Raw genomic sequence first — 288,358 nt, forward strand, 5'->3', positions numbered from 1 at the left:
CCTACTGTCCTACTCTGTCTTGCTCTAGGTTCTGTCCTTTGATATGCAGCAGACATTGGTCTGGTTTATCCTGTTTGTGGGTGTTGTTCCTGTCTTTTCTTATGTAGCGTTAAGCCACTGGGGCTGCTAAAGCAAGTTAGCTTTATGGCATCTTAGTGTAACTTTTGTTTGAGGCTAAATTAACAGACCCCATCAACAGATCTCACAATGTGCTTAAGTGGTGATACTTTGATGCTGGATAAGTGAGATATATACATGTCCCACTTCACCTCAATACTTTTGAAACAGTTGCTTCTCATATCTGCAATCTAATGATCAATTTATTTTCACAAATATTTATGATACAAATATCATAAAGAAACTAAAAAAGGCATTTAATTGCAGGATTTGGTGTAGCAAGCACCACGTTATATTAACACTAATTAGCAGATGGAGTAGTTGGTGTAACAATGTAAAATTTCATGGCATAAGTCTCAGTAGCCCCTTCATAGTTGCAAAAGATAATGTTAATCTTGACAAATTAATCCAATTAAGTTCAATTAAGGAAATGAGCATTCAATTGAAATGCATTCCTAAAGGTCTTTCAGGTCTCCACAAGAGTTGGGAGATCTATTTATGCACAGTAAAAAAATACATTTTAAAGAAAGTTTCTGAATCTTAGCAGTTCCTTCTAAAACTCAGTGACCCATCTCACAGGAAAAATTATTATTAATAATCAGCATACGATTCTGACAATCAAGTTCTCAAAGACAGAACAGTCAGAGGTTGATGGTCAACCTGGAATATATAAATGGCTGCAAATGACAGATTAAAGTTTAAGCAGAGTGATCATTTTGGTCTATAAGATCATATATTTGTTCAGATGTGTGGTGTCGTCACAGTGTTTTTCTCACCATGACCAGAATGCACAGTACACAACCTGATATTATCTGAGATAATACCAGCTCAACTTGCCAGAGGGTTTCCAGATCCTATGTCCGCCTTCAGGTTCAGGTTACTCATCAAACATTTGTCTGCTTAGGGATCTTAAAAAGGAGATTTCCACATAAAAGGATTTGAAAACAAACTTGAAATTAGCTCTTTTTCAAAACACTTCAAATTTATTATGTAATGTGAATTTAACAACATAGAGAACCATGCACATTTAAAATTAACATGTGTGTATAGCAAGGGAGAAGAGAGAGCTGCTGGCATGGCAAATCCTTAGAAAACTGATGGGTGTTGTAGTGAATAGATCCCAGGGCACTGTACATACAAATTCCACTTGGGTCTACCTAATGTTCCTCTTTAAATCAACTGGTGAAGCAAGTTCTTACTTCTTCACCTGATCTGCTGTATAGACAATCTGCTACTGCAGTGGCTTCCCCCTTGGAAGATTGCTTATACATGTGAGGAATTACTGTTGTCAATCAATTTGAATTATGTCTCCACCATCACCAATTGTTCTATTACTTCCCCTGCCTGTGCTCATTTTGGCCCTATGCTATATCACCTATAGAATTGAAACACTGATACAATTATTTTCTTTAAAGACTATACTGTAAACAGGTGCCGTCCTTCGGATGAGACGTAAAACCGAGGTCCTGACTCTCTGTGGTCATTAAAAATCCCAGGGCGCTTCTCGAAAAGAGTAGGGGTGTAACCCCGGTGTCCTGGCCAAATTTCCAATTGGCCCTTACTAATCATGGCCTCCTAATAATCCCCCTCTATGAATTGGCTACATTACTCTGCTCTCCTCCCCACTGATAGCTGATGTGTGGTGAGCGTTCTGGCGCACTATGGCTGCCGTCGCATCATCCAGGTGGATGCTGCACATTGGTGGTGGTGGAGGGGAGTCCCCATTACCTGTAAAGCGCTTTGAGTGGAGTGTCCAGAAAAGCGCTATATAAGTGTAAGCAATTATTATTATTATTATTATTATTTAATGGCTTTAGGTTCAACATGAAAATGGCAAAGAAAGAGCTTTTCAATTGTATTTATTTTTTCCATCAGCTTGTACATTAAATATTAAATACATATAATGTAGTTATACATTTCATAATGCTGATGAAAGTCTATCTTGAATAATCTTCTGGGCCTGTGCTTGGAATTATATACAAATTATTCTGTTTGTGTAGTAAGACTCAATTTTCCACAGCTAGCAATACAGAGCTCAGAACCTGCAAAGATTGTACTCATCTTTGATAGTCTCTTGACAACCCTGTGCTATCCAGGCAGTATAGTAACATAAATCCATTCCATCTCTTATTTGTATTTATTTGGTCAATTATAATACATATTCATACATTCACAAATAAAAACATTTGAGGAGTTGAAATAATTTTCATTATACTGTATGTCTAGATACCTATGACACTTATTTCTGTGGTCAAACGTTTGTTTCTCCTAAATATTTAGTTATTCCTGTTGTTTTCTTAATTGGCCAATACAGGGCACAGAACAGAGCAAAGACGAGGTCGTACTCGATGAGACTTACTAAAAGCAGTTATTTTTTTTCCTGACGTCAAAAAGGAAGCCCCAAGAGACGGAGTAAAACAAGCGAGAACAAAACCTGCAACTATACAGCACTGACGTAATTCTTTGAAAACTATGACATTTTAAACGAATTCCTATCTATAAACAAATAAGACAAATTCACATTGAAGGTTTTTACTTTATGTTGCTAATAACATTTAACCGTCCACTTGCAGCCTTATACTGTAAATCCATTTAGTTTCTCTCATGTTCCTGTATATACACATAGTGCGCTTCCCCCATTCGTTGCTTGTTTGAGTCAGAAGCCAGAGCATTTTCAGATAGAGGGTTTCCACAGCGCGACCCGAGAGATGATGGACCCTTTCTCCGCCCCAATCCTCGCTGTTTCTTACCGGTAGCTGTCCATCTTATGGAAGGATACAGATAATATCTATAATCAATAATAATAAAACATTTTGAAGCTTTTACCAATATTTAGTTAAATCTCACATTTTTCGGTTTTAAACCTTTTAATTTTGCGCAATGTAATTCGAAAGGACTGAAACATAATTGATATTGGCTGATAATATTATATATTAGTAATAATATTTTTCAAATAATATTATTTAACTTGTACTGCCTTTTACATGTTCCAGTATACTGGTTTACTGATTAAACGCTATAATCACAGCAACACAAATACACACGCAAGAGATACATTGTAACATTGGACTGAATAGGCGAGTCCATTCAGTTTACTTATCTCTTAATGCTATTTTTCTTTTTCTCCACTGTCTAAATTAAAGTAAATAATATTAGGAATGGTATAAATAAACATACACAAACGAAATGAAAGCAATCTGAAATTTGTGTCACGTCTATACCGGTTAATTATTATCCTTGTGATGTCAGAGCGCTTAGGTGCCCACTTTAATCGCCTGAATTCCGGTCTGTCGAGTCAATGTGTGAGTGTGTGGCTTGTCCTTCAGTCCTGTCTCTGTTTTTGTATTTTGTTATTTGCAGTCTATTTTCTGAATATATTTTTGTTTTCTTATTACGCACTGTACACATACAGGATTTAGTACATCCTTAAGACTATACGCACGAAATGGAATGCAGGGTGCTATCGATTCAGAGTCATGTTGTCAGAGGATACGTTGGTAACAAATCTGCTTCTTTCCCGTTGCAGGTAAGTGCTAATTTTTTTGCTTTTCTTTCCTTTGGTATTACAGTATTTGATTTTCATTATATGAATGTCTCTGTGAAGCACACCAGTACTCGAAGAAGAGAAAACACGTTTTGGAGTGGGTAAGTAAAGGTCACATGGTTAACTACCCTTTAGCCGTCTTATGGCTGTGAATGTAAATTGGATACAGTGCAATTACAGCCTGGGCATCTTAACCGTACACGGGTGAGTTTTGGGAATATTTTATTTTAAAACCTACAGATGCCATTACTGCAGCAATCTCAGTTTTACAAAAGCGGTGTGTGGTAGAGATCTCTGAATTGCCTGCTGAGATTAACATCAAGCGAAAAGTTACTCTCAGCACTTTAACTAGAATGTAAAAACTAAATTTCATATTTCATAATTGTTTCAAATAATGTATCCTGCCTCAGTGCCCTAGCTCACACAGTTCATGTTGATACCTGTCCGCCAGAGGTACTGTACGTGCAACATAATTACTACATCATGTTCTACCAAGCTCTGTCACTGTCACTCCTGCAGATGGACACAGATCAGTAAAAGAGACTGCACTCAAGGGCTCTTTAAGACGTCAAAAATAAAAACATTCGCAGAGCCTGTCTAAGAAGGTGGTAAATATAACTAGCTATTCAGTCTACGTAGCTGCTTTTTAATTTTTAGAAAGACAGCTTCACCATTTCCTGAGACGTCATGCTGAATGTCGACGAACCAGCGATAAGACGTTTCGAGGGTTTTACTAAAAAGAGCAGTTTCGCAGCTTATTTTATCAATAGTTGTGGACCGCCTTTGCTAAAATAACATGAGGTAGCCCAGAGTCAGTGAAAAGTAGGGTATATTTTTATTATTAGCATCTGGTTTCATTATTACATAATATGATTGCGAGCATCATCCTCGACATTGTTAATATTCGTGTTAGCACATTTTGAGTTTCGGAGAATCTTTGTTGTCTTACAAAACTGTGTTCCTGACTTCTTGGTAATAAAAGATTCGAGGGTACTGGTCGTTAGTCTCCAGGCTTAATTCTTATAATTTTTCCATCATCAACAATTGTTCTAGTGTGCGCAGCTGCTATAAGAATGTCTATTATATTTAATGTCTCCTGTCCTATGTGAAGGCACTTTCTGAAATATAAGTGGCATTTTTTTTGCTATTGTCATTGAGATGAAGTGCTGTATAGTAGCCTGCAGTTTCCTTTTAACTGAGTGTTGTACATTTCAGGGAAAAAGTTCAAATTGTGTTTTTGGAATAAGGTTGTTGCAGAAATAACAATAGCTGCAAAGTATCAAAAGTATCTTAAGTCAAATTATACACATTTTCCAAAAAGTGAACCAACAACAGAAGTAAAAGAGAAAAGGTGGTTGTTAGAAACTCTTATCAGAGACACTGCAGATGAGATATGCATCAAGGACCCTGAGTTGATAACAGTATGCTGTTTTCCTGGAACAAAGGTTACTGACATTGTCCAGTGAGCAGACAGGTTCCTAACAAAGTCGGATAAAAATCAGTTGTTGCTGTCCATGTTAGAAAACTACATTCAAATGCATTAAAATTGGATGCAGATACTTGTGGGTTAAAATTAAAAACAGACCCAAGGAAAAAACAAACTTTTGTAGAAACAGATAATTAAATGTAAATGCTTAAATGACAGGGGTGTTAGAATCAAAATACAAACACAACTACACCATCAGCAGGTAACTATAATGCAGTAGGAATCACAGAAATTAGTTAGGGAAGATATTAGAGGTGAAGAACTACAATAGTTTACATTAAAATGAGCAAACAGGCATCAGCACTTAACATACATGGTCAAGCGTCTCCTTCCCCTTTCTTACAATAATGTCTTGAGTATTTTAACAAACGTAATTGTATCTCTTTATTCTTTAACAGGTGAAACTACTAGGGTGTGTGATTTATATGCTTTAAGTGCTTTTTTTAAATCAATCTCTGATACAAGCCACACACACTAAAAAGGGTTTAAGTCTGGGCCATGTCACCAGCCAGCTGTGTCCCAGATTCTTAACATGGTGGCAAATGGGTGAGAGACATTTGTTGGTCAAATACGTTAAAACACATGTTTTATTGTGAAATAAAAGGAAAGCCCATGATGGTTATATGGTTGATGGTTATAAGCGCAAGTTCAAGACTTGCGCTTTCCTCCTTACCCTGCTGTCTAACACAGTCTTTTGTTGTGTCTGTTTATTCCCCGAGGTGCTGGGGTTTGAAGTGGACTCCATTAACTCTGTGCAGTTCTCCAACCATACAGGTACAATGTCACTATGTGAAGTAATTCTTTTTTTCTGGCTTGCATTTAATTCATATGGTTTGCAACATCATACTTTATGTTCTGTTCTCTCCCTTTTATATAGATATAAATATATCTATATCTTTTTTATATATAAATATATAAAAAAAATGTTTATTTGCAACAACAGCCCATTCACCGCATCAGTAATTGTCCATTTGGTCAACTCTTGTTGCTTGCATGAGATGTGGGAACCTGGTAACTTTACACATGGTTGAAAATTCAGTTTCATAATGTTAGCGATACATAAAGATTGCAAATAATTGTAAGAGTTCAAGTCTTTACAAGACATTATTGAACACAGGATTATATTCTGCCTAATAATAATAACCGGTAATGAAGGTAATGAAGTGTCAAGTCAGGTGAGCCTGAGAATGTAAAAGTCGACACAAAACCTAAAAGGAAGACAGAGCAGAGTCCAGGATAGGAATAATGTTAGCACTTGCACACAACCTTGTCAGAATTCTGACTTGCTGAAAAGCTTGTCAACACAACATTGCACATAGTTTGGCGATACTTCTGAAGTGGTAGAATGATGTTTTTACAATATAGCCATATCACCCTGCAAATCACAACTGGCAACCCACTGTGAGCCTGGATGAGAGACCTCCTGAGAAAAACCAAGGTTGCTGCTGGAAGAGGTGTTAGTGAGGCCAGTTAGAGGTGCTCATCCTGTGGTCTGTGTGGGTTCTAATGCCCCAGTATAGTGACAAGGACTAACAGAGGTCCTGGCTCTGTGTGCTCATTAGAAATCCCAGATGTTTCTCGAAAAGAGTAGGGGTGTTACCCCGGGAAACATTTCCCATTGGCCTTTACCAATCATGGCCTCCTATGAATCCCCATCTACTAATTTGCTTCATCACTCTGTTCTCCTCCCCACTGATAGCTGGTGTGTGGTGAGGGTACTGGTGCACTATGGCTGCTGTCACGTCATCCAGGTGGGGCTACACATTGGTGGTGGTTGAGGGGAGTCCCCATTACCTGTTAAGTGCTTTGAGTGGAGTGTCCAGAAAAGCACTATATAAGTATAAGGAATTACTTCTATATATTAGCCTGCTTTATTACTTCATCATCTCTCAATAGCATTTCTGAAGACTCCCAAGGGAGGCTCTTCTGTGAGCCTGTGCTTGGAGCTTGGATTCCCCTTTACCACGGCCCTAAAACCTCAGGACCACAGCATATCAGATGTTATACATGTTGAGATAAAAGCAGCATAAACACTACTTTTTGAAGCAATTTCTTTTGTGCGATTAAAGGTGGTCGAACTTCATTTTTATTATGAGATGGTATGGTCTCTTAAAAATGGAAAATATTTCCTTCACAGCGTATATTATAGTTTGAAAACGTCGGCCACGTCAATTGAATACATAAACTAAGATTACAATTCCCAATGTGCCACACACACAAAGTACATGAAGTAATTAATTTCATAGATATAATGTAATAATATTTCTTTATTAGCCCTATACAATTTCTTGCATTAGGAATGCGTCTTTTCGCATACCCCAGCTTTTCTCCATGGAGACACAGACACAGAGACAGGGAGAGAAGCTTGGGGTCAGAGCCCAGGGTCTGCCATTGTACGGCGCCCCTGGAGCAGTTAGGTGCCCAACGGAGTAGGATTCCTCTGCCGGCCGCGGGATTTGAACCGGCAACCTTCCAGTCACAGGCGCAGATCCTTAGCCACAGAGCCACCGCTCCGCCCTTTATGCCAAAACAATAGTGTGTGAGTCTGTGAACTTCAGAATGATCAGTATACTGTGTGTATAAACATACTGTATATAGAGTAAATAAAACCTACGGTATCGTACTGTAATGTCATTACATTACAGTATGTGTGAAATATATTTTTCATGATCAAAATCTTGTTTCATAATTACTTGTTGCTGTCGCATTCACAACATATATAATAATAAGCTTTTATTTTGCTTTTTAAAACATCCCTACTTTCTTGAGGTCTTGGGAAAGGTATAATAGTTAAACCCATTGAAAAGGACAACTGTAGAGAAAGTTAGTCTTCTCTGTTGAACGTGTGTTGTCAAAATGTCAGAATCTGGGTATAGAAGAATGACAAAAATAAAGGTTTTATTTACTATGTAAAATTGACATCCAGCTTATTTTAATGTTATGAAGTTCTGTGTGTTGGAGACTTTCAAAACTATCAAGTTAGACAGACATTTTGTCTCTTTATTAGTCTATAACTTGACAAATAGTTATAACATTTTTGTGATTTAAATAATTTTCAGTAGTGCCACCCCTGATCAAACCAAAGCATCCAAGTATCACCTACAAGTCATCTTCTCATAGGAACCCCAGAAAATCTCAATGACCAACATGAATGCACGTGCGTGCACACACTCATATACACATATAATAAATATTATAATAAACTTTATTTGATATAGTGCCTTTCAAGGTGGCTTCTTGTTATAGAATGACAACAGGAACAACAATAATTAAACAATAAAAAAGCACCATTTCAGTGAGAGGGGTGAGCCTGTTTAGTCGAGCAAAGCCGATGTGAATTCATTGGTCGAGCCTTGATACAATTCACAATTGATATGACTCACACGAGTCTAACAGATTTTAAATTTGTCAGGCATTTTCTTGACTGCCAAGGCCTCGTGGTGGATGCTGCAGTGCGTCCACTTCATATCTGGAGCAACCTCTCTAATTTGTGCAACTACATTCATTCAGAAGCTGACATATGTGCTCTCCTGTAGTTTCTGTTGGTAGTGGCTCATAGAACAGAAAGTCCTCATGGCACATACCCTCAAACTCGTATCTAACGTAAATGAGCAAATTGGCCAAATCAAAGGCATCTTACAGACTCATCTAATTGCAGTGAAAGCATCTCCTCATCTTGGAGCGCTCTATAAGCGTACTTTTGACATCATCTGCCATATCAATTAATTCTACGAGTGACTGTGTCTTTCAAAGGGGGCAGCAGGTTGAGCTGCTTAACAGCTTTTTCTCCACACATAATACGTGTCAGCTCTTTTGCCAACAGTAAATAAGGTTCTTCACAAGTAGTGTGGGGCTTTCCTGCTTTAGCAATCCGCAAACTTGCATTTTTCCCCCGTTTCTGTTTCAGAAGTCCGTCTCAGAAGTTAATAAAAGTTATTTCATGGGCATGGGAGCGAAACACAGAGACGCTTGGTGTATTTTTCTCAAATTAACCTAGAACAGTTCTTAAATATTTTTCTGTTATCTATCACGCTTTCCTGTGGTCACGAGATTGCCAACGTTCACGGTACGCATTTCTATGGTTTCCTGTGCTTACAACATTGGCATTGTTCCAAAATCACGCACATTCTCCTACCTCCCTATTTGCTGGAGATACGTTTTTTAAAATACAATTGGCCGCATTCGTTCGTAGCATGCATTTCTATGCTTTCCTGTACTTACAAGATTGGCGGTGTTCCAAAATTACGCACATTCTCCTACCTCCTTATTTGCTGGAGATACAAATACAATTTTAAGTACAATTGGTCTCTTACTTTCGTAGCACGCATTCCTATAGAATGGTATGGAATTACATTGTAGCTCTTGTGTCCACTTGTGTCCAAGTATTAGTGCATGCTGTATTGTAGTACGTGGGCTGCGTGTTCGACACGTATTAAAATAGAAAATATGAAAACCTGTCCCGATTTTTCAGTGCACACAACAAAGTTCCAGGGTCATATGGCATACCAGCTGGTGGTGATCCACAAGTGGTACGCATACCATAGTTTGAGAACCAATTTTATAGAGATATTAAATGAATGTGAACTCTTAATGAATATATAGAATTAATATCCTAAATGAAGACTTCCCACACATAAAAAGGGATTTGAACTCAGATTATTTGATATTTAACAAATCACCACATATTCTTGTGTGCAAAAGTAAATTAAATTTCAGTCAGTAACTTGTGGCACCTCCTTTAGAAGCAATAACTTCACGCAGTCACCTCCTATAACCTCTGACATCTTGCTTGAGGGATTTTTTCCCACTCCTCTTGACAACACTCCCCCAGCTCTGTAAGGTTTGAAGGATTTCTTGCATGAACAGCCTTGCATGAACTCTTGAGGTCCTGCCACAGCACTTCAGTAAGATTCAGGTCAGGGTTGGCCATTCCGGAACACAGAACCTCTGCTTCCTAAGCCATTCTTTAGTGGACTTGAATGTTTAGGATCGTTGTCTTGTTGAAACATCCACTTTGTGCCCAGCTTGAGTTTTTGAACTGATGGCCTGACATTCTTCTCAAGAATTCCTTGATATTTCTCAGAATTCAATATTGCCTCAATGATGTCAAGTTGCCCAGGGCCAGAGTAAGAAAAACAGGCCCCACTAATACCTCTTCCAGCAGCAACCTTAGTTTTTCCCAGGAGGTCTCCTATCCAGGTACTAACCAGGCTCACACTTGCTTAGCTTCAGTGGGCTGCCAATTGTGAGTTGCAGGGTGAATGGCTTGTTCTGTATGTATGTTTCTGCAGTTTCACATCAAAAATACAAAACATTTGCAAAACCTTTGGTTTCACAAAAATTGTGAAAATATCATGCTTTTAACCTGGGAATGCTCAATGACAGGGTGTTGGACTTGATCTTTCCAAAATACTGTACATTGCAGGTTCTCCTTTGTACTAATTAATTTGCACAAAGGAGGAGTGTGATATGTTTTATCAGTGAAAATGCAAAAACATTGCTGGGGGTAATATTATTACATATATTTCAAATATAAATATATTGGGAAAATATCATTTATAAAATTAATTATTGTGTTTAAACACAATGTTATCTTGTTTAAACAATACTTTTTTTCTCTGTGGTGATAATAGACTTCTTTACCTCTGCGAGTCCCATCAAAGACAAATATTTACATTACTTTTGGATTTTGTGAGTGGCATTTATGAATTTTGTTAAAGCTTTTTTTTATTTTTAAAGAGTCTGTTTAAATTGGAACACAAATGTCTCCCCACCAAGCAAATCTGTACTGTAGGGTTTAATTTGCCACATGAATTAAACAATTCGGGACATTCACTTGCTAATGAATTCTATGAATATCCAGATATCCATACTGTACATCATCTACAGTGTTAGTGCCATTTATTTAGGATAATTACCATTGTTCTTTAAGCAGTCATTAAAATAACTGTTGCATACCTCAACATTTTAACATCAAATCGCAATATTAACAAGTTAAACATGTGGATCTAAATGTTTTCGAAATATTGTTAAGACAAAGTTACTTGTAATTCTATATGCTATATGTAAATAATCAAATGATAATTCTATTATTGTTATACAATATTGTGACCTATTTCATTTGTTAGCAACATAGTAACAACATCCTGTCTGAACAATGTAATCATTGTATTTCATTAAATTGACGCTAGTATGCATAAAGTATGATTAGTACAGGAAAGTACATTAACAATAAGTATTTAATACTGATTTAATAGTGTTTGGATCTGTCTGACAACCAGACACAGCTATGGTGCCATCTGGCAGTTTTATAAGGTAGTGCAGTGCTTCATCAGATTATTAAAAAAAAACAGTAACATAAAGTTCTCTGTGACATCATGGTACCAGCCAGGATATACCTACTGACATCTTGCACATTCTAGATGGCTACATCTATAATGCAGGGATTCTCTACAGGAAAAGCTCAGGCCAGGTTAATGTTATACAGCATGTTATTGTTATCCCCCCCCCATCACCACAATTATCTGACCGCTAGCTTACTGTACTAATTACTGAATTAGTACAGTTTCCCTGCAGGATAATTACTAAATTACTGTGCAAGCTTAGGAGCTAACTATCTGTCTTATTATTCTAACTAAGTAATATTATCCTGACCAAAACAACTAGTTTGATAATATAGCATTCATCAAAGATCTAGGCTACCCATGATGATGACAGGAATAGCTACAGGTGTGAGAAAAGTTTGAACCCTTTGGAATTATCTGGATTTCTGCATTAATGGCTCTTAAGTCATAATAATAAATAAAGCCTTATTTAACAAACAACACACTCAACATTTTACATTGCCATATATTTATTGAACAAATGGTTTAAACAATCAAGGTCATTGATGGAAAAAGTATGTGAACCTCTAGGATAATGACATCTTAAAAAGAGGGTAATTGTCAGGTATTCCAATCAATGAGTCACGTGTTCCAATCAATTCAGGTGTGGGTTTGACGTGCCCTGCCATATAAAAAATCACACAATTGTGGTTATCTGCTCTTCACAACGGAGTTTTGTTGAAGTGCAATATGGCCTGATCAAAAGAGATTTCAGAGGACCTCAGAAGATGAGTTGTTGAAGCTCATAAGACTGGAAGGATTTCTGAAGACTTGGGCCTCCATCAGTTCACAGTCAGGCAGATAGTTTACAAGTGGAAGACATTCAGCACCATTGCTACTCTCCCTAGCAGTGGGCATCCTACAAAGATCAGTGCAAGGGCACGCCGTACAATCCTAAAACAGGTGATAAAGAACCCTAGGATGACTGCTAAGGATCTGCAGACATCTCTTGCACTTGATAACTTCATGAGTCTACTATAAAAAAAACACTGAACGAGAGTGGTATTCATGGGAGTTTACCATGTAGGAAACCACTGCTCTCCAAAAAAAAACATTGCTACCCATCTCATGTTTACTAAATACCATCTGGATGTTCCACAGCACTACTGGAACAATGTTCTTTGGACCGATGAGACAAAAGTTGAACTTTTGGGTAAATGTACACAGAATTCTGTTTGGAGTGTAGTGTGCTCTCTGAAGGCACCAGTTCTGTAGGGTTTGGGGATTTACTGGGACAAATATTAATTGTAGCAGTAAATCACAAAATTGATTCTTTTGATGGCTTTAGAATCCAACCATGCGACATAACTCAAACAACGCACACACACAGGTACTAATACACGAGGATACATTTATTAATACATAGAATATGCATGTAAAACTAACAGATCTTATCGAGAGGGTTATCAGAATACAAAAGGTATATATTCAGTCAGTTACAAAGAGTTACATCTATCAAGAGGACATACGTTCAGTATATCATTCATTTAGACCGTTTCATAAATGCACTTGGTTATAACTTCTACATTAGATACTCAAAACAAGTACATAACTCTTAGGAATTAAATTGATATCAACTGGTTGGGATAACAATTAAATTCTCGAGCTGTAATGCATTGAAGTTGAATACTTATCCAATCTCTGGGGATTCAGATCTCCTGTGGACTCAAAGAAACAGTTGTAGGCTGTTGCTGTCCAATCTGCGCTCTCTGGCTGCGTGCTAGGCTGTGCTGTGCGGCTTGCGACGGTGCGCTGCTGATGCTCACTGGCCGGCTAGTTAGAGTTGGCTTTAACTAGCAAAGTTTGTGCACAGGAGAAAAGATGACTGTGGGTCCCAGCAAGTCAGGAAGAGGACCGGTTCGTTCCTGATGAAGAGCTAGTTCTGAATAGTGATTCAGCTGTCCACAGTTCTGACCTGTTCATGAGGCTTGCTGCTGGTGCTAACCTCGGGTGGATCCTCTGGTTACTCTCTGGCAACCTCTGCTCTAGACTCTTAGAACAAAGGAAAGTTCTGGCATTCGGACACACTGGCCGTTCCATGGTTGTCCGGGCTGAGTCTCAGGATGGTCAGGAGGCGCGCTGCGAGAATGTCCTGCCCTTGGGAGCCTTCTGCTCCTGGGCCGTCCTGCCCTGGAATTCTCCTTTGAATTCCCTTTAGAAAAGTCCACAGAATTCTCCACTGAATCTCTGCTACAGGCTCTCTGTGTTGCCTGTTTTGACCTGGAGGAACTTCAGCTCATGATTGGCTGAAAGTTCCATGGGCATCAGAGTCCCACGTGGGTTACTCGGCCCTACCAGTCCCTGATTGGTTGATCAAGGTGAGATATGAGTCACTTACTCCTGACACTTAGGAATGCAGTCCAGATGTCCATCTGGCACTCCCTAGGCAGATAGGTGCCAATGGATGACCATTGATCATGATAGCCAGGCTTAGCTAAGTGCATCCCCTTCTGGGAGCTTGTTCCTTATCAAAAGAAAACATCTTAAATCAGCCTGCATGAATACTTTCTCTATGGCTGCACCACAGAGATGGAGGGTGAGATGGGGCCTCCTTTAGGACAGCATACTAACGCTTAATTCTGTCTTATTAACAAGCATTGCCGCTACAGGAGAAAACAAAACACTGCATACCAACACCAAAACCTCATCTGAACTGTGAAGTATGGTGGAGGGAGTATAATGGTGTGGGGCTGCTTTGCTGCCTCAGGGCCTGGATGGCTTGCAAACATTGAGTGACCAATGAATTTCAAGTTATAGCGGGAAATTCTACAGCAGAATATCAGGGCGTCTGTCTGTGAACTAAAATTTAAAAGAAGTTTGGTCATTCAACATGACAATGATGCAAAACAAAGAAGTTAATCAACAACAGATTGGCTTAAACAGAAGAAATTCTGTATTTTAGAATGGCCAAGTCAGAGTCCTGACCTTAATCCCATTGAAATGTGTGATCTGAAGCAGGCCGTTCAAGAAAGACATCCCAAACATATACACGAACTGAATCTGTTTTGTGTAGAGAAATGGGCCAAAATACCTTCTAACTGCACAGATCTGATCAGCAGCTACAGAAAGCATTTGGTTGAGGTTATTGCCAATAAAGGAGGTTCCACTAGTTACTAAATATAAGGGTTCACACACTTTTTGACCTTGATTGTTTGAACCTTATAAAGGTTCAATAAAGATATGACAATGTAAAATGTTGTGTGTTTTGTTTGTTTAATAAGATCTGATCACATTTTAGGGGCCATTCATCCAGAAATCCATATACTGTACAATAAGTCCTAAGGGTTCACAAAATGTTTCTCACAACTGTATGTGCTTGAAATCTGTTGCTATTTGCATCAAGTCATTATTGTATCTTCTATTTGCTATTGAGGCACTATTATTTTGCAATCATTGAGACGATGTCTTTTTTCACTTTGCAAATTAAGTGCTCTCTACTCCCTTTATTATACTTTGGAAATTGTTTCTTGCCATCTTTGGCAAGCGATGAAGAAACACAGTATTTGTCTTTGATCCAATACTCAGCTGCGATGAAACCTGTTTTTTTCCTGCATATTACAGATATAGCTCAAGGTTATAAAACTGTTTCTAAAAATGTGTGAAATGTTCTGTGGAAAATTGTGATTGCATATTATTTGTATGGTTTATTTTTTTCATATATATAAAACACAATGTTTAACAGAACTGCAGCTCTCTAGAACAATTTTAAAATTGTATGTCCATTGCTTCATGTTTTAATCAACTTACACTTGATGCAAATGCATTTCAGATTGAGATGTGAGACCATGACATTTAAATCCAACGTGTGAGACTGGAGAACTGTGCAATAACGTTCCCTCGTTGCTGATTACAGGCAAATTATTTTTCAGTGTATAAGTATAAAAAACATTATATCAATATGGATACTTGTGTACATTTTGTTGCTGCTCATACGTTTGATTGGCCAGGTGGTGCTGATTATTGGCGCGACCTGTATACAATTGTGGGAAACCCTGTATGGCTTAGTGTCTTGATATGTAGGTCCTGACTTAGATTGCAATGGTTGCAGCAACATGGTTGGTGATGTTATCAGAAAACCAGTTTTAATGGAGAGAGGGGAGAGGAGTGTTGAGAGGGTGTCTGTGAACTTTGTACACACTTTTTCTGCAAATGCAGCAGTATTTTATAAGGTGGACATGCAGAAGTGGTTTGAACTGGAGTGGAAAAATGCTGGACACAAGGCCTACTATGTAGTTCTATACAGTGTTATATAGGAATGCATGCTACACAACTAACAGATTGTATTAAAAGAAGATATATTTGGCAAATAGGGAAGAAGAAGATGAGCGTAATCCTGGAATGCTGCCGATCTGATAAGCACAGGGAAACGTTATAGATAACAGAAAAATCTTGAAGTGCAGTTCTGTTTTTTTTAGAAAAATATGTTTAGCATATCTGTGTTTCGGTCTCATGCACATGTAATAAATACCCCTTTTTTTAGATGGATTCCTGACTATCTTTTAAGGGGAAGCAGAAACGTTTCTCTAACATGAGAGAGTGAGAAAATGTAAAAGTTGTGCAGTACCTCTTAAACTACAAAATCATGGTTGGTAATTGGTTATGACGCTAAAAATAAAACTTTAAAGGTGGCTTCTCAACAGCAACAAAAAATACACGATAAGAATACACAGTTAGAGGAGAAAGTAGATGGTGGAGATTGATACAGTAAGAGCAGAGGAGTAAAGAACAGAACCGGTTAAGTAAAGGCTCTTCTGAAGAAGAAGGTTTTGAGTCTAGATTTGAAGTTTAGAGAAGGCGACTCTCTGATATCCTTATGGATAAAGTTCCAGAGCTTTGGGGCACAATAAGTGAAGACACTATCACCCATAGAGTGTAGACATGCTTGGGAGACAGATAGGAGGACAGAATTAGAAGAGTTGCGAGGTGGGGAGTAGGGTGATAATAGCTCAGACAGGTACTGAGGTGCCAAGCCATACAGAGCCTTATAGTTGAGCATGAGGATTTTGAAGTCGACACAAAACATGACAGGAAGCCAGTCCAAGGACTCCAGGATAGGAGTAATGTGATCACTTGTCCTAGACCTGGCCTGGATTCTGGTTGCCAGTTTTTTGACATACTGGAGTTTGTTTAATGTGGATTTAGAAACCCCAGCAAGTATAGCATTACAGAAGTCAATTTGGGAGAAGACAAATATGTTGATCAGCTTTTCAGCCACGGTAACTGATAATATAGGGTGTAGTCTAGCAATATTTCTGAGGTGGAAGAAAGGTGTTTTAACAATATGCTGCACATGTTGGTTGAATGTCGAGCCTAAATCAAATATCACTGCCAAGGTTTTCAATTTAGTCTGAAGCTCAAGTACAGTACCATCCACAGATAGTTACAGCATTGGCTTTACAATGTTAATGGGGGGTGCCAATAAGCATGACTTGTCACAGTTTAGATGAAAGAAATTTTGAGTCATGATGTTATCAGATGTAGTGTTTTCCTCCACTCCCCAGTTTCCTGACTGGTTGGTCATCATTTGAGTGATTTACCATGACCTCTGACCCATGGTCATAGTAAAGAGGTTTTTCCTTCATGAGTACCAGATTGAAAGGAGCCATGTTGGACTATTTATCTTAGGGAGGTTGAGACTGGACACAGTTTATGATATCCTGGTCTGTATTACAGACTTGAGATATGCTGCTTATCAGAGAGGCCCCTTTCAGCTTCATTACTAGTACTTTACACAGAGGTCTAACCCTAGGCCTGCTAGGGGTATTGTCTGGTCATGGCTACAGAATGAATCTTGGAAATCTTTAATAAAACTTAATTTTAAGTGTAATGATATACCTTGCTGCTACACTAGGATAATGTTCTGTCACTTTTTTGAAGTATCTCATACTAAATTTGATTTCTAACAATCATTAACAGGGCGCTAGTTACATTGACCAAAGGCAGAAATGGTGGATTGAAATACTCACCATAAATCTTTACCATGGAGGAAAGCTGGAGGTTGAAATGTTGTATCCATTGGTGCTGGAGTATCAAACTCATTTCACAATTTTAAAGGACTCCGTTAGTGAAGATTATGCATTAAGGATAAAAACAGCAAATTTCATTTTTACAGTAAGTGATTTAGCTTGCTTACTATTTCCTTGCCAGATGTTACAGACTGCTGAAATTATTTATTTTTAGCCCAGCTCAAAATGTAAAATTGGCAAATAAATTTGATTAAAATATGGGTACAACTCAGATTATCACTAATTTCATTATCATGGGGGGAGTGGGGGATTAGAATGGACTTTTCTCTAGAAATCATTACCACAGGAGGATTTCGGGAGAAAGAATGAGCTGTCTATAGTGTTAGAAGAGTTTGCTGCACCTAATTATTTAGACTTTCTTGTAGCAACTCCACACAAGTCAGCTAGTTTCCCCAGGATACATTTTTAAATAATTTTAGTTATGAGAACAACATTCCACAGCCTTTTCCAGCATACACTTAATGTTTTCATGAGAATGCATGAATTCTGTAAGATTAGAGTCATATGGTTTGTGGAGCACCTAAAAGTTTGCAGTGTTGTCAGAGTCACATTTCTCTGTTGTAAGGCTATGTGTAATGTGCAGTGTTGACACTAGCAGCTTTTTGATTTTTCTCTTTACATTACATTATTTTTTGCACACCAAATTCAATTTAGAAGCAATTTCATTTTGTAATGATGGTCTGGAGAGTACCACTCTTACACAACATGTCATTTTGTGTAAAATAATTGTGTGGTACAACAGCATTCCTCCTGTGAATGGATGCATGACACTCAAGTGGACCATTCTGCATAATTAATTCTTAAATGAAAAAAAAAGAATATTATGTTCATGAGTGGCATCTGAGTAGATATAGGTATGTACTGTATATGTGTACATTTAATTTCACACAAAAACTCCCCAGTTTGTATTTCTTGTGTCATAAGTAGGTATATGTTCAGGCGGCCCCTGATATATATCTGGTTTAGGTACCAGAAAGACACATTGTATAGTGAAATGGAGGTTTTAGGACAGTAAGAGCAGAAACTTTGCCCATTTGCTTAAAGTAGGGAGCTTTTCCTATAAGAATTAATATAATAGAGTTGTAAATTAGAGCAGGGTTCAGCAAGCTACAGCACACATCCTGCAGAGCTATTGTTATTAGATTTTGCACATACTGTACTGTAGTGGCTTTGAAACCATACAGCATCATAAATCATAGCATTGTCAATTTTTAAATTAAATTAAACTAAATGTATTCAAAGGAGTTTTTTATTGTAACCTTTTTAAAATAAAAAAACAGTTCAAAGACATTTAAAGTTACAATCCATCTTTTGAGGTACTTATTTAAAAAGGTTAGAATAGCAACTTACTAGCTGCATTAAAAGACCGATGTTCTACTATTTTGATTCAGAACCAATACAGTACATTTACATTGAAAAGTACCAGGGAATTGAACTATAGGGTCACTAAGTTTGAGTACGCTTACAGAGTGCTAAAGAATGAGACCAGGTCTACCATACATTAGTAAAAAACTCATCAATCAAGTTGTCAAACAGGTTTCCTGAAAAGTCTTTGAATTAGAAAATAAACACTTTGCTTGCTTGGAAAGGGAGACAATGATTCATATTTTGTCTTAATGATAATTATACCATCTAAACCAGTGGTTCTCAAAGTTCTATGGTCTGCGGACCACTTACACCAAGTCACAGATTTCATAAGACCACCTATGCCTATGTCCACTTCTTGGCCTGTAAAATTCATCACCTATGAATGTACTAAAAATAACTAATATTGAATTAAATTTGCTGAAAAGTACTAATATTTTTACAAACAATGCTGCATATTTTGCAGATGTTTTTATTACTTAAAAAGTTAATATGAAGAATGGAGCTGCTTTTGTTGAGCAATCAGAAGTGATATCTGCATCCAAGATGGACATATCACATGTCCAGACAAATACATCACATCTGGCACACTTTCTGCTTCCTTGCACATCACATTTATCAATCTGTTGGAATTAGAATTACAGCACTGCTGATATGGTTCACAAATTACCTCACCTGCATTTTCACTTCTATTCTGCATTTTGCTTGCACTTGCCCTGTCACTATCCTCACTATATTTGCGTTTCAGAGTCCCAGATTTGAGCCAGTGCTCCATAATAACCCTTCTGCTTCAACTGCTTCTTTAAATTACACCTTGAACTTAAAATCTTGAAGTAAGATATTCAAAAGTACGAACAAAATGGTATGAACAATAATTGGTATATATTAAGAGGTCAATAAAATAATTGGTATACAATAAAAGGTCGAACCACACTCACATATCAAAACATAAACAGCGTAACCACGCGATCATGACAACTAGTGATGCGCGGGTTGACTCGTTCAAAAAGAGATTTTAGATCGGGTTGGGCGGTTGCGGGTTGATATATGACCAAAAGCAAAATATTGCAGAAAACCGATTGTTTGTATCCTAAATTAAAGTGTCTTTAAGGTGTTAATAATAATAATTGTTTACACTTATATAGCGCTTTTCAGGACACTCTACTCAAAGCACTTTGCGGGTAATGGGAACTCCCCTCCACCACCACCAATGTGCAGCATCCACCTGGATGATGCGACGGCAGCCATAGTGCACCAGTTCGCTCACCGCACACCCCTACTCTTTTCGAAAGACACCCTGGGATTTTTAATGACCACAGAGAGTCACGACTTCGGTTTTACGTCTCATCCGAAGGACGGCGCCTGTTTACAGTATAGTGTCCCTGTCTCTATACTGGGGCATTAGGATCCACATGGACCGCAGGGTGAGCGCCCCCTGCTGGCCCCACTAACACCTCTTCCAGAGCTTCAGTGGGTTGCCAGTTGTGAGTTGCAGGGTGATATGGCTGGTGGCTATAATTGGTAAAGGCCAATGGGAAATTTGTCCAGGACGTTGGGTCCTGACATTTTGCTACATTTAAGCCCCAATTGGTTGTATCACAAAGCAAAGTGGGAGAAAACGTAAGCAAACAGTGTATTACAAAGAAAACAATACAGTAATGGCAACCTCGTTAGAGCAGACAGGACAACTCCAGAACAGTGAGATAAAAATAAAGAAGAGAGAGTGATAAAAGAGCCAGGTGGGAGACGTTTGGCAACCTAGTCAGCACAACAGAAGAAAAAAGTACAGGTTACGTTATCTGCATCAATTGTGAGGCACTTTACAAAAATGACAGTCACAAGACTAGGCTACTTTAGTCTGTTTAAAACAAGGAATCTGGGTATGCTGTTTCAATAAATGTTGATTAAATGAATGTTCGAATATTGATCAGTGTAATTTCCAATGGAGCAGGTTCGGACTGGCTTCGGGTCAGTACTTTTATCATTTTAAATCAGGTTAGGCGAGTGAATGTAAAAAAAAGCTGACGTGCATCACTAATAACAATAGACTGCTGCAGGGCTGCAAGGACTTCGTGGTGCATAAAACTAAACACTGAAGCGATAGGCGCAGATGGGGGAATGAAGAGGTGAGGTGGTCCCCCATAACTCAAGCTTCATTAAACCACAAAGGCAACAGAAGGGTACAGCCAAGGAGAATGAATGGAAACTTTGCCCTTTCGGCAGACCCTCAAGCCAGCCAAGCCTGCGCTTGTGCTCACCCCAGTACTGACACACACAATCCCCTTAACGGCTCATGAAACTCCGATACCTATAATCAACACACAAGTCCCTCCTCCCACTATTTACAGCTTGCAGTTGTTAACAGTGCTCCTAGGGGGAGCTCTTTCGTAGCGATCACTACAAAATTCTTTCCTCTGACATAAACAGCACAGAAAGATGATTAGGTCAGCCCGAGGACCACCTGGTGCAGGCTCCCGGACCACTGGTGGTCCATGGACCACACTTTGAGAACCACTTCTATCTAAACAATAGAAGGAAACCAAAAAATAATGTTGCACTCAGCCCAGATTGTTGATTTATCAACCTTTTAAATAAAGTTCCATTATCTTGCAAATGCACCTATCTCTGTGACAGTGCACCCTTTGTAATAAGACTGTTTTGAATGTTCCATAATCACTTTGGGGTGTGAAGTTTGAGTTTCTTTTTTTGAAACTTCAATAGTATCTCAACAAAACCGCTTTTAGATGTTAAACTTGCGTTTTGTTGTGGGGGATTTGTGAATTTTTTATAGGCTTAAGTTTATTTATTGTTTAAACACACCTGTGGTGTGCAGCATATTTTATGTATCTAAGGGATAATAATGATCTGGATATTGAAATCAGCAGTTCAATAGAGATAATAATAAAATAAAGCCAGTTCCAGTTGCTTAATCTTGCCCACTTCACACTGCTCCCAATCAAAGCAATCAGTACTTGGCCCAGCATGTTGATTAATCAACCTTTAAGTCTTGCAGTATTTTACAAGTCATCTTGGCGACATTTCCTGGGCGTTTGTCTCAATATACAGTATATTAGTGTGTTCCATTCAAAGAAGAAAACACCCTCAGATTCCCTCATCTATATAGATACTTTATTGTTCACTACCGTGGAAACTTGTCTTTGGCTTCTCCCATAAACTTACAAAACACACAAGCAAACATAAAATCACATGAAGCACATGCAATCACAACAATAGTATGTGATACATAAATAAATGGTATACAAATAGGGGAGACTATATTTACATACATTAATTGAACAGAGGGGACAAAGACTTCTTATAAATGTTCTTATTTGAATTTGGTACCCTATCCTATCTCACTGATGGGAGAATTATGAATTGAGAATGGAGTGGGTGTGTGGAATCAGCTGTGATGTTCCTTGCCATTCTGAGGTACTGTAATATGATAATATAATTTAAGCTGAGCTGGGGATGCTGTTTCCTAATTGTTTTTCCTGCCACTTCCACAATTCTGGACAGACACTGATTTGCTTTCTTATAAATGTCGTCTATATTCTCAGTTTACCACAGCCTCTGATCAATGTGTTCCCAGATATTTAAAATTCTCCACAACCTCTTCAGACTGACCATTGAGTACTACTGTCTGCAAAAAGTGGTTTTACCATTGAAAAGAAGCTCTTTAGTCTTGGTCACATTTATTTTTAATGCCTTTTTATTCTTGATTGGCACCATTTTTCAAGGATACTGTTCAAAGTTGGTTTGCTAACCTACAGGTTGGTCCTTTAAACAGAGTCCCACAAGAACCATGTCATCTGCATATTTAATCAGACTGGCTGTGCTACTCTTAATCTGCAGCTCATACAGCATGTGTGTAAGAACAGATTTGGTGACAGTACACAACCCTGAGGAGCACTTGTATTTAAAACCAATTTGTCTAAGATACACTGTTCGTGTGGACTCTCTGAAGTCAATCTGTAAGGAAGTCTTTGATCCAGCGTTTAACATTCCCATTCACATTTCAGTCAAAAAGATGTTTTAAAAGAATATGAATTTTTATACTGTTAAAAGAAGAGCTAAAATCAATGAAGAGAGCTTGCACAAGCGTTTGAGTGTTGAAGGCGCTTGGCTATGGGATCAACTAAAGTAAGTGTTGCGTGCTCTGTCTCCCTGCATGCACTCTAAGCAAATTGTAGTGGATCCAAGACATCCATTATTAATGACATAAGGTGGTTACTTACAACTCTTTGCATACATTTGGCTAAGAGACAGGTGAGAGCCACAGGTCTTAATTTTTTGAGTAATTTAGCCCCTGGCTTTTCTGGAATAGGTACAACCGTAGATACCTTCCATGTGTCAGACACGGTATGGACCTTAAGCAAGAACTGAAAACACTGGGTTAAAACACCATTAAGTTGGCTAACACAGACTTTTAGCACTTTCCCCCTTAAACCATCAGGTCCTGGTGCTTTGTTTGTTTTGGAGCGTGCTAGACATGCAGCTACTTCCTGTTCTGATAATTGTATGGGTGGGCATATGGGAATTTTGTCACACACCTCCTCACTTTTGCTTTTTCTAGTCTGTGGAGTCTGTAAATCAATCTGTACTGTTTGTCAGAACAAACCACACACTTTTGCTTAGTAGATGAAATACGTCCAAAATTAACAAGGTACTCTTGCGCCTGAAAATAAAAGGAAATGGGAAGTCAACAAGAAACAATTTAGAACATTTGCCTTCAATTGAATTGAATCAGGAGAGGGAGAGAATGTGAAAGAGACTTGAAAAAACTAATCTTTTTTACAACATATATCTGGGTAATCTTGCCCCAGGTGTCTGTTCACTACGCAGGTTCATCTATATTATTTCTATTTTTATTTTAAGTATTTAACATGTTCACATTTTACTAATGTTTTCATAGTCATTCATGTTATTCATTTATTGTTAATATTATTTTAATATTAAACACAGTGATATATAAAATAATAAAAATGTCAATATGGTGTATATATTATTTATTATATTTTACCGTTAGAAAAACAGTATTTGTTCAAATACAACTGGTGTATAGGGAGGGAATCAAACCCAGGACTTCTAGGAAGCAGGAAAAATTCTACCACTGAATAAAAGCATCACTCAGTTTGTTTAATTAAAAATGACAAGAGTTTCTTTTCCATTTCCTTACAAGAATTTTTAATGAGACTACAAGCATTTCATTTTCCATTTCAACTATTACAAGCATGTCAAAATGTTTCCAAAACAGAACTGACCGAGTTAAAGAATTTGATGCAGATGTTTATGAAGAAAGTGGAATATGCTACCATTATCATCTATAAATATATTATATTTACATTCATAAATTAATATTGTTAAAGATGTTCAGAAATTTATTTTTATTTTCTGATACCAAAATGGTTCTTTTAATTACATGATTCCATATTAATATGCCAAATTGATTGGTTTTTACAACAGTTTAAATGAAGCTAATGTTTTCACTAACTTGTAATGCACCACAAGTGCCACCTATCAATCTTTGGCCAGTGAAGATACCAATCAGATTGTGCATCAGAATACAATACCATGGTATGGCAAAGTCATCTTGCTGCAGTAATGAGTTTGACATATAGTCTGAGTGGCTGCATCAGTAGATCATTAAGCCTTAGTTCTGTTACTTGTAAGGCTATGGGAACAATACTAAGAATTTAACTGAAGTACTTTTTTAATTGCAATAAGATTCTAAGAGATAGTTTGCATGAATACAGAAAAGGTAAAAAATATATCACAAGACAGAGACAGAAATACAAACAAGAGAAGCCAGGAAGCTATTGAGATTGCAAATCCAAGAACAAACAAAAAAGTATCCTTTATTAAAAATATCTGCTTAAGTGTGAATCTCTTTAAAATCCCTTTATACTCCACTATAACAAAAAAACCTCTAAGATATTAACAATTATGGATACAAGAGGAATTGGATGCCTTTGATTTTGTATATTTGTCTACATCAATGCATTTTGATTAATTATGAAATTATGGGCACACTACACTATAAATCAAATCTTGAGGTCTATGTGGAGAGACCAGACTTTCTTTAGATACATTCGATAAAATACAGGAGGGTCAAGGTTAAACCCAATGTGAATGTGAAACCTCTTGTATATCTTTCATGCTATGAATTTCAAAATTTTAATGAAATCTAGGGATTTCACTACAAAAGATGGAAGAGTGGAATCCTATAACTCAAAATGTTTCAAGTGAGGAAGCACACATATTTCCACTATGGAAAGTAATGAAGTCATTGATATGTTATGAACTGAGCACCAGTCCAGCACCTGGCCAGTTGTGCATAGATCCCTCCTTGTCACAATCAACTATGTCTGAGTCCAGATTTATACAGGTGGCTTTTGTAGGTTGAGATAAACAGTGTAGCATCTGGAAATATTTATTCTATTTCATATATTATTCTATAATATAAAATTGTTTCCTTAGAGTTTGAAATTTCAAGTCACTCTACTGTGAAGATGTAAAATGCAAGAGAAGTTCCAGTGTCACAATCCTTCCTTTGAGTTAGCCTGAGGGTATCTGGGAGAGGTAGCACAGAATGCTGGGTACAGTATCTTACACCGGGAGATGAAAGCTTGTGCATCTCTCACAGTCTCTTTGTGCCTTGTAAATGCTAGCAAGCTTTAATGGTTATAGGAAAGACACTCTTTTATGTACAATGTCTTTATGATTTTAACATTGCTGAAAAAAATGATGATGGAAAAGATTGGGTTTTATCACAAAAGGCACTCCCCCAAACACCAACACAAACGTTTTCAAGGAACTGAGACTATTCATAGCCCTCAGCCCTCCAGGCCTTCTCCTTATCTTGTTGCTTAGCAATGAGTATCAATACATGTGTTTAGCTGGATGACTCACCTGAAAAGTGACATCACAGTTATTACAATAAAAAATGGAATCTGGCACTCTTCCCATGTAAGCTAAGCTGCTTGAAGGGAGTGCATTTTAACAGGGATGGATTTTTTGAACATTTGAAAATTGTTCAAACTCCATGAAAGACAATTTTGTAAATCAAGTGGACCACCTTGGACTGTCTTTTCATCGTCATCTTATTATTTTGTTTTGGTGACAGCTGTCTCTCATCTTCTCTGTCATCCTCTCTGTTTAAACTACCCTTACCCTTTACTGCTACATTGGCAGTAGTTTGACATGTCATATGTCTTATGTCTCAGTTTGAAAGATACACAATTGATTAATAGGTATCAATAGGTATCAATTGGAAGGTTTATTCCATGCTAAAAAGAGAAGAAAGAAAACACAAAATTTCAGACGTGGAGGCTTCTTAAGGTGTGAGGTGCTGAAGAAGGCTCCACGGCCAAAACATTGTGCTTTCTTTCTTCTCTTTTCAGCATGAAATCAACAATAGGCTAACAGTTTGTGATGTGGACCTATCCTTATTTGTGTTTGTTTGTTTTTATTTATTTCAATTTTTGTATTCATTCAATTCATTTTGTGCAATATAGTTACATTGCCAAAAATTACCTAAAATGTGTGATCTTATTTTTACCTTGAATACGTTTTCTTTTATGAAATGCTCAACCATATTCTTAAATAGAGGAATACTGAATAAATATTTTGTTTGTTTAGGCTACATTCACTTGCATATGTGGAAAAATGTATAATAAAACTCGAATCAGTATTTATCTCTGCATGTGTGGCCCATGACATGATTAAATGTTTTTAGTTTGGCCCCCCTTGAAAATGAGTTTGACACCCCTGACCTATCTGGACTTTCGCAGCATGCGTAGCAGCCCTGTATCTGGTAGTGAAGGATTTTGGTGTCTTGAGTTTTTGTACACCGTCAACATGTGATTTGTTTGTGAGATGACGCTTTGAAGTTTCCAAACCTCGTCCCACCTCTTTCCACTAGCAAATTCTCCTGCATCTTTCGCATCACAGCAATACAAATGTCACTTTTTAAATAAAACAAATATTTCTCACAATGGAACATATATCAAATTACGACTTTTCGGAGTAGCAGTTTCTACCATTTCGTCGAGCCATTCCACTTTAAATTAAGTTGCATTTCTTTTGCGCTTAAAGCTCTTCAAATCTTTCGACATAGATGCCTCACAGTTTGTGTTGATGAAAGACCTTGGTGTTACTATACCCTGAGATATGATCCACTGTAAAGCTACCACTGCAATTAAAAACAGGAGAGTAGTGTTTTTTTAGTGTGAGTTATGTGGTTGTTTTTTTCTTCCTTTTATAGCTCTTAGCAAAAAGTTTGAAACACTGCTCTTTCTAGTTTCCAGATGTACAGTGGATATAGAAAGTTACCACACCCTTTCAAAATGTTCACCTTTTGTTGCCGTGAAGCCCAAAAAGAAGACAAATAAAATCAGACTTTTTCCAGTTTTATTTACAAATTGTACCTTACAACATCCAAGTGAAAAAAGAAAGCAAAATTTCTGAAATAAAAATAAAAAGTAGAATAACTGGGTTGGATAGAAGAACACCCCCATGAGTTGATACTTGGTTTAAATATCTTTTGCTTGAATTTCAGCCTTGAGTCTGTTTGGATACATCTCTACCAACTTTGCACACCTAGAGGGAGGGATATTTGCCCATTCCTCCTTAAAGAATTGTTCAAGCTCAGTCAAACTGCGTGGTGACTGTTGATGGACTGCCCTCTTCAAGTCATTCCAAAGATTTTCGATGAGATTTAGGTCGGAGCTCTGACTAGGTCACCCAAGGACATTCACCTTCCTGTCCTTCAGCCACTGTAAGGTTGCTTTGGTGGTATGCTTTGGGTCATTGTCATGTTGAAAGGTGAACCATCTTCCCACTTTGCAACTTCCTGGGTGAGGTCTGCAGGTTTTCTTCCAAGAATTTGCCTGTATTTTGCACCATCCATCTTCCCTTCTATCCTGACAAGTGCCCCAGTCCCAGCTAAAGAGAAACACCCCCACAACAGGGTGCTGCCACCACCGTGCTTTACTGTAGGACTGGTGTTCTTTAGATGGTAAGATGTATTGGGTTTCTGCCAGACGTACCGTTTTGAATTCCGGCCAATAAGTTCAATTTTGGTCTCATCTGACCACAGCATCTTTAAGGTGCTTTTTAGCAAAACATAAACGAGACTTGATGTGGCTTTTTTTAAGGAGTGCCACTTGCCACTCTCCCGTACAGGCCAGATTTGTGGAGCTCTTGTGATATTGTTGTCACATGCACAGAATGACCAGTCTTTGCCATAAAGTCGTTCAAAGTTGTCATCGGATCTCTTGGTAGCCATCAGTCTCTTTCTTGCTTGGTCATTCCGTCATTCGGACGGCCTGATCTAGGCAAGGTCTGGGTGGTGCCATGCGCCTTTGATGGCTTTGACTGTGCTCCATGGGATACTTAAAGGTTTTGAAATCTTTTTATACCAACACCTGACTTGTGCCTTTCAACAACTTTATCTCAAAGTTATTTTGAAAGCACCTTTCCACCCATAGTGGATTTTTTGCTTTGAAATGCACTTCCAAGCAGTGGAATCTTCTAGAAACAGCTGCTTTTATTCTGAACTTATCAAAATCACCACAGTTGATCACAGGTGGGAGCCAATTAGTTTGTTGTGTGATCTGTAAGGTGATTGGTTATACCTGAGCAAGTTTACATATGCAATTGTAAGAGTGGTGTTCACTTATTCAAATAAGGTATTTTACTGTTATAATATTAATTCATTTTCAGAATGTTTTAGAATTTTATTTTCACTTGGCTAATGTGGGTCACTGTGTGTAAATAAAAATGGAACAAGTCTAATTTAATTTGTTTTTATTTTCAGAGTGTCATACAACAAAAGGTACAAATTTTGAAAGGGGGTGGTGACTATCTATACCCACTGTTAGGCAAATTTGTCTCTTAACTCCTCTTAGTCTCTTACACAACTGTATTACATCTTCCTTCATTTTGACCACCAATTTCTCATGCCAGTGCAAGTAGTCCCAGATCATGTGGGCACCTGCTTTTCCAGCAAAGCTTCTTATTTGAAGAGAAGAACATGATAAGGAAAATGGACTGTTGAGTTTGGGGGAAAAATTTTTATTTAGATTATTTAACTAGCTTAGAAGGTATTTATTTTGCGACTGCAAAGTCTATGAGCCAAGAAAAAGCTACTTCTTGATTTATGCTCATTTCACTCTTTTTTGTTTGTGTTGTCATTTATTCTCAAAGACTTAAATAAAGTTATATTTATTTTACTGTTGTGATCTAACTTAATCAGACTTGTGTATGGAATACGTTTAAACTTCCTGCTGAAGATGCTGCTGGGCTGAGTTTGCTGCAGCTGTCCAATCTCCTTGAGCTCAATGCCAGGGATGTCCTGTGCTGTGGAGAGAGCATTTCTTAGCTTGGTGCTGGAAAATTTCTGTCTGTTGTGCTTCTTCGTGTGAAGGCAGGGTTTGCTTTCTTTATAAAAAAAACTGAAATCATTGAATTTAATGATTTGATTTCAGATCAGGTAAGTTTCAATTCTCAAATCAGGCATCAAATGGAAGAGTGAAACTCTGCGTTCTTCAACACGGCATTCTCTGTGATGTGTAGTGGTCCTAAATGACACCTAACTTACTCTGTGTTTTGTCTAGGCTATGCACACTGGAAAGGCCAAGTCCTCACAGCTGATGAGCTTCATGTGCTATACGAAGGTCTGAAGTTAAATAACGTGAACCATTATGACTATGTCTTAACAGGTAAGTAGGGAGTCTAGAACACTGGGTACCCTGGTCTGTTCCACTGGTGGCAACTTTATTCTGACCTAGGCCTGGAGCAAATCAAAGACTGATCAGACAATTTCCTGATGAAGGCTGGTATGATTGTCTCCTTCCTAAAGGAAATATGCCTGTGGGTTGAGATAATGGGAGGGGATATTATTAGGAAGCAGGTTGATTATTAAGTTGTACCTTAAAGTGAATACGAGATGTAAAAGGCTGTATATGACTATTGTTACGTTCTGTTCTGTTTTTAATCCCCTCCCGTGCGGAAGTCCAGTTTTGGAGGTGTGCGTGTCCCTAAATTGGGTCTATGTCTGGATTTGTTGAAGAGGGTGGTCCGGTTTTAAATGCCGGTATGGGACGCCCAGAGAAGGTGTGTGGAAGAGAGGTGTAAGAAGAAGAAATGGTGAAAACGTGAGACGTATCGGATTTGTTTTCTTGGCTGTGGTGTAGGGTTGGGATTGTTGTGGCTTCCGTAATTTTTTAGTTTTCCGTCATTGCTTAGTATAGAGTAGACGGATATCTTTTGGAAGACTTTGCTTTGGCTTTTGCACCCCTTCCTTGGGAGACAGGTTTAGAGGGTATTGGGTTGTAGAATAGTGTAATTAGTGTGTTTTATTGTTTGTGTATTTCCGTCCGTTAACCCCTGGCTCATGTGTCAGTCCCCATTCACCCCTAGACTGAGCCATATTGGGGATGTAGGAAAACCGGCTCAGGGACGCCAAAATGTAGTGGCTCTCTGAAGGCACCAGTTCTGTAGGGTTTGGGCATTTACTGAGACAATTATTAATTGTAGCAGTAAATCACAAAGTTGATTCTTTTGATGGCTTTAGAATCCAACCATGCGACATAACTCAAACAACGCGCACACACAGGTACTAATACACGAGGATACATTTATTAATACATAGAATATGCATGTAAACCTAACAGATCTTATCGAGAGGGTTATCAGAATACAAAAGGTATATATTCAATCAGTTACAAAGTGTTACACATATCAAGAGGACATACGTTCAGTATATCATTCATTAAGACCGTTTCGTAAAGTGAACTTGGTTACAACTTCTACATAGATACTCGAAACAAGTACATAACTCTTAGGAATTAAATTGATATCAACTGGTTTGGATAACAATTGAATTCTCGAGCAGTAATGCAGTGAAGTTGAATACTCATCCAATTTCTGGGGATTCAGATCTCCTGCGGGCACAAAGAAACAGTTGCAGGCTGTTGCTGTCCAATCCGCGCTCTCTGGCTCTGTGCCAGGCTGTGCTGTGCGGCTTGCGACGGTGCGCTGCAGATGCTCACTGGCTGGCTAGTTAGTGTTGGCTTTAACTAGCAAAGTTTGTGCACAGGAGAAAAGATGACTGTGGGTCCCAGCAAGTCAGGAAGCGGACCGGTTCGTTCCTGATGAAGAGCTAGTTCTGAATAGTGATTCAGCTGTCCACAGTTCCGACCTGTTCACGAGGCCTGCTGCTGGTGCTAACCTCAGGTGGATCCTCTGGTTATTCTCTGGCAACCTCCGCTCTAGACTCTTAGAACAAAGGAAAGTTCTGGCACTCGGACACACTGGCCGTTCCGTGGTTGTCTGGGCTGAGTCTCAGGATGGTCAGGAGGCGCGCTGCGAGAATGTCCTGCCCTTGGGAGCCTTCTGCTCCTGGGCCGTCCTGCCCTGGAATTCTCCTTTGAATTCCCTTTAGAACAGTCTCAGAATTCCCTCTGAATCTTACTGAATCTCACAGGCTCTCTGTGTTGCCTGTTTTTACCTGGAGGAACTTCAGCTCATTGATTGGCTGAAAGTTCCATGGACATCAGAGTCCCATGTGGGTTACTCGGCCCTACCAGTCCCTGATTGGTTGATCAAGGTGAGATATGAGTCACTTACTCCTGACACTTAGGAATGCAGTCCAGATGTCCATCTGGCACTCCCTAGACAGATAGGCGCCAATGGATGACCATTGATCATGATAGCCAAGCTTAGCTAAGTGCATCCCCCTTTGGGAGCTGTCCTTATCAGCCTGCATGAATAGTTTCTCTGTGGCTGCACCACAGAGATGAACAGAGAAATGGGGCCTCATTTGGGAAGGCTCAGAACACTTAATTATTTCTTATTAATAAGCCTCGCCGCTACAGGGACGTAACACTATATAATGTTTATGAACTTTAATTGCAGATAAGAGATGATAAAGATCTAAAAGCGAGAAACAAAATTTTCAATTGTTCCAAAAGGAACTGAAATTAAAAATACAGGTTCAGGGTTGTGTGTGTATCATTCAGTCAGAAGTGTAAATCTGAATGATTTTTTTGCTTATTGTTAATCTTTGCTTACAATCTTATAGCACAAGTACCTCACAGATTCCTTTTTTGCATTGAAATCAAAATCTTACCAGTTCTAAATACAGAAGTTAGGCTTGTGAGATCCACGCCTATTTAGCATTTCCGCTAAAGCTAAGTAGTAAATGTTTAATCAACTTTCAAGAAATAGTTTACACAACTTTATATATTAGATGTTATGAAAACTCACTGGTCTTTATGGTTAAATCTTTGCTTGAAACTACTTACTTCACTATCTGACTGGGGGATCCTACAAAGAAAGGTGTATTTATTCTGAAATCATGTGAACCACTATTATTGTTCACTGGCAGTGGCCACGCAACTAATTGTGTGGCTTGTTAAGGTAATTCTGTGCGCCTAAATTAATTTAGGTCTGCCACAGCATAAGTTTTGAAAAACTGTTACCATTACTTTTCACTTTTTCTTTCCTATTTATCAGTTATTTACTATTTTTTCTTTTTTGGTCTGAATGTTTAGAGTACATTATGTATATTACAAACATTACAAACATTAATTGCTACTTTAGAGTGTGGTAATTGCAAGTTTCAAAATGTGAAAATTGTGCACAATGAATATGTTTGCAAGGTAATGTATGATCTACTATAGACTGTTAAGTCATTCAGTGAGTTTTGATCAAAAGAAAATTAAAATGGTGAGCAGCTGAATGGAAACGAAAGAATTGATTCTGTTATTTTTTTAATTCTTGCACAATGAGCCAAATATGTATTGACAGTTTTGGGTATTAAGACCAGTTCATGTTTTCAGTGTAGTGCCACTGCAGTATTTTCTGAAAGAATCACTGATGAGGAATTTTACACTGATCTGGAATAGAGCTAGGTTGACTGCATATGATTTTATCTGATCACATGTGGACTGACAGAGTAGAACAGTTTATACATGTTCTTATTCTTTAAGTGACTCTTTGCTATGACTTCTTAATTAGATATTATGTCTTATGCTGTAACTTTTGTGTGTCAATGCCCTGTGGCCTCACAGTTATAACTTATAAAAAGAGCTTATTCAAAGATTAAAATCTTGCACACACTCAACAGGGTAAATGTATATTTAGTTCACTGAAAATGCACAATGCGGAGCAATTAATTGTGGAACAAATACAGAACCACTGTAAAGATACCAAAAGTATGCACAGATGCATGCTATATTGATAGGCCCATCATTCTCACCATTGCAGCCCTGCTGATATGAAAGCACATGGTCCCCAGTTGCATGAAGCTGTTCTATGTTGTCATCTTTGGGAATGTGAGCTCTTATTTGTATATGTACCACAACCCATTGTTGACTGATTCAGTTTTCATGGCAGCTTTATTTTAATAGTTCAGATGGGTAGCTGCGTCAGCATGCATAGGCTGCAAAGAAACATTTCGGCCGTGGACTTCTGAGACACCCAAAGAAGGCTCCACAGCCGAAACATTGTGTTTCCTTTCGGCTCTTTTCAGCATGGAATAAACCTGTTTTAATTTGGTTCTGTAAAATCAAATGTTGTTAAGCCCAAAGCTGCTTTTAAAGTCTTAAAGCATATGAAGTAGACAAGGTAAGTGATTGATAAATTGTCTCTCTGCTCTCTCTGCTACCTTCACCTTGAGACTGGCCTAGAGAGAGCGGTGCTGCACACCATGATAATGCCTGTCCAAAGCTCTTGTCTTTCTCCACTCTGCTGTCTTTCTCACTTCAGTTTGTTCCACAAATATGAGTAATGAGCTTTCAGGGTCTCTTTCTAACTCTGTATTAATGCTCCTCACCACCCTTGTCCTAGCTCAGAGTAAGATTAAAAGCTAAGGTCCATAAGGAACTAACTGCTTGTAGAAATGTGTAATTATCACTGCATACAATCATCAAGGATTTTTCCTGATTAGGCTTTCTTTACATAGAATTGCTAATTATTTTTGTTATACCCACCTGTTTTGTAATAACCATTTATGTGTTTTTCACATTTTGTCAGACAGGTAAGAAATGTGTATATTATTTATTGTTTTTCTTTGTCATGGGTTACATAATGCACGTATTGGTGGTTTGATTTCAAAAAGGCTGTCATGAAATACAGAGTAGATTTATCTATATACATTTTCACAATAATAATAATAATAATAATAATAATAATAATAATTGCTTACACTTATATAGCGCTTTTCTGGATACTCCACTCAAAGCGCTTTACAGGTAATGGGGACTCCCCTCCACCACCACCAATGTGCAGCATCCACCTGGATGATGCGACGGCAGCCATAGTGCGCCAGAACGCTCACCACACACCAGCACTCAGTGGGGAGGAGAGCAGAGTAATGAAGCCAGTTTATAGATGGGGATTATTAAGAGGCCATGATTGGTAAGGGCCAGTGGGAATTTGCCAGGACGCCAGGGTTACACCCCTACTCTTTTCGAGAAATGCGCTGGGATTTTTAATGACCACAGAGAGTCAGGACCTCGGTTTTACGTCTCATCTGAAGGACGGCGCCTGTTTACAGTAAAGTGTCCCCATCACTATACTGGGGCATTAGGACCCACATTGACCACAGGGTGAGCTGCTTCCAGCAGCAACCTTAGTTTTTCCCAGGAGGTCTCCCATCCAGGTACTGACCACTGACCAGCCCCACACCTGCTTAGCTTCAGTGGGTTGCCAGTTGTGAGTTGCAGAGTGATATGGCTGCTGGCTGGGACAATCTGGGACATGTTCAGTTTGCATTTTGAACTGTCAAAACTGACACATAGTTTGGGATGTTATCCAAGATCTGAATTGCTACTTAAATTTTTTTTGGAATGATGTCCTGTTTTAAGTTTCCATTTTTCTTTCAAGTACATGAAAAAAATGCAGAAAATGCAGCATGTTGCACAAATGGGGACATAGCAATAGCAGTGTTGACCCTGTAAAATGTAACAATGTAAAGTAGTATAACAGTGTGCCTATGATATTCAGCATTTGTATAATGGAAGAGCATTTTGAGCCAAGAGGTCAAAGGGTTGCTCAAAGGTAATACTCTGATGTATTTCAAGGAACAGTTGGTTGAGATCCTTCATAAATTAATTGCTAACTACCAACTGGACTAAGTGGTTTGAATGGTAGTAGTATTGGAGAATACACCAGAAAATACAACTGACTTACACCACAAAGGAACAATGAGAATCTTCTGTTATGTCTAATTCTAAGAATACTCTTTATCATTCATCAATCCCTTTTGCCTCAGCAGTACTATCAAAATTGGTCATGGCTCACTTATGAGCCTTCTGTTTCTCTTTTACAGTCATGCCCAATTTAAAAATAGAAATACTTTAGAACAGTGGTTCTCAAACTGTGGTACAGTGTGGAGCACCCCCAGGTGGTACGCCAGATGACACTGGAAATTTGTGTGCACTGAAAAAGTGGGAATTAAAATTTGAATAGTTAAAAATTATGTAAATTTTTAATATGTAATTTTCCTTAATCGTTTTCAGAACGCTTGAGATAGGTTCTATGTTTTCTATTTTAATAAAAAAAAGTTTATGTGGCAAATATGCAGCCTACGTACTATGTTGATACAGCATGCGCTAATACTTGTGTTCATACTCTCAATCTTTCAGAGACACAGCTTAGCACCATATTCGCCAACAGAACAAGTGATTGAAAGTTAACACCTCGCAAAAATAAAATATTATGTCATGGCCGAAAGGATTTGATGCCAAGAGTACTGACGCCAGCTCCGATAGATCATGCACACCCATTGAGAACGAGGAGGATTATACATCGGCCACTAGGGTTACCATATTTGAACATCAAAAAAGCGGACACCCTGAGGAACTTTCATATTGCTTTATCTGGGAAAGGGGTTGGGATGAAGAGGCTTTTCAAAATATCCCATGTTTTATGTTCATTGGTAAAGTAACTGTGATGATGTTTAACTGTGAAATACCCCTCTGCTGCAATAACAGTATCTTCTGTTTTGCTGCCAGACTTTACAGAAGAATCTGTTAATTTGGTTGACAAACTCTCTTTGCCTTTTTGTGTTTGTCTGAGCCAACATGAGCTTGTAAGTGAAGTACACCTTTATTTGCCATGAAGACAAAAGTACCAGGCTTACACACCAAACATTCAGCTTCCCAGTCTTCTCTGCCACTTTGAAAAACACGGAAATTTAATTTTTAGTTCTGCTGTGAATTTACACTTTTGCTTTGGCATTCTGTTTGAGGGTAGGAAAATGAGAAACAAAATAGGGAGAATTTCGAGGGAATGCTTCTGCACTGCAAAGACACTGATATTGATGCCCGATTTTGCTATCACATCACATAATCATACACGTGCAGGACGAAAACACATAGGTTGTGAAGCGAACTACAGAAGTTAAGAAATTCTCTTTCTATCATTATAACTTATGTTAATTATTCTTCATGGTGAAAATAATGGGGTCGAAATCCCGGACTTCTGGATATTTGAAAATTCCCCCTGGACGGAGATATAAGGATCAAAATAGAGGCCAGGAAAATCCGGATGTATAGTAACCTATTGGCCACTGTCACTAGCTCTTCTGCTGAACCCGACACAGACAGCCATGCTAGTGTTAGCAAGCGTCGAAAAATGGCTACAAGGTGGTACAATCCAAATTAACTCAGTGCTATTTTTATACTATGTGTGTGAGTGTGTACGCACATGCGCTCATGTTGGTCATTGAGGTTTTCTGTGGTTCCTATGAGAAGATGACTTGTAGGTGGTACTTGGATGCTTTGGTTTGATCTGAGGTGGTAATTGGTCTAAAAGGTTTGAGAACCACTGTGTTAGAATACTAGGGCATACATGTGTCCTTCATTTAAAACTGGGCTTAAATCCTATACTAGAAAAAGAGTAGGCTTAAGGATTTTGTCTAAAGCGTAAATTATGTTAATCATCAAAGAAACATATAGGCATTGCTAATTGGGTTAAGAGATGGCTTTAAACTGAAACACAAGTTAATTTAAAGGGATTTAAGATAACTCTTTTAAATACATTCTGACAAGGCAGATAATTAAAATAATATGGGAACAGCAGAAGTGTGTGATTTGCTTTGAAATGAAAGGCATTTTTATATCGTTGCATGTGTTGTATGCTATGTTTGCACTCTTCAAGCACTAGCCTTCTTTCAGTTCCCAATATCATATTCCAAACAATGGGTAACTGGGTTTTCTGTTTATTTTGCTCCTTTAATGTTGTGTGTAAATAAAAGAATTAAGCAGAGGTTAAACTATATTGAGAAAAGGTTCCAAGGGATATTAAATATCACCTTTTTTTAACTTAAGGTACCAATTGTTGGATGGTTCCTTAAAAGGCAAGTTGATAAAGTATGTAAAAGTGATGATGATCCTCTTTCCCTATTTTTTATATCTTACATTTAGCTACAGAGTCATCTATTTTACGGACTAATGGGACATTTCATAAATTGCATGATCTGTGTGCTGCTGCTTCTTCTTCTTCGTATTCAACTGCTGATTAATGATATTACAATTTTAGCTATAAGCAATTTCAGAAATCTCGGCACTGAAGCTCCAAGAGAAAGATGACTTCTTCCATCTTTTCTTGTTAGTCATGTTTGTCTTGACCTCTTGAAACCTTGTTAAGAATTCATAAGATTACTCCTAGACGTTACTGTATAAATTGAAGTTCTTTAAGAGTTGTTGTGCAAAATACAATGTTTGTTGGCCTGGCTGTTTTTGGAATGGGAAGAGTAGATTTCATCCACATAGAGGGGATGATTTGTAAATTTAAGGACATCTGAAAACGCAAGCTAAAAATATCACATAATTGATCTGCACAAAATTGCAGAACTATTCCACACACATTACCTCTGGACCTGTGGTTTTCCTTACATTAATTATCCTAACTGCCTATGCACCCCTGTGGTGTCAATTTTAATACTATTGGCTGAGTGTTTGTGGGTATTAATTCAAAATGGGTTTAAAACACATTTAAATTATCACAGCTATTGAAATAATTCAGATTAAATCAAATTGTTAGCTAAAGAAAAAACTACACCTACCACCACATTTCTTTAAATTTGATGGTGAGCTGATGTAGGCTGAGACCTCCACCGCCTGCACTCATTGCACTAATGCTGTATATGGGTGTCTGTATATACTATGGACTGTGATGATAAATTCCCATAAACTTTATGTAAATTCTATCTTAAAAACCAGACTGTAAATGGGCAATTAGTATCATTATAATCATTAAAATCATTATGTATCAATTATTAATCTATTATTTTATAACTTATGTGTTTGTTTATATATTTATATATTTTTAAAGTTTTTCTGTGCCTTAAGTTTACATCCTCTGAATGCAAAACACCCTAACAAAGTTCAGAGAAACGTCAAGAAGCGCAAGCAGACTACATTGCTAAATAAGTTTAAAAAAATAAATTTACATATTACATTTCCCTCTTTATGATAAGTACAGTGTTTAATAGAACTTTATGTAGTACTGTAGTTTAAGAATAAATTACTTATATTTACATTAAATTTGAATTTAAAAGTATTCTGCTCCTAAACATACTTGACACACTACACATTAAAATTCTTAAAATGTTAAATGTTTAATTGAGTTTAATGTTTAAAAATGTTGTTAATTCAAAAACACACATACAAGCTCTCATTTTTAAGTTTAAATTCTAAGTGTTTTTAAAACATATCAAACAAGGTTAAATTACATTTTAGCACTAACTTAATGGGTCATTACAGTATTCATTTTGTTTATACTCAAAATGTGAATTTAGGCTGTTGTAAACATGTGTTGTCATGTCCTGGTCCCTGTTAATGTTAAAATACATTGATTCTTTTTATAGAGAAATATGTCAGCCATAGAAACATGGTCAGTGTCCCTGCTCTTGCACCAACTTGGTTGTCTCATCATGTGGATGTCCACTGTTGTCATATACCTCTCTCAAGGTCTCCTCCCACACACTGAAATTCACAGTACCTCTTCCCTTTGGATTATGTAACTGATGAAATGGGACTCCCTAGTTGTGCAGCTGGTTCCACTGCTTCAGGAGGATCCTTATCCTTCTCCCTCTTCCTGACCACCCTGTTGGGTCCCCAATTACCCTCTCTGTAGTGCATCAGTCTCAACAGGACTGTGTCTTCCAACCTATTATTTTCGCAGCTCATGTGATCACTTCAGTTTCCTTATCTCTCTGACTCAAAACATAGTGCCAGACCACATCTGACAGGTGACTGCAACTCCACCTTCCATATAACACCATCCCAAAGCAGGACTTGGTCCAGGGGATCATTCCACCTCCACTAGCCGCACCAGGATTGAAATCCAGGCTACCCAACACCAACTTGAAGGGTACTGTTCGTTGTTGCATATATAGACCACAGTCTTCCTGCCATCGACATCAGCATTTCTCTCCACCCCCATACACCCTGGAAGGGAGCAATTTTCCATGCCGTAAAGAAGCACAGTGTAAGGTTCCCACCACTGAACTAAGATAAACTGGCACATCCATCCATCCTTGGACAATGATCACTTCTTTATGTCTCATCTAGTGGGCATACCCCATAGATGAGGGTTTTGGGGTCCAAGCTGAAGACAGATCTGTTGATATGCAGCATGTCAAGCTGGTGACTCCTCTTGCACTCTGCAGCAAAACTCACAACCCAACTACTGATGAGGTGTTACTGGCTCTGATTACATTTCTCCTGATGAGAATAGGAACTGCCTTTCCTAGGTTTTATACAATATATGTACAAGATATATGGTACAGGCAATGAAGACATGTTAGATCCCAGTGCACAACTGGGTATGCACACTATGTATTGTCTCTTAACACTTCATAAAGTTGTCTGCTACTCGCTGCAGAACTAATGTGCACTTAAGAAGGTTTATGTTTAATCTTCGGGTGCATTAGACCAAAACAGAAATTAAGAACCTAAATCGAGAATAATCTGAATTAATCACAATACAATCTTATTATAGTTTATACTGTCTTACACTAGTCCTAATTTTTCTATTTGGTTTTGAAGCTCCATGTTCATGAGTAATGTTGAGGAGGTATTTTATCCTGTCTCTGAAACGTTTACAGCATTTGGGAAGAAGTCTGCAGCCAAAATGTTCTGCACTGTATATAAAGTTGTTAAATCAGATGTACTCTGAATCATCTTTTGTTATTTTGGGAACTTCTTTTTTCCTAATTCCACACATCCTGGATTCTGTTCCATGAAGATGAATTTCCTTGGCCATATACAATAGATAACAATATGACAACATTTGCCATAGATAATGCTTTGGTAGAAACTGGATTGTTCTTCTTTTTAAGTAATTTTCTTCTGAAGTTCCATACAGAACACATAGTTGTCCCACATTACGCATCTGCTGTTACTCATCTGTTAATAAAATCTTATTATATTCACAAAGAATATTATTTTGTGTTGACACTATTTAATGAAAATGTTCCTATCTTGTCATGAGGCATCTTTGGCACCACTTTTATTATTATTGTTATAATAAATGTAGGTGAATGCCTTTGTCCAGCATGACTTGCATACAAAACAATTACTGAAATGTCAAGACTTATTTATATTATGTAAAAACGACATTGTCCTGCGGTATATCAGAAAGGTTACAAATCAACATAATGCAATAAATCATACTTTACAAAACAAGTACATAAATTATTACAAGAAAATGAAGGATTACAGTTCACTAGAATAGCGAACAAACTGAAATTAGATTAAAATATTTTTAAATATGTGAAGAGTGAAGTGATGGTGGTAATAGTTTTTACTCTGCAGGCGGAGACAAGTGATAAGGCAGCATTTACAAGATTCACCAGAGGGGTTATCGGCCAATGTTTTTGAATGTAACATAAATAAAAAATGTGTTAAAAAATAATTTCCCATAACAATGCAGTTAATTGGAGGAGGGGAGGATATGTTCCGGGTCTACTCCAGAGGATTGGTCTCACAAATTAATAAAATTCCATACATTTATTCATGTTGTTAATATACAATAAATGCTTTATACTAAAGTCATTGTTAAGCTAAATTTTTGTTCATGTTTATTACTTCTGTGTAAGAATGAAAGAAACACTGTTAATAATGGTGGGTGGTGAATGGAGTATAAAATGATGTATGTTATTGAGGTGATATTGTTAATGTATATGATGAAAAATAACATTCTGTTGGGAGTTTCTTGTTTGAGCAGTGCTGCGCATTTCCACTTAACTAGTTTGTTTTTCCATTCCCCAGGTTACACACGTGACACATCATTTTTGGAGATGGTGGTGGATATCGTCCAGGAGCTGAAGAGGCAGAACCCTAACTTAGTTTATGGTATGCCTTCTTTTTTTAGGAATTATGCTTTGCTGAGTGACTACTTTGGAAAATAAAGGAAAACTTATTTCTTATAGTCTATAACTTATAGTCTTTGAAAATGTGTTTTATCACTTGTGTTATATTCTTTTATATTACAAACACTGACAGTCAGCACTAATGTTAAAGTAAAAGATATGTTTTTTTCTTGATATAAATTAATAAAATAAACTGTTAAAGCCACTGTATATTGCCTAAGCAGTGAGGCACAATTGGCTGAATGTCAGCAGTGGTTGGCTGGACTTGTGTCAACTAAGGCTGGCCATTCTGGAGTCATGGTGGGTTCTTGAAAGATTGTAAGAGGTACATCCATGCCAGCATTCCGTGTTTGCTGTCCTGTTGAGCAATGTGAAGTATATCAGGTGGATGACTGCATCAGAGAAAAGAGTCCAGTCTTCTGATTCCCTGTATTGGTATAGGTAGTAATTGGCATTTCCAAATTGGGAGGTATAAAAATGAATGATGTGCTTACTTAAAATAAAAAAAGGTTTGGAAAACACTGGAACATCAAATCACTATGTAAGCAAACTGTAATACACTTTAAACAGCTATGATGTGTTTTATCATTTTTATCATCAAAAAAATTAACTTAAAGCATTCAATTGTTTTGCAAATTACAATCTGTCCCTCGACAGAGCTATTATAAGTTAAATTAAAATAAATTTAATATAATTAGAACTGTGCCAGGGGTATGCTATGAATGGATTAATTGGAAGAAGTTTCCAGGTGAAAAGTACTGTTTTTAATGTGATTAAACCATAACACCCTCTTCTGTTCTACTGTATAAAAAAAGTTCCCCTTTTTTTCCTGTCCATATTCCTTATAATCTTATATAATCAAATCAAATTTTCTATAAGTCTTCATTGTTCTAGACTAAAGAAATGTATCTCCCTTAACCGTCTGTATGTGACAATCCCCTGAAAGGAATAATAATTTCTGTCGTTCTTTCACTAGTGAGATCTCAATAGTGCATTTTAAGTCTTGAGCATAAATTAACTGGATTTACACTCCATGCTTTTTGCTTTATACCCAAGCATTCTGTTCGTTTTTTATTGCTGCCCTTTGTTGTCCTGATGAGGACATGAAGTAATCTGCCCGCAAACACCAATATCTCTTTCGTGTGTAGCTTCCTGCTGCTCCAGATCACCCATGTAATGTGTATATTGTGTGTGCCTACAAACAGTGTAGATAATTTTGCACTTATGAATGTTAAATTTAATTTATCATGTGTCTGCCAATCCATTACTCCGTTACTGCTATTTCTGTTTGCCACTCTACCTATTTTAGTATCATCTGCAATTGTAGTTAGTTTACCCAGTTATAACTCCTGTTTGCTAACCAGTTTTCAATCCATGTGCTACAGATGCAGCCATTCAGAACACACATCATTTATTTGAAACACGGGACCTCTAATGCTGCCTTTTCTGTTATGTGATTCACTGGCTAAAGACAATCGCTATGTGGCACTTGTGTTAGATGTTAGTGAAGCAATTACGTCATTTAATGTGTTTCCCTACTGTATATTATCTTTAAATTCACATAATATGAACAATTAATATGGATTAGTGGTAGCTAAAAAAATACATAACAGTATTCCACTTTCTTCATAAACATTTTCTACATCAAAGTCTTTAACTCAGTCACTTACTGTGTTTATTTTGGAAAAGTTGTAGTACTTTTTAAATCCACTTAATGGGGAATATTAATACGGAATCGGAGAACTAAAGAAATTCTGGTAGCTGAAAAAATAATAAAAATAGTTCCTAGTTACAGTTATTAATATTAATTTATAGATCTTAATGTAGTACATTTATATACCTGGTATTAGTAGTGTAGTCCACTTTCTTCATAAACATCTGCATCATTTTCTTTGTCTAATTCACTTGGTTATTTTGAAAATATTTTAACATGTCTGTTAATAAAAATTATGATATAATAAAAATTGCTTACACTTTTATAGCGCTTTTCTGGATACTCCACAAAGCGCTTTACAGGTAATGGGGACTCCCCTCCACCATCACCAATGTAAAGCTGTTATAGCTGTGTTACCAAGTGATGCTTTGGTACAGTGGTAAAGTGGGTGCCTATTACCCAAAAGGTCCCTTGTTCAATTCCCAGCTAGGTTACATGTTTTATTTCTAACAAGGTCTCTAAAATAAAATAATAGAAATATGTACACTACATTTAATTTTGTTATGTTTGTATATCTTAACACATATCTTAACCACAGGCATTTAAAAGATAGCGATTTGTGAAAATGTTCACAGCTTTTATTTAAACAACATCTAGTACCTGCTTGGATTATTAAAAACCTCAGTTTTTTTATTTTTTAGTTTATGTGCAATTACACATAGGTTGTGGTGTAGGCGAGTTCATTACCCAAAAATTATTAATCAAAAGCTATGAATGCGACACCTGACCATATAAAGCAGAATAACACAAACACAAAAACAAAATCCTTTACAATTATGCATCTTATGTGAGTATTGGGTTCAACCTCTCTTTAAATTGTGAAACTTTTCCCCCATCTCTATGCCTTGCAGTATCACACTGAAGTCACAAGAATTAAGAGTTATGGTCTTTTTAAATAAATGATGTTTAAGAGTCTAGATTTGAACAAGCTTAGAGAAGATGAATCTCTGATATTCTCTGGTAAACCAAGGGCTAAAGAAGCCCACTATCAATAAAATATCTACCTTGTGACATTTCTTGAATTGCTCCAAAGTTGGACAGAGTAAAATCCTCTAAGCCGTATGTCATGATGGACAAACCACCCATTACCCCTACACAGTGATATAAAGGACTACTAAAAACATATACAAGCCCAGGTGCATACGCTCACTAGGGGAAGAAATACTGGCTCCACAGACCGGATCAAAGATCCCGGACCAGCCCCCAAATATGTAAAATCCCCTGTATAGTTACAACAAGGTGAAAATGGGGAGCAACATACAACAAACAGATACAAACTGAATAACAATACAAAGTGGATTTGCAAGAATAGCAATTACAAATGCATAAAAAAACATACTTGCAAGATAAAGATCACTGTAATACATTGTTATTAAAACTAACGCTCTATGGGCACTACGCTGTGGGACGCTGACCCTGCCCTCTAACTCCCTTTCCCGAAAACTTAGACCGTTTCGTAAATGAACTTGGTTATAACTTCTACATTAGATACTCAAAACAAGTACATAACTCTTAGGAATTAAATTGATATCAACTGGTTGGGATAACAATTGAATTCTCGAGCTGTAATGCATTGAAGTTGAATACTTATCCAATCTCTGGGGATTCAGATCTCCTGCGGGCACAAAGAAACAGTTGCAGGCTTGTTGCTGTCCAATCCGCACTCTCTGGCTAGGTGCCAGGCTGTGCTGTGCGGTTTGCGACGGTGCGCTGCAGGTGCTCACTGACCGGCTAGTTAGTGTTGGCTTTAACTAGCAAAGTTTGTGCACAGGAGAAAAGATGACTGTGGGTCCCAGCAGGTCAGGAAGAGGACCGGTTAGTTCCTGGTGAAGCGCTAGTTCTGAATAGTGATTCAGCTGTCCACAGTTCTGACCTGTTCATGAGGCTTGCTGCTGGTGCTAACCTCGGGTGGATCCTCTGGTTATTCTCTGGCAACCTCCGCTCTCGACTCTTAGAACAAAGGAAAGTTCTGTCACTCGGACACACTGGCCGTTCCGTGGTTGTCCGGGCTGAGTCTAAGGATGGTCAGGAGGCGCGCTGCGAGAATGTCCTGCCCTTCGGAGCCTTCTGCTCCTGGGCCCTCCTGCCCTGGAATTCTCCTTTGAATTCCCTTTAGAAAAGTCCACAGAATTCTCCACTGAATCTCTGCTACAGGCTCTCTGTGTTGCCTGTTTTGACCTGGAGGAACTTCAGCTCGTTGATTGGCTGAAAGTTCCATGGGCATCAGAGTCCCACGTGGGTTACTCGGCCCTACCAGTCCCTGATTGGTTGATCAAGGTGAGATATGAGTCACTTACTCCTGACACTTAGGAATGCAGTCCAGATGTCCATCTGGCACTCCCAAGACAGATAGGCGCCAATGGATGACTATTGATCATGCTAAGTGCATCCCCATTTGGGAGCTGTCCTTTATCAAAAGAAAGCATCTTTAAATCAGCCTGCATGAATAGCTTCTCTGTGGCTGCACCACAGAGATGAAGAGAGAGATGGGGCCTCATTTGGGAAAGCACAGCAACACTTAATTCTGTCTTATTAACAAGCATTGCCGCTACAATCTTAACTTTTCTGATGTAGCACTGGAGAGATTGCCAGTGCATCCTTGCAGTACGGGGAAGGGAAACTGGGTGTGGGCTTTAAAGTCACTATGTCTAATATATTTCTATACTTAAAATCTTAAATAAAAGCATTCTAATTAAAAATCATATGTATACTTTATTGATATTTTTATTATTTTTTTATATCACAGTATACTAAATACTCACTTAACATTCAAGATCTCTTAAACCCATTGGTACTGGGGGCGTATCGGATGTTAAATTGTTGGAAGGCAGACAATAACTTCAGCCCTAACCCCCTCCCCCCAAGAAGATAAATAAAGGTGTTGCATTCAGTCAAAAGGATTGCAGTCGCAGAGTTCAGCACATTTGTAAATGAATGAGAGGCTATGAACTGCAGCACCTCCTGTGTCATTGTTAGTGGTTCTATAATAAATCAAATTCAAACAAATAGTCAAATCATTCAGAATCCTTTGAGTTTAATATGCGAGCATATATGTCTAAAATATTTCCTAAAACAAGACTGTCAAAGAAGTAGATTGGATATCACAGTAGGTGTTGGAACTATTGAGTTTTCATAGTTTATTCCTGAACACATTCACATATTAACACAAACTAATCTGCTGACGCAGCCGCTTGCAGGTAGCTTTCTGCTCATTGAAATAAACTACAATACAGACAGGCAGACAAATTTTAAATTCTTGAAGCAAAATTTGCAAGCAGTATTAAAAGGTTTCAGATGTATTTTAAGATTTGTATCTGTTGTAACTGTTAGTACAATGGTGAATATAGTTGGGGTTCTACTGTTACCACCTAATACTGCAATTGTTATACATATACTGTATGTTGTACCATTGATGTGGTTGTTGGGGTTACTCACAGGTTCAGTCTTAGCGTTTTTACATTGAAAATACATGTATATGCTGTATTGATGTTAGTGGTTTTACAACAAATTGACTACATATTTTTATTTATTTATGGAATAGTTTGTCTAACATATTACATATGTCTTACATATTGTTAAGTCATACTGTTAGACTACACTGCAATGAGGGGGAAACACTTTTTTTTCCTAATCAAAAGAAGCACAATGTGCTCACAACAAGCTATAGTAAACTATTTTTTTATATATTCAACTGAGTAATTTTGTTTAATAAAATAGCCCTACCTACTTTCTGTTTTTAAAATAATGTGATACTTGGTGTACTGTAATATACAATATAAAATTAATAAAAGTCTAAACAGTGTACAACTTAAGTTCTATAATTGGAAAAAGATTGTCCCAATGGGCTCAGCATTGTCTGTGATTCGAAACCAGGCATTTTCTGGCAACAGCCCTAATGCTTCCGCACACCTCATTAAGCATTCACCTGGCCATTTTACAAAGAAGTACAACAGAATATTTTTAAAAAGCTGGCTGGATCTTTATATTACTTTGGATTTTTTATGAATTAAATTTAAGAATCAGCCTTTTATGAGAGATCTTATCTGAAAATCTAAAGACTGTATATCATGTTGTATGTAGTTTTGTCTATTGTTTTTACTTGCTCAAACCATTCTAGCAAATTAAACTGTTCTAAATCATTTTTTGCTTTATTGTAAAATGCAGTTGTATTAGTATTCCTCTAATTGAGCTCTAGGTATTACTTCTGAAATGTTAGCTATGACAGTAAAGTAAGGCTGGTCATTTCAGAGGTTCCTGATTCTGTGTTGTTTTACTTTTATGGTATTACATTTGCAATATCTAATCCTTTGGTAATGCTCCCATTTCTTAGCGAGAGGTGAGATTTTCTAACTAGGGGTCTGTAAAAAAAATCCCTAATTTCCTTGAGTATGATAAAAACTCACATCAGGACCTGGTGATTGTTTCTTAGTTGCCCTAGAACCTGTAGAACCCCGTTGTCACTTTTATTTAAATTACTGAATACTAATGGAGCTCATTTTGTCACATGGGGCATATTATTGATATTTTCCTATGCAAAGCATTTATTTAGGCTATTCAATAGTCCTTTATCCTCTTCTACTATTAATTCCCTATTATTAACTGTTTTTGTAGTACTGAAATATTGAAATATTATTTTCTCTCTGCTCTTCAGACTTATAATTCTAATAACTCTTTTTAGCTGTTCTTGAAATATGTATACTCTTTCTCTTTCTTTGAATCTTGGGACCTTTCACTCTGTAGATTGTTTTCTTTCTACCATTTTTAATATCTCCATTAAATTACTTAGACCATATTTTCTTTTACTTGAACTTGTTATATGAAATAAGATTTGAGCCTTTAAATTAAAATGTTAAACTATGACCATCTCTTTTATTAAATTTTTATCCATCTGTTTCCAGTTGCCTATAAGCTCTAACTCATTCTAAATTTTTAAACCCTAAATTATTTACACGCATTTAATTTCTTAGAGGCTCTATCACATATTATCAGCCATATCAATTCCATCTTCTGTGTTCCCCATCACACTATCACAGTATATACAGTATGTGGAAAGATGAAATCCCCTTATAATATAACAGCAGCTTTGCTGCATAATGTACCTTCATCTTAAAGTAAGCTACTTTTGTCGATGTCTGCTGCAGGTGGTCTATAGTGACACTTCATTGTTGAGACCTTAGAATTTTTATTTTCCTGGTTAACCCACATAGATTCTGAACTGCCTGTACCCTTTAACTTCAGTGGTTATTTGCTGTTTTACACATTGATTGTATTAAATATTGCCTAAATTGTATTTATTAATGTTTGACAAGTGTGGGATTGTTGTTTAATGCATGTTGTGTGTTTCAAATAATATTTTCTTTGTCATGGAAAGAATGTGATTTTAGTTTTGCTTTGGTCTTTCAGTTTGTGATCCAGTGCTGGGTGACCATGGATCTATGGTAAGGACATCTTTTGATCTTGTGTTTCTTGTTGCGTAAATTACTGTATGTATTCACATCACCTAACAGTGAGATAAGATCACAGCATAAAACTGCAAAGGAACAAGTAATAGGTTTATTAGAGAAGAAAGGAAACATAACATTTCGGCTGTGGAGCCTTCTTTGGGTGTGAAGAAGGCACCCGAAGAAGGCGCCACAGCCAAAACGTTGTTTCCTTTCTTCTCTTTTCAGCATGGAATAAACCTATTACTTCTTCCTTTGCAGCTTACACATGCAGACGCAGCTACCCACCTGAACTACTTCAGCATAAAACTATTTCACCCATCTTGTTCTTTTGGTTAATAGTTGCTTGTAGCTTATCAACACACATACTGTAGCATGTCTGGGTATTTGTACTCTGGTGTTTGAGATGATGTGGAGTTATTTGTGAGAGTCAACATGTAGCCTTGCCGTGCAATGGCTAGTGTCCTATCAAGGGTGTACTAGCCGTGTAACCATTGCTTACTAAGGCTCAAGCTCCTCCATGACCCTGAATTGAATGACGTGGATAGAAAATGGATAGATGGACCGCGTAGCCCATTTTTCTCATTTCAATGTGAGATCTGTTACGTACAGTGTTGTCAGTTGATGTTTTTAAATAAGTTGCCAGTTTGTCAGTTTTGTTTTTAAGTCTTCCCTTTACTGAAAAATAATGTCAGCCAGAATGAAGAAAAGATCCATGTATGATAATGAAGCTCTGTATACCAATACCTAATGTATACCATTAGCTGCCTATCTTACTGCCTTTGTAGTTCACTGTTGTTTTTCCGCACAGTCCCGCACACTTCCGCACTCTGAAGCCATGAGCTTCTCATGGTACTGAGTGGTAGAGGATTTACTTGCAAGCAATAAAGATATTGTAATTTTATTTCCTGATAACAAGTAAATAGCATTCCTTTAAAAAAAAAATGCAGCATGTTTCCAGTGACTCATGCCCAATGAGAGTATGACTCAGCGTGCCAGGATGAAAGATACTGAGCCATGTAAAATATAGCTAGATAGCTAGTCTCGGGATGCTGAATTTTATACTCCATAAAGATGTTTTTTTTAATTCTTCTGTCTTGCCATGGGCTTCTCATCATTTGTTTGCTCAGGGCTGTTGGTGGTGCTCAGAAAGCTATCCTTTTAATTAATAGTTGCTTACACTTATATAGCGCTTTTCTGGACCCTCCACTCAAAGCACTTTACAGGTAATGGGGACTCCCCTCCACCACCACCTGGATGATGCGACAGCAGCCATAGTGAGGCAAAACGCTCACCACACATCAGCTATCAGTGGGGAGGAGAGCATAGTAATGAAACCAATTCATAGATGGGGATTATTAGGAGGCCATGATTGGTAAGGGCCAATGGGAAATTTGGCCAGGACGGCTGGGTTACACCGGATTTTTAATGATCACAGAGAGTCAGGACCTCAGTTTTACGTCTCATCCAAAGAACGGCACCCGTTTTACAGTATGGTGTCCCCGTCACTAAGCCGGGGCATAAGGATCCACATGGACTGCAGGGTGAGCGCCCCCTGCTGGCCCCACTAACACCTTAGTTTTTCCCAGGAGGTCTCCCATCCAGGTACTGACCAGGCTCGCACCTGCTTAGCTTCAGTGGGTTGCCAGTTGTGAGTTGCAGAGTGATATGGCTGCTGGCTATATTTTGCTTTGGGTTTGGCCTTGTGCTGGTTCAGTCTTGTAACCATGCTTGGAAATTGGATTGGAAATTCCGACAGGTACTAACGGTTATTGCTAATACAAGTTTAATCGTATTGATTAACTGAAGACCTGGTGCTACAAGAGGAAATAAACAACATGTACAAACATGCAAAAAGACACATTCAATCTCCCAAAACCATGTTTGGCGCAAAGCCAAAACACAGCTGAACACCCAAAGAACGCAGTACCTACTGTCAAGAACAGTGGTGGCAGCATAATGATATGGGGCTGCTTCTCTTCAGTGGGGACAGGGGCTCTGGTCAGGATAGAGGGGAAAATTAATAGCTCCAAATATCAAGATATTTTGGACCAAAACCTGCTGTCCTCTTCCAGAAAGTTGAAGTTAAAGGAGAATTTCACCTGTCAACACGACAACACAGCAAACTTGACAAAGGTATGAGAAAAAAGGAAGATCAATGTCTTGGAATGGCCCAGTGAGAGCCCGGACCTCAATCCTATAGAAAATCTGTGGACTGACCTAAAGACGGCTGTGCACAGGATATCCCCTCGCAATTTGACTGAGCTTGAACTATTCTTCAAAGAAGAGTGGGATAAAATTGCAAAATCCAGGTGTGCTAAATTGATAAAGACCTGTCCAAACAGACTTACTGCTGTAATCAAAGCAAAAGGTGCTTCCATGAAGTATAAGTTAAATTATTTTTTCTAAAAATTATCCATTTGTTTTTCACTTAAATATTGTTGGTTATAAGATGTTATTAAAGGTGAAAAAAGGTCTGACATGATTTGTTTTGATTTCAGCCTTTACATCAAAAATGTAAAAAAATTTACATTGAAATTTCAATAATGGTGTAGACTTATTGAAATCCACTGTATGTCCTTAGTTTGTTTATGTTTATCAGCTTTAAACCAAATATTAGTATAATGTATTCCGAGTCAGTGATACCTGTTAGCTTCATGTAATGAGAGTTAAATGAGAGCCTTGTTGTCTAATATGATGCCTAGGTTACATGCTGAGTCTTTGAGGCAAATTTTTAAATCCTCTGAGTTAAGTCCTGAAGTTATAGTAGTCCTATCGGTATTGTTGCCTCCAAACAACTGTAGAGGTTTGATGGGTTTACTGAGACAATTATTAATTGTAGCAGTAATCACGAGGTTGGGGCTTTTAGAAAATCAATCATCAGAACAACTAACAACGCACACGCACGGGTTCAATACACGAGATACATTTATTAATATAAATTGTGCACCAAACATATACTAGTCTGCCTGGATACGAGCGGCAGACCTTACTGTGAGGGTTATCAATATACAAGGTATATAATCTCGAAGAGATGCAAACACAAAGAGATACACAACAGAGAATATATTTCAATATATATCGTTCGGTTACCAAATCGCTAATCAGTGTTATTACCCACTGTTACTCTAAACTCGGAAGTAAATACATTACTCATGAATTAAATTGATAACAACTTGTGCTGAGGTACAATTGAATTCTCGAGACGCACTGTAGAACATGGGGTTTACTTATCCACTGTGTATGGATTTGGAATTTCCCGGCACGAACACCAAACCAGCTGACAGGCTCTGTTGCAGCCTCTGTTCCAGCGGTTGTCCAATGGGCAATGTCCCGGTGTCCTCTGGCTACCGGCCAACCAGTCAAGGTGCAGCTCTGAGTAGGACAGGCGGAGGAATCTGACTGTGGCGCGCAGGGCAGTCGTTGCTCCGAGGGGATCTACCAGCAGTCCGGCTGGCTAGTAAAAAGTCTTTATGCACAGAGTGTGACCGCGAGTCTTCACAAGTCACTCTTTTGCCTGGGAAGAAGCTGGTTCGTTCCCGGTCCAGCGCTGCTTCTGAATAAGCTATTCAGGTTGTCGATGAGGGTCCAACTATAGGCTGCCGTTGATCAAGCGGAGCATTCACGTTGGTAGAATTCTGAGTACGTACGGGATCCTCGGCCTCGCGCTTAGAACAAAGTCCAAGTCCCTTTGCAGACAACAGCAGTTGTCACGTGATTGTCTCTGAGGATGCGTGAAAATGGCCAAGGAGAGCCCCGATCTGAGCTTGCGCTCCCTTTTTGACCAAGACACAGATGTGTGCTGATTGGTTGAGAGTTTGGCGGGCATTGGAGACCCACGTGGTATTACCACGCCCTGCCAGTCCCTGATTGGTTGGTCAAGGTGAGATATAAGTCACTTACTCTTGACACTTAGGAATGCAGTCCAGATGTCCATTCGGCACTCCCTAGACTGATAGGCGCCAATGGATGACCATTGATCATGATAGCCAGGCTTACCTAAGTGCATCCCCGTCTGGGAGCTGTCCCTTATCGAAAGAAAACATCTTAAATCAGCCTGCATGAATTCTTTCTCTGTGGCTGCACAACAGAGATGGAGGGTGAGATGGGGCCTCATTTAGGACAGCATACCAACGCTTAATTCTGTCTTATTAACAAGCATTGCCGCTACATAACAGAACCTCAGTTTTATCAGAGTTGAGTAACAAAAAGTTTTCACACATCCAAGTCTTTACTTCATTAATGCAATTGACTAAAGTGATAATAGACGAGTTGTCGTTAGGTGTAAACAAAATGTACAGATGCAGCCATTCAAAATGCACGGAGTACGCTGCAGTAAAACGGGGTAGGCGTGGCGCGTCACAACATGTCATACCGTAGTTATGATAATAGTATCTGGAATCACCTTGTAAAACCGCCAGGTAGAGCTAATAAAGCTTAACATCCCATGTAGAGCACTTCAGCTGTTGCCAGAAAATGGCCGATTTTGAATCCCGCTCACTGCTGAGGGACAATCTTTTTCCAATTAAGAATTTAAGTTGTATACTCTTTAGACTTTTAATTATTTTTAACTATGTATTACAGAATGTTAATCATTAAACATTAAAAAGTCAGTATATTTTATAAAAGCAAGATTGCTCAGTTGGACAACAGTACACAACCACCTTCATCATTAATGTTTTAATTATGCAGAATTTATTTTTGTATCAAAGTCTTTATGGAAGGTATTACTAATAGTATTAATAATGAATGACCTTTGTCAGGCTGTAAGCTCAAAGGATTACCATTGTCCACTTTCTTTGTAATCATCTGCATCAGTTTAACTGTTGTAACCTGAAAATACTTTTGTTTTTTCATTGACAAAAAGTAATACCACAACATTTCGTTGATTCCATCATGTATTTGTTTCCAATCATACAAAATAAGTTTTGAGAATTTCCGATTCACCATTCCTTTCACATGCTCATAAACGATATTAATTAAAGAACATAAACATATTATGTAAACTGTATATGACTGGTATTGGTAGTTTAAATAAAAAATACACACCAGTATTCCACTTTCTTCCTAATAATTTTAAACATCAAAGTCTTTTATTCGGTTACATACTGTGGTTACTTTGGAAAAGTTTTTACGTGCTCCTTCTGACTATATTAAGTTTATTACAATTAAATTACGACATTTTCTTTGTACTCTTTTGCACATAGAAATGAAGTTGCTCTTTAACATCTCAGATTGTTGGTACTATATATCATTAGTTCCAGCGTGAGCAACCAAGGTGGTGACTTTATCGCTGTAAAACTTGTCTATTTTCGCTTTAATGTCAGAAGCTCTGGCCCCAGGGAGGCATTTTACAGAGACTGCTGCTTTGTGATGGTAGGAATTCTAACATTCCTGATTGTCGAGTTACCAATTATGAGCACCTTATCTGCATTGACAGACGTGCTGTGTAAAGCAGAGAACCTGTTGCTGAGTCGGATTGGTGACTGGTGCGCTCAGATCAGATCACTTTATTGGCCATACAGATGCAGCCTTTCAAAGTGAGCGGTACAGACACGTACCGCAGGTAATTGGCTGCGGTGTCGCGTATCATGACGTAAGATGACGCGGGGTACCGCGGTGCGTGATTGGTTGACCGACAGGGGCACTCGTGGTCCGTTGGTCTGTCGTAGAAAGACTTACTGTAAACGTCTTTACTGTGCCCGTTGTAGATATTGAATTTTACCACTGAAGGGAAATCTTTGTAGCTGAGCATAAAAAGAATAGGAGCATACTGTAACGCGTGTGAAGGCCATAAACGATATTAATTTTGGAACATAAACATACAGTATATAGCTGGTCTTGGTACTTTAAAGAAAAAAATACACACCAGTATTCCATTTCTCCCTAAACATTTTAAGCTTCGAAGTCTTTAACTAACGTGATACCGGAGTCAACAAGCATACTTTTAGAATTTGATTAAAAGGGAAAATAATATGGAATCGCGTATCTAAAGAATTTAATAACGGTATGATTATATCCGTGTACTGCGACAGGGCTGTGTAGGGCTGTTTCGCCTGCCTGTTCATGCGAGCTGTCTTGTAGCCTACTGGTCTAGGTGCGTGACTACCAACTGGCAGGTTGTGTGTTCGAATCCAGCTGGTGCTGGACTTTTCTTTTAACAAACATTTCTTCGAAAAAATAGAATAGCGATATTATGGACAATCAATTGACTTTTATATTTCAAAATATCGCAACATGATCGATATTTGCGATATTTTGAACATATCTTCCCTTCTGACAGCGGTTCCTGCTTCTATTGTGTGTGTGTGTGCAACAGAGTAAATTTTTATAGAGAAATGGAGGCTGGACAGTATGCGTTACAATATAAACATTTATATTGATTTAAATCGTGTTCTGATGTAAATCGCAAACGCGTGTTTAATTATGTGTTTTTTAATCATAATCAGGCTAATGCATTTCTACATTTTCTGTATGAACCAGCTTAGAGGTTCATACAGAAAGACAGCTTGTGTTTAAATTGAGTGTAAGGTAATTTATGCTTCTAAAGTCATGGTCAGCATTTATTATTGTACTGTGCTGTAAACTTTTTCTGTGCCTAGTCACATTATTTTATAGCGTTTTTATTGCGTTATTAAATCCGGTGGCGCTGTGTGTTAGTTTCCTGACTCCCATGTCACATGGTCTGTGATTGAATCCCATGGAACTTTATTTTTTAACAAACATTTCTTTGAAAAAATGAAACGTTTCCCTTGGTCAGAGATTAAATAAAACCTCACTCGCACCAAACAAATTTATATTTCTAAATATCACAAAATACGTTCATTGTCTTCCAATCGAGTCGAGTTGACATTGGAAGCCTGCCACACCCGGACTGTTAAACCAACGCATTAGCACGTCAAAGCCCATTGAGGGTATTGAGCCAGTATTGGCTTTAGTATTCCCCCCCTCTCCCCTCAATTCAATTCAATTCAAGGTGTTTTATTTGCATGACAGATGGGTACAAGTAGTGTTGGGTATGTATATTGTAACGCTTACGGCAGACAGGCACTGTGTAAGAGCCGGCGCACCAGAGCAGCGCACCGAGGGAGCGTCTGCATTTATAACTTAGTTTTTAAAATTAGTCAAGCAATATGAAGCATCTCCTTTTACTTTTAAGTCCCTTAAATACATTGAGCACAGCTTTCTCACCATTTAAGATTACTTTTGATACCATCCTTACACAAAGCAGAAGGGAGATCTTAGTGCCTGAGCATAAAAAGAATAGGAGCATACTGCAACGCGTGTGAAGTCCATAAACGATATTAATTTTGGAACTTAAACATACAGTATATGGCTGGTCTCGGTACTTTAAAGAAAACATACACACCAGTATTCCATTTCTCCCTAAACATTTTAAGCATCGAAGTCTTTAACTAACGCGATACCGGAGTTAACAAGCATACTTTTAGAATTTGATTAAAAGGGAATATAATATGGAATCGCGTATCTCAAGAAATGAATAACAATATAATTATATTCATGTTGCAAAAGAACTGCAACGGACATAAAAACTCCCTTGCTTTTAACAGAGCGTTCCATAATTTCTAACTACGAAAATGCCAGGTGAAAGGATTTGTAAACATATTTTGTTAAAGCAAGTCAGTTTTTTCCGCAACACATAAAAGACATTTTCCCAAGAAAGTTTAGCCTTTGTCACTAATGAAACCACTAAATAAAGACATAAATATAGAAATCTTAAGATTTGTTTTATTTAATGTTGGTAGCAGGATGAACTGTCAGAGTGTATATTTTGTCGCAGAGTTGCTGCAAGATGTTAACAGTGAAAAAGGTATTTAGAAATGAGTTATTTCAAGATGAAAATTTTCAGAATAATTGCAAATCTAGCAGGATAGAGAAAGCACAGAAACTGGCGGTTAGATTGATCAGATTAGTATGAAAAGTCATTTAGCAAAGGGAATGAGAAGAGTGACAAACTAGTATACTTTAAATCTTTTTTTCTGAACCAGGGAAAATCTGATCATGTTTCCCTATAACAATAATAAAAAAACTTTATTTGATATATCACCATTAAAGGTGGCATCTCAAAGCAATACAGTAGATGTAAAAACAGATAAAAGGACCACAGATTACAAAGTAAATGCATATAAGAAAGACAAGCAGTTAGAGGTGCTACCAAAATTAGAAAATGAAGCAGATACAGACACTAAGTCTTCTGAAAAGAAAGGTTCTGAGGTTAGATTTAAACTGGCCCTGGTGTGTGTGTGTTTGTGTCTGTCTGTCCTGTGATGGACTGGCGCTATGTCCATGGTGTATTCTGCCTTGTGTCCGTCGCTTACTGGGATAGGCTCCAAATCCTCTGTACTGGATAAAGAGATTAGAAATGGATGGAAGTAAAGGCACTGTGTGGATGGAACTATACACAGTGTTAGAAACCTACTATGAAATGGCAGCATCTCACTGAGAATAAAACATTTTATAGTGCTGGCTTAAGGAAACAGCCTTTCCACCTCTCTTGCACATCAGTATCCATACCTAGTTATTTAAACAAATTGCCTCTAATTATAAACATCTTAATATGCTGGCTCTGTGGATCCGCATCAGCTATGTTTGCCCATTCCTTCAATTCATGTGCATCCAACACACAGTTCAACGCTAGCAACTATACAAAATCTAAAATATGAGCTCTACTTGCCACTTACAATACCAACAGTACCAGCTTACTTTAGTAGTGACATTTTCATGGATCTTTTTAACAATAAAATTTACAACATCAGACTTCAGACACAATTAAACAGGCCTCAAAAAAGTCTGGTACAAACATTTTCAGCATGGAATAAACCGTTACTTTAATGGTATAAACCTTAAATGGATTCATATTCTCAGTAAGATTTGGTGCTCAGTAACATGACTTAGAAAATGACAGAAGACATACGTATCATGCTTATCCTTCTATTTTTCATAATCGTAAACTCCTTAAGGCAGTTACATTTTCTCTGTTCTGACCTGGAGTTACAGAGAAATTTAAATTCTAATAAGAGATTTGTAATGAGGAAAGTCATACCAATCACTCATACAGTACCAGGATTTGCAATTACAATACAAATACTTTCTTTCTGTATGTGTTTATTTTGCAGTTTGAGTCTATGGCATTCCTTTGGGGGTCTATACTCCAAGGCATGACTTTTTTATGGGAACATGACATTTTTTTAAAGTCTTTTAATGCAAGCTTCATATAAACCCTTAGCAGTGGTTACTGTCTGGAGCAGGTACTTGAATGGCACAGATTCATTGAAATGATTCAATTTCTTTTGAAAATATTTGGGATAATACATTTTCCAGAAATCACAGCCGTTGAATTATCCAGAAATTAATTTCTCTCAGGGTGTATTTAACCCCTCATGGATAGCATTGTATGAAATGAGTTTGTAGTTCCCCATTTGCCTCTATTATGAGATGCTGTGGACACTATTTTATACATTTTAGGAGTGTCCATAGGAAGGTATGTTCTAGAAAGAGTGAACTTCTGTTTTGCCATTATTTTTAATAGGGACGTTACATGTTTACACTTGGTGCTCCTACTAGAGGAGAGGATATGATTAATCTAGGCTTATCACAGAAACTGAAACACATCTGGTTGGTGAGTCTACTGTGGGTAAAATGTTACTGGTACCGCATGTTGTAAAGCTCGGTATTTTCTCTCTTGGCCTGACTTTTTTTAATGTCTGAGTGTTAGAATCCATGTTGTTGCTGGTAAGGGAACGGTAGGTGCTGTGATTGACACAGTCAAAGCCTTGTACAGAGATACCATTGTAGCTGTTTGACAGTATTTTAGATGCCCTTAGTTAAAAGCATGGGAGGAAGTACTGCCAAGGGGAGGGGGGGGAGCAAGGATTTTTTCTTTGAGTTTGTGAGGTTATTTTTTGTTATATTGTGTTTCAGAAAGCAAGAAAATAAAATTTACTGTATGATAAAAAGAGAAAGAGCTGGAGTAGATCCTCAGATCAGTTTGCTACCAGCAATCAAACAAAAAAAATGGAAAGAATTGTCTCCTCCTGATTGGAACCTTTCTTACTGTCTTATAATCAGGCTACCTTTTAATTTCCACTGAGAGAAGGAAGTCACTTGTCATGCAGCTATTTTATTCTTCATTGCACAATATGCTCTAAGTTAGCAAATGAAACATGAACACTTATTGAAATAAATCAAGAATACGATTAACATGAATGTATAAACATCCAAACTATACTTTATCACATTTAATTATTGTTTACATCTTCCGCCTGAGAACAGTCACCCGTTGCTACCCAACGCAGAAACACAGCCACTAACTAGCAAAGAGAGGACATTAGCTAGCCAATATGATAAAGAAATAAATGATTATTTTGTTTATTTCTTTTGCACATTTATTTGAACATTTCCATCGATTGTACGAGCACTTGGAAACTGTCCAATCCCTAGTTCATCAAGCATTTACCGGTCTGGCGCCGGTCTGTGTCTTCTAGGATATAATGCCAGTGAACTCTTGTTTTTATGTCCACTATAACTACGCTGGGCAAACGTTCTGAGGTCAAATTCTTCCAGCACGGGGGTACCTTTAAAGCGGAGACGACGGCACCGACATTTTTTGGCGCGCCTTCTCTTTAAAGCCCTGGCCAAATATGAAGACAGTACGTACAGTTATAATTCAAACGGAATTAAAAACTACACATCCCAGTTACCATGGTGGTGCTTGTGATCATTGCGTTTAACCAACGAAACAGGGCGAAAAAGCAGTCACATGACTTTGGGGCAGAGTTTCGAAAGCTTAACCTATCAGCAACAAAGCGAAATTTACACGATAGGCTACCTCAAACTGTCAGTTACACGACTGTGTATGTCGCTTAAGCCACTCCTATTTGGCATTTTAGTTATGGAGGCGAGAAGACGCCCCCCCCCCCCCTCTCTGGGTGTCTGATTTGCTGCCATCTTTAACTGTTCGGTGTCCGAATCGGAGTAGCTACGCGTACGAAATAAAGTTAATCCCAACTACAAAACATATATTTTTGTGGTAAGAGGGCGCAAAACATCAGTATTTAATTAATTACTATTAATTACTGTACGATTTATAGTTGAAATCTGAGCCTAGATATAAAGTTAGATATAAAGTTAAAATCTCGACAAAGCAATGTAGGAAATACAGAGAAAATAAATCCTTTCTAAAATCAGTTTCGATCAAGGTCTCTAAAACGAACAAGAACAAGAGGATTTTCGGAGGGCAATTACGCTGTGTTTATATAGAATACGTGATTTATGAGCAATCTAATTTCTTGTTCGTTTAAAACATTGAAATGTCAGCTGCAAAAGATCGCATCAGAAACAGCACTCTCTCTGCCTGTCATAGACGTTCAGGAAAGGCTGAATGAAGTCATGTCAAGTACAATAATTCGGTGATCAATAATAACAGTTGTAGGACAGTATATAAGGAGGATAAGGATTTTGAAGTTGACTCGAAATCTGATAGGTAACCAGTGCAAGGACTTGAAAACAGGTGTAATGCATCCCTGATAGGATTCTTGCTGTCATATTCTGAACATATTGAAGATTGCTCAGTGTGGATTTAATTTCCCCAGTGAACAGGATGTGCATTTATTAATTCTAGAAAAAAAGCCTTTCTTGATTTCTCTAGTTCTTAGTTTCTCTAGTTCCCTTTAAAATAAACTATTATTCCACAATGCAGAGTATTACATGGCCAGTATTTACACATGATATTTGTGATTTAAAGAAATTAACACAAGCAGCTTTTGGAGATTTAAGTGTTGGCTGAGTTATTGCAGGATAAAAGACTAGAGATGTTGGCAAGAAGAAGATAGTTTGGGGAAAGCTGAGGAATATACTTATAACAAGAACACTTCCTAATGGGGTTAGGCATACTTTTGATGAAGATGATGAAGTTAACAGACTATATGTTTACATAGATACTGAAATAAGGATTGTATTTTAGATTATGTGTAGTTGCTGCATTGAACTGTGTGTTGGATGCACATGAATTGAAGGAATGGGCAAACATAGCTGATGCGGATCCACAGAGCCAGCATATTAAGATGTTTATAATTAGAGGCAATTTGTTTAAATAACTAGGTATGGATACTGATGTGCAAGAGAGGTGGAAAGGCTGTTTCCTTAAGCCAGCACTATAAAATGTTTTATTCTCAGTGAGATGCTGCCATTTCATAGTAGGTTTCTAACACTGTGTATAGTTCCATCCACACAGTGCCTTTACTTCCATTTCTAATCTCTTTATCCAGTACAGAGGATTTGGAGCCTATCCCAGTAAGCAACGGACACAAGGCAGAATACACCCTGGACATAGCGCCAGTCCATCACAGGACAGACAGACACAAACACACACACACCAGGGCCAGTTTTCCCATAAACCAATTAACTTACCAGTATGTTTTGGAGTGCGAGAGGGAGTCATATCACACATATGGAGAAAAACCATGTAACCCAGAGAGAACATGTAAACCCCACACACACAAGATGGCAGGAATTGAACCTAGGACCCCAGTGCTGCAAGATAGCAATGCTAACCACTTCACCACCATTATAAATGGATGGATATCTTAGTTATCTTTCTAGTTCACAGGTTTGCATGCATAATTTAATTTTGAAAGCCACTGAGACATCAGGTACTACTGTTGTATTTATGAAAAAGAAACAAAACAAAAAACATACTAACAACTGTGCCATCCTACTCCTTAGTTAATACATTTTATTATTCATAAACAGTTAACATTGTTAGCAAAATATTTTGAATTATATTTAACCCTATTTTTTCTTTAGTTTGGTATTTAACTCATTATATGATAGTCAGACTTAATGTATATTTGAACAATGAAAATATATTTTTACAAGATTTTACATTAAGCACTTAAAATTAATATGGTTAATAATAGTAAACTGTAACATGCTGTAACAAGATCGGTTAAACTGCGAAGAAAATGCTTTCAGAGAAAATGTTTCAGGTGTGAAGAACATAGATCTCCAATGCAATTTCAACCAAACCTGTTCCCACACACCCTGCCCCCACTACCATTAGAATATACACAAAGCACTGAAATCTTTCGAGCTAATGATCAGGTGACCCGAGAGAGAGCGAGAGAAACACCAAGGGGTGCGGAACCAGGGAACTATTTACATGGAAAACGGGCGATCTCCCCAGACTGTCCGCCCGTTTCACTGTTACCTGGATACCTCTTTATTTAGAACTCACTAACACTGATTTTTAGTTTAGAAGGATTCAAGTAGGGTTTTAGATGAAAGGCAGTGACCTTAATCAAGCCCAAATCATAATTGAACCCATTCAGATTCTACATTACATTTTAGCGTTTCATTCTGAGCAGAAGACCCTCACACCTGAAGAAGGGGGAGGTGTCTTTCGCTGGAAATCTCACCTGCTTCTACTTTACGAGTACAACCCCCTCTCTGCTGGAGTGCTGGCTGTGACGAATTAAACCGGTTTCACAGGTTTCAATCACAGACCATGTGACATGGGAGTCAGGAAACTAACACACAGCGCCACCGGATTTGATAACGCTATAAAAACGCTATAAAATATTGTGACGAGGCACAGAACAAGTTTACAGCACAGAACAATAATAAATGCTGACCATGACTTTAGAAGCATAAATTGCCTTACACTCAATTTAAACACAAGCTGTCTTTAGCCCTCTAAGCTGGTTCATGCAGAAATGTAGAGATCCAGGCTCAGAACACACAGCTTCATTAGCGAATACATATGCAGGACAACTAGAGAAGACGTTTTACAGAGGATGGATTTTTAGAAACATCCCATCAGTGACATCACTGAAGTCAACTCCTAGGTACTGTAACTGTCGTGTGGATAGTTTCACAAGAATCAGACAAAGGTTTAAGCATCACTTGTTCTAGATAAAACTGCAAAAAAAAAAACAACAACCCATAATGTACTTCTTTGCGGCTCTGTTTGCCCAAATCATATATTCACAACGTGAAATCTAGAAAATAATATTACGTAACCAAAATCAGCAATATGGAAACATAACCTGTGTAATTGTTGATAGATGATGTACTCGTTACATTTTTTCAAGACGAACTACAACATTTAAAAAATGACTTGTATGTACTTGATATCTCTAATCAATCCACGGGTCCCAGCACAAAACGAAACTAAAACGCATACCGTTTCGCGCTTCTTATTAGTTGCTCAAAAGTAATTTGACCGTATGAAATGCATAATATAAACCTAGAAACATATACGTGAGCAGTACTTAAGCACTGTAGTATCGGTGTTTAGACATACCTCTCAAATACTGTAAATCAAGTTAAAAATATCTCAAGACCGATTCTGGTCATAATGAAACCATGTTTCGTGTATGTTTTCTTTAAAGTACCGAGACCAGCCATATACTGTATGTTTATGTTCCAAAATTAATATCGTTTAAGGCCTTCACACGCGTTGCAGTATGCTCCTATTCTTTTTATGCTCAGCTACTAAGATTTCCCTTCAGTGGTAAAATTAGATATGAATATTCAATACTTAAACGGGCACATTTAAGACATTAAATATACATATACATACTGTATACAGTACAGTTTTCATACGGTAATATGTTTATGTTCCTAAATCAATCTCTTTTATGAGCATGTGAAAGGCATGGTGAATCAATTCTCAAAAATTACTGTACTTTGCATGATTGGAAACAAATGCGTGATTGCGAAATGCTGTGGTGTTACTTTTACAAAGATGGTCAATGAAAAAAAGAATGTTGACCAGGGCAATACTTTGAGTTTACACTTACAGCTTGTCCAAGGTAATTCATTATTAATACTATTAGTAATATCTTCATTAAAGACTGATGGCCACAGCTCAAACATGAGAGGTTGAGCGTTATTAGCTCCACCTTGCGGAAATTCCGGATACTATTATTTTGCTTGTCGTATTATAGGAGAATTTACGGTAACTCGCGGTATTTACCGGTAGCTTGCGGTAGACTGCGTACAGCGTACCGCAAAATAATGCGGTATCGCCCGCGCATTTTGAATGGCTGCATCTGTATACAATTTCTTGCATTAGGAATTAATCTTTTCACATACCCCAGCTTGCTCTCCATGAGACAGACACACAGACAGGGAGAGAAGATTGGGGTTAGGGGTTAGGGTCAGCCATTGTACAGGCCCCTGGAGCAGGAGGGGTTAAGGGCCTTGCTCAGGAGCCCAAGGGAGTAGGATTTCTTTGCCGGCCACGGGATTTGAACCAGCAACCTTCCAGCCACGGCCACAGATCCTTAGCCACAGTGCCACCGCTCCGCCCTAAGCAAAGCAAGGCAAAGCTCTTTCTCTCAAGATACAACAAGTGTATTGGAATAGTTCAGGTGAGTAGCTGCATCAGCATGCATGGGCTGCAAAGCAACAAGTAATAGGTTAATTCCATGCTGAAAAGAAAGAAAGAAAACACAACATTTCGGCCGTGGGGCCTTCTTCAGGCGTGGTATAGCTCGAACCCAGTTTTGGCAGCTGTCGAGATATAGACGGTCAATGGAGTGTAGCTCTGTCCCAGTAATATTCTGTGCATTGGAATGCTTACTCGCTTATCTTTACCCGCTAACAGTAGAGAAAAAAAATAGGCACAAATGACAAACAGAAATCGACAATAAATTTAGACAATAGACGTTATACTACAGCCACGACAGGACATAATGCAAACAGTGCAGTACCTTAAAGTGCAGGTGCTAATTTGTGCTGTTTATGATATGGACTGCTTGAGGGAATAAACTCTTTTTGAATCTATTGGTCAGTGTTCTGATACTGCGATACCTCCTACCAGAACCCAAGGGTGAAAACAGATCATGGCCAGAGTGAATTGGGTCCCGAAGTATAGCTTGAACCTGGTTTTGGTAACTGTCGAGTTATAGCCGGTCAATGGAGTGTAACTCGGTCCCAATTATTTTCTGCATGGACCTCACAACCCTCTGTATGGCTCCATGGGTGAAACTTCTTTCTTCTCTTTTCAGCATAGAATAAACCTATTACTTGTTCTTTAGCAATGACAGAGTCATCAGCAAATTTGATTATGTGTCTTAAGTGGCATAGCTCTTGCAATCATTAGTGAATAGGACAAAGAGTAAGGGAGACAATACACATCCTTGGGGAGACCCAGTAGAGAAATGCTTTTTGATGGATAATACATTGTTGACTCTCACCCTCTGGGTTCTGTCTGTTGGGAAATCAGTAACCCAGCTGACAGAGATTGAGATCAAGACCAAAGTTTGACAATAGCTTAGTTGCCTGTAGGTGAGGTTGGATGCAGTTAAATGCAGAGGAAGAATCCACGATCAGCAGTCTAAAATGGGCCTTGTTTCCCTCAAGGTGTTGCAGGGCAAGATTGAGAAAGAATGCTGTAGCATCTTCCACTCTGGCTAAGAACCAGAGAGGTGAGGGCTACTGGTCTGTAATCATTGAGTGAACTGGGAGATTTGACTTTAGCTACTGGGAAACCAACTGATTCTTTCCACACTTTAGGAACCTTTTGTCCTTTAGTTACACTTGGAAAATAATTGAAAAAATGCCACACAGCTGTCTAGCACACCTTTTCAATACTCTATTTCAATACTTTTCAATATTCTATTAATATATGTCGTTATTTCATAAAAAGATGTGTACTTTTTAGAATCTGCTTAATAAGGAATATAATATGGAATTGTATAACTAAAGAAACTAATAACAATAACTGTGTTCCACTTTCTTTGTAAACATCTGCATTAATTTCTTTGACTCATTCACTTGTGTTTACTTACATTTTGTCCTGCCCGTTTTAGTTAGGTTTCTGAGCTGTGCGGTGGTGCAGTGGGTTTGGTACTTGCTTCTTGGATATCAGATGTCTGGGTTCTATTTCCATTTAGGGCACACGTTTTTCTTCTAACAAACAGATTCTTTATTTAGAAATAAAATAGTAAATATTATTACACTTTACTGTTACAAATAGGATTACAAAAATGGTGAAAGTCAGGAACTGACCGAGTGGCTAAGTCAATAAGTGAAGTAATTATTCAACTTGTAAGTGATTTCTAGCAATATACCCAAGTGGTTGGTATAATTGCAGGCACATGAGTTCTTTGTTCTCTGGAACAGCTTTGTTGGAGGAGTAATAATCGAAGCATACTTGGTTAAACAAATATTTATTACAATGATAAAACCCAAACTACACTACACACCACAAAACATGTATTTACAAACAAGGCGTTTCAGAGGCTAACATTCTGGTCACCCAAAAATCCCAGACTGCTACTAAGCATTAAACTCTTAATGTGCCTACAGAGGCCACACAAGAGATGAGCTGCCTCCTAACTAAATACAATGCAACCTGCAGTTACATCTCTCTCTACAGCCCGGATGCCACAAAAAAATGTCGCTATCCATAAAAATGCACCCGAAGCAGGAAAGACATTTCTAACCGAGGTATCTTTTACCCAGGAAACCCAATTTCCCTAGAAATACAGAATAGCATGCTCTCTCTAACAAGGTTCAAATACTTCGCTCCAGTCAGGTTTGGCTTGGATGATCATGAAGTAGGGGCTCTCGCCTGGCTCAAGCTTCAAGTGCCAACTCCTGCGGACTTCACTCTCTTCTCCTTGCTTCTCCTTGTTTCTTACCTCCCCCTTTCTTTTTCTTCTTGCTCTTAATGTGATCTTATATTGTGTTTGTCTGTATTGCTCCTTGACAATCATTAATCCAAAATTTACATAAGTATACTAAGGTAAACTTTACAATTGTTTCGGCTCAAGGGAACCCCCCAGACATCAGCAAACATTTTGAAACTGTTTTGAAGTTGGAAGTGTTTAATCTTCCAAGTGCAACCTTTATCTAAAATCAAAGAGATACTTCTCAGTCTCCTAAAGCTGTAACAATATTGACTTTATTATTTTTATAATTATGAGCAAACCTGAATACTGTCAACAGTGGGAGCACAACCCAGTTTAATTCAAAATACTTTATTCATAACACAAGTCTTTACAACAAGCCTTAAAACGAAATCGTATATATTATAATTATAATCGAGAATAACAAAGTGGTATTAAAATGATCACTGAAATAGAACTACAGATGCAGCCATTCAAAGTACGCAGCACAGACACATACCGTGGGTAATTAGCTACGTCCTCGCGCATCGTGACACGCAATGAAGCAAAATACTGCAGTATGTGATTGGTTGACCGACAGTGGCACTTGTGGTGCGTTGGTCGGTCGTAGAAAGATTTAAATGTCTTTACTGTACCATTGAAGGGAAATCTTAGTAGCTGAGCATAAAAAGAATAGGAGCGTACTGTAACGCGTGTGAAGGCCATAAACTATATTAATTTTGGAACATAAACATACAGTATATGGCTGGTCTCGGTACTTTAAAGAAAAAATACACACCAGTATTCAATTTCTCCCTAAACATTTTAAGCATCGAAGTCTTTAACTAACATGTGAAATAGTGTGTAAAAAAGTGGTAGTTTTAAGCTTTTCTGCTAATATAATATGGAATCGCGTATCTAAAGAAATGAATAAAGATATAATTATATTTGTGTACTGCAACACAGTAATACATGCTGTACAATGTCTGTTGATTCTGTATGTGTAGGGCTGTTTCACCTCTGATCATGTGACCTTCCCAGTAGCCTGCTGGTCTACGTGCTCGATTAGTAACCTACAGTTTGTGTGTTCAAATCCAGCCAGCCGACTTTTTTTTTAACAAACATTTTTTGAAAAAATAGAATAGCAATATTATGGACAATTGATTGACAATAAATATACAAAAGCACATATTCAATTTGGGAAATAGTTTTAATATGTAAAGACTTCCCTGGTTCTGCACCCCTGGGTGTTTCTCTGTCTCTCACTCATTCGCCCCCCCTCCCCTCTCAATTTAATTCAAGGTGCTTTATTATCATGACCGATGGGTACATTCAGTGTTGCCAAAGCAAATAAAATAATGAAATTCACATGAAACAAAACAAAAATAACATTAATATAAAATCTACAGACATATTACAGACATTTACAAGAATTACATATTATAGAATATTTACATATAATGTAGACAGAAGGAGCATTATTGGGAGACAGGCTCACTGTTCCTCAGGCTGTGACAGGAGATCACATACTGGGCCGCCAGTTCAAATAAGTACCCTCCTCCCTCTCCCAGTAGGATTGGGACCCGTTGTGATTCTGGCAGGTGTGGGAACTCTGGGACTAGATTTCTGAGTTTAGGGAAGATTGTATCTCTAATCCCAGAGTATCTGTTACAGTGCAGTAGGAAGTGCACCTCTCTCTATTTCTCCCCTCTGGCAGTGGTAGCAGTCTCTCTCTTTTGCCCTCCCCCCCCTCTCTCTCAATTCAATTCAATTCAAGGTGCTTTATTAGAAGGGCTCGTCATGTGTCTCTCTCTGGTCGGGGCGCAGGAGAGCTCGCTGACAGGTGGTGACGGAAAGAAAGAAAATAAAGGCAGCTTTTAACTCTGCAAGTCACACACCAATACTCCATTTCTCCCTAAACGTTTAAAGCACCAAAGTCTTTCATGTGTTTTTCATCACTCTCTGCGGGAGTGCTGGCTGTGACTAATTAAACTGGTTTCACAGGTACAGTGGTGTGAAAAAGTGTTTGCCCCCTTCCTGATTTTTTTGCATGTTTGTCACACTGAAATGTTTCAGATCATCAAACAAATTGAAAGATTAGACAAAGATAATAGAAGTAAACACAAAATGCAGTTTTTAAATGAAGTTTTTATTATTAAGGGAAAAAAAAATCCAAACGTACATGGGCCTGTGTGATTGCCCCCCCTGTTAAAACATAAATCAACTGTGGTTTATCACATCTTTGGAAAGCTGAGTTCAATTTCTCTAGCCACACCCAGGCCTGTTTACTGCCACACCTGTTCTCAATCAAGAAATCACTTAAATAAGATCTGCCTGACAAAGTGAAGTAGACCAAAAGATCCTCAAAAGCTAGACATCCTGCTGCGATCCAAACAAATTCAGGAACAAATGAGAAACAGAGTAATTGAGATTTATCAGTCTGGAAAAGGTTATAAAGCCATTTCTAAAGCTTTGGGACTCCAGCGAACCACAGTGAGAGCCATTATCCACAAATGGTGAATAATCATTTGGAATAATCCACAACAAAAATTATTTAAACTGCAACACTTTTATCATTCAATGAGAGCTCAAAATATCACAAGGATCCTCAATAGATCAACAAAGACAACAGAAAAAGATATGTGAATAAGATACTGTCCATGGGAATCCAAGCTTTTTTATCTACGCTAAGTAGTCTTTAAAATTTCTTCATTACACAGTGAAGTCAAAATTCCTGGATGTGCCTATGTACGCTGGGCAAACGTTCCGAGGTAAAATTCTTCCAGCATGGGGGTACCTTTAAAGTGGAGATGACGGCACCGAAATTTTTTGGCATGCATAAAATACAGCAATTCTGTCAGCAAACTAAATGAATTAATAGCAAACATGGTTTACATAAAAGACATTTTTCCAAGAAAGTTTAGCCTTTGTCACTAATGAAACCACTAAATAAAGACATAAATATAGAAATCTTAAGATTTTTATAATACATTACTTTGCTAAAATGTAATTAAAAATAAAAACGATTACAAATGCCAGCAGAGAGAGAGTGCTTACTTTGTCAGCACCCAGAAAAAAATACAATGCTTTTAATCATTCTTAATCAGATGGTGAGAGTAAAGGGGGAGCGACAGGGTTGAAGGTGAGGAAAAAGAAGTGAGAAAGGGGGAAGCTTAATTGACAAGAACAGGGGAGGGATGTTGATTTTTCATAAGGAGCGGGGCTATGGAAGTGAGGTCTATTTGGGAATGTGGAGTTGCATGTTCTGGCTGTTTGTGAATTATCGTTGTTGAATATGGAGTGTTGAGGTATTGATTTTGTGTAATGCTTTATGTTGAAAATTGAGATTGATTTTGTTTATGATAAAGAGGATAAACTGGGATGGGAGGAGGGTTTGGTTTTGCATAAGGGGCGGGATTATGGTAATTTGAAGAATTTGAGAGAGTTTGTGGTCTGCTTTTGGTTTGTGTTTCGAATAATTCGTACAAGATATTGAGATTTGTTGATAATTGGAGGACGGTTTTGCTTTAATGGTTTGATATATTTGATTTTGTATTGTGGTTGTTATCTATGTTTTTGGTTGGTATTATGTTTATATGGTTGTTTTTGTTGGTTGTTCGTTATTATGGTTATTATTGTTATTGTGTCATTTTTGATTATTGGATGTAATCCAATCTCGTGCCAGCAGAGAGAGAGAGACACACACACACACATTCCAGAATGAATAAACATGATTACGATTGGCACTCCTGTAGCTTTTTCACGAAACCTCCAACAGAGCTGTTCAACCGGTTTTTATCGGGCACCTCTAATGTCAGGCGTAAGCAATAAATATACAGTATTTAGCTGAAAAGCTGTACAACGCAAGACATTTCGTTACTCTAGGAGGTTTCGTGAAAAAGCACATTGTGCTGCTGTAATAGTTTAAAATAATTAAAAGTCTAAACAGTATCATCTTATTTATGGGTTGTAATTTGAAAAAAAGTCCAAAACCGCATTCAAAATGCAATTTAGCACTTTCTGGCAAGAGGAGACACCCAACTTAATAATGTAACATGCTACTGTTTGTGCATGAACATAGTTACTCTATACTGTTATTTCTTTAGATACAGTGCCTTGCGAAAGTATTCGGCCCCCTTGAACTTTTCAACCTTTTGCCACATTTCAGGCTTCAAACATAAAGATATAAATTATTCGGCCCCCTTGCGTTAATACTTTGTAGAGCCACCTTTTGCTGCGATTACAGCTGCAAGTCGCTTGGGGTATGTCTCTATCAGTTTTGCACATCGAGAGACTGAACACACCATCATGGTTTGGGCCCGAATAATTTTGCACGCCCCACTTTTCATTTTTTTATTAGTTAAAAAAGTTTCAAAAATCCAATAGATTTCGTTCCACTTCACAATTGTGTCCCACTTGTTGGTGATTCTTCACATAAAATTAAAAATTTATATCTTTATGTTTGAAGCCTGAAATGTGGCAAAAGGTTGAAAAGTTCAAGGGGGCCGAATACTTTCGCAAGGCACTGTACGTGATTCCATGTTATTTTTTAATCCCTGACGGGACCGGGAGTCCATAAGAATCGAGTAATAGGTTTCATTGCGCTTTGACAGATCGTCTTTAAATCAATTGTTGATTTAAAGTTTGACAGTAAATGTTTATATTGTAACGCATACTGTACAGCCTCTATTTCTCTATAAAAATCTAAAAGATCATTTGTGTAGCCTAAGAGGTGGGCGAATGCACTACAATAGATTAGCATACTGTAGAGAAAAACAGTATAGGCATCGTTGATATGAGGACTTTTGAAACCAAATTTCCCAAATTTAATATGTGCTTTTCTATATTTATTGTCAAGTGATTGTCCATAATATTGCTATTCTAAGCAAGGAGCGCTTCACCCCGCCTGCTGTGGGAAGAGTTGGCTAATTCCTTCCCTGCTTCACCGAGGACAGACCCTGCCAGGCCCTCGTCGACACAGGTTCGATCATCACCCTGCTGCAGACCCCCAGGGCGCTCACTGTGCACTTTGGGGCTGCGAGGGTGAAACACCCCTTCTACCTTGCTTCAGTCCGTGAGGACTGTATCCTGGGGTTGGACTGGTTGCAGCAGGGACGGGTGCTGCGCCGGGGGTGGCGGGTGCCCCCAGGGGAGAAGTCAGGTGGCAGTTTGTGGTGTCGTGGTCGCTCCGTGGGGCAGTTCTCCAAGCGGTGCACAGCCAGCCGGATGCCGCCAAGCAGTGACCTCGCCGCTGGAGGGCACCTGCCACCCCCAGCGCAGCACCCCATCCCTCACCTCTAAGGCCTCCCACAGTGCACAGAGTGCCTTACAGACTTCGGGTAGGGGCAAGTTTATCTCACCATCCTGGGAGTCAGCTCTGGCACGCTCGCCCCGACACCCGCAGCTCGGACAGGTCCAGGTGACACCCGCTGCTGCCACCTCCGCTTCCCGCTCCGGTCAACCCACACACCCCGGACACCTCCCACCCCGCCCACCGCGAAACTGATTTGTTCCCCCTGCCCCACCAACTCTCGCCGGCCCAAGTCAAGACAACCACCCGCCTGCTGCAACCAGTCCAACCCCAGGATACAGTCCGCATGGACTGGGGCAAGGTAGAAGCGGATTTCACCCTCGCAGCCCCAAAGTGCAGGGTGAGCGCCCTGGGGGTCTGGCTGCCTCGGTGCCCGGCAGGACACCAGGCCGCAGCAGGGTGATGGTCGAACCGGTGTCGACGAGGGCCTGGCAGGGTCTGCCCTCGATGAGGCAGGGAAGAAATAAGCCACAGCTGTGGCCAACCCTTCCCACGGCAGCAAGCGGGGTGAAGCGCTCCTTCTGGCTTTCCGGAGTGGGAGTAGCGTCGCTCAAGGATGGCCCCCCTTTAGGCCACCCTGCTCCCGTTTCCCAACAGCCTCCGGAGTCCCCGGGGCTCCAGCGCCCGGCACTCCCGCGTGATATGCCCCCTCTCCCCACAGATGACCAGCCATTGTCGCTCCCCCAGCATCGCCGTGCTGGCCATCTCCTCCTCCCCATCTGATTCCCCGTGCGCCCCTCCGTTGGTGCCCACCGGTCTCCTCAAATAGGGCATCAGCCTGCTCAGCTAGAGCCAGGTCCTGCTCCAAGGGGACCAGCGCAGCCAGCATCACGTGGCACTGCACCTCAGTCGGCGCCAGGGGCCAGAGGAATGCCTTGAGCGCTATCTCCCGGTGGTCCTCCTCCAGGAGAGTAGGGTAACCCTGGCGGGCTAAGTAGGCCACGTCTGTGGCTGTTACCTTCACTGTTACCTGGATACCTCTTTATTTAGGACTCATTCTTCCGCCTGCCTGTCTGGCTTCTTTCAATCCTTCTGTCCCCGGATTGCAGCGGGTAAGATATTTTTCCAAGAAAAAAAGATAAAATTAAAAAAAGCGAAATTTCACCAGAGCCTCTTCTCGTGTCTAATTTTTAGTTTAGAAGGATTCAAGCAGGATTTTAGATGAAAGGCAGCGACCTTAATCAAGCCCGTCACACCTGAAGAAGGCTTGCGTTTTCTCCTCTTTTAAGCATGTGTACAATGCTGTAATACAATTTAAAATAATTAAAAGTTTAAACAGTATCAACTAAACTCCATTAATATAAGTATCGAGTGGTTTTAAATAAATACAGCTTTTTAGTATAGATTACACTTTTCAAAAATGTAATTAAAAAATAAAAACGATTACAATCTAGTCTTTCCATGATTTATCCCAAAATCCCAAGAAAAATAAATCTAAACGGGGAGAAAGCTATGCTGAAAGTTTATTAAGATACTTAGAAGACAAAGATAACAATTTATGTTGCATTTGTCTGATTGTGAATAAAAAAATTCACATTAAATTAACTGCTCTCCGTGACAGCTGACAATCCTCCATACACTCAAGTGAAAAATTAATAATGCCAATGTAAACGTCGTATTTACAATTTGTTGATAATAGAAATGTTAAGTTCTCTAAAGCTTTGTGAGGCAGAAAAAGGCGGCAAAAGATTCGAGCACCCTATATTGTAATGAGCTGCTGAGCTGAGCATGGGTTATGTTCCTGCTGTCAGAGGGGTGGAAAGTGCCCGCAGCCATTTAATTAGTATTACAATTCACACTGATTCCCTTGCGAAGATATGGACATAAGAATATTCATGCGTTGTCAAAAAATGGCATTAAGCACTTAAAATGAATATGGTTAATAATAATAAACTTTAACATGCTGTAACAAGATCGGCTAAACTGGGATCTATCACTTACGCCTGAAATTTGAGCTGCTAGCCACGCGGTGAATAGCGACCAATAAGTCTGTCTTTCTGTGGGGGGAAGGGCATATGATCTGATCTGCAAACCTCCAACAGAGCTGTTCAACCGGTTTTTGTCAGGCACCTCAAGTGTCAGGTGTAAGCGATAAATAAATTTAGCTGAAAAGCTGTACAACGCAAGACATTTAGTTACTCTAGGTTTCGTGAAAAAGCATATTGTGCTGCTGTAATACAGTTTAAAATAATTTAAAGTCTAAGCTGGTATCTTATGTATGGGTTGTAATTTAAAAAAACTCAAAAACCGCACTCAAAATGCAATTTAGCGCTTTCTGGCAAGAAGAGACACCCAAATTAATAATGTAACATGCTACTGTTTGTGCATGGATATAGTTATGCTGCTATTTCCTTAGACACGCGATTCCATGTTTTATTTTGAATCCCCGGCGGAACCGGGCACCCATAAGAATCAAGTACTGTAAAAGGTTTATTCCATGCTGAAAAAAAAGAAAAAAGAAAACACATTCCATAAGAATCAGCGCCTTTATATAGCGCCTTTAAACGTGGCTTCTCAAAACGCTTTACAGGATAAAAACAACAATAACAACAACAACAATATCGTATTTCATTGCACTTTGACAGATCATCTTTAAATCAACTGTTGATTTAAAGTTTGACAATAAATGTTAATATTGTAACACATACAGCCTCCATTTCTTAATAAAAATGTAAAAAATCGTTTACGCAGCCTAAGAAGGGGGGTCTGCTCTCACAATCCTACATACACTCAAGTGAAAAATTAATAACGCCAATGTAAACGTCGTATTTACAATTTGTTGATAATAAAAATGTTAAGTTCTCTAAAGCTTTGTGATAGTTTACCCAGTTAACCCATTGTTATTAAAAAAGACTTGGATTCAAACATGTTGTGATACTTAGATATATAAAAGTCAATTAATTGTTCATTTCTATATTTATGTCTTTATTTAGTGGTTTCATTAGTGACAAAGGCTAAACTTTCTTGTCTTTGCTGTCTTGCTGATAGGTTAAGCTTTCGAAACTCTGCCCCAAAGTCATGTGATTGATTTTTCGCCCTGTTTCGTTAGTAAAACGCAATGATCACAAGCACCACCATGGTAACTGGGATGTGTAGTTTTTAATTCAGTTTGAATTATAACTGTACATACTGTCTTCATATTTGGCCAGGGCTTTAAAGAGAGGGCGCACCAAAAATTTTCAGAGCCGTCGTCTCCGCTTTAAAGGTACCCCCGTGCTGGGAGAATTTTACCTCGGAACGTTTGCCCAGCGTACTAATATAGGCACATCCAGGAATTTTGACTTCACTGTGTAATGAAGAAATCTTAAAGACTACTTAGCGTAGATAAAAAAGCTTGGATTCCCATGGACAGTATCTTATACACATATCTTTTTCTGTTGTCTTTGTTGATCTCTTGAGGATCCTTGTGATATTTTGAGCTCTCGTTGAATGATAAAAGTGTCGCAGTTTAAATAATTTTCGTTGTTAGAAATTATGAAACGCTCTGTTAAAAGCAAGGGAGTTTTTATATCTGTTATAGTAAAAGAAAATGCCCGACAAACTAGGGATTGAACAGTTTTTCAGTGCTTGTTCAGTACAGTCGATGGAAATGTTCAAATAAATGTGCTAAAGAAATAAACAAAAAAGTTATTCCTTTATCATATTGGCTAGCTAATGTCCCATCCTTGTTAATTAGATCAACGAAATGCTGTGGTGGGTGTTACTTTTTGTCGATGAAAAAATAAAGTATTTTCATTTAAAATGATGGTTGCAAATAGTGTGGACCAGCGTAATACTTTGAGTTTTACTGGTGGAGATCATACAGCTGTGTCTGGATCTCTTGGTCAAATATTCGGCTAGAGTGTATTGTCTGTTTGGGATTCTGTGGCATTCCACACGGCTGGGCAGCTTGTTCCCCCCTCCCGCTGTTTAGGGAGAAATTGAGTATTGGTGTGTATTTTTTCTTTTAAATATCAATAACAGCAACATACAGTTTACATGATATGTTTAAGTTCCTAAATTAATATCGTTTAGGACCTTTATGACCTTCGTTATGCTCCTCTGCGTTTTATGCTTAGCTACTAAAATTTCCCTTTTTTGACAGGGGCGGGGGACATTCGGGAATGTGAGTCTGATTAAGAATGAATAAAAGCATTTTATTAAAAACGCGTTTACGTTTGTCTGGGTGCTGACAAAGTAAAACAAAATTGCTTTTTGACAATGAAAAACTGTGTGTGTCTCTCTCTCTCTCTTTGCTGGCATTTGTAATCGTTTTTATTTTTAAATACATTTTAGCAAAGTCATGTACCATAAAAGTATGGTAATTAAAAACCATGAATACTTTCGCTGGAGTTTAAATAAAGTCTATGTCTTTTCTTTTTGGCTAGACTTGACTATTTAGCCATGAGATAAACAATACTTTGTCATTAAACAACCTTATCATAAGGCGCATTTATGAGCAATTTAATTTCTTATTTCTGAACATTATTACGCAGAAGACAAAGGTAGCGATTTACATTGCATTGTGCATTTTGCTGCTGTAATACAGTTTAAAATAATTAAAAGTCTAAACAGTATCAGCTTATTTATGGGTTGTGATTAAAAAAAAGTCCAAAATCACACTCAAAATACAATTTAGCGCTTTCTGGCAAGAGGAGACACCCAAATTAATAATGTAACATGCTACTGTTTGTGCATGAACATAGTTACTGTATACTGTTATTTCTTTAGATACGCGATTCCATGTTTTTTTTTAATCCCTGGCGGGACCAGGAGTCCATAAGAATCGAATAATAGGTTTCATTGTGCTTTCACAGATCGTCTTTCAATCATTTGTTGATTTAAAGTTTGACAGTAAATGTTTATATTGTAATGCATACTGTACAGCCTCTATTTCTCTATGAAAATCTAAAAGATAATTTGCGCAGCCTAAGAGGGGGGCGAATGCACCACAATAGATTAGCATACTATAGAGGAAAACAGTATAGGCATCATTGATATGAGGACTTTTGAAACCAAATTTCCCAATTTTAATATGTGCTTTTCTATATTTATTGTCAATTAATTGTCCATAATATTACTATTCTATTTTTTCAAAGAAATGTTTGTTAAAAAAAAGTCATGGTGCTGGCTGGATTTGAACAGCCAACCTGGAGGTTACTAATCCAGCACCTAAGCCACCATGCTACCTGATCAGTCACATGAAGAGTGGTGAAACAACATATACTGTTCATGTGTTGCAGTACATGAATATAATTATATCGTTATTAATTTCTTTAGATACGCGATTCGACATTATATTCCCTATTAATCAAATTCTAAAAGTATGCTTGTTGACTCCGGTATCGAGCGTATTCGCAGAAAAGCTTAAAACTACCACTTTTTATACACAAGTTATTTCACATTAGTTAAAGACTTCGATGCTTAAAATGTTTAGGGAGAAATTGAATACTGGTGTGTATTTTTTCTTTAAGGTACCGAGACCAGCCATATACTGTAATACTGTATGTTTATGTTCCAAAATTAATATCGTTTATGGCCTTCACACGCGTTATGCTCCTATTCTTTTTATGCTCAGCTACTAAGATTTCCCTTCAGTGGTAAAATTCCATATAAATATTCAATACTTAAACGGGCACAGTAAAGACATTAAATATACATATACATACTGTATACAGTACAGTTTGCATACAGTAATATGTTTATGTTCCTAAATCAATATCTTTTATGAGCATGTGAAAGGCAGAGATTCTCAAAAATTACTGTACTTTGCATGATTGGAAACAAATGCATGATTGGATCAACGAAATGCTGTGGTGTTACTTTTACAAAGACGGTCAATGAAAAAAAGAATGTGGACCAGGGCAATACTTTGAGTTTACAGCTTGTCCAAGGTCATTCATTATTAATACTATTAGTAATATCTTTGGTAAAGACTTTGATGGCGACAGTTCAAACATGAGAGGTTGAGCTTTATTAGCTCCACCTTGCGGAAATTCCGGATACTATTATTTTACTTGCGGTACCACATGCTATTATGCGGAACTATGTGAAAACTTATGATATTAATACCTTAACTTGCGGTACACCGCGTCATGCACACCGCAAAATAATGCGGTGTCGCCCGCTTGTTTTGAATGGCTGCATCTGTATAATAACATATCTGGTCATTATTAACCATATGAATTTATTAATAATAAATATTAATTTCAAACTTATTGTATTTTGTTTAGGGTCATTTGTTTTCTCTGGTTTTCATAACCTTCACTTTCTTATTAAAATGTCTATTTATGAGACACGATGTTTCAGTTCGTCAATAAATGCAAACAAATGACACAAAGTCTTCAAACCGCAGGCATTTGAATGAGAAACTTTTTTGCAACTTTTATTTAAACAAAATATAGTACCAGGTTGCAGTTCTAGAAACCTTAGTTTGAATAAATCCCAGGTCCCAGGTGTAAGGGAGTTCATGACATGAGAATTACTAATCAACTGCCTTGTGCCTACAATGTACAGCAACTACAATGTACAGCAAGTACATTGCTTGCTGGGATAGGCTCCAGTTCCCCTGTACTAGATAAAGAGATTAGAGAATGGATGGATCTAAAGATACTGTGTAACTATACACAGTGATAGAAACCCACTTTGAGATTGTTGTAACAGAAAGAATAAGGTTCTGGATCCCGAGATGAAGTTAAACAGATGAGTTTATTGCATGCAAGGAACAATAACACCGAAGTCTTGTTTCCTGCAAGAAACAACAAAACCGAAGTATTGTTCAATGTGCCGGTGCAAACGTTTAGGTTATATAGTCCTTCCTTGCTGCTTCGGACGTCATTCGGTGTTATGGTAAAGAGGGGGTTCATGGTATTTGGCCAGTTAAGAGACCCTGGCCAAATGGTCAGTTTAAGATTACGCCCCCAGGGGGTTCCTAGCTGGCAACTGGAATCCTGATCAGTTAACCCCCTTTCCTGCCATAAACCCCTGTTGCTTAGAAGTCTAATTTTCAGGCAGAACTGACTTAAGTTAACCCTTTTTACATCTTGTGCATTACTTGAGATGGTAGCAGTTACTCACTGAGGATACAATTTAAAGTGCTGGCTTAGGGAAACAGCCTTTCCACCTCTAGTATCCACATTAGTATCCATAGCCTGTTTGTTATTTAAACAAATTTAAAAAACAATCTCCGTGGATCAGTATCAGCTACTCTGCATTTGCCTATTCCTTCTATTTATGTGCATCCAACAAATAGTTCAATGCTAGCAACTACACAAAATCTAAAATGCATTTACATGTAATATGTTATGATTAAAATACAATTAAAATATGTTTAATCTTATTTCAGAATCAATGTAAACATTTAACAGTATTCACATATTCTTTTGTAACACACAACTTTCTGTGATTTATTTTTGTAAATCTAAGCTTTTGCAGGTGTTCCTGCATTCCTCTTCTACACTATGTCTGGTCATGATTCACTTTTTTCCGATTGCTTATTTCAAAGTAACACCTGCTCCATTTCTAAAACGTTTTGCTCATGTACATTTTTGTAGTTTTACATCTTAACCATTTATTTACATCTCTTAACACTTTAACGTCCTACATTTTTATTTGTCTTATTTATTTAGACTGAATTTTGGCTTCAGCCTTGAAAAGCACAAGTTTTCTTGTTCTACAGAGCTCTTAAATTGTGAATTTTACAGAATCTTTACAATAATCTATGCACGTTTTAAACTGTTATAACTGATCCCTGAATTATTGCACTTGACATGCCTTAATTCACCCTTTCCTGAACTTCTGTGGCAAGCAGAGCTACTGTAGTGCTGTCTCTGCTGTGATCTTCTGCAGGTTAGATTTCACTGTTTTATAAATAAGAAATTAAATTGCTCAAATTTCTAATTACTTATTTTATGTAAACACAAAGTAGACCTTAATTGAAATTGATTTTAGATGTCAAGAAGCATTTATTTTTTAATTGTATTTCTCCTCCAAATAAATTACACATTTCCAACATTCCTCTGTAGAGATTTTAACTTTATATTTAGGCTCAGATTTCAGCTTTAAATCTTACACTAATTACTCGCAATAAATCCTGATATTTTGCTTCCCTTTACCACAAAAATTGTATAAATGTATTGTAGCTAGGATTCACTTTTTTCTGACTGTGTCTCTCCCTACTGTCTCTCACTCACTGCGATTCGGACACAGAATTGTTAAAAATGGCAACAAGGTGATAAGGGTGATGTAGGGGTTTTGGGCATGTACTGAGACAATTATTAATTGTAGCAGTACATCACAAAATGATTCTTTGATGGCTATTAGAAAATCGACCTTGCATAAACAACTCAGCAACGCACACACACGGATACTAATATACGAGAATACATTTAATACATAAAATGTGCATATAAACATAACATATCTTCTAGTGAAGGTTAGCAGAATACAAAAGGTATATATTCAATAACAAAGAGTTACAAACCAAGAGAGACATACATTCAGTATATCATTCATTTATACCGTTTAGTTAATAAGCTTTGATTACAACTTCTACACTACACCAAAGCAAGTACATCACTCATAGGAATTAAATTGATACCAACTGGGGTTGAGGTAACAATTGAATTCTCGAGCTATAATGCAGAATGTTGAATACTCATCCAATCTGTGTGGATTCAGATCTCCCACTGACATAAGGGAACAGAGACAACCTGTTACTGTGTCCAATCGGCGTCCTCTGGCAGTGCTGGTCCGGCGTGAGGTGGGGGAGAAGGAGGGAGAGATTCATGCTGCAGCGCGCTGGCAGTGACTCTCTGAAGAGTGGCTAGTTAGTCCTGGCTGAACTAGCAGAGTTTGTGCACATGAAAAGTGACTGTCACACTCTTTAGACGGGGAAAAAGACTGGTTCGTTCCCAATGTAGCGTTAGTCCTGAATACTGAGATTCAGCTGCTACAGTGATAAAAAATTCATCCAAAAGGGTTAGGTGTGTTAACTCAAACTCTGCTAACAGAGCCACTTGTAAGAACAAGGTGACCTTCTGTTCAATTCAATTAAAGCAGTAAAGAGAGATTTTTAATTCTTCAGCAAAATTAGCTGTTTGTCAAAATCAGCTACTTTGCAAGCAGAACACGACTTCTAAAAAGGTACTTTTTGTCTCTCATGCAGACTCAACAAAGGTTTATTTGAAACTTCGACGGTATGCCTCACGGACTCATTCCTAGTATAATCAAAACAACCCCCCCGGGTCTTGTCTACAACTGTTCCACACACGTGATGTCAGATCCACAGATTTACCAAAACAGAAGCGTACACGTCAATGAACTGCAGTGTGATCATATACTGTTTAAATATACTGTGTATACAGTATGATACCGTATGGTTTTAAAGCCATACATAAATACTATGTGAAAAATGTTTAAGATGGTGGTTAAACACTCTGTTGGTATGGATGGCAACTGGACGGTGACAGATATGTTTATTTTTGCAGTTTATTACTAAACAGGCACCTCTACTACTCCACATTCTCTCCTGCTCTCTTCCTGATCTCCCCCTGTTCTAGTCACGTTCTCCCATTAAGCCTATCCAGCAACTGAACAAGAAAACTCCACAAACATTTCAAACTGCTCAACTGAACAAAACTACAACAGGACCCAAGATTACATTAATATTTCACTATCGTGTGGTATCAAGTTAGCATATAATCTCTTTTACAACAATAACCGCAAATGTTTTTATTACATATCCTTCAAAAATGATAAAACATTATAGCTTTTTTATGAACTATATAAACTTTATATAGTAATAGGTTTATTCCATGCTGAAAGGAGAAGAAAGAAAACACAGTGTTTAAGCCATGGAGCCTTCTTTGGGTGTAGTTAGAACAAGCACATCAAAACTTTTCCAAAATTACCATTGCAAGTTACCGAGTTAAAGACTTTGATGCATAACATGTCCATGAAGATGGTGGAATACTGTGTGTACTTTGTATTTTTATATATTTATACGTTGCTTTTTTATATATTTAGCTACCACTACCATCTACTATATATACATTAGGTATATATTACGTATTAGACCATATGGCTTTAAAGCACTACAGTACAGTATGTGTGAAATATATTTTTCACAATCAAAATTTAAAGCTAAATTCTCCTGTTTACGCATTGCTGAAATTTACATTAAGGCACAATATAGATCATATCAATACAGATGTAAGCCTGAAAGAAGCACATTGGTCGTCACAACTAGCCACAGTAGAATATTAAACTATTTTTCATATATTGAACTGAGTAATATTGTTTTAATAATGTTACTCTCTTTTTAGTTAATTCAATATTTAAAATACTGTAGTATACAGTGCCTCATTAGGTTATTTGGTCATTCCACAAATCTCTACAGGAATGACAGTGGCATTGGTGATCTGAAGTCCTTTCTATAAACTGCATTAGCTTTAGGATGTTCAATTACGATGTTTTGCTCTCAAAATAGTCTTGAAAATAAAGTAAATTCTAGATATCAGAAACCTTTAAATGACATACTCATTTGTACAGCTTGGCAATCATCAGTACTTGTACCTAGAAGAGTAGTTTATTCCAAATACTCAGAAGTCACATTTGTACCTGTTCCCCTTATCATATTATTTGTTATGGAGCAACAGTCTATAGAACAGCCACAGCCTTGGCCTCAAAGTCCAGAAATTGGAGGTATGATTTTACACAGCTCTGGCTAGTATTTCTGAAGCTGCACTGCACAAATTGGTCATTGGAGATTGTGAGGCCTCCATCTGATACATCAGTTCTTCCATTTGTGATGTGGAGCCCACTGTTTCTAAAAATGGAAATTACCCAAAAGTGAGACTTTTATAGGTGGCATGTATATTGCCATTCTGTTTTATGTGCTGTGAGGTTTGTAGTGATATGCTGAGTCAAAGTGTCATTTTCTATTAAAAGCTGATTCAAACTCTGATTTCTTGTGTGTTCACAGTATGTCCCAGAAAATCTATATCCAGTTTACAAAGGGAAGGTTGTTCCAGTGGCAGATATAATAACTCCCAACCAGTTTGAGGCTGAGTAAGTACCACTAAAACTACTTTTTAGTATTAAAAAAATATGGATTTATTTAAACTTCTAAACATAAAACATTACAAAACAGAAAATATAATTTAACCCATCTTCTTTGTTTGGACTTTCATCAAGACAATTTGTGAAGAGTTCCATAACACCAGCTTAGCAATGTGGGTAGGGAGTATACGCTGGTGCCTATGACACACTATGTATACAAATGTCTGCTGTTTTCTGACTTAATTACTTAAACTTTACTTAAATTCTTTTTGAAATTGTGTCCTGGAGTCCTTCGTTCATTACTTGAACTTGAAGACATCCCTTGGCACCTGAGCCAAGTACTCCTGTAAGCAGTTAAGCCCCACGTTCATTATGTATAATGTGGCAAAGAGGCAGCATGGGTATACAATAATTAAAGGTCCCAGCACCAAAACCTGGGGAACACTCGAGTTCACACTGAGTCTATGTGGGACAACATCTGATTTAAAAACAGCAAAGATTCATAAATTTACTCCTGATAGCCAAACCAGGGGAAGTCCCAGTGATCCCTAGAAAGTTTGTGACCAGAGGAATGCAATAATTGACACCAAAAGATGCACTTAAGTCTAGATGGAGAAGGATATTATGTAACCTGGGATGAGAAGTCATTAGCAAATCATCAAATGTTTTAGTAAAGAACTAAGCAAGGAAACTACTTAGTAGTTTCATACTGTTAAATTCTGACTGAAAATGTTCATTAGAAATAGGATCTACTTCTATGTTGAAATCACCAGAAAGTAAACTACTTTCTTCATCAGACAAAACGGGGACAAAACAGAATTAGTAACTCTGAAAAGTAATAAAAATTTAGGGGAACAGTAAATCAGAACTACCCATACCAGAACTATCAGCCTGTTTTTGTTTAACCTTTTGTGTTAAAGAAACAGGCATTCAGTGTAACATTCTACTTAGGGATTACAAATCCAGCCATTAAGAATGTACAATGAATAATGTGCCTTAATGCAGCATACATGTCACGTTCTAATGCATTTTTTAAAATAGCCTGTTGCCCGACTGCACTACTTTGTAAAACCACCTGGTCGTGCAGTGAATTTTTAATGTGGCATATGGAAGTATTCTGTGCTGTCACCAGAAATGCCTGATTTTGAATCCCAGTCAATGCACACAAATAGAATTTAATTTTTATACTGTTTTTACTTTTATTATTTTAAGCTATATATATAATATATATATATTACGGTATGTTAAATATCAAATTAATATTAAAAACATAACAAAATTATTTAGCCAGATATGTAAAAAATTTGGTTTATTTACAGATGCAGCCATTCAAAGTAAGCGGTACAGACACGTACCGCAGGTAAGATGACACGCGATACCGCGGTGCGTGATTGGTTGACCGACAGGGGCACTCGTGGTCCGTTGGTCTGTCATAGAAAGACTTACTGTAAACGTCTTTACTGTGCCCGTTGTAGATATTGAATTTTACCACTGAAGGGAAATCTTAGTAGCTGAGCATAAAAAGAATAGGAGCATACTGTAACGCGTGTGAAGGCCATAAACGATATTAATTTTGGAACGTAAACATACAGTATATAGCTGGTCTTGGTACTTTAAAGAAAAAAATACACACCAGTATTCCATTTCTCCCTAAACATTGTAAGCTTCGAAGTCTTTAACTAACGTGATACCGGAGGCAACAAGCATACTTTTAGAATTTGATTAAAAGGGAATATAATATGGAATCGCGTATCTAAAGAATTTAATAATGGTATGATTATATCCGTGTACTGCGGCAGAGCTATGTAGGGCTGTTTCGCCTGCCTGATCATGCGAGCTGTCTTGTAGCCTACTGGTCTAGGTGCGTGACTACCAACTGGCAGGTTGTGTGTTCGAATCCAGCTGGTGCTGGACTTTTCATTTTTATTTATTTATTTTTTAATCGTGTAACATAAACATATTACCGTATGCAAACTGTACTGTATACAGTATGTATATGTATATGTAATGTCTTAACTGTGCCAGTTTAATTGAATTAAAAAAAATATTTAACACGAACATTAAGCTGTTTACATCTTCCGCCTGAGAACAGCCACCCGTTGCTACCCAACGCAGCATGTTGATTGGCTGACACCATCTGACACCCCTCTGATTGGAGAAAAAAGACATGCTGGTTTGCTATACCAGGAAGAGGATTTCTTTCTATTCAAAACGTGTATTTTAAAAGTTTAAGAAGTAAAAACCTTACAGCGTACACAGATTTCTAAACTGATCAGGATCGTTATCTTTGTCTTATGCATAATAATGTTCACCGCTCTGTCCAGCAAATTAATAATAAACTTTATTTTATATAGCTTTTTAAATGAATAAGTAATTAGATTGCTCATAAACCTAATCACTTGCTTTTTCTTTTTATTTAGGCTCAGATTTCAACTATAGATCGTATTATTAATAACCATAATAACAACCAACCAACAAAAACAACCATATAAACATAATACCAACCAAAAACATAGATAACAACCACAATACAAAATCAAATAATCAAACCATTTTACACTCGCAAAGTCCTCCAATTATCATAATCCCGCCCCTTATGCAAAACCAAACCTTCCTCCCATCCCAGTTTATCCTGTTTATCATAAACAAAATCCACCTCAATTTTCAACATAAAGCATTACACAAAATCAATACCTCAACACTCCATACTCAACAACGATAATTCACAAACAGCCAGAACATGTAACTACACATTCCCAAACATACCTAATTTCCATAGCCCCGCCCCTTATGCAAAACCAACATCCCTCCCCTGTTCTCTCTCTCCCCTGGCGGTTGTAATTGTTTTTATTTTCAAATAAATTTTACCAAAGTCATGTATTTTAAAAATCTTAAGATTTTTCTATTTATGTCTTTATTTAGTGGTTTCATTAGTGACAAAGGCTAAACTTTCTTGGAAAAATGTCTTTTATGTAAACCATGTTTGCTATTAATTCATTCAGGGCTAAAATATGTTCATTGTCTTCTAATGAAAGAAGGGTTCCTTTCGCCGTAGTCGGGAGCCTAGCCTTTAACTAGTAAGTACTGTATTTACTGAGTTTTTGAGGGGGGGGGGGGTGTCTTTCGCTGGAAATCTCGCCTCCTACTTTGAAAATACCCGTGAAACCGGTTCAATTCGTCACAGCCAGCACTCCTGCAGAGAGTTGGGTTGTACAGTACTTGCAGTGTATACAGTACACGCGTTATGCTCTTCGTTAATGTCTGTGAAGTTTTATTTAATCTCTGAGCCATACTGATTCTTCTGGAAGCACACCAGTATTCCACTTTCTCCCTAAACATTTTTAGGATCAGAGTCTTACATGTGGTTATTTCGAAAACGTTTGTACGTGCTCCTTCTTACCATGTTACTGTTTACCGTTACTGACCATATTAAGTTTAAGTGCCTGTGGGCACTTTTCCTGTCCGTGGGGGGTGGACCGTCTTTCATTAGAAGGTTAGTCTGTTCTACTCTGAGAATGTAGAGGGGATGGGAAGTGCCCGCGGTCATTTAATTAGTATTAAAATCTTAGTTATCTTTCTAGTTCACAGGTTTGCATGCGTAATTTAATTTTGAAAGCCACTGAGACATCAGGTACTACTGTTGTATTTATGAAAAAGAAACAAAACAAAAAACATACTAACAACTGTGCCATCCTACTCCTTAGTTAATACATTTTATTATTCATAAACAGTTAACATTGTTAGCAAAATATTTTGAATTATATTTAACCCTATTTTTTCTTTAGTTTTGTATTTAACTTATTATATGATAGTCAGACTTAATGTATATTAATGTATATTTGAACAATGAAAATATATTTTTACAAGATTTTACATTAAGCACTTAAAATTAATATGGTTAATAATAGTAAACTGTAACATGCTGTAACAAGATCGGTTAAACTTCGAAGAAAATCCTTTCAGAGAAAATGTTTCAGGTGTGAAGAACAAACCTGTTCCCACACACCCTGCCCCCACTACCATTAGAATATACACAAACATTTTAGCGTTTCATTCTGAGCAGAAGACCCTCACACCTGAAGAGTGCTGGCTGTGACGAATTAAACCGGTTTTACAGGTTTCAATCACAGATTGGGACTCAGTAAAGTAACACACAGCGCCACTGGATTTGATAATACTGTACCTAACCAAAATCCGCAATATGGAAACAGAACCTGTGTAATTGTTGATAGATGATGTACTCGTAACATTTTTTCAAGACGAACTACAACATTTAAAAAATGACTTGTATGTACTTGATATCTCTAATCAATCCACGGGTTCCAGCACAAAACGAAAGTAAAACGCATACCGTTTCGCGCTTCTTATTAGTTGCTCAAAAGTAATTTGACCGTATGAAATGCATAATATAAACCTAGAAACATATACGTGAGCAGTACTTAAGCACTGTAGTATCGGTGTTAAGACATACCTCTCAAATACTGTAAATCAAGTTAAAAATATCTCAAGACCGATTCTGGTCGTAATGAAACCATGTTTCGTGTATGTTTTCTTTTTCATCTTGAAATAACTCATTTCTAAATACCTTTTTCACTGTTAACATCTTGTAGCAACTTTGCGACAAAATATACACTCTGACAGTTCATCCAGCTACCAACATTAAATAAAACAAATCTTAAGATTTCTATTTTTATGTCTTTATTTAGTGGTTTCATTCGAAGCTTACAATGTTTAGGGAGAAATGGAATACTGGTGCGTATTTTTTTCTTTAAAGTACCGAGACCAGCCATATACTGTATGTTTATGTTAAGATTTCCCTTCAGTGGTAAAATTAGATATGAATATTCAATACTTAAACGGGCACAGTTAAGACATTAAATATACATATACATATTGTATACAGTACAGTTTGCATACGGTAATATGTTTATGTTACGCGATTAAAAAATAAATAAATAAAACTGGAAGGTCCAGCACCACCATTATGTTTATATGGTTGTTTTTGTTGGTTGGTTGTTATTATGGTTATTAATAATACGATCTATAGTTGAAATCTGAGCCTAAATAAAAAAGAAAAAGCAAGTGATTAGGTTTATGAGCAATCTAATTACTTATTCGTTTAAAACGCTATATAAAATAAAGTTTATTATTAATTTGCTGGACAGAGCGGTGAACATTATTATGCATGAGACAAAGATAACGATCCTGATCAGTTTAGAAATCTGTGTACGCTGTAAGGTTTTTACTTCCTAAACTTTTAAAATACACGTTTTGAATAGAAAGAAATCCTCTTCCTGGTATAGCACACCAGCACGTCTTTTTTCTCCAATCAGAGGGGTGTCAGATAGTGTCAGCCAATCACCATTCTGCGTTGGGTAGCAACGGGTAACTGTTCTCAGGCGGAAGATGTAAACAGCTTAATGTTCGTGTTAAATAATTTTTTTTTAATTCAATTAAACGGGCACAGTTAAGACATTACATATAATTAATAATAATAATAATTGCTTACACTTATATAGCGCTTTTCTGGACACTCCACTCAAAGCGCTTTACAGGTAATGGGGACTCCCCTCCACCACCACCAATGTGCAGCATCCACCTGGATGATGCGACAGCAGCCATAGTGCGCCAGAACGCTCACCACACATCAGCTATCAGTGGGGAGGAGAGCAGAGTAATGTAGCCAATTCATAGAGGGGGATTATTAGGAGGCCATGATCAGTAAGGGCCAATTGGAAATTTGGCCAGGACACCGGGGTTACACCCCTACTCTTTTCGAGAAGCGCCCTGGGATTTTTAATGACCACAGAGAGTCAGGACCTCGGTTTTACGTCTCATCCGAAGGACGGCGCCTGTTTTACAGTATAGTGTCCCCGTCACTATACTGGGGCATTAGGACCCACATGGACCGCAGGGTGAGCGCCCCCCGCTGGCCCCACTAACACCTCTTCCAGTAGCAGCCTTAGTTTTTCCCAGGAGGTCTCCCATCCAGGTACTGACCAGGCTCACACCTGCTTAGCTTCAGTGGGTTGCCAGTTGTGAGTTGCAGGGTGATATGGCTGCTGGCTAAACATATACATACTGTATACAGTACAGTTTGCATACGGTAATATGTTTATGTTACGCGATTAAAAAATAAATAAATAAAAATGAAAAGTCCAGCACCAGCTGGATTCGAACACACAACCTGCCAGTTGGTAGTCACGCACCTAGACCAGTAGGCTACAAGACAGCTCGCATGATCAGGCAGGCGAAACAGCCCTACACAGTTCTGCCGCAGTACACGGATATTATCATACCGTTATTAAATTCTTGAGATACGCGATTCCATATTATATTCCCTTTTAATCAAATTCTAAAAGTATGCTTGTTGACGTATCCGGTATCACGTTAGTTAAAGACTTCGAAGCTTACAATGTTTAGGGAGAAATGGAATACCGGTGTGTATTTTTCCTTGTGATATTTTAAGCTCTAGTTGAATGATAGGTGTCGCATTTTAAATCATTCTCGTAGCTAGAAATTATGAAACGCCCTGTTAAAAGCAAGGAAGTTTTTATGCCCCGTTGAAGTAAAACAAAATGCCTGACAAAGTATGGCTTGGACAGATTCCAAGTGCTTGTACAAATGTGCTAAAGAAATTATACTTTGAGTATACAGCTTGTCCAAAGTCATCCATTATTAATACTATTAGTAATATCGTCAGCAAAGGCTTTGATGCATAAATATTTCTGATAAAGGTAGGTTGTGTACTTTTGTCCAACTGAGCAATCTTGCTTTCATAAAATATACCAACATTTGAATGACTGATGATTAACATGCTGTAATACACAGTTCAAAATTAAAGGCTCGAATGCTGTACATGAGAGGTTAAGGCGAGAGGTTAAGGCGACGCCGGATAGCTAGTCACGTGACACACGTGATACCGCGTGATACCCCGGTGGGCGTGTCGCGGTATGCCGTGAAATACCTCACCCATTTTGAATGGCTGCATCTGTATAGTTTATAGTTTATCACTTGTTGGGAATGCACTGTGTTTCTTTCAGGTTTTCATCTGCATTAAAATAATCTTTATTTTGCCATAATGCTAATTTCAGCAACAAGTGATCAGGAAACATTTTACTTAATATTTTGATATGTAAAATATATTTCACAAATACTGTACTGTAGTGTTTTTAAAACCACATGGTTTTAGGGGTTTTGTGCTTAACTGGGACAATTATAAATTGTAGCAGTAAGTCACAAAATGATTCTTTGATGGCTATTAGAATCAACCTTGCGGGATAACTCAAACAACGCACACACACAGATACTATTACACGAGAATACATTTATTAATGCGTAAAATGTGCATATAAACATAACAGATCTTATCGTTAGGGTTAGCAGAATACTACAGGTATATATTCAATCATAAAGAGTTGCAAACCAAGAGGGACATACATTTAGTATACCATTCATTTAGACTGTTTCATAAATGAACTTGGTTACAACATCTACACTAGATACTCAAAAGCAAGTACATCACTCATAGGAATTATATTGATATTAACTGGGGTTGAGGTAACAATTGAATTCTCGAGCTGTAATGCAGAATGCTGAATACTCATCCAATCTGTGTGGATTCAGATCTCCCACGGACACAAACAGCGGCAGGCTTGTTGCGTCCAATTGGCGTTCTCTGGCCCGGTGCCAAGCAGTGGTGTTACAGCTGGAGAGAAGTGGAAGAGATTTCTGCTGCGATGCTGTAGCAGTGGGCTCTCTGAAGACCGGCTAGTTAGTTCTGGCTTACTAGCAGAGTTTGTGCACAGGAGAAAAGTGACTGCGGGTCCAAGTAGGTCACACTCTTTAGACAGGAAGAAGACTGGTTCGTTTCTGATGTAGCGCTAGTTCTGAATACTAATTTCAGCTGTCCACAGTTCCGACCGTAGCTGCTGGGCTAACCTTGGGTGGATCATGTGGTTACGCGCTGGCAACCTCCGTTCTCGACTCTAAGAACAAAATAAAGTCCTGATACTCGGACACACTGGTCATTACATGGTTGTCTGAGCTGAGTCTGAGGATGTCCAGGAGGAGCCCGGAGTCTGAGAATGTCCAGGAGGCACTCCGAGTCTAAGAAAGTCCAGGAGGCGTGCTGAGTCGAGTATTTCCAGGAGGCAGACCTTCTGGGCTCTGTGCTGCCTGTTTTACCTGAAGGAACTACGGTCGTTCATTGGTTGAAAGCTTCGTGGGCCTCACGTGGGGTTACCTGCCCCACCTGTTCCTGATTGGCTGAGGATGAGTAACAATGCACTCTGACTTTAGGGTTGTAAACAACTTTGAATGAGTCTCTCCCTTGGAATCTCCCAGATGGTGAGGCGCCAGAGATAACCATTTATTAGGGGTACTGGAGAATCTCAGCATTGGGAGTTGTTCGTTATCAGGACAATCTATCAGCTAGAAAAACCCCTTTAATCTGAACCAAATAGAATGGCCTCTCTGTATCAAGCACCACTGAGATGAAGGAGAGAGGGACTGGCAAGGGAGCAGCAAACTTAATTCCTGTACTTTAATAAGCCTTGCCGCTACATATCGGTCCATGTGGGTCCTAATGCCTCAGTATAGTGACAGGGACACTATACTGTAAACAGGCGCCGTCCTTCGGATGAGACGTAAAACCGAGGTCCTGACTCTCTGTGGTCATTAAAAATCCCAGGGCGTTTCTTGAAAAGAGTAGGGGTGTAACCCTGGCGTCCTGGCCAAATTTCCCATTGGCCCTTACCAATCATGGCCTTCTAATAATCCCCATCTATAAATTGGCTTCATCACTCTGCTCTCCTCCCCACTGATACCTGATGTGTGGTGCGCGTTCTGGCGCACTATGGCTGCCGTCGCATCATCCAGGTGGATGCTGCACATTGGTGGTGGTGGAGGGGAGTCCCCATTACCTGTAAAGCGCTTTGAGTGGAGTGTCCAGAAAAGCACTATATAAGTGTAAGCAATTATTATTATTATATCCCCTCTTTTTGAAGGTCACGAGGTCCTGAGACGTTGTTATCTTCAAACCAAAACACAGGGTTAAGTGATGTCCCTTGTATCATTAAAACATTAACCTTAAATGTCCACATTACTCCTCAAGAATTCATACAGGAACCAGCATTGGAAACAAACATGATGAATAACATCTGGAGTATATATAAACAAGGTAGGCGACATCATCTCAGTCTAGGCATTACACATCAGGAAGTTCACTGATAGTATCAGATACCTCTGTAGTAGGCAGATATTTGGGAAGAAATCACTTTCTTTTTTTTTTGACATGCTACAGATGCAGCCATTCAAAGTGAGCGGTACAGACACGTACCGGAGGTACAGTGCCTTGCGAAAGTATTCGGCCCCCTTGAACTTTTCAACCTTTTGCCACATTTCAGGCTTCAAACATAAAGATATAAATTTTTTATTTTATGTGAAGAATCACCAACAAGTGGGACACAATTGTGAAGTGGAACGAAATCTATTGGATTTTTGAAACTTTTTTAACTAATAAAAAAATGAAAAGTGGGGCGTGCAAAATTATTCGGCCCCTTTACTTTCAGTGCAGCAAACTCACTCCAGAAGTTCAGCGACGATCTCTGAATGATCCAATGTTGTCCTAAATGACTGATGGTGATAAATAGAATCCACCTGTGTGTAATCAAGTCTCTGTATAAATGCACCTGCTCTGTGATAGTCTCAAGGTTCTGTTGAAAGCGCAGAGAGCATCATGAAGACCAAGGAACACACCAGGCAGGTCCGTAATACTGTTGTGGAGAAGTTTAAAGCCGGATTTGGATACAAAAAGATTTCCCAAGCTTCAAACATCCCAAGGAGCACTGTGCAAGCGATCATCTTGAAATGGAAGGAGTATCAGACCACTGCAAATCTACCAAGACCTGGCCGTCCCTCTAAACTTTCAGCTCAGACAAGGAGAAGACTGATCAGAGATGCAGCCAAGAGGCCCATGATCACTCTGGATGAACTGCAGAGAACTACAGCTGAGGTGGGAGAGTCTGTCCATAGGACAACAATCAGTCTTACACTGCACAAATCTGGCCTTTATGGAAGAGTGGCAAGAAGAAAGCCATTTCTCAAAGATATCCATAAAAAGTCTCGTCTAAAGTTTGCCACAAGCCACCTGGGAGACACCCCAAACATGTGGAAGAAGGTGCTCTGGTCAGATGAAACCAAAATCAAACTTTTTGGCCACAATGCAAAACGATATGTTTGGCGTAAAAGCAACACAGCTCATCACCCTCAACACACCATCCCCACTGTCAAACATGGTGGTGGCAGCATCATGGTTTGGGCCTGCTTTTCTTCAGCAGGGACAGGGAAGATGGTTAAAATTGAGGGGAAGATGGATGCAGCCAAATACAGGACCATTCTGGATGAAAACCTGTTGGAGTCTGCAAAAGAGCTGAAACTGGGACGGAGATTTATCTTCCAACAAGACAATGATCCCAAACATACAGCAAAATCTACAAAGGAATGGTTCACAAATAAACATATCCAGGTGTTTGAATGGCAAAGTCAAAGTCCAGACCTGAATCCAATCGAGAATCTGTGGAAAGAGCTGAAAACTGCTGTTCACAAACGCTCTCCATCCAACCTCACTGAGCTCGAGCTGTTTTGCAAGGAAGAATGGGCAAGAATTTCAGTCTCTCGATGTGCAAAACTGATAGAGACATACCCCAAGTGACTTGCAGCTGTAATCGCAGCACAAGGTGGCTCTACAAAGTATTAACGCAAGGGGGCCGAATAATTTTGCACGCCCCACTTTTCATTTTTTTATTAGTTAAAAAAGTTTCAAAAATCCAATAGATTTCGTTCCACTTCACAATTGTGTCCCACTTGTTGGTGATTCTTCACATAAAATAAAAAATTTATATCTTAATGTTTGAAGCCTGAAATGTGGCAAAAGGTTGAAAAGTTCAAGGGGGCCGAATACTTTCGCAAGGCACTGTAATTGGCTGCGGCGTCGCGCATCATGACTCAAGATGACGCGGGGTACCGCGGTTCTTGATTGGTTGACCGACAGGGGCACTTGTGGTCCGTTGGTCTGTCGTAGAAAGATTTACAGTACAGTACTGTGCCCGTTGTAGATATTGAATTTTGAATTTTACCACTGAAGGGAAATCTTAGTAGCTGAGCATAAAAAGAATAGGAGCATACTGTAACGTGTGTGAAGGCCATAAACGATATTAATTTTGGAAAATAAACATACAGTACTGTATATGGCTGGTCTTGGTACTTTAAAATAAAAAATACACACCAGTATTCCATTTCTCCCCAAACATTTTAAGCATCGAAGTCTTTAACTAAAGAGATACCGGAGTCAACAAGAATACTTTTAGAATTTGATTAATAGGGAATATAATATGGAATCGCGTATCTAAAGAATTTAATAACGATATGATTATATTCGTGTACTGCGACAGGGCTGTGTAGGGCTGTTTCGCTTCCCTCTTCATGCAACTTCCCCTGTAGCCTACTGGTCTACGTGCCCGACTACCAACTCACGTGTTGTGTGTTCAAATCCAGCTGGTGCTGGACTTTTCTTTTAACAAACATTTCTTTGAAAAAATAGAATAGCGATATTATGGACAATCAATTGACTTTTATATTTCAAAATATCACAACATGATCGATTCTAAGTCATTTTTGATAACAATCAACAAACATTTCTTTGAAAAAATGAGACGTTTCCCTTGGTCAGTTATATAAATATATAATATATAAATTAATTAAATTTAACTAACGTGAAATAGCGTGTGAAAATGTGGTAGTTTTAAGCTTTTCTGCTAATATAATATGGAATCGCGTATCTAAAGAATTTAATAACGATATGATTATATTCGTGTACTGCGACAGGGCTGTGTAGGGCTGTTTCGCCTCTCTATTCATGCGACTGTACCAGGAAGAGGATTTCTTTCGATTCGAAATGTGTATTTTAAAAGTTTAAGAAGTAAAAACCTTACAGCGTACACAGATTTCTAAACTGATCAGGATCGTTATCTTTGTCTTATGCATAATAATGTTCACCGCTCTGTCCAGCAAATGAATAATAAACTTTATTTTATATAGCGTTTTAAACGAATAAGTAATTAGATTGCTCATAAACCTAATCACTTGCTTTTTCTTTTTATTTAGGCTCAGATTTCAACTATAGATTGTATTTTAATAACCATAATAACAGCCAACAAACAAAAACAACCATATACACATAATACCAACCAAAAACATAGATAATGACCACAATACAAAATCAAATATATCAAACCATTATACTCTTGCAAATTCCTCCAATTATCATAATCCCGCCCCTTATGCAAAACTAAACCCTCCTCCCATCCCAGTTTATCCTCTTTATCATAAACAAAATCCACCTCAATTTTCAACATAAAGCAATACTGCTTACTGGGTTTTTGAGGGGGGGGGGTGGTCTTTCGCTGGAAATCTCGCCTGCTTCTGCTTTACGAGTACAACCCCCTCTCTGCCGGAGTGCTGGCTGTGACGAATTAAACCGGTTTCACAGGTATTTTCAAAGTAGGAAGTACAGTGTTAACTGGTAGCTGGGCTCCTCAATGAAATCCCTTTAACATGCTAATGCGTTGGTGTAACAGTCCGGGAGTGGCAAGCTTCCAATGTCAACTCGACTCGATTGGAAGACAATGAACGTATTTTAGCCCTAAATGAATTAATAGCAAACATGGTTTACATAAAATACATTTTTCCAAGAAAGTTTATAATAATACGATCTATAGTTGAAATCTGAGCCTAAATATAAAGGAAAAGCATTTTCAGAGAGCAATCACGCTGTGTTTATGTAGAAAAAGCGATTAGGTTTATGAGCAATCTAATTACCTATTCGCTTAAAACGCTATATAAAATAAAGTTTATTTAAAGATGAATGATCAGTGTCGCAGTTTAAATAATTTTTGTAGGAGGGCTTGGACAGATTCCAAGTGCATTTTTGCAATTTACGTTGCATTGTCCAATGTGCTGTTGTAATACAGTTTAGAATACAGTTAGTCTAAGCTTTATCAGCTTTATTTATGGGTTGCAATTTAGAAAAAGTCAAAAACCGTAAAAATGCAATTTAGAGCTTTCTGGCAAGAGGAGACACCCAAATTATAATGTAACATGCCACTGTTTGTACATGAACAAAGTTCTACTGCAATTTTCCTTAGATACGCGATTAAAAAAAATAAATTTTTTGAATCCCCGGCGGAACACACTCCATAAGAATCAGCACTTTAATACAGTATATCGCCTTTAAACACATATATTTAAACACGCGTTTACGATTTAAATCAAAACGCGATTCAAATCAATATAAATGTTTATTTTGTAACGCTTAGGTGACTATTCATTGTTATTAAAAAGACTTAAATTCGATCATGTTGTGATATTTAGAAATATAAATTTGTTTGGTGCGAGTGAGGTTTTATTTAATCTCTGACCAAGGGAAACGTTTCATTTTTTCAAAGAAATGTTTGTTAAAAAATAAAGTCATAGTTCCATGGGATTCAATCACAGACCATGTGACATGGGAGTCAGGATACTAACACACAGCGCCACCAGATTTGATAACGCTATAAAAACGCTATAAAATAATGTGACTAGGCACAGAACACGTTTACAGCACAGTACAATAATAAATGCTGACCATGACTTTAGAAGCATAAATGACCTTACACTCAATTTAAACACAAGCTGTCTTTAGCCCTATAAGCTGGTTCATACAGAAATGTAGAGATCCAAGCTCAGAACACACAGCTTCATTAGCGTATTCATATGCAGGACAACTAGAGAAGACGTTTTACAGAGGATGGATTTTTAGAAACATCCCATCAGTGACATCACTGAAGTCAACTCCTAGGTACTGTAACTGTCGTGTGGATAGTTTCACAAGAATCAGACAAAGGTTTAAGCATCACTTGTTCTAGATAAAACGGCAAAAAAAACAACAACAACCCATAATGTACTTCTTTGCGGCTCTGCTTGCCCAAATCATATATTCACAACGTGAAATTTAGAAAATAATATTACGTAACCAAAATCCGCAATATGGAAACAGAACCTGTGTAATTGTTGATAGATGATGTACTCGTAACATTTTTACAAGACGAACTACAACATTTAAAAAATGACTTGTATGTACTTGATATCTCTAATCAATCCACGGCGACATTGTTAAAGCAGAGTCCCTGCACAAAACGAAACTAAAACGCCCTGGGCATACCGTTTCGCGTTTCTTATTAGTTGCTCAAAAGTAATTTGACCGTATGAAATGCATAATATAAACCTAGAAACATATACGTGAGCAGTATTTACGTAGTAACGGTGTTAAGACATACCTCTCAAATACTGTAAATCAAGTTAAAAATATCTCAAGACCGATTCTGGTCATAATGAAAACATGTTTCGTGTATGTTTTCTTTAAAGTACCGAGACCAGCCAAATACTGTATGTTTATGTTCCAAAATTAATATCGTTTATGGCCTTCACACACGTTGCAGTATGCTCCTATTCCTTTTATGCTCAGCTACTAAGATTTCCCTTCAGTGGTAAAATTCCATATGAATATTCAATACTTAAACGGGCACAGTTAAGACATTAAATATACATATACATACTGTATACAGTACAGTTTTCATACGGTAATATGTTTATGTTCCTAAATCAATCTCTTTTATGAGCACGTGAAAGGCATGGTGAATCGATTCTCAAAAATTACTGTACTTTGCATGATTGGAAACAAATGCGTGATTGCGAAATGCTGTGGTTTTACTTTTACAAAGACGGTCAATGAAAAAAAGAATGTTGACATGATCAGATTTTCCCTGGTTCAGAAAAAAAGATCTAAAGTGCTACACATAATTTTCTTAATTCGATGTATTTAAAGCAGTGAACCACTGTAGGTGTAACATAACATTCAGAAATACAATCACGTATTTGAAAAATAAAAACGATTACAATCTAATCCTTCCACGTTTGATCCCAAAATCCCAAGAAATATAAATCTAAACGGGTAGAAAGCTATGCTGAAAGTTTATTTAGATACTTAGAAGACAAAGATACTGTATCAATTTATGTTGCATTAGCCTGATTATGATTAAAAAACACATATAATTAAACACGCGTTTGCGATTTAAATCAGAACACGATTTAAATCAATATAAATGTTTATATTGTAACGCATACTGTCCAGCCTCCATTTCTTTATAAAAATTTACTCTATTGCACACACACACACACAATAGAAGCAGGAAGCAGAAGCAGGGACCGTTGTCAGAAGGGAAGAAGGTGACTATTTATTGTTATCAAAAATGACTTAGAATCGATCATGTTGTGATATTTTGAAATATAAAAGTCAATTGATTGTCCATAATATCGCTATTCTATTTTTTCGAAGAAATGTTTGTTAAAAGAAAAGTCCAACACCAGCTGGATTTGAACACACAACCCGTGAGTTGGTAATCAGGCACGTAGACCAGTAGGCTACAGGGGAAGTCGCATGAAGAGGGAGGCGAAACAGCCCTACACAGCCCTGTTGCAGTACACAAATATAATCATATCGTTATTAAATTCTTTAGATACGCGATTCCATATTATATTAGCAGAAAAGCTTAAAACTACCACTTTTTCACACGCTATTTCACATGCTAGTTAAATACTTCGATGCTTAAAATCGTTAGGGAGAAATGGAATACCGGTGTGTATTTTTCCTTTAAAGTACCGATTCCTGGAATCTGACTGGCTGACACCCTTCTGAAGTGGAAAGCGTACAAGTATCTTTTAATACAGTCTTTGCTGTGCTCTTGAGGATCCTTGTGATATTTTGAGCTCTAGTTGAATGATAAGTGTCGCATTTTAAATCATTTTCATAGTTAGAAATTATGAAACGCCCTGTTAAAAGCAAGGAAGTTTTTATGCCCGTTGAAGTAAAACAAAATGCCTGATAAAGTATGGCTTGGACAGATTCCAAGTGCTTGTACAAATGTGCTAAAGAAATTATACTTTGAGTATACAGCTTGTCCAAAGTCATCCATTATTAGTAATATCTTCGGTAAAGGCTTTGATGCATAAATATTTCTGATAAAGGTAGGTTGTGTACTTTTGTCCAACTGAGCAATCTTGCTTTCATAAAATATACCAACATTTTAATGACTGATGATTAACATGCCGTAATACACAGTTCAAAATTAAAAGCTCAAATGCTGTACATGAGAGGTTAAGCTCCCCCTGGCGGTTTTACAAGGTGACGCCAGATAGTTTCCGGCATGACATCAAATGACGCGCGATTAACCGCGTGATACTGCGTGATACTGCGTGATACTGCGTGATACTGCTTGACACCGCGTGATACCGCGAAATACCCCACCCATTTTGAATGGCTGCATCTGTACCTTTGACTCATTCATGCTACCCAGAGTACATCTTGATGTGAGAGTACAGCATCCAGAGTACCCTGTCAGTCATGATCCAGCTACCCAGCAGCAGTGTAACAATAACCCTGGTTCCTGTTCCCAGCCCCCCTGATGAACCATAAAACTGTGTTTGGTACCTACCAGGGTGGTTTGGGGGCCTGTTCCATTAAAACCAAACTAACTACCTGTACCTCTTCAAGGCTTACTGTTTCTTGGATTTCTATCCAATTTAATAGTGTGGCCCCTGAAGGCATCCACGACCTCAAGTTTGGTCTCATTGTCTGGTTCTAGACAGTACAGTGTTAAGTCACCAAGCTGCACTATGGCCTCCTCGGGAACTTGCAGGAAAACTGTTTGATTAGGCAGCTGCATTGTGGTAGCTGTATCATGCCTGTCATAGTGACAGTTAAATGTGGTGTGCTGACCAGCCATTTACTTCCCACCTACTCTACGTAGGGTTCATTAACCTCCCTCTGCTCGTTATAGTAGCTTTACACCCTTCATTGGTGGAACATTCAGACACAGCCAATGGATAGCTCTGGTAGCCATACCCATCTCAAGATTTGGAACCAAATTCAATCTTGGATCGCCTTCTGGGTGAGCTACGAGCGATGGGGTGGTTAACGTCATGCGCTCCTCTACTGAGAAGAGTGGGATCAAGTGGGTTGGAAATTGTGCCATGGCTAGATTGGCTACAGTGGCACTAAGCTCCCTTAACAGGTCTTGCGTCAACATTCTAGCCTGTTGCACACAAGCGTAAACTGACAATCAAGCCCACTAGGTGGGGGATAAGATTTAACCCTGTTGCATAGAAAGTTACCCTAGGTTTTCCCTAGGCTTTCCAGCTTTTGCTGCTGTTGATACAGCCTGTCGCTACCCTCTGGCATCTCTGACACCTGCCTTCTTGGGGCAGTCAGGGTGAGAGTGCCAGTAGCAAACAAACCTACCAAAAATAGCAAACGCACAACAGTGGCGGCAGCAATCAGTCCTCCCAAAAGTCTTTTAGGGTGGCTGATCCCAGTCATCTCCTTCTGAGTGACTGTCGCCTTTCTAAGCTGGCGCAGCATGTACATGGTGTCTTTCGCAGTATGCCATGTGGCATCCTGGGCAACAACATCTTGGAAATCTGAGGAGATCTGACGCAGCTGCTGATGCTGCTCCTCCATTTCCGGGCCATCTGCTTTTCCGATCTGTTCATGCCTGTGCTCTAGGAACCCCGCTGCAGCGGTGGAGCATGCCTGCTGACCCCCGGCTGAGTGGTCTTCTGGAGCACCTGAGTGATCTGGGATCGTTACCCCATTCTCACTGTTCAGGTCCACCCTGCACACCTCCTGATTGAGGAATCCCTCTATCGGCATGTTATCGTTCGCTGGGGGTGAGTGTAGGACACCTGCTCGCTCCCCCCTTCCCTCGCTAGGGGTTCAGGGAGCTGCCCCAGCACTGGGATAGCTAGTTCACAGTCTTTGAACTCACTATCATTCATCAGGCCCATGTCATGGATTTTGACACCCTCCTTTGCCATGTTCTGCACTGGCAGCCGGGTGGCTTGACCATCCAGCTCCAGTCTGGGCGAACCACTGTTGGTCGGACTCAGACTGACAAACTGAGCTGGTGGCTGGAAGAAAACCTGCTCGGCTTTCATTCTCTGTCCCTTCATGGGGACTGGGTGTGTTGGAAACCCTGCTTTCGAGGCAGGAACAATCAGGTCAATCTCGCTCATTACCTGGTAGTTCTGAGAAATAATGTTACCTGACTGCAGGTTCCCTGGGTCACAGCAGAGGGAATTGGCATCTGGGATCAGGCGTGTCCACAGCGCAGTAGTCCCAGCGTCCAGCTGGGCTCTCTGTCTAACCTGTGAATGTTGCGCCAGGGGCACCTGGCAGTGGCCCTGTGACAGCTGCGGAAGCAGATCCTCACTAATACAGGACTTCTCAGAGCTAAGGGTGAGGGCTTCATCACCAACCTGCTCACCTGCCATCGGGATCCCTTCCACCACTGCGGGGTGGTGGTCCTGACCCCTCTTGGGTGCCAGGGTGCACAGGGAAAGCTCCTTTTCATCACCAGGTGGGGAGATCCGCTCCTCTTTAGGGATGTAAAAGGGGTGTGCTTTACCTGGTGGATCAGGCAGCTGGTTGGAGCACCACTCCTGTGGCAGGGAGGCTGTTGGGACCTCGGCCAGGGCAAGACTTCCCTGTATATCCGGGAAACGAGAATATTTATATTTCTTGTCCAGAGGGAACAGAATGAATCTCTGCATGGGTTTCTGTGTTCAGTGGGCACTGTGTGAGCACAGCATGCCTCTTGGCCCCCCTTTCCTTCTGTACAAAAGGCTTAGGGGCCTTGACCTGATCCCACAATTTCCCTTTCTGGTGATCCACCAAAGGTTCCACTGAGTCGCATGCCCTTTTCTTTTTCTACCCGTTTGAGCTTACCATATAAACCTGATGACATCAAACACTTTTCAACCTCAGTGTCAATCAGTGTCTCACTGTGTAAGACATCTCCCATGGCAACCTTGAGGTAAAAGCTTCTTGCTTTTCCTCTTTGTTTTAACTTATCCAGAAAATGTCTGGAGCCTGCCTGCTCTCTGACTTAAGGGGTGGAGTCAGCACTCGCTTGGGAGTGGCTGACCTCATCCAGGCAGGAACCCTTCCGCTCAATCAGATAGACTGAGGGAGTGGGAGGGGTGGGTCTCCGCCTCCTCCAGTGGAGAGGGGCGTAGCCCGCTCTCCTGAGGTGGAGAGTTCTAGCTCATTCACATTTCCGGCAGCCTTGGGGAGCGTTTGTCCCTGTCCAAATAAAGCCTGTTCAAGCCTGGCCAGGCAAGCAGCTATTGCATCTTTTTGCTTAGCCTTTTTGCTGGCTTTCTCTAGACTTTCCCTCCCCCGGTGTTCTCACGGCGTTTAGGACGCTGGGTGCAGTCCTTTATGCCTGCTTTGGGCCAGGGCATAGCTGGCTCAGGAGCTTCCACTCCTTTGGGCAGGAGGGAATTAACCCTGCTGGCTCTGACGGCGAACACAGTCGCTTTAACAGCTCTTTGCTCGGAGCGACTTTGGACATCATAGTCCCAGGCTTTCTGCGCTAATCTCCTAATATCAGTCATTTTCATGGTATGTGCATCTGTATGCATTAAGATCATCTTTCTGACTGACGGGTGGAGATTCAATTTTAGAAAGACCATACCATCTTATAATAATAATGGTGAGGAGTTGGACCACCTTTAATCACACAAACAATATGCTGTAGAATGTGAAAATGCTAAGACAGAACCTGTAAGTAACAATGCATACCCAACCATATCTCATGTGTTTAACAATCACAATATTAGGTGATAAACAGTAGAACTGAAATCATATTCTCCATTGTATTCAAACTTACATCAGATGCAATTTTTTTAAAAAGCCTGAAATCTTTTAAAACAGAAGTTATTAACCCTACTGTATTTTATACCAAAGTGTGTTTTGTTTGGACTAGACTATGAATTAGTCCCTGAGGCATACCGTCAGAGGTTTCGAAATTCTAACAAAAATCTGTAGTCTATTGAGTTTCCAAGAGAGAAAGTGTTTCATTTTGAGAAGTTATGTATTCCTTGCAAAGTAGCTGATTTTGACAAATGTAAACAACTAATTTTGCTGTGAAGATTTTAAAAACTGGTCTGCCTGACCGTATTGTAACTTATTTGAATGAGCAGGAAGTTACCTTGCTCTCACAAGAGGCTGTGTTAGCAGATGCAGTTATGTTAACACATAAGAATGTGTTTACTGCTTCTGTTTGACGCTCCTCTCAAAGAAATGATAAAAATTCAACATCTCCAACATCAACTGTCATATCTGCCATTAATTTAAGGTCTGTTATGCGAAATGTTTGAGACCCATGTGCTCGCTTAATAAACTCCAAGATCCTGAATGATATGACATTCTATTTGTCTAATTTTGATTAAATAGAAAAAGAAGCTGTTCTGTATTCTGTAGTTGTTAATCTTATTGGAAGTTGATTTATTATAAAACCAATAGCATCAATACAGGAGCAGGACTTGTGGTTGCTCCAGTTCATAGCCTCACATTATGTTGCAAATGTTACCTATTAACATATTAATATATGCAACATGCTCAAATTGCAATGATTGGATAGTTAAGCCTTTCTCAGTCTGTCTGGGGTGTGGGGCTTGGGGATGTCACCCTTCCTCAATTTAATATCTGATACATCACTAGTACCGACGGTGAATGTAAAGTGAATATTTAACTTACGGTGATGTATAGAATTTGTAAAAATGTCAGTATAGTATACATATTAATTAGATTCTATAATTAGAAAATTATTTTATTTATTTAAGATTTTAATTTAAAAATACATTACACATAGTGATTTTAAAATCTTCATATTTAAAAGACCAAATTAAAACAATATTTTTGAGTAGTAATTTGAATTAATTTGTTCCAAACTGTAATGTGCCTTACGGTAAGGTACATTAGTAACTAGGAGTCATAAGTACTGCTGGGAAGTCACTCTGTATGTTGTATGGGAATTGGAATTCCTAAGCTAAAACTGCATCAGTGACTATTGGGAATGTGTATTGAAAGTCCACACCCAGTTTCCCTACCCTCAACTGCAAATAGACAATGCACTACCATGAAACACTCCCTCCAGTGCTACATTGGATGTTTACATGAAATAGGTGCTGTGCACCACAAGTGCAACTTTGTTGTTCTCACATATTTTAAAAAATGCTTGAAAGTTTGCTAACCCTTCAAGGTGGTCATTATTCTAGATGTTATAGAGAAGTTATATGAACCTGAACTCTTAATGAATATATAGAATGAATATCCTAAATAAAGGATAAATAAATACACACTGCCCTATCCCATATGGATAAAAAGAAGACATACGCAAGACTACTATTTATCGACTTCAGCTCAGTTTTTAACACCATCATTCCAGAGAAACTAGTCATGAAACAGTGCACTGGGTCTCAACACCATGGACATACAGACAGACACCTTCAGTAAACATTTATTGTCTCTCCTTGACTCTGTAAGTTGTAGTCAGCATATAACAGGACCAACACACATATTCAGTCATACACTAGACTTAATTATCACTCATAGAGCTGATATTCATCATGTACTAGTCCATCCCATCAATAACTCTTTTTCTGACCACTCTTTAATTACTTTTAAGATTTGACTGCCCTTGATAGCCGCCAAGGAGAAGACTATTACAACAAGACACATCAATGGGGTAGTTAATTAAATTTCATGAACACGATGAACAATGCTAGCTTCATCTCCAGTAATAATGTTCACGAAATCACACATAACTATAATACAGTGGTCAGACAGACCTTTGACGAAATTACCCCGTTAAGGGTAGTCAAAACCTCTAGACACTCTCCTTGGTTTAATGATCAAACACGATCCCTTAAACAGGAGTGCCGCAAACTAGAGCGTAGATGGAGGTCTACTTGTTTGCAAATATTCAAGTTGGCATGGACTGATAGCCTACAGCAATATAAAAAAGCCCTATATAGAGCTCGTTTGGCTTACTACTCTGAACTTATAGAAAGCAATAAAAAAAACTCTTGCTACCTATTTAAGACAATAGTTAATCTAACAAATTCCATTTCTATAGCACCATCTTACTTTAGTAGTGATGATTTCATGAACTTCTTTAACAACAAAATTCACACATCAGACTTCAAACATAATCAAATAAGCCGCAAAGAATTCTCGTACAAAAACATTATGAGCACCTCTTTAGTGTTTTTCAATTAGTTAATGAACAAGAACTCAAGAAATTAAAAGTCAAACAAGATCCCTTCCCCACTCAGCTAGTCAAAGATTCCCTTGAAGTTCTGGCAGGACCTATAATTAGTATGATGAACATGTCCCTTGCATCAGGCATTGGACCTGATCAATTTAAGGTAACGGTGGCTAATGTCACCAGTTCAGTTTGGGGTACCACAGGGATCAGTGCTGGGACCAATATTGTTCTCTCTCTACATGCTGCCGCTAGGTAGGATAATACAAAAACATAATATAAACTTTCATTCATATACTGATGATACTCAAATATACATTGTGTTTACACCAAACGACAACTCTTCTATCATCACTTTGGTTAACGGCATTAATGAAGTAAAGACTTGGATGTGTGAAAACCTTTTGTTACTCAACTCTGATAAAATTGAGATTCTGTTGTTTGGAGGCAACAATACTGATAGGACTACTATAACGTCAGCACTTAACTCAGAGGATTTCAAAATTTGCCTCAAAGACTCAGCACGTAACCTAGGCGTCATATTAGACACAAGGCTCTCATTTAACTCTCATGTTAAAAGTGTATCGAAAACATGCTTCCTACTGTTAAGAAATATTGCAAAGCTAAGGCAGTTTCTCTCCACTCAAGACACAGAGAAATTAATAAATGCTCTTGTATACAGCAGGTTAGACTACTGCAATACCCTACTATCAGGGAGCACCCACCACTCTTTCAACACCTTACAGCGAATTCAGAATGCAGCAGCAAGAATTGTTACTAGGAGCAGGAAGTACAACCATAGAACCCCCATACTTATCTCTCTTCATTGGCTTCCTGTCAGGTACAGGGCGGACTTACAAGGCTCTTAGAGGTCAGGCATCTGTCTGTCTAAGGGAACATATTAATGTTTACCATCCAAGTCACCTTCTTAGATCACAGAATGCAGGTCTTCTTCATATTTCAGGCATTAATAAAATAACAGTTGGCAGTAAAGCCTTTAGTTACAGGGCCCCTAGCTTATGGAACAGTCTCCCACCCTATATTCGGGATGCTGGGTCAATCTCAGTATTAAAATCCAGACTGAAGACCTATTACTTCAGGTTAACCTACTCACATCTTACATTATAGGCTGCTGGTGCTTCTGTACATGCCATTGTATGTCCATGTTGTCCATGCCGTGTTGGCCCACCAGGTAGATACATCTGTTCTGACCAAACTATCCTGTTCTCCTCCCCACATGTCCGGATGGCACCCGGGCTGGGCACCATCTGAGTTGGATGCTGCATCAGTGCCATTGAGGGACATCGTGGATATAGCTATCATTTAGGAGGAATTTACTGGTCTACAGAGATCTGCATGTACTAACACACAGAAGACACGATGGATAGATGAATTAATACCCTCATTAATTTATTTAATTTATTATTTATTTTTTTTAATTATATAATGTTAGCTTGCCCAAAGGGGTTGGGCAACCAGTTGACCTTGGACCCTTATTAAGGTGTTTTTGGTTCCTCTCCTCTGTTGTCTTCTGGTCTTCTGTTCTGTATTGACAAAATGCATGGTTACATTGTTAACTGCCTTGGGGCAACCTTGTTGTGAAAGGCACAATATAAAAATAAATTGAATTAAATTAAATTTCAATAGGATTCAGGTCAGGGCTTTGACTTGGCCATTCCAGGACATGGAACCTCTTCTTCCATTCTTTGATTCAAGATTCAAAAATTTTTTTATATTTCTCAGCTCATGATTCCCTCAGTTATGTCAAGTTGGACCAGATTGATGAGCATCCACTACTTTTATCCTCAGTTCTGCTGATGTTTCCATACCTTGAGGCATGATTCTAGACTCGTAGGAAGAGTAATTGACCTGCTTTCTTGCAATTATTTATGTTTGCTCCTCCCTAACACATCATTTCAGATCTTCAGTTTCATTGGTTATCACGGTTAATTGGTTAACACTCTGTCATTGACCCACCAGATCCTGCTGATCCTGCTTTACCTTGATGCTTTGCATTTATTTTTGCACCTGCACAAATTCTGTATAATGTGTGTATTATTTTGCTGCATGTACATTTTCTTTCAAAACGCTCAAATTGGTGAATAATTATACTTTATTTCAATTAAGAAGTGACAAATTCTGTTTAAATATGCATTTTGTGGTAAACAAAATTAAAAATATCAAATTATGCAATGCATTCACAAACTTTCAAGCATGGATGTAATTATATCAACTGCTAAGAAGAAAAATGGGCAGCAAAAAATGTATAAAAAACTTAAATTAAAATTTTACAATTTAAAAATGATGTATTGGCATTAAATCTGTATTTAAAACTAAATACTGTATACATATAAAAATCTGGTTTGTGATTTCTGTTTAAGGGCATCTTTAATTTCCCTTGCTCTTACCGAGCATCTTGGAGATTGCTGGTCTGGAGATCCATTCATATTATTACTTTTGTATTAGTATTAATTTAGTTTTTGACATACTGTGATATATCAAATTATCAGAAATTTGGATATAATTTGCATATTATTTTATTGGTGAAGAAAGTCTTTGTTATGCCCAAGGGAAAGTTTGTTAAAGAGGTTTTGGCTGGAATCGAACTCAGATCCTGTCCGGATTTTATCACTGAGCCACCAGTGCATCACTCTAATTTGTGTTTGATTTTTCATTACACAAGATGTAGTTAAAGGAGCATGTCAACACCTTCACAGAATAAATGCAACAATAGACAGAGTTAAAGATGTTGATACAGGCAGTGCTTGTGATGAAGGTTGAATAATGTTGTGTGTCTCATTTTTTATTCTTAGCTACCACTATATGATATATGTACAGATGCAGCCATTCAAAATGGGTGGGGTATTTCGCGGCATACCCCGGTGGGCGTGTCGCGGTATCACGCGGTGTCACGCGGTGTCACGCAGTGTCACGTGGTTAATCGCGCGTCATTTGACGCTCTGCCGGAAACTATCCGGTGTCACCTTGTAAAACCGCCAGGGGGAGCTTAACCTCTCATTTACAGCATTTGAGCTTTTAATTTTGAACTGTGTATTACAGCATGTTAATCATCTGTCATTAAAATGTTGGTATATTTTATGAAAGCAAGATTGCTCAGTTGGACAAAAGTACACAACCTACCTTTATCAGAAATATTTATGCATCAAAGCCTTTACCGAAGATATTACTAATAATGGATGACTTTGGACAAGCTGTATACTCAAAGTATAATTTCTTTAGCACATTTGTACAAGCACTTGGAATCTGTCCAAGCCATACTTTGTCAGGCATTTTGTTTTACTTCAACGGGCATAAAAACTTCCTTGCTTTTAACAGGGCGTTTCATAATTTCTAACTACGAAAATGATTTAAAATGCGACACTTATCATTCAACTAGAGCTCAAAATATCACAAGGATCCTCAAGATCACAGCAAAGACTGTATTAAAAGATACTTGTATGTATCAACGCTTTCTTTTCCTTATACCAGATTTTATGGAACCACTTCAGAAGGGTGTCAGCCAGTCAGATTCCAGGAATCGGTACTTTAAAGGAAAAATACACACCGGTATTCCATTTCTCCCTAACGATTTTAAGCATTGAAGTATTTAACTAGCATGTGAAATAGCGTGTGAAAAAGTGGTAGTTTTAAGCTTTTCTGGTAATATAATATGGAATCGCGTATCTAAAGAATTTAATAACGATATGATTATATTTGTGTACTGCGACAGGGCTGTGTAGGGCTGTTTCGCCTCCCTCTTCATGCGACTTCCCCTGTAGCCTACTGGTCTACGTGCCTGACTAACAACTCACAGGTTGTGTGTTCAAATCCAGCTGGTGCTGGACTTTTCTTTTAACAAACAGTTCTTCGAAAAAATAGAATAGCGATATTATGGACAATCAATTGACTTTTATATTTCAAAATATCACAACATGATCGATTCTAAGTCATTTTTGATAACAATGAATAGTCACCTTCTTCCCTTCTGACAACGGTCCCTGCTTCTGCTTCCTGCTTCTATTGTGTGTGTGCAATAGAATAAATTTTTATAGAGAAATGGAGGCTGGACAGTATGCGTTACAATATAAACATTTATATTGATTTAAATCGTGTTCTGATTTAAATGGCAATCGCCATATTATTTTCCATATTATTTTCTTAGCTACCAAAATGTCCTTTAGTTACATGTTTTCAAATAAATATTCCCTCTTAAATTATTTTTTAAAAGTACTACAATAATGACAAATATTCATAGAAAAAAGTGTAAAGTGTATAAACTTTATATAGTTAGGATGAGCACATCCAAATTTTTCCAAAATAACTACAGTAAATGACCTCTACCAGCTATATACAGTATGTATAGTTATTTTCATTAATAAATATAATTTATGATGTTTAGAGATGTTATACTTTCCCTTTAGTTACATAATTCTAGATTAATATTCCATATTAAGTGGAATTAAAGATGATAAACAGTAGGGACATAGATTAAAAGAAGCAATTGTTGCACTAACACCTAACACACCAAAAGTGCCACCTATCGATTATACTTGGCCAGCGAACCACACACTGTGTTACGCTGGGGTATTGCTAACGCGGTAATGAGGATTAACAAGCATTCTGAGTAGCTGCATCTGTATTTTTAGACATATATCTAAATGAAGAATGAATGGCAAACCAGAACCCTAATGAGATTTTTCAGTAGAGCTACAGTATATTCAGAGCAAGTAGCAGCTCAATTCCACAGCCAGTACTCATTAAAATATAAATGCACACATTTATTGTATAAATACAATCACACACCTGAAGAAGGCTCCATGGCCGAAACGTTGTGTTTTCTTTCTTCTGTTATTTAGCATGGAATAAACCTATTACTTGTTCCTTTGCAGCCTTGCATGCTGACACAGCTACCCACCTGAAAATATAAATAGGTGCAAGTTAGACAAAACTTGCCCCTGTGCGAAAATGTACCATTTTGTTGAATTACAGTGATGTATCCCCATTTTTTAAGTGAAATTTTAATCAACATTTGAATTTTTAAACTGAATACTTTTATGAATGAAAGATGTTAATTGTCAGCAAAAATTTAATACTAGTTGAAAGCTTTGGTTGCAATAACTTTGAGCATATGTGGTTAAGTCTCTACCAACATTACAAATCACGATGGAGATTTTTTTTGCCCCTTCTTTGTAGACATGATCAAGCTCTGTCAAGTTGGTAAAGGATTGTTGATGGACTGCAATTTTCAAGCCTTGCCACAAATTCAAGTCAGTCAGGAGTTTGACTAAGCTGCTTAAGGACATTAACCCTGTTCTTGTTAAGCTACTCTAGGTTAGATTTGCCCTTGTGTTTTGGGTCAGTGAAATCCTTTGAGATTTTTACTATGCCTTGCTTCATTTATTTTACCCTCAGTCTTGACAAGCTTCCCTGTACCTGCTGATGAGAAGCAGCCAATTTACATAATGATTCCATCACCATACTTGCCAGGTGGTGTGATGTTGACCGTATAATATACTTTGTTAGGTTTGTTACAAATGTTAACACTTTGTATTTAGACCAGTAGCAACAATTTATGTAGCAACATTTTCCATATTTATAAATTAAAAGAATGTTTTTCACTGTACTTCACACTAAACACATAGAATTTTACAGATCTTCAGTACAGTATACACTGATTAATAACAAGGGAACTTTGTTGCTGCTGTTTTTTCACACTCGGATGCTCAGAACACAGAAACAGCTTTCTAAAATGTCATTCATTTACATATATAGTAGTTAAACAATTCAATGTGAAATCCTGAATTAAAATCCATCTTGTGGTGGAACACTGAATTACAAATGTTACAGTCTACTTATTTTTGTAACTTAAAATCAGCATATTTTTTGCTTCTTTGTTATACAGTCATTTATGGCAGGCTCCATACAGAATTTTACAGAATGGTAAATTAACAGAATTACAGAATGGTAATTTCATCTATAGGAAAGTGTACATAGCTCAAATACACTAAAACGGAAAAAAACATGCTGAAAAAAGTTCAAACATGTTAGGGCATACAAAATATGTATACACATATAAATATGTAACACAATTTAAAGAAGCAGAAAAGGGTAGTGTAAATGTTAAAAACAATTTTTACATTTAATGAAACCCTTGTTTTTTTTAGAATGAAGTGGAGATCTGCATTCATCAAAGAAGGGAACAGGAACACTGTACATTTTCCCACGCTGAAGCTTTTTTGTTTCCTTTTTTTTAGTTGAACCGATCTAATTTAGAGTCACAAATTGTGTCTTTATGTCTTTTCTCAAAACAATGACTCCTGTACAACCTATGTGGTGGGTCAGACATGCCCATCTGACCCACTCATACATCAGACTACAAGACTACATTGTGCTACAAGCTGTGCAGAGGTGTATGGGAGGTTCAGTGCTGATTGGAGGAGAAACACATCCTTCAGTGATGTCACCTTGAGCCTGCATGTGCCCAGGAAGAATTAGGGGCTATTTCTGCAGGATCTTTTTCCATCTGTTCTTGGGGGAAAACCTGGTCCTAGTCACGTGACCCAGGCTTGAATTTGGGGTCTCTAGATTTGAGATGAAGCAGTGTCTTGTACTGGTTAAGCCATTTGGGAGCTCTTCATGTATGTCTTTATATGGTAAACTAAATAATTATATAATATAAAATGTAAATGTAAATAATATAAAAAATCTTAATTATTTAGAGGCCTTGCTCAACTATCAAGTGTGATTTTCTCACATAGTCTTAAAGTAATATTCTAGAAGAGAGATATACAGTAAAATAAACATTCCCAAAAGACCGGATTCTAAATGACAGGGCAGGATAGATTTAAGATATTTTTTAGACATAGGAACAAGTAAAGATGAATTCCATATTACAAATTAGAAGAAAAGAAAAGACAATATTTTGATGTAAAGCCTTCTTTGGGTTTGAGGAAGAAAATGGTAACTAGCAAGAATATAAAGCACAGGATAACAAAAAACACTTAAAAGAGCAGGTTAGAATGGTCACAGAGCAGATGAGAAAAAGAGTTTTGTGTGAAAAGCTGAAATTAGTCTAACACTTAGAGAAGATCCTAGTTTGTCTAAGAATACTCTTGGCTTCTGATGTCTTTTTAGAATAATATCTCTGGAATTCCATAAAAAAGGGCACAGACAGAAAGGTCAGTGAAATCATAGTTGAGAGTGGGGAAATGGGAAACTATTGGTTTAAAGACATTTAGATCCTCACTACTCTGAGGTTTCCTTGAAACTGTCTTCTCTCACGGATGTGAATTGAAGAGTATTTTCTGCATGAGATGTAATAAGATTGTGAGATATACATGACGTTTTCTGGGTTATTTTGAAATGGACAGAGGGGCTTTGTGTGTGATACTGCAGGTTATGCACCAGCTTGTTCTGGATGGTGTCTATGAGTGGTTAAGGGATCTGTGGAATTGAAAGTTGCAGAAATTAGGTGGTCATTAGTTTGAATGATAGCAGGGTCTTGAAAAAAATGGTGCCACACTGGAGCTAATTGTTTAGCAACAAATTTGAAAATAAAATGCATTTAATTTATCAGGACCATTATAGTTTCATTATGAAAGTATACAACACTTTTACAATTTTAACTATTCATATCTTAATTTACAATAATTACAACCCCATTTGAACTGTTACGTTAAATTGATTTAAGATATTTAAACATTTGTCAGTGTTGTCTGCTTTATCAAACCAGGTAAAAAATATTCCATTCACTTGAAAACTCAAGTTTATTATCAGTGACAATTGATTTCCTGAGTGAAGACCTTCCTGTCATTCTCTTCATAATGTTTTCTAGGTTATTAACTTTAAATACTCTAGATCCCCCAAATGCTGCTTACTGTATGTGCCTGTTATCCATCTAAAAAGTTTAGACTGCTTAATTAGGATACACCTTGCTTCATTTGTGAGTTACAGATATACAGTTTTTTTACATGCTCAACAAAGCAGTCCCAAAACATCACACTTCCACTACCATGCTTTGATAGTTGGGATATTTTTTGATAGTTCAGTCTAACAGTCATCTCTGGCAAGTCATGAGTGGCCTGCAGTTCTTGGGATTACTCTGTTTTTTTCACAGCTTTTTCAATTCCCTGTATCTTTATTACTCAATGTGTGTTTAGTTCATACAAAATTTGAGAGATCTGGAATTGGTTACTACAAACCCTTTTGGATATATTTTTTTTGATTCAAGAAGGCTGTCGTGGTAAAAGTATAAAATGTCCTTGTTTATCTACTTAATTTCCATATTTATTTTATAAAGACAAACCTTTTCTTGGCACTGTAGTTTGTGAGTGACAGGTATTTGTCCTACATGCTCAGAAGAGAAGTGTGACAGTCCAGATGTTTGTTTGTGAATGACAAATGTATTGTGTTTTAGACATGTTCAGCTTGTCTGCATTTGTGTTCCAGGCTGCTCACAGGGAAGAAGATCAGCACAGAAAAGGAAGCAGTGGAGGTTGGTTTATACTCTGTCTCTGATTTTCACATGCAGTGAACGATGAATCTTCTCCCACATCCCATGTCTGTTGCAGACCGCAGCAAGTTTTCCTCCAGGATTTCTCTGTACTTTGCTGCATCTATTTTTCCTTCTATCTTCACAAGTCTTCCAGGCTCTGATGCAGCGAAGCTTCCCCATTGATACTGCCACCACCATGCTTCACAATAGGGATGGTGTTCTTTCTCAAGTTTTACCAAACATAACAACTACCATTGAGACCAAAAGGATCAATTCTGGTCTCATCAGTCCATAGAATCTTCTAACTTCTAAAGATGTTTGGTTGCACCAGAGCCTATTTAGGTGTGGCATAGTAAAGGGGGTGAAAAGTTATGCAATAACTTATTTTTCTGTTTTATATTTATTATTAATTAAGGAAGATCTGTAGAATTTTGTTTTCACTACCAATATAGAGTGTTTTGTGTCGATCAATGGCAAAAATTCCATATAAATACACTCACATTTCACAGTAAAATGTGTAAAGGTCCAAGGAGGTGAATACTTTTGATAGTCACTGTATCTGCTAGACCCTGTTGCCCTTTCACAGAAAAAAATATAACTGCCACTTTCAAATGTGTAAAAATAATATAAAGGAAGTATGATGCAGTTTTGCTTCATGCTATGTCTTGTTTGTATGTGATGCGGCGGAAGTATCTGGAGTGATGAAATCAGCTAAGACTACTGATGGCAGTGGGAAATCACTCCAGAAACAAAATAAATATCAGAAATACATTTTACATGTGATCAAGATATCAGTTGCACTGATTCTAACACCTCATTCTTAGTGTAAAAGGGCACTGAAAGCGACAGAGGATGTCTTATTCAAAGGGAGATAGAATGATAAATGGTGAGGTCTTGGGTGAGACACACTAATTCAAACTACTCTGGGCAGTTTCCTGACACTTCTTTCAATGAGAGGGTGAAACCTGCACTAGCATGGATAGGCAGACTACTGACCTCTCTTATCCCTCTAGGTAATGGACCTGCTTCATGCCATGGGACCGGACACTGTGGTCATCACCAGTTCAGACCTGCCTTCCTCTTTAGGAGTAAACTACCTGATTGCTCTGGGAAGCCAAAAGAAAGGTGAGATCCTTAATCACACCTAGCAAGATTGTTCCAAGGGTCCCATACTAGCTTTTTTCTTTCTTTATTTGTAAAAAATATTTAATTATTTAAATATTATAATTATTTGGTTTTTATGATGGGAGCAGTCAAGTCACTTCAGAATTAGCACTTACAGTGTAGCGAGGGCTTTCTGAGTAAACCAGCCTCCAGCACCACAGAATTAAATACAAATGTTGTTATATGACAAGCATTACAGTGTTTTCATGTCCACCTGCTGTTTCTTGGTTTTTACCATGCCAATCTGTTGTAACCAACTCATGTCACTCTTTTAGAAAAACAGTTTTATACTCTTATACTTTGAAAGCTGAATAAGTACTATTTTTACTTTGTCATATTGTGGCTTTTATAAGACTAAAACAACAGTTTTCAAAACATATATAAATGGCCAGTCTGACTTCTCTGAGGGGACTGCAGAGTGACTGCAATGGCTCTCTTGGGGAATGCAAGAAATTGAAATTAGCTTTTCTTAAAGTATCAATGTATTGTTGGAGGAGAGATGTGGGCAACTACAGGATTGTTGAACTAACGCTGATTGGGTATGGATTAGTACAAGTAATACATCTTTAACTCACTGGTATAATATTATTAATAGCTAGCCCTTTTGATGCCATCATATTTTTGTTAAAAGACTACCATAGTGTAAGAGTGTTGTACAAGTGCTAATGACATTGTGCTAGTAACATGCTAACACAGTGACAGGCCTGTGCTTCAGGTGTGTCACAATCCTTTCACTCTCATACTCTTCTGAAAAAATAAGAAGGAATGCCTCCACGGGCTATAAGATAATGGCACTACGATAATATTTTCTTAGCTAAATACACAGCCACATAAACAAGCTACTATGTAATTAAATAACGTTCTTTTCTGATAGCTATTACATATTGTGAAATGTACTGTACACGAAAAGCATTTTGCATTTTCACTTTAATGCCTTTACGAAATTCAGCGTGCACACTGTGCTCGTCCAACTCTCACAATTTAAAACTTACCTCTTACACATTAATCTCTAGCCAAGATACAATTACAAATAGTAATTTTTTAATATGTAAATTGTAAAATAGTTAACTTAGTTTTGTATTTAATTTGTTGACTAGCTACAATATTAAAAGTGGACGTCTTTTCAGTAGAAAAATGTTTGGGTACTGCAACTCATGGAACTTGTATTTTTCAACTCATAATGTAGCCATGTTCTTTTTATCTTCTGTAATGTTTCACAATAGCCTTTCCTGGTTTGCTCATCCTACAGTTCTGCCAGACTCCAGATCTTTTTCTTCCTGCTCAAAACATGGAGTGCCACAAGCATTTCTTACGCCTCCACAGCTTTTCTTTTTCTAAGCAAAATGCTCTATGTTTAATTTAATTTAATTAGTACAGCATATACATCTCATTGTTTATCCAATCAATTAACAAATTATAGGAATTCATGACATTATGTGTCAAAAAGACTAGCTGGAAATGGAGAACAGTTAGAAAATCAAAGAGAAGAAGAGAGAAAATGGCACACTCCAGTACTTGTGATTCTCACACAGCAGTAGCCCTAAAGACTGCACAGTTCACATACAGCCCTGGGATTACACCCATTACAGCCATTCTGCTGTTTGCCAGACAGAAAGTAAATTTACAAACAGTGAACCTCATGTGGCGAAATTCATTTCAGTATGACTTTTACTCAAACAGGTCATTATCTTAATTCACTCAAACAAAAATGCAGAGCAATTTTGTCTTCATCATCATCATTGTGGATTATTTTCATGAGTGTTTTGTTTATGTTAACAAAAATGAAAAACAAGTCGTCGAGGAACATTTTAATCACAATTTTCGGCCTATTTCCGTATTTCATGAGAAAAACTTGTCTTGTGGTTTCCTGGTTTAAAATTTATTTTGTAAAGTTAAACTAGCCAGCAGCACATGTGCTCTTTGAAGCTTCACATTTGGAGTGTGATCTTGGTCTGAAACTATCCTGTAATAAACTTGTCTCAGTTAAGCCTGATGGTACAAAAGTGACCCAGCGGATCCGTATGGAAATTCCCAAAGTGGATGCAGTGTTCGTTGGCACAGGGGACTTATTTGCTGCTATGCTGCTGGCTTGGACTCACCATCACCCCAGTGATCTGAAGGTAAATAATACATTCTCTCATTTCTTTTTCAGTTTTTCAGTTCTTTTTTCTTCTTTTCCTTTTTGTCTTAAATATTCTATATCCCTGATGAAGTATAAAATGATACATTTGTGACTTGTTGATATCACAGCAGCATTATCATCATGTAGCCTGATCTCTTCAGATGTCGGAATCAGAGCAAGTACGGGCCTGGTCAGTACTGGGATTGGAGACCTCCAATAAAATCCAGGTTTCCAGTGGTGTTGGTGGACCAATAGATAACATTCTTCACCCTAGACTAGAATTTGCAAACCAGCATCTCATTAATGACTGGAGACATTAAACGGAGGTCCTGACGTATGAATTTCAGTGTGACCTAATAAACCAATAGCCACTATGCAATTTTTTCATTAAGTTGAAATTAAAATAGAAGAGACTCTTTGAAATATATTGCAACATTTCAATTCTATATCGACAATAATGTACAATTAGACTTGAATGCTATATTTTGTCAATTTAACAAGAATTATGTTAGTACAGCAGTTGTACTAGAACTTCAGTTAGGGCTCTTGGCGCTTGGTGCAATTCTGTGCATTTGTGTACATATGGGTTCTCTCCAGTTTCTATCTCCCAAACACATGCTGCCTATGTTAATTTATATGTCTGAATTTTTCTCCTGTGTATGTGAGCGTATGCACACCTTGTGCATCACTGGCTTCCCGCCCAGGGTGCTGTCCTGTTTTATCTTAAGTAATCTGTGAGATACATGTATAATGTTTAATACTATGTATAGTTTGCAAACAGGTTATTGGTATAAGCAGTTTGGAAAGGAATCCATATGAGTGCTAAGAAATTTACAATTAAGTAAAATATGTGATTTGGTTTATTAACTTTAACAAATATCTTATGAGATCATGTTTTGTGTATTTCAGTACCACAAATAATATAGTTTGATTTTTATTAAAAAATACTCAGGAGGTGTTGCCAGCTCGTTATTTGTGAGAATGAATGGTGTGGTGTGTTTCTGAGAAAGAAGATAACAGGTGGAGAAGACCTGTACTCTTCAACAGAAGGGTAATAACTTTAGGAGCCCAGTTATTATTATGCCAGATCTAGGAGCCCAGAGAAAGTAAAAACCAGAGTGTTTCAACCATATTATGTCTTGTTATGCCCGAGTGTGTGAATTGTGAATGAGAAGATAAATGGTAAGGTGAAAGAGTGCAAAATGCTAGGTCTAAAGTGAAAGTGTTGGTGAATGACTGAATGATGTCGCTGGAAGTACTGCCCACCTGGAGGTTAGTAAACGTGAAGCTGTGAGACCGGACAACAATAGGCTCAGCTGGAATCTGTCAGCACTGATGTACAGATGCAGCCATTCAAAACAAGCGGGCGATACCGCATTATTTTGCGGTGCGCTTTACGCAGTCTACCGCGAGTTACCGTAAATCCTCCTATAATACCGCAAGTAAAATAATAGTATCCGGAATTTCCGCAAGGTGGAGCTAATAAAGCTCAACCTCTCATGTTTGAGCTGTTGCCATCAAAGTCTTTAACGAAGATATTGCTAATAGTGATGAATGACCTTGGACAAGCTGTAAACTCAAAGTATTGCCCTGGTCCACATTCTTTTTTTCATTGACCGTCTTTGTAAAAGTAACACCACAGCATTTCGCAATCACGCATTTGTTTCCAATCATGCAAAGTACAGTAATTTTTGAGAATCAATTCACCATGCCTTTCACATGCTCATAAAAGAGATTAATTTAGGAACATAAACATATTACTGTATGCAAACTGTACTGTATACAGTATGTATATGTATATTTAATGTCTTTACTGTGCCCGTTTAAGTATTGAATATTTATATGGAATTTTACCACTGAAGGGAAATCTTAGTAGCTAAACTAAAAAAAATAATAGTAGCATACTGTAACGCGTGTGAAGGCCATAAACGATATTAAATTTGGAAAAACTTAAACATACAGTATATGGCTGGTCTCGGTACTTTAAAGAAAACATACACACCAGTATTCCATTTCTCCCTAAACATTTTAAGCATCGAAGTCTTTAACTAACGTGATACCGGATTAAACAAGCATACTTTTAGAATTTGATTAAAAGGGAATATAATATGGAATCGCGTATCTAAAGAAATTAATAACGATATAATTTTATTCATGTACTGCAACACAAGAATAGTACACGCTGTACATTGTCCGTTATATGTTTCTGTAGTGATTTTTCAGCACTCTGCATGTGACCTTACCGGTGGAGCTGTGGGTTAGGTTCCTGTCTCCCACGTCATACGCTCTGTGTTCAAATCCTGTTGGAGCCATAACTTTTTTTTTAACAAACATTTCTTTGAAAAAATAAAACATTTCCCTGGCTCAGAGATTAAATAAAATTTCACTCGCACCAAACAAATTTATATTTCTAAATATCATAACATGATCGAATTTAAGTCATTTTAATAACAATGAATAGTCACCTAGGCGTTACAATATAAACATTTATATTGATTTAAATCACGTTTAAATCGCCTTTATTTAAAACCCGTAAATAAAGCTGATACTGTTTAGACTTTTAATTATTTAAAACTGTATTACAGCAGCACAATGCACAATATAACGTAAATCTCTATCTTTGTCTTCTGCGTAATAATGTTCACCTCTCTGTGCAGCAAATTAACAATAGTAATAATAATGAACTTTATTGTATATGGCGCCTTTAAAGCTGGCTCCTCAAAGCACTTTACAGGATAAAAACAATAACAACAATACTGTTAGGCTGGGCAAACTATTTATTTTAAAGAAATACAAAATGAGATATAATGATGTGTTCCGTCTTAGACATTAATGAAGAGCACAACATGTGGGTGGCCAGCGGGAGTGCTGGCTGTGACGAATTAAACCGGTTTCACAGGTATTTTCAAAGTAGAAGGGGGCGAGATTTCCAGCGAAAGACACCTCCCCCCTCCAAAACCAAGGAAGTACAGTACTTACTAGTTAAGAAAGCTACAGATGCAGCCATTCAAAATGGGTGAGGTATTTCGCGGCATACCCCGGTGGGCGTGTCACAGTATCACGCAGTATCACGCGGTATCACGTGTGTCACGTGTGTCACGTGTGTCACGTGACTAACTATCCGGCGTCGCCTTGTAAAACCGCCAGGGGGAGCTTAACCTCTCATGTACAGCATTTGAGCCTTTAATTTTGAACTGTGTATTACAGCATGTTAATCATCAGTCATTAAAATGTTGGTATATATTATGAAAGCAAGATTGCTCAGTTGGACAGAAGTACACAACCTACCTTTATCAGAAATATTTATGCATCAAAGCCTTTACTGAAGATATTACTAATAGTATTAATAATGGATGACTTTGGACAAGCTGTATACTCAAAGTATAATTTCTTTTGCACATTTGTACAAGCACTTGGAATCTGTCCAAGCCATACTTTGTCAGGCATTTTGTTTTACTTCAACGGGGCATAAAAACTTCCTTGCTTTTAACAGGGCGTTTCATAATTTCTAGCTACGAAAATGATTTAAAATGCGACACCTATCATTCAACTAGAGCTTAAAATATCACAAGGAAAAATACACACCGGTATTCCATTTCTCCCTAAACATTGTAAGCTTCGAAGTCTTTAACTAACGTGAAACCGGAGTCAACAAGCATACTTTTAGAATTTGATTAAAAGGGAATATAATATGGAATCGCGTATCTCAATAATTTAATAACGGTATGATTATATCCGTGTACTGCGGCAGAGCTATGTAGGGCTGTTTCGCCTGCCTGATCATGCGAGCTGTCTTGTAGCCTACTGGTCTAGGTGCGTGACTACCATCTGACAGGTTGGGTGTTCGAATCCAGCTGGTGCTGTACTTTTCATTTTTATTTATTTATTTTTTAATCGCGTAACATAAACATATTACCGTATGCAAACTGGACTGTATACAGTATGTATATGTATATTTAATGTCTTAACTGTGCCCGTTTAATTGAATTAAAAAAAAATATTTAACACGAACATTAAGCTGCTTACATCTTCCGCCTGAGAACAGTCACCCGTTGCTACCCAACGCAGAATGGTGATTGGCTGACACCATCTGACACCCCTCTGATTGGAGAAAAAAGACGTGCTGGTGTGCTATACCAGGAAGAGGATTTCTTTCAATTCTAAACGTGTATTTTAAAAGTTTAAGAAGTAAAAACCTTACAGCGTACACAGATTTCTAAACTGATCAGGATCGTTATCTTTGTCTTATGCATAATAATGTTCACCGCTCTGTCCAGCAAATTAATAATAAACTTTATTTTATATAGCGTTTTAAACGAATAAGTAATTAGATTGCTCATAAACCTAATCACTTGCTTTTTCTTTTTATTTAGGCTCAGATTTCAACTATAGATCGTATTATTAATAACCATAATAACAACCAACCAACAAAAACAACCATATAAACATAATGGTGGTGCTGGACCTTCCAGTTTTATTTATTTATTTTTTAATCGCGTAACATAAACATATTACCGTATGCAAACTGTACTGTATACAATATGTATATGTATATTTAATGTCTTAACTGTGCCCGTTTAAGTATTGAATATTCATATCTAATTTTACCACTGAAGGGAAATCTTAACATAAACATACAGTATATGGCTGGTCTCGGTACTTTAAAGAAAAAAATACGCACCAGTATTCCATTTCTCCCTAAACATTGTAAGCTTCGAATGAAACCACTAAATAAAGACATAAAAATAGAAATCTTAAGATTTGTTTTATTTAATGTTGGTAGCTGGATGAACTGTCAGAGTGTATATTTTGTCGCAAAGTTGCTACAAGATGTTAACAGTGAAAAAGGTATTTAGAAATGAGTTATTTCAAGATGAAAAAGAAAACATACACGAAACATGGTTTCATTACGACCAGAATCGGTCTTGAGATATTTTTAACTTGATTTACAGTATTTGAGAGGTATGTCTTAACACCGATACTACAGTGCTTAAGTACTGCTCACGTATATGTTTCTAGGTTTATATTATGCATTTCATACGGTCAAATTACTTTTGAGCAACTAATAAGAAGCGCGAAACGGTATGCGTTTTACTTTCGTTTTGTGCTGGAACCCGTGGATTGATTAGAGATATCAAGTACATACAAGTCATTTTTTAAATGTTGTAGTTCGTCTTGAAAAAATGTTACGAGTACATCATCTATCAACAATTACACAGGTTCTGTTTCCATATTGCGGATTTTGGTTAGGTACAGTATTATCAAATCCAGTGGCGCTGTGTGTTACTTTACTGAGTCCCAATCTGTGATTGAAACCTGTAAAACCGGTTTAATTCGTCACAGCCAGCACTCTTCAGGTGTGAGGGTCTTCTGCTCAGAATGAAACGCTAAAATGTTTGTGTATATTCTAATGGTAGTGGGGGCAGGGTGTGTGGGAACAGGTTTGTTCTTCACACCTGAAACATTTTCTCTGAAAGGATTTTCTTCGAAGTTTAACCGATCTTGTTACAGCATGTTACAGTTTACTATTATTAACCATATTAATTTTAAGTGCTTAATGTAAAATCTTGTAAAAATATATTTTCATTGTTCAAATATACATTAAGTCTGACTATCATATAATAAGTTAAATACAAAACTAAAGAAAAAATAGGGTTAAATATAATTCAAAATATTTTGCTAACAATGTTAACTGTTTATGAATAATAAAATGTATTAACTAAGGAGTAGGATGGCACAGTTGTTAGTATGTTTTTTGTTTTGTTTCTTTTTCATAAATACAACAGTAGTACCTGATGTCTCAGTGGCTTTCAAAATTAAATTATGCATGCAAACCTGTGAACTAGAAAGATAACTAAGATTTTAATACTAATTAAATGACCGCGGGCACTTCCCACCCCCCCTACATTCTCAGAGTAGAACAGACTAACCTTCTAATGAAAGACGGTCCACCCCCCACGGACAGGAAAAGTGCCCACAGGCACTTAAACTTAATATGGTCAGTAACGGTAAACAGTAACATGGTAAGAAGGAGCACGTACAAACGTTTTCGAAATAACCACATGTAAGACTCTGATCCTAAAAATGTTTAGGGAGAAAGTGGAATACTGGTGTGCTTCCAGAAGAATCAGTATGGCTCAGAGATTAAATAAAACTTCACAGACATTAACGAAGAGCATAACGCGTGTACTGTATGCACTGCAAGTACAACCCAACTCTCTGCATGGGTGCTGGCTGTGACGAATTGAACCGGTTTCACGGGTATTTTCAAAGTAGGAGGCGAGATTTCCAGCGAAAGACACCCCCCCCCTCAAAAACCCAGTAAATACAGTACTTACTAGTTAAAGGCTAGGCTCTCGACTACGGCGAAAGAAACCCTTCTTTCATTAGAAGACAATGAACATATTTTAGCCCTGAATGAATTAATAGCAAACATGGTTTACATAAAAGACATTTTTCCAAGAAAGTTTAGCCTTTGTCACTAATGAAACCACTAAATAAAGACATAAATAGAAAAATCTTAAGATTTTTAAAATACATGACTTTGCTAAAATTTATTTGAAAATAAAAACAATTACAACCGCCAGGGGAGAGAGAGAACAGGGGAGGGATGTTGGTTTTGCATAAGGGGCGGGGCTATGGAAAGTAGGTATGTTTGGGAATGTGTAGTTACATGTTCTGGCTGTTTGTGAATTATCGTTGTTGAGTATGGAGTGTTGAGGTATTGATTTTGTGTAATGCTTTATGTTGAAAATTGAGGTGGATTTTGTTTATGATAAACAGGATAAACTGGGATGGGAGGAAGGTTTGGTTTTGCATAAGGGGCGGGATTATGATAATTGGAGGACTTTGCGAGTGTAAAATGGTTTGATTATTTGATTTTGTATTGTGGTTGTTATCTATGTTTTTGGTTGGTATTATGTTTATATGGTTGTTTTTGTTGGTTGGTTGTTATTATGGTTATTAATAATACGATCTATAGTTGAAATCTGAGCCTAAATAAAAAGAAAAAGCAAGTGATTAGGTTTATGAGCAATCTAATTACTTATTCGTTTAAAAAGCTATATAAAATAAAGTTTATTATTAATTTGCTTGACAGAGCGGTGAACATTATTATGCATGAGACAAAGATAACGATCCTGATCAGTTTAGAAATCTGTGTATGCTGTAAGGTTTTTACTTCTTAAACTTTTAAAATACATGTTTTGAATTGAAAGAAATCCTCTTCCTGGTATAGCACACCAGCACGTCTTTTTTCTCCAATCAGAGGGGTGTCAGATGGTGTCAGCCAATCACCATTCTGCGTTGGGTAGCAACTGGTGACTGTTCTCAGGCGGAAGATGTAAGCAGCTTAATGTTCGTGTTAAATATTTTTTTTAAATTCAATCAAACGGGCACAGTTAAGACATTAAATATACATATACATACTGTATACAGTACAGTTTGCATACGGTAATATGTTTATGTTACGCGATTAAAAAATAAATAAATAAAAATGAAAAGTCCAGCACCAGCTGGATTCGAACACACAACCTGCCAGTTGTGTGTACGCACCTAAACCAGTAGGCTACAAGACAGCCCGCATGATCAGGCAGGCGAAACAGCCTTACACAGTCCTGCCGCAGTACACGGATATAATCATACCGTTATTAAATTCTTTAGATACGCGATTCCATATTATATTCCCTTTTAATCAAATTCTAAAAGTATGCTTGTTGACTCCGGTATCACGTTAGTTAAAGACTTCGAAGCTTACAATGTTTAGGGAAAATGGAATACTGGTGCGTATTTTTTTCTTTAAAGTACCAAGACCAGCCATATACTGTATGTTTACGTTCCAAAATTAATATCGTTTATGGCCTTCACACGCGTTACAGTATGCTCCTATTCTTTTTATGCTCAGCTACTAAGATTTCCCTTCAGTGGTAAAATTCAATATCTACAACGGGCACAGTAAAGACGTTTACAGTACAGTAAGTCTTTCTACGACAGACCAACGGACCACGAGTGCCCCTGTCGGTCAACCAATCACGCACCGCGGTATCGCTATCATCTTACCTGCGGTATCTGTACTGCGGTGTCTGTACCGCGCACTTTGAATGGCTGCATCTGTAGGCTCCTCAATGAAATCACTTTAACATGCTAATGCGTTGGTGTAACAGTCTGGGCGTGGCAAGCATCTAATGTCAACCCGACTATGGCGAAAGGAACCCTTCTTTCATTGGAAGACAATGAACATATTCTAGCCCTAAATGAATTAATAGCAAACATGGTTTATATAAAATACATTTTTCCAAGAAAGTTTAGCCTTTGTCACTAATGAAACCACTAAATAAAGACATAAATAAAGAAATCTTAAGATTTTTAAAATACATGACTTTGCTAAAATTTATTTAAAAATAAAAACAATTACAAATGCCAGCGGAGAGAGAGAACAGGGGAGGGGTGTTGGTTTTGCATAAGGGGTGGGGCTATGGAAATGAGGTCTATTTGGGAATGTGGAGCTACATGTTCTGGCTGTTTGTGAATTATCGTTGTTGAGTATGGAGTGTTGAGGCAAAATGCAATTTAGCACTTTCTGGCATGAGGAGACCCCCAAATTAATAATGTAACATGCTATTGTTTGTGCATGAACATAGTTACTGTATACTGTTATTTCTTTAGATACGCGATTCCATGTTATTTTTTAATCCCTGGCGGGACTGGGAGTCCATAAGAATCGAGTAATAGGTTTCATTGCGCTTTGACAGGTCGTCTTTAAATCAATTGTTGATTTAAAGGTTGACAGTAAATGTTTATATTGTAACCCATACTGTACAGCCTCTTTTTCTCTATAATAATCTAAAAGATATTAGATATTAAGAGAGAGCGTCTGCATTTATAACTTAGTTTTTAAAATTAGTCAAACAATATGAAGCATCTCCTTTTACTTTTAAGTCCCTTAATTATCACAGCACAGCTTTCTCACCACTTAGATTACTTTTTGATACCATCCTTACACAAAGCAGAAACTTCTTGTATTTTCCGATGACATACAAGTGGAAAGATGACAGATTTTAATCGTCTTTAATTTTGTTACGTTATACGTTTTAGGAACATTTCATCTATACAAACACCACAAAACTATTCTCGATTGTATTTCTGAATGTTATGTTACACCTACAGTAGTTCACTGTTTTAAATACATCTAATTAAGGAAGGTAGGTTTAAGCACTTCAGATCTTTTTTTCTGAACCAGGGAAAATCTGATCTGTTTCTCTATAACAATAATAAAAAACTTTATTTTACATATCACCTTTAAAAGTGGCATCTCAAAGCAATACAGTAGATGTAAACCACAGATTACAAAGTAAATACCCAGACAAACGCAAATGCGTTTTTAATAAAATGCTTTTATTCATTCAGCAGATAGAGAGCGTAAAACCTGGGCGTAACAGCTGTTCCTTTTTCTGATCACTCGCTCTCTGGATACACGTCTCACCTGTCCTGTTTTTTGTTTTCCTAATTTGCTGATTATGCCTGCTGCGATCCACTCCTGCCCTCACACCTAAAGAAGACTATTTTAAAATAATTAAAAGTCTAAACAGTTTCAGCTTTATTTATAGGTTACAATTTAAAAAAAGTCAAAAACCGTACTCAAAATGCAATTTAGAGCTTTCTGGCAAGAGGAGACACCCAAATTATTAATTTTACATGCCACTGTTTGTCCATGAACAAGGTTATAATGCTATTTGCTTAGATATGCGATGCCTGTCTGTCCTGGCTGTACTCTCTCGCTCGCCCTCCCCCCCCCTCCTCTCTCTCTCTCTCTCTCAATTCAATTCAATTAAAGGTACTTTATTAGCATGACAAATGGGTACAATCAGTGTTGGGTATTTACTTTGCTTTGGGATGCCACTTTTAAAGGTGATATATAAAATCAAGGCTTTAACTTGCTTTAACTCCGCAAGTCTGAGTTCTTGTGTCTGTCAAACCCGAAAGTATTACAATATGTATCTTTATAGCAGGTGGTGTACAGCTTTTTAGTATAGATTACACTTTTCTCAAATGTATTTAAAAAATAAAAACGATTACAATCTAATCTTTCCACATTTGATCCCAAGATCCCAAGAACAATAAATCTAAACGGGGAGAAAGCTATGCTGAAAGTTTATTAAGATACTTAGAAGACAAAGATATCAGTTTATGTTGCATTTGTCTGATTGTGAATCAAAAAACACATATATTTAAACCCACGTTTGCGATTTAAATCAAAACGCGATTTAAATCAATATAAATGTTTATATTGTAATGCATAGGTGACTATTCATTGTTATTAAAATGACTTAGATTCGATCATGTTGTGATATTTAGAAATATAAATTTGTTTGGTGTGTGTGAGGTTTTATTTAATCCCTGAGCCAGGGAAACGTTTTATTTTTTCAAAGAAATGTTTGTTAAAAAAAAAAGTCATGGCTCCAGCGGGATTCAAACACAGAGCGTGTGACGTGGGAGTCAGGAACCTAACCCACAGCGCCGCCGGCAAGGTCACATGCAGAGTGCTGAAAAAGTACTACAGAAACATTATCAACAGACAATGTACAGCGTGTACTATTCTTGTGTTCCGGTACATGAATATAATTATATCGTTATTAATTTCTTTAGATATGCGATTCCATATTATATTCCCTTTTAATCAAATTCTAAAAGTATGCTTGTTGACTCCGGTATCACGTTAGTTAAAGACTTCGAAGCTTAAAATGTTTAGGGAGAAATGGAATACTGGTGTGTATTTTTTATTTAAAGTACCGAGACCAGCCATATACTGTATGTTTATGTTCCAAAATTAATATTGTTTATGGCCTTCACACGCGTTACAGTATGCTCCTATTCTTTTTATGCTCAGCTACTAAGATTTCCCTTCAGTGGTAAAATTCCATATAAATATTCAATGCTAAAACGGGCACAGTAAAGACATTTACTGTAAATCTTTCTACGACCGACCAACGGACCACGAGTGCCCCTGTCGGTCAACCAATCACGTACCGCAGTATTTTGCGTCATCACGCGTCACGATGCACGACGCCGTAGCCATTTATCGCCGGTACGTGTCTGTACCGCGCACTTTGAATGGCTGCATCTGTAGGAAAGGTGAAGTGAGAATTATCTTATCTCTTGGCACTGCTAGTGAAGGAAGTGAAGCCAAAAAGACCCTGGCTCTGTGTTGTAAGAGTAGCAGAGATAACTACGAGCAAAATGTTTGCCATTTATGCAGACTGAAAGCTTTTTCCATTTTAAATGGAGTTTTGTTGAGCTTTTGTTGGCTTGGCAGTTAGTGCTTTTGCTTCATTGTTCAGTTCTGGCTTTGAGCATCTGTCTTGAGTCCACATTTTCTATCTGTGTCTGCATGGGTTATCTCTAGGCACCTTAAGCACTTTGCTTAACCTTTCTCTGTACTTTTAAAATAAAATGCTCTTACCTATTACTGGCAAACCCATATCTCGTATGTTTTAAGCCAGTGGTGGTTTGTTACAAAAAATGTAAAAAAGATACATTTTTGTATTCATTGTAAATTCATTGTGAGGTTGCAAATAGACCTGTTTATGTTTTTAAGGCTGCAGTTAAAACGTAACTCACATACACTGAATGTAGCTCATATTCAGCTATCCAGTCATCTAAACACTCATACAAATAACTTTTGGAGAAAGCAGGCTTTTTAAAATAATTTACTTGGATAGAAAGGGTGAAACTCCAAAATTCAAAGACAATGTCAAACTGGAGGGTACATACAGGACTATTCAGAAGCCCATCTCACCCCTTTTATTAGGAAATCTGTACATCTGAGGGGGTGTTCTGTTTTGGAAATTGAATCAGAGTACATATTTGAGCTGATGCTTAAATTTTAGGTGAGACTGCACTTTAAATGTTCTTATAGTAGTGAAAAGAAAATAACTGTCCTCGGGAAATCATCACTGACACCCTTTCGGGTTGTAATGTTTTCCTGGTAGAAGCAGATCACAATGGGTTGCAGTCACACTAAGATATCTGTCTATTGCATTATCATAGTGGAGAACGTTATGTATTCATCCTACGATCACATTGTAGTAGAATTAATTATATTATTCTCACTTTAATCTCCCAGTACCTAATGTTTCCATTCAAATCAGTTAACTATAGTTCTTCAAATCATTTCATCCAGTAGTTTGCATTCCCTACCTTTGCATTTAGCACAACTTGTCATTGTAATACATTCTAACATGGTATTTTCTAATGAACTCTTGGCATGTTGTAGGTGGCGAATTAGTCATGGCTATGATGTGCTGCTTTGTTTAGTAAGGTTACTATTTTATATTTTATTGTTTTGATCAATATTCTTACTTTCCCAGACAGCCTGTGAGAAGACGGTTTCAGTAATGCATCATGTCTTAAAGAGGACCATCTCTTGTGCAAAAGGTAAAATTACCTGAAATAAGTGGAAACATGGATTTGTATGTTTATGTTGCAAACATTTTGTCAAGTCGTATTCTGTTTCCTGTGAAACCTCCAAATGTTCTCCAGGTTCACAGTGGGTTAAAAGATCTACAGTCACATTCGAGAGGCTCAATCCCAAGGAATCTTTTCAAACTTGTTTGCTCTGTGATTTTCAAATGAACTGAATATACTGTAACAAAAAACAGCTTCTCATAGATTTATGATGCCCTATAAGTATTATTATTATTGGCCTTCAGTATGTAGAATGTTGCCTGTGGGCAACAGCTGGCCAAAGATCTGAATGTGTTTTATACCCGCTTTAATAATAATAATAATAATAATAATAATAATAATAATAATAATAATAATAATTGCTTACACTTATATAGCGATTTTCTGGACACTACACTCAAAGCGCTTTACAGGTAATGGGGACTCCCCTCCACCACCACCAATGTGCAGCATCCACCTGGACGATGCGACGGCAGCCATAGTGCGCCAGAACGATCAGCACACATCAGCTATTAGTGGGGAGGAGAGCAGAGTAATGAAGCCAATTTATAGATGGGGTTTATTAGGAGGCCATGGTTGGTAAGGGCCAATGGGAAATTTGGCCAGGACGCAGGGGTTACACCCCTACTCTTTTTTAATGACCACAGAGAGTCAGGACCTTGGTTTTACGTCTCATCCGAAGGACGACGCCTGTTTACAGTATAGTGTCCCCGTCACCATACTGGGGCATTACGACCCACATGGACCGTAGGATGAGCGCCCCCTGCTGGCCCCACTTACACCTCTTCCAGCAGCAACCTTAGTTTTTCCCAGGAAAATCGATATTAGGAAAAGTGCAGATCCAGATAATGTATGTGGTAGGGTCCTACAATCTAGTGCAGATCAGCATTGCAACATTTTGCTCTTCCAGATTTCCTTAAACTTACAAATCATTTCCTCTCTGTGGAAGAAATCCATCATTATTCTTATTCCTACAACTGCCAAGCCTAGTGGCCTTAACAGCTAAAGGCTGGTAGCCCTCACCTCTCTCCCAATGAAAACTCTTGAGAGAATAGTGAAGCAACACATCACAAAGAGCACACAAGCCCTCATCAACCCCATACAGTTTGCATACAGGGAAAGGAGGGGAGTAGATGATGCAATAAACACAATGTTAAATCTGGTTTATCAACATCTGGACCTTTGTAAAGATTTTATTTGCTCACTTCTCCTCTGCTTTCAACACAATACAACCACTGTTGCTTGCACAGAAACTCTCAAAGTACTTCAATGTGAATGAGAACTTGATAAGGTGGGTGCTAGACTTCCTAACTAACAGGTTTCAAAAGGTAAAATTGGGGAAGTGCTTATCTGACATTCGCTACACATCAATTGGATCACAGGGCTGTGTCTTGTCACCTCTGCTGTATATTTTGTACACTAATGATTGCATATGCAAACACACAGATAAACATCTCATTAAGATTGCTGATGACACAGTCCTGGTCAGTTTATTAAAGGACACGGAATACCATCATGGGCCCATTCTAAATTATTTTACTAACTGGTGCAACGAGTTCTCCCTAAATTTAAATTTGACAAAAACAAAGGAACTGGTTATTGATTTTAGGAAAAAAAACAACACCCCCTCAACCCATTATAATTGATGGTCAGCCTGTTGAAATTGTTGATGACTACTGGTCATTGACAAAAACCTAAAATGGGACACTATAAATAGTGTTGTGACACTATAAAAAAGGCCAACAGAGACTCTTCTTTCTTGGAAAACTCAGTTACTTTAAGGTAGATAAAACTATCCTTACACTTTTCTACAAATCATTAATTGAAAGTGTCTTAAGATACTGCTTCACTTGTTGGTTTGGCAACTTAAGTACCGGTAATTGTAATAGGCTGGGTAAATTAGTGTATATAAGTGGCAAAATAACCAGGAATAATCAAATCAACTTAAGCATCCTTTACAAACAGAGGGTGACTGAGAAAGCCAAAAGCATCATGGAGTGTGTGTCTCACCCCCTCCATTGTGAATTTACACTTCTCCCATGTGGGAGATGCCTCTGTACCCCCAGGTGTAAAACCAACAGACTCAGGAAATCTTTAATTCCCACTGCAATTACACTCTTAAACAATGCCAAGTAACTACCTTGTCTCTTGTTTCTTTTCTCCTTTAACAGTACTGTGTTCTCTTCCCTTTTGATGATGTGTATTTGCCATTGTATTGTGTTTGACTGTTTCATAAAACAAATTTCTCCTAGGGGACAATAAAGCTTGAATTGAATTTAGTGGAGAAATAAGGGAACTTAAAGAGAAGCTCACTGCTACCACTCAGATTGAATTTGATGCACAATGCGTTTCACATATTTTCAAGACAACAATGTCAGTAAAAGTCCTGGATATGCTAACATCAGTGGACACTTACTGAGGTCATGTGCTGAGCAGCTCAGTACTATATTTCATTGTATTTTCAATGTATCTGAATCAGCAGAAAGTACCTAAAATTTGGAAATGGGCAACAATCAAACCAGCTGCAAAACACAAATGCCCCGAAACACAAAGTTCTTTTCTATAGCATTGACCTTTTTAATTATTTTTACTTTACTTACTTATTAATTAAGTTATTTGAGAAAACTGTTAAAAGGCTTCACCAGATATTGTTCCTACTGGAGCCCATGCAGTTTGCTTACAGGGCTAGAAGATCAATCAAAGATGCTACCCTTTACACATATGCACATTACTGATTCTTATATTCCTTATCTAGAAGGTCCTAACATACGTGCTCTGCTTTTATTTATAGATTTCTCATCAGCCTTAACATCATTCAACTACTCTTATTAATGGAGATTACTCTCATAATTTAATCTAGACTCTAGAAAACCCCTTGCACAATGAATGTGACTTTCTTCAATCTAGGCATCAATTTAGACAGCCTAGATTCAAGAGCAATAGGACTGTCATCTTTTAATTCCCACAGCTATAAACCTGCTCAATTTGGACTATTGACTGTATATTTTACTTTATTTATATATATATATTCTTTTTCATCATTGTGTTAAATGTATTGTGTAATGTGTTATGTCTTTATCCCATCTGAGACAATAAAGTAAAAGAAGTAAGTCTGTATGAAATAATTGCATTTCACTGATTTCAGAGTTAATATATCTCTTAAGATCTGTCAGTTGGGCAGTGAATTTCAAGGATCTTTCAAAATAGCTTATGAATGAAGTTGTATAAAGGCATATATCAGGTGAAAAATCTAAAAAAATCAAAGACCCCAAATTTAACTTTGAGCTTGGAGAAGACAACCATTAAGAAATGTAATATAGAAGTGCATCATACAACCCAGACACTGCCTAAATCAGGCTTTCCCTTTAAACTGAGCTGCCAGGCAATGGGGAAATTGTAAAGGAACAAGTAAAGGTTTATTCCATGCTAAAAAGAGTAGAAAAGAAATAAGACGATTTGGCTGCGTGAGGCCAACATTGTCTTTGAAAGAGTTACAGTGGCAGAGATAAGAGAAAATGTCAATGAGTAAACAATATTGCTATTATTCCACAAAGGGGACATGTATGGAACTGAATAAAACGTATCTCCAATACTACATGGAGTTTGCAACAAAACACCTATATGGTACTGCAAACATGTGACAAAACATTTTATTGTCAGTTCAGAAAGAATTGAAACTATTTGGTCTAAATGCAAAGATTTACATCTGATGCCAATCTAACAAAGTGGATCATTTAGTCAAAATCATTCCTACAAGCATGATGGTGGCTGCAGTATAATTCTGTTTCTCCTCAGCAGGGACTCAGAAGCTTGTTAAGAATTGGAAAACCTGCTTCAAACCTAAAACTATCAAAAAAAAGTACCATTTTACAAAGTTAATTAATATTAACAAGGTTATTAATATTAATAACTTTTACAAAGTTATTAATATTAAAGTGAATGTCCTTAAGTGGACCAGTCATTGTTAAAATAAGTTAACGAGTTAATGAGTATTTAAGTTTAAAAATTAGTATTCATCATTTTAGATTTTTACAGCCCTTTTAATGGCATATGTAGATTCCATACCTACGCTACACAGCATGACATCTTATCTCTAAGCATTTTAAGTGGCCTGCTCTTTCTCTTCTGCTTCTTTTCTCACTATATAACACCTCTGGAATAAAAAGAAGAGTTTGGATTAGAATGAAAACAAGAAGAGGACTCTAAGGTCTATAATTGAAAAATGTAGTTTTAGGATAATCTTTAATTTTTATATGTTTTCGATGTATTCTACATGTTGTTTGTTGTTTATGTGGACAAATCAGTCCCACTGGGCAAAACAAAGGCAGAGCACCATGGGCAGTTGTGCTGATGTCTTTGGTTTTCTCTGCAGCTATGGCCGGAGATGGGAAGAAGCCTAGTGCCTCCCAGCTGGAGCTCCGGATGGTTCAGAGCAAAATGGATATAGAGAACCCGGAAATCGTGATAGAAGCCACAGTGCTTTAAATAACATATCCACCCTGTTAACCGCACAATGTATAGATGTTGTACATTTTACCTGTAATGTGTCATTGCCTTAGATCTACTACAGAGCACAACATTTCCATAAGTCAGAAACTAGCAGGGTATAAGTGGTGGGATATTCAAGAGAAAGAAGTAGAGTGGCCTGGATATAGTGTGTCCCCTTTCCCTTTTTCTCTAGAGCTGCATTAACCTTGTTTTTAATTTACCCTAGTGGTCTGGAGGTCCACTCATGGCTGAAAATATTGAAATCTGAATTTCTTTCCTGTAACCATTAAAGTATTGTTTATTCAGGCTTCATTGGCTTAATTGTAAAGAGCCTTTATAGTCAGCTTGCATTTTTTCACTAAATAACAGCTTGTTATTTTATTATTGTCCAGTGCAGATCAATTTAGGCATAATCACTATTTTTAAATAAAAAATTATTTAACCATGCAGTTGCTTTTGTGTAAACACAGAAGTTATGACTGATTGGGTCTTCACAACAAAACCTTGGATTTAAAGGATGATTGCTCATTACAAGTTTATTTGAATGATATTCTGGTTAGACATAGCATTGTTCAACAAAGTTTTGCCATTAGTTTAGCGGCAAAGAGTCCTTATGGCATGTTAAAACAGTTTGGTGCAAACACACAGCTGTGAGATTTGCAGACAACCTAAAATAGATTAATTTTCTAGGCTCAATTCAATTAGATTGAAAAAAATCACATGCCCTTTTGCGTTATGATTGATGTATTCCATAATTTATTCCTCAGCATTCAATGTTAGGTATTCAATGCTTTAGTTTTTGTTGTATCTGGAAAATTCTACTGTGACTTTTAAACAGTTTTATCTGCATTCTATTGTTATTTGTATAGTTTTAAATGCAGTATTAAATGCACCATTGTGGTAATCTGGATAAGCTTCTCTCTCATTTACTGCTGGAATTCCTAGACATACATTTTCCTATGTCATGATGTTCATTGAAGTTCTCTGTCTTAGAAATAAAGGAAAATAACGTTCAAACTTTAGACTAGTTGCTTATCAGTGAAGGCCTGTCTTTTGCAGCATTTAGCAGGTTAAGAGTATTAACATCACTTCATTAGCCCTATACAATTTCTTGCATCAGGAATTCGTCTTTTTGCATACCCCAGCTTGCTCTCACAGACACAGACACACAGACAGGGAGAGAGCTTGGTGTCAGAGCGCAGGGTCAGCTATTGTACAGCGCCCCTGGAGCATTGACTCTCCCATTGGCTGGAACTGTGAACCATTGCAGTGTTACCACCAGCCATCCTGGTACCCATTTATATAACAGGGTGGACTATAACACCTGGAGCACAGTGATTTGCTCAAGGGTACAGTGCTCACAGTGGAGACTTGAATCCACACTGCACATTGCACAACTTAAATATTCTGAGCTCTAACCTGAATAAATTGTGTCTCTTAAATGATTGAAGTTTTCCATTGAAATCTATAGTTGAGAAATAACTGTTTTGACATATCAAATTATATCTAATATATCTCTTTCAGGCAAATGTAATGTTGTCTGTGTAGATTTAAAATTACAAATGACAATTGTTCTTCCTAAATATTAATACAAAGTGTAGACAAATTTTCATTTTTATGTTTTTTTAGATTCCATGCAAAAGAGAAACTCTTATGGTGAACAAATCTTTCACAGCCTATTTACTCAGACTGTTTGTTCCTTGGACAGTCACAAGCTACACCTTCACCCATCCATTCATTTATTAACCGCTTCCTCCAATTCATGCTCACAGGGGAGCTGGAGTTTCTCCTGGCAAGCAATGGGCACAAGGCTGGGCACACCCTGAACAGGATGCTAATCTATTGTAGGACACAGTCACACACACTCACACCAGGGCCAATTTTCCCAGTAGCTAGTAAAGCTACTAATATGTCTTAGGACTGTGGTCTTCTAACAGTAGGAAGAATCCAGAGCACTTGTAGGATACCCATGAAAACACAGGGAGAGCATATCCACACAGATAGCTTCCCAGGTCAGGAATTGAACCCAGGGCCACAGCGTTGCAAGACAGCAAAAGTAACCACTGCACCAGAATGTCACCTACAAGCCACACCTGTATATGTGAGATGATTATTTCTTATAAATCAACACTTCAAATCCATTACAAAAAATAAAATTAATTATAAATCTTATTTTCACATTTTATATTCACATTTTCCAAGTACTTATACTGAGTGCATCTGGAATAAAGTTTTAGTCTACAAATTTGATTGTAGAAGCAAATGTATACTATATTGTATTTTATCCTAGCTGACTTAGGAATGTATAAGTACTGTATTTTCCTCTGTAAAATCCATATTAAATATAAAAGATTTCAATAAATTATTCTTATTAATGTAAATATTTACATGAACTTTTATCCAAAGTAACTTACATTTGAACCCAATTTAAATCACCAGTTCAGAGCCCTAACCTCTGCTCTTTAACTTTAACAACAGTGTCTTAAATGTACTAAGCCATTATTTCATCAGTGTTTTTGTTGTTCTGTTGTTACTATAACACAGGGCAACAAGTCCCCATTGTGCCCTTGTGAATAAAGCTTTCAAGCTTTGCTATCAATTTCACTACGCTATATTTGACTGTCCAATGGTGTGAAAGGGAACAGTTTTTTTTAATAATGTGGACCACATTATTCTTTTGAATCCCAGGAATCCTTTTAGGTTGATGCAGCTCTGAAATGTATTCCTCTTCCACTTTCCACTTTGACCCTCTGAACTGTTTTTCTCTATTGTAGCTTTGCGTGTTTTCTCTTTATAGGGGTTGGGGTGTGAGTCATGTGGGGATAGAAGAAAAGGCCTTGCTGTAACCAGTGCTGATGAAAAGAGGCCACTGTTTCTTGTTGACTTGCTTGGCAAGTCGACACATACTACAGCCAAGTCTCATACAAATTTATTTCCTTTTGTTTGCACGGTTTTTTGCACAGAAAACCAGAAAATAAACATCAGAGTCCAGGTGAATCTTTAAGCAGGCAGTTCTTTTCTTTTCTTTTTTGGTTCAACTTAAATATAAAGGAAGAAATGTCCAAAGCAGAACTGTCATTTATTTGAATATGCTGTATTACATAATACTATAACTTGTACTGTGCATGAAGTAAGATATATAGATATATGAAGAATTATGGTCCCTTTAATGCAGTGGTTTAAATATGTGCTGGAAATATGTGTTGGCCTATTTGAAAAAAAAAATGTTATATCTTTAGAATAATATTGTATCCAAACCTCCTAAAATGTTTTTAAGAGAGTTTAACATGGTTCTCATGCTTAACAGAATGGCAGAGTTCTAACTAAATTGGACATTTAGTCAAATCCCTGACTTTCGTGATACACAATGTAAGAAGGGAGGCTGGTATATATCACAGATGTAAAGATGCATCTACTGTATATGTAAGTTAGAAATTAGTTAAGTATGAGGACAACTTTACAACTGAAGCAAGCAAAGCTATCAATATAACACAATCAAATAAGAAAACGCAAAAAAAACTTGTAAATATAAGGAGGGTTGTTATAAAAATATGTAGTATAAATAAGGATAAAGAAGTATGATTTCATTATGTTACAAAAGTTCTAACAGACATAAACAAAACAGGATGCAGTAATGCAGCAATACAGTAATGCAGAAAACTGAATTACTGTATGTACTGTATCTTCTCTGCTCCTGGGATTTATGACTTAATTTTTGCTAGATCTGATAGTTTAACTGATTTAAAACATGATTTTCAAATTATTGTCCTGTAATGGATCAAAATTCAATTTGCACCAATGTTTTTCTGCATTAAAACTTTCTGAACTGGATAAACAGCTACTTACCAATGTACAGTAGGAATGTCACTAAGCTGGAACACATTCACACAGAGAGGTGACTCAAGGCAGGGACTTCTCTGTGGTGTTTGCATTACTGATGTCATAGTTGGGCACCCCCTTCCTCTTTCTCTGTGACCATGTCTGTCCCTACCAGTTGAAGTGATAGTCTTTGCTTTCTGTTATTTTTTCTTAATGAAAGTATTTGATTGTTTAGTAAGGTTTTAAGTGATTTGTTTTTTGAGTCTGAATATTTTATAACATGTTACAATGAAGATTGTAGTGTACAAATTCACATTTATATAATATGGTATAATGCAATAAACAAAAAAAAATATATATTACCTGTGCGTCTTTGTTTTTTTTGCATTTGTGAGCAAAACCATCTTCTATATCCTATGCAGGTCAAGCATCAAATCATGTGCTGAGCAGAAAGTGACATGCAATGAGTACTATTTAAGATTGTTTACTCATCAGTGCTCAGCCATGAGCAGTGGTTTGGTCAATGCTTTTATGATACCAGTGTGATATACTGTTATCCTATTTTATTTTATTTGATGTAGATTATGATATAGATAGCTGACTAAATTTGCATTAGTTACAAAAATAAAGAGATCAGAAAACATAGCAAATTAGATTTAACAGTGACAAGAACCAAGTTACAACATTAAGTAGGAACATATTGCAAAGGTGATCCCAGACTGTGTAAAAGTGATCTAGGCATCTACTATATGTACTCTAGATTCTTTTACATCCTTATCAAAAACACTATAGGGAAGAAATACAAAAGTATATAGAATGTTTGGATATACTGTAGATACAGTGGATATAAAAAGTCTACACACCCTTATTGAAATTGCAGGTTTTTGTGATGTAAATCCAGAAATCAAGATAAATCATGTCAGACATTTTTCCATCTTTAATGTGACCTTGCAACTAACGAAATTCAAGGAAAAAATAAATAGATAATTATTAGGAAAAAATATGGAAATTAACCTACAACACCCTCATTGCATAACTGTGCACCCCCCCCCCCTCCCCCCATACTAATACTTTGTGGAAGCACCTTTTGCATTTATTACAGCAGCAAGTCTTTGTGAATAAGTCTCCATCAACTTTTCACACCTGGACACCAATTTTATCCCACTCTTCCTTGCAAAAAAGTTCAAGCTCCTTCAGATAGCCAGGGGATCTCCTGTGTACAGCCCTCTTTAGATCATTCCACAGGTTTCTTTGACTTTTTATATCCACTGTAAAACAGCCCCCTGGCTTCCTTCTCCCTCTGCCAGTGCACACAGAGTAAGAGAGTAGAATTAAAATGGTCTAACACAGTGGTTCTCAAACTGTGGTACGTGTACCTGCAATGGTACGTGGCGTGCCGCCAGGTGGTACGCCAAATGACCCTGGAACTGTTTTGTGTGCGCTGAAAAAATCGGGACGGGTTTTCATATTTTGTATTTTTATACATGTCGAATACGCAGCCTACGTACTACGATACAGTGCGCGCTAATACTTCAGTGGACACAAGAGATACTCTGTAATTCTATACCACTCTATAGGAATGCGTGCTACGGACGCAAGTGACCAATTCTATTTAAAAAAAAACTACTGTATCTACAGCAAATAGGGAGAAAGGAGAATGTGCGTGATTTTGGAACAATGCCAACGTTGTAAACACAGGAATGCATAGAAATGCGTGCTACGAACGCTGGTAATCTTGTGAGCACAGGAAAGCGTGAAAAATAATAGAAAAATATTTAAGAACTGTTCTAAGTTAATTTAAGAAAAATACACAGAGAGTCTCTGTGTTTCTCTCTCATGCGCATGAAATATATACTTAAAATAAACACTGAAATAAAAACGGAAACGTGGAAAAATGCAAGCTTGCGGATTGCTAAAGCAGGTAAGCCCCACACTATTATGTGTGGAGAAAAAGCTGCTGAACAGCTCGACCTGCTGCCCCCCCTGAAAGACACAGTCATTCATAGAATTATTGAAATTAAGGATTATATCAAAAGTACGCTGACAGAGCGCGTTAAGATGAGCAGATGTTTTTCACTGCAATTAGATGAGTCTGTAGTCGATTTGGCCAATTTGCTCATTTACGTTAGATACGAGTTTGAGGGTACGTCCCGTAAGGACTTTCTGTTCTGTAAGCCGCTACTAACAGGAACTACAGGAGAGCACGTATTTCAGCTTCTAAATGAATTTATCGAAGAGAATGGCATCGACTGGATAAAATGTGTCGGAGTTTGTACAGACGGTGCTAGAGCAATGACAAGCCGACACAGCGGTGTAGTTGCACGGATTAGAGAGGTTGCTCCAGAAATTAATGGTTTCATTGCAACATCCACCGCGAGACCTTTGCCGTCAAGAAAATGCCTGACGATTTAAAATCTGTTAAGACTGTTATGAATTGTATCAAGGCTCAAATAATTAATTCACATCTGCTTTGCTTGACTAAACAGGCTCACCCCTCTCACTGAAATTGTGCTTTTTTATTTTTATTTGTTGTTGTTTTTTTTTCTGTAAAACACTTTGAGAAGCCACATTTTAATATATCAAACAAAGCTTATTATTATAATATTTATTATATGTATGTGTGAGTGTGTGTGCACATGCGCTCATGTTGGTCATTGAGACTTTCTGGGGTTCCTATGAGAAGATGACTTGTAGGTGGTACTTGGATGCTTTGGTTGGATTAGGGGTGGTACTTGCTCCAAAAAGTTTGAGAACCACTGGTCTAACATTGAACTTGAACTTAGTAACTAGTTATTTATAAAAGTTTACAACTTGACTTGTCGCAGCAAACTTAGCGATGATATTATTAAAATCCATCTGCCTTGCGGTGCTGTTCTCTATAGACAGCAAAACCAGAGCTGACAGTCTTTCCTGCAACATGGTGGACCTTAGAGAAGTTTTGATCAATTTCAGTTTGCTAAACGAGCGTTCAGCACTGGCGACAGCTCGTGGAATTGTTAAAAACACTCGACATGTTATTACTGTGTTTGGTAAACGCAGATTTCATATTTTTGTTGATCAAATACTGCAGCACCTCGGATGGAGTGTTGACTTCATTGGGGAGCAGATGAGACAAACTTTAATTCCATTGCCAAATCTCCGCCATGTCTCCTAAAAACATTTCATGTTCAGTTGAATTATCTCCAGTATTTTTTATGTAAAAAAAAAATGTCAAAATGTCAAAACGATGGCTGAATTTGGTCAAGAAAGAAAAACGTTCTTTTGTCTCACTGATGACAGTGTGCAGTAAGCAATTGATAAAATTCACTGTAAACTTTTCCTCTCTATTTGTCTTTTCTGTTCTTTGTGTTTCTCGCTACCCGACTTACATTTCTGGATTGCTTTCATGTTGCATACTAATTTAAAAAGTTCAAGCTCCTTCATTTTGCCAAGAGATCTCCTGTGCACATCCCTTTTTAGGTCATTTCACAGGTTTTCTATGGGATTGAGGTCTGGGCTCTGACTGGGCCATTCCAAGACTTTGATCTTCCTTTTCTGAAGCCATTCCTTGGTTGACGTGGATGTCTGCTTTGGGTCATTATCATGTCGGAAGGTGAAATTCCTCTTCCTCTTCATCTTCAGCTTTCTGACAATTGGCCAGCAGGTTTTGTGCCAAAATATCTTGATATTTGGAGCTTGTCATTATCCCATCTATCTTGACTAGAGCCCCTGTCCCAGCTGAAGAGAAGCAGCCCCAAAGTATGATGCTGCCACCACCATGCTTCACAGTAGGTATGGTGTTCTTTGGATGATGAGCTGTGTTGTCTTTACACCAAACATATCTTTTAGAATTAAAGTAAAAAAGTTCACCCTTTGTCTCATCAGACCATAAGACATTTTCCCACATTCTTTTTTGTGAGAAATGTTATCCATCTTGCCACCCTACTCCATAGCCCAGACGTGTGCAGAATACGGCAGATTGTTGTCGCATGCAAGGAGTGGCCAATACCTGCCAGAAATTCCTGCAGCTCCTTTAATGTTGCTATAGGCCTCTTGGTAGCCTCCCTGATAAGTTTTCTCCTTGTCCTGTCATCAACTTTGGAGGGTCGTCCTGATCTTGGCAATGTCCCTGTGGAGCCATATTTTCTCCACTTATTGATTATAGTCTTCACAGTACTGCATGGTACAGACAATGTCTTTGATATTCTTTTATACCCCTCTCCTGATTGGTACCTTTCAACGATAAGATCCCGTAGATGTTTTGTCAACTCCTTGAGGACCACGGCTATCCCAGTAGGATGCAATCACGAACATTTCAAGGAAATCCTATAGGAACAGCTGATTTTTATTTGGAGTTAAGCAGAATCACTTTCATAGATGGCAGGTGTCTGCTTGTTACCTTTGATTTGCTTGTTACATGATTTTGAATGTGATTGATTAACTCTAAACACAGCTACAGCCCCCATTATAATTTAATTTAAATTATTTTTCCTAATAATTATCTGTTTGTTTTTCTCTTGAATTTTGTTGGTTGCAAGGTCACATTAAAGATGGAATAATGTCTGTGTAACGATACTCTGAAAAGGAGATATGGATCCTGTGCAGATGCAGGAGTAGGTGGGAGGCACGGCAACAAACAATCCGAAAAAAGGAACAAGTTTGTAGTCAGAGGGAGAAAGGAAGGTCGAAAACCAGGTCAAACCCAGGTGGCAAACAATCCAAATCGTGAGGCAATATCGTGGTCGAAGGGAGGAAGGTAGGTAGAAATTCGGCAAAGACAGGTGGCAAACAATCCAAGTAGCAAGGCAAAATCTGAAGTCCGAAGGTGAAAAGGGTAGTCGATAATCCAGGTAGTCACAGGGTATAGAAATCAATAGGTAGAGCTCTCAAGGAGTATACTCAATACCGAGCAGCAATACATGGGTTGGAGAGGCTTGAATAGTGCAGCCTGCCGCACGGTAGGGCATCTGATGTTAAGATAACACGTGCGGCGGCGTTTGTAATTATCGCCCTGCTGCTGGTACTGATTAGTTCTCTTGGGGGCTGGTCTGGACAGGTTGGTGGTCGTGACAGTCTGACATGATTTATCTTGATTTCTGGCTTTACATCTGTAGCGGCAATGCTTGTTAATAAGACAGAATTAAGTGTTGCCGTGCTTTCCCAAATGAGGCCCCATCTCTCTCTTTATCTCTGTGGTGCAGCCACAGAGAAGCTATTCATGCAGGCTGATTTAAAGATGTTTTCTTTTGATAAGGGACAGCTCCCAAAGGGGGATGCACTTAGCTAAGCCTGGCTATCATGATCAATGGTCATCCATTGGCGCCTATCTGTCTAGGGAGTGCCAGATGGACATCTGGACTGCATTCCTAGGTGTCAGGAGTAAGTGACTCATATCTCACCTTGATCAACCAATCAGGGACTGGTAGGGCCGAGTAACCCACGTGGGACTCTGATGCCCATGGGACTTTCAGCCAATGAACAAGCTGAAGTTCCTCCAGGTACAAACAGGCAACAGAGAGCCTGGAGAAAGTGGACTATTGTGGACTTTTCTAAAGGGAATTCAAAGGAGAATTCCAGGGCAGGACGGCCCAGGAGCAGAAGGCTCCCAAGGGCAGGACATTCTCGCAGCGCGCCTCCTGACCATCCTGAGACTCAGCCCGGACAACCACGGAACGGCCAGTGTGTCCGAGTGACAGAATTTTCCTTTGTTCTAAGACTCAAGAGCGGAGGTTGCCAGAGAGTAACCAGAGGATCCACCCGAGGTTAGCATCAGCAGCAAGCCCCGTGAACAGGTTGGAACTATGGACAGCTGAATCAGTATTCAGAACTAGCGCTTCATCAGGAACGAACCGGTCCTCTTCCTGACTTGCTGGGACCCACAGTCATCTTTTCTCCTGTGCACAAACTGTGCTAGTTAAAGCCAACACTAACTAGCCAGTCAGTGAGCATCAGCAGCGCACTGTCGCAAGCCGCACAGCACAGCCTGGCACAGAGCCAGAGAGCCCGCAGGAGATCTGAATCCCCAGAGATTGGATGAGTATTCAACTACAATGCATTACAGCTCGAGAATTCAATTGTTATCCCAACCAGTTGATATCAATTTAATTCCTAAGAGTTATGTACTTGTTTTGAGTATCCAATGTAGAAGTTATAACCAGGTTCATTTACGAAACGGTCTAAATGAATGATATACCGAACGTATGTCCTCTTGATATATGTAACTCTTCGTAACTGACTGAATATATACCTTTTGTATTCTGATAACCCTCTCGATAAGATCTGTTAGGTTTATATGCATATTCTATGTATTAATAAATGTATCCTCTCGTATTAGTACCTGTGTGTGTGCGTTGTTTGAGTTATATCGCATGGTTGGATTCTAAAGCCATCAAAATAATCAATTTTTTGATTTACGGCTACAATTAATAATTGTCCCAGTAAATGCCCAAACCCTACAGAACTGGTGCTTCGTGAGAGCACACTACACATCACATAAACCTGCAATTTCAATAAGGGTGTGTAGACTTTTTACTGTATGTTGCACTTGATGTGGAATTTAAAACAGAGAAGTTATTCTTAAGGCATCACGTTGCACTAGTAAACCTCATAGAATATTGCATTCAGTTTTACATACTGTTTGATGATGATGACTCTTTGATGTATCTTAAGCCCCTATATTATTTAACACAATTTTTAATGGTATAATATATAGTTCATTACGATGCCTTACATTTTATTGTTGTTTGATCAAGAATTGAAAACTTTTACAGGGATGGATCCATATTAAATTTATCAGCACAGAATAAAATAAAATACTGAGAATGTTTATAATACAACATTTGACATTTACTTTGCAACTATTACTGTGATGTTGTCAATGAAATACAGTTATGGAGTCTCCAGTTTTGCAAGCCTAATAAAGCTGTGTAATATAAATGCCCCTCTTTACAAAGTTAATCTTTTTCTTTGTATTATGGCTGAATTCCAGTCAAGATGTAATATCCTGCACATGGAAACTATAGTGATTGGTTACTGTTAGTGACTTGATCTTTTGATGCTACATTAATGATGTCCTCGGACATCACTACCTCTGGGCTAATGCTGACATGACAACATATGCTACTCATTAACAACAGCTTTCATCAAAGGGAAGAATGTGCCAGTCATGTGAGGAATACTCTTCTTATCACACCTATGTACATCTGAACATTTGTGAGATGAGGTGAGATGCCATGTGGCATCTAAGGCTCAGAGACCAGTGAACAGACAGATGCTTGTCCAGACTATACAAGAGAAGTGAGACAGTGCCACAAGACAGCATTTGCAACCCGGTACAAAGCATTCTTCACAGATGCATAGCTTGTATTGCTTCCAGCAATGGCCACACACTATTGGCATGTGACTTTTAGAGAGCACCTGCTGATCAACCTTGTTGATAATAAATGTTAACATTATGAATTTACCCATCCTGTCTGTTCAATAAAATGTTAATGCACATACTACAAAATGATTATTTTCCAGAAAAAAGTGTATTAGTAGTAGTAATTAGAATTAATCTAATAATAATCATGATAGTGATGTTACGATAATAATAGCAACATGAAAGACTAAAGGAAAATAGAATACGAAAAACAATACAATACTGTAAGAATGCAGTAATTAAAATGGAAGAAAAAACAAGAAAAGAAAAATATTTAAGCTATTAGAAATTTCTTGTAATATGTAAAAAGTAAAAACTTATTTTGTACAAAATAAGGGTGATGCAGGTAACTGAAATGTTCTGGATTTAGTACAAAAGATAACACACCAAGCTACCATCTCCTTCATGGGACTAGGTTGTTACCCAGAGTATCTTCTACCATCTATTCATAGATTGTGATTGTGGAAACATCACACATAAACATAATAGTGAACATAATTACAATATGTATGTTCAAACTATTAATTTTTTATCCAAACTGTAATGTCCATCAAAGGAGACACGATCTGGGTGTGTATGAAGCAGGCATTACCTTTATTACCTTTTTACAGGGTTCTGTGGTTGGTGCACGTGGCCTCATACTGTAACAAACAGTTCTTTCCGGACCCTATGCGGACGACACAGTCCAACAGAGTGGGGAAACACTAGGGAAACGTCATGCAGGAAAACGGGGCTGAAGACAGGGGGGCGTGTCCAAGGTGCGCTGGTGCACGGGGGAGGTGTGGCCGAGGCGAACAATCCAAGAGTAATCCTTAGGGAAAATCCAAAACACACGAGTAAGTCCAAAACCAGGAGATCCATCAGAACAAGAATTAAAAACCACGAAGGCCGGGTCGGAACCGGCGGACGGGGAACAGGAACGGGAACCGAGGTTAAAACCTTAACGGGACCAGGCGCTTCCTTGTCCCGGACTCGCACGATATGGAAATCAGATGCAGAGCCCGGAAGAGCGTCAGCGCCTGGCTTTTAAGGTGGGCAGGGAATGGGAAACAGGTGCAGAGAATGAAGTCTTTAGTGAAAGGGCTGGAGCACCCTTAAGGAGGGGGGACTATAGTCGTGACAGTACGCCCCTCCTTTTCAGGGCGGCTCCGAAGCCCTAAGAAAAAAAAGGGGAGAAAAAAAAAAACCGATGGAATCCAGGCTGCCAGGGTGCCGTCCGCGGGGTCCAGGTGTAGGGCTCTGCATTCTGTAACGAACAGTTCTTTCCGGACCCTATGCAGACGACACAGTCCGACGGAGTGGGGAAACACTAGGGAAACGTCATGCAGGAAAACGGGGCTGAAGACAGGGGGGCGTGTCCAAGGTGCGCTGGTGCACGGGGGAGGTGTGGCCGAGGCGAACAATCCAAGAGTAATCCTTAGGGAAAATCCAAAACACACGAGTAAGTCCAAAACCAGGAGATCCATCAGAACAAGAATTAAAAACCACGAAGGCCGGGTCGGAACCGGCGGACGGGGAACAGGAACGGGAACCGAGGTTAAAACCTTAACGGGACCAGGCGCTTCCTGGTCCCGGACTCGCACGATATGGAAATCAGATGCAGAGCCCGGAAGAGCGTCAGCGCCTGGCTTTTAAGGTGGGCAGGGAATGGGAAGCAGGTGCAGAGAATGAAGTCTTTAGTGAAAGGGCTGGAGCACCCTTAAGGAGGGGGGACTATAGTCGTGAAACATACCTCCTGCTCCACTTGACAGCGCGGATGTAGAACTCCAGTCACCTCTCTGCTTTCGGCCAAGTGTTTGTCCACTGGACCAGGTGCCTCATCAGGATGGAGAACCACAGCCTGACAAAGTACTGGTACTTGTTGCTCCCACAGTGCCCGACAGAGGTTGCAGAATAAGATGCAGTCAAGTTTCAAGGAGAAATGCGGTACATCTCTCCCACCTTCCTCGACTGGCTGGCACATCCGGTTCCTCGTAATGTACTTGTACCTGCCGCCCCAGATAAACTTGAAAACCATCCCTTGCAGCGCTCCTCTGAGTCTAGCCGGCAGCGGGTTCACCACCTCCAGGTAAACCAAAGCTGGAAGGAAATCTGCTTTCAACACCATCACTTTCCCCGTGAGGGACAATAACTGCATTTTCCACAGACCCAGCTTCGCGTTCACCTTGGTGATCCTCGGTCCAGTTGATGGTCTTATTGTTCTGGCTCTATTTACTTGTTTCTGTTTTTTGTTTTCAATGGATGGAGTAGGTTATGTATAAAAACAAAATATTAATTGCTTCTTCAAATTGTAATGACTGCAACCTTTAAAGCAACTGATTATTAGAACTGTATAATTTCTATATACTGTATAATACTTCTGTGGGGTTCAAACTTAGGTTTTACAGTACCAGCATCCAGCCGCCAGAGGGCACCTATACCACTACAGACTACCTCATCTCCTCAGGAGAGGTGTAGATCTACCAGACTTCATTAGCCAATCCCAGTACTCCTAAATCTTCTCGCCTCCCTTTTCCAGCCTACTTAAACCCTGCGCTCTGTTCCAGCCTTGCTCAGTATTGGAATTTTACCTGCTGAGCTACACATCTGATTTCCTTGCAGTTCTCCATCAACTGCTTCTTGGTTTATGGACTTTCGGATTGTCTTTTGATCCCCGATTTCTGGATCGTGTCTTGGGTATCATATGTTTTGTCTCTCTCTTTTGGCTTTTGACCTTTTTTCTAGTCTTTAGAACTCGAATTTGGATTTCCCTGATCATCCTGTTTGTGGCTTCCTCGTGATCTTGTCAACCGCATGGAGTCCATCACTTTCCAACTAGCTGTTCTCCAGCATAAGAGAATACTGAGCCTTCCTCATTGACACCGCAGATCCTAATGAAATTTGTGCAGTGCTGTCTCAGCACTCTCTGGTGCTGAGTAGCTTGGTGGTACCACCATTCAAGAACTCTCCAATCAGCTTTCTCACCTGCCGGCATCTACAATTTCCTGGTGTCACGATTATAGTCCCCCCTCCTTAAGGGTGCTCCAGCCCTTTCACTTTAGACTTAATTCTGTGCACCTGATCCTTTTTCCCAGCCCACCTTAAAAGCCAGGCGCTGACGCTCATCCAGGCTCTGCATCTGGTTTCCACACCGTGCAAGTCCGGGACCTGGAAGCGCCTGGTCCCGTTAAGGTTTTAATCTCTGTTCCCGTTCCTGTTCCCTGTCCGCCGGTTCCGACCCGGTTCATGGTTTTAATTCCTTGTTTGGATGGATCTCCTGGCTATGGACTTACTCTTGTGTTTTTGGATACCCTCTATGGATTACTCTTTTGGATTGTTTGCCTCGGCCACACCTCCCCCGTACACCAGCGCACTTTGGACACGCCCCCCTGTTATCAGCCCCGTATTCCTACATGACGTTTTCCTAGTGTTTCCCCACTTCTTCGGATTGTGTCGTCCGCATAGGGTCCGAAAAGCACTGATCGTTACACCTGGGTACCTCAAACACCTCCAGCTGCTGCCAACCCCCGATCACCCCTGAGAGGTTCGATGGTAACCCATCTAAATGCCATGGTTTTTTAGCTCAGTGCTCCCTTGTCTTCAAACTACATCCCGCAGATTATCCCACATTGCAGGAGAAAATCACATTCATAGGGCCACCCCTCTGATGGAGAGAGACCCCCTGGAAATATCGAGCTTTTTCAGGAACAACTAAAGGCCATTCTCCACCATCCAGCTCCCTGATAGGATGCTGCTTACTGTCTTCCTACCCTTCATCAAAGGAGACGCACAGCCACTGAATACTCCATTGAGTTTTGTGTACTAGCAGCAAAAACAACATGGAATGATGAGGCACTCATCTCCTTCTTTCGCCAGGGCTTATCAGAAGATATTAAAGACTATCTCACTCTATTGCCTTTAAGGGAAAAACTCTGGAGGAAGTTATCACTCAGGTCATCGACATTGATAACAGAATCCGTGAACAATGTCAGGAACAATCTCAGGCATCACTACCAGAACCACTTCATCCAAGTACTTCCAGGGAGTACTTTTAATCTTTTTCAGAACAACCCATGGATCTTGGTCATGCACAACGATCCCCTGAGGAATGGGAAAGGCGCTTGAGAGAAGGCTGTTGTCTATACTGTGGATCCCATGGACATTTTCAGGCCCAATGTCCAGCAAAACAGCGATGGCCCCGACACTCCCCAGCCAAGAAGGAACCACTGGTGAGTGAAACCCCTTCATGCATTAAACCCCCAAAAGGACTTTTTATTCCAGCCACTATCGCCTGGGGTAATACTCATCTCCCTCTCCTTGCATTTATTGATTCAGGGGCAGCCGGGAACTTTAAAGAATCCACTCTTGCTTGAGTCTGGAACATTCCTCTAGAGCCCCTAGGTCCTCCGCTATGTGTTCAAGCTTTAGATGGTTCCCCCGTGGCCCCTGGATTACTAAACTGGCAAACTACCCTTCTCACCCTGAAGGTTGGGGCCACCCACTTCGAGATCATACGCCTTCTACTTCTGAACACTCCAGCCCATCCCCTCTTGCTTGGCTTTCTGTGGTTGACCACACATGATTCGTACATTTCTTGGGCTCAAGGCAAACTACTAGCATGGGGACTAGCATGTCAACTTAATTGCTGTCATCTTCCACTAAAACTGGCTCACACTTCTCTTTACAAGACTAAATACTCCAAGATATCTTCATAGTTCTCCAATTTAGAGGAAACATTTAGTGAGCAGAAGGCCACGTCCCTACCAACTCATCAGCCCTACAACTGCACAATACATCTCCTACCGGGAACGCTGCCACCCAAGGGGAAAGTCTACCCACTCTAATGCACAAAATCGGAAGCTCTGAAACAATATATTCAGGACTCACTTAATGCCGGCATCATTCGTCCTTCCACATCACCAACTTGTGCTGGCTTCTTCTTTGTGGAAAAGAAGGATGGGGGTCTTCGACCTTGTATAGATTACCATGGTTTGAAATAAATAACTATCAAGAATCACTATCCCCTATCTCCGATGTCAGCAGCCCTAATCTGTACAAGGAGCCACTATTTTCACATAACTTGATTTTATAATCCTGGGATTTTTTAATTTTATCCAGATCAGGGAAGGAGATGAATGGAAAATGGCCTTCATGACGACCCATGGTCATTATGAATATCTTGTCATGCCTTTTGGTCTTGTAAACACCCCAGCCATCTTCCAGGCTTTTGTCGATGACATATTCAGAGCCCTAATACAAAAATATGTTCTGGTATATCATGACGATATTCTGATTTACTCTCACACCCTTCAGGATCACATTTCCCATGTTCGAGAGGTACTCACACAGCTTATAAAACACAACCTACACACCAAATTAGAGAAGTGTGTGTTCCACGTCTCCCGAGTGCACTCGGTAACATCCTCTCTCTGCAGGGTGTGGAAATGAACCAGGTCAAAATATCAGCTATAAAGAACTGTCCACCTCCTAAGAATCTTAAGTAGGTTGATTTGTAGACTTTACTACTTTTTACAGATTTATATGCAACTTCAGTACAGTTGTTGCACCTTCATCACGGCTCTTACCCAAAAAGGTCAGAATCTAGGTAAGTGGACTCCTCAGGCAGAAGAGGTTTTTCAGTACCTTAAACACTTATTTACTACAGCTCCCTCCCTACATCACCCCGACCCTTAGCTACCTTTTGTCGTAGATATTGACGCCTCAGGTCATGGTGTTGGTGCAGTTCTCTCTTAATGTCATGGTGACCAGGGTCATGGTGATCCTTCCCCCTTGCGCCTTTTTTTCTGATGTCTCCAGCAGAAATGAATAATGATGTAGGTAATCGTGGACTACTGGCGATCAAACTGGCTCTGGAGGACTGAAGGCATTTGGCTGGAAGGAGCTGTAATGGAAAATTACTGAGAAAAAGGTGTTTTATCCTAAAAATTTTGTTTATGGGCAGAGCTGTGTCGCAGAAGAACCTGGATTTTTAGAACAAAGTGTGATAGCACCCAGCTCGTCAAGGGCACGCAATGTTTTAATAATGTTTATCTCTGCTGCTTGAAAAAGGGAGTATGAAAAACTATTTGAATAACTGTTTTCTTTGCTTAAAGCAGAAACCTATAAGGAATGGAAAATTACTGCTTCGCCTGTCCTTGAAGTGTTGCATCAGCTTAAAAGAGATATAAAACAAGGGGCTCTCAGTGCTTGCTTTTGAATCAGCTTTCACTTCTCTGCACAGACAGGTGATGACTTTTGCCCATATTGCAATATGAATAAAGACCTTACTGAGTGAATGAGAACACCTCTCCTGGCTCTTCTTTGATAAAATTCCACGACAGAGCACAACACCTCTTCCTCATCTATACAGGCCACAAGAATCTTTCTTATCTACAATCCACTAAACACCTCAACCCATGTCAAGCAAGATGGTTCTTGTTCTTTCTCGCTTTCGCTTCTTAATTACAGGTTCCAAGAATGTCAAGGCCGACGCAGAAAGAAAAGTGGTTTGATGGGGACTGCAGAAATGCACTACGAAACCTCTCAAATCAAAAACACAGACAACCACACAACACAGATCTGCGCCTCAGCTTCAGTGAAATGGTAAATATTTACAAACACATGCTGAAAAAGAAAAGAAACACATACATAAACAAACAACTTGCAGAAATTTAGGAGTAACTAAATCAGAACTGTTTCTGGTAGAAGTGGAGCAATTTAAATAAATCAAAACCAGAAGAATTGGCCATCCAAAATAATAATAATAATAATAATAATAATAATAATAATAATAATAATAAACTTTATTTTATATAGCGCCTTTAAAGGTGGCTTCTCAAAGCGCTTTACAGGATGACAATAACAATAAATAAGAAGACTACAACAATAAATAAGAACATTTCACAAGACAGGACACAATTATAATTACAACAATACAACAATAACAATAGAGGAGACCGTGGAAGATGGTATTAAGAAGAGCAGAGGGGTGAAGAATGGAACCAGTTAAGTAAAGGCTTTTCTGAAGAAGAAGGTTTTGAGTCTGGATTTGAAGGAGTTTAGAGAAGGTGACTCTCTAATATTCTTGGGCAAAGAGTTCCAGAGCTTGGGGGCATAGCAGGAGAAGGCCCTGTCGCCCATACAATGTAGACGGGCTTGGGGGACAGTAAGGAGGGCAGAATTTGAAGAGCGGAGGTTGCGAGGTGGGGAGTAGGGCGATAAAAGTTCAGACAGGTATTGAGGTGTCAAGCCATGTAAAGCCTTGAAGGTGAGCGTGAGGATTTTAAAGTCTACGCGGAATTTGACCGGAAGCCAGTGCAAGGACTCCAGGATAGGAGTAATGTGAACACTTGCACTAGACCTGGTCAGGATTCTGGCTGCTGAATTTTGGACATACTGCAGCTTGTTCAGAGTAGATTTAGATGCCCCAGGGAGCAGAGCATTGCAGTAGTCAATTCGAGAGAATACAAATATGTTGATCAGCTTTTCAGCCACAGTTAATGATAGCGTAGGGCGTAGTCTTGCGATATTTCTAAGGTGAAAAAAAGATGTTTTGACAGTATGCTGTACATGTGGGTCGAATGTTAAGCCAGAATCGAATATAACCCCAAGGTTTTTCAATTTTGATTGAAGCTCAAGTACAGAGCCATCTACAGACAGGGTTACAGGACTGGCTTTACGAAGTTGATGGGGGGTACCAATAAGCATGACTTCAGTCTTGTCACAGTTAAGATGAAGGAAGTTTTGAGTCATCCAAATTTTTATGTCAGAGATGCAATTAGATAGAATAGAGACAGCCACATCAGTGTCGGGTTTGGTATGGATGTATATTTGAGTATCGTCAGCGTAAAAATGAAAGCTGAGGCCATGTGATCTTAAAAGCTGACCAAGTGGGAACATGTAAATGCTGAAGAGCAAGGGGCCCAGTATTGAGCCCTGGGGGACACCAGACTTGACAAGACCAATTTCAGACCTGTACCCATTGAGAGAGACAAAGTGACAGCGATCAGTGAGGTAAGACTTAAACCATTTGAGGGCAGTGTCAGAGACTCCAAACACAGTCTCGAGACGAGAAAGCAAGATGTTATGGTCAACAGTGTCAAAGGCAGCACTGAGATCAAGAAGGATGAGTATGGAAAGAGAACCAGAATCAGAAGCTATTAGGAGATCGTTGGTGACTTTGACTAGGGCGGTTTCTGTGCTGTGAAGTTGACGGAAGCCAGATTGGAGGGGTTCGAAAAGGTTGGAACAATCTGGAACAATCTGGCAAACAAACTTTGAAAATCTATCTCAAAAGCTCCCAAATACAAATCAATCAGACCAAAACATCATTTATGAAAAACTCGAAATTTTGGAATTGGCTATCAAAGACAACCAAAACTCCTTAGACTCCCCAATCACTGAGCAGGAGCTACTGGACCAACTCCAGGCCCTCAGACCATGCAAAGCCTGTGGCCAAGACACAGCAGCTCGAAGTGGCAACAAGCCCTGCTCAAATCTCATCATGGAACCAAGAACTGATCACGCCCATCTGGAGTCGAGATAGACTTGATCCCAACCACTACCGGGGCATCTGTGTGCACAGTAACCTGGGGAAGGTATTCTGCAGTATCCTGAATACACGAATACTGGCCTTCCTTACCGAACACAATGTCCTGAGCAAGAGTCAGATTGGCTTGTTACCAGATCACCCAAAGTCCTATCACATTTACACACAGATAGACAAAACACGTCCACCAAAAAGACAAAGGAAATTTTTTTGACTGCTTTGTCGATTTCAAAAAAGCATTGCCCATAGAGGACAGGCTGTGCTCCCACTGCCAGCGGGTAGAAATAGAGACAGAGGTGCACTTCCTACTGCACTGTGACAGATATTCTGAGATTAGAGAAGCATTCTTCCCTAAATTCAGAAATCTAATCCCAGAATTCCCACACCTCCCAGGATCACAACGGGTCCCAATCCTACTGGGAGAGGGAGGAGGGAACTCAGTTGAACTGGCAGCCCAGTATGTGATCTCCTCTTACAGCCTGAGGAATAGTGAGTCTGTCTCCCAATAATGCTCAATAAGTTTACAGTATATGTAAATATTTGATGTGTCTTTGATGTAAATGTCTGTAATATGTCTGTAGAATGTATTTTATTTTTTATTTTTTGTTTGGTTTCATGTTAACTTTATTTTTATTTCCTTTGGCAATACTGATTGTACCCATTGGTCATGCTAATAAAGCACCTTGAATTGAATTGAATTGACAGGCAAGATGCAGAAAACTTAATTCCTGCATTATTAATAAGCATTGCCGCTACACAGCTATAAAATGGAACATTGAAGAAATGGTCAGACGTGCCCTGGTTGGTACTGTAAGCCTCTTCCTCCCCAGTGTCCTCCAGATCATTTATTTGTGCCTAATCCTGTAAGATCCTCCATTCTCCAGCAAGGGCACGACTCAACTATCGCTGGTAACCCAGGCATACGTCGCACCTCGGAACCACCATTAAGGAAGACATCTCAGATTATGTCTGATCATGCTCTATTTGCATCAATGTCAAGTCATCCCGTATGAAACCGGCATGCTCACTTCATCCCATACCTGTACCTGATCGTCCTTGGTTTCACATCTCAGCTGACTTTATTACAGATCTACCCAATAGTCAAGGCCATACCACCATACTGGTTATTGTTGACAGATTTTCCAAAGTCTCACATTTCTTTCCCTTACCTGCATTATCCTCCACTCAAGAGATGGCCGACGTGTTTGTTCAGCAAATCTTTAGACTTCATGGAATACCAAAAGATGTTGTCTCTTATCGTGGATCCCAACTTATCTCCAAGTTCTGGAAAGCCTTTTGTAATTCTCTAGGGGCCTCGGTTTCCTTAATGTCTGGCTACCATCCACAATTCAATGGCAAACGCAATGAATTAACCAGGAACTACAAACTTATTTATGCGCTTATGTTTCATCTACACAAAACGACTGGGTATGTCTCCAACCTTGGGCAGAATATGCACATAATTCTTTATTATATATCTAACCTACAAGAGTTTTGGAAGTTGGCAAGATCCACCCCTCTACGTACGGTGGACCGACAAAAGAAGACCATTGACCGGTATCGTCGTGTGATACCCCAGCTCTGATGTGGTGAGTTCGTAAGGCTGTCAACTCAAAACTTACCAATCTGACAGCATTCCCACAAATTGAATCCCAGGTACATCAGTCTCTTCTGCATCATTGCCCCGGTAACACCTGTTACGTATCGTCTGGCTCTACCACCCTCTCTCCGAATTCATTCTACCTTCCATGTCTCACGTACCACAAATCATCACTATCTTGACCTCAGCCTTATCCACCTCTGCCCCATATGTCATGCCCGACATCCCTCCCTAGAGGGCGCTCCACTACTCTCGTTATTGTATCTGTGATTAAGCTTCCCAAGTGTACCTTTTTAGGTTTATTATTTTAAGACTAGCTTCTCCAGTCCTCGGGGCTCATCATTAGGGTAAGGATGTCGCGAAGCCCGCCTAGCACCAGGAAACCCTACATCTATCTCCTGAGGGCTGTAGTGTGCTCTCTGAAGGCACCAGTTCTGTAGGGTTTGGGCATTTACTGGGACAATTATTAATTGTAGCAGTAAATCACAAAATTGATTATTTTGATGGCTTTAGAATCCAGCCATGCGACATAACTCAAACAACGCACACACACGGGTACTAATACACGAGGATACATTTATTAATACATAGAATATGCATGTAAAACTAACAGATCTTATCGAGAGGGTTATCAGAATACAAAAGGTATATGTTCAGTCAGTTACAAAGTGTTACACACATCAAGAGGACATACGTTCAGTATATCATTCATTAAGACCGTTTCATAAATGAACTTGGTTATAACTTCTACATTAGATACTCAAAACAAGTACATAACTCTTAGGAATTAAATTGATATCAACTGGTTGGGATAACAATTGAATTCTCGAGCTGTAATGCATTGAAGTTGAATACTCATCCAATCTCTGGGGATTCAGATCTCCTGCGGGCACAAAGAAACAGTTGCAGGCTGTTGCTGTCCAATCCGCACTCTCTGGCTCGGTGCCAGGCTGTGCTGTGCGGCTTGCGACGGTGCGCTGCTGATGCTCACTGACCGGCTAGTTAGTGTTGGCTTTAACTAGCACAGTTTGTGCACAGGAGAAAAGATGACTGTGGGTCCCAGCAGGTCAGGAAGAGGACCGGTTCGTTCCTGATGAAGAGCTAGTTCTGAATAGTGATTCAGCTGTCCACAGTTCTGACCTGTTCACGATGCCTGCTGCTGGTGCTTACCTCGGGTGGATCCTCTGGTTACTCTCTGGCAACCTCCGCTCTAGACTCTTAGAACAAAGGAAAGTTCTGGCACTCGGACACACTGGCCGTTCCGTGGTTGTCCGGGCTGAGTCTCAGGATGGTCAGGAGGCGCTCTGCGAGAATGTCCTGCCCTTGGGAGCCTTCTGCTCCTGGGCCATCCTGCCCTGGAATTCTCCTTTGAATTCCCTTTAGAATAGTCCACAGAATTCTCTTCTGAAATCTCTCAGGCTCTCTTGATTACTTGGCCCTACCAGTCCCTGATTGGTTGATCAAGGTGAGATATGAGTCACTTACTCCTGACACTTAGAAATGCAGTCCAGATGTCCATCTGGCACTCCCTAGACAGATAGGTGCCAATGGATGACCATTGATCATGATAGCCAGGCTTAGCTAAGTGCATCCCCCTTTGGGAGCTGTCCCTTATCAAAGGAAACCTTAAATCAGCCTGCATGAATGCACCACAGAGATGAACAGAGATGGGACCATTTGGGAAAGCTCAGAACACTTAATTCTTTCTTATTAATAAGCCTCGCCGCTACAGGGCATAGGCCTCATCCCCGACACCTCCCGCTTCCTGAGCCCGGTGTCTGGAGGATCTCGCCCCGTCACCCTTGGACCTCCACGTTTTGTCTCTCCATGTGTTCCCCCCTCTCTGGGATTTTAACCTTGTCGCGTCCCACGATGGATTTCTCATTGGACTCTCATACTGTGCCCTGACCTGCCTTTGGACCGGTTTGGATTTGGATGCCGTTCTTTGTCTTCCCCATTCACTGTCTCACGGATTGTCACTTTTATTTTGTGCTCTATAAAACCCCTGTGTGCTCCCTTTTACCACGCCTCCTGTTTTCTCCAGCTCTTACTGCATCGCATAGGGTCTACTGCAAGATCTGACACAGATCTCGGTCCGTGTTCGTGACACCATGTGATTGACGATCTGCCAGCCTATACGGTAAATGAGATTCTGGACTCTCATTGACACTGAGGAAAATTATAATATCCCATTGACTGGGAAGGCTGCAGACCTGAAGAACGCTCATGGGTGCCTGAGAAAGATATTGTAGTTTAATCTTGCTCAGTATTGGGTTTTACCTGGTGATCTGATCCTCCTTGCAATGCCCTCTTGACTGCTTCTTGGTTTATGGACTTTTGGATTGTCTTTTGACCCCTGATTTCTGGATCTTCTCTTGGGTATCACATGATTTGTCTCTCTTCTGGCTTTTGACCAATTTGCTAGTCTTTAGACCTCAAATTTGGATTTCATATATCATCCTGTTAATGGCTTCCTTGAGATCTCGTCACCCACATACAGTAGGGTCCATCACTTTCCAACTAGCTGTTTTCCAACTTAATAATAAGGTTAAGGTGTTTACCAAATACACCACTAAAGTCAAATGTTTTGTTTTAAGAGCACAAGCTTCAATATGAAATATACTGTCCACGCAATATTAATGTGTTACAGACAGGCAATATTATATTAACACATGCAGGGAATCATTTCAGTGTCAGGTTGTGTTTCTGCAACATTTCTAGTTCACATTTTTTCAAAATAAAACATCTAGCAGCAGCCTTACATAGTATGGTGCTACTGTGTTAGTTCAATGGGTTGGGGTGTCTTCCCTTTTACCTTTTGATTTGACAGCTTCTCACTTTCTCACTCTTGAGGCTATTTCACAAGACAAGATCACTCAGTTTAGTAAATATGTTGACAAAATATGAGCCATATCACTCTGCAAATCACAACTGGCAACCCACTGAAGCTAAGCAGGTGTGAGCCTGGTCAGTACCTGTATGGGAGACCTCCTGGGAAAAACTAAGGTTGCTGCTGGAAGAGGTATTAGTGGGGCCAGCAGGGGGTGCTCACCCTGTGGTCCATGTGGGTCCTAATGCCCCAGTATGGTGATGGAGACACTATACTGTAAACAGGTGCCGTCCTTTGGATGAGACATAAAACCGAGGTTCTGACTCTCTGTGGTCATTAGAAAATCCATGGTGTTTCTCGAAACGAGTAGGGGTGTAACCCTGGCATCCTGGCCAAATTTCCCATTGGCCCTTACCAATCATTACCTCCTAATAATCCCCATCTATGAATTGGCTTCATTACTCTGCTCTCCTCCCCACTGATAGCTGATGGGTGGTGAGCATTCTGGCGCACTATGGCTGCTGTCGCATCATCCAGGTGGATGCTGCACATTGGTGGTTGTGGAGGGGAGACCCCATTACCTTTAAAGCGCTTTGAGTGGAGTGTCCAGAAAAGCGCTATATAAGTGTAAGCAATTATTATTATTAAAAGTCAGGCTTTTCAATTTCACAAAGCATAATCAAATTATATCCCATTAAGCTGGTTAGGAATAGAGGAAGTGTTGTTATAAAAATAGCAAAAACATCCTCTATTCCTAACCTCTGTAGCGGTGAGGCTTATTAATAAGGCAGAATTAAGTGTTTCTGAGCTTCCCAAATGAGGCCCCATTTCTCTGTTCATCTCTGTGGTGCAGCCACAGAGAAACCATTCATGCAAGATGTTTTCTTTTGATAAGGACAGCTCCCAAAGGGGGATGCACTTAGCTAAGCCTGGCTATCATGATCAATGGTCACCCATTGGCGCCTATCTGTCTAGGGAGTGCCAGTTGGACATCTGGACTGCATTACTAAGTGTCAGGACTAAGTGACTCATATCTCACCTTGATCAACCAATCAGGGACTGGTAGGGCCGAGTAACCCACGTGGGACTCTGATGCCCATGGAACTTTCAGCCAATCAATGAGCTGAAGTTCCTCCAGGTAAAACAGGCAACACAGAGAGCCTGGGAGATTCAGATTCAGATTCAACAAGATTCAACAAGATTCAGAAGGGATTCTGGAGAGGATTCTGTGGACTGTTCTAAAGGGAATTCAAAGGAGAATTCCAGGGCAGGACGGCCCAGGAGCAGAAGGCTCCCAAGGGCAGGACATCCTCGCAGCGCGCCTCCTGACCATCCTGAGACTCAGCTCGGACAACCACGGAACGGCCAGTGTGTCCGAGTGCCAGAACTTTCCTTTGTTCTAAGAGTCTAGAGTGGAGGTTGCCAGAGAGTAACCAGCAGCAGGCCTCGTGAACAGGTCGGAACTGTGGACAGCTGAATCACTATTCAGAACTAGCTCTTCATTAGGAACGAACCGGTCCTCTTCCTGACTTGCTGGGACCCACAGTCATCTTTTCTCCTGTGCACAAACTTTGCTAGTTAAAGCCAACACTAACTAGCCGGTCAGTGAGCATCAGCAGCGCACCGTCGCAAGCCGCACAGCACAGCCTGGCACCGAGCCAGAGAGCGCGGATTGGACAGCAACAGCCTGCAACTGTTTCTTTGTGCCCGCAGGAGATCTGAATCCCCAAAGATTGGATGAGTATTCAACTTCAATGCATTACAGCTCAAGAATTCAATTGTTATCCCAACCAGTTGATATCAATTTAATTCCTAAGAGTTATGTACTTGTTTCGAGTATCTAATGTAGAAGTTATAACCAAGTTCATTTATGAAACGGTCTAAATGAATGATATACTGAACGTATGTCCTCTTGATATGTGTAACTCTTTGTAACTGACTGAATATATACCTTTTGTATTCTGATAACCCTCTCGATAAGATCTGTTAGGTTTAATGCATATTCTATGTATTAATAAATGTATCCTCGTGTATTAGTACCTGTGTGTGCGCGTTGTTTGAGTTATGTCACATGGTTGGATTCTAAAGCCATCAAAAGAATCAACTTTGTGATTTACTGCTACAATTAATAATTGTCTCAGTAAATGCCCAAACCCTACAGAACTGGTGCCTTCAGAGAGCCACTAACATTACATATTTGGCGTCCCTGAAACGGCTATGAATCACTACACCTCCTTGTGCACATTAGTTCAAATTTAGCCTGACTGGATAAAAGTTTGTCTCAAAGATCAATCAGCCCCCTGTAAAACATGCAGTCACCTTTCTTTCCAGTCGACAATCAAAGCAACTGTCAGGAGAAATTTATGCTGAAAATGTTAGGAGATTTCTCATTGGCCTTTACCATTCATTGCTTCCTAATATTCCCCACCTATGAATTGGCTTTGAGCACAAGCAGCACGAGCTGATTGAAGGTTTTACTCCTGAGTTGAAGTTTTTCCTTTTAGGAATGTCAGTAATCTTCCAAATAATATTTTTTCTTTTTGTTTCCCATCATGCATTTTATATTAGTAGTAGTAGTACCGAAAGCTTTTATAGTTCACTGAGAATTTGTCATTTTAATGATACCACAAGATACCATCAGCACATAGGATATAATTTACATTCGCAATCTTTTAAGATCAATTATATCATGCCTGAATTTGATTGAAGTACAGTTATATTATTAGTTATGTTGCCATGCAAGATAGATTGATCATTCTCAATCCTGGTCCTGAGGGATCCCTGTTTCTATGGGTTGTTCCATCTGTTTCCTTAATCACCATTGCTAATTGGGATCTACTTTATCTGCTTGATTTGTTTATGTAGAATGCACAGAGCCCTTGGTTACAAAATACATTATGCTCAACATGTGCATTGTTGCCAGCAAATTCATCATACAGAATTTTAGTCTATATGAATTTCCAGTAAATTCATCATACAGAATTATCTGTATTTAAGAATATGCTAATTTACTTATGAGTAAAGGGTTCTTCATGGGTGACCAGTTTATGATGAACCGTCACACGTGGAATTGACAATATATTATTAAATCTAATATAAATCTAATATTCTCCAAACGGGTGAATAGTTTACATTCTATGGGTGATGTGGCCTTCTGCTATGGCCCAAAGCTCTGAAAGTCTATCCTTCTATCCTGAGTCTATTTCCAGACTCAAGATCTTCTTCAGAAAAGCTTCTATTTAATGGTGTTTGGTGTTTGGTAGGTTTACTGAATTATATTCAATTCAATTCAATTTATTTGTATATAGCACCTTTCACAACAAGGTTGCCCAAAGCCGCTTAACAATGCAGGTGACCATACATGTTGTGAATACAGAACAGAAAAGACCAGAAGACAATGGAGGAGAGGAACCAAAAACTCCTTATTAAGGAGAAAAAAACCTCTAGGGGTCCAAGGTCAACTGGTTGCTCAACCCCTTTGGGCATGCTAACATACAATTAAAAAAAAGGAAATAAATAAATGAGGGTATTAATCCATCTATCCATCATGTCTTCTGCGTGGTAGTACATGCATATATGTGTAGACCAGTAAATTCCTAATAAACGGTAGCTATATCCACAATGTCCCTCTTGGATCTATGGCAGTGATGCAGCATCCAACTCAGATGGTGCCCAGCCCAGGTGCCATCCGGAGATGTGGGGAGAAGAATAGGATAGTTTGCTCAGAACAGATGTCTCTACCTGGTGGGCCAACACAGAGACACACAATGGCATATACAGCAGCACCAGCAGCCATGGTTGCAGCAGGCTATAATGTGTAGCAGCAAGGCTTATTAAAAATACAGGAATTAAGTGTGCTGCTCCCTTGCCAGTCCCTTTCTCCCTCATCTCAGTGGTGCTGGACACAGAGAGAGAGGCCATTCCATTTTGTTCAGATTTAAGGTGTTTTTCTAGCTGATAGAGTTTCCTGATAAGGAACAACTCCCAATGCTGAGATTCTCCAGCCACCCTAATAAGTGGTTATCTCTGGAGCCCTACTGTCTGGGAGATTCCTTGGGAGAGTCTCATCCCAGGTTGTTTACAACCTTAATGTCAGAGAGCATTGTTACTCATCCTCCACCTCGATCAGCCAATCAGGAACTGGTAGGGCAGGGTAACACCATGTGGGTCTCAAATGCCCGCGGAACTTTCAACCAATGAACAACCGTAGTTCTTCCAGATAAAAGAGGCAGCACAGAGCCCAGAAGGGACCCCTCCAGGACATTCTCAGACTCGGCTCGGACAATCCCATGACAGCCAGTGTGTCTGAGTGTCAGAACTTTACTTTGTTCTAAGAGTCGAAACCGTAGGTCGCCAGCGTGTAACCAAAGGATCCACCCGAGGTTAGAGCAGAAAGCCTCGTGAACCGCTGGTACCCCACCGCAAACGCATAATTGTATGCCTTTGGAGTTGTTTCCTTATCAGGAAACTCTATCAGCTAGAAAAACACCTTAAATCTGAACAAAATGGAATGGCCTCTCTGTGTCCAGCACCACTGAGATGAGGGAGAGAGGGACTGGCAAGGGAGTAGCAAACTTAATTCCTGTATTATTAATAAGCCTTGCCACTACACAGCGTATGAATGAAAGTTAATATTATGTTTTTGTATTATCCTACTTAGCAGCAGCATGTAGAGAGAGAACAATATTGATCCCAGCACTGATCCCTGTGGTACCCCAAATTGAACTGGTGACATTGACGAAGCAGTACAATTATTAGATATTTGAACATCATGAAAATGATTAGTTAAATATGAAGTAAACCACTTAAGGACGATTCCACATAAGCCAACCTCAAACTCAACTGTGTCAAAGGCAGCAGTAAGATTTAGAAGCACAAGCACTGTTGCATTCCCCGCGTCAGTAGCTAACAGAATATCCTTTACGACTTTTGTTAATGCAATTTCAGTGCTGTGGCCTGGGTGGAAACCAGACTGAAATTTCTCAGTTATTATTTGATTATTTGAGTACAGATACGATTGAAGTTGGGCCACAACTATTCTCTCAAGAATTTTAGATAGAAATGGGACATTTGAGACAGGCCTGTAGTTGTCAAGAACTTGTGTATCCAAATTTGGCTTCTTAAGGAGTGGTCTAACAACTGCTACCTTAAATTGATCAGGTACAACGCCTGATGCAAGGGACGTGTTCATTATACTAAATATAGGTCCTGCCAGGACCTAGAATTTGAGGGAATTATAAAAGATTAAAAGATTCGAGGGAATCTTTGACTAGTTGAGTGGGGATGGGATCTAGCGGACAGGTAGGTGACTTTGTCTTTATAATTAATTTCTTGAGTTCTTGTTCATTAACTTATTGAAAAACACTAAAGAGGTGCACATATTGTTTCTGTACCAGACTTCTTTGCGGCTTATTTGATTGTGTTTGAAGTCTAATGGTATTAATTCTATTGTTAAAGAAGTTAATGAAATCGTCACTACTAAAGTTAGATGGATCTTTAAAATCTGTCTTATTTGGAAGATGAGCTATTGTCATAAATAGGTAGCGATAGTTATTTTTATTGCTTTCTATAAGTTCACAGTAGTAAGCTGAACGAGCTCTATATAGGGCTTTCTTATATTGCTGTAGGCTATCAGTCTATGCCAACTTGAATACTTGTAGACCAGTAGACCTCCATTTGTGCTCTAGTTTGTGGCACTCCTATTTAAGTGATCGTGTGTGATCATTATACCATGGAAAGTGTCTAGTGGCTTAGACTACTTTAGTCTTTAACGGGGCAATTTCATCAAGGGCCTGTCTGACCACTGTATTATAGTTATGTGTGATTTCGTCAACATTATTACTGGAGATGAAGTTAGCATTGTTCATCGTGTTCATAAAATTTAATGAAGTACCCCCGTTGGTGTGTCGTGTTGTAATAGTCTTCTCCTTGGCAGCTATCAATGGCAGTCGAATCTTAAAAGTAATTATAGAGTGGTCAGAGTTATTGATGGGATGGACTAGTACATGATGAATATCAGCTCTGAGTGATAATTAAGTCTAGTGTATGATAGTTGTAGAAACCAAGAAATTTGAGCCTGAAGTGTTTGTTCGTCCAGCCAAGCTTTATTGCATGCATACAAGGAAGTACAATAAGCACCATAATAGTTATAGTACCAATCGCAGTTCAAAGGGGATATGGTCCTACAGAACTTAAATATACGTTTCTCCCCCCTCCTCCTCCCCCCTCCTGTCTTTGATGTAACCAAAGGAAATAGAAACCTTCCTTTGCCATCAGGAGTTTAGTGTAAACATTTACCATTTGGGTAAACATTCACCATTTAGGGGTAAGTACAGGGGGGGGGGGACCACTGTGATCAAGCAGGCGTGATGATTACAGTTCAGCATGTAAAGTTAAATTATATAAAGCAGATAGAAAATATTATATTTATTATGTACAGATAGGTATTTATATTGCACAAATCTAATTCTGGCTTGGACCCAACACTCCTGACCTGGCTTGAATTTTAAACAGACACCTACTGTTGTATGTGACATCTCAGGAATAGCTGAATGGTGGGGATAACATCATCAGGAATAGCAACTAGGCCATAAGTGATATGATCACTCAGAAGCCCCCATTCATGGCGATAACTCTGACTATAAAAATCCTCTGTAATACTGTTGTAATCTGGGGCACTGTGGTAATTGCACCTTGTGTGTGTCTTCTTCAGTCCTTCAGTGTTCTATGGAAATGGCTATTTTCATGACAATTAAACTCATCTCAAACCTTCACTGGACTGCACTGTGACTCCTTGCATCCCTGCAATATATTTGAATTATTGATAGTGTCACAGATCATTTTAGTGTCCCCATCACTATACTGGGGCATTAGGACCCACACAGACTGCAGGGTGAGCAGCCCCTGCTGGTTCCACTAACACCATTTCCAGCACCAACCATAGCTTCCCAGGAAGTCTCCCATCCAGTTACTGTGCAGGCTCACACCTGCTAAACTTGAGTGGGTTGCCAGTTCTGAGTTCTGAGTTTCAGGGTGATATGGCTGCTGGTTACATTCTCATAGCTACAAGAAATTGTTTTTGCATGTTTTAACAGAAAATATGAGCTACTTTGTTTTTTGATGCAAATAAACAGGAAATTAATATTGTAGTGTGCTCTCTGAAGGCACCAGTTCTGTAGGGTTTGGGCATTTAGTGGGACAATTATTAATTGTAGCAGTAAATCACAAAAATGATTCTTTTGATGGCCTTAGAATCCAACCATGCGATATAACTCAAACAACGCACACACACAGGTACTAATACACGAGGATACATTTATTAATACATAGAATATACATGTAAACCTAACAGATCTTATCGAGAGGGTTATCAGAATACAAAAGGTATATATTCAGTCAGTTACGAAGTGTTACATATATCAAGAGGACATACGTTCGGTATATCATTCATTTAGACCGTTTCGTAAATGAACTTGGTTATAACTTCTACATTAGATACTCAAAACAAGTACATAACTCTTAGGAATTAAATTGATATCAACTGGTTGGGATAACAATTGAATTCTCGAGCAGTAATGCAGTGAAGTTGAATACTCATCCAATCTCTGGGGATTCAGATCTCCTGCGGGCACAAAGAAATAGTTGCAGGCTGTTGCTGTCCAATCCGCGCTCTCTGGCTTGGTGCCAGGCTGTGCTGTGCGGCTTGCGACGGTGCGCTGCTGATGCTCACTGGCCGGCTAGTTAGTGTTGGATTTAACTAGCAACGTTTATGCACAGGAGAAAAGATGACTGTGGGTCCCAGCAAGTCAGGAAGAGGACCGGTTCGTTCCTGATGAAGAGCTAGTTCTGAATAGTGATTCAGCTGTCCACAGTTCTGACCTGTTCACGAGGCTTGCTGCTGGTGCTAACCTCGGGTGGATCCTCTGGTTACTCTCTGGCAACCTCCGCTCTAGACTCTTAGAACAAAGGAAAGTTCTGGCACTCGGACACACTGGCCGTTCCGTGGTTATCCGGGCTGAGTCTCAGGATGGTCAGGAGGCGCGCTGCGAGAATGTCCTGCCCTTGGGAGCCTTCTGCTCCTGGGCAGTCCTGCCCTGGAATTCTCCTTTGAATTCCCTTTAGAAAAGTCCATAGAATTCTCTCAGGCCCTCTGTGTTGCCTGTTTTTACCTGGAGGAACTTCAGCTCGTTCATTGGCTGAAAGTTTCATGGGCATCAGAGTCCCACGTGGGTTACTCGGCCCTACCAGTCCCTGATTGGTTGATCAAGGTGAGATATGAGTCATTTACTCCTGACACTTACTGTAGGAATGCAGTCCAGATGTCCATCTGGCACTCCCTAGACAGATAGGCGCCAATGGATGACCATTGATCATGATAGCCAGGCTTAGCTAAGTGCATCCCCATTTGGGAGCTGTCCCTTATCAAAAGAAAACATCTTTAAATCAGCCTGCATGAATAGCTTCTCTGTGGCTGCACCACAGAGATGAAGATAGAGATGGGGCCTCATTTGGGAAAGCACCGCAACATTTAATTCTGTCTTATTAACAAGCATTACCGCTACAATATGAACATTGTTTTATTCTTATGTTATACAATTTCTAATGCAAATAAATATCATTAAGTCTGTACAGTACACAAATAATTTTATTCATTTATTTTTTCTCTCCTGTCTTTGGCATTTGCCCATTCTGTGTAAACCTTATCCAGACTAATGAGCCCTCCATTCAGCTGAAAGCTTTGAATTCTCATCAGCATATTCAAATGACACTCTTCTAAGCAGTTTCTTAATTTGTTTTTGAGTGAATTCATTAAGCTGAAACCCCATTCACAGTCAACACTAGATGCTAGAAAAGTTCCCCTAATATCTATCAGCTTTGCAAGGTCACAAAACTGTTCATTTTGAAGTGCAAATGTCACCATACCAGCAAAGTTTGTAAGTAGTTTGCATTTAATTTTTTCACACACAGCAAATTTAAAAATAAATAAAGTAATTGTACTGTTTAACTTGAGCAGTATTTTCAGCTAAAAAGTCTGGGTATTTTGAGCATAAAGCATTAACTTGCTCAGTGCCATAGGTGAAGTCACACTCAGCTATTGCTGAACAATCAAAAGCTGTCCATTCTTGTACTTCATTAAATGAGGTTTTTCCTCCCCCCGGTGCTGTGCAGCTCACTTATTTGTATGGGCATCAGGAGCCGCCCATGAAGGCGGAGGTACTGTCACACCCTCTGCAACCAGTGGGCGCTGCAACTCTGTACTGTCCCTAGTTTCCTCTGCGTTGCTGTCCTTCCAGTGTCTCTCTCTCTGGAGCTATGTATTTCCAGGTCACTCATTCCCCTTCGCTCAGCATTGACATTCGGATGTCCTGAGACCCGCCTAGCACCAGGTCGCCCCACGTCTGCTGCCTGAGGGCATTGGTTTCTATACGACTCCTGAACACAGTCGAAAAGCTATTTAATCTCCTCTTGGTTTGAATGTTTTCGTTCTTGTTAATCTATCTCACAAGTATAAAACTCATGGCCCGCAGGCCGAATTCGACCCACAATTTGTTTTAATCCGGCCCTTGCAAGACTTTTCCTGGTCTATTGTATTGCGACAGCAGGAACTCCAGTTCCCATTAGCCCTTGGCTGCAATCGCATCAAGCAACAACTGAGTATTAACATCCTCCCCTCCCCTCTGGAGTAAAACTAATTAGACTGGCTATGTTTACACAAATATCACTGTGAATCTAGTAGTAGAAAAAGCGCTAGTAACATTTAACCATGGTGATTGCTAGCGAGAAAGAAAATGTCAAAGAAAAGAAAAGAAAAGTGGACAGAGAGGGTAGAGTTTTTCAAGAAGGGTCATAGAGAGAAAGCCTGTTCGTTGAAAGGTCGTAGAGAGAAAACCTGTTTGTTGAACACAAAGGAAAATCATTGTGTCTAATATTCCAAGAGACCGTGGCCGTTATGAAAGAGTTAAACATAAGGCGCCATTACCAGACAAAGCCTGGAGAAAAATATGATGACATAAGTACTGCAGAAAAGGAAAGAAAAATATCTGAGCTATAAAGGGAACTTGATTTCCAGCAGAGTATGTTTACAAAGGACAAATCCCAAATGAAGCAGCAGTGAAGGCAAGTTTCATCATGGCTGAAGAAATAGCTTAAATCAGGGAGACCATTCTGTGAGGGCGATTTTCTAAAGCGGTGCCTGCTAAAAGTCAGTGATATAGTGTGTCCAGAGACAGGGTCTGCTTTTGTAAACATCAGTCTCACTAGAAATACAATGGCTACTTGAGTGGACGAGATTGCTAACAATCTACAAGAGCAGCTTTCAGAGAAAGTGACCAAATTTATTGCATATTCACTTGCCTTTCAGGATTTTATGCTAATATTAGACTTTCTTGCATCAAAAAAAAGAGCTCAGGTTTCTGGCTTGACAAAGCAACGGTAGTTCAGGTGGGTAGCTTCGTCAGCATGTGTAGGCTGCAAAGGAACAATAGGTTTATTCCATGCTGAAAAGAGAATAAAGAAAACACAACGTTTCAGCCGTGGAATCTTCTTCAGGTGTGAAATTCTAAACCATATTCTTAAATAGAGGAATACTGAAACAATATTTTGTTTTTATAGGCTACATTCACTTGCATATGTGGAAAAATGTATGATAAAACTCTATTCAGTATTTATCTCTGCATGTGTGACCTGCGACATGATTAAATGTTTTTAGTTTGGCCCCCCTTAAAAAAGAGTTTGACACCCCTGACCTATCTGTACTTTCACGCAGGATGCGCAGCAGCCCTGTATCTGGTAGTGAAGGATTTTGGTGTCTTGAGTTTTTGTACACCGTCGACGTGATTTGTTTGTGAGATGATGCTTTAAAGTTTCCAAACATCGTCCCACCTCTTTTCACTAGCAAATTCTCCTGCAACTTTCGCATCACAACAATACAAACATATAACACCATTTTTTTAAGCAAACAAATATTTCTCGCAATGGAACATGTATCAAATTACGACTTTTCAGAGTAGCAGTTTCTACCATTTCGTCAAGCCATTCCACCTTAAATAAACTTGCAGTTCTTTTGCGCTTAATGCTCTTCTCCTCTTTCGACATAGTAAATCAATATTTTTATATGATAAAATAAACTTATGTGAGTAATAAAAAATTGAAAACAATTAGTCCACGTTTCTATGATATCAACATACAATGATGCACACTGTGCAAACCGGAAAAGGCTGTTTGTTGTTAAGGTTAAAGATCCAAAAGACAGGGACAGCGATTCAACGAGCCCAGCCATAGAGACACCCGACACCCGAAGAAGGCTCCACGGACTAAACTTTGTGTTTTCTTTCTTCTTTTTTCAGCATGGAATAAACCTATTACTTGTTCCTATAGGGACTGAGTGTCGAGCGAGTATGAGCAATGAGGTACGGGACTACGAAAGCAAAGATATCAATTATCATGTTGCAATAATAATGTACACAGCCAAGTTGGGCCTCTTGCAGCTAGTCTCATGTGGTCAATTTTGCATTTTTCAACTGACGACCATTTTTATTTGTATTACTTTTTTGGTGCGCAGTTCAGTTTCCTGTGTGCACGTGCACAGTTTATAGGGAACATAGGGGGCGGGGTCTGTCTCTATGTTAATCAGATATCACGAAAAAGGAAAAGAAAATAGACCCTGTGCAGGGCTAAAAAAGGGAAGCCACAAACAATGGCCAGAAGTCCAAGACACTAAGCAAGTATCCAAAATCCAGAAAACGAGCAATAAGTCAAAAAAGCAGAAGAAGCTAGACAACAAATCCAAATCTGAAAGGCGAGAGCGATAACCAAGAAACAGGCAAAAGTCAGTAAACAATCCACGAGAGTAACTAGACGCACCACAGGAGCTCAGGGAGACTAACCACAATAGTGAGCAAGGAAGAGGGGAAAGAGAACTACAATAGTGATGGCAGAGAAAAGTGATAGGAAAGCTGGTGCGCGTGGGTGTGTGAGTGTGAGTGGAATGTGTACGTGTAGGAATATGAGTGCGTGTGAAATGCGTTACATCAGAGGTTGTGTAAAACTAGTAGTGTGAGAGCAGTTCTGTATATCATATTTAGAGCCTTTGGCTGTCTCTCTCTACCCATGATATTTAGCACTTGAATTCCCTCAACTTTTTTTGTGGTAGTGTTTATACATCCTCACACCAGTGTCATTAATAAATTGGATTCTGTCTCTGCTTATACCCCTAAGTTTTATTTAGGTGATTTTAATCTTTGCTCTTTGGAAAGTGTTTTCAACTGTGATACACACCATAAACAAATTCGTGACAGGTGCTACAGCTGTCTCCCATGAGAATAAAGGTCATTCTCTCTGCCTGGCCTGGGTGCTGCTGACAATAATATCATCCTGCTTGCTCCTGCCTAAAAGCCAGGGGTCAAGCACACAGAGGCAGTTGTGAAAACTGTTAAAGAATTGTCAGAGGCAAGCACTGACACCATGAAAGGCTGCCTTGACTGCACCAATTGGGACGTTCTTATTGCACCATGCTCTGATCTCAATGGACAAGTTGACATGATTTTGTCACACTTTATATTCTATGTTGATAAAAAAAATCCCCTCTATTCAAAAAATAAGTCTTGGGTCACCAAAGAGCTTAAGAATATTCTAAATAAAAAGAAGAAGTTATACTACCCTGGATCACACACAAAAAAGAAAACAAGTAAATAAAGAACTTAAACATGCAATGTGGCAAGCAAAATGATTTATAAAAATAAAGTAGAGGAGACATTTAAGTAAGGCAATCTCCATACTGCCTGGCAGGAGATTAAAACAATGGCTGCAGTGAATATCAGTTAGGGCCACAAATTCATCTTAGTGGATGAATTTACCTGACAAGTTATATATGTTTTCTATTCATTTTGAAAATTATAATTCTTCCACTCAATTTAGTGATCTCCAACAGCTCCTTACTCCAGGAAAAATACTGCCAGTATCAACATGTATGGTTGAAAACCATTAAAAATAAGGCAGGTCAACAAGGCAGCAGGTCCAGATGGAATACGTGGCAGAACACTAAAGTATTGTGCTAAAGAACTTAGTAGAGTTGTTCAAAACCTATTCCAGCTCTCTTTAGACAATGGCACTGTTCCGGTTGTTTTGAAGCACTCTACAGTTGTAACTGTTCCTGAAAAGAATAGACCTAAAGCCTTCAATGACTAGGGGCCAATATCTCTGACAGTGTTGAAGACTCTTGAAAAAATAATCAAGTCATTTACTGTGGCTGCAATTGAGTCAGATCTTGGCCCCTTCTTGTTTGCCTACCATTCTGGAAGAGAAGTAGACGATGCTAAAATTGTTCTTATAGATGTTCTTTATAAACATTTAGAACCGAAAAAACTTCTTCAGCTAGACATCTCTTTACAAAATTTTCATCAGCCTTTAATACAACGCAGTCACACATTTTGGTGGAAAAACTTATTACACATTTTAAATTAGATAATCTGATTCATAGAACAAAAAATTTATTTATTAATAGGCCAGCATCCGAGATTGTTTGTACTTCTATTGGTTCACCACAATCTATTGGTTCTTTTCATCTTACAGTACATACTGATGACTGACAGAAACTATGAAAATCATTTTTAAGTTTGATGATGATAGTGTATTATTCTGGAAGAATTTGTCAACTGGTGTGATACTGCTTACCTTGAGATATACAGTATGTGCCACAAAACAAAGAAATTATTGTTGAAAAACAAAGCAAAATAATTCATGATACTGATACAGTTCGCAGTTACAAATATCTAGGTTTGAGGATAAACTTATATTCACCAAGAACACTGATGTCATTATGAAGAAATCCCAGCAGCGCTTATGTGGTCTGAGAAAACTGAGTTCTTTTGGAGTCCAAAAAAGAATTCTATCAACATTTTATAGCTCTTTTATGAAATGTACTGTAACGCAACGGGGGCTCGGGCGGGCGCCCTTGCCGCATCTGGTCGGCCCCTGCACCCTCCGGGGCTCGAACCCGGGACTTCCGCGTCTCTCTGCAGCGACCTAGCCCCGTGAGCCAAAGAGAGATCTCTCCACAGCCCAGTAGCTGTGGTCCTGCTATCACAGGGAAGGGCGGTGACGTCACCCGCTCTGGTACGCCGGCTCTTACACACAGTGCTTGTCGGCCGTAAGCGTTGCACTCTCCCCCGCTTAAATCGCCGTCCCCGGCGAAGGGCTATCCCGCCCCGCTTCTGACACCAATGTAACGCAACGGGGGCTCAGGCGGGCGCCCGTGCCGCATCTGGTCGGCCCCTGCACCCTCCGGGGCTCGAACCCGGGACTTCCGCGTCTCTCTGCAGCGACCTAGCCCCGTGAGCCAAAGAGAGATCTCTCTTTAGCTCACGGGGCTAGGTCACTGCAGAGAGACGCGGAAGTCCCGGGTTCGAGCCTCCAGTCGGGATGGGGCCGACCAGATGCGGCAAGGGCGCCCGCCTGAGCCCCCGTTGCGTTACAGTACTTTATTGAACTTATTTAAGACTATTATCTTATGGTTCACTTCCCTCAGTCAGAAGGACAAAAATCATCTTCAAAATGTTGAAATAAAATGATTGGTGAGCCTTTAAGACCCCTAACAGCTTTATCCCCAGCAGATCCTGAGGAAGGCCTATGCCATCACTGAAAACCCATCTCATGTCCTTCATCACTCTTTTGAACTTTTTCCTTCAGGAAGATGTTTTCACTGTCCATAGTGCAAGACAAAAAGGAAATGTAGCTCTTTTGAGATACCATCAGGATTGCAAACAATGAATGTAAACATGTTATCAATATGATGATTATTGGCTAGAGCCCCCTCTACATATGTGGATGTCCTTTAATACTTAACTATTACACACTGTTACTTTTTTATGGTCCATTTGCTGTTTTTTATGCATCTATATTTTTCTTCTTAGTAATGTTGTTCTATTTGTTTTGTGTTGCATGTTGCACTGCTTGTTGCTTAAATTGCCCCCTCAGGATGAATAGTGTATTTTGAATCTAAATGAATTTCCTCCGGGTGTTCCAGTTTCTGGACATACTGAATTTTTTTCTATCAAAATTAACTTTATTTAAAAGAAAAACATCTCTATATAATAATTATAATTATAACAATTTCTTACACTTATATAGCACTTTTTCTGGACACTCCACTCAAAGCGCTTTACAGGTAATGGGGACTCCCCTCCACCACCACCAATGTGCAGCATCCACCTGGATGATGCGACGGCAGCCAAAGTGCGCCAGAACGCTCACCACACATCAGCTATTAGTGGGGAGGAGAACAGAGTGATGAAGCCAATTCATAGATGAAGATTATTAGAATTATTAGTTAAGGTCAATGGGAAATTTGGCGTGGTTACACCCCTACTCTTTTCAAAGAATGCCCTGGGATATTTAATGACCACAGAGTGTCAGGATCTCGGTTTTACATCTCATCCAAAGGATGGTGCCTTTTTACAGTATAATGTTCCCATCAATATACTGGGGCATTAGGACCCACACAGAACACCTGTTGGCCACACTTACACCACTTCCAGCAGCAACCTTTAGTTTTTCCCAGGCGGTCTCTCATCCAGGGACTGATTGGGCTCACACTTGCTTAACTTCAGTGGGTCACCAGCTGTGAGTTGTAGGGTGACATGGTTGCTGGCATTTCAATATAAACTTTCATGGGATTAAAGGTAGGATTATATGTGGAATGACAACATTAATTAGGAATTGAATATATATTTGGCTGGAACTGGGTAAATTTATCTTAGCCGGAATTACAAATGAAGAAACTGAAATTGAATCTGGTATTGATTTGAATAGGGAACTGATCTGGAACTGAAATAGTGGGATTAATCCAGACTCTACAGGAGACATATTAGCTCAAATTGTAGTCATATGCAAAGGACAAACTGGTATTGTTACATTAAAATAACTTTAAAGCTCCACTAAGACATAAGCACCTGGTCTGACACACTACACCTGTGTATTTTCATTGGCAGTTCACAATATTTACTTGTGCATTACATTTTGGAGATATTTAATTGATCTCTATTTTTTAAAATTTCTGCTTTGTTGTCTTTGAAGATTTGAAGCCTCACAGAAATACAGCCCAGCAAAGAGTGATGGATTACAATAGGAACCAATGTTTTTCGGTAGCGTCTGTTTCCTGCGAAGAGGTTGTGAAATCGGACCGGAAGTTCCGGGGGTACCGCTATCTCTATTCGCTGCGAAGGATGGAGCTTTAGCGGACAAAGCACACTAGCAATTCAAATGGTATTAAATATTCGTTTCAAAGTGATTTAAAAAAAAACGATACGTTGTGGTCGAGTTATAAAATTAAAATAATTTATTTCAAAACGTTTTAAGCTTCAAAGCAACGGCATATCGGAAATCAGGTAGATATATTTGTACACATTTTAATGATTTTCATAACACTATGCTTTGACAGCTATTTGTGATTTGAAAATTCTTCTTCTACTATATGTAACTGACTAATGTTAATGAATTGTGCAAAAATTGAAACTTGTTATTTTGGTTGAATATATTTAGGTTTCAAAAAAATGAAAATATAGTTAGTTTTATGTCCACAGTATCTTTGAATGACTTTGGATCATGCTTATGTGTGTTGTGGCAATCAATCTGGTTTGGCTTTGCACGATAACCCTATGCGTAGATCCACTGTGTATTTGCGTGCTATCCTGATGAACACTGTTCTTGGTAACCGTATTGCGTTATTTGCTCTGTCTCACTGACTTGTGAGTTCTTTGACCTTTGCTAAATGATAACATAATTTACTGGGTACCTACTAAGGTGGATAAGTTGTGAACCGATTTCGTCTGATTCATTGCTACAAGGACAGTGTACTCAGCATTAAACAGTGTTTCACTATAAACGTTATGGGTGACGTCGCAACTTAAACTGTGCTTTTATTTGAAAGGGGCAATAGGTCATTCACCAGGCAATTTGCTGGTTTTCAAGTCGAATAAAATTGGCAAATTTAGGCGTAATAATAATCCCTCTGTCCCTAATTAAATTAAATTAAATTAAGATGGCCAATATTTAAAACTCATTGCAGTGATCAGATTTGGGATTTGTCTGTTTTCAGGTGAGAAAAATATTCTGTTTTGAAGATGTGGCAACAGGCAAAGTGAGGGCAATTAATAAATGTTTTACTTTGCTGACGTTTTCAATTTTGCTTTTAGTTTACCTTTGAAATAATTGTCTAAAATACATTCAACATCTTACATTCTTTTTTTGAAAATGGTTGAGTGTCAGTGGTCAAGTTTCAGTCCAGGGCATTTTCTGTTAAAAGCTGGAAGAAAAAGAGTTCTCCATGTCACATTGTTATGCTACCAATTTATGGAAGAATCCCCTCTTTTCTACGTGTCACAAAAGCAATGTAAATCAATTGTGAATATTTATTTATTCATTCAGTGATTTTGAGGAGGTTTTATTATTTTTTCTAAAACTTTGAATAAATGCAATAACCTAAGGGAGATCGTAATGGAAAGTCCCCCCCCCCCATAACTGTATGTATCTCTGGTTAGTGCTCACGGTTGACACAAACTCCCTGCAGTCTGCAAATATGATTGGGAATGGTCTGCAGGTTCCTTGGCTGTATTGGATGCTGTTGATATCCACTCCCCATCAGGACACTATGGTGTCACTCAGATGTGTGGCGGGTACTTGAGCCATGCTGCTGGCACTCATTGCAGTCTTTGACATGAAGTATGAAAACAAATGTCATGCAACTTATTTTAGGCTTGTGCAGGGGTCAGTGAATTGAACTAAGCCAACTTATGTTTATTTATAGAGAAAAATAAACTCACATTTTACTCTTAAAAAGCAGAATCTGATGCTTGTTCATGTATACCTTGGACTTATTTTATTAAATATAAAAGTATTAATTGCATTTCAGCTATCTTGTTTGATTGGATTTTGTGTGCTTTCTCATATTCTGAAATGGTTTTGGATGATTTCCAAATATTTGCGTTTTATCTGGAGTGTTTAAGACTGGTTTGCAACAGCACAGTGCAAAATACCAGTGTGCAGTCTTAGGCTGCAATGCGTGGCAGTCCCTGAAGAAACAACAAATGCATTAAAACTTGTTCAGTCCAAAGTCCATCCAAATTTTGTTTCAGCTTACTCTTACTCTTAGAATTGTCCAAAGGGACCCTCAGGAAATCCTATAGACATAAAAAAAGAATTTGGGTTGTATCTGTCAAAGAAAAGTCTTCACTCAGGTTAGGTGTGGTCAAGCAGAGTCCCTTTATTCATGCGCATGGGGAGGATATAATCATGCAGACCTGAGAGCAGCCTCTCATACAGATCTGTAAGTAACCTCTCCACCAAGATGATAAATGCAATGAGTTTTATACAGCAAATTCACACAGGAAAGCTCATTCTAAGTTTCCATATTAGGAGTTGTTTTTCTCTCTACAAACATTTCTTTGTAATTGACCATGTTCTTCTTAAGAAGCAGTTCTACCTTGCATATAGACAAAAGGAAGTATATAAATAAAAGGTGTGAAATTAGCTAGACATTCTGCAGTTGTACCATTAATATCAAAAAGTCAAATAATATGCTTACAATTGTTCTTTCATATTGTTGCTAGGTAAAAAGCATTTTTCAAAGCCAACTAGTCACTATCTTATACACTTTAAAAAAGTTAAGTGCTAAAATTCTTCCTCATATCCATGTATTTTGTTCAAAAACTGAAACTGAAACTAATAATGAGCTGGCTGTTCATTATTATACCAAATACTTAGCTTTCAATGATTACTCACCTTAGAATAATTAGCCTACTTAAAAAACTCAGAGGAAACCAGTCAGCATAGCTTACATTACAGTATATCTGGCAGTTGCTAAAGATGTTGTGAAATAATTCACTTTGGTTTTCTGACCTTTGCCTTTTTGCCTCAATACATTAAGATTGCTGGGTTTCCTCTCATATTGTCAAATACCCAGTCTCATGGGGACATTGGAGCACTTTCAATAATTTCTAAGTTCTTTTTAAAATTATAAGCAGCAATATGCTTTGGATCATCTTGTTAGAAATGTACATAAAATTTATATTAAGGTGAACAAAAATGTAAACAAAATATTGGGCAACTACACAGCAGCTTATGCACATGACTGTAAGAAAATATTTTTCCTTTTTTCACTTCATTAAAGTAACATTGTTGCATTGCTGTGACTTTCAGCAATGTAGCTAGCAGTGTATTGCAAGGAAGGTATAATGAAGCATTTAATCACGAGCCAAGTGTGCAGATTTCATTTTTGAGGTCAGCATCCTATAATGTTTTCAGAACCAGTCCTGCAAGTATAATGTTTTGTTTGTTGGGATCTGTACTTATCAATATGTCATTAACAGTAGCTGTCAATGGTTTCAGTGCATCAAGGCCTGGTGAAATATTTTTGGGCTGTTATGAAATTCCTGTGGCAGAAATTAAATATACCTGTGTGTTTCCTGATATAGTGTTCTCCTTTAACAATAAAAGCACATTTCTCGTCATCTTTTTGTTGTAAAGAAAGACTCCAAATCCACCGTACATATCTGACACTGGGAACAGCTTACATCTGTCATTTCACTCAGTAAAGTAGCTGGATTAGTTAAAATAATGGGTCATAATAGCTGAATATGGGTCATTTAAGAAGTACATTGTTCAGATTTTGATAATCTATTGCATGACACCAAGATCCATCTGGCTTTCGCGCAGATCATGCTGGTGAATTAGTGGTGGAGTTACATCTGTGATTCTATTTATTGTAATATTTGCACTTATTGTAATATTTGCATTTTCTTTTACCACTTTTCTTGCCTCAGGGTTTATTTGGTTTTCTTAATGAAGGGAATTGGGTGTTCTATCTATTTATCAGTGGCCTCACTTCATTGTACTTTTCTATTAGCTCGCTTATGACTGCGAGGACATCACTATAATTTTATTTTCATATCTAGACCTAACTGTGATCCTTTTAACTTCCTTGACTTATATTTCATCAAGTTGTTCTGGACAGTGTACCATGAATGCATACGTTTCAGTAATATCCATGCCAAGAACAGTCGCATTGCTATTTTTTGGTAAATGCATTAGAACCTCCCTAGGCCTATGTGTATAAATCTGGTCATGCCGCTGTGATATTGGTGTTTTCTATTCGAGTAACTGTAATTTTCTCAATTGTGAGAGGTTAAAGGGAACATTTGTAAATTAACAAATCCCAAGTATCAAATAGCATTTCACGTAACTGGCCTCCAATGTCATCTTTTATACACTGAGTGCACATTTTTCAGCAAATGTTCCAAAGAATCCTTTATAAAGGGCCTGTTTATGTCTGTCACTCTTGACAGGCTACCAGTGAACCAGGCATGTGAATGTGCTTTATATTCATAACATGTTAGTATACAGCTGACTGTGTCTTGCCTTTCATTTTCAATCATTATAAAAAACGTATACTGCAGTTTTCTTAGAACTATGTGATGACTGTGTCCTTTGACTATGGAGGCCGGAGGATTTCAGACAGAGCTTCTGCTATGTTGATGGTAAGGGTTAACATATTGTAGATGTCAGTCTGAATCCGTAATTTGCTAATTCTTTGTCATGACCAGGACTGTAAAACTGACTCCCACATTTGTTATTTAACCTTTTCCTAAGTCATCACATATAGTAATGAATTGTCATCATCGCTATCGTTTGTTTCTGTTTCTTTAGCACAGGAACATTTCTGTTAATTTCATTTGTGCTCATCTTTAGTTGCAGAAACATAGGTACCTGTTTCTTTTCTGAATCCATGGATTTAAGAACATTCTTTCTTGGTCTGTGTTCCTGTTTTTAATGAGTCTCTTTTAATGTCTCCCTTTTCAACTTTTTTCTGCATTTCATGACTGTTGCTTATAATTGTAATTTCTACTTTTTTGCATTGATTTCTTTCCCATTTAGTATCGTCTTTAACAGAATATTCTGTGCAGCTATAACCTTATCTGTTTGCTCATTACATTACCCTCTAAAGGAGTTATTGCTCTTTCAGCAGCTAATACAACAAAAATATCAGCACTGTTGCTATTTGACATTTCTGCATTGGTTTTAAAACTTCCTGTATCTCTCCACCAGCTCAGAACATCATCTTTGTTAGTGCTCATAACTAGTCCAATTTTGTGATATTTAACTAATTGCTTTGCTACATTAAAACCCATTCTTCCCCTTTGTCCCTACACATTGTGTCTCTAATTCATATAGGAAAGTAATCTGGCTATTATATGGTTTATACAGTCCCAGATCTCAAAATGAGTATGTCAACCCATTCTAATTGGTGTAAGTATATGGGTGGTCCTGGTTCCCTTACAGTGCCTTGTAAAATTATTCACACCTTTGAATACTTTTCACTTCACGCATTTTGATGCTTTAAAGCTTATAGCCAGCAGCCATATCACCCTGCAATAACTGGCAACCCACTGAAGCTAAGCAGGTGTGAGCCTGGTCAGAACCTGGATGAGAGACCTCCTGGGAAAAACTAAGGTTGCTGCTGGAAGAGGTGTTAGTGGGGCCAGCAGGGGGCGCTCACCCTGCAGTCCATGTGGGTCCTAATGCCCCAGTATAGTGACGGGGACACTATACTGTAAGCAGGCGCTGTCCTGCGGATGAGATGTAAAACCAAGGTCCTGACTCTCTGTGGTCATTAAAAATCCCAGGGCTTTTCTCGAGAAGAGTAGAGGTGTAACCCCGGCGTCCAATGGGAAAATAACTTCAGCCCACCTTCAATCCCCCGGACACACCGAGAAAGCAATTTAAAGTCCTTAACTATCCAAGCGTTTCTCGAAAAGAGTAGGGGTGCAACCCCAGCGTCCTGGCCAAATTTCCCATTGGCCCTTACCAATCATGGCCCCCTAATAATCCCCCTCATTACTCTGCTCTCCTCCCCACTGATAGCTGATGTGTGGTGAGCGTTCGGGCGCACTATGGGTGCTGGTGGATGCTGCACATTGGTGGTGGTGGAGGGGAGTCCCCATTACCTGTAAAGCACTTTGAATGGAGTGTCCAGAAAAGCGCTATATAAGTGTAAGCAATTATTATTATTATTAATTAATTATATTCATGACACTTTAAAGTAGCAATAAATATTTATTATTCCCACAACCTGTTACACACATTTGAGCCACAAAACAAATTGAAAGAAGTAAATCGATAATTCATATGAAAGAACAATGGAAAAATCAAGATTGCATAAGTTTGCTATGGCAAACCTAATTTAAGATTACTTTAGCTTCACAATGAGTTCAGTAGCCTCTGTGTGTTATAAACAGTGTTTTGTATGCTTTTAGAGTAAATATACTCTGTAAAGTCTCCTTTTCAGTAGAGAATTTCAAGCAATGGTTCAACAGTGAATTCCAAAGGGTTAAAAATCCAGGATGAATTTGTAGGTATAAAAAGGTATAAAAACTTTTCAAGGATTTTTAGAATCTCTTTAAGCATTGGTAAAGTCAATCACTTAATCTGGCTCCCCCTGAGCAGCAGAGCATGGTAGAAACTGGTCAGGGATGTAAGAGTGAGTGTGAAAAAATATCCATGGTTCAACAATATGATACTGATTGCACCATAAAGGGGACTTGTATAGAACTGAAAAAAAAAACATCTAATATTCCATATGGAGTTTGCAACAAAGCATCTAAGTGATACTGTAAACATATCAAAAAGTTTTGTGGTTAGACAAGTGAAAATAGATTTTTTGTTGGTTTTTGGTTTAAATGCAGATCATTATATACTGTAGTGCATCTCTCAGTCAGCAACATCACTACTTTGTGCCAGAGTTGGTTCCAACAAATATTAGATCATGGTCATGGATCTGAATACCTGTAGAATCGGCATATTTCAGTTTTTTTTCTTTTAATTTTTTGCTGCTATTTATTGTAACATATTACTTACCCTTAAAAGTCTACTGTTTGAACATTCAGGTTTTTAATAAAGGACTAAGTTTAAAAAATATGTATACATTATTTTATAATTTCATGAAAGAAGACACCATTGAAAGGTCTGGATACGTTTGCTATGCACTGTGTATGTATATGTTACAGGCCTATGGCTCTACTGGGCAGCCAAAGAACACACCCTTGCCAGCGGTCCTGACATGGCTTCTATTCTGTTTCTAGCAACAAGATAAAAAAATTATCTTGTTTTTGCCCTTACAGGAACCATAGGATCCAACCCACAAACAGCAGCACACATTCTCAAAGACTCCTCTCAGTATCACCAAGACTGTAAGGAAACAAAATTGTATGGAACATGGAGTGAATGCAAGTGAAAGTAAGTTAATTTCTAAAGAGTAATATGAATACATCAAACAGCTATTATTTAATTATTCAAGCAAATGCATAGAGACTATGCTACTGGCAGAGGCATCTAAGCAGTTCTAAAAGATCCTTTCTCTCAGCTATTCTTATATAACATTCTGACTGAGGACTTTATGTACATCACACAAGATGCTATACGTATATAAAGACGGTCTTTATGTGTCTTTATTTGCTAGACAGTCTTGTCAGTGTTGGGCAGACTACATGGACAAATTAATTCCCTGTACCCATTACCAAATTCATATCTTTACATTGTTTATATTTCAAATATGCCTCAACATTTACACTGTAAGTTATCTATGGTTCTTCTGGAGAGATTCACATGGTTATTTAATTACAGAAATCCTGATGAGTGTTGTGTAAATGGATTTAATTTTCCATTAAAGTATGATTTAAATAATTTAAATAATAATGTTTTATTTTATGATTTTTCATCCTATTGCCTAGAGGTATATACACCAATATATTTTAACTCACTTTATGTATTAGTAATGCAATAATGTATGTTTTTAAATTTGATTTGTGAATTTCGAGGAAATATGGCCTTTTGGTTAATGAAGGATGTAAAGAGTATTAAGACAAACACTAGTACAGGAGTATAAGTGGAGCTGTAGCTGATGTTGCAGCAGTGCAAGTACACCACTACTATAAAGATGACATCTCAAAAGACAGATCTATTTCTTTGAGTTAGACTGGAATCAGAAATCTTCTGCATTAAAACCTTTAGTTTTGACTTTCCGTAGGAATCAAACAATGTGATGTATTGCTTTGATTATGATAACTGTTACTACCTATCAATCGTTCAGTCATTGATACCTACTAATCAGTGATAATTGGCAAACATGTTGTACCCCTTAAGAACCAATAAGCTGAGTGTGTTGACTTGCAGTTTCCTTATAGACAATCACATGGTTACCCGAAATAACAAGATGCTACTGTATATCTTGATAACGAAAGATGCACAAACGCAACTTTCAACGACACAACAAGCACAAATGAATCACTTAGGAATGCAGTGGCTTTCAGTGATTGTGCTGTTTGTGTGACAGGAGCGAATTAAAGGAACTGGACAAGCAAACGTGTCCTGGGTCATTTATGTTATCTGAAAATAAAAATAAATTTCCAATATTTATGTGGTCTGCATGTGTGAGACGGTAGAGCTTGCAACTGATGTGTTATGAACTACGTGGCTCAACTTTGTACACAGTGCCCCTTACAAAAATCCTGGTTCTTTTTTACATTTATAAATTTTCTTATAAATGGTATAAAAAGATATAAAAACTATGGTCTTGTAAAATAGGAATTCACTAATTCTAACCTTTTTAAATACGTGGCTTGAAAGATGGGTCAAGTCTTTAAATGTCCTTTGATTTGCTTATTTGTTTAAGGAGAACACAATGTGAAACTGCTACTTCATCAGATTTACAAAAAGGACACTGCTATGAAATATTAAAACATGCTAGTTAAAGCCGTTTTAAGAACATGCAATTGTTTGCCAGTGTTCGCCTTTTAAGGTTAAACCCGCAACTCTTCTGATTAGGGTATGATATTGGAGACAAATTTAATTTTCTTGTTCAAACAAAAGCACAGAAGACATTGGTATTAAATACAAAATCAAATGCCATCCTGGGCAAACAGCGAAACAAAATTGCAGACATTATTATCCTTGCACCAGTAACAGAGTGCTTGATCTTAATAGACGGGGTCACTGGAGGTCAAAGTCGCCGTACATGATCATGTGATTACCCGAAAAAGAAGGCGGTATAACACAAGAACGAAAACAGCTGGGAAGCTACTTTCAATTGCACAAATACAGTACTAATGAATGAGCCCAGTCCGGTTCTCCTATGATGTTGCAGGCGGGTTGAGTGATGTCACACCCTGAAAAAATAAGGCGATAGATCTGGACAACGAAAGCAGCTGGGTATCTTAATTTCAACTGCACAAATACAGCACAAACAAATCGCACCAGTTCGGTTTTCCTGTGACATTGTAGGGGGCAGAGTGACGTCATACCCCCAAAAAAACAAGGCACTATATGTTGGAAATGAAAGCAGCACAAACACAGCACTAATAAATGTGGTGGGTTTCTTCGTTTGTGCCATTTGTAGGGGGGGCTCCACTTCATGGAGCTGCTCTAATCCCCTGTCCAGTCTGTCTGTCCCTTGTACCAAGTTGATATAACTATGTTAAACTTTAGCATATTATGCAAGACTAACTTAAGTTTACTTCTATCCTCTCAACTCTCTTTGGTGTTTTTAACTTTTGACCTTAATGTTTGAACAAACATTGAGTAAATCAATCAGACACATAGCCAAAACATTTGGTGTGTCAAAATCAACTGTTTGGTACATTAAGAAGCAAGAATGCACCGGTGAGCTTAGCAATAGCCAACGAGCTGGAAGACCACGGAAAACCACAGTAGTGGATGACCGAAGAATTGTGAAGAAAAATCCCTTTTCTACTGTTGAACAGATCAAGATCACTCTCCAGGATGTAGGCATAGATGTGTCAAAGACTACCATAAAGAGAAGAATATACCAGCAAAACCTCAGAAGGTTCACCACAAAATGCAAACCACTGAAAGACCAGGTTACAGTTTGCTAAAAAGCTTGTAGAGTTCTGGGACAAAGTACTATGGACAGATGAGACCATAATTAACCTGTACCAGAGTGATGGAAAGAGGAAAATGTGGAGGAAAAAAAGGAACTGCTCATGATCCAAAACATACCACCTCATCTGTGAAACATGGTGGAGGTAGTGTCATGGCTTGGGCATGTATGGCTGCCAGTGGAACTGGCTCACTTGTCTTTATTGATTATGTTACTGCTGATGACAGCAACAGGATTAATTCTGAAATGAAAGAATCTTATCTGCTCAGATCCAACCAAATTCCTCAAAACTTGCGCTTCACTTTGCAGCAGAGCAGTACAATGACCCCAAACATACTGCTGAAGCAACTATGGTGTTTTTCAGGCCCAAAAAGTGGAATGTTCTTGATTGGCCAAGTTAATCACCTGACCTGAGGTGGCTTTTTCTCCAGACTCAGTGCTTTCTTCTCCTCTTTTTTGTTTTCTTTGGTTCCTAGGTTACTATCCTTTTCGTTTTCCTAGTATCCTTCCAGCATCCTTCCTAGTCTCATTGTTAGCCTGAACTTCCCGGGAATATTTAGTTTTTTGGCTCTGATAATGGACCACTCCCTGCAGCTGTGCTGATCTGGGGCTCTGAGAATTGAGAGGTGGTCTTGAAGTAGATCTCTGAAACACCTTTTCTGTAAACTTAGAGTACAGAGTAACTTGTAATGCTTGCATTACTGCAGTGTGGCAGGGTCTGTGGTTCACTGGCCAAAGACAATTGATAGATGGCACTTGTGGTGGATTGGATGTTAGTGCAACAATTTAATCTGTTTCTGTATCATACATCTTTAAATCACTTAATATGGAATATTAATATGAAACTTTGTAACTAAAGAGACATTTTGGTAGCTGACAATAAAAACAGCAAAAGTAAAACATCTCTGAATGTCATAAATTACATTAATTTATTTATATATATATTAGGACTTACACATAATGTACAAAGCTGGTAGTAGTAGCTAAAAATACACAAACATTTTCTTACTGTGGTTATTTTGGAAAAGTTTTGACGTGCTCGTTCTAAATACATAAAGTTTATATACTTTACAAAAAGCTATAATGATTTAAATTTTTCTGTGAATACTTGCTGGTCATTATTATTGTAAAAATGTTGTAGTATTTTTTTAAATCCACTTACAGGGGAATATTTATATGGAATTATGTAACTAAAGAAATTTTGGTAGCTGAAAATAAAAAATGTCTGAATTTCATTAACAATACTAATTTATGCATCTAAATATAATATATTTATATAGTTGATAATGGTTCTGTTTTCCACTTTCTTGTAAACATCTGTATCAATTTAACTCACTTGTGGTTATTTTGTAAACATTTTGACATGTTTGTTTTAACGACATTTTGCTGTTGTTGTTGCAAAGGATAATGAAAGGGTCATCGTTTGTAATGTAGCATATTTTACCCGAGTGGCAGTTAAATGCTCGCTTGCTACTTGGAAGGTCTAAGGTTTGATTTTCTGGTCAAAGCACAAGTTTATTATTCAAAATGTAAGAAGGGCTGTTTTACAAAGCAAAATTAATCAGCTGTATTATTGTCGTGAATGCAATGTGCTTTTTTCAGGTTTACTTTTGCACTAAAATAATCTGTATTTTGTCTTAATGCTAATTTCAGCAACAAGTAATTAGGACACAATTTTACTTTAGCTTTTGATTATGAAAAATATATTTCAAACATACTGTACTGGCTTTAAAACCATATGGCATCATACTGTATATACAGTACTGCAGGGTTCTTAACCTTTTTGAGAGTGCGACCCTTTTTGGGGGTTAAAACTTTTCCACTTGTTCCAGTCAATTTCATGCTCACGTACATATGTGTCCAGCAAAACAAAAAGTTGATCGCCTGTGGCACGCTCGGGAAGAGGACAACAGAACAAAAAAATCCCCATTAATTTCTCCCTCTTCAACATATCTGGTGTAAACGAGCATTTATGCGTCTTTGGAGACATCAGTGGTCTTGTCAAGTTGTAAAGAAAAATACACACTAGGTTTTATCTTGGCGATCACCTGCTTTTCCACGTCTCTTGCCAAATGCCCAATGCGGTTAGACACAGTATAATTTGACACTGGTATCATTGCAAGCTGCTCTGCAGCGCTTTTCCCACACATGATTAAAAACCGTTTCCTTAGCGCATGGCAAGAAAAAAGTGTTTCTTAACGTGTGTGGCTCCCCAGTTTAAGCAATCCAGTTAGCTATGACGAAAGATGCCTGAAGTGACTTGGGGTTCACAGTGGTAGATTTTTGGAGGGTAGATTGTTGGCCTTTTAGCACCTATAGGTTTTGTTAAAACTCAGCAGGGTTATACTGCAAGGTTGAGTGTCTGGTCTGCAAGTGGCATAGCAGTTTAGAGGGCTTGAGGCTTTCCTTACACTTCACTACAAACCATACATGCCGGTCGTATCCTCTCCATAACTTCATTCTGTGTAAATCTGTACTTGGGCATATTTTCTCATTTTCTTTACCTGTCACTTTTCCAGTGCCACCTATTAAAAGATGCTCTATTTGCTGGGGTAATCACAGCTACCTTGTGGAGAACAAAGAAGTGCTACAAATATAAATGCGATTGTGGCCCACCCAATAGAAATTAATAAACGACATTACGTGACATGTAGGTGGTGCCATTGTAATAGACAGCTTATACACACTCATCAAAATGATTTTCTCTGTTTTTTTTTGACAATTTATTTTTACGTCTTGTCAGGAATTGTAGTCTTTGTTCACGTTTTAGATTCATATGGCTGACGTTTTAAAACTACAGAACACACTCTGTGAAGGAAATATATTCCTTTTTAAAGAGACCATATCATCTTATAATAATAATGCCAATAGACCACCTTTAATTACACAAACAGTGTGTTGTAGAATGTGAAAAGACTAAGGCTGAACCTGTGGCTACTGGTGTACACTCAACCTACAACACATGTGTGACTCGCAATATTGGGCGATAAACAGCAGAATTGCAATTATATTTGCCAACAGTTACAACAGATTTTAAAACAAATCTAAAATCTTTTATAATAGAAGTTATTAACCCTACTTTATTTCACACATGCATCTAAGATCAAGGTGTGCGCAGCAGGTGTTTTGTTTTGATTATGCTATGAATTTGTATCTGAGGCATACTGTTTTGAAATTATAAAAAAGATTTGTAAATCAAACCTTTGTTGAATTTGCACAAAAGAAAGACGTTTATATTGAGAAGCCATGTACTGCTTGCAAAGCAGCTGATCTTGACATTCAAACAACATTATTTATTTAAGTATTATTTACCTGAATTACCTGAATTATGAACCTGAATTATTTAAAAACTGTCTGCCTGACCATATTGTAACTTATTTGAGTTAGCAGAACGTTACCTTGCTCTAGCAAGTGGCTGTGTTAGCAGATGAGTTTGTGTTACCATATAAGTATGTGTTCACTACTTCTGTTCAACCCTCCTCTCAGGGAAATTATAAAAAGAAGTTCCTACATCTTCTGTCACATCCTTTCTAAACGTTTTCTTTGCTCATTAAGGAAAAACAAGAGTGTTTTTACTGCCATAAGACCTGCCATTTGATTGCTGATTACCCTATTTTAACATACACAGCAAAGTAAACAACAAGTAAAATATGCAAAATAAGTGTTGCTTTGACATCACCTCATGTGAGCCATTGATTTTAAAGGTATTTGTGTCTGTAATTGGAAAAACCGAATGACCAGTCTTTTATTCTTGCAAATATTTTGCCTTTGGTGGACCAGGCTTCTTGTGACTCCAATGTGTTATTGCAAGGCATAGAGATGGGATATATGAGAGTGCTTCTGTTATTTACAGTCTCAGTAATTTACTGGCTTTGTTAAGGTAGGAGTGTGACCTACAGTAGCCTGCCTAAAGGGATAGCCTTTATTCTGGGAAATGACTTGTTTTTTGGGAGAGTGTTGTCTGTGTTGGAAGTTTTAGGTAAACCAGAACTCTTGAATGATCAGGATGAACTAGCATTCATGTTTCCTGTGGTATTTTCCACATATGTTTGTCACACGCTTACAGACTCACATCCTGAGCTTGCAAGATGTTTTCGATTTATTTGACACTTTTGTAGCTGCTTCTGTTACGGATAATATTTAGGCTCTAGTCTTCTGCCATATATTGTTTTTAACTGATCACAATCCTTGACTTTTTCTTCATCCTATGTATTACCATAAGCAATGACTGATGTGTGGGTCACTTATGTTACAGGGCTTCTCCCTGGAAAGATCTACAAGAAGGACATGAAGAATGTTCTAGCTGATGCACTGGTCACCTTTGTTACAGGGTTTAGCTTTGGTGGAAATTTTCTGTAAACTGAAGAGTTATAGTGGAGTTTATCTTGTGAACTGCTTACTTTGTTTTAACAAACATTATGTTTGTTCCTAAGGGTGGGAGTGTTACATCTCTCATCCTAATTGGAATAAGCAGTCAGGTTTGGGTTGTGGATGTTAGTATTAGTTGCGTGGAAGACCTTTTTTTTGGCATGGCCATTGTTGTTATTTTTCAGGAATGGGAGTGTGTAACCTTGAATAGTGTAGTAGATGTTTCATGTGGTTCCAAATGTTCAAGGGAGATGCAAACACATTTTTGATTTGGTTTCATTGTGCAGCATTGAACAACTGGAGATAGTGGTTATCTTGCAAATGCGCTCATAATAATAATAATAATAATTTGCTTACACTTATATTATAAATATAATATAATTATTATATTTATATAATATTATATAATATATAATTATTATATATATTAATATATATATAATCATTATAATATAATAATATAACCTGCTTAGCTTCAGTGAGCTGCCAGTTACCTGTTGATCTGCTTTGAGTAATGAAGGGCTGAAAGCGGGACACTGAACATAACTGTAGTATACCATAGTGTACTTTCTACTGGCACAAATTTTGATGCACATTCTAGATGGCAGCATATGTATATGAGTAATACTGTTTAAATAGCCTTAATACTAATCATCATGAATTCTTACACACTCTTTATCTGTTATTTAGGCTTCTCGGTAGTAAAAGTCTTTAGTGAATATAAGAATTTTGTCCCCTTTCAAAATTGCTTGGGTTGGAAGACAGGGCAAATTAACATCTTCATACTAAAGTGGTACACTGTTATGGACAAGCCATTAAGTTGGTGAAATAAACTGGGGTTCTTTCCTTAACCAAGATCTGACATCTGACACAGACTTTAAATTCTTTTAAAAATATTCACATCTGAAACGTTGCATACATTGAATAGAAACTTTAATCAAGAGAATTTAATCAACAACCAAAACACCTGTTAAAGTGTATGCATTGACATTATTAATAAATTTAGGATTTTTTCGTCTGTTGAAACACAGGAATGGTTAATATTCTTTTATTCTGTCTTTCTAAACATATTATAATAGAGTTCCCATGTTTCCATGTATAATGAAGAGTTCCCAACCAAGGCATATGCCTGACTTTCTTTCCTGCTTTTGAAACTGGGAACTGCTGCTCCACTTTCATTAATACTCAGGTGCACAGAAAATATATGATGAGGCTGAGTACTTTAGTTATCACATTGACTGCAGAATAATAGACATACTTAAGTTTAGTACTTCCCACCAGTTTATTAAGGTAAAAGATTTTTATGCAAAAGTTATTTTATGGCTAGTAAACATCAGTTAATCACAATTAATGGTGATCCAGTATTTGGGATGCATTCCAAAGATACAACATGTAGATTTATTAATACAAATAATAAAATGTACAAAATAACCAATACAAAGGTGAAGATGTACAGTGCCAATAGAAAGTCTACAAAACTGTAATGAATGACGACCCCCAAGTCACAGAATGTAACAGTCAGACAGCATATCATCCACTTTAGAAGTGTGGGTTTTGGTGATCTGAACCCTTCCTGGCTCCTAGGATTTACCGGTGGTCTGCTTTCAAAGGGGCATGCTCAGTCCCAAAAAACAAACCTTCACAGAGATATTAGTTCCCAAAAGTTCTTCAACTGCTCTACTCACATGGAACAACTCTTTCAGTCCCCTATTCTACGAAGAATATTCTACTTCGCCCTTACAACATATAAGCATTCATTCCCGGGCTCTCCTCTCCATGGCCAGTCTTCAATTTACCAGGAAGAAACCTGGGATCCCTGGCATACTCAGTCAGGCTCATATTTGACACAGCCAGTTTTCCCTGCACTGGAAGATACATGTTCCTTGTCTCTTCCAAAATACCTACTGACGTGCCTTACCCTCTGGCACCCAGCTAAACACTGCTATTCTACTGCACTACAAAGACTACAGAAAATTCAGACATATCCAAGAATACTATACACAACACATGATGTTAAAGCAAAGGATTTAAACACTCCTGTGCTATATAAACTCACTACATTTCAGGATTCAGCTAACACACTCTCCCTCCCTGAACTGCAGTTCATGTTGATGCAGTTTAGATGCAGCTTTCCAAAGTAACATTTTGTGGCTTAACAGCCTAAAATCAAGACACATTAGATCAGAATTAAAAAAATAAAAAAATAAAGCACCATTTAAATTCAGTTCCATTCACTCAAAATATATCATTCATTCCCAGGGTGACAATATAAGCAGCAAGCAGTGCATTATGTATGCAACACATAATAAAGAAACATTGCTAAGAAAATATATATCTGTATATAAAAAAGTAAATGGATCATTAAAGTGATTGGAAGTAACAGTGTGTAGTACTGAAGATGGTATTAAAGTACATGCGCATTTGTAGACGGGGCTCTGTCCATAATAATAATAATAATAATAATAATAATAATAATAATAATAATAATAATACTTTCTTACACTTATATGGCGCTTTTCTGGACACTCCACTCAAAGCGCTTTACAGGTAATGGGGACTCCCCTCCACTACCACCAATGTCAGCATCCACCATTAGACATCATATTGATAAGACTTTTTTATAGTCATTGTTTGCCAGCCTGACATATTCTGGAACAAAGCTGAATTTCCTTTTATTGGTCTTGCACTGTGGACAGCGGAAACATCTTCCTGTAGTCAAATGTTTAAAAGTCCGTGATGAAGGACATGAGATGGGTCTTCAATGATTTGGCCTTCCTCAGGATCTTCCTGGCATAAAGCTGTGCCAGTGGTCTTCAAAGACACACCAATGACTTAAGAACTGAAGCTTACAACATTTTAATGGCTTTTTTGATTATTTATTGTTTGCGTAACAGCCATCTGTTGGATAGGTCTTTGAATGTAACATTCCTAGAGTTTGCAGTGTTTGCCTCTTTCTCCTTACAGAGCTGTTCAAGCTCATTCACATTGCAAGGGGGCTGGTGATGGATTGCAACCTTTACATAATTCCACATAATTTCAAATGGAATGAGGTCAGGGCCTTGACTGGGCCACCTGAGGACATTTACCTTTTTGTTCTTTAGCAACTCCACTTATGCTAAGGGTTACTGTCATGCTGAAAGGTAAACGTCCTTCCCAATTTCAGTTTCTTTGCATAAAACAGCAGGTTTTCTTCAAAAATCAGTCTTCATTTTGTTCCATCCAGTTTCTCTTTAACCCTGATGATTCTTGGTGGCCTCTCTAATCAGTCTCCGCCTTTCTTGGTCATCCATTTTAGAGGGAAGGCCGGTGGTGCTCTTCACCTTCCAGTTCTTATTCACAGTCTGGATTGTGTTCCAAGGGATATTTAAGGCCTTTGAATTTTTTATACCTGTCTCCTGCTCTGTGCCTTGTCACAACTTTATCCTTGAGGACTTTTGATAGCATCTTTTTGGCCGCACTAACCTTTTTACTTCGAGATGCTCTTCCTAGCAGTGGAGATCTAAGGAAACAGCTTGTTTTATTCTGAATAATCAGAATCACTACAGTTGAACACAGGAGCCAAATTGTGAATGGTGATTTTGAATGACAATTTTAAAATCATTTACAACTGCTATTGCTAAGGGGTGCATACATTTATCCAACCTATGTTTCTAGGTATTCAGTTTTAATTACCTTTCAGAATGTTTGAATTTTTTTTGTCATTTAAATGTTGTTTGTTACAATGTGCAAGTAATGGTAAAATAATTATTTAATGTTTCTTGATTTCAGGCTGTAAGGCCATGAAATGTGTTACTTTGGAAAGGCGTGTAGACTTTCTATAGGCACTAAAGGAAAGCTGTCATGAGACAGAAATGGCTGATCAAAAGAATAAAAATAGTTTATTAATCTTCTTCAAAACAATAATGGGGATAAGATATGCTGAATTGTAACTACTTTGATACTATGTGGGGCAGGTTAGACTTGGGTACCATCATACATGGGTCCCTTACCAGAGACACCCTAACACCACTCTTTAAGGTTCAGAAATGCAATTTCTTTAGAGTGCTGATGAATGCTCCAACTACCATCAAAACACAATAATAAGAGTTTTGTGTCAGTTTGCATGATAGAAGCACTTTTTCTCATGGTAACCAATTCCGGACAGAAAGACTACAAACCTAATAAATGACTGATTTTATATAACAATGTTTGCAAACAATAAATACCTTAGAAGAATTAATACCTCAGGTGAGAAATGGCAAAAAAAAAGTTTTAAAAATTTTAAAAGAATTGAACACCTTTTGGTGTCAGTATATTCGATTTTCAACCCTGGAAGTTATTTTGAACATTTTCTCATATCCTTTGCTTGGGAAGCATCATTGTAAACAGAGTGTCCTCAAAAAGTACAGAGACAGAAAAGTCACAACTGTTATTTTTAGTTTACAGTCAAACAATTTGTATGATCATGAGATTAGCATAATTCATAAATACATTTTAATATACTTTTTTAAAAATATTTCTATGCATACATTTGCTCATATTAGAACTACAACATACTTTGTGTTCAAGAACAAGTAAAGGTTTATTCCATACTGAAAAGAGAAGAAAAGAAACACAACGTTTCGGCTGTGGACCCTTCTTTGGGTGTGGATTTTGTGTTCAGCCCAGTGATTAACTATTTGGGATAAATTCACTTTAAGTACATTGCAGAGTGTAATAATCAATAATTGGTTGCATACACCTTTTGAAGCAATAACTGAATGAAGTCTGAAACATTTCAGTAATAATTTCTGATTCTTTGTTGCAACCACTTGCCTGTTCTTAGGGGTTTTTTATGTAAATTTTTTTCAGCATTTAAATGTGTGCTCATTTGGAATTCAATGCAGAAATTGACTTTACAATCTCAAATCCACTTTTTTCTCCTTTTTTGCAATTAGCTATATGTTTTGGGTAATTTTAAGGTGAAGCACTGCCCAGTTCATATGGAAGTATTTTCTTTTACATAAGCAGAACAAATTCAATTCAATTCAGTTTATTTTTATATATCGCCTTTCACAACAAGGTTTCCCCAAGGCACTTAACAATGCAAGTGACCATACATGTTATGAGTACAGAACAGAAAAGACCAGAAGAGGCACCAAAAACTCCTAAGTAAGGAGAAAAAAAAACCTATAGGGGTCTAAGGTCAACCCTTTTGGGCATGCTAACATTATACAATTAAAAAAAAGAATAAATGAACGAGGGTATTAATCCACCCATCAAGTCTTCTATATGTCAGTACTCCATGCAGATCTCTGTAGACCAGCAAAATCCTCCTAAACGATAGCTATATCCACAATGTCCCTCTTGGATCCATAGGAACAAATGTTTCTGTAAACTTAAGAATTCAACATTCGTTAGATCATCAATACAGATGAATTAGCCAATTCCAGCCATGTCCGATATCGTATTTGGCAAGGCTCAAAGGGAACAGCTGTAATAAAATTGGAGCAAAATATTTAACGTCAGTGATTTTAAAACGTAATTTAACTTATTCTGATATAAATCAGCCCTTCCAGTTTAATTATATATATATTGGTTTATGAGAGCTACAGTGAAAAGTATTGAATTTCCAATAATGATTGTGATGTCCAGTAATGACTACTCCCAATATCCCTTGCCTGCCAAAATCTCAATATTTTGTTCGAACATCAGTGGTAGAAATGCACTTGATGTGTGCTCTAATGCGCATCATGCTTTAGACATTAGATTATTTTCAATTCCATTTATTTTTATATTGTGCCTTTCACTTCACTACAGGTTGCCCCAAAGCGCTTAACAATGCAAGTAACCATACATGTTGTGAATACAGAATAGAAGACCAGAAGACAACAGAGGAGAGGAACCAAAAACTCCTTAGTAAGGAGTTAGTCCAAGGTCAACTGGCTGCCCAACCCCTTTGGGCATGCTAACATTATATAATTAAAAAAAGGAAATACATGAATGAGGGTATTAATCCATCCATCCATCATGTCTTCTGTATGTCAGTACTCCATGCAGATCTCTGGAGCAAAATCCTCCTAAATGATAGCTATATGCACAACATCCCTCTTGGATCCATGGCAGTGATGCAGCATCCAACTCAGATGGTGCCTGGACGGGGGGAGGAGAATAGGATAGTTTGGTCAGAACAGATCTATCTGACTGGTGGGCCAACATAGAGACACAGAATGGTATGTACAGCAGCACCAGCAGCCATGGTTGCAGCAGGCTATAATGGAAGGTGTGAGTAGGCTAGGCTAAAGTAATAGGTCTTCAGTCTGGATTTGAATACTGAAATTGACTCGGCATCCCGAATATGGGGTGGGAGACTGTTCCATAAGCTAGGGGCTTTGTAACTAAAGGCTTTGCCGCCAACTGTTATTTTATTATAAGCCAGCAGCCATATCACCCTGCAACTCACAACTGGCAACCCACTGAAGTTAAGCAGGTGTGTGCCTGGTCAGTACCTGGATGGGAGACCTCCTGGGAAAAAATTAAGGTTGCTGCTGAAAGAGGTGTTAGTGGGGCCAGCAGGGGGCGCTCACCCTGCGGTCCATGTGGGTCTAATGCCCCAGTATAGTGACACTATGCTGTAAACAAGCGCCGTCCTTCGGATGAGACGTAAAACCGAGGTCCTGACTCTCTGTGGTCATTAAAATCCCAGGGCGTTTCTCGAAAAGAGTAGGGGTGTAACCCCGGCGTCCTGGCCAAATTTCCCATTGGCCTCCTAATAATCCCCATATATGAACTTGCTTCATTACTCTGCTCTCCTCCCCACTGATAGCTGATGTGTGGTGAGTGTTCTGGCGCTCTATGGCTGCCGTCGCATCATCCAGGTGGATGCTGCACATTGGTGGTGGTGGAGGGAAGTCCCCATTACCTGTAAAGCGCTTTGAGTGGCGTGTCCAGAAAAGCGCTATATAGGTGTAAACAATTATTATTATTATTATTATTATTGTTATTATTATTATTAATGTGTGAAATATGAAGAAGACCTGCATTCTGTGATCTAAGCAGGCGATTTGGATGGTAAACATTAATAAGTTCCATTAGATAGACAGGTGCCTGACCTCTGAGACCTCTGAGGAAAGTCTGCCCTGTACCTGACTGGAAGCCAATGAAGATAGCTAAGTATGGGGGTTATATGGTCATTCTATCTGCTCCTAGTAACAATTCTAGCTGCTGCATTCTGAATTCGCTGTAAGGTGTTAAAAGAATGGTGGGTGCTCCCTGATAGTATGGCATTGCAGAAGTCTAACATACTGTACAAGAGCATGTATTAATTTCTGTCTTGAGTGGAGAGAAACTGCCTTATTTTTCCAATATTTCTTAACTGTAGGAAGCATGTTTTAGATACTGTTTTAACATGATAGTTAAATGAGAGCCTTGTGTCTGACGCCTAGGTTACTTTTACCTACTGTAGGTTATTTTTAAATGGTAAATTGATTGTCCTAATCAGATACCCTTACCCTGTACAAATCCCACACCACAGCAATAAATTTGTGATGTTACAGTGGTCCTGCACCAGGGGACTATAGGACGAAAATCCAATGTGACTGATCCAGGGTGCCTGAAGCCACCTAATAAATAAGCTGATTTAAGGATTACCTAAAGGGATGGTAAACTAGATAGTGCTGCAGTTATTTATAGAAAAGCAAAGTTGTTTCTTACAGTGGCTTTCCTTTGCCTCCTGCAGTGTAAATGTGGACAATTAGTCCCTTCTTGAAGATGTTCCATGGCACTAAAGTGTTTGTTTTGGTAGTAACATAAAGGCTTTGGTATATTTGTATTGTGCTTTTGGATTTATATTGAAAGTCCTCTCTTTGCTGAGGAGGCAGTTTTAACGGGGGGACAAAGCCGCAGCTTTCTTAGATTTGCTTCTTTATGCTTGTGTCATCATAATCTCCTGGGATTTGCATGGCTGTCCATTTGGATGAACACTGACTCCCTTTTGTTCTCCTGTGAACAGAAATTGGGAGGAAAAAAAAACCAAATACCCAAAGATGTTGGCAAACCAGACCAGCGTTTTAATCTTTACTGGAATTTGTGCAGCTCTGCTAATTCTGGCAGTGGCGTACTACACCTATTGGTAAGTAGGCTGCTGTGGAGCTCTTTGCTAAGGTTTGGGTAACAAAATCAATCGTGTTGCTTTTATGTTTCCCCTTGCGAGTATTGACCAGAGGCACCTTAGCTACATAATCACATTGTTGTGGACTTTATGTTATTGCAGTTTTCTAGCAGTGAAAAGGTTTTGTCTATAAGCAGGATTTCTTTTTGGTTTTACTCTGTTTTTGGGTTGGACCGCCATATCATTTTTTTACTTATGTTCTACTGGAATCTAGCATTAATAGCCTCTGTCAGTTTCTTTATTTTGTGCAGAGATCTGTTTAAGCTTTCAGTAGGTTTTGATTAGTATGGGAAAATCCCTGGCTTTTTTAGCTGAATTTAGCATCTCCCTTGCTTTCCATGACAAAGTACCCAATTGGCTCTATCCACTTTCAAAGTCCATGACTAAAACAAGGAATGAAGACTTCCTTGTAAAGAAAATACTATATCAGTACTAAATCACTTAAATATTTTGTACCATAGGGTCCAACGTCTGTTCTTGGAGAACCTCAGTCCAGGCTCTGCAGTCCACCACTAAATCACCAACTACTAAAGACTTCTGAACAATTTAAATGTGAGAAATTAAGCAGGTGATATGTCAGTTTAAGTAAATAAGAGATCATTGGGAATTAAAATGTGAACATCCTTCAGCGCTCAAGGGCCATCTTTTTATTAATCGGCTGATTACTTGCTTAATTCATCAATAACCTTGAATACCGACTGAACTGGAGCTCTTCACATGTAGTCTTGGAGACCCCTGCTGTAGTCTTACTTGTTTTTAACATTTAGTGAATGGGATGTAGACATTAGAATTTTTTGTGGTATTACTTCTGTATATTTGACTAGTTATGTTGACTTATAATTGCTTTTGGTGTCCTTCAGAAGTCAAAACATTTAAAAGATCTTCCAGGTTCCACCACATCTTAATTACAGATTACAGTTATATCTTGGGCGTATCAAACAATTGTCACATGTCATCTTCATCATCATGATCAGCAGAATCCCTTTGCAGTCCCCTTCACAGATGTTTTGCTCAGTTCATCCGTGTTTCTCCTGCAGACTTGTAATTTTCATTTTCCTTGTCTATGATTCTTTCTTGTTAGTTGTCTGTTGTTTTTTGAGAGCAGTTAAGAATTTCTGTGGATCAATTGGGCTATGCTTGCACTATACCTATTGTCATTTTAGTTTCTTTTCTCTCCCAATAATTCCACAACATATTGTATGCTTATTGCTCTCACCCAATTATTTATTTTTTAGTCCTCCAGCATACACCTTTCCTTGCTTTTTTGAGGTCCTTATAGTTTCTGACTTGAATTGTCCAAGCTGGGCCAGCAGCCATATCACCCTGTAACTCACAACTGGCAGCCCACTGGAGCTAAGCAGGGATGAGCCTTGTCAGTACCTGGATGGGAGACCTTGTAGGAAAAACTAAGGTTGCTGCTGGAAGAGGTGTTAGTGGGGAAAGTAGGGGGCGCTCACCCTGCAGTCTGTGTGGGTTATAATGCCCCAGTATAGTGATGGGGACACTTGTAGCAATGGGAGGAGTCGTGCAGAGCACAAGGAAAAGTCAACACCACGTCTGAAGGGGCGGAGGCAATGGTGCGAGAACTGAAAAGAAAACAAAACAAAAAGGCAAAATAGATAATGTGCCGTTAAGTACAGCAGTTTGTACTGTTGTGTAGACCGGTGCCAAGGCTAGACTTACCTCTTCTAATGGGGTCCATCCTGGAAAAAGAACCCTTTTTGGCAGCGGGGGCCAGACTGGACTTACCCTATTTAGGGGAGTCAAGTCTGGGAGAGCAGGCACAAATTAAAATTAAACCTGTGGAAAAAGGTCAGCCTGCCTGGGGAGAGGTAGAGGACAGGACAGGCTAAAAAACAAGAAGAAAAATGGCTTAACAGAGGGTACAATCCTGCTGGTGTAGTGATCCTCCAGAGGTATGCCCTGCTCGTCCTCTTTGAGGGGGTTGCTCAGTGTGCCTTTAAAGAGCCCTCACAGCTGCAGCTCATCCTTGGTTAGTGAGTGCAGTTGTGTTTACAAAGGCAATGTGTCACCTTTCCTCCAGGGCTCCACCACAATGAACATGCCTCTTGCATGTAGTGCCACAGAAGAGACCCCTCTCAGCTTTCACTCTTCCCCCTGGAAGTCAACAGTCACTCAGGAGGAGAAGACTTGTCAGTCCCCCAAAAAGAGTTCTGAGAGGACTGATTGCTCTGGGATCATTATTTTTATCAGGTCTGTTTTCTGTGGGCACTGTCACCATGATCACATTGAGGAGACACATGTCAGAGTTACAATAAGAGATGCCTCAGATTAGTGATAAGCTATTCCAGCAGCAGCGTTCGGAAAGGTTAGGGAAAACATTACAGGGCACTATGCTGAGTCCCACCATACAGCAGTGTTAAATCGTACCCTCCACAATGACATCAACTGCGATTATACTTATGCGCAACAGGTCAGGATGTTGATGCAAGATCTGCTCAGGGAGCTTATTACTTCGAACTATTTCACATCTCCTGCTGAAAAAAATAGAAGTGGGAACAGATTGCCACCTACCTGGTTCCACCTTAGTAGAAAATATATTGCGGTAAGCTACTTCAGAGACTGTGCAACTGCTGCAAGCATACCTTGTGTAAAGTTTAGGAAGTGCTATTTCCATACATATCAAATCTGAATCCAGATAGGTTTTCTCTTGAACCTCCCTATTGTTAGTAGTAAAGGTATCTATAGACTTAAATCCATATTAAATGTTGGCTGCTGGAAAGGGAAATGCATGAAAAGTTAACCACCCTTCCACTCATAGCTTACCAAGACGCCAACCCAAGTCTGCATTTGCTTCTACTATGATGTGCATATCTATAAAGCATACTCACTGGGTGTGTCCCATTAAGCTGTTTTAAAGGGATTCCATCCAGAGATTGTTTGCTATCAGGAAGGCAAAACTGAAAGCTACCATTATGAGCCAGAGAGAGGTTGATGCACCCCAAGTAGAGCAGGTGGAATATAGATCGCTGGTCAGTAAACCACAGTTAAGTGTTATGGTGACCTATGACAGACATGATACAACTACCTACAGTAAGTGCAGCTAAAAAGTCAAATGATTTTTTTACATGTTCTTGAGGGAGCCATAGTGCAACTTGGTGATCTGGCATTGTATCACTTGGAATCAGATTGATATGAGACTGCAATTGAGATTACAGATGCCTTTAGGGGTAACACTGTTGAACTGGAGTATAGTCTATAGTATAGTATTGTAGTGTGCTCTCTGAAGGCACCAGTTCCGTAGGGTTTGAAATTGATTCTTTTGATGGCTTTAGAATCCAACCATGCGATATAACTCAAACAACGCACACACACAGGTACTAATACATGAGGATACATTTAATAATACATAGAATATGCATATAAACCTAACAGATCTTATCGAGAGGGTTATCAGAATACAAAAGGTATATATTCAGTCAGTTACAAAGTGTTACACATATCAAGAGGACATACGTTCAGTATATCATTCATTAAGACCGTTTCATAAATGAACTTGGTTATAACTTCTACATTAGATACTCAAAACAAGTACATAACTCTTAGGAATTAAATTGATATCAACTGATTGGGAAAACAATTGAATTCTCGAGCTGTAATGCATTGAAGTTGAATACTCATCCAATCTCTGGGGATTCAGATCTCCTGCGGGCACAAAGAAACAGTTGCAGGCTTGTTGCTGTCCAATCCGCGCTCTCTGGCTAGGTGCCAGGCTGTGCTGTGCGGCTTGCGACAGTGCGCTGCTGATGCTCACTGACCGGCTAGTTAGTGTTGGCTTTAACTAGCACAGTTTGTGCACAGGAGAAAAGATGACTGTGGGTCCCAGCAAGTCAGGAAGAGGACCGGTTCGTTCCTGATGAAGCGCTAGTTCTGAATACTGATTCAGCTGTCCATAGTTCCAACCTGTTCACGGGGCTTGCTGCTGATGCTAACCTCGGGTGGATCCTCTGGTTACTCTCTGGCAACCTCCGCTCTTGAGTCTTAGAACAAAGGAAAATTCTGTCACTCGGACACACTGGCCGTTCCGTGGTTGTCCGGGCTGAGTCTCAGGATGGTCAGGAGGCGCGCTGCGAGAATGTCCTGCCCTTGGGAACCTTCTGCTCCTGGGCCGTCCTGCCCTGGAATTCTCCTTTGAGATTCTCCCTTTCAGAAAAGTCCACTACAGGCTCTCTGTGTTACCTGTTTTTACCTGGAGGAACTTCAGCTCGTTCATTGGCTGAAAGTTTCATGGGCATCAGAATTCCACGTGGGTTACCCGGCCCTACCAGTCCCTGATTGGTTGATCAAGGTGAGCTATGAGTCACTTACTCCTGACACTTAGGAATGCAGTCCCGATGTCCATCTGGCACCCCTTAGACAGATAGGCGCCAATGGATGACCATTGATCATGATAGCCAGGCTTAGCTAAGTGCATCCCCATTTGGGAGCTGTCCCTTATCAAAAGAAAACATCTTAAATCAGCCTGCATGAATACTTTCTCTGTGGCTGCACCACAGAGATGGAGAGTGAGATGGGGCCTCACTTAGGAAAGCACAGCAATGCTTAATTCTGTCCTATTAACAAGCATTGCCGCTACAGACCCTACTGAACTGTTTTTGTTTTGGAGGACAACACCATCTCAAGACCCTGTAACCTTCAAAAATGGGGATATGCAAGGGCAAGGCCTATTAATTAATTTAGATTTAAGTTTTAATAAATATTTCTAACAAGTTTGTATGCCTGCACCAAAATGCCTGTTGCCTGTCGCAGGAATGTAGAGATTCTGTTATTTTCAACCTAGGATGACCTCATCTTTGCATGTGAGCAAGTGAGGGAGATAATCTTTTGGCTAAAGATCATTCCCGGTACAGTCCAGATCCAGTGTCAGTATTCCTTTAAGATAGATGTCCACTGCTGGCATCTTGATGTCTAGCAGAGGGACATAAACACATCTGGACATAATCTTAAAAGTCACAGGCCATGGTCAATCATCCAACAAGATGACTAGCCAATCAGGGACCTGCAGGGTGTGGGAACCCACTACACCTGGTGACTGCTTGACCAATCACCAGCTGTATTTTCTTCAGTTAAAAAGTGGGGCATAACCGCAAACCATGTTCCTCTTTCCGCCATAGCAACTTGTCTAAACTTTTGAGACTTTTCCCAAAGCGCTGAGTTAGAGGGTGAGCCCATACGTAAAGACAGAATTCTACCCAAGATCTAGCCTGCAGCAGGACTTCACAACCAGCTAGCTACCACCGTGCTGCATCCCCTCAATCACTGGAGCAGTTACACATTTACTAGCTGACAGAAATTATAAATGATAATGAGCAAAACGTGAGGAGGTGGGAGTTGTGTGTGTATATCAGTGGTGCTGCCTATATACCATTTGAAATGAATATGCAACAGTGATGTCGGGGTGGTGCGGTTGCTCTGTGGCTGGAAGGTTGCTGGTCCGTATCCCGCGGCCGGCAGAGGAATCCTATTCCGTGGGCCCCTGAGCAAGGCCCTTAATCCCAACTGCGCCAGGGGTGCCATATAAATGGTTGACCCTGTGCTCTGACCCCAAGCTTCTCTCCCTGTCTGTGTGTCTCATGGAGAACAAGTTGGTGTATGTGAAAAGACAAATTCCTTATACAAGAAATAGTATATGGCCAATAAAGTGATCTTATCTTATCTTGATGAAATTCTTTGTATGACATTAATACCTTTTTATTTGCCCAGGAAGTTTGGTTGTGGTTTGCTACAAATACATCCCCCCTAGTGGCAAAGCAACAAAAGTGGATGCCATTATCACAGACTGTGGTCACACACTTCAGCAACAGTATCCAGAAGCTCTAGCTTGGGAATTTGAAACAATGTAAATTGGAAATCACAATGTTCTACTGATATTCTACTGATATGTTAAGGGTCAAACCAGAAAAGACAACATGATGGTTAAGTGCTTTGTGAATTTTGAAGGGGCTTATGAATCCAAGATCAGACCACTGATTTCTAAGTCCGATTAGTAATGTAGTACATTTAATTATTATACAAGACGATTTAGGTGTGGACACACTAAAGTAAGGAAGAACTTCAGGTAGGATTTGAGTGTACAAAGAGGGAAGTGTTTCACCAAGGCACCTTACTATATATGACATAACAGTGATTACAGAGTTCATTAGTTTTTTTTGTACAATTACTGTGATTTTAAGGGAGCTCTCTTTTGAGAATAAAGACTGGACTGAAAAAGAATAAAAAGGAGAATTTAGAGGATGAAAACTTGTACATAAAGCAGGATTTGGAGGATGGATTTAAAGCTAATATACAGTGGTGTGAAAAAGTGTTTGCCCCCTTCCTGATTTCTTATTTTTTTGCATATTTGTCACACTGAAATGTTTCAGATCATCAAACAAATTGAAATATTACACAAAGATAACACAAATAAAATGCAGTTTTTAAATGAAGGTTTTTATTATTAAGGGAAAAAAAAATCCAAACCTACATGGCCCTGTGTGAAAAAGTGATTGCCCCCTAAACCTAATAACTGGTTGGGCCACCCTTAGCAGCAACAACTGCAATCAAGCGTTTGCGATAACTAGCAATGAGTCTTTAACAGCGCTGTGGAGGAATTTTGGCCCACTCATCTTTGCAGAATTGTTGTAATTCAGCCACATTGGAGGGTTTTCGAGCCTTAAGCGCTTTTTTAAGGTCATGCCACAACATCTCAATTGGATTCAGGTCAAGAGTTTGACTAGGCCACTCCAAAGTCTTCATTTTGTTTTTCTTAACAAATTCAGAGGTAGACTTGCTGGTGTGTTTTGGATCATTGTCCTGCTGCAGAACCCTAGTGCACTTCAGCTTGAGGTCACTAACAGATGGCCGGACATTCTCCTTTAGGATTTTTTGGTAGACAGCAGAATTCATGGTTCCATTTACCACAGCAAGTCTTCCAGGTCCTGAAGCATCAAAACAGCCCCAGACCATCACACTACCACCACCACATTTTACTGTTGGTATGATGTTCCTTTTCTGAAATGCTGTGTTACTTTTACGCCAGATGTAATGGGACACACACCTTCCAAAACGTTCAACTTTTGTCTCATCAGTCCACAGAGTATTTTCCCAAAAGTCTTGGGGATCATCAAGATGTTTTCTGGCAAAACTGAGACGAGCCTTTATGTTCTTTTTGCTCAGCATTGGTTTTCGTCTTGGAACTCTGCCATGCAGGCCATTTTTGCCCAGTCTCTTTCTTATGGTGGAGTCATGAACACTGACCTTAACTGAGGCAAGTGAAGCCTACGGTTCTTTGGATGTTGTTGTGGGGTTTTTTGTGACCTCTTGGATGAGTCGTCGCTGCGCTCTTGGGGTAATTTTGGTCGGCCAGCCACTCTTGGGAAGGTTCACCACTGTTCCATGTTTTCGCCATTTGTGGATAATGGCTCTCACTGTGGTTCGCAGGAGTCCCAAAGGTTTAGAAATGGCTTTATAACCTTTTCCAGACTGATAAATCTCAATTACTGTTTCTCATTTGTTCCTGAATTTGATTGGATCGCAGCATGATGTCTAGCTTTTGAGGATCTTTTGGTCTACTTCACTTTGTCAGGCAGGTCCTATTTAAGTGATTTCTTGATTGAGAACAGGTGTGGCAGTAATCAGGCCTGGGTGTGGCTAGAGAAATTGAACTCAGCTTTCCAAAGATGTGATAAACCACAGTTGATTTATGTTTTAACAGGGGGGACAGTCACTTTTTCACACAGGGCCATGTAGGTTTAGATTTATTTTTCCCTTAATAATAAAAACCTTCATTTAAAAACTGCATTTTGTGTTTACTTGTGTTATCTTTGTCTAATATTTCAATTTGTTTGATGATCTGAAACATTTCAGTGTGAAAACATGCAAAAAAATAAGAAATCAGGAAGGGGGCAAACACTTTTTCACACCACTGTACTTAGAAAACTCTGGAACAGCATGAAAAGAATGACAGTAATGTCCCTTATCAGGAAACCTTTAGTGATTGACAAAGAATTTCAGTTTTTAAATGAACAAAATGTTTTTTATCATGTATGTTAAAACAGATAACAGGAAATGTTTTAGTATTATAAAGTCACTTTCATTTTACAGTTCAGACAGGGTTATCATTAATGTAGACCAAGTCCTTTATATTTTTCAGTGTACAAATGTTTGTAATTCAGCTGGTTCTTATAATATAAATCCACTTATTTTGTAGTTCTTTGCAAGAGAATTAGCTAAATTTTCCAGATGTCTGTAGATAAGCATACTATACTGGTAATAAGGAAAACCTCTGATATTATACCCTCCCTAAGAAAACCTGTCTAAGCGATCACTATTTTAGACTAGTTGCTCCTACATCAGTTTTGGTTACATCATTTAATAGGATCTTGGTTCAGAATTGGACTGCGTCTGTCAATGGTAAATGTAGTTTTTTATCAGTTTTTCTTATAAACAAGGGTGAAGCACAGAAGATGCAGTAATTACCCTCACTCATCTTTATTTTAAAGCATTTGGACTAATATTATCCGACCAGACATTTTATCTAAAATTATTCAAATACAGATCACCCCATTACAGATATTTTGGTTCATTCAGGAAGTTCTTACAAGAAGTTGCAGTGGTTTAAAGTTAATAATACACTTTTTCTGAGGTAATAATTGTGGAGCACCCCAGGATGTGTGAAGCTCACAAATCTTCTTCTTTTCAGAAAGAAAATAGTGATGTATTTAAAATTGAAGTGTTATATCAGTAACACTCAAGAGATTCATGGGTGGACTATACAAAACCAGTTGACAAATATAAAGTTTCACAAAGCTGTAAAAAAAGTTTCTTCCAGCACATCATGTAATGAGACTGAAAGAAACAAAAAGCACTGTCTGTTTCTGCTTTTGGCTAATGCCGATGGAAGGAATCCTGAATGTGAAGTGAGGATCCTGAAGTCATGAGTGAGTGAACTAACTTCCCCTCCTTTAGTTAAAAGTTCAATAACCTCAAAACCCCACCATTCGGTAGCAGGGATCAGGTGATCCATTCACAACAAAGCACACGCCTACAGCTTGCTTGCTTATAGATATTTGTTTTTCTCTCAGTCCAACTCACTGGAGATGACTTACAAGCTTGCGTTTTAAATGAGACGTCACAATTAGGCAAGACTCCAAAGTCCGTTGATTTATTGTTGAATAGTGATACCACCATACCACAGTTCACTTTGTAGTGAATGCAGCACTGCAGCAAAACATTATTGCAAGTTTGGAAAACAGGATTCCCTTTTAAAAAGGTCTGTTTTTGCTTTTTTCCAGATGGGTACATGGTAGCTGAGAGATTTCAGCCTGTTTAGTGTAACTCAGTCTCAGGTCTTGAGGAATAGAATGAATATAGCTCAGCTAAGGTTTGGTCTGCTGTCTTCTTAATCTGTTGTCCTTAGTGTTACAAATCTACTGTATGTTTATCAGTTGTTGTTTATTTTGTTTTTCTCATTTAATAAGTTCATAACTGTTGTGTTTTTTTAAATGGCACCTGATAAATATGCTTTATGAACAATATTTATGGTGAAATATTAATTTGCATAACTGCCCAAATCTGATAAAGTATCATGATCCTCAGTGACACTGTGACATGATTGTGACCTGAATGACATGTGATTTCAGTTGTGAACTTGTTTCTGGCACCCACAGAAAGCCATTTATATGTGAATGATGAGTCTGGACATACAAAAAACAGCTCTGGTTTCAAATCAGGAAAGTAGCTTGTTCTCTGGTTTCAGTAATGACACATTTTCCATTCTCTGGCTAGAATTTTCATAGCCATAGTCCAGCTATCGATGGATGTAAGTGGTACAAGTTTTTAACATGTTTTATAATTAAATGGACAGTATAAGGAGCTTTTTACCCTCCATTATGTACATATCGGTAGATAGAGAAAAGAGCTTTTGTGTTTTTCCTCCTGGTCACACTATTCTCATTGCACAGATGATGAATACAGTGTGTCTATGACCTCTGATCCCCTCCAGGCTTCAGTGTATAATAATATATATATAAAAAAGATTTAGAACTTAATCATGGATTTTAATTATTTCATGTGATTAATAAAAAAGTGAATTGTTCTTACTGGATTGTTTCCACTGCCCCCAGCATTTTTGCTACAGATATTTAGTCAGGGCTCCAGACTAAAAAAAATACTTGGGTGCCACTGGCTCCTAAAATGAAAAATTTAGGAGCCAAATGATTTTTTGGCTAGTTCATATTAACATAAAAAGACTTACTGTGTCCTCTGTTCTATGCCTGTAGGTCTGTCCTCCTCTTTTATTGCCTGAATCTTGCCCTCCTCCAACTATGTACTCTTTTTGTTAGAACAGTGGTTCTCAAATTATGGTAGTTTGTGTCGAATATGCAACCTACATACTATGATACAGCACGCTAATACTTGAGTGGACACTAGAGCTTCTATTTAATTCTGTACCATTGTATAGGAATTCGTGCTACAAACGTAAGTGACCAATTGTATTTAAAAAAAGCAAATAGGGAGGTAGGAGAATGTGCGTGATTTTGGAACAATGTCAATGTTGTAAGCACAGGAAAGCATAGAAATGCGTACTACAACGCTGGCAATCTTGTGAGCACAGGAAACCGTGATAGATAACAGAAAAATATTTAAGAACTTTTCTAGATTAATTTGAGAAAAATGAGCGTCTCTGTTTCGCTCCCATGCGCGTTAAATAAAAACTTCTTTTTAACTTCTGAGACGGACTCCTGAAGCAGAAACGGGGAAAAATGCAAGCTTGCAGATTGCTAAAGCAGGTAAGCTCCATACTATTTGTGAAGAACTTTGTTTACCATTGGCAAAAGAGCTGACACGTATTATGCGTGGAGAAAAAGATGAAAAGCTAAACAGCTCAAACTGCAGCTCACGATTGTAATCCCTCCCCCTTAATGGCGGTCTGGCTCTTTCACACTTGATTTTGTGCACCTGCTCCCTGTTCCTGCCCTTCCATACAAAAGCCAGACGTTCACTCTGTTCTGGGCTCTGCCCTGGAACACGGATGCCCAGAGGCCCGCCTACCACCGAGTCGCCCTACGTCCGTGGCTCGAGGGCTTAGGCCTCCTATCGGCATCCTGAACCAGCCGAGTTCGGGACTTGGAGCACCTGGTCCTGTTACCCCTTTTATCTTCCCGACCCTTCGCCGGATCCCGCTCTGGTTTTTAACTGGATCACCCGGCTCTGGACCTTTGCCTGCACTAGATTTCCCTTCTGACTCCCTTTGGACTGTTTGCCTGGACCACTCCCCCCCGAGCACCTGCGCACCTCCATCACACCCCCCTGTTTGTCTATCAGCCCAGTTCCTCGTCTCCTCCCCGTGTTTGTTCACTCCCTTCCAGATTGTGCTGTCTGTATAGGGTTCTAAAAACGCTTCGTAACACCTGCTGCCCCCTCCGTGACAGTCACTCATAGAATTATTGATATGGCAGAAGATGTCAAAAGTACGCTGATAGAGATGAGCAGATGCTTTTCACTGCAATTAGATTTGCTCGTTTCCGTTAGATACGAGTTTGAGGGTACGTCCCATGAGGACTTTCTGTTCTGTAAGCCGCTACCAACAGGAACTACAGGACAGCATGTATTTCAGCTTCTGAATGAATTTATTGAAGCGAATGGCATCGACTGAATATAATGCGTCGGAGTTTGTACAGACGGTGCTAGAGCAATGACAAGTTGACACAGCGGTGTAGTTGCACGAATTATAGAGGTTGGTCCAGATATGAAGTGAACGTACTGCAGCATCCAATGCAAGGCCTTGGCAGTCAAGAAAATGCCAGATGATTTAAAATCTGTTAGACTCTGTTGTGACTTGTATCAAGGCTCGACCAATTACTTCGCATCTGCTTTGCTTGACTAAACAGGCTCACCCCTCTCACTGAAATGGTGCTTTTTTATTTATTTTTAATTGTTGTTCCTGTTGTCATTCTGTAAAGCGCTTTGAGAAGCCACCTTTAAAGGCGCTATATCAAATAAAGTTTATTATAATCTTTATTATATGTGTATGTGAGTGTGTGCGCGTGGGTGCTCAAGTTGGTAATTGAGATTTGCTGTGGTTTCTATGAGAAGATGACTTGTACTGTAGGTGGTACTTGGATGCTTTGGTTTAATCAGGGTTGGTACTTGGTCCAAAAAGTTTGAGAACCACTGTGTTAGAACATTAAAACAATATACAGTCACAAATAGAGTGTCTGCTCATCAGATTCTGAGCCAGTGTCACTGACCATCAAAATATCAGTGTCACTTGGCAATCCTGTATACTGAGGCCTCCTCTTCCGCTTGTACACAGGGCCTCACACAGGGCTCAGGATCAAACTGCTAAAGTGAAGGGCCTTCTGAGCTGATCCTGATTAAATCCTCCAATGTTGAGATATTAAATGAATTGCATACTTTTCATTTTATTCTGTTTTGTGGAGAAAAGCCTCGTTCACACTGTGCAGCTGATATGGGTAGCACAAACATGTTCTGAACTAAATGCAAAACATTCCTGAAATCTGTACAGTAAGGCTCTTTTGTCAAGATTACATTTAATTACATTTTCAGTTCCTTAAAGTCTCGGCTGTTTTCTCACAGGTGCCTGTGCTAAATGAGGCACACTTCGCAATTACACAATCACGAGCTTCAATCAGTATGCTTCTGACTCTCTCCATTTTTTTTGTGATTCTTTATAGAAATGATTCGGCCCTTTTCCCTGCAACTTCCTGACCGGCTTTAGAACAAAAGTCGCAATACATCAAATCGCTTGATTTAGACGGTTATTTCAGATGCACTGTCGTCCATGCTCACATTAAGTTCGCTGGATGAATTTTGAGGATCCATTGTGGTGGTCGAAGATCCAACGTGAGATGCATCAAACTCTTTAAAGAAAGTCTGTAATTTTGCGCTTCGCCATTGTTAACAGATCAGCTAGCGTGTGAAACATTGTAGCCTGTGTTCTAGTGCATAGCTTCTTATCTTGCTACCTTTTAACCAACAGTCACTACTGTGTGCTGTGATGAAGGGACGTAAAGGCATGCACTCCAAAGATGTAATTAAGTAATGCATCATCATCAGATGAAATTTGACCGTATTGACACAAAATCAAGTTTTGGTGTCTGTCGCTAATAGTGACTAGATTTTAAATTATTGTCGCAAACTAGAGAAAACTTTTACTTTCATTTAAAATATGTGTGAAATCTCATCCTGAGATCTACTTGACTCACTCTTCAAACAAATAGTGAGAGTCTAGTCTGCTAGTATACATCCTAGTAGATTACTTTCTCTGAGACTCTTACAAAAATTATTTAATACATACTTGCATATGTAGAAGTGTCCTGTGATTGCTTTTGGGTGTACATGGATGATGCACTCATATGTAAATGGTATGAATTGGCCATTTAACAAGCTGCTTCTGCTCAGTGTTGATTCCCAGGTTACTGTCAGGCAAGATGTACTTTATTGGGAGATCTAAATAGCCAGGCAGGGTTTGAGGGTTTTGTTTTACGGAACTGGATGATGACTACTGTAAGTTACCTCTAGTTCAAACTTTAGCATATTTACTTGCATGGTTCTATTAAAGGAAGCACTGTTAAGCTGCACTGTGCTATTAGATCTCTGTCAGCCTGGATAGATGTTTTTGTTTACAGAATTTTCAGCTCCTTTTATTTGCTTTACATTTTCCTGTATTATGTTATTTTTTGTTTTTATTAGTTTAGTGACACTGTTCGAAACACTAAACAGATATGTGTATTAGTCTTTTGGGTTTGCAGAGGAATACAAAAAGGAATACAAAAAGAATTGTCATATTTTGGATGGTATTAAAGGCAAAATTACGCTCAGCAGAAATTGAGACAGTCATCATGTACTGTGCAGGAACATGGAGACATTGTATTGATTGTCAGCATTATGTATTCAAGTGTTAAAGTTAAAACTTTAGAGTTGGTGTTTTATTTTTATCATTTTATACCACTGCAGAATTCTCTGAAGAGCTCTGAGGTGGATAGAATTACAGATTTTCATATTTTAGGAGATGCAAATACAATGTTTTCATGGAATGTGCTGGATCTTTGAATATCACAGACTAAGCGAGCAGATGGCAGTATGCCTACTGGGTGAAAGGCTCTCCTCTTCGTTTTGATGTTAAAGCTAAAGGGAACCCCTCTGCATAAACAAAAAGAGATGGTAGAAGAAGAGTATAAGATTAGAGTACAAGATAACATTCTTGCATTAGTATTAAAGGCAGAGTAAGGAAAATAAATACAAGAACACATTACATTGTGTTCAGTGTTTTTATGTTCAATTTTGTGGACATAAGTTGATAATTTGATACAGTAGTTGTGACACCCCCTGGCTATATCATAACAAGACCTTTAAAATAGGTAAGTCCAGGACATCAGACACACTAAAACATCCATAAGGTTCAAAAACAGTGCTTTATTTACAGGAAAAAACATCATAAACCAAAACAAAAACCTAATCACCTTTTTGAGCTCCTAGCTGGTTCCTTTAGTCTGTGACTCTAATACTGGGCTGTTAAACCGCTTACCAGCTTCTAAAATAATTACATTTCAGTCTTTCCCTGAAACTCTTCACAGATTTCTTATAAACAAATCCAAATCAAATTAAAATTGAAATGTATTTTTTAGCATGACCAATGAATTAAACACTGTTACCAAAGCAGCTACAAATAACACAACAATTACAGACATTTACAGTACAAACACATAAAACATTATTGTGAGATAGATTCACTTTCTGTTGTTCAGAAGATCACATACTGGGCTGCCAGCTCTGAGTTTCCTTTCTCTGTCCCCAGTAGGATCGGATGTTGGTAGGCTGTTATGATTCTGGTACGTGTGGGAATTCTGTGCTTAGATTTGTCATTTTAGGGAAGAACATTTGTCCAATGTAGTGTTTCTGACAGTGCTGCAGAAAGTAAATCTCAGTTTCTGAATCTTCCTGCAGGCAGCTGGAGTCTGCCTGTGTCTCCCAGTTTCTATGGTCAGTGGTCATTGAGGCATTACTTTCTTAGTTTATTAGAGTTTCTCTTTGCTGTCTGTCACCCAGGTCAGATACTGGACCACTGTGTATTGTCTTTTTATGGTCCTGTAGCATTCCAGTTTGTGTTGTGTTTGTACATGTGTCCCAATGAGTAAGGTGTGGTTGTTTGGCTTCTGCTTTGATTTAGTTGATTTTGATTTGTGTTGTTTTAGTTGTGCTACCCTGGTTGAGCTTTAGGACTGTGTGGCTGAGGAGGCTGTTCTGTGGCAGTTTTTGGCTTAGCTGGGCCTTGTGATCATAGGAGTTCTGGTTATGTTGTTACCAATATTTTATTGCTTTCTTCTATATATTAATTATCAGTCTGGATTAACCTAATTTGGCCCTGAATTGATTGGTTTTTGCACTAAAGACATAATTTTACAGAAGTCTGTGTGTAGGCCTTTTTAGTGTTGTCATGGTCTGTGATTTGCCCCCGCAAGTCACTACAATAGAGGGCAATGGGTTGGATTACACTTTCAAATATTCACAACCAGTGGGGGTGGATATTGAAGAGTCTCCTTCTTCTAATAATATGTAAAACCCTGGACACCTTCTGCTTCAGTGCCCTTAATGTGAAGTCAAAACTCCCAGATGAGCTATTGTCTCAATAGCTAAGATACTTGTAACTGGTTGTGTGTGCCAGATCATGTTCTCTGAGACTAGATATAATTTTCATAATCTCAAGACTCACAGTTTCTTGGTCTGTCTACCTCCCTCTTACATGGCTGCACACATAGGATCTGCTCTCTGACCTACAAATAGCAGATAATCACTAACACAGAAAAGCTGTCTGGTTTTTAGACTGTCACCTGACTGTCTTCCAGCAACTGGTCTGGTGACTGAGAGCAGCAGCTCATTCCCCCTAAGCTTCCTGTGAAATGTGGTCCTAACAGGACTGCCATTTTGTCTGAGCCTGCTGTGCTTACAAAGGGCAAATACATTATTTAATAGGTAAGAAAATATTCAGGTATAGGTTTTCCATTTAAAAAAGTGAATGTAATATAACACTTTACAGTAGAAATAGATATAGTTTCTTTTATCAGAATGTTGAGATGTTTTTTAGATGTCTTTCATCTATGTCTTATATTTTGTTGGTTGTGTCCTGCCAAGGGACTGTAAATGTAAATTAGTCTTTTATCTAACTGCTTAAGAGCTGCACCACTTTTTTTTTTACTCAAACAAATAAGTTACTAGTTTAGGGCTGTAAAAATGATCACCAATGAAGAATGGATGGATTGAGACCTGTTAACTGAAGGTTCCTGAAGGTACCTCTCACAGTTTTCATTTAAAGCCCTTGCCTTTAAAACAGGAATATCATGTATTTTAATATATAATTTATTAAGATGAAGCAATGCCATATAACATGCTGTGTTATAAATTTTTCTTAAATTCATTCATCGCTGAAAGCTAGTTTAGATTTTGATGTCCTGATATCCTGTCTCCAATATGTAAAAAATGTGCACCAAAATGCTTTCCTAAAATCAGTATACTACAATATACAACTCAATAGAAAATCAGTATTTTATAACCCTCACGTTAAAAAAAAAGTTTGATATGAATACAGATGCAGCCAAAACGAGCGGGGTACGCTGCGGTAAAACGCGGTGGGTGTGTCGAATCACAACGTGTCATATCGCGTCATACCGTATAATACCACAATTATTGCAGATTGCATTAGTTTCCAATCATACAAAGTAAGTCACAGCCACAAGTAACTAACTAACAAGGACAGGACATTAGCTAGCCAATATGAAAAAGGAATAAATGACTTGTTTTTTGTTTATTTCTTTAGCACATTTATAGTAACATTTCCATCGATCGTACAAGCATTGGAAACCTGTCCAATCCCTGACACAGACAGCACTGCTCATGTTACCAAGCATCAGAAAACAGCTAAAAGGCAGTACTATCTAAATTTTCAGCGCTCAGCACTATTTTTATTATATTTGTGTAAGTGTGTGTGCGCGCATGCTAATGTTGGTCATTGAGATTTTATGTGGTTCCTATGAGAAGATGACTTGTAGGTGGTACTTGCATGCAACAGTTTAATCAGTGGTGTTACTTGGTCCAAAAAGTTTGAGAACCACTGTCCTAGGGTATAAAATGATAAAACATGCACAGAAAAACCTTTTGTCATCCATCAGCATGGGGAAGGTCAAAGATCTAACAACAGAAATGAGGCAAACCATTACTGATCTTCACAAAGCAAATAATGGGTACAACAAAATAAGGAAAACTTAAAAAATATCAATATCGACCGTTAGAACAATAATTTAAAAATTCAACACCACTGGAACAGTGGATAATTTGTCAGGAAGAGGATGCAGGACCATCTTGTTTCCCCACGCACAGTGAGAAGGATGGTGAGGGTGGCAAAGAAAAATCCAAAGGTTTCGGTTAAAGAAATACTAGTATTGGTTGCATTGTGGGGCCATCCCGTCTCAAAAATGACTATTAGACGATACCTCCATGCCAACTAACTATTTGGAATGATTGCCAGAAGAAAGCCCCTACTGTTGCAGAGAAACAAATAGTGTTTGCCAAACACTATTGGCACTTTAACTGGGGTCAGATTTTACCAAAGTTGAACTTTTTGTACACAGTCATCACAGGTTCAACTGATTCACAAACTGACAGTTTAAGACAGAACAAAAGCATTTGTGAAATTACATTGATTGGCCCCCACTGCATTCAGCAGTCTTCGGAAGATAACGAAAAAGCCTGTTAATAAAATTATCGCAACCTTTTTCTTTCAGCTCTCCCTCCCAGAACCTGTTAATGGCAATGATGAGTTCTACCTTTGTGCTCAGTTTTCCCATATTCCTAATATAGTCTTTGAGTGAATGCCATACCATTTCTACAGTATTTAAATCAGAGGATATAAGCTTACTTCCAATAGCTCATTGAAAAGCAGAACCTGTTAATTGCTAAGATGAGTTCTTGATTTGTGCTCTTCTGTTTTGGAACTTATTGACTTTTGAAACTTACTGGGGGTAGACCACATATGTAAATTTTGACAGGTCCAGAGGCAAAAGGACCTTAACTTGTAATATCTAGAAAATTATTATAGATATGGTGAATCAGGGATTCACAATTCTTACATTGTATGATTGGAAAATAATATGTGATTGGATAAACTAAATACTCCAAACAAAAATATATTTGTTACCTCTGCTTTAGTTATTTGTGATGCAATAAAACAATCTGATTAAACAAGGGAGTGCGATGTTATTTTTTGTTAATGAAAAAAAAGATATTTTCAGTTTCTTTCTTTCAATTAGATTGTATGATTAGCATCACACAACATGGGGTTATTGTTACACCCAGATCATTGTTACAGCAAGGAGCAGTTAGCATCCAGTGTTACCCAGGGCAACTAGTACCTTATAGCTGCTCAAGAGGGCCTTTATTTTATCAATCAGGCAGATCCTCCCAATCTCAATCATGCATTTTTTTCCCCAATCACCTTGTTTCTTCCCTAGATTGACGAGTACTGAATCAGCTGGGCTGTTCAGCCATCACTGCTTTATTGTGGCTCATACGTTTTTAACTATTTGTTTTCACCTTGTCCTCCAAATCCCAGCCTTTTTCTGCAGCCATTTCCAGACAGTCTCATTCCACTGAGAGCCTTAGCATCATTTCAAACAGCTTCATTTCAGTCTCTCCAATTGTACCTGCAGTAATCAATCAAAATCTATCATTTCTAAGGGCTATAATCACAACAACAACAATTATTATTTTTGCTTACATAGCACTTTTTGGACATTTTGCTCAAAGCATTCAAATGGACAGATTATCAGGAGGCCATTATTGGTAAATGCTGTGGTGGGAATTTGGCCCGGACACCAGGGATAACACCCATACTCTTTTCGAGAAACGCCCCAGAGATTTTCAATGACCAGGAAGAGTTAGGACCTAAGATTTACATCTCATCAGAAAAACAGTTTTTTTCAGCATAGTATTCTCCCCTTCAATATCCTGGAGCATAAGGAATTACTCTAAGAAACAAGTTCCACAAACACAACTTTTAACACTGCACTGTTTGTATGATTAAAGGGGGTGCAACACCATTATTATCAAAATATTGTGTGGTCTATTGAAAACAGAAAATCTTTCATTCAAAGCATGTACTATACTTTTAAAATGTTGGCCACATGAACTTAATATTTGAACAAAGACTAGAATTTCTGATATGCCTCATAGAATCACATGAATTAGTATGATACACTATGGATTTAAAGCCAGTACAGTAAATTATGTGTGAAATACATTGTTTCCTGATTACTTATTGTTAAAATTTGCATTAAGACAAAATACATATTTTCTCAATGCAGATGTAAACCTGAAAGAGGCACATTGCTTTCATACAAGCAATAATAATGTGTTTTTTTCACCATAGACAAAAAAGAAAAAGGACAAACTTGAGTGTAAAACAAATTTTAGAATTGATTGAAAAATTAGAAATGGGAATATCAATCGCAGGTGTTTGTGAGGAATATTGTATGAAGAAACAAACTGTGTCTGATATTTGCAAAGCAAAAGAGAAGTTAAAAATGTTTTTTAATGTGTGATGCAGATGCTCCAAATAAGCCAAGGAAACATATGAAGATGGCACAAGAATCTTCACTGGAAGATGCAATGTTAATGTACGAGGGGTAGAGTTGAAATCTGCAGCAAACAATAGCAAATCACATGGAAATCTATTTCTAAGCGAGTGATTTTATTTATTATTTATTATTATTATTTTCTAATGCATGATATGTAATATATGGTGAAATTTGCCATTTTTCACATAAATACGGGTGGCATTGTGCTTCAAAATATATAATTTGTTATTTAACGGACTTCTGATTTCACATAGACGGTATTTTATGGATATTTGGATTGAATGGACATTCGACAATATCGGACACCCCTTTCCCAATTAGTCCAATCGAGAATATACTGTAAAATGTTTATAAAGAAGGTGGAAAACTGTTGTATATTTTGTTTTATTTAGCTACCACACCATCTACAGTAGGTATAAAAACAGAAGTATAATGTACGGTATGTATTACATTATACTTCTGTTTTTATTTTAAACTGCCTAAAAATTCCCTTTAGCTGTACATTCCAAAATTGCATATAAGCAGATTTAAACATGCACAGTAGAAATATTAAACAAAACAATTGTTTTAATAACATCTAACGCACCACAAGTGCCACCTATTGATGGTCAATGAATCACCAAACATACCGTGCCACATTTCAGGTGAAGCATTTGGAAGAAATGAGGCACATTCTGAGTGGAGGTACAAATATATATTATCTCAAAAAACAAATAGCTGTCTTTCATTCATGGACATTAGCTTACATACAGATGCAGCCATTCCAAATGTGCAGTACAAACCCGTACCGGATGCAATTACCCACAAGTCACTGTCTTGTACCGCGGTACATGATTAGCTGGCCAAAATGACCGACAGGGGCACTCATGGTGCATTGGTCGTTAGCAAAAAAGATTTAATCATTTAATCTCTTTACTGTGCATGTTTTAATCTGCTTAGTATTGAGTATTTATATGGAGTTTTACAACTAAAGGGAAATTTTAGTAGCTGAGCATAAAAAGAAGAGGAGCATAAGGCATTTGATAGTCATAAACTATATTAATTTAGAAACATAAACATATTATGTAAACCGTATATGGCTGGTATTGGTTGTTTAAAGAAAAAATACACACCAGTATTCCACTTTCTTCCTAAACATTTTAAGCATCAAAATGTTTAGGAAGAAAGTCTTACATGTGGTTATTTTAGAAATGTTTTTACGTGCTCCTTGTGACTATATTAAGTTTATATACTGTACTTTGTAAAAAGTTATAATGTTTTAACCTTTTCTGAGAATATGCTCGTTATCGGAGTAAACAAAAGCATATGTTTAAAATTTGACTAATAGGGAATATAATATGGAAATTGCGTATCTTAAGGAATTAATAACGATATAATTATATTCATGTACTGTATCTCAAATAGTAGTAGAATACACTTGGATATGTGGGCTTCAGTTTCACTCCTTTCCATGTGATTATGTCTGTTGCGTGATGGCTTAAGCATGTGCCTTATAAGCCTGAGGTCTGGTGTTCGAACCCAGCTGTCGCCATGAGTTTTCTTTTAACAAAATAAACATTTCTTTGAAAAACTAAAATAACAAATATTATGGACACTATATTGACATTTTTAGGTCGAAGCTAAGTCATTTATTAATAACAACAAATAATTTGAAGGTGCTACTACTGTCATTCTTACTGATAATAAATATTATGATAGATACTTTATTGATCCCATGAGGGAAATTGCAGTGCAACAGCAGCTTAACACAGACAACACAGACACAGTGTAACGAATGATACAATAATAATAATACAAGTAGAAGAGTTACTCGCAGTCCAGAACACACAAAGAACAGAACAAAACCAGAACAGAACAGTACACAAAAAAGTCATAATGCACAATATGACTATAAATAAATATAAATGTATTGCACAGGTCCCTGGCATATATTGCTCAAAAACAGTTTTAAAACGGGAAAAGAAAAAGAAAAGATGTATCAGTTTACTGTTCAGTCCAGAAACAGGTCACTGTCAATGTTGCCTCTGCCCAGACGCAAGGTGGATGTGTTGTACAGTCTTATGACAGAAGGCAAGAATGACCTCCTGTAGCGCTCCCTGTCGCACCGTGGATGAATCAGTCTATTGCTGAACGTGCTCTTCATTTCTACAAGCGTGTCATAGAGGGGATGGGAGACGTTGTCCATGATGGCCTCTAGTTTGGACACCATTCTCCTCTCAGCCACTGCCTCCAGGGGGTCCAGGCCAGACCCAATGACAGAGCTTGCTCTCCTGTTTAGCTTGTTCAGCCTGTTGGAATCCACTGCTCTAATCCCAGAGCCCCAGCATACCACCGCGTAGAAAATGGCGCTCGCCACCACCGACTGATAGAACATATGCAGCATTTTACTACACACATTGAAGGACCTGAGCCTCCTCAAGAAGTAAAGTCGGCTCTGACCCTTCTTGTAAATGGCCTTGATGTTCTTAGACCATTCCAGTCTATCGTCGATGTGCACTCCCAGGTACTTGTACGAGTCCACCATCTCCACGCCACTCCCATGGATGTAGACATGAGTAGGTTGGACCCTCTTCCTCCTGAAGTCTATCACCAACTCCTTAGTCTTTGCTACATTCAATTGCAGGTGGTTCTCCCCACACCACTCCACAAAGCTGCTGACCAGTCCTCTGTACTCTTCCTCCTGCCCACCCTTGATACATCCCACAATTGCAGAGTCATCTGAGAACTTCTGCAGGTGGCATGACTTTGAATTGTATTTAAAGTCTGAGGTATAGAGGGTGAAGAGGAATGGAGAAAGAACAGTCCCTTGAGGAGCCCCTGTGTTACTTACTACCTGTTCAGACACATAATTCTGAAGTCTCACAGACTGTGGTCTGCCTGTCAGGTAGTCAGTGATCCACGAGATCATGGAGGCGTCGACTTGCATCTCCTCCAGCTTCCTCCTTAGAAGTTAGGGCTGGATAGTATTGAAGGCACTTGAGAAGTCGAAAAACATAATCCTTATGGTGTTGCCAGCCTTGTCCAGGTGTGAGTAGGCCCTTTGCATCATGTAGATGATTGCATCCTCCACACTGTAGCAGCGAGGCTTATTAATAAGAAAGAATTAAGTGTTCTGAGCCTTCCCAAATGAGGCCCCATTTCTCTGTTCATCTCTGTGGTGCAGCCACAGAGAAACTATTCATGCAGGCTGATTTAAGATGGTTCCTTTGATAAGGACAGCTCCCAAAGGGGGATGCACTTAGCTAAGCCTGGCTATCATGATCAATGGTCATCCATTGGCGCCTATCTGTCTAGGGAGTGCCAGATGGACATCTGGACTGCATTCCTAAGTGTCAGGAGTAAGTGACTCATATCTCACCTTGATCAACCAATCAGGGACTGGTAGGGCCAAGTAACCCACGTGGGACTCTGATGCCCATGGAACTTTCAGCCAATCAACGAGCTGAAGTTCCTCCAGGTAAAAACAGGCAACACAGAGATTTCAGAAGGGAAGATTCAGTAAGATTCAGAAGGGATTCAGTAGAATTCTGTGGACTGTTCTAAAGGGAATTCAGAGGAGAATTCCAGGGCAGGACGGCCCAGGAGCAGAAGGCTCCCAAGGGCAGGACATTCTCGCAGCGCACCTCCTGACCATCCTGAGACTCAGCCCGGACAACCACGGAACGGCCAGTGTGTCCGAGTGCCAGAACTTTCCTTTGTTCTAAGAGTCTAGAGTGGAGGTTGCCAGAGAGTAACCAGCAGCAGGCCTCGTGAACAGGTCAGAACTGTGGACAGCTGAATCACTATTCAGAACTAGCTCTTCATCAGGAACGAACCGGTCCTCTTCCTGACTTGCTGGGACCCACAGTCATCTTTTCTCCTGTGCACAAACTTTGCTAGTTAAAGCCAACAGTGAGCATCAGCAGCGCACCGTCGCAAGCCGCACAGCACAGCCTGGCACGGAGCCAGAGAGCGCGGATTGGACAGCAACAGCCTGCAACTGTTTCTTTGTGCCCGCAGGAGATCTGAATCCCCAGAAATTGGATGAGTATTCAACTTCAATGCATTACAGCTCGAGAATTCAATTGTTATCCCAACCAGTTGATATCAATTTAATTCCTAAGAGTTATGTACCAGTTTCGAGTATCTAATGTAGAAGTTATAACCAAGTTCATTTATGAAACGGTCTTAATGAATGATATACTGAACGTATGTCCTCTTGATATATGTAACACTTCGTAACTGATTGAATATATATCTTTTGTATTCTGATAACCCTCTCGATAAGATCTGTTAGTTTTATATGCATATTCTATGTATTAATAAATGTATCCTCGTGTATTAGTACCTGTGTGTGTGCGTTGTTTGAGTTATGTCGCATGGTTGGATTCTAAAGCCATCAAAAGAATCAACTTTGTGATTTACTGCTACAATTAATAATTGTCTCAGTAAATTCCCAAACCCTACAGAACTGGTGCCTTCAGAGAGCCACTATGATTACATATTTGGCGTCCCTGAACGGCTATGAAACATTACAACACCAACACTGGGCTGGTAGGCGAACTGTAGGGTGTCCAGTGATGAGCTAAATAGGGGTCTCAGGTGGGATAAGACAAGCCTCTCCAGTGTCTTCATGATGTGAGAAGTCAGTGCAACTGGTCTGTAGTCATTGAGGACAGAGGGGCGCCCTTTCTTTGGTACCGGGACCAGGCATGATGTCTTCCAGAGCACATGGACTTTCTCCAAGTGCAGGCTCAGGTTGAACAGTCGCTGGAGCACTCCACTCAGCTGATCAGCACAAGCCCCCAGAACTCTGGAAAGATGTCGTCTGGTCCTGTGGTCTTATCCTGGTGCAGCCTCTTCAGCTCCCTCTTCACCTGGTCAGCCGTGATGGTCAGCCTGGCCTGGGGGATGGTGCTCATAGCGCTTTCAGTGCTGCAGGTGTAAATGGTGGAGGTGTTGGAGAGTGGCAGCTGTGGTGGATGGGGGGGTGAGTAGCTGTTGGGGGTTGTAGCTGTAGGCGACCATGATTGTGGGGGGATGGAGGAGGTGTTGGGCAGTCACAGCTATGAAGGGTTAGGGAGCGTGTGGCTGTGGGGGGATGGGTGCCAAGCCACAGAGGACCGTGAATCAAACCTGTTAAAAAACTGGTTCAACTTGTTGGCCATCTCCAGGTTCCCCTCCATTGCACCCCCAGCCTGTTTGAAGCCAGTGATCTCTCTCATGCTGCTCCATACATCCATCACCCTATTCCTTTGCAGCTTGTCCTCTACCTTCCTCCTGTAGGCATCCTTGCTCTCTCTTAACTTCTGCTTTAGTTACCTCTGTACACGCTTGACCTCTTCCTTATCCCCCCTCCTAAAGGCTCTCTTCTTGTCATTCAGAAGAGCCTTCAGGTCGCTGGTGATACAGGGTTTATTATTGGAAAAGCAGTGTACTTCTTTGGTGGGGATGTTGTCTACGCAGAAGTCTATGTAGTCAGTGACACAGTCCACCATGTTGTCTATGACGTCCCCATGTGGTTCACACACCACATCCCAGTCGGTAGCCTCCAGAGCACCACATAGATCCTCCATAGCCTCCTGAGGCCATCTCCTCACAGTCCTCATTGTTGCAGGTTGGCGCTGGACAATAGGCGTGTATAGTGGTGTAAGCAAGACAAGGTTGTGATCTGATCTGCCAAGGGGGGTAAGGGCTGTTAAATTATATGCATCCTTAGCATTGGCATAAAATAAGTCCAGTGTTTTGTTTTCTCTGGTCGGGTACTTAACAAACTGGTGGAAAGTAGGGAAAGCGGTAGAAATAGAGACGTGGTTAAAGTCCCCTGAAATAGCTATAAAAGCGCTAGGGTGCTTTGTTTATAGCCTGTCTGTGACTGTGTGTATGACGTCACACACTGCCTTTGTGTTTGCTGTGGGTGGAATGTAAACAACAACAAAGATGGCAATTATAATATTATTGACACTATATTGAATATTTAGGTATTTCTAAATATCACAAAACGTTCAAAGTTAAGTGAGTTAAGTGATTACGATTTTCCATGAATACTTTAGCTCGTTATCACAGTAAAAGAAACTAATACTTTTCGGAATTTAATTGTTAGGGAATATAATATGGAATCACGCGTCTAAAGAAATTATAAATATATTAATTTAAGGATCTAAATACTGTAGCTGGTAGTATTACTGTATTCCACTTTCTTTGTAAACATGTTTTATTAACAACAGAATTGCAGCAGGTGAGAAAAAGACAGAAAAAAATGAATCCTGTAGTTTTTATGGTCTGTAGCTCAGATCCTGCTTAACTAAAAATTAGACACACAAAGAGTACTATTGGACAATGTTGTGAGACTCCTCCACCTCACATCAGGCCTAACAATACCTTTTAACTGTATCCACGATATAACACGGCCTCTCATGCCTTATTGCTTATATAATTTAATTCTGAAAAGTATGAGTTTCTTTTACTGCTATAACAAGCGCAAGTATTCATGGAAAATGGTAATTACTTAACTCACTTAACTTTGAATGTTATGTGAGGATTCGTTTTGTGAGGAAATAGGATTCACTTTTTTCTGTCTCTTTTCTCACCCGCTGCGATTCGGGCACAGAAGGGTTAAAAAGAGGTCAGACAGGCAGAGGGAAGGGGGAGGGGTAAAACTGTTGCTTATCCTGGATAAAGCGGTTAGAAAATAGGTGGATTTACACCTGTGAAAGGCATTCCAATTTTAATTCGATACGGAAGACATTATTCATAATAAATTATCTTGGACAGTCAATGTTAATGCGACACTGAAGATATTATTAATAACCTTTTAAATCTGAAGCTGTTAACTCTACTTCAGACCTGCACGCCTTCACACCTGCATGTCAAGATCATGGTTCATCATGTGTGAATGAGTCAAATTAAAAATAAAACATGTTTACAAAGAAAGTGGAATACTGTAATACCGCTGGGGACTCCAACCCGGGCCTCTGACATCACTCAATAGGGAACCAGCCAGCTGAGCTAAAGGGAGATCTCTCCTCAACCCGGTGGCTGAGGTCCCCTGCTATTCACAGGGAAAGGCGGTGACGTCACTGCACTGGCAAGCTGGCTCGCACAACCTGTAATGCGTTACAGTGTATTTAGATCTTTAAATTAATATTGTTATTAATTTCCTTAGCCTCACAACTTTGTCCAACAATACTCTTCTTGTGTCTAATTTTTAGTTAAGCAGGATTTAAGCTACAGACCATAAAAAATACAGGATTCATTTTTTTCTGTCTCTTTCTCACCCGCTGTGATTAGGGTGTTAATAAAACGTGTTAACAAAGAATGGGGAATACAGTAATACTGCCAGCTATATAAATGCATATACACTATTTAGATCCTTAAATTAATATTGTTATAATTTCTTTAGATACGTGATTCCATATTATAGTCCCTAATAATTAAATTCTGAAAGTATGAGTTTCTTTTACTGTGATAATGAGCAAAAGTATTCATGAAAAATGGTAATCACTTAACTCACTGCAGTGCAGTTAAAAAAATATCTCTGATGCTTTTCCTAAATTAATATTGTTTATGACCATCAGACGCTTTATGTTCCTTTTCTTTTTTCCATTGGATTGAACAGGGAGAGGAATTTCAAGATGTACTTTTCACTGATGAAACAACAGTGGCTCTGGAACAGTTTTCAACCATGTCGTTTTATAATAAGGGGAGATTTGTGAACAACCAAAACCCAAAACATCCACCGAAGGTTAGCCTATTCTACTCTGAGAAGAGTAGAGGGGGTGGAAAGTGCCCGCAGTCATTTAATTAGGATTAAAATTCGCACTGATTCCCTTGCGAAGATATGGACATAAGAATATTCATGCATGGTCAAAAAAATGGCATTAAAATGACAAAGTGAAGGCAGTGAAAACATTCACAATGTACTTTATACACAAAGATAGTGTTCTCACAACTCTAGGAGGTTTCGTGAAAATACTACAGGCATGCCAAAATCGTTTTTGAACTTCAGGCTAACTTTACCCCGGTTTTCATTGTCAGATTGTGAATCAATAAAGGCGTTTAATTAAACACGCATTTGCGATTTTAATCAAAATGGGGTTAGACCATTAGACATGCAGTACACTTCCTCGTGATCATGTTAGAATCTTTGTGTAAGCTTTTAGTTTTTTTTTTACTTTTTAATTATACACTTTAAACACTTTAATTTTGTAAACGCAACACACATTCCATACAGATACAGTACAATCACATTCTCCTGTCATGCATCGGCCACTGAGTGGAATGTTCTCATTTCTTCTAAGGTGTAAAAAGAGGTGATAATTCTTAATAATTCTGCGTCACATTAACTAACTCTTCAGTTTATTCAGCCAGACAGTATATGAATATTATTATATCATTATTAATTTGTTTAGATACGTGATTCCATATTATATTCCCTTTTAATCAAATTCTAAAAGTATGCGTTTGTTTAAGCCGATAACGAGCTTTCTCAAAGTATATAATCTTAATATGTTCAGAAAGAGCAAGTAAAAACGTTTCCAAAATAACCACATGTAAGACTAATGCTTAAAATGTTTAGGGAGAAAGTGGAATACTGGTGTGTATTTTTCTTTCAAATACCAATACCAACCATATACAGTTTACATGATATGTTTATGTTCCTAAATTAATATCGTTTATGAGCATGTGAAAGGCATGGTGAATCGGAGTTTCTCAAAACTTACTTTGTATGATTGGAAACGAATGCGTGATCGGATCAACGAAAAGCTGTGGTGTTACTTTTTTGTCAATGAAAAAATAGTATTTTCGTTTACAAAGACGGTTACAAAGAATGTGGACCAGGGTAATACTCTGAGTTTACAGCTTGTCCAAGGTCATTCATTATTAATACTACTAGTAATATCTTCGGTAAAGACTGACTGATAAAATATTTCTGCATAATTAAAATATTTATGATAAAGGTAGGTTGTGTACTTTTGCCCAACTGAGCAATCTTGCTTTCTAAAAATATACCAACTTTTTAATGAATGATGATTAACATGCTGTAATACACAGTTTAAATTTAAAAGTCTAAAGAATATACAACTTAAATTCTTAACTGAATAAAGATTGTCCCTCAGCAGTGATCGGGATTCGAAACCGACGTTTTCTGGTGACAGCTCAAATGCTGTACATATGCTACATTCCCACTATAGTTACGGCAAGGTGAAAATGGGAAGCTGAATTTTTAAACATTTTGAAAAGAAACAATGGCATGTTCTTGCCTAACTTAGACATTACATGACTTTAAAAGCTTAAACTTAAATGCTTAAGCTAACACAAATTCAAAACCTTTTGAAACAGAAGCTGTTAACTCTACTTCACACCTGCATGTCAAGATCACGATATGCCCAGCAGCTCTTTTGTTTGGATTACACTTTGAATCATTGAGGAAAACCATCCAACATTTTGAAATAAAAAAAATCAAACCTTTGTTTGGATGACAGAAACGGGTACAGTATCTTTTGAGAAGTCTTGTACTGATTGGAAAGAATCTGATTTTGACAAACCTTAAAGAGCTAATTTTGCCTGAAGAATTTAAAATCTGTCTGTCTGCCTGTATTGTACCTTATTTCATTGAACTGTTCCAACACCTACGGAGAAACACAATCTAAATTTAAGGTCTGGTTCTTTCACGGTTTTGTTATGCAAAATGTTTTTGCACTTCTTATACTCCGAGATCCGAGAGTTGTTGTTGTTAATAATTATTATTATATTATTTATTATAAAACCCTCTAACATTGACACAGATGCTGCTGCTGTTCTCTCAGTAATTTAAAATACACAAAACTCTGCCACAGGCCCCCTTTTGAATGTTTAACACCTTTGTCAACTTTGTCCTTTGTCCAGGAGGGTGGGGTCCCTATTACCCCGCTATGAGAACATTAATGTTTTCCATCCCCATCTCCCAAGCAAAACTGTGTATTCTACATAACAAATACAGCAGGGTGAACAGAATGCTTTGACTGATGCTTAAAAATGTAACATAATGTGTACTGTGGTGAAATTACTATTGAACACAGAACATATGAAAATATTTGCATATGTAGTTTTTTCTTATCTGTGTGAAAATAGGAAATAAAGAGAAATTAAAGAGAATTTAATTCCACAAATTAAACACTCTGGAATACCCTGTCTCAAAAATAGGCGTTTTAATAAGAAGGCAAAGGTTATGAAAACAGTGACAAATCACCCTGAACAAAATATAATTTCAAAGTACAAGCAGTTCTGTGGTTCTGACTTCATGTGATTCGCGTGTGTGGCATGACGGGAAAGTAGTCTTTGATCGAGTTATAAAACTACAGTACGCACACTAATGAAAAACAAGTGTTTTTATAAAACAGGCTATTTGATTGCTAACTGCCTTATGCAACAAAGAACGGAAGAACAGTGTAGGAGACTGTAAAATCAGATCCCAAGTAAAACTGCCTATTCAATTCAATTGATTTTTATATAGCGCCTTTCACAACAAGATTTCCCCAAGGCGCTTAACAATGCAAGTGACCATACATGTTGTGAATACAGAATAGAAAAGACCAGAAGACAATGAAGATGAGAAACCAAAAACTCCTTAGTAAGGAGAAAAAAAACCTCTAGGGGTCCAAGGTCAGTACTTCATGCACATCTCTGTAGACCAAAAACATCCTCCTAAATTATAGCTATATCCACGATGTCCCTCTTGGATCCATGGCAGTGAGGCAGCATCCAACTCAGATGGTGTGGGGATGAGAATAGGTCAGAACAGAACAGTTATTCCAAATAACAAACACAGTGGGATGTAACACCCCCACAATTTGTAACAAGCAAAGTGCATGTTAAAGACGTTTTAGAAGGGAGCGATATTGCATGGAAGCCTGCAAAGGAACAATGAAGGTTAATCCATGCTGAAAGAAAAAAAGCACAATGTGTCTCTGCTATAACTCTTCACCTTAAAATTGCTATTAAAATTATCTGTGCCCTTCTTGTGTCTAATTTCCAGGGATTAACTCAATCAGTCGTTGATTATAATTATACATACAATGTCTTTTCGAGTTTCAGCATTCTTTTTTCTATAGTCTGCACACAACCGTGCCATCCTATCAAGTTTTGGTACCAATAAACAAGAGGAACTCCATAGACTATTGCTTGTTTGAAATTAACTGTGCTCCAGCAAATAGTCTGTTGTACGTCCTTCTGGAACACCTATAGTTTAGAAGGATTTACATGATAAGCACATTAATTGGAGTGGCATTACCCATGTCTATATCGCTGTATGAGACAAGTTTGAATCAGTGTCTGATAATAAAACAGTGCCTTCTAATAAGTTAATATGTCTTCTTTTTCTGTTTCAGCTTAATGAGATGAATAGAAAGTCAAATCATTCATGATCTCGGAATTGAATAACTGAGCACATTGTTTCTAAAACATTTTGCATAACAAAACCGTCTGCATTTAGACAGCATCAATCAGTAAACAACAGAGTGAGTAACTGTCTCATTTAAAGGCGTAACATGTCTGAATTCTCTGTCTTGGTGTGACATATCAATAAACTGTTCTCTAGTTACTGGCAATTGTAAAGATAACTCTTCTTCCCTCCTTTGTTTAACTTATACATTTAGTAAAGAATTCCTTAAGCATGTAACCATTACTTATAATAATTTATCCAGATGTACACACTCATACCAGAGCCAATTTTTCCAGAAAAAGTTAACTTCCCAGTATGTCTTTGGACTCTACAGTATATGGTACTGTGCTGTAATCAACTGCAGTATGATATAATCGGTATATAAGTATACAAAATACAAAGTAAATACATACAGTATGGTACTGTATGGTCTTAAAGCCACTGCAGCAAAGTATGTTTGAATTATATTTTTATTATCAAAATTAAAAGAAAAAATGTTTCCTGATTACTTGTTGCTGATATTTGCATTAAGACATAAATAGATTATTTTAATAAGGATGTAAACCTGAAAGTTAAAGTATAAAATTAATAACACTATGCGATTCTTTAATTGGAAAGATTGTCCCAAAGGACTCAGCATTGACTGGGATTGGAAACCATGTGTTTTCTGGAATGCTTTCACATGCCACATGAAGCATTTTCTGCTCCACCTGGCGATTTTACAAAGTCGTGCAGTCTGACAACAGAATATTAAAAAAATAGTGCAATGTGGTGGAGTACGGTGCATTGTGTGCACCGTGATCTGCTGCATTATCCAGCGTGCCTTCTAAATGGCTGAATCAATATATATACATCTTTGTTATCCTTCCTTAAATGGCCCATAAACCACATTGATACACTCTATGTAATATAAACTGCAGTTCCAAATCCTGAAGTATAGCTTTAATGTATGTTTCATGTCAATTTATATTGACTTCATTGATTATTTTTATACATTATAATTTAGGACTTCCTGCATTGATTGTGGGAGTATGGAACAAGCCCAGCCATGTTGTTGAAGCTGATACCCTGACTTCTTTGAAGAAACAACAGGATGTGGTCTTTAGATTAATTAACAGCTAACCACCAAATGGTCTAGAAGGGCCAAATAACCTGCTCTCATGTATAAACTTTATAATGTTCTTTGTTTAAACAGACCTTGAGACTCGTGGATTACTGTCTGAGTCTGACTGGAACCTGGGGAGACTGTCCATTTAGGCTAACTGGTAACTAACCATAACTGAATATGTTGTTTGTTTTAATTCCAAAATTAAATTAAATTCCAAAATTAAAATTGCACATGATTCATCACCATGACAGAAAAAATGGAGGAAATAGTTGAATAGACACTCACACTTTTTTAAAACTATTGAATTTGCACAACATATTGCATTGCAGTTGTTTTAAATTGCTATGGTCATCCTTGGATAGTTTAACACATTTAAAGAAACTCATTTAAAAAATCCCTCAAACAATAGTGTTTTAGTCAGTATTTGATTTTAGTCAGTTTGTAATCTGCAGAGATATTAATGTTCAAGTCATCACGTCTTTTTATAGCATATTTAACAATAACACCACAAATACCATTAATTTTACTCACATCTTAAAAAACAACAAATACACAAATGACTAATTAAGAGCTGTTTTTCCATTTACAGGTAACAGTATGATACTTTAAAAATTTCTTTAAATTAGTCTGAAGCTTCATAATCATGTCCCAATGCATCAAAACCTACTGAATATCTCTCCTATGCTTCCTTTCCTGGAAAGATCCAAATTATTCAAAAAGCATTATTATTGCTTCAGGTGTTTGCCTAGCTGTAGGTGGGTTAAACACTGAACAGTCATTGAGCACAGCATAAATATTGAGACAACAGACAGAAAAGACCAGGAAGAAAAGAAAGGAAGACAGGAAGAGAGAAAGCTGTTCCCCAAAGACTGTGACATGTGACAAAGGAGAGGACTGTGGTATGATCAGTTTTGGAGACTAGGAGAATATTTTTATAGAGACCTTGATTTTTTCTTTTTGGAAATTCTGATTTCTTGTATTGTATTCTCAGCCTAAATCTGTCCTCTCCTAGTTGCTTAGTCGATGATGTATTTTATTAGGAGATTTAATTTTCAGTAGTCTTAATTTGTTAGAATGCTGTTTTTATTTCTCTTTTTGGGTTGTTTAAGTTTTGCATAGTTTTTTTTAGACAGTGATTGAATTCTGAATTTCTCGGTCTATAGAACATTTTTCTCTTGAACACTTAGATTTGTACATATTGTCTCACATTGTGTGATTGTGTGTTGTGTAGTTGTATTAATTGTTAATAAATATTTGTCTTGTGCAAGTTTGATTTATAACTTTATCACCAGATCTGTGCCAGAGAATAAAAAGCCCTCCATTAAAATTGAGCTGATCGAGTTGATCTCCTTTGTCCTATGCTTGGACTCATACTATTATACCTATACTATTGTCTGCCCTCCACAAAGTTTTAGAGTTTTTAGACTTCAAAGTTTTTCCTGAAAATGTATCAGGCATAATGATTTTAATATTAACAAAGAATAGGCTTTGGTTTCTGCTGTCTGTCTTGCTTCCTACTGTTTATCTGGAACATTCGAGTTATATTGCAGTATGAGAGAAGTGGGAGCCATGATCATAAGTAATTTATAACTGATTCCACACTATAACAAAGCACTTTATAACATGCTAGCATGTAATTATTTTTGCTTTTAGTTAAAAATGTTGTGAAGATTGTGTCAGGAGAAGTCAAAAGAAAAAATGAAAAATGAAAAGAATGTGTAGAAAAGTATTCTGTCAGAAAAGGAACAAGTAAAGGTTCATTCCAAGCTGAAAAGAGAAAAAAAGAAACACAATTCCTCTCACTCACACCCAAAGAAGGCTTCATAGCCAAAACGTGTTTCTTTTCTTCTGTTTTAAGCATGGAATAAACCTTTCCTTGTTTCTTTTCAGCCTACGCACGCTGGCGAAGCTACCTACTTGATCTACTCAGATCAGAAAGTAGAGAGAAGGGAAAAAAATCATGTGATCATGATTTCAGGAAGCAGCCTTGTTTGGAGTATTCTGTATGGTGAGATGACCTATATGGGATTGCAATGAGTATAATCAAAATAAAACTTTTGCACTGTGTTAAAAGAATGCCAAAAAGTTCCAATTTTTTCTTCTCCAGGTCTGTTGTACTGAGTGAAGGACCGTGTAAACGCTATTGACACCTATCATGGGTTTCATTGCATACCTGAAGACTCAATTCATCCTGCACTTGCTTATAAGCTTCGTGTTTGTAGTGAGCGGACTCATCATTAACTTCATCCAGCTATGCACACTTGTCCTCTGGCCAGTCAACAAACAGCTGTACCGCAGAGTCAACTGCCGCCTCTCCTACTCCCTCTGGAGCCGTAAGTCACATGTCTTTTCTTTTATCCAAGGAGTACATTCTCATTTTCTGTATTTCTAATTGCATCTTTTCTACTGTGTAGCTCTGGTTATTTTAACATGTTCCCTTTGGGGACCTGTACCCATTACAATAGCTGGTCTCTATGTATTTACGGCCATAGCCTGATTCCAGTCTGCCCATAATAGTTCAGATGAATTAATGTGATGCACATTTCAGATCATTTTTATAGATCTTCATCTTTTTCTGTGCTCGTCCAGAATGAGGACACATATGCAAGCTACTATATAAAAACAAGCCATGTTTATTAAATTAGCACTCTGTGGCTCATCCACATTCCCATTGGTATTCCCCAGTCTGTGAAGGGAAAGTTGAAATCTCCCATTAAAATAACTTTTTTTTTAACTTAAGTTCTTAATTTCATTACATAATGTTGAATTATAATCATTATCTGCATTTTGTGTTTATGGAGAGAAGAAAGAAAACACAACCTTTTGGCCGTGGAGCCTTCTTCAGGTGTGAGCTTTCTTTCGTGAGTTCACACCTGAACAAGGCTCCACAGACGAAACGTTGTGTTTTCTTTCTTCTCTTTTCAGCATGGAATAAACCTATTACTTGTTCCTTTGCAGCCTACGCATGCTGACGCAGCTACACACCTGAACTATTTGGTGTTTATAGCATGCTCCCAACTCGATACCTAAGAGACTGTTGATCCATTTAGCTTTATATCCTTAACATTCTTTGATATCTAGTTCGACACCTCTTCTGTATATACAGTACTTAACAGGGTAGCATATACTGTACACTGTTGTTACATTCATCTTCATTGTCTTCTGTTAGCCATGTTTCTGTGATTCCAGTTGTATCATAATTGCCTGGTTATGAAATAAAGATAGCTTCTATCTCTAATTTGTTTCTAATACTCCTAGTATGTAGGTAAACCAGTTAATTAGCAGGTCCTTTGTTTTGATTTTCCATTTACTTCTTCTTTTGCCTTTGCTCCCCCTAAACTTTTTTTAGGATTTTCTAAGGCTTCTCCTCCATTCCATTTCAGTTTAAATGCTTCAGGATTTCTTTCTGTATTCTCCCTTTCATGGTTTATATTGCATTCGAAACAGCATGAAATATTTCAAATTTAATTTAGCAAACATGAAAACTGTTAGATAAAAAAACATATAAAAAAAATATCAAAGTGTTTTGGGGTTTTTCACTTGCATGATGTTAATTTTGCAGAAAAGGCAAAAAATGAACTAGAAACTATAGGTTGTTTCAATAATGAATTTGAAAATGCATGCAGTAATGCATATCAATCAAGAAGAAATTCCCTCGCTAAACTAGTAGAAGCATTGTCATTAAAATAAGGCACTGTATTGATATAATTAGCCATTTTGGTTTTTAAGTGTTATAAGTAACATAAACTGAAAAATAAGGTGCTACATCGGCAATGGGTCACACTGATGAGTGTTTTGAAGACTTTGATGCAGAAAATGTTAATGGTAGCTAGCACTACCAGCTATATATGTATATTACTATTTTCATTATTTATTATACATAAATTAATTTTTACTATACTGTTTTTATTTTTAGCTACTAAAATTTCTGTTTAGTTACAGAATTCCATATTAATATTCCTTATTTAGTGGATTTAAAGAAGTACGGTTAGTACAGAGCACTATAGTACTCAAGCGCGGATCTGGGAAGTTACCCTGAACATGAAGGCCCCCCCCCCCCAACTGCATACAGTACAATGACACCGCATTGTGTTCTCTAGATCAAGTGACATGGCTATATCATACATTATGAATGCTATAGTATAATTATGATGTCACTCTTTGATCTTTAAATGGAATATATTGTTGGGCCCATGATTTTATTTTAAATCTAAACTAGTTTAAAATATTTTAATGTGGCAGAGAATACTTCAAAAACTAATAAGCTTCATTTTTCATAAATGTCATGATTGTCACAAAAGAGATGGAAACTTGATATAATTTGAATTTTAATTATTAATTTTATATATGAATTTTAATTAAAATAATCTATTCTATGTCTTATTTAAGGTATTTTTTTCCCTCATGGCACCAGGACTCGTGGCTGCCATTGTTCATAACTTATTATTAATAACTTATGTATTATCTTGGAAATGTGCTTATCTTTTTGACATTGCACCCATATTAATAACTGGATAGTTTGAAATTGCCTTCTCGGTCTGTCCAAGAGGGTTGGATGATGGGGCTGAAGTTACCATCTCCTGCCCCTCTTCCTCAGTTTATTATCTGATACATCCCCAATGTCAGATATTATTCTAAAAAGAACATTTTTATTAAATTAATTCTGTATCTCTCTGAATGGTTATAAAGTTAGTCCTTTTGTACAGTGTAACAAAGTTTGGCGTAGACAACACATGTAATATCCTTAACAAATGTCAACACACAATGTTCTTGAGCTGGGTTAATGGACAAACCATTCTATACATGGTACGTTTTAGAGCACAGCTTCAGAAAAGAGGATATATGGTCAACATTTTATAAGGCGTTGTGCTCATGTTGTTCTTAGTCATGCTGACACAGCACATAGGTGGACAGTTTAATTCTTTGCCGGGAAGCAAGAAAGATTACAGCATAAAAAGCTTGTGGTATGGGCATCTTCAGACAAGAAGGTGAGTGGAAATAAAAGAGAGCGCTCACACCCAGATTCTCTCCCCCCACTGCAAGGAGACAATCCTTCCGGTGTTACATAAGAAAATATAAGCAGATATAGGCACTAAGTGAGAAAGCACTTAATCAACTTCATCATGAAGTTAAGTGATTATAAAAAACATAATTATATCAACTTCTAAAAAGACAAAAGCAAAAAACATTTATAATTTTTTTATATTTTAGATTTAATAATTTAAAATTAAGGGACAAATTGTTAAAAACATAATTTTTGTATTGTCTGGGATTGGGCGGACCGTGTCTCATAAAATGGGTGAGAATTGTATCACTGAGCCACTGGTAAGTAATTTGTGAAACAAAAAAATGGATTAAACGTGGGAGTGTGACATTATATTTTGTTATTGAAAAAAGGTTTTTTATCTTTATTTCAGTTTCCTTCTATCATTTAGGTTGTATAATAAGCCTTAAGACAAGATTTAAATCATTGTCTCCCTCACAAAGCAAATGAATGGTATATTCTACTTCATTTTGTAAATCAGAGACTTTTCAGGAAACTCATTTGATGACACGTTTGACCCGTTTTCCACTAATTTTTGATAGAACCAGTCACACTCTAGAATTCTAGAATCTAGAATAAGCCAATTTAATACATACAGTAGTGACCTATAATCCAATTTCCTGATATGTTTCCATGAAAATGAAAATGTTGGCGACAGTTGCTGATGTGTTACAGCTTTAAGCTACTGAGAATTGTCTCTTAGATTCTAGATAAGGTTTGTGACACTTGGAAGAATAAACACTTCTAGCTTCAAAACAGAGAGGATGTTTGCTGAGGTCTGGGGGTCCCTTGAACTGAAATAATTGTAAAGTTTACCTTAATATACCTTGCGTTGTGGGTTAATGATTGTCAAGGAGCAGGACAGACACACATAATATAAGATCAAATTAAGAGCACAGAAGAAAGGACAGAAAGAAGAAGCAGGGAAGAGACAAGTGTCCAGAGGAGTTGGAAGTTAAAGCTTGTGTCAGGCGAGAGCCCCTACTTCTTGATCATCCAAACCAAGCCTGACTGGAGCTATGTATTTGAACCTTGCTATTTTGTGTTTTTAGGGAACACGGTTTTCCTGGGTAAAAGATACCTCAGTTAGAAACGTCTTTCCTGTTTAGGGTGCATTTTTTGGATAGAGATATAGGCTCCCATTTATTTTGTGGCATCTGGGGTACAGAGAGAGATTTAATAATAATAATAATAATAATTAATAATTGCTTACACTTATATAGCGCTTTTCTGGACACTCCACTCAAAGCGCTTTACAGGTAATGGGGACTCCCCTCAACCACCACCAATCTGCAGCATCCACCTGGATGATGTGATGGCAGCCATAGTGCACCAGAATGCTCACCACACACCAGCTATCAGTGGGGAGGAGAGCAGAGTAATGAAGCCAGTTCAGAGATGGGGATTATTATGATTGGTAATGGCCAATGGGAAATTTCGCCAGGACGCCAAATTACTCTTTTCGAGGAACGCCCTGGGATTTTTAATGACCACAGAGAGTCAGGACCTCAGTTTTATGTCTTATCCGAAGGATGGATTTAACTGCAGGTTGCTTTGTATTTAGTTGGAAGGCAGCTTGTCTTTTATGTGGTCTTTATTGGCATTAAGAGATTCATGCTTAGTAGCTGTCTGGGGTTTTCTGGGTGACCAGAATGTAAGGCCTCTGAAACACCTTGTTTGTAAATATTGTATATAGAGTAACTTGTGTGTTGTATGTTTTGTTGTGTGTAGTGGAGTTTGTGTCTTTGGCACTGTAATAAATATTTGTTTAACCAAGTATGCCTGGATAATTACTGTTTTCATCAAAGCTGTGCCAGAGAACAAAGAATTCACGTGCCTCTAATTATACCAACACTCAGGTATATTCTGGAAAGAGCACTTAAAAGTTGGGGGTTATGAATATTTACTTATTGACTAATCCGCTTGGTCAATTACTGATTTTCACCATTTTTGTAACTCCCCATTTGTAAAAATAGAATTGTTTGTGCAGTTAAAGGTGATCCTGACAATGTTTTTTAAATCCACTATGTATAATATTTTACAATCAATCACTATACACAAATGTGAATAATTCTGAATGCTGTGTTTAATGAAAAAACGTAAAATGTTAATATTACTGTACAATACGACTAGCTCAGGAAAACACTTAATGGATTAATACAATTTAAATTTCATTTATAAAATAAGTTATTGTTAGTACATTATGTTAGGCACAAGTCATGTTAAGGGCTACAGTGCCACGTGGTTTTACAAAGTAATGCAGTCCTGCACCAGATTATTTGAAAAAAATCAAAAGGTGTTATGCATTGTAATGTCGTTATTATCCACCCTGGTGTCTATTGCCCAGGTGGATTTACAACAAAAAGGTTGTAAGTTGCAATTTAAGTTGGTTCTAAAAATTGTATTCTTGAGTAACTGTGTAAATTGGTAAAAGTAGTCATTTATTATTTCTTAAAGTAACAAGGAGCTTGAACATCAAATAACAAATGAATCAAACTACTCAACACCATAACCACTCACACTCACACTTGAAAAACTTAGTCCATTAGAAATTCAAAAAGATCAAATTCATTCCACTTTCTTTTGTTCAATTACTCTTCATAGTTTGTGTGACCATCAAAATAGTGTCCTTAACACTGAGAACAAGTAAAGGCATCATCTTACATTGAAACTGAAATTTTGCATGTAAAAATTTGCTATAATAGTCTTTACACCTGCAAACTATTCCATCAGAAAAAATATCTGGCAAATATATGACAGATTTAATTAATAAAAGTAGTTACTACTAGTATCAACAAGACTAATAGATGTGAAAATGTGATTCCTGTATAAATTAAGATGGCCTTCAGACTGCCATTTACTTTTCTTTGTGTTAATGTTGGTAAGACCAACTTTAAAACCTACAATTTATAACCAATTTGCTGAATATTTGGTAAGTATCATTCTAGTGAGCATGTCATTAATATCTAACGCAGTGCCATTCCTGTGCATACAAATATGGCCACATGGCTGAAATTTAGTTCTCAGATTTCATACTGCTTATGTTTAGGAAAGCACCACCCCTGTTGAATTGAAAGCATCTGATTTGCACCTCATAACTGTGACGATAATCTGAGCTTTCTAGTTTTCATTCTAGTGATAAAATATCACTAGAATATAATTGAACAGACATTAAAATTGGGATCTTGCGTAAACCAAGACTTACCATTATTTTGTTCTTAAAGTTAAAACTACAGTTATATTAGCAGCCACTTTACAGATTGATTTCGCTTAAGAACATAAAGGTTACAAACAAAAAGAGACCATTCAATCCATCTAGTCTCTTTGGAATCATTCTAATGAATTAAAAAGGAACTGCAACACTATTTTTATATTGTGGGAGTAGAAAGAATCAGCATTGTTTATACTTGTACCAACTGGTTGATGTTTCACTATTCATTCTGAAGAAATCGGCTGGGTTGACTTCATCAGTAACTTTTTGTTTTGTTTTTGAATACTTGTATCAGGTCTACTATAGTCTTTTTTGTTTTAAAAAAAAGGCCAATAAGGTTTGTTTCTTCAGCCTGTCGGTATAGAATATTCCCTGAAGCCCTGGAATGTATTTGGGTGCTCTTCTCTGGACAGATCCAAAGTAGCTATCTTTTCTGTGATGTTGTGATCACAACTGTGTACAATATTCTAAATATTGCCTTTTAAGTGTATTATAAAGTTTCATAACATCTCTTGATTTTAATTCTATGCTGTAACTTATCTATCCAATCATTTTGTTTGCCTTTTTAATTGCTTCTCCACATTGTCTAGAAAATGTAAATTATATTTCAGGATTCACACCTACGCATCTTTAACAAGTAGCATCTTCTTTTTATTAACTGCATGTACTGTAATACCCTGTACTTCTCTACATTAAACAGGTATTTACTTTTTTTGCAGTGTATTCATGTTACATTGTTAATGTAACTAACTGTTAAATGTTTTAATTAAGAAATCCTATTAAAATGCATCTGACATTACTCAGACTACACTCAGAAACTCAATCCATTTTTGTATTGGAGTGTTAAAGATTAACATTTTAATAAGAGTGGGGTAGGAAGCAAACAACATTTCTTGATGTATGTTTTACCTGGTTAGTCAGGCACTTTGACCTGTAGGTAAGTTTTCACCAGAGATGATTTGTAAAATCATGCATGAAGTTGTCCTTAACTGTCCTAAAATCAGTTAAGACGTTTAATACTGTAGCATGGATGTGACTGATATGATTGGGTTGTGTCAGCCAAATACGAGCCAAATGTAGTTTGCTGTTCTACAGGCAGCATTACAGACGTAACAGAGGACCTCTGTGTTCGGAGAGGGCTTGAGCTGGCTAGGGCACCCTTGCTGTGTCACAAAGCAGTGATTACTTTTCCTACCAGGCACAGGTGGGACTAGCAGCAGTATTAAAAGATGAATGGTTGTGTCAGGTGGGCATGTTATAAAAGTATGTGCACAAATTCTCATTCTTCCTATGGTATTCTGAGTTGATTAAGAATTGGTGAAAATGAGAGCACATAAAATAGAAATATATCTGTGAGTTCAGAATAATAAGATTTTTTCACATTTTTCATGTGTGCACTCTTGTTCCCTTACCCAGAATTGGTGATGTTGCTGGAGTGGTGGTCAGGAACCAAGTGTACCCTGTTCACTGACCAGGCCACAGTCGACAAGTTTGGGAAGGAGCACGCCATCATCATTCTCAATCATAACTTTGAAATCGACTTCCTGTGCGGCTGGACCATGTGTGAGCGATTTGGCGTGTTGGGGGTTAGTCTCTTTCTATATTCCTCTGTATTTGTTTTGAATCACATCACTTCAAATACAAGTTTTGAGCATTGACTTTTATGATGGAATGAATCGTTGCTCCAGATGTAGTCTGAATTTCCTGTGGCTGGATTCCTGATGTGACCTTTTTCACAAATGGTTAATAAAAATGCACAGAGAAATACAGAGCATAATTGTTAATATTTATAAATGTTATATATTTAAAATCTTCAATGATAAAAAATTACTTTGTATTTGAATTTTTGCTGTGATGAAACAGGCTCATAGAATTCAATCAAACTCATGAATCAAGGTGTCTGATTAGGTGAATGCAATATTTTATATGCAGAGACAAAAGTCACTAACAGAAGTACAGTTTAGTGTGTTAACGTGTGGTATAACAGTGTAGTTTCGCAGCAGCTCATTGTCTGATTGGAATTTAATTTTTTTTTAAATTTAGTATGGACCCCTAGAAGTTTTTTTTCTGCTTACTAAGGAGTTTTTGGTCTTTTCTGTTCTGTATTGACAACATGTATGGTCACTTGCATTGGTTAAGTGCCTTGGGGCAACCTTCAGGAAGGCTGGAAGTAAGGATTCCAATCATCCTGGTTTCTCACTTTTCTCTCCTCTTCCCTCTGGTAAGCATTAGAGGAGCATAAAGGCAAGAACCTCCAGATTCAGAGACAGTTTCTTCCTGCAAGCTGTCAGATTACTGATCTCTACCCCTACCTCTGATGTTTTTTCCTCTTCTCACACTGCTTATCTGACTTGTTTTTTAAGTTGTATGTTTCTTAACTTATTGTTGTTGCTGTTGCTATTCTGTGTTTATGTTTTTGGTGAAGCCTTAATGCCTTTGTAACAGAGCATGATTGCAAATAAGTATTTCATTCCACTTGTGCATATCAGAAATAAACTGAACTGAAGGTGGCATTTTTCCCTCCAAATCAGGAATTGCAAAACCTTATTTATATTGGCATTCAGATGAGAAACTAAGGTCCTGACTACTTGGTTTTTAAAGATAGGGCATTTTTTAGAAGAACAGGGGTGTAAACTCTGGTATCCTTTCTAAATTCCACTCTAGACATGTACTGTACTATGTGAAGTACCTGAACATTCCCCTTAATTCAATTTGTGAAGTATTTTCTTGAACTTCCGTCTGATCTGCTGTGTAGCTGAGACACAGGGGCTGCTGTCTTCAGTGGTAGATGAAATCTTATACAATTATGTAAAGTTTTTCAGCAGCACATGTGACATGCCAAAAACACATGTAGGTCTGAAATTGAAATGACACATGAGGCAGTCAGTACAATGAGGCCATATTTTCTTTTACGTTAAACCTGAACCTCCAATATGCATTTTTGGACTGGCCGTGTTTTTTATGCTTTTAGTTTACCGTTACATCCATGTTGAGGCTAATATTTTTATATTGCAAAGGAGGCAGCAACTAATACTCTGTCCTTGCATTATACAATGATAGCCTTCCACTGTGGTGACTGTTTGCTGAATATGATCCAACATGGTGAAGTAAAAAGAACTGTGTATTTATTAACTATCCTTTTTGCATATAGCCTATGCTATTTTTTATTATTTGCCATATTTTAGGTTCATTATTAAATGAATCAGATTATAGGAGGTTTTCATCATCTTCTCCTTTTTGTTTTATCTTTACACTTATATTCCCTTTGTAGCTGAAAACAAATGGAACTGTCCATGGGAACAAGATGTAACAAAAGAATTGGAAGAGAAGTTGCATACCACTGATGACGCTATTTACCTGGCTTTTCACACTTCCTTTGCTCATTTAAATGATAAAGACACATATATTAGAATGAGCATTTTAGCTTTTCTAACATGATGTCTTTAATCTTCATCTCTTTTTTTAGAGCTCCAAAGTCCTTGCAAAGCAGGAGCTGTTGAAAGTGCCACTGATTGGTTGGACGTGGTACTTCTTGGAAATTGTGTTTTGCAAAAGAAAATGGGAAGAGGACAGAGACAAGGTCATCAGTGGACTGAAAAACCTTGCTGACTATCCTGAGTGCATGTGGGTGAGTGTCTAACTGCACAAACCTCTTTTCAAATGGGTGACAGCTAATTAAGCAGTGTCTAATCACTGCCTTTGGGCATTGTGGCTAGCTGCACAAAAACACCTTGTTAAATTACCTTTTAGTTCTCTCTTAGTGTTTCTTAAGGGAAAATGGTTCCAAACTTCATATTTAAGATCTATGCATCCATAAAATTGAATTTGCTTACTTTTTTTATTAACTTTATTATATTGTGTTGTTACAAATAGTTACAAAACTGGTGAAAATCAGGATTGGACAGAGTGGTTTTAAACAGTAAGTGAAATAATTATTCATAACCCCCTAACTTGTAAGTGATTTCTAGCAATGTACCTGAGAGGCTGGTAGAATTAGAGGCACATGAATTCTTTGTTCTCTGGCAGAGCTTTGGTGAGAGGAGTAATAATTCAGGAACTAATGGTTAAACAGATATGTATTACAATGACAAGACACAAACGACACTACACACAACAAAACATACAACACACAAATTACTCTATGAACAGTATTTACAAAAGTGTTTCAGAGGCCTAGCATTGTGGTCACCCACAAAACCCCAGACTCCTACTACTTATTAAACTCTTTAACTAAATACAAAGCAACCTGCAGTTAAATCTCTCTCTCTGCACCCCGGATGCCACAAAATAAATGGGAGCCTATATCCCTATCCATAAAAATGCACCCTAAGCGGGAAATATGTTTTTGGATGATCATGAAGCAATGGCTCTCGCCTGGCGCAAGTCATTAAACTTCCATCCTTCCATTTTCACCCTGCTTTTCCTGGTGAGGGTTGTAGTTGCAGCAAGCCGAGTAGATCAGCCCTGACTTTTCTGTCCCCAGCAACAGATTTCAGCTCCTCCTGGGGGATCCCCAGGCACTCCCAAGCTAGCTGAGAAATATAATTCCCCCAGCGTGTCCTGGGTCTGCCACGGGGTCTCCGCCCAGTGGGACGTGCCTGGAACAGCTCCAGCGGAAGCCAACCGGGGGACATCCTTATGAGATGCCCAGACCACCTCAACTGGCTCCTCTCGATCTGGAGGAGCAGCGACTCTACTTCTCATACCTCACAAAAATCAAGTATTATGTCATGGCTGAAAAGAATAGACGCCAAAAGTACTTACACCAGCTCTGATAGATCACGCACCCCATTTGAGAACGAGGAGGATTATACATCGGCCACAAAGGTTACCATATTTGAACATCAAAAAAGAGGATACCCTGAGAAACTTTCCTATTGCCTTATCTTGGAAGGGAGTCGGGATGGAGAGGGTGTCCTAAATATCCCACATGTATGTTCATTGGTAAAGCAACAGTGATGATGTTTAACTATGTGAAATGCATAAGTCCCTCTGCTGCAATAACAGTATCCTTTGTTTTGCTGACAGATTTGACAAAAGAATCTGTTAATTTGGTTGACGATCTCTCTCCTCGAATTGCCTTTTTGTGTTTGTCTGAGTCAACATGAGCTTGCAATTCAAGTACACCTTTATTTGCCACGGAGACAAAAGTACCAGGCTTACACACAAAACATTCAGTTTCCCAGTCTTCTCTGCCACTTCGAAAACGCTTAAATTTATTTTTTAGTTCTGCTGTGAATTGATACTTCTGCTTTGGCATTGTGTTTGAGGGCAGGAAAAGAGAAACAATAGGGAGCCTTTTGAGGGAATGCTTCTGCACTGCACAGACTGAGTAAAGACACCGGTTTTGCTCTCTCATGATATAATCATACACGTACAGGATGAAAACTGAGTGACAATGTACTGTAGGTTGCGAAGCAAACTAGAGAAGTTGAGAAATTCTCTCTCTCTCCAACTGTCTTTATAACTTTTGTTAATTATTCTTCATGGTGAAAATAATGGGATCGAAATCCCGGACATTTCTGGATATTTGAAAATTCCCCCTGGACGGAGATATAAGGATCAAAATAGAGGACATGGCCGGAAAAATACGGATGTATGGTAACCCTAACGGCCACCAATACTAGCTCTGCTGCTGATCCTGATACAGACAGCACTGCTCGTGTTAGCAAGCGTTGGAAAGAGGTGGTAAATTCCAAATTAACTAAGTGCCTAGTGCTATTTTTATTATATGTGTGTGTGAGTGTGTGTGCGCGCTCATGTTGGTCATTGAGATTTTCTGTGGCTCCTATGAGAAGATGACTTGTAGGTGGTACTTGGATGCTTTGATTTAATTAGGGGTGATACCTGGTCCAAGAAGTTTGAGAACCACTGTTATAAGGTATTCAAAAATCACTTGGTTTCTATCCTCCTGTCCACCTGTAATTGAATAAGGGAACTTGGAGATTGTCCACCTTTTTGGAAAGAAGCTTTTATTTCTGTTTTTCCAAAAGAGGGAAAAGATCAAACTAGAACTCACAGACAAACTCAAGATGATATCAGACATGCACTCCATATTATGATGCATATTGCTGATCAAAATAAAGGGGCAACCTTGGTTAGACTGGATGCAGAAAAAGCCTTTGACTTAATCAGTTGGGAATTTCTATGTATGACACTAGAGAGATTTGGATTATCTGATAAATTTATAAATATAATTCAAATAATTTATTCAAATCCAACAACACAACAACACAAATCAAGATCTTTCTGATAGATTCAGCATAAAAAGAGGTCCAAGACAGGGATCCTATCACCTCTCCTGGTGTCTTTATACATAAAACCCCTGGGAGGAGCAGGACACAGTCTTGTGAAGATTCAGTTGTATTGAGCTCAGTAATGACTGCAACGTGCACGCTCGGTCTACCCCGCAGAACAGACAAACTGAAAGGGTTTACCAGCTCTTATATACAGTCAGAAAGAAGTTTATTTCACAATCTGAGTGCTTGTCCTGTTATTTGATATGTAATTACTTCTTGTCCTGCTCTGTCTTGCTCTAGGTTCTGTCCTTTGATATGCAGCAGATATTGATCTGCTTTATCCTGTTTGTGGGTGTTGTTCCTGTCTTTTATAATGTGGCGTTAAGTCAGTGGGGCTGCTAAAGCAAGTCAGCTTTATGGTATCTTAGTGTAACTTCTGTTGAAGGCTAAATTAACAGACCCCAGCAATACCTCTCATAATGTGCTTAAGAGGTGATATTGTAATGCTAGATAAGTGAGATGTATACATGTCCCACTTCAATTACAATCCAACAGATCTATTAAAAGTTAAATTGTCTATGGACATCTGTTAAATATTTGGGAGTACGTTTATCAAAAGATTTGTTGAAATTGTTTAATTCAAATTTTAACCCTTTAACTCCTAAAATAAAAGAGGACCTTGCTGGCTGGAGTTTGCTAACTTTCTCATTAGGATCTAGATTTGAAGTTATTAACATGAATGTTCTACCATAATTATTATACCTTTTTCAATACCTTCCAGTAAAGATCTCTACAGAAAAAAATAATGAATGGGATAAATTGATTTGAAGATTTATTTGGAATGGAAAAGCTAAAGGTATCTTTATCCAGGAAACCCAAGTTCCCTATAAAAATACAGAATAGCAAGCTCTCTCTAACAAGTTTCAAGTACTTAGCTCTAGTCAGGTTTTGTTTGGATGATCATGAAGTAGGGTCTCTCCCCTGGTGCAAGCTTCAAGTTCCAACTCCTCCTGACTCTTATCTGTCCTTTGTATCCTCTTCTTGACCTCTTCTCCTTCTTGTTGTACACCCTGCTTCTTCTTGTCTCCTGTGTGCTCTTAATGTGACCTTATATTGTGTGTTTCTGTACTGCTCATTGACAGTCATTAACACACAGCTTACCTAGGTATAACAATTGTTTTTGCTCAGCAAACATCCTCTCTGCTCTGAAGCTAGAAGTGTTTACTCTTCCAAATGTCATAAACTTTATCTAAAATCTAAGAGACACTTCACAGTCACCTACACTTGGTGTGATCAAGATTATATTGATAATTAAAGCAGATTAAGTCTCTGATTATAGATTAATTACCAGTACAGACAGTTCTGGGTGATAGATCACTGGCAGAAGCTATATATAAAACAGCTATACCCAGAGTAATATTACCAGTTAAAATTTAGTTTAAAATAATAAGAATCTATTATCCAACTTGGAGACAGATATGAAAGTATTAAGGTGAATATCTTATGATTAAGATTTCCCTTCTGAAAAACCTAATACATGTTTTAAAATCAGGACTATGAGAGGGATCACAGCAACATGCCTTCATGACACAGAATCACAAGAAAAACTTTATCACAGCAATATAACTTAAAAAAATACTTCTATGGATACCTCCAAATTAGGCACTATGTAAATAGTTGGGTAAAACAACCAAATACAGAGCAGGGTAATAAATTGTTTGATCATTTTATAGCTTAATACAGCAAAGCAACCTAAAGAAAACAATCTCAAAATTGTATAACACTGAAGATATGAAAAATGATTCAACAGAAAATATTAATATTAAGTGGGGGAAAAAAAATGAAGCCATTTCTGCAGAACAGTGGAAGAACAGATTTAAGCAAACCTTCACCAGTTCACAAATTTGGAGAAATTTCTGTTGGAAAAATTGAACTCATTTTTATTAGTCCCTAAACTTCAAACAAAACAAAAAGGAAGCAGTGTGCAATGTTCGAGCTTATGTGGAGAACAAGTAGCAACTAATTTCCACATATTCTGGCCATGCCCGAAAATAGAAAAGTGTTGGAAATTCATACATTTTTTGCTTACTAATATAGTAAACTTAATTCTCTGTTATGTATTTGGGTAATTTTACTTTTGACTACATGAAATTAAAGGATACATGTATGCTAGCTACTAGTAAGAAAACTATCAGAGGAAAATGGTTTACTAAAGAACTCCCAACACCAGATGTTTATACAGTATAATGGAAAAGATTACATTTTCTCTTAGGTTACAAGCAGAAAGATTTATCAAATACTGACATGCCTGGATTGGGTTTTGTTACAAGCTTTCTTTCAGCCAGAATCTTTGGCTAACCCCGGGCTACACCTTCCTTAATTTTCAAGGTCTTTTGCAAGAATACCCTTTTGAATGCAGCCATTTTAAATGCCTACACATTATACCTGTGCTCCAATGTAAGATCCTTATTGCTAATGTCAGATTCTGCAATGTTACATTTAGTGCCAGTAGGTGGCACTCTTTCCTCTCAGTCACCATTCCCATTTGAAGTAGTTTTTAATGCCTAGCGAAAAAGCAGGAAATTATTTCCCAAAGGGACCTTGTTCACTGAAGAGACCTGCCACTTCTTGAACCAAAGGACGTAACTGAATATTAGGCATGTTGGTTAGATTAATGTGTGTTAGTGTCATGAAATAACAGTGATAACTTTAAAAGAAAAAGATTACATAGACACATAAAATGCTACTAAGATTACATTATTGAAGGCATTGTGTAGATTCTGTTTATTAAAATTGTATCTTCATACAAAAACATAATATTGTATGCAATAAGTAGTGCAAGATTACACAATGGAATTGTATCCCATTAAACTCTTTAAGAAGTTAAAATAGCATTTGTTGTCTGTTCTTTCAAATAGATGAGAACTTGCTATGTGTGAGAGTTTTATCGCTAAAATATGCATTGTAAGGATTTTTTAAACTCTTTTCATGGTCACTTGCAATTCACATTCAAAATTTTATTAATTTAAAAGGGAACCTGTAGGTCCTAGTCAACGTCAGAAATACTGGAATTCAACAGGTATTTTCTGTAATCCAAAAGTGTCCTCTTTATCCAGTTTTTCATTTCCTGTTTCCTTTAAGATTAAAGTTTATCACTTTAATCAGCATAACCCCATAATTGGTTACCTATACCTACCTTTTATTTATGCTGTAGTATCCGAATTCCAAGAAAGGTGAGCGTATGGCTGACTATGCCCTTGTAGACTCCACAATAAACTTAGTCAGGTTTAAAAAATTAAACGTTTTATTCACATTCACTTTGGTTTCATCAACAAACAAAAAAAGGAGTTTTCCTCAATACCAAAACTATTCCTCACAGCTCTAGTAAACTAAACGCGCACCTACACAAAACACGGGTAAAGTTAGCTTGAAGTTCGAAAACGATTTTGGCATGCCTGTAGCGTTTTCACAAAACCTCCTAGGGTTACGAAAACACTGTACAAAGTACATTGTGACTGTTTTCACAGCCTTCACTATGTCGTTTTTAAGCGATTTTTTTGACCACGCAAGAATATTCTTTTGTCCATATCTTCGCAATGGAAACACATAAAGCCTTCAAACCAAATGCATTTTAAAGATCTTTACTTGTGAAAATTTTCACAACCTCCACATAAAAATATCAGTGAGCTAATTCTCTTTTTTTAAACCTCATCAATGCGTAACTACGGAGTAACTGGAATCCGGGGGGACCGCTGTGTACACACATTCACAACGCAAGAAATACTACTCAATACAGCTTTGTGCGAAAAACCTGTATATCACCATAGGAAGCAGAACAGCGTAGTCTCCAATTACCCAGACTGTAAGCACAGGAATAAAGCTTTGATTGATTTCTGAAACCCTTTCTTTATGTCCTGCTTTCATTCAGCAGGAAAATTCCTATTCTTTACTCAACAGCTTTTTAAAAACAGTACCCATGATATCAAATCATGATGTCCATGATTTTTTACACATAAGACTGACACAGCTTTGGGTTGTAAATCTCTTTTTCTCTCTTCTTTTTCAGCATTGTGGGTGCTGTGGTTTAAATGCTATTGGCTCGTGAACAGCATCCCCCAATCCCAGTGCATAGTGCCACATTCAATAAAACCACAAGAAAAAGAAATTCACAACCAAAGCTGTGTCAGTCTTCTGTGTAAAAAATCTTGGACATCATGATTTGAACATCACGGGTACTGTTTTTAAAAAGCTGTTGAGTAAAGAATAGGAATTATGGCCCACTCATCTTTGCAGAATTGTTGTAATTCAGCCACATTGGAGGGTTTTCGAGCCTAAACTGCTTTTTTAAGGTCATGCCACAACATCTCAATCAGATTCAGGTCAGGACTTTGACTAGGCCACTCCAAAGTCTTCATTTTGTTTTTCTTAAGCCATTCAGAGGTGGACTTGCTGGTGTGTTTTGGATCATTGTCCTGCTGCAGAACCCAAGTGCGCTTCAGCTTGAGGTCACGAAGCGATGGCCGGACATTCTCCTTCAGGATTTTTTGGTAGACAGCAGAATTCATGGTTCCATTTACCACAGCAAGTCTTCCAGGTCCTGAAGCAGCAAAACAGCCCCAGACCATCACACTACCACCACCATATTTTACTGTTGGTATGATGTTCCTTTTCTCCAATGCTGTGTTACTTTTACGCCAGATGTACACCTTCCAAAAAGTTCAACTTTTGTCTCGTCAGTCCACAGAGTATTTTCCCAAAAGTCTTGGGGATCATCAAGATGTTTTCTGGCAAAACTGAGACGAGCCTTTATGTTCTTTTTGCTCAGCAGTGGTTTTTGTCTTGGAACTCTGCCATGCAGGCCATTTTTGCCCGGTTTCTTTCTTATGGTGGAGTCATGAACACTGACCTTAACTGAGGCAAGTGAAGCCTGCAGTTCTTTGGATGTTGTTGTGGGGTTTTTTGTGACCTCTTGGATGAGTCGTCGCTGCGCTCTCGGGGTAATTTTGGTCAGCCGGCCACTCCTGGGAAGGTTCACCACTGTTCCATGTTTTCGCTATTTGTGGATAATGGCTCTCACTGTGGTTCGCTGGAGTCCCAAAGCTTTAGAAATAGCTTTATAACCTTTTCCAGACCGATAAATCTCAATTACTCTGTTTCTCATTTGTTCCTGAATTGTTTGGATCGCAGCATGATGTCTAGCTTTTGAGGATCTTTTGGTCTACTTCACTTTGTCAGGCAGGTCCTATTTAAGTTTTCTTGATTGAGAACAGGTGTGGCAGTAAACAGGCCTGGGTGTGGCTAGAGAAATTGAACTCAGCTTTCCAAAGATGTGATAAACCACAGTTGATTTATGTTTTAACAGGGGGGGCAATCACTTTTTCACACAGGGCCATATAGGTTTGGATTTTTTTCCCTTACTAATAAAAACCTTCATTTAAAAACTGCATTTTGTGTTTACTTGTGTTATCTTTGTCTAATATTTCAATTTGTTTGATGATCTGAAACATTTCAGTGTGACAAACATGCAAAAAAAATAAGAAATCAGGAAGGGGGCAAACACTTTTTCACACCACTGTATTGCCTTGTCCTGCCCAGTGCTGGAGCATGTTTTGTTACTTGATATTCAAAATCCAATGATTCCCCAGCTGTGGTATATAAAAACACAGTTTTTTAACCAAGTTCTTCTCTCCCAATGCATTCTTGCACTGTCTTGTTCTATAGATCCTCCTTTACTGTGAAGGGACGCGCTTCACAGAGAAGAAGCACCAGATAAGCATGCAGGTTGCAGAGTCCAAAGGCCTCCCAAAACTGAAACACCACCTACTACCACGGACCAAAGGATTTACTACCACTTTGCAGTGTTTAAAGGGAACAGGTGAGGATGTCTGTCCAGACTGGAGATCTAGTGAACAGTCCTTAGCCCTCAGAAGTCAATGTCATATGCTGGAGGCCAATACACGATCTTACCTTCTTTGTTGTCTGACAAAATTGTCTCAGACTAGTTCAAACACACAAATTGTAATTAAATTCAATTGTCAGATTGAGTTTCTGAACAAATAAAAAATTATGTGTTCACATTTTGCTACACACTTTGGGTTTTAATACATAAACCTCCACAACTTGTTTACTAATACATTAATTAAATATACATTAAATATACTAATTACATGAGTTTATTTACTAATACATTCATTTGGTCATTACAGAAAAACAAAAACATCTACACAGGAATTTTACTTCATTTTACTTCAAAAGTGAATTCAGGTCTTAACCAGTACATAGTTTTTTTTTATTCCAGGATAACCAGTAGCTGATTCCTAACTGTATATTGAGAAAAAAAGGTTATCTTCTCCATTATATTAATCTCATTCACAATATCAATGCACTGTTCAGATGTTGGAGGTTCTTTAATAAACCATTTTCTTGTGATGGCTTTTTTTACTAGTTGAATAATGCCTAGTATATATCTGTCTTTTGGTTCAATCTGCTCATAAGGAAAATTTCCCAAATATGTAACAGAATTTAAAAGGTGAGTAAATCTACTATTTTATTAAGGGTTATTTGTATAAATTGCCACTAACAGTGTACACTTGGGCAGGACCAGGTATGTGTTAATGAATCACTATCTGCTTTCCACATAACCCCATAACCTCCAACACCTTGAAGTATTTTCCTTTTGTTTTACTTTTATATTTTGGGGGCAAGGTAAGAAACAAATCAGGTTTTTCCAACAGACGTTTTTCCATGTGACCTTATGCAGCTTGTTGAAATGTGCATATATTCATCCTCTGTTCTCATATTCTTTTTGCCAATTTATTTTAATATACTCTGATGATACTTTTTTCATGTCCTCTACTAATGTATACATTTGATATTTTCTTTTAATGCTTTTAATGATTGATAAGCAGCTATAAAAATATTAATCATTTTTATTCCATACTTTGTTTATTTATAATATAAACATTATATATTGTGTTTCTGTGATGCTTGTTCCTGCAATGTATTGAAAAATTGAAAGAATACAAATTGGTGAAGTTACTCTTTCAGATAGCATCTTAAATGAGTACAAGCCATCAATGCCTGACACATTGTCGCACATTATCAATCAACATTCAATTTCCTAATTCTTACCAGACCCAACTTTGCTTTAGAGATCTGGCCTTCCTTTGTCAGTGTGGGCAAGGGCTTCGTGAACTTCTTTTAGAGGACAGATGCAACTGTTTCAGACCAGTGTGGATCTGGCAGGTGTGAGCCTAGCCAGTGCCTGGATGGCAGACCTCCTGGGAAAGCTAAGGTTCCTGCTTGAAGTGGGGCCAGCAGGGAGCGCTCACCCTGAGGTCTGTGTGAGTCCTAATGCCCCTGTATAGTGTCTAGAAAACTGTACCATAACAAGGCACCGTCCTTCGGATAATATGTAAAACCGACGCTGTGGTCATTAAAAACCCTAGGTCATTTCATGAAATGAGTAGAGGTTTAACTCCTGCGTCCTGGCTAAATTTTCCCATTGGCCTTCCCCAATCATGGGCTCCTAATAATACCCATCCATGAATTGGCATCATTACTCTGTTCACCTCCCCACTGATAGTTGATGTTTGATGAACATACAGCAACACTATGGCTGCCGTCACATTATCCAGGTGGGTGCTGCAGATTGGTGGTGGTGGAGTGGAGTACCCATTAACTGTAAAGCAGCTTGAGTGGAGTGTCCAGAAAAGCCCTATATAAATGTAAGGAATTAGTATTATTAACTGTGTCTAAAGGCTTGGTTTAAATAAAAACTATGTATGTGTATTCCAAATTGGAGAATGATGGGGTGAAGCTGTGTCAATTCTAAGAAGCTTATTTTCCATCTGAAAGCTAGCTTTGCATCTTTCACATAGGAAATGTAATAATTATTTTTGATATTTTTGAATAAAAGAACCCATGGAATTAATTCACTTGTCAAATAATTCACCAGAATTCTCATTTTAATGTTAATAATGAGTAGTCAGGTGGAGTAGAAAAATAAAAGCAGAGAAAATTGGTGATCGTTTTTCTCTCTGTGATTATGGGTAAAGCTGAGTTTATGAAGATAATATGCTATTGCTTTAAATTTTTAGTTGCTGCAGTTTACGATGTAACCCTCAATTTCAAAGACAAGAAGAACCCCTCTCTATTAGGAATCCTACATGGAAAGAAGTACGGGGCAGACATATGTGTCAGGTAGGAATTGCACTTCTTTAATTCGGTTGTGCTGGAACTAACCTTTTTTCTTCTTTTTTATGTGATTGAGTTGATTTACCCATCACCACAGGTTCTTTATAACCCATCAGCTCCAACAAATGTTTTACATTAATAATGAATGTGATGATTGATTGTCCACAGTCATTTTCTTTTTTTACATACGTGCAGTATGTATGACTTATTGGCAAATCAAATAATTGGTGGATAATTAGTATTAGATTCAATAGATACTGCTTTGACAAAAACATTTCAGACAGGGAACTTAGTATGTCTCTTCAGAACCAGTGTGGTTCCCCACATTGAATCTCCTGATCGTTCTCTTCAGAACTAGAATACCCCACAATGAATCTCCTGAGAGTTATAGTATATTTAGAGCTGGAGCACCCCACACTGAATCCTAGAGTACCCCACATTGAATCTCCTGAGAGTCTTCATGAGAGCTATAGTACCCCACACTTAATTTCCCACGACTCATCTTCAAGAGTTATGCTACCCCTCACTGAATCCTAGAGTACACTACACTGAATTTCCTGGGGTTTTTTTTCAGAAATAGTGTATGCCACGATGAGTCTCCTGAGAGTTATCTTCAGAGCTAGAGTACCAATTTTTTTGCTTTTTGCAGTCGTTAGGCTTTATGCTTTTATCATAATCAGTATGACCAGTTTTAGAATATTACTAGGCTTTAATCTAATTGTAAACTGGCAAAAATTTTACATTGACTTTATATTTATAGGCTGGACTTTGAGTTGGGAGTTTATACATCTGGTGGTAAGAAGAGCTAAGCAAGTTCTTATTGGTTTTAGTAAGTGTTTGATAATGGCTCTAATGGCTATGTAGCTTGTTCCATACTCCCGCAACCCTTTGTGCAAAGAAGTACTTCCTGTTTCTCAGTTTTAAATACACTTTTACGTAGGTTTCTTTTGTGTCCTCTGGTTTGTGTTTCACTATTTATTCTGATAACATCCATTGCATTGACAATCCCTTCAAGGATTTAGAATAATTCAGTTAGGTCCCCTTGTGGAATTCATTGTTTAAGATTTGAAGGATAATATTTTTATCCCACAAAAGAAGAAACAAAAGAGCAAGAAAGCAAAATCTGAAAACATATATTATACTAATCCACTTTTCACATTCTAATACTATTTAACTCCTCTTTTCAGCTTTTTTCAGCTTGCATACATGCTGTGTGGTATCCTTAAAACTGTTTTCTTATTATACCTAGTTGCAAACTAGTGTTACAGTGTTGTCCATGGTTGTGGGATAAGTGTAGTTCAGTGGAAAAAAATCAAAACCAGATAGCTTTTAGAATACTGTTACTGTACTGTTTCTTTATTAGCCCTATACAATTTCTTGCATTAGGAATTCATCTTTTCGCATACCCCAGCTTTTCTCCATAGAGACACAGACACACAGACAGGGAGAGAAGCTTGGGGTCAGAGCGCAGGGTCAGCCATTGTACAGCGCCCCTAGAGCAGTTAGGGTTAAGGGCTTTGCTCAGGGGCCCAACGGAGTAGGATTCCTCTGCCAGCCGCGGGATTTGAACCGGCAACCTTCCAGTCACAGGTGCAGATCCTTAGCCACAGAGCCACCGCAGAAGTTTAAGTAGGTAGCTGTGTCAGCATGCATAGGCTGCAAAGGACCAGGTAAAGATTTATTCCACACTGAAACAAAAAGAGACACAACTTTTTGGCTGTGGAGCCTTTATCAGGTGTGGCCATGAGGACCATTCTGATCATTGTTTTCCTAAAAACGATTTCCTAATAATTTTCCTAATGAATAATTAATTAGATTATCCCATTCTGCTTAACATGGCTGGCCAATTTGTTCCAGACACCCACAATCTATGTTGATCTACACAAAGGTGTCCCTTCCTCTTTTCAGAACTATGTAATTGTGGAAGGAGGAACTTCTTCAGAGAGGAGGTCATGGTGAGAGTCAGAGCACTGATGCTGACAGTTCTCATCCAACTCAGCATTGTCATGTTAGAGTCCTTATTAATATTAAGATTAAGATCACTTTATTGGCCATATGCAATTTCTTGTATAAGGGAATTTGTCTTTTCGCATACCCCAACTTGCTCTCCATGAGACACACAGACAGGGAGAGAAGCATGGGGTCAAAGCACAGGGTCAGCCGTTTATACAGCACCCCTGGAGCAGTTGGGGCTTAAGGCCTTGCTCAGGGGCCCAATGGAGTAGGATTCCCCTGCCGGCCGCGGGATACAACCCAGCAACCTTCTAGCCACAGGTGCAGATCCTTAGCCACAGAGCCACAGCACTGCCACATAGGTATTCAGCCAATGTATTACAGTAGGTTCCATGCAAGTAGAATTTAACATGCACACTTGGGTTTCTGTAGGATCAAAAACTTGGCCTGAAAACCTTATCTCCACAGCTTAGTAAAACACCCATGGATCGTGTCTTCAGACTGACTGGTACCTTTGTTATTTTATGGCAGGAGGTTTCCTGTTGAAGATATTCCAGAGGATGAAAAGGAGGGCGCAAACTGGCTCCACAAACTTTATCAGGAAAAGGTAAAATTCCCATTCTTTTCATCTTTTCATCTTTTAATAAATTGAGTCATGGGACCACTTATATTGTAATTTGTTTTACCACACACAGTATTATCTTAACCAAACAGTAACCCTCTCATTTTCTTAACTGGCCTTTAAGAAATCAATGGATACTACATGTGAGTGGCAGGTTGCGGCAGGTTGGCTTAAGAGTCACATTATATTTCCATTATATTAAACACTTAAAAAAACACCTGTTAATGGGGTGATCATTAGCCCAGTGTGAATCAGGTTTTAAACTGTGAATAAACCAAAGGATCCTTATACTTGTGTGGCTTAAAACAGCTGGCAAATACTGGTGCTCTTCATCTTATAATTGTAAATGTAATCTGTGATAAGATATGAGGAAACTCACAGGAGTGGGCATCCAGCAGTTTTTGTTGCTAGTAGAATAATAATTATTGAATAATAATAATTAATAATTCCTTACCCTTATATACAGATGCAGCCAATCAGAATACTCAAAGTGTAATGTGCCATACCGTGACAAGTGCCACGGTATGATGAAAAGTACCTTTTTTATTTTATTGAATTATCTGATACAGGAATGTACAGTACTACTCTGTAAAACTGCCAGGTGACACATTGAATCCTTGCTGTACTGTGTGTCAGCTGTGTCTGTTGCATATAGTAAATCTTATAGTAAAAAGTAACTGTGTATTATCCCCCATTAGTGCTTTCCTGCACTGATCGTATTGTACAGTAACACTTAACTGATGTTTTCATTGTTTTTAATTATGTACAGTATACATTATAATGTCATTTGTAATTGTATGTAAATAATAATAAGAAAACATATATTTTAATAATTATACCTCCTTATACTCATAGCGTTTTTATGGACACTCCACTCAAAGTGCTTTACAGATAATGGGGACTCCCCTCTACCACCACTAATGTGCAGCATCCACCTGGATGATGTGATGGTAGCCATAGTGTGCACTGTACACTCACCACACATCAGCTATCAGTGGGGAGGAGAGCAGAGTAATGAAGCCTCGGTTTTATGTCTCATCCGAACACATGCCTTTTGACAGTACACTCATACCCCGGTATCCGAACCTAATTTGTTTCCGATAATCTGTTCGAAAGACGGGAGATCGTAAATTGAAAAGAAAAATTACATTATCTCTTATGGGGAACATTCCACCCTGTTTCGGCAAGTTAAATAAAAAACCACTCTAAACATATAATACCATATAGACCGTAATAGCAAGCTTGGTGAACAATGCAGTTCTACTCAAATAAGCCAACTATAGCTGTAAAATAATACATTTTGTATTCTTTCATAATAGATTGCTATCTAAGCGATCAGCTAGAACGATGTGCATATTGTTATTGACTATTACACTTAAGAATCTTTTTCTCTTCCTTAAAACCCCATAATGAACAGCAACAGCAACAAAACATATTTTTTTCACCTCAGAAATATTGCTAGACTACGCCCCATGTTATCACTAACTGTGGCTGAAAAGCTGATCAACACATTTGTCTTCTCCCGAATTGACCTCTGTCTCGGTTCTACTCGCTGGGATATCTAAATCTACATTGAACAAACTGCAGTATGTCCAAAATGTTTCGTCAGTCAAAATCCTGACCAGGTCTAGTGCAAGTGATCACATTACTCCTATCGTGGAGTCCTTCCACTGGCTTCCTGTGAAATTCAGTGTGGGACTTTAAAATCCTCATGCTCACCTATAAGGCTCTGCATGGCTTGGCACCTCAGTAACTGTCTGAACTATTATCGCCCTACTCCCCACCTCACAACCTTCGCTCTTCAAATTCTGGTCTCCTTACTGTCCCCCAAGCCTGTCTACATTGTATGTGGTGGTGGAGGGGAGTCCCCATTACCTGTAAAGCGCTTTGAGTGGAGTGTCCAGAAAAAGCGCTATATAAGTGTAAGCAATTATTATTATTATTATTATTATTAATTATGTGTGACAGGGTCTTCTCCTGTTATGCCCCTAAGCTCTGGAACTCTCTGCCCAAGGATATCAGAGAGTCACCTTCTCTAAACTCCTTCAAATACAGACTCAAAATCTTCTTTAGAAGAGCCTTTACTTAACTGGTTCCATTCTTTATCCCTCTGCTCTTACTTTTCTTAGTACCACCATCCACGTTCTCCTGTATTGTAATTGCAATCGTAAACAAAGGACTACTGCCTCACGGCATCCTTAACCACAATGCCTTGCACACGTGCAGAAACAAACACCTGTTCGGTGGTGCTAAATTCAAATGGTTCTCGTCCAAAATCGGTCACTTTTGAACTTCAAAGTTCACATTAGCGAAATTTCATTCTTATAACAAATTACAAGATACAAAATCTTCATGTTTGGATTAGCGAGAATGTGTAAACTGAACGTTCTCATACCAGGATGTGAGTGTATAGTTTCCTTCTCACTATACTGGGGCATTTGGACCAACAAAGACTGCAGGGTGAGCACCCCCTTGCTGGCCCCACTAACACCACTTCATTTTTTATTTTATATTTTGATTGCAAAACTATATTATATATAGTGGCTTTAAAAACATATTTCAAATAAAATAAACACATTAAAAACAAAAGAAATTAGCTGTGACTTGAAAAATGTACTTTACAATCAAAAATTGTGTTGGAGCTAATACTGTATAATTCAGCACTGTATAAATGTTTTTTAGGGAACCCACGTCGTAATGATTCTGACTAAATGTATTCGAATTCTAGTATTCAATTTTTTAGTGTGTCAGTAATTCCATCCTAGTTTTATTTCAGTGTTTTAAATTCATTTAAATTTGAAATGTGTGGTTTTACTTCCTCTGTAAGCAATAATAACATTTATCATTTTAATTATTTGCTGTACATACATAGTTATATAATTTCTATACTGTAAAACACTTCTTTGTAGTGTATTGGAAAACGCTACTTGTAGTTTCTATTTAACTCATCCACTTAGTATGATGGATTGGTAGTTCTGTGGTAGAATTCTTGCTTGCAGAAAGGGTTGAGTTTGATTCCAGTCAATGTGTAAGCAGTACAAATACACCACCTGTTTTTCATTAGGAGATTACTGAAATGATACAATGCATGTGAATTACACTATACCAAGCTAAGTGCTTGACGTATTTGATTGAAAATGTTGATATGAGGGGTGGCTATGCACTGTAAGGAGAAGGATGTATATCTGTCAAACTCTTCACTGAACATAGTGAATTTACACAAGACATTAACATAACACTTTCACAGTGAAATAGTCACTTGTCGACTACTTTGGACAAAATCAACTCTCCCAAAACCAAATAAAAATGTCAAGAAGGATTCGACAACATCAGAGAGAAGATGACCAAGGTGGAGATCATGCTGGTGGAAACTGTACAGTTGAGGCTAATATTATCATAGATAAAGTAACAGCAAACATCACTGACATACAGTACTAGACTCTAAACTCACTGTTTTAAGAACCTGTCTCTGCTATATCCAGTAAAGTGGACATGATGATTAAAAGAGTTGATGAAGTGGAACAGTGAGTCTCAGAACTGAAAGATGGTAGTGTGATGGTGGGTAGTAGAGTACAAATGGTTGAGGCAGACTTGTGCAGGATACGGGATCGTCTTAAGGACTTCAAAAATAAAAGCTGGTGGGAAAATTTAAGAATCCTGGGACTAAGAGAGAACATCGAAGGGAACAACCCAGTTGAGTTCTTTGAGAAAAGGATTCCAGAAACCCTTGGCATGAAAGTAAAGGGCGATAAAATCAAACTGGAATATTGCCATCTCATGGGAATTCGACACAGATCTGGGGAAGGCACAATGAGGTGCTGATGTGACAACACAACTACTAAGAAAAGCAGAGAGTAATAGAAGCAGCCAGGGCCAAGAAATAAATCATTGTAGAGGAAAAAGAAAGGAGAAAACGCTTCCATCTTCCAAGACTTCTTGGTAGAGGTGCAGAAAAAGAGGGCAGAAACTGCCGCGTTGAGGAGTTGGGTGCGTGACTGAGGTATTCATTTCTGTACCCCGCAATCATTAAAAGTTTTAATGGCTCGGAGGGATCCGCTACTCTTTCCAATGTTAAAGTTTCTTAAAACCATTCAACAGCAATCTTCCTTGTCTAAATAGTGAAACGTCCACTAATAAATGAGTGGCCTTGGATTTAGTTTGTGAATGTGATCAAGCAGAGAACTGAATCATCACGCCTGCACAGTGACTGAAATTTTTCTCTGACTTATTAAGTAATCTGTATTTTTGAGATATTGTTTTTATAAGGTAAGTGTAGAACATAAATGGTTCCTTTTTTTTGTAAAAAATTGAAGACAAATTATTTTTGGCGAGGAGTAGACAGTTTTTTTCTTAGTGTAATAGTTGAACCCCCTATAATTGTGCATACTTATTACTGACTGTCGCAGTTGCATGGCTCGCAGAAACTTTTAGTTAATATAGCAGAGAAGTTAAACAATTTTGTTCTTTTTCTTAGTTTGCAGACTGAGTCTAGTAACCTTGTTCTAATACTGTTCTTTTTTTCTCTTTCTTACCATTATTCATTATTCAGAAGATAAAGAGGTTATTTTTTAAATATCCTGGTGTCAAGTTGTATTTTGTTGTTTTTTTTAAATAGTTAAGTTAACTTTATTAATAGTGCAATACGCACATTAAGCAACATTCAACATAAATATACAACATACAAGTTACAACATTTACAACCAAGGTACAGATGCAGCCATTCAAAATGCGCGGGCGATACCGCATTATTTTCCGGTACGCTGTACGCAGTCTACCGCAAGCTACCGGTAAATACCACGAGTTACCGGTAAATACCGCTAGTTACCGTAAATTCTCCTATAATACGACAAGCAAAATAATAGTATCCGGAATTTCCGCAAGGTGGAGCTAATAAAGCTCAACGTCTCATGTTTGAGCTGTGGCCATCAGTCTTTAACGAAGATATTACTAATAGTATTAATAATGAATGACCTTGGACAAGCTGTAAGTGTAAACTCAAAGTATTGCCCTGGTCAACATTCTTTTTTTCATTGACCGTCTTTGTAAACGTAACACCACAGCATTTCACAATCACGCATTTGTTTCCAATCATGCAAAGTACAGTGATTCACCATGCCTTTCACATGCTCATAAAAGAGATTGATTTAGGAACATAAACATATTACCGTATGCAAACTGTACTGTATACAGTATGTATATGTATATTTAATGTCTTAACTGTGCCCGTTTAAGTATTGAATATTCATATCTAATTTTACTGAAGGGAAATCTTAGTAGCTGAGCATAAAAAGAATAGGAGCATACTGCAACGCGTGTGAAGGCCATAAACGATATTAATTTTGGAACATACGAATCACCGAATTATTGTACTTGACATGACTTCATTCAGCCTTTCCTGAACGTCTATGACAGGCAGAGAGAGTGCTGTTTCTGGTGCAATCTTTTGCAGCTGACATTTCACTGTTTTAAACGAACAAGAAATTAGATTGCTCATAAATCACTTATCCTATATAAATACAGCGTAATTGCCCTCCGAAAATCCTCTTTTTCTTGTTCGTTTTAGAGACCTTGATCGAAACTGATTTTAGATGTCAGAAAGGATTTCTTTTCTCTGTATTTCCTACATTGCTTTGTCGAGATTTTAACTTTATATTTAGGCTCAGATTTCAACTATAAATCGTACACTAATTAATAGCAGAAAATACTGATGTTTTGCTCCCTCTTACCACAAAAATATATATGTTTTGTAGCTGGGATGAACTTAATTTCGTACGCGTAGCTACTGCGATTTGGACACAAAGCAGTTAAAGATGGCGCAAATCAGGCACCCAGAGGGGGGGGGGGGGGGGGGGGGGGCGTCTTCTCGCCTCCATAACTAAAATGCCAAATAGGAGTGGCTTAAGCGACATACACAGTCGTGTAACTGACAGTTTGAGGTAGCCTATCGTGTAAATTTCGCTTTGTTGCTGTTGTAACAGAAGAAATAAGGTTCTTGATCCCGAGATTAAGTAAAACAGATGAGTTTATTGCATGCAAGGAACAATAAAGCTGAAGTCTTGTTTCCCGCAAGAAACAACAAAACCGAAGTATTGTTCCCCGTACTGTTACAAACTTTTGGGTTATATAGTGTTTTCTTCTCCGTTTCTGACGTCACTCGGTCTGATGGTAAAGAGGGGGGTTCATGGTATTTGGCCAGTTTACGATGTTCTGGACAAATGGTCAGTTTAACATTACACCCAGGGGGGTTCCTAGCTTGCATCTGCAATCCTTATCAGTTAACCCCCTTTCCTGCCATAAACCCCAGCTTGTGACTTAGAAGTCTAAACCCCCTACAGAAAGGATTAAATTCAAACCCCCGTCTTCACATCTTTCTTCATTCCCCCCTTATAAAATATGGCATACATCAGTGTAGCCTATTTTTATACATACAATGTCAGGGCAGATCTTTCCTTTCTTGGCGAACAGGTATGTATTGCCATGACATTGTACGTTCCACTGTTATAGCAAGATGTGATACATGTTTTTGTGTCTAATTTCGGGTGTGGTGCTTTAACCCACCGGTCAATATCTTCCGGTTTTGGATTTGATCGTATGGGGGAATCAGGGAAGGTAGGTGCGAGTGCAGACCCCCTCGACGGGGTGCGAGACAGTGTTAGAGTGGCGCTGTCATCAACGGCGCCAGCCCCTGCTACATCAAGTCCTTTCCCACTTCGAGTGAGAGTACAGATCTGCGGGCGCCCTCCCTCTAACAGGGGAGACCCTGATCCGTCTTTATCACACTCATACCAAGTGTTATCCCAATCAGACCCCCCTTCTCCATATGGCCACTGTGGGAATTGATCCCAATTATTTTTGTTCCCTACCTGTTTGTTCCCCTGTGGGAGAGCAGGATATAACTTAGTCGCCGGCTGTAGCACATTAACCAGTGCAGCGTGACCAGGAGTTAATTCCTTCTTTAGTTTCTCATTCTCCTGTACTGCATCTTTTAGCTTTTTTTCTATACTCTTTCGTAGCGAGTAAAGTATCTTTTCTTCCGGGTTTTTGTTTTCCCCGTAAACACACTTTTAAGTCACATCCCAATTTCTTTCTTTTTCCTCATGTATCTGCCACCACTGGTGCTGGCCGTGCACCAGGGTGGGAGCTACATGCTTGTGCTTTTGCCAATCAATACTCATATGCTTTCTTTACAGGCGTCTTCGCCCCAGACTCCCTCTGACAAACTCAACTTTTCGCATATTTTTCAGGACCCTGGGCGCAATTAAGGCCCACACCAATCCTGGATTATACGTGCATTTAATGTACCACTCAGCTCCAGAACCCCGGGCGCAATTAAGGCCCACACCGATCCTGAGCCACAGAACTCCGGGCGCAATTAAGGCCCAAACCAGTTCTGACCTTCAGAACTCCGGGCGCAATTAAGGCCCACACCAGTCCTGAATTACGTGCATTTAATGCACCACTCAGCTCCAGAACCCCGGGCGCAATTAAGGCCCACACCGATCCTGAGCCACAGAACTCCGGGCGCAATTAAGGCCCAAACCAGTTCTGACCTTCAGAACTCCGGGTGCAATTAAGGCCCACACCAGTCCTGAATTACGTGCATTTAATGCACCACTCAGCTCCAGAACCCCGGGCGCAATTAAGGCCCACACCGATCCTGAGCCACAGAACTCCGGGCGCAATTAAGGCCCAAACCAGTTCTGACCTTCAGAACTCCAGGCGCAATTAAGGCCCACACCAGTCCTGAACTTCACGGTAAGGGTCCAAAACCCGTTCAAAAACTCCACGCGCAATTAAGGCATACACCAGCTTCGAACGCCTGTACACAATACCGCAGAACCCCTGCCAGACCAAATTCTGGGCTTACAGCAAACAACACATTACATACACCGGTGTCTTCCCCGGGCCAGAGGAATTCAGAAACTCACGTTTACTCCGTCATCTCGGGCGATTCTCGCAGGGAGCAGAGATTTCCCAATCGGTCAGAGAGAGTCTGGACTTTTTTTTTAAAAAGAGGAGTCCTTACCTCTTAGTAATGTGAGCGCTGACCGTCTCTCCTGCCGATGGGAAGTTCTGCGCCTTCTGGAGCATCCGCCGACTACGCCAAATTTGTTGTAACAGAAGAAATAAGGTTCTTGATCCCGAGATGAAGTAAAAAAGATGAGTTTATTGCATGCAAGGAACAATAAAGTCGAAGTCTTGTTTCCCGCAAGAAACAACAAAACCGAAGTATTGTTCCCCGTACTGTTACAAACTTTTGGGTTATATAGTGTTTTCTTCTCCGTTTCTGACGTCACTCGGTCTGATGGTAAAGAGGGGGGTTCATGGTATTTGGCCAGTTTACGATGTTCTGGACAAATGGTCAGTTTAACATTACACCCAGGGGGGTTCCTAGCTTGCATCTGCAATCCTTATCAGTTAACCCCCTTTCCTGCCATAAACCCCAGCTTGTGACTTAGAAGTCTAAACCCCCTACAGAAAGGATTAAATTCAAACCCCCGTCTTCACATCTTTCTTCATTGCTGATAGGTTAAGCTTTCGAAACTCTGCCCCAAAGTCATGTGACTGGTTTTTCGCCCTGTTTCATTGGTTAAACACAATGATCACAAGCACCACCATTGTAACTGGGATGTGTAGTTTTTAATTCCGTTTGAATAATAACTGTACGTACTGTCTTCATATTTGGCCAGGGCTTTAAAGAGAAAGCGCGCCAAAAAATTTCGGTGCCATCGTCTCCGCTTTAAAGGTACCCCCGTGCTGGAAGAATTTGACCTCGGAACGTTTGCCCAGCGTACTGTTAAACCAACGCATTAGCATGTTAAAGCGATTCTATTGAGGGAGTAGCCCAGCTACCACTTAACACTGTACTTCCTACTTTGAATACCTGTGAAACAGGTTTAATTCGTCACAGCCAGCACTCCGGCAGAGAGGGGGTTGAGTAGTGGAAGCAGGCGAGATTTCCAGCGAAAGACACCTCCCCCTCAAAAACCCAGTAAGCAGTAATGCTTTAAGTTGAAAATCGAGGTAGATTTTGAGGATGATAAAGAGGATAAACTGGGATGGGAGGAGGGTTTGGTTTTGCATAAGGGGCGGGAGTATGATAATTGGAGGAATTTGCGAGAGTATAATAGTTTGATATATTTGATTTTGTATTGTGGTTGTTATCTATGTTTTTGGTTGGTATTATGTTTATATGGTTGTTTTTGTTGGTTGGCCGATCACCATTCTGAAGCCCTACCATAATCTCTGGTATGGGGAGACCCCAGAATTCTGTCCCATAGTTTAGACAGATGATAGATACTTTTATTGATCCCGTGAGGGAAATAAAGTAAATCATTTTCATTTTAGGAAATTATTAAACGCTCGGTTAAAAGCAAAGGAGATTGTCTGTTATAGTGGACATAAAAACAAGAGTTCGCTGGCATTATATAATTATACGAATTACACAAATATAATTATATCTTATTAATTTCTTGAGATACGCGATTCTTTTAATACAGTCTTTGCTGTGCTCTAGAGGATCCTTGTGATATTTCGAGCTCTGGTTGAATGATAAGTGTCGCAGTTTAAATCATTTTCATAGTTAGAAATTATGGAACGCTCTGTTAAAAGCAAGGGAGTTTTTATGTCCGTTGCAGTTCTTTTGCAACATGAATATAATTATATCGTTATTAATTTCTTGAGATACGCGATTCCATATTATATTCCCTATTAATCAAATTCTAAAAGTATGCTTGTTGACTCCGGTATCACGTTAGTTAAAGACTTCGAAGCTTAAAATGTTTAGGGAGAAATGGAATACTGGTGTGTATGTTTTCTTTAAAGTACCGAGACCAGCCATATACTGTATGTTTAAGTTCCAAAATTAATATCGTTTATGGCCTTCACATGCGTTACAGTATGCTCCTATTCTTTTTATGCTCAGCTACTAAGATTTCCCTTCAGTGGTAAAATTCAATATCTACAACGGGCACAGTAAAGACGTTTACAGTAAGTCTTTCTACGACAGACCAACGGACCACGAGTGCCCCTGTCAGTCAACCAATCACGTACCGCGTCATCTTGCGTCATGATACGCGACACCGCAGCCAATTACCTGCGGTACGTGTCTGTACCGCGCACTTTGAATGGCTGCATCTGTATGCATCTTGACTAACCAGAGAACCCCAGACTGCTGCCAAGTATTCAAAAAGCACCATGTTTATTAGAAGAATTAACCTGTCCCTCAGTCTCTAAGGGCCACATCTCTTCCAGGACAGGATGTTCCAACACAGCACTTGTCAACACCTGGGTTTTCCAGCACTGGGATTTTCTGACCATCACAGCAGCCCTCAACACAGTACCGCTCAGACGGCTCTGTGGAGCACATGAAGTAGATGTAGGATTAGGAGGTGCTGTCCAGGAACTAGAAGGTGTAGATGTGGAAGCTACGGTGGTGCTTGAGCAGAGGCAGCCTGGAGTGGATGTGCAGGGTGGAAGTGTGGCTGTAGCAGTCATCATACAGCAGCACCCAGGCAGCCTGACCAGAGCTGGGGAAGGCCGTGCAGTAGTGCACCAGTAGCACCAGGTTAGGGTCTGGAGCGTTTAACAGTCGCACCTCCAGGTAGACTGGGACAGGCCGGTGGTACTGAGGGTAGAACCTGGAGTAGCTCTCATCTGTAGAGATCCAGAGCTGCACCCCAAACACTCCCTGAGCAGCATAACAGAGGGCAGGTAGGGGCTCTTCTCCTAGTGACAAGTACTGTTACCTCATGTGTGTGGTCTCAAAGACAAGGCAAGATTATTTTCTTCAAAATGTTTGCATTGGGAACAAACAGCTGCTCTTTATTCGCTGTCTTGTAGCATTATACAGTGTTTTAGCCACCGTGTTAGTTAGAACTACAAAATCACCATGTATAGTATAAAGATATGTACTTGGAATGTGAAAGGGGCAAATAACGTAATGAAAAGAAAAAAATTCTGAATGTCCTAAAATGAGATTAGATGCAAATAGCACTTTTACAGTAAACTCACTTGAATGATATGGAGCATAAAAAACTTAAAAGAGAATGTGTAGGTCAAATCTGCATTTCATCATCCTCCACCAAAAAGTGAGATGTCATTATTCTCATTCATAATAATCTCCCATTTACAAACTTCTCAAATTATGTGGATAGTTGTGGAGGAGTCATTATAATTAAGGGATTACTCTATGGGGAAGAAGTGGTTATAGATATATGCCCCTATTGAACAAGATGAACAATTCTTTACTTATGTGTTTGAGCAACTCACTATTATGGACTGTAATAATGAAATCTTTGGGCGAGATTTCAATTTTTCATTCTGTCCTAGGATAGCTAAGATGCCACCTGGTAATGTGCCATTGTCTAAAATCTCCAAGACCGTGACCAATTTATGTACCAAAATGGATGTAATTGATATATGGAGATTCTTCAACTCAACTTCTAAAGGCTTCACAATGTACTCCTCACGACACCAAACAGCTTCTCATATTGACCACATCCTTACATGACCCATTTAGTTACAGATGTAGATACTATATGAGTTCAGGCTGGTGTTACAATGAATATGTCCCCAGTGAGCACTCTCTTGTCTGGAGACTAAATCCGCTCAGTCTACTGGATTAAGTTCCTTAAAGAGAAAATCAAACTATACCTAGAGTGCAATGACACTGAAGAAATTGATCCTAGAACAGTATGGGAGGCTTATAAAGCTTACAGTTTTATACTAAAGTTTGGGCACCCCGGCCAAATTACATGTTTTGTTGATTTTCTAAATGAAAATAAGTTAACACAACCTATGCAGCGAACATACTTAAACTTGACATATTTCTGCAAATATTAATGCACAGTTACTATTTTTTTGCTAAATCTAACAGATTGAAAAAATAAAACAGTAAACGTGGCAGTAAATGAGCAAAAACACAGAGATGATCAGTGTATATTTCTCAAAGTAATTAAATTATAACAGGCCTTAAATATCTTTTTATTATCTATCATGCTCTCCTGTGCTTATAAGATTGGCAGCGTTCAATGCACATCTTCATCTTCACTATTTGCCAGGGGTAAATTATTTTAAAATAGTTGGATACTTAGTTTCATACCACATATTCCTATATAACATGGTATAAAATTACATAGTAGCCCTTGTGTCTGCCATTCTTCCAATCCAGTTCAAACGTGTTTCATATGTCCACCTTCTACAATACTGCAGCTTCAGCAGAAAAAGTGTGTACAAAGTTCACAGAGACCATCACAACAATATCATTACAATAAGAAAAGGTACTTGGACCTGATGGTTACCTTGTTTATTTTTTTTCAAATGAAGGCTCAGATATACAACATTTATCTCAAGGCCATCAATAAATCTTTTAAGGAAGCTTTTGTCCCAGAATTTATTAATATTGCCAACATAACAATTATTCACAAGAAAGGAAAAGATCCAGAACTCTATAGTTCATAAAATGCACCAGTTTACTAAATGTTGATATGAAAGTGCTAGCTAAAATATTGACAACACGTTTATAGAGAATGTCTAACATTATCGACTTAGACCAAGCAGGGCTTACTAAAGCACAACGTTCATATAATAATAGTGGGAGATTGTTTAACATAATGCACCACCTTGACCATCTACAGGTTTCAGCCCTTTTCTCATGTCATTGGACACTGGAATGCCTTTGACAGAGTGGGCTATATGTTTGATATTATGTGGCAATATAATCTGGGTGAAGATTTAATCAAATTCAAGTTATGTTGTGCACCTAAAGCCACAATACAAACTAACGGTTTTATCTCCACGCCATTTAATCTGCACATGGCAATTATATTCATCATTGTATTAACAGTTACAACACATACACGTTTTTAAAAAAATCCTTTAAAACAGAAGTTATTAACCTTATTTCACACCCATGTGTGAGAGTACTGTGTGCCTAGCTGCCTTTTATGTTGGACAAATCTGGATTTTCAGTGTCACAAAGCAAGATCAACATGACTGTGTACAAGGAATGTGAACATTAGCAACACAGTCTAGGCAGTTCAGGCATTTAATTACCAGATAAGAGAATAACAGAGAAACAGCATTTGAATAGTAGTATTTACCATACATTTGTGTGAACAGTTAAATCTAAATTTTATTTAAATTTAATTTAAAACACAAGAGTTGCCATTTTAGCCTTAAAAAGGGAGCATTAGAAAACAATTACATTTAAAGGAATTAGAAACGCATCATAGTGTGAAGTAGGAGAAAGGCTGATAATCACTGGGCAGAATGGCTTGCTGGGCACACTGGATAGTTAACGCCTTCAAATTGCTTTCTCAGTTTGTCTGGGCGGTTGGGACAGAACTGAAGTTACCATCTCCTGTCTTTCTTCTTCAGTTTAATATGTCCCCAGTACCTAGAAGCCACTCTGGGGTTAAGGGATCATGAATGTAAAGTGAATATTTAACATACTATGATTTATCAAATTAATAAAAATGTCAATATAGTATACATATTGTTTAAAATATTTTATTATTGGAGAACAGGTTTATTTGTTTAGGATTTTAATTATTAACAATATATAAGACATATAAGACATATAAATAAGACATTGTGACTTTAAAAACACATTGTATTTAAAACTAGCATACTGTAAATACTTAAAAGAAGCCAGATTTAAAAAAACTTTTTAATAATCATTTAATTGAATTAGTTGCATACTATAACATACCTTACAGTAAAGTACATCAATAACCAGGTATCCTCCTACTATTCTCCTTGTCCTGTCATCAACTTTGGAGGGTTGTCCTGACTTCACATTGCTCCTTGGTACATCCAATGCCTTTGATATATTTTTATACCCCTCTCCTGATTGTTACCTTTCAACAATAAGATCCCGTAGATTTTTTGTCAGCTCCCTGCGGACTATGGCTATCCCAGTTGGATGCAGCCACGAAAATTTCAAGGAAATCCTACAGGAACAGCTGATTTCTATTTGGAGTTAATCAGAATCACTTTCATTGATGGCAGGTGTGTGCTACTTACTTTTGGACATGATTTTGAATGTGATTATTTAACTCAGGACACAGCTACAGCCCCCATTATAAAAGGGTGTGCACACTTATGCAACCAGGGTGTTGTAGGTTTTTTTTATTTAGATTATATTTCCTAATAATTATCTATTTGTGTTTCTCTTGTTGGTTGCAAGGTCACATTAAAGATGGAAAAATGTCTGACATAATTTAACTTGATTTCTGGCTTTACATCACAAAAAACTGCAATTTCAATAAGGTAGTGTAGACCTCTTATATCCTCTGTAGATGCCTCCAGGAAGTGGCCCTGTGGGTTTTATGGGATTTAGAGTTCTTAACTTAACTAGTGACAGTACTGGGAATGTGTATTTGGTTCATGTTAGCTATAATACTGAAAAGAACATGTTTTATTAAATTTCATCTCTACAGCTGACCTAGTGGTCATCTAATGTACAGTTAGTTTCATTTCCCATCACCCTCCAGACTGGCATCACAAAATTAAAAAAAAATGGTTGCAAACTGCTCCAAAGCTGTATAGCCAACTTTCCAGCATGAAGAGCTTTTGGTTTGTGCTTCTTCAGGCAAGAAGGAGAGTGCAAATAAAAAGAGTGCAGTTTCTCCCCACTGCAAGGAGACAAAACAGTACAGCCCCCCAAAAAAACACATATAAAAATTTAGAATTGAAATTTTATCATTGAAAAATGTATTAAGTTTTGTGGTCCTTCTTGTGGTCTTAATATTATTTTAATAAAACACCTCCAAATTGCTTTCTCAGTCTGTCTGGGGAACAGAACAGAGCTGAAATTACCATGAATGTGAATATATAAACATACTGAAATAATCATCACCCAGAAAACCCCCCAGACTTCTATTAAGTATTAAACTCTTAAATAAGACCTACAGAGGCCAAATAAGAGATAAGCTGCCTTCTTAATAAATACAATACAATCTGCAATTAAATCTCTCTCTCTCTCTGCACACCTGGATGCCACAAAACAAATGGGAACCTATCTCTCTATTCAAAAATGCACTCTAAGCGGGAAAGACATTTATAACTGAGAAAACTTTTACCCAGTTACCTCGTCCTTTTGTTTTTCTCCTTCCTGAGGTTTTAATGTGATCTTAATTTTATATGGTGTGTTTCTGTACTGCAATTTGACAATCATTAACCTATGACTTAATTAACTAGGTACACCAAAGTAGACTTTGCAGCTGTTTTTGTGTTTCAGGAGACTTGGTTTCTGGGGAATTGGTTACAGTGGTTTCTAATGAAGGGACACCACATCTCAGCAAACTTCCAGCTTTGAAGCTGGAAGTGTTTACTCTTCCAGGTGCCACACACTTTAAACACTTAGAGACTCCATGCTAGTCACCTAAAGCTGTAACAATGTAGTATACATTATTTATTATATTTTATTATTAGAGAATGTCTTTATTATGCCTACAGGACAATTTGTTAAAAGTACAACTTTTGTATTGGTTGGGATCAAATCCAGACCCTACTGCATGAAAAAGAAAGAATTTTACCACCGAGCCACCAATTTGCCTTATGTTTCATTTTCCATTACAACAGTGACTGATGCAGAAAATGTTTGTAAAGAAGGTACATTGTTGTGGACTTAAAGTGATCTTAAAGAAGAACAGTAATAAACAGATTAAGTGAAATAATTATTTCACTAACATCTAACTCACCACAAGTGCCACCTATCAATCTTCTTCAGCCAGTGAAAAGTTAAATTACAGGTAGGTGTGACAAATAATATTGCAGAGTGCTGTGGTGAGACTTTTGCCATGCATTGGTTGCATCAGTAGCACTTTTCAGGACAGCACACTCAAAGCGCTTTACAGGTAATGGAGACTCCCCCCTGCTACCACCAATGTGTAGCACCCAACTGGATGATGCAAAAGCAGTGAAAATGCACACAGAACGCTCACCACACATCAGCAATTAGAAGGGAGGAGAACAGAGTAATTAAGCCAATTCATAGATTGGAATTATTAACAGGCCATAATTGGTAAGGGCCAGTGGGATATATGGCTAGGACACCAGAGTAACACCCCTAACCTTTTCAAGAAATTGTGAAGTGAATTTTCAAATGAAGAGAAGATCTCTGAGATCGCTTTGTGCTATCTGCCTGCAGGACGCGCTACAGGACCTCTATCAGAAAGAGGGCACTTTCCCTGGCCCCCAGATCAAGCCCCCCCGGAGGCCCTGGACTCTTCTCAACTTCCTCTTCTGGGCCACAGTCCTGCTGTCTCCTCTCATTAACTTTGCCATTGGAGTGGCTGTCAGTGGCTCCCCTCTTCTCATTATTGGATTCATCCTTTTTATTGGAATAGGTATTTTTTAAGCTTGTGTTTTTTCATTTTACAATAAGTCTGTAAATCAGTATTGCAAAAATGATGCAATCAAAGAAGAAAAACACTATAAGAAAGAGTAGTACTGGGACTTGCAATCTTATGGTAATGAATGTGATTACAGATATGTTACCAGTGAAAGTATTATGATTGGGTGTGTGAGGGTGGAGATAAAGTATTTTGGTACCAAAATATAAAAAAATAAAAGCCTTTTTCTGATATAAAAGTATCAATCTCCACACACCTAGTCATCACTCTCACTGAAAAGGCACATACAAAAATTAACCTTTTTTCTATTCTTTCTTCAGCATGCTTTGCTGTGAGACGGCTCATAGGAGTGACAGAGATCGAAAAGGGCTCCAGCTATGGCAACCAGGAAGTCAAGAAGAAGAATTAGAGCACTTAGAAATGAAATTAAATGTTCTTTTTTATTCATTTAGAGGGAAAGGTATGGAGAAAATAGTTAATAAATAGTGCTAAGAATAATACAATTAATTGTGATACTGATGGAAAGGGGTCTACAGCTGTTAAAAAAAAATCAATTGGAAGAAATCTGAAAGTTCATTGCAGATACAACTTGAAGGGTAGGTGGTTGGAAACTCCATGCAAGGCACAGCAGTTAACTAAGCATTGTATTCTACTTCTGTCTCAGTAAAACATTTTTTTTTAAATATATATAGGGTACTATTTTCGGTTCTGATCCAGAATGTTTCTGTGGAAAAACAGATTAGTTCTGTTGCTGTCCGTATGGTGATGTGGATCAACCATAGAAGCAGCCCATTCTTTCTGTCATAAACTTTCAGGCTTAAAATCTGCAGAACACTATCTGAAACTAATTAAGTGTAGTTTTGTTTAGTGTTCTTCAAAATAAGCTGGCAATGTACTAAAGGAGCATGGTTGCTTTCATTCCTGAAATTTGCTATACTGCAAGGATCTTACTTGATTCTTGAGAACAAGTTAGTATTTAGGTTATATTAGCCCCCATTACTGTTTAATTTTAATGTTTTGTTGTGTTGTGTTAACATTAGACTGCTTCTTGAGCATCTCTTCCTCTTTAGTTGTTTCAAGTCATTCTTCATATTGATATGTCTCATCAAGTGAAAGTGTGAGTCCACTTACCAATTCCCTGTTCCCTTGTAAACTCTGGAAATGTTACAAATAGAAGTTAGGCAAAGAGATTGTAGTTTTGCTGAATTTGGTAATATTCTTAGTCTTGGTTCTTTATTAATGAAACACAAGACTGGTTATTCCACAACAGCCTGAGGAAATTGAGTAAACGCATATCTCTTTTGAATATAATAGTTGATGGGAAAATGCAATTATTTACATGACTGTTCACGTCACTCCTTACTGTAATTCGGCAGTTAACCTCCCCCTGTAGACTTGGGTGAAATGTTATTCCAGGACCAGCATTTTGTGAAATATTTGTAGAAAGGTTTAATTGAGCACTGAAGAAGAGTGAAATATATAATATATTCTATAATCACAGGTGTTATCTATCATGCTATCAGGTTAAATCCATTTTTTAGCAGAATCCCTACATGTGGCCATTCAGTCCGTACAACTGAAGCCAGCTGGTCCCGCCACAATCATGTTCTGATTTGAGTATTTTTTATTATGTGCTTTCTTTTTAGATACAGTTGCTAATTAAATTGTCCAGGAGGTGACTGATGGGATCTGTTGATTTCATGATGTGAGTTTTGCAGGATGTTAAGCTGTATTGCACTGTTCTTGCCTGTGGCTGAAAAATGGTCTGAATGAGTCATACAGAATGTATGAATGTGTTGGTAGGATCCAAAATCACAAGTTCATATTGTCTGTAAAAAACAGAAATGTGAAATGAATAACTCTTTGTTTAGGAAGGGGTTATACAGTCATAATTGAAAGTTTGTGAACCCTTCAAGGTATTCATTATTTTATATATTATAGAGCTATTATATGAACCTGAACTCTTAATAAACATATCGAATGAATATCCTAAATAAAGACTTCCCACACATAAAAAGGGATTTTAACTAATAGATTATTAGACTGATATTTAACAAATCACCAGATATTCTTGTGTGCAAAAGTAAATTTCAGTCAGTAACCTCCTTTAGCAGCAATAACAGTTGCTTCCTATAATCAATTATCAGTCTCTGACATCTTGCTGGAGGGATTTTTTCCCACTCCTCTTTACAAAACTCCACCAGCTCTGTAAGGTTTGAAGGATGTCTTGCATGAACAGCCCTCTTCAGGTCCTGCCACAGCAGTTCAATAGGATTCAGGTCAGGGCTTTGGCTTGGCCATTCCAGAACACGGAACCTCTTCTTCCTAAGCCATTCTTTAGTGGACTTGAATGTTTAGGATCGTTGTCTTGTTGAAACATCCACTTTGTGCCCAGCTTACGTTTTCTAACTGATGGCCTGACATTCTTCTCAAGAATTCCTTGATATTTCTCAGAATTCATGATTCCCTCAGTGATGTCATGTTCCCCAGTGCCAGAGTAAGAAAAGCAGCCTCATACAAGGACACTCCCACCACCATGCTTGACAGGAGGGATAAGGTTTTGTCGGTGGTAGGCTGTATTGGCTCTTCGTCAAACATGGGCCCTCTTGTTATGTCCACATATGGTTCAATTTTGGACTCATCTGTCCAGAGAACATACTTCCAGAACTCTACAAGCTTGTTCAGGTGGTCTCTGGCAAACTTCAGACAGGCAGCTTTGTTATTTTTTGACAGAAGAGGCTTCTTCCTGGGGACCCTTCCATAGATGGCATTTCTGTTTAGGGTTCTTCTTATTGTTGATCTATGCACCACTACTCCAGAAGCAGCTAGGGAGGCTTGTAGCTCTCTGGATGTTATTATATTTTTACCTCTTTTATTATTCTCCTTGTGGTCCTGGGTGAAAATTTAGGTAGACGTCCACTTCTTGGCAGGGTTGCCATTGTTTTAAATGCCCTCCACTTGTATACTATTTGCCCAACAGTGGATTTATGGAGTCTGAATCTTTTTGAAACGGCTATATAACCTTGTCCAGATTGATGAGCATCTACTACTTTTTTCCTCAGTTCTGCTGAAGTTTCCTTAGCTTGTGGCATGATTCTAGACTCGTAGGAAGAGAACTGACCTGCTTTCTTGCAGCTATTTATGTTTGCTCCACCCTAACACATCATTTCAGATGTTCAATTTCTTTGGTTATCTCGGTTAATTGGTTAACACTCTGTCATTGACCCATCTGATCCTCCTTTACCTTGAAGTAAATCATAGAACTAAGGGTTCACTTATTTGTGCGCCTGCACAATTTGTGTATACTGTGTTAATAACTGTGTTATTTTTGCTGCTTGGACATTTTCTTTCTAAACACTCAAATTGGTGAATAATTATACTTCATTTCAATTAAGAAGTGACAAATTCTGATTAAATATGCATTTTGTGGTAAAAAAACAAACAAAAAATCTCAAATTATGTAATGGGTTCACAAACTTTCAAGCATGACTAGGTCTAGACTTTCTTGAAAGCAGCCAGAGTGATCTTTCATGGAGTGGAACTCTATGCAGTTCTAGCTCCACAAACATCCTGTGCTATGGACTATAAGATGGTGCTTAGAGGCAAATGGTGTAATTACTGTAGATTGGTTAACAGCCCCAGATGTGAGATTGTGTGCCGGTTATTATCCTTCAGCTTGATCAGCTGGGATCTCATAAAATAGAAGAAAAATATTAATTATTTTTAAATAAGAGGGAAATCGAAGATAAAAATATTATTAGTAGATTGTGTTTGCCAGAATCTTTATAGGAGTTCTTAATATGGGGATAATGAGCAAGTAAAGGCCATTCCCTCATTTCAAACAAAGCTCTGAACTGGAGATTGTTCCAGTCTGCCTCGTGAATTCTGAGCTCTGGCACTTTTAAATAAAAAATCTTTAATAATAATTTAGTTTCATCTGAGAAACCGGTGTAACTGACAGCTTTTAATGCTGTTCTTCAGCAAGCTAAAGGAAATTTTATATTTGCTTCAATAAAAAGTCCCTTTCCTTTCTGAATTTGGATTTGTATTTGTTCCTTCTCTATGTATTTGGAATCTGTTTCCCAAAGTAGGGGCTGACACCGTTTCCTTGTCTTGATGTCTTTTTTACCTGTCCCATTGTTGTTTTCATCCTGATGAAAAAAGGTGATTTTTTTCCCTCCTTGACCAAGAGCAAAATGAATTTTGGATTTGGAAACGGTGTTCCTTTATAATGCCCTATTCATGAGCACACAGTGATGTTAATAATGTTTTTATCTTATCATTAACTTAACTGCTTTCTCTGTAGTTTGTTTATATTGGAGTCAGGGTATCTATAATTCAAGATGAAAAAGCATTTTAAAATATTTAAAATAGACCTTGCTGTCTATTATGAAGTCAAATTATGAATAATCCTAGAAAAGTAAAAGTAGGCAAACTATTGCTTGTTTAGTTTTATCTGTCATTTCAAAACTGTCTGTCCTACTTTTCTGTCTACGTCTCTGTGGAGAATTTTGCGTCTGTTGTGGAACTGTGGTTTTAGTTTCTAATTTTTTTCATCTAAGATGTGCTTGCCAAAATGAGTAACCTGCATCTCTAATAAATTAATGTGCAAGCCTTATAGATTGTCTTGGGAGGTTCTAATAAACCAGGGCACTGATAGCACTGATCTCACATTACTGTTTTGTTGGTGATTTCCAGTTGAAAGAAATTCTCAGCAGAACAGAACACCATGGGTGCTTTTGGTTTTTGAATGGATGCAGTGTTGTGAAACACTGTTTTTTAGAACATGAATAAAACAACTGGAAAACAGTATACAGTAGGTTAATAAGAACATTAAGTAGTAAATAACACCCACAGTTTGTTTACATGTATAATTTCATACACTGGTGATTCATTGTAATTCAAATCATCAACAAAGGAACTGTCATTCTACATTTTTGGTGGGGTACACTACAATTGTATTTATTCCTATACAGTAAATGGGACAGTAGGCTATTGTTCATCAGGCTGCTTTGAATTTAAGCAGCTAGCTGACTGGTGAGCTGATTTCCCCTTTGCCTCTAAACTTTATCATCAGTGTAGTGGAACTCACTAGCTTTCTAGTTTATATCCAAGTATAAAGTGTATGGTTCACCTCATGCACTTTATACTTGGATATTTGCATTTTGACTGTCTTGTGTTTTTAAGGATTGGATGAGACTTTTGTTTGGTTAAAAGAAGGGCATTGCACTCCAACTGAGAGATAGATCAGTGCACTGAATAGAACTAGTGTCAGAGCACAGTTGTGTTAAATATATAAAACTAATACTGTGAATATGTGAAGAAACTGGCTAGGTAGCTAGTAGTTATACATTTTTGTAGATCTTTTTGTTTACTACAGTTGGTTGTGTTTTCACTCTCAATAATATGGTCTTATTGATATTAGAATATCAACTCATAGCTGTGTGTTTTCAGGGTAATGTGCAACTGAACTGATAGGGGGAGAAACTGAGGTACATAGAAGAAATATTAACACATAAATACAGCATATCTGGCAGACTATTAAAAAAAAGTGTTAGGAGATGTATTATGGATAACATCCAGGCAGTGAACCAAAACAAAAAACATAGTACAGAACAGAAAAGAGTGGCAAATGCAAGTTAAGAGTAGGTATGGTGAAATTTTACTATTGTTACAATTGTTTTCACATTACAAACAGGATCAAATGAAAGTCTAAGGAAGTGCAAGCAGATCTGTTCCAGATCATAAGGATGTGTGTTATAAAGCTAGAAAGAATTTAATATTTTTATTCTTCCTTAATAGTGTCTACAGAATGTATCTCTAGTTTTGTTTATATTTTTAAAGATAATAAATAAGTTGATCCCAAATCTTTTTTGGATTCTTTTGCTGTTATTGCTGTTTTTTTAACCTAGGGAATTAATAATATAAAGATGAACTACCTGCTTGGCTGTTGAGGATGACACTGCAAATTGAGCTTGAAACCATAATAGAATCATGTGCATAAGTGAGCTCTCATTGACCCGTGGCTTGCTCACATCAGATAAATTTGTTCTTTGTCCTACTTTTGCAATCCTGTGAACTTGAAGTGAACCCTGTGAATGTCCTTGAGGTGTCTGATTTTATATTGGCAGCTATTTGTGGGATTCAGGGGTGTACATGAATCATGTCTGTGCAGGTTTGCAGTATCCCTTGGTGCTGAACTGTTTTGTAGACCTCCTCCTTAAGGCAATTATTCTGTTTCTTATAGTAGATGTTAGCCTCCCTGGAAAGGTTTGTGCCAGAGTCCAGGAAAACAGACTGTGCCCAATAGCTGAGCCTTCGATACAGGAGGAACAATGTTGATTCCGTTCTATTCCTGGAACATTAGACCAACTCTTTGTCCTTACAAGGGTATTTAAGGGGGTTATGAGAGTTTGCCGCCCCTGCCTAGATGTTTTGTGGACATGGAGAAGGTTTAAACTGTGTACCCCAGTGTATCTTGTGGAAGAGTATGGTATTTTGGTGCCGCTGTATTTGTGGATCGAGAATTGTATCTGCATGCTCGGCATTAAATTGACTCTTCTGTTCGTAATTGTCGTTGACACAATATCAAGGCACAGCCAAGGTTTGGGGTGTACTTAGTTTGGGAACCTGAGGGTTATATCTCTGCTGTTTTCAGATGATAATAACAACAATAATAATAATAATAATAATAATAATAATAATAATAATAATAATAATAATTGCTAACACTTATATAGTGCTTTTCTGGACACTCCACTCAAAGCGCTTTACAGGTAATGGGGACTTCCTTCCACCACCACCAATGTGCAGCATCCACCTAGATGATTGGACGGCAGCCATAGTGCACCAGAACTCTCACCACACATCAGCTATCAGTGGGGAGGAGAGCAGAGTAATGAGGCCAATTCATAGATGGGGATTATTAGGAGGCCATGATTGGGAAGGGCCAATGGGAAATTTGGCCAGGATGCCAGGGTTACACCCTACTCTTTTCGAAAAACACCCTGGGATTTTTAATGACCACAGTGAGTCAGGACATCGGTTTTACTTCTCATCCGATGGCACCTGTTTACAGTATAGCGTCCCTGTCACTATACTGGGGAATAAGAACCCACATGGACCGCAGGGTGAGTGCCCCCTGCTGGCCCCACTAACACCTCTTCCAGCAGCAACCTTAGTTTTTCCCAGGTGGTCTCCCATCCAGGGTGGTGTCTTTGCCTCAGAACAGCTGTGAGAAGCAATATCTAGCTCAGTAGCTGACAAAACTAATTAAATGTTAAATATCTTGTGTGTTGTATGTTCAATAATACTACAATTCAGATTGGAAAGGGTCAGATTAATGCAGGTCTTCTTATGAAATATATTTTTGGAGGTCTCCACATTATTGAGAAAAAGGTGATGGGCTATGTGATCCAGAAGGTACCAGTTTGAACTAGTCTCATGATTAACTGAGTGTTAATAGGATTTCCCAAGCAGCCTAAAATTCTGCAGGTGATGGAGCTGGGATTAGCAGACCACGGCCAAACTTCTTGGGTACCTGCGGGGCTGTTGTTAGTGATGGAGGTGCCACAATGTGGTGCTAAACTGTCTGTATGATGCTGTGGAGCTTGTTATGTTTTAAAAGATGACTGGCCTAATGGGTGAACGAGTCACAGAGAAGCCTGTTTGCTCTTCCACATACTCCCTGTGTGAGTAGAGGGGTAATCACAATTTGCAATTCCAAATAGATTGGGTATATAATTAAAATATTTGGTGATTCCAAATTTTAAAACAATACCATTTATATCATGTTTTGACCAAAACCCATGTAGATACAGAGCAGAATGCAGAATGATGTTACACTAAAATTTAACACAACAAAGAAGGAACTTGTTAAAGGCGCAAAGGGCTATATTGATCTGTCCTTCAGAGATTTATAAAGTATACTCTGTTTTTTTTCCTTTTCTTAATTTACAAAAGTGTAAATGAACTAGGTGTTGCTGTGCAAAGGCTGGAGAAATCTGAGGTAAAAGATTTCCTGATCTTGGACAAGAATAAAACCTAAATCTGTTTTCCATACTAAGCTTTCATAATGTTTCATATTTATTTTGTTTTTAATCACTCAGAGCATTCATATTTCCTCTGCTGCTAAAACAGAATATAACTACAACCATTCTGTGATATTTTAATTGCCTCAGTGAGAGTTTACCGTTGCACACTGGAGTCTTCTTAGTTAAAAGCACTAGCATGGCCTTCAGTATGTGTCATCTGTTTTCCCTCAAGTTTCTTTGTAACCTTCTGTTAAATAAATGTGAGTCACGTTAAAATGAAATAATGGCATTACTATGGAGATTTTGTTACTTTTTTAACTAAAATAAAGTCCTCATAGAAATTTAACATAAAGAACAAAAGCTGACCTTTCTGGTTTTAGTGTTTGGTAAATGCCTGGTCTGTGAAGATTTCTCAGTCTTTCTCTGTTGCTTTGTTTCCTTTATGCAAAGAGATCTTTTGCAGCCTGTTAAATCAATTAGTCATTGCTGTGATTAATATACAAATCATGCACACTGTACCTTGAAATCTTTGAATAATGGTTAGACATTCTAACACAGTGCTGAACACGTTTATAAAGTTTTGTTTACAAATGTCAAAGAGTAATATGATTTTTTATCCAATATAAATTCTTGTTAATAATTTGTTAGATAAGAGGAAAGAAATTTAAGAGCAAATAATTTTAATCAAACGTACTTTTAAGAAATACCAGTTGTATTAACTGTTGATTGTTTTACACAACTGATAAATCTGCATTTTAAATATATTACTGTAGTTATTTTTAAGTATAGATAATGTTGGGAAGTGTAATCAAACTTAAGAAGAAACAAATATATAACAAATAAATGTTCCCCACTTTGTCTTCCCTTTAATTTGCTTTTTTTTCAACTTTTAAGATATAACTCTTGTCTCAGAGATGGACAAGAGGTTCAGTGTTCACAGTTCTGCCTTGTACCTTGCACATTCTAGGAAAGGCTTAGCACTGAAAATATTTGATGGGTTGAGGAAACAAAATCTGTTTTAAGAAATCACTTGGTGTGCTTGCTTGGCAATACAAAAAGAATATATTGATTAATTAAAATACTAAATAGTTTAGATTTTTTCCTACATTTTAAAATGTTTTATCATTGACTGTTTCAAGATCAAATGGCTACACTATAGAAAAGTTAGTTACTAACATTAAAAAACTGACCCTGTTTATTATCTAAAGAAAATATTTCCATGTGGATCTCACAGAGGAAGAGTAGTTGAAAGCAGTGTTGTCTTTAGCAGTAAAATACACAATTGTAATTATCCAGCTAGATTTTCTTATGTATATCTTTTAAACTTGCAAACTAGGTAAACCATGTTTTGAAAGTGAAAGGGTTTTTAAACTGACATCCTTTCTCCATAGGGTACATTAGGACACTTTGACTTATGTGTTAAACTGTCATTTACCACTGATGTGAAAAAGCTAAGTGGTAAGTAGGCAGGTAGGTTGTCCTATTCAGTTTCAGTGTCCTAAAGAGTTCTAATATTTTGTATGACAGAGTGATGTATTGTTAAATCCTTATGACTGAAGTTCTACATTTTTATTGTTGAATTACTCACTCAGATTTGGAATTCAGCATTTGAAGAGCTCTAATATTTCTTTGAAATTTCTGAAAGTCCTATAGCTAAGCAGTGATTGCTTTCACAGAACAGTGAACAGGAAAAAAGTTATTCTGATTTACACAGTTTAACACCACAGCATAGCAGAACAAACCAGCCCAGACTTCTTAAACAGTGGATCAACTTGCAGTGTCACAGGAAAACTCAGTAACTTTATCTGGTGCCACTGGCTTAAATCACAAATTGAATGCATACAATATTAGACCTACAGAGCATAGAAGTCAAACAATAATGACTATTTTGTTTCTAAAATTTTACAAATTAAGCATTTCAGCAGTTATGGTATGTACAGTATTTTCATATATTATGTCAATAAGATACAATAAGTCCCCTGGTATAAAAACACAGGAGCAACTAAGATTTCTTCAGATGCAAGTAATGTTTTATAATATTTGGTACAATTCTATGTTGCATCTTTCATTCTGCATCACTGCACCAAATAATGTTTTATTTGTTGAAACATTAGATTCCTTTATTTTTCTGCAAAAAATAACCTTTACTGATAATGATTCAGGAGAACCAAGCTAGCTTACATGACACAGTGATATGATATAATATTTAAGTTACTCAATCTCTGGTTACCACATGGTCAAAGAGTGATACATTAAAGGTAAAATTATTTTCCTTAGTTGTATAAATGTGTGTTTTATTCATTATGAGGTTAAAGGCTACAATCATGATCTGTACCCTTAAGTGTCATAATTATAATATGAGCAGAATCCCCTGGGTCACAGAGTAATACACTGTAATCTGACTGATAGACCATTTTCCTTCTCTCCTCAAAACATGTTTATAAATGAATGGCTGGGTGAAATCTGAATGGTTGGCATATTTATGATCTTATCTTAGACAGGTAAAGCCAGATTAAATTGTGTAAACAAAACCATTTAGATGAAATGCAGACCTTCTGATCAACCAGTAGAAGGTAGAAGGGATTTAGCATCTTCATATTGACCTGTATGAAACCTGGTCATATAGGTCAATTATCCATTATACAAATAAGAATCTCCTTAGTCTGATTCAGCTAAAGACTGTATGAACGTGTAAATTCATGTCTATTCCTACCTAGATAAAAACAAAACATAATGCCTCCTGTACAGTTGTAAACAATAAATAAAACCTGGTCACCTAGGCTGTTACTTTTATTGCATGTTATTATGCAGTATTGCACACTAACAGAGTCAAAAAAGACTTTCAGGGATTCATTTCTAAGTAGATGCACAATTGTTCATCTGGCCTGTGGAACACAGGCATTGTATTTGCATTTGAATCTCAATAAAGACATCTTGAATAGATTAAATATGCCTCTTTTTCTTTGTTTAGTCAGGAGTTACATCTTGAATTAATCACATTTTTAAAATTTCTTTCATGAGAAAACATTCAATGCCGTGATCATGAATACATAATAAAATAATAATATTGTAAAGTGATTATTATCAGACATAAGAATAATTCTTTGCTTTTTTATAGCATTTTTCATCACAAAGGAACTCATTTTACATGGGAAAGGACCCACTTGATCCACAACTGAAGTACACCCCTTGAAAAGTTGTGTGTTTTTCAACATATTTGCAAATATGGCTATTTGATCTTCAATTCAACAATATTGATAAATAAAGGTGATCTAATTTAACAAGTAACAATGAAAAATATTATTTGCAATCATTTATTCAACTCAGACTATTCAAGTCAGAAATGCAATTGTCTGCTCGTGGAAAAAATTAGTACACCCCCTAGCTTCAATAGCTGGTTTTGCCCCTTCTTGTAGGCGTTTCTTGTAATTGTCTATTAGTCTCCTACATCGACTTGGAGACATTTTTGCCCACTTATCCTTACAGAACTTCCTCAACTGTGTGATGTTTGAGGGCTTTCTTGCATGTACTGCCCACTTCAAGTCCCCCCAAGCACTTCTATGGGGTTAAGATCTGGGCTTTGACTTGACCATTCCATAACCTTCCATTTCTTCTTTTTGAGCCATTCTTTTGTGGATTTTCTTGAGTGTTTAGGGTCATTGTCTCGTTGCAAGGTCCACTTACGGTTCAGCTTCAGCTTTTTGACAGATGGCCTCACATTCTCCTCAGGTACTCTCTGGTACAATGTGGAATTCCTGGTTGACTATGATGGCAAGCTGGCCAGGCCCTGAGGCAGAAAAGCAGCCTCAAACCATAATGCTTCCACCACCAGGCTTTACAGTTGGAATGAGGTTTTTTTGGTCAAAGGCAGTTTTTGGTTTTCGCCTAACATAACGTCTGGCAAATAGCTCTACCTTTGTCTCATCTGTCCAGAGTATTGTTCCAATAGTCGTGATCTTCACTTAGGTGATGTCTGGCAATTTTTTTTCTTCTATGCTAGTGCTTCTTCCTTCCTGACCTCGCATGTAGGGCAAAGTTGTGCAGTCTCTTTTGGATGGTTGACTCATGCACTTTGACATTGACTGAGGCAAGACTTGCCTGTAAATCCGTTGATGTTATCCTGGGGTTCTTGGAGACTTCCTGCAGCATCTTTCGGTCAGCTCTTGGGCTGAATTTGATGGGACAACCTGGCCTGGATAGATTGCCAGTGGTTTGACATTTTCTCCATTTGTAGATGATCTTTCGGACAGTGGCTACAAATTGCTTCAAAATGGCTTTAAAACCCTTCCCAGACTCATAGGCATAAACTTTCTAAACTTTGATTAAAAGGGAATATAATATGGAATCGCGTATCTAAAGAAATTAATAACAATATTAATTTAAGGTTTTAGCTATATGTATTTATATACTGTAGCTAGTAGTATTACTGTAATCCACCTTCTTTGTAAACATGTTTTATTACACTATATTAATGTTTTTTTTATATATATTATAACATATTCAATGTTAAGTTATATTAATAATTAAATAAAAACATGAATTAGCAAACGTGAATATTGTCAACTGTTCAACCGATTTAATTCAAAACACTTTATTCAGTGGGGCAATTTAACAGATGCCTCAAGCCTTAAAATGAAATCATATATATTATAATTAGAATCGAGAATAACAAAGCAGTATTAAAAATACCTCTGAAACTTGAGTAATGTCATTATTAACAGTATTAATGTAATAATAATAATTTCTAGCTTTTTGTATCTTTTTCAGAGTCATTTTTTTCTTCGCTTATTAAAATACCTATTTATGAGACACGATGTTTCAGATGTCACAAGCTTTGTGAACAAATGACACAGAGCCTGCAACCCGCTTCGATTCAGACACAGAAGGGTTAAAAATGGGAACTGGTGAGGCAGGCAGAGGGAAGGGGTAGGGGGGGAGGCATCTTCTCACCTCTATGACTAAAGAAAGTGTCAAAGAGAAATGGCTTTAACAACATACAGAGCCGAAAGTTTGGTGCGGTCTTCTCTGCTTTAAATGTACACTCCTTGTGGATTAATTTTAATCTAGAATGTTTGCCCACTAGCTAACACACCAGCTAACACACAGTAGCAATCTGAATACAAAATGTACTTGCAAGAATAGCGATTACAAACATAAAAAAAACATACTTGCTTTATACTGTTATACTGTACAGTGTATGAAAACACTCTATGGTCCCTTTTATCTTGTAAAAATTTATATTTGATATTTGTCAACATATTTACTAAAACTATCCATCTCAGTAATCTCACTGTTAGTCTCACTGTAAGCCCCAGTGCTCACGCAGTGTTCACACTCCCAGTAAAATAAAAAAACAGTTTCCCGCATTGTCGTCTCGCACCAGGGGGAAGGAAAAGTGCCCGCGGTCATTTTTTTCACTGACAAAGTTGTGTTGTGCTAACACAAACTCTGCTTAACAGAGCCACTTGTAAGAGCAACGTGACTTTCTGCTATCTTAACCATTTTTACAGCTTTTAAAGTCATGCAGTGTTTGAGTTAGGGAGGAGTACGTCATTGTATCTTATTTTTTATTTCATTTTTAAAAATAAATATAAGGCAACCAGTAATCAAATGTCCTGTTTTTTAACACTCATTTTTTCCATACTGTAGTTTAAAACCTTGAACAAAGATGTGCAAACAGCACGATGTTGTATTGTTTTAAAGTCACTACAGTATAGCTTTTGGGAAATACATTTATTTGTACTGCATCAAAGCTTAACTCATTCAGAGAGCCTGACATTACAAACTCTGAGTTAAAAGGAACATGTCAATATTCACAATATAATCACAAGCGAACAAGTTGATGGATTCATAACAATAATCATGCAATCCAACTGAAAGAAGGACAATTAAATCAACATGAAAAGACTGTATATAAATCAGTTAAAAACACATTTTATTTGAGTCTTTGTCTAAGCTGTATGTTTTTACTTCTTAATTAAACATTTGAAACACATTAATTTTGTAAACGCAACACACATTCCATATAGAAATAAAATAGTTTTCTACAGGTGTTAAGCAGATTAGGAGGTTGCTGACAAAATTGCGCACCATCCACCAACTGTCTACCACTGCCCAGTTATATATCTTTAATATAAACAACATTTAGTACCTGGTGCAGTTTTTTTATATTTTGTATTAATTGAATTCCAGGCAGGTGTGAGTTCATAAAGCCAGAATTACGTACTATCACAGGTTTGAATCGGAGTGTCTGTTAATAAAACAGAAAACCTTCCAACACATTCAGTATAACTAATACATGATTTCTTTACTTTCCCTCGTTTGTTTAACTTAAAGAATTTTGCAAAGAAATCCTTAATCACAATACCATCACTTAATTTATCCAGATACACAAATTCACACCAGAGCCAACAACAAGCTATAATAGTGGACTATTTTTATGTATTCATTATGTTGTAACAGACGAATAGGTTCTGGATCCCAAGATGAAGTTAAACAGATAAGTTTTATTGCATGCAAGGAACAATAAAACCGAAGTATTGTTCAAAGTGCCGGTACACAACTTACAGTTTTCTGCCGCTTCTGACGGAGCTCATTATTATGGTAATAGAGGGAGGTCACGGTGTTCAGCCAGTTCACAGATTTTGGTCACTCTTAATGGTCAGTGTTAGGTTTCCTTCCCTGGGGTGTTTCCTAGCTGGCATCTGGAATCCTTATCAGTTATCCCCCTTTCCTGCCATACTGTAACTCTAGCCTGTTACTAAGAGGTCCAGTCCTCATGCAGAAAGGAATCAGTTAACCCCTTCTTCACATCTTGTATCTTTCTTCAACTATATAAGAAACAAACCTAAAGTAATACTCTGATTGGGCTTTGAACCATTGGGTGCAGTGCTTTGTCCATTACCACTACAAGAAAATAAAAAAAGTTTTTTAAAAAGAAATGTCAAAATGTGATATTTTAGCTGCTTAGTTACACAATTCCATATTCATATAACTATCAAGTGAATTTAAATCACTACAACATTTGTCTTTTTACAATAACAGCGAGTGGTGTTCTTACTACGTATTCTTAGAAAAGGATAAAACATTATAACTTTTTATGAAGTACACAATATAAGCTTAATAATGTTAGAATAAGCACGTTTAAACCAGAACCCACTGTAAGTTACCAAGTTAAAGACTTGCATGAAATATTTTCGAAAAATTAAAATATTTAAGATTAAGGTGGAAGGTTGTGTACTTTTGTCCAACTGGACATTTTACAAAATATACTGACTTTTTAATGTTTAATGATTAACATGCTGTAATACACAGTTTTAAATTATTAAGAGTCTAAAGAGTATACAACTTAAATTCTTAATTGGAAAAAGATTGTCCTTCAGCAGTGGCTGGGATTCGAAACCGGGTATTTTCTGGCGACAGCTCAAATGCTATACATGAGACGTTAAGCTTTATTAGCTCCACTTTGCAGTTTTACAAGGTGCTTCCGGATACTATTATCATAACATGAGGTATAATGCGCCTTGCCTAACGCAGGTTGATGCAGAGTACTACATGGATTTTGAATGACTGGACCTGTAGGTGTGTACTAACTTTTTCCGCACAAGGAAATTGCATTGCAAAATGTGATTTTTTTAATGTTTTAATGTTATGTTTTAAAATCAGATCACCTTTATCTGTCAGTATTGTTGAAATGACGATCAAATATCCTTTTGTCCAAAAATGTAAAAAAAAAAAAACCTTTTCATGGGGTGTACATACTTTTTCACACCACTGTACATAGGTGCTTATTACACCATAAACAGGGTACACCGAAAAATTGCTTCACCAAGACAATTAAGAAGAACATTAGAAAAAATAGATATTGCAATCCCAGAGTGCATTTTGAGGTGTTTAATGGCTAAGCAGTAAGGACCTTATCGAAACAATACATCCAGCAGACAGATTGCCACCTTTACTTCAGTTGCAACAACATCTTGGTTTCATTAGTTTTCCCTTTCCTTTAATAACGAAGTCCAGCACATGTTATTACAGAAAGACATTTTGATTTTTTAGGAGAGATTGAATTTGTTCATGTAAGTAAACTGAGTCGAGTTTGAGGTAAGTGAATTGATTCAAAAGTTTCATTAAATAATTCTTGGAATATAACTGCCAGTGAATTGAGTCTGAGAATTTAAGATGGATAGTCTTGGTAGTTTTCCTTCTTCTGAAAGGAAAGATATTTAATCTTTTTATTGCATTCATTTTTGAATCTCAGAAATGGATCTTCATTTCAACAAGATTGTCAATCTTGTTGACAAATGCAAATTTATTTTTGAAAAATATCACAGAGGAAATCTAATATACACATAGTTTGATGAGAGTCAGATGATTAAATGAGCACTATAGTGTACAGTTGTCTCTTGCAGAGTATAAAGAAGCAACAAGTAGAAATATTGTACACTAATTTTATTTCACATACCTGTTACAATAATTGTGTACATAATAGAATGATTGTGATATTGAATTAAGATTTTATTTTGAAATAAACATCTCAAAGGTAAAGAAAAGTACAGTTAATGATTACTGGAGAACTAATAGAAAATGAATAATGACTCAACATTTGGTGATTAACTTACTGCAGAACATTTTTTCTTTTACAGCACTAAGAAAGTTTGTGAAACCCCAATATACTGGGAATTACACTTTATTACAATGATATTTAATTTTTTTTCTCACCATTGCTCATATTTATCAATTCAATGTTTTTGAGATTTGAAAAAAAATGTAAGAAAAAGATTGAATAATTATGAATGAATGTATGTGAAATGAGTGAATCTCTAGATACTTAGCCAAATTAAAGAGATTAGAAGCAGATAGATAACTTATTTGGTAAGAAGTAAACAATGACCGAGTTTGGGCAGCCCTGATAATAGTCAGATCCACTGTGAGTTTGGTCTTCATCATACAGGTTAGTGGCATCATGACATCATGTCTTAATCAAAAGCTATTTCAGAGGACCTCAATTAATATTAGATGATGCTCATCAATATGGAGATAGGTAGGTGCCTTTTCAGGCCATAAAAGCTCATGGAGACGGGGGAAACAAGGGCCACCACCATTTTCTTGACCATCTGACACTGGAAGGGGAGGTGATATGGTAGGTATTGTGCTCCGGCCGGTACTCATTTGGAAAGGCTGAGTAGACCTGGGAGCTATCTGAAAAGAATTAGAGCAAGCTACTTCACTTGGCCCTATGTGGGATTGAACCCAGGTCCTTCCAGTGAGGCGCTAGACACCCTTTCTGTCTGAGCTACCATGGCTCCACCATCAATCATCAAGGGTTATAAAAATATTTCCAAACATCTGGGGCTCCAGCCAACTACTGTCTCATTGTCTACAGATGGAAATTACTCAAGACCATGCTGAATAAGCCAAGGACTAGTACTGTCGTGCCAAAATTCTCCCAAGAGCCACCCAGAAATCCATACTTCAATGTAGGAAGTCACAAAAACAAAGAAATGGCTAAGGACCTTAATGTCTCATTAACTGCAGCTAAAGTCAGTTCTCATGCCTCAGGTGTCAAGAAAACTAAATGGGATTGTTTGTTATGGAAAGACAGCCAGAAGAAATCATTGCATTCTAAAAAGAACATTGTTGCACATATCCAGTTCATCAAAGAACACCTAGACAATACAGAAGAATATTGGATGTTGTCAGAAAAGACAAGTCATAATTTGAACATTTATACCACCAGACTGCTTTGTTAAGGGATGCAAAGATTATGAGAAATCTTTAATAACACTTAATTCTAAGTGAAATAATAATGTCCCTACTCAGGCAATAGTTGTTACTATACACTGCCTGAGTGTATAGTAACCAACTGCACATTGGTTAACATGAATTATTTATAAAAAGTCTAGTATAGGTCTAGTTCACTCTGAGACTACCTGTCACGAACAGTTCTTTCCGAGCCCTATGCAGACGACGTGATCCGGAATTGTGAAGATACACTAGGGAGAAAGTCATGCAGGAAAGGATCTGGATACAGGGGGGCGTGTCCGAGGTGAGCAGGTGTCCTGGGGAAGTCAGTCCGGGCGAACAAACAAAGCCAAAGTCCAAACGGGGAATCCAAATGGAAGAGTAGAATCCAAAGCCAGGAGATCCATCCAAGGGTTAAAAGCTTGAGCCGGGTCAGGACCGGTGGGGCAGGGAATCAGGAACAGAAGGTTAAAACCATAACGGAGCCAGATGCAGCAGGACCCCAGCCTCTCATGAAACGTGATTCAATGAGGAACCAGGAGTGAAGTCTGCGTCTGGCTTTTAAGGGGGAGCGGGACTAGGGAACAGGTGCAGACAATGGGAGAAAACAAGGAAGGGCTGGAGCGCCCTTAAGAGGAGGGGTTATCGATCGTGACACTACCTGTGCCTACTAAACCTTACATAAACCTACTGGATGACTTTCCGTAGTGTTTCTATGTTATAAGTTGTAAGTTGTGATGTTCTGGAAATCTTGTGTTGGCCTGAAGGTTTTCACTGGTGTCTGGTATAATAG

General features: G+C 38.3%; 2 protein-coding genes and 1 long non-coding RNA gene across 19 annotated transcripts; 2 read left to right on the forward strand and 1 right to left on the reverse strand.

Moving 5' to 3' along the window:
* Nucleotides 1-1,960: 1,960 nt before the first annotated feature.
* Nucleotides 1,961-3,365, reverse strand: LOC148676365 (uncharacterized). Its single transcript, XR_015926567.1, has 2 exons — nt 3,295-3,365; nt 1,961-2,905 (listed from the first exon to the last, which is right to left on the reverse strand). It is a non-coding gene; the product is annotated as an uncharacterized LOC148676365 (long non-coding RNA).
* Nucleotides 2,845-137,566, forward strand: pdxka (pyridoxal (pyridoxine, vitamin B6) kinase a). 2 transcript variants are annotated; one of them, XM_088607346.1, is made up of 12 exons: nt 2,845-2,869; nt 3,530-3,643; nt 5,867-5,921; nt 29,541-29,645; nt 41,211-41,294; nt 48,429-48,463; nt 82,380-82,465; nt 113,110-113,155; nt 114,169-114,280; nt 116,303-116,439; nt 128,807-128,873; nt 133,276-137,566. In XM_088607346.1, exons 2-12 carry the CDS (start codon nt 3,563-3,565, stop codon nt 133,386-133,388), a joined length of 921 nt encoding a protein of 306 aa, XP_088463472.1. In that variant the 5' UTR covers nt 2,845-2,869; nt 3,530-3,562; the 3' UTR covers nt 133,389-137,566. The 2 variants fall into 2 exon arrangements, with proteins under 2 accessions (XP_088463472.1, XP_088463464.1); XM_088607338.1 differs by lacking the exon at nt 2,845-2,869 and adding an exon at nt 3,349-3,419.
* Nucleotides 137,567-173,732: 36,166 nt separating this feature from the next.
* agpat3 (1-acylglycerol-3-phosphate O-acyltransferase 3) lies at nt 173,733-280,772 on the forward strand. Of its 16 annotated transcripts, XM_088607250.1 has the most exons (13): nt 173,743-173,948; nt 180,735-180,849; nt 195,846-195,965; nt 228,253-228,322; nt 230,056-230,173; nt 230,273-230,498; nt 237,837-238,006; nt 239,887-240,048; nt 248,381-248,534; nt 250,759-250,861; nt 253,340-253,415; nt 269,587-269,785; nt 270,112-280,772. In XM_088607250.1, exons 6-13 carry the CDS (start codon nt 230,321-230,323, stop codon nt 270,198-270,200), a joined length of 1,131 nt encoding a protein of 376 aa, XP_088463376.1. In that variant the 5' UTR covers nt 173,743-173,948; nt 180,735-180,849; nt 195,846-195,965; nt 228,253-228,322; nt 230,056-230,173; nt 230,273-230,320; the 3' UTR covers nt 270,201-280,772. The 16 variants fall into 16 exon arrangements, with proteins under 16 accessions (XP_088463424.1, XP_088463376.1, XP_088463333.1 ...); XM_088607207.1 differs by lacking the exon at nt 230,056-230,173; XM_088607199.1 differs by lacking the exons at nt 195,846-195,965; nt 230,056-230,173 and adding an exon at nt 227,005-227,133.
* Nucleotides 280,773-288,358: the final 7,586 nt, after the last annotated feature.

Source organism: Lepisosteus platostomus, chromosome 2 (genome assembly GCF_059453375.1).
Source record: "Lepisosteus platostomus isolate fLepPlt1 chromosome 2, fLepPlt1.hap1, whole genome shotgun sequence".
NCBI lineage: Eukaryota > Metazoa > Chordata > Actinopteri > Semionotiformes > Lepisosteidae > Lepisosteus > Lepisosteus platostomus.

Coding starts and splice junctions, on each gene's coding strand:
- agpat3 (XM_088607298.1), top strand. CDS start 230,321: ATGGGTTTCATTGCATACCTGAAGACTCAATTCATCCTGCACTTGCTT. Junction 238,007..239,886: donor AGCGATTTGGCGTGTTGGGG/GTTAGTCTCTTT, acceptor CTCTTTTTTTAG/AGCTCCAAAGTCCTTGCAAA. Junction 250,862..253,339: donor GGGGCAGACATATGTGTCAG/GTAGGAATTGCA, acceptor ATTTTATGGCAG/GAGGTTTCCTGTTGAAGATA.
- pdxka (XM_088607346.1), top strand. CDS start 3,563: ATGGAATGCAGGGTGCTATCGATTCAGAGTCATGTTGTCAGAGGATAC. Junction 82,466..113,109: donor CCCAACCAGTTTGAGGCTGA/GTAAGTACCACT, acceptor TTTGTGTTCCAG/GCTGCTCACAGGGAAGAAGA. Junction 114,281..116,302: donor TCTGGGAAGCCAAAAGAAAG/GTGAGATCCTTA, acceptor AACTTGTCTCAG/TTAAGCCTGATGGTACAAAA.